The sequence below is a fragment of the Heptranchias perlo genome, chromosome 9 (assembly GCF_035084215.1).
Source record: "Heptranchias perlo isolate sHepPer1 chromosome 9, sHepPer1.hap1, whole genome shotgun sequence".
Lineage (NCBI taxonomy): Eukaryota > Metazoa > Chordata > Chondrichthyes > Hexanchiformes > Hexanchidae > Heptranchias > Heptranchias perlo.
This window is the reverse complement of record NC_090333.1, coordinates 30,377,865-30,666,222: the sequence shown is the minus strand read 5'-3', so window position 1 is coordinate 30,666,222 and position 288,358 is coordinate 30,377,865. Positions and strand designations below refer to the sequence as shown.

Here is a 288,358-nt window from a genome sequence, read left to right as displayed (position 1 = left end):
GTAACTGAGAGGGATGAGATGTAAGCCATAGGATGTTGAGAGCTCTGTATCCGTGATAGGGATACAAATTTAAGAAGCTGTATAAAAGGCAGTATAGCTTTAAGGAATCGTAGGCTGGAATGTAATACTTCTCATGGTCTTGTTTATCGCTGGAAGTAAAGACACCACGTGGGTGAATAAACCTCACTTGTGTTAAAATCTAGTCTGCATGTCTAATTGACCACTAGGTCCTGGGCTTGTATCAGCTTGTTACAGGTGCTATAATAGATATCTGGCAATAAAAACTTGTTTATATTTGCATGAGACATTGATTTGGAGTGTGTCCTCAAATGCAATCAATGGGAATTTTGTTAATGGACTTTTAGGAATGGGATTAAGTAATCAAATATTGTTTAATCAGTAGATACAGCAAAGGGTTGCTGCTTTTTATTTTCTTCAAGTGAGGTCTGTAACAGAATGGAGCAGCAGTTGCTGAAAAGTCTTGTGAAATCAGTAGGAGCCTGAAAGTGTGAAAGATTCTACAATGGGCAGTGATAGCTTGTGACAGCTGCCTAAATAGATGAAGGAAAGCAAGTGAGTAGCTGAGAATGCTGATTACCCCTCCTCTTGTGCAATTACAAAGGAAAAGTTCAGCTCTGACCCCATGAAGAGAACCGTTATTAGGTGAAGTGGATTAAGAATACTGCTGCCTTGGAGAAGTGGAGGGGCACATGAGAAATGTAAGGGCAGAATGCCAACATGCTGCCACATTCTGAATTTGTGTTTGGCGTGAGCCCTGGATCCATTGATGGTTATGTAATGGAGGTAAAGAAGTAAGAATGCAGTTGCTAAAAGATGGTGGCCAAAACTGAAGAATACAGAACAGCTCTTTCAGAAAACTACCAAGCTAAGAGCCCTATAGATTCTGATTAATTGAGACATGAGGAGAGGCTACAGTAACTAAACATGACTATCTGTGGTTAAAATGAAATAATGTAAAGCTTTGGCAATCAGCCCCTTATGTTGACATTTATTATCCTATTGACATGGAGACATTAGAAGTTAGCTTTTAATTTTGTGACTTTTTTGGCATTTGTAGTACTTGCCTTGTGAATGAAACTAGTACAATTTTCCCCTTGCACTGGAAATAAAAGATTTGCTGAAACCATCAAACATCCATTGATTTAATATAAATTACAGTACACATTGGTTGTTTCTGCAAGCTACAGAAACATCCATTATCACTTGGTAGGCCAAAAGTATTAATATGGGAGAGGAGAGTACAATGCAGGCCAGATATAACGGGGTGTCATGGAGGCACTGGGCCTTCTCTCATCCACACTTGTTCCAACCTGTTACGTGCAGACTTTTCCTGCAATCATATATAAAACGTACATATGTCAGAATTTGGAAGAGTAGAGAGAGCATTAGCCAAGTGTCCAGCCTACAAGCCACATGAGTCCATAAGCATGCTTTGTGGTCCTAAACTGTAAGACTTATTATGTAATGGAGGGTTGATGAGGGTAATGCGGTTGGTGTTGTGTATATGGACTTTCAAAAGGCATTTGATAAAGTACCACATAATAATAGACTTGTTAGCAAGATTAAATTTAAGGAATCTTACAACACCAGGTTATAGTCCAACAATTTTATTTTAAAATCACAAGCTTTTGGAGATTATCTCCTTCGTCAGGTGAGTGAGTGATCACAGCAAGATTAAAGGGACAGTGGCATCATGGTTAGGGGACAAAACAGAAGTGGTGAATGTTTGTTTTTTTTAGACTGGAGGGAAGTATACATTGCTGGTCCCCAGGGGTTGGTATTAGGAGTACTGCTCTTTGATATATATTAATGATCTGGACTTGGGTGTAATTTTAAAGTTTGCAGATGACGTGAAACTCGGAAATGTAGTAAACAATGTGGAGGCTAGTAACAGACTTCAGGAGAACATAGACTGGTGAAATGGGCAGACACATGGCAAATGCAATTTAATGCAGAGAAGTGTGAAGTGATACATTTTTGTAGGAAGAATGAGGAGAGGCAATATAAACGAAATGGTACAATTTTAAAGGGGGTGCAGGAACACAGACACCTGGGTGTGTATGTACACAAATCTTTGAAGGTGGCAGGACAAGTTCAGAAGGCTGTTTTTTTTTTTGTGCGTCCAAGATATATTAAATGAGTACTGTGCAACAGTCTTTACTCTTGACGACTATGCTCAATTGCCAGCAGTAAGTTGCACCGTGGAGAACAAAATGGAAAATATTAAAATAGATGAGGATATCACCTTAGAATAAGGAAACTCAATTGATCAAGCCCAGATGACATGCACCAGAGGAACCTTAAAGAAATAGGTCATGTGCTTTACAAACCCCCTTGCCCATATCTTTAACAGTTCACTAGAGATAGGAACTGTTCCCTGATGATGGGCTTCCCTCATCTTCTATTATTTGTAAGGGGAAATTAATGAACCCAAATAGGAACATAAGAACTAGTAAAGCCCATCTGGTTGATCTCCTTGTGTAGGAAATATATCCTCAGATACTTCTCATTCCCTCTCTTTTGAATTTTTCTCCAGATTTGGATAACTATCAACATCCACTATCTCCATTGGCCATCTATTCCAAGTATTCATAATCCTTGAATAAAGTAGTTGAATCTTAACTGTCTTCACATCCTCCCTCTTCTAGGTTTGAGGCTATGCTCCCTTGTTGTAGAATCTATAGCTATGTTAGACATCTTGTCCCCTTTAGAATCTTGAATATTTTAATAAGATGACCACTAAGCCTTCTTTTATTCAATGTAAACATTCCTATTTTCCTTAAAACTCGGGTACTTAACCTCAATTATCAATTCAACTGCCCTTCACTGCACCCTCTTGAATGTTTGGATGTCTTCCTCAATGTAGTGACCAGAATTGTACACTGTACTACAGGTCAGGCTGTTTTGTTTAAACTCAGAATAATTTCCTGAGATTTATGCTATATTCCTCTAGCTATACAGACCAAGACCCCATTTGCTTTCTTTACTACTGCTGCATACTGTGCTGGTGGCTTTAGCAATCTATCCTTCCCCTGTGTCTTGTCCTGCAGTATAATACCATTTATCTTATTTTGCTGCTGTTTATTAACCTTTCCAATCTCATGACTTTGCATTTGTTCAAATTAAATGACATCTGCTCAGCACCCAATTTATCCAGGGCTTTATCTATTTAATCAGTCTGTTTTTGCAGTCTGATGTTTGCAGTCCCTCCCAAGAGCTTTCATCATGAAACTTGGAGGGGTCGGTTTTAACCCTGGCTGGGTTTTGGACAGGCAGGAATGGGATGAGTTTGAGACACGCTCGCTGTAGAAATTTTCAAGCCCGAGGTATTTTAACTCCTGGACCACATTTAAATCTGAGAGTTTGGTTTCTCACCCGATTTTGTAGTTGAACAGGAAACCTGCTCAGTTTTTTAGTGGCCTACTTAGTGAGAATGCTCCTCTTAAAGGGAGGTTGCAATCCTCTCTGCCTGTTTTTGTCTGTAAACTCTCTGGAAGGAAAAATGAATCACAGGCAAGCCCCTAGATTCTCAGAAGCCTCCCTGGAGGTGGTCTTGGAAGAGACAAGGGAAGTCCTGTATCTCAGCAATGGAAGGAGGGTTTGCAAACCAGGCATGGAGAGAGGTGGCAGAGGTTATAAGCTCCAGGAATGTAACCCCCAGCTGCTGGATCCAGTGCAGTAAGTGCTGTAATCTCTGAAACAAATGGTAGCAGTCCTTCACCACCATCCCATCCCCCAGCACTCAGGTCTATTCCCTTTCTTTATCACTCATCATAAGGGAACTCCACACCACCTCACATTCACATTCCAAACACACACTCACCTCTTCCTTGTTCTCTTCACAGCAGTCACCAGCAGCATTCTCTTCTCACATGGTAACCTTTGAAGAATCAGCAATTTCTCTCATGACTCCTTCCTCACTTCACACTCCAGCCATTTGCTTTCCATTCAACACCTTCACATCCTGCTTTCATCTTACTACTTCTCCCTCTCAGGATGTACAATGCAAGCAAAAGCCAAATGTATTTTCACTCCCCTCAGTAGGAGATGCTCACTAACTCTTGGTCCCTCTCCAGTAGAAAACGGCAAACAACACCAGGAAAACGAGTAAGGCTGGGGAAGCACCAGACAACCTCTTGGTCATATCAGAGTTGGAGCAGCAAGCTATTGAAATGTGGTTCTGCAATAGCTGTGTGCATCAGGGATTTTGAGGCTCAGAGCCTACCTGAACAGGTTCTCTGACTATCACTTTGTGTTTTCCTGTGCTTCATGAAAAGATATTCAGCCAACTTGATTACATCAAGCTGCATTGTGATGATAGTCATTTGCAAATGTCCAGCCTCTCAAAGCCATCCTAGCTATTGTCCCTTCTCCTCAACGTTCTTTCCAGCAGCAAGACCCTGCACCTTGGAGGAGGACAATCATTTGTTCATGGGATGTGGGCGTCACTGGCAAGGCCAGCATTTATTGTCCATCCCTAATTGCCCTTAAGAAGGTGGTGATGAGTCACCTTCTTGAACCGCTGCAGTCCGTGTGGTGAAGGTTCTCCCACAGTGCTGTTATGTGGGGAGTTCCAGGATTTTGACCCAGCGACTATGAAGGAATGGTAATATATTTCCAAGTCGGGATGGTGTGTGACTTGGAGGGGAACGTAGTGGTGTTGTTCCCATGTGCCAGCTGCCCTTGTCCTTCTAGATGGTAGAGATCGTGAGTTTGGGATGTGCTGTTGAAGAAGCCTTGGTGAGTTGCTGCAGTGCATCCTGTAGACAGTACACACTGCAGCCATGGTGCGCCAGTGGTGAAGGGAGTGAATGTTTAGGGTGGTGGATGGGGTGCCAATCAAGCGGGCTGCTTTGTCCTGGATGGTGTCGAGCTTCTTGAGTGTTGTTGGAGCTGCACTCATTCAGGCAAGTGGAGAGTATTCCATCACACTCCTGACTTGTGCCTTGTAGATGCTGAAGGCTTTGGGGAGTCGGGAGGTGAGTCACTCGCCGCAGAATACCCAGCCTCTGACCTGCTCTTGTAGCCACAGTATTAATGTGGCTGGTCCAGTTAAGTTTCTGGTCAATGGTGACCCCCAGGATGTTGATGGGGGATTCGACAAAGGTTGAATGTCAAGGGGAGGTGATTAAACTCTCTGTTGTTGGAGATGGCCATTGTCTGGCACAAATGTTACTTGCCACTTATCAGCCCAAGCCTGGATGTTGTCCAGGTCTTGCTGCATGTAGGCACGGACTGTTTCATTATCTGAGGGGTTGTGAATGGAACTGAACACTGCAATCATTAGCGAACATCCCCATTTCTAACCTTATGATGTAGGGAAGGTCATTGAAGCAGCTGAAGATGGATGGGCCCAGGATACTGCCCTGAGGAATTCCTGCAGCAATGTCCTGGGGCCGAGATAATTGGCCTCCAACATCCACTACTGTCTTCCTTTGTGCTAGGTATGACTCCAGCCATTGGAGAGTTTTCCCCCTGATTCCCACGTTTCAGCCTCCCAAATGCCAGCACGGAGATTGGTACCCCAGGTGGGATAGTGAGTGAGTTAGAGGGGTATGCACATGGTGATGCATCCAACATAAGTGAGCAAGAGCAGGTAGTGCTCACTGGAGGGTGATGTTGTCCCCCAGCTCTGCTGAGGAAGACAGATACAGACTTCAGGGACCCAGCCAGGAAAAGAGAACTGCTTGCCTCACAAAAGCAGTTATACCAAGTATTGGAAGGCCAGCCAAGGAGTTTTAGCATTATGGCTCAAAGTACGCAGGAATCCATTTCCAGCTTGTGTGGTGTCATCTTACACAACATCGCCAATCTGCAGGCTTCCTTGGAGCATGTGGCCAGCCAGGCCCTCAAAACAAGAATTGCTGTTACCAGCCTTTGTAGCTGTGGTGGAAGCTCAAGTGGCTGCCAACCAGACTCTGGGCATCACCTTGGAGAGCCAGGTGGATCTCCTAAATAGGGGCTTTGCTTAAGCCACTGGTGGAGCACTTTGTAGGAGTAATGGAGTCGGTAAGCCTTTTTTAAGAAAGGCGCACTGGGTTGCCAGTTGGCTGAGATGAATTCAAGGCAATTATTGTCTTTGGCATTAAATTACTCACCTTTTATCATATTTGCCACTTTGGTCTGCAGTGTCTTTTCATAGCTGCTTCTAAATCTGCATTGTCAGTATGTCATTCTCATAAGGGTTAGCTGAATCATTTCAGTGTTCTTTAATGTAGCTTTGAGGGAGTAGTGAAGGGGGTAACAAGGACTGTTAATGCAGCGGGACCGTCTGTAACTTTTTTAGGAGAGGGAAATGAGCATGTCGCCAGATGTGCTATTCTAGCTGCAATGTGTTGTGCTGCCCCTTGTTCTCCCTTGCCTTCATCCAGTTCTTCCTTGTCAGATGATGCCTCTTGTTGCTGTACCTCCTCCAATTCCAATCCTCTTTGCATTGCCAGGTTGTGCAGAATGCAGCACAATATAATGATATGGCTCACTTTGTCTGGGCCATATTTTAGGCGCCTGGACCTATGTTTCAATATGCCAGTGGTATGCTCTATAATGTTTCTGGTGGTTCCACAGCTCTGATTTACCTGAGCTGAGTGTGGTGAGGTTTTGGAGGTATGGTCAGCCATGTGTGTAGGGGATATCCCTGGCCCCCTCCAGCAACCATCCTCTGATGTCCCTTGATTGGTGGCAAAGTGGAGGAATAGATGAGTGTCAAAGGATGAAGGTGTGGCAGCATCAGAGACTTGTACAGACTTGCTTTATCCTTCTGCAGTGATAAGATACCAGTTGTACTTTGATGGAGTGAAAGCCCTTCATGTTCACAAACGCTGCTGGCTCATTTTCTGGTACCTTGATAGCTACATGAGTGCAATCCGTTAAGAGGAAGCTGGCTACTGCTGCAAATCCCAAAGCTCCCTCAATCTGGTTGTTGGCATCCATGGAGAAGGTAATGTGTTGGTTGCTCTGGACATTGTTGACCTGTTTGATGCAGCTGTGCACTGCGAACTGGGAGATATGGGCGATGTCCGCTGTAGAAGCCTGGAAGGAGCTTGAGGCAAAAACGTTAAGGACGAAGGCGACTTTGACAACCAGTGGCAAAGCATAGCCTCCTAATCCAGCCGGTAGCAGTTCTTTCTGCAAAAGGCTGCTTTTGTCAGCAACAACCTGCCTGGTGAAGCGTAGCCTCCTGATGCAGTGCTCCTCAGTCATATCCAGGAAACTGACTCTTGGCCTATAGACCCTGTGGGCTGGGTAAGGCCTTCTACAAGCAGCCCCATAAGCTGCAGTGTTCTAACAGACCCCCCCCCCCCACCCCCGCCGCTGCTCGTCCCAGTTGTTTAGGCTGCTGCTGCTCTGCCTCCAACTGTTCCTCTATCCATAGCAAAGAAGCAAAAATGGCACGCATGACAAGCAATGAGTACTTAATGAGGGTGAGTAAAGCAAATAAAAAAATCAAACAAGCAATCTCCAAGTTTAGAAATCCACTAAGCAGCACACAGGTCCCTATGATCTAAGTGCCCCTTTAAATTGTGTTTCCAGTCATTTTGGTCAGTTTGTGAAGCCAATCCCACTAGGTTTTACTCTCTGGATTGTCCACTGGGCGGGCTTCCGATCTAACCTGTTAAAATCGCATTGGAGACCTAATTACATAATAGGACTCAGATTTGCATTTATTAATGCCACATCCATCTGTTTCCAATCAGTGCATTTGGCACCTGAGTCAGCTCCAGAGTTAAAATGGCAGTTGGCGGGTTTCCGGCGGGAACAGGGTGATAAGTCAATTTATGCTATTGTGTAAAGGCCACCCTGCCCGTCCCTGCTGGATGGGTTAGGATAAAATTGCACCTGGAGGATTTTGGCTTTGCTGTCACTTCCAAGTCATTCATGTATATTGTAAGCAGCAACAGCCCCAGCACTGATCCCTGAGGTACCCCACTAGTTACCACCTTCCATGCTCATTCAGCTCCACGTGAAAATGACTTCTGCTTTCAGCTAATATTCCATCCATTTCAAAAGCATTCTACATGTGCTGTGCCTTCCAACTTTGTGGAGCAAACTTGCAGCCCATCGGTAATGTGAAATAAATACTGATTACAGAATCCAATATAAACCCTTGCTCCATCTGTTATAGAAGTGACAAAGAATGTACAATAACACCCTTTGCCATCAGGCAGTAAAACATCCTCCAGTCATTTTTTTCAACCATGAGTCAATATTGCTTATAGCCTTCTACTGCATTCTATCAGTTGAACATAAATTGTTTGGCTTTGATTTTTTGATCAAATATCACATCTCCACTGATAGATTTTATCAATGTATGTATCTTGCTTACATACCACAGCACAATAATAGATAATGTTTTTAATCATGAGTATTGGAACTGTGACAACATTGCCACATTTTATAGCTATGCTGTAGCTCTTATCACTATATGGAATTCTAAAGAAAAGGTATCTGCAGGCATTGTGGGGTCTGCAGCCTGACTTCTCAATTTTCATAACAGGACTGATGAGTAGCAGTGCTAGCGATTCCCCAACTCACACAAAATCTTGGGCCAGAGAGAAAGACCCGAAGGCCAAATTGCCTTTGCCCCTCCAAGCAGTTGGTTACAGAAATGGCACTGACTGAGATATGGGAGTGCATCCCACTTGGCCAAGAAATGTCGTACCACAAGGTGGGGGTGGGGTAAAACAATTATAACAAATAAATTTCATGAAACCTTGCAAAGTATAAAAATGTTTACTGATCTCTTTAAAAGAAAATAGCAATACACCAAGTTAACCTAGGTAGAAAACGTCCTACTTAGATTTAAAATGACCAACTAAAGTTCACATTACTTTATTCAGATAATTGGATGTGCAAATCTAAAGTATCGGATCAAGTGACCAGGCTTTTTCAAATTAAATGCCAGGTTAAATTGTTTCAGTTTCTGGTAAAATCTATTGGATCCCATATATGGGAAGGTAAATAGATTTTTAAAAAACAATAATCTACAAGAATGAGTGAGAAATGTTATGACCCATTAAAGATCATTTACAGTCTAATACCTCTCAGTATTATAATTCATGGAGCAAGTCATGTTAGATCAAAGTTTCAATGACTGAGTTTACTGCTCCATCAGTCAGTTCATTAAGTAACAGCAACACAACACATCACTGCTCATTCAACATCTGTGACATGTAGCAAACTGTACTATAAGTAGATGTATTCATAGCTGTTACAAACCGTGGCTTAAAATATTGGGTGGTGATCTGTGCCTTTTTTATCCAACATGGACTGGATTGATAATGAGGTGAGAACCAACGTCTATTCGAGAATGATCCCATCTAATTATCGAATTCTTGTACCAAATGTCTGCCTTGTAACAGTTGTGGTCTATTCCTTTCCTCGCAGGTCCCAGCACAAAAGCAATTTGGGAACCGAAGCTTTTTATGTCAGGGTCTGCTGGTGGTACTATCATTCTAGGGATTGGTCCCTGTTACAAGAGGTGCTACTGGAAGAGGAGCAATCTCTAAAATTGGTCAAGCAATAAAACTATGAGGAGAAATCCAGCTGTAGTCTCCACATTGCCTACAAATTAATTTTCTTCAGAATTCTATATATTGATGAGAGCTGTAGTTGTAAATTGGGGAAGTGCTGTCATGGTTCCAACACGTTTAAAAACATTACCCATTATTGTATCGTGGTATGTAAGTCATACACATTGAACTTTCATTGAATGATAACACACATACCTTCACTGAGAAACTGTTTTGTCTTTGAGTTTTAATAAAATAAACTCTATATTAAAAATTGTGTTGAGGGCTATAAGCAATTATTGACTCACTGTTGCAAAAGTGACTGAGGATGTCTTACTGCCTGTTGGTAAAGGGTGTTATTGTATATTCTCTGTCACTTCTGTAACAGATGGACCAAGGGTTTATATTAGTTTCTGTAAACTACAGTCAATATTTATTTTTGTTTACCCTTGGGCTTAAGTTTATGTAAGGCTTGACAGCACAATTTTTCAGCTGCAATCAAGGGGAGTGGAAGTTGGTAACTTCAAATCTCACTCATTTATTATGTCAATCGTTTTTGGTGGACGACATAACATCATACTTTGTGTTTCAACAAAAAGTAATAGCCAGATCTATTTTTTTTCAATAGGCTAGCAATCCCTGTCACTGTCTCAAAACAATCTCAATCTTTCCAGTGGCCTGACCGTGGTAATACGTGGCAGGACGAGAGCAGAAAATCTGCTCTAAATTAATGACTTCATAAAGGAGTATAATAACTTTCTGTGACCTTTATTTGGGCCGAGAGTGATATTATGGAACTTTCCTAGACAATAAGAAATGCTGGATCTTTAATACAAGCTACAGACTGGAATCCTCCTATCTGTCTGTTCATGCTACTACACCTCTTGCATTTATACCAGAATCACTCTTTTGTGGTCAGCCTACTTTTGGTATTTTTTTTAGTTACAATTTTCACAACTGACTAAACGTAGCAATTGTGAATTTGCACAAAATAATAAAATCAACTACTATATTTAGGACCAGATTTAACTGAGTAAAGCAAACCATCCTCTGTAACATTTTTTTTGTCAAATGTGTACACTATAAGGCGCATTGGAAGTGGGATTTAATATTTCCATCTGTTAGAGAAATGCTTTGCCATAAATCTGCCAAATATGTTCGGCTACAAAAGAGATTGTTGTGACATGTAAAACTATTATGATTCATCAATGATGCAATCAAAGAGGGTGTTTAGGATTTGTAAGCAATCCATCATTATTAAAAGCTACATTATAATAAATATATTAGTTGACTTAGAGAAAATACCAAATGGTGGCATAAATTCAGTAGGGAAGTATGGGCGGAGATCGCTCTCAGCACTGTCCAACAACTTTGGGTCAAGTGAGACAGAGGTGCAGCAAGCTCTCAGAATGGATGAATGCTTCATTTAGATATTATAATGAGCATTTAATTTATTCAAATTCACACGCTCTCAGATTCCAGGCATACATCCATCAGGATTCCAGCATGTGCTCTCAAGCTTCCCATATAACATAGTCATACCCAAGTGTCATAGTGCAGCCTATAGTAGCTATAACAAATGCATGTATTATGCAGCCACAATGAAATGGAAGTGTTTCTTTTGCTTAACTCTGTACCTTACTAAGAGCAGTAGTATCCTCCTTCTGATGTAGATAACCAGAACCATACATGGTAACCTAAAATATTGACAAGAGGTGACCAACAGCTTCAAAAAAAGTTGACCGGCCAGAAAAGCTGCCAGAAAAAAAAAAACAGCCAACTCCAGTTATTTCAGCAGGGGTTCTCCTAACTGTCTTCCATTTCCGGAGCACTTCGCCCCATTTCCACCGGGTGGGTGGCCTCAAAATCTACCCCCCCCCCCCAGTGCTCAAAGTGGGTAACAGAAGAGAAGAGAAATAAATTTTTAAAAAGGGAAGACGAGCTGTCAGATCGGGAGAGAAACCAAATAGAATGCCGTGAGGTCAATTTCCTTGTCAGTTACACCCCACGTGCCAGTACATGGAGCTTTTCCAAAGGCTGTAACTATTTTTTTGAACCTTTATTTTGCCACTTCCTTTTAATTATCTCTATCCCATTAAATTTTACCTGCACACAATTTTCTAAGCCCACTTGGTGCACTTTCTGTTTTCAAATCTGTGAATAATTATGGAGATGACCCACAAAAATTGAGTGCGGTAATCATATTACCATTGCGGTGTAATTTGCACCAGTTGTTAACCATTTAGAACCCACTTTCACAAGTGCATAAAAATTGGCTCTACATGTTCTGACTCTACGGCAGATTTCAATGCTGCATTCCAAAATTAAAATGTGGTCATTTTCATAACATTATAAATCGTGCCTTATGCCTCAACTGAAATCCTCTGCGAACCTCTTCAGTGGCTTCGCATGGGCTGCAACCCAAGCTTTTGAGCCATCAGTAAAGGTAATCCCTGTTCTACTGCCCGTTGATTAGCAAAATATAATGACAGTTATGAGCATTATAGGACTTTTTCCCCAAGGTCCCTCCATTCAAAAATTCATCCTCAAGCATTCCAAAGAAGATACAACCAGTTTAGTTGCCTACTGCACTTTTGTCCCTGCATCAACATTTGCTTTCCCAGAGCTTGCCCTTGGTGCTAGTGTAGGTTCTGTGCTGCCTGCGTTTTAATCTTCCATTGCTTCTAAGTGCCGCTTCAGTGGGAATTGCAAGTCTGGTGGCACAGTGCTGCTCCTCAGTGAGGAGCTGATGACTTGCCTGCATGATTGCCTTGTTTCTGCTGGATATGGCGCTATCACCACTGCCAGCCAGCACCTCAGTCTCTCTGCTGGCTGGCTGCTTCTGTCCCTTACCTACTTCTTCTGAAATCTTTTGGGTCTGACTGAGAGGGGCAGATGTGGCATCACCCTGAAATGTTGTCCTGACCCATCTCTCCTCTTGCCACACCCCAGCTGCTGGCTGCCCCTTCTAGATGATAGGGACCTTTTATAGGGACAGAAACTTGGCCTCCATTAAAGAGCTTGAAGCCCCTTGAACCAATTGCCTAGCTTCTGTAGACCAGAAGTGAGAGGGTCCTATAAATTGGAACCCAAGGTCTTAATAGCAGCAGAAGAAGTGTTGGCGAAAATAATTGAATTAGCACCTGCACTTTTGTCCTTGGAGGCTCCCCCACAGGGCACCCTAGAGATGCCAATCGCTCAATGGTGCTCTGCAGTCACCCCAAACCCCCTCATATGCCTACACAGATCTCACTGCTGTATATTCTCTGCTATTTCATGCAGGGAGCTCTGAAAATTCTCCAAAGACTACAGGAGAGCTTCTGTTGATTAATCAGTGCTGCCCCAGTAATGTACAAATTCATGGATACTACAGCAACTGCCCCTCTGGCTCTCATCTTCCCTCCCTCTTCTTGCTGCTTATTTGCTGTTTTCTTCACTCGTTCCTCCTCGCTAATGATTCACCCGGTTCCCCCTGAGTCTCCCTATCTAATTCCTGCTATATCAGCTGCATATTTGCTCTATCATGAGTGTTTCCCTTAGCCTGGAACATGACTGCTTTCCTCAGTACCGCCCCCTTCGTCAGACCTCCAAGTTCTCTTCAGTGAAGAGGACAGTTCTTGGTGCTTCTGCATCTTCCTAACCAGCAGTCAATCCCCAAACAAAATTAAGGTTGTGCCTTCCTATAAGTCTAGCAGCTGCATAAGAGCTGCTGCACTTCAGATTCCCCACCCCAGGATAGACAAAGCTCCCTGAGCATGGGAAAAATGCACAGGGAACATTGTTAAATTATTTAAATGTCCCAACTCCATGGAATCAAAATCTGGTTGGGCTATCATACAACTAGCATGAGAGCACAGGACCATTTTCTTTGCCCCGATTGGGGAATCGGACCTAGTAAAGTATTGAAATAATGGATATTCAGGAATATTTACAATCTAATTGAGGGGTTCAGATGATTTATATCTAAAACGATGATGTATATCTGAGAGTAATCACAAGGCAATTATCTGATCTGCTACAGCTATGCCCGCTTTCTGTGGTAGCAGAATGCAGGAAAATGCAGATAGTGGCCACATATGTATAGTATACTGATTAGGTGGCAGTGGATCACAAGGCAGAAAAATATGATGGCGTAAACTCCAAGAGCAAGCTCAGGTGGTGCATATCAGTTAAACCTGAATTTAGATTAGTGCTTGTATTGCTCTCACACATCCACTATTGTTACATCAGAAGGGTTATAACAAAAACATGATCCTTGAGTGGCCTTTTGTAGCGATGCTTAAAAGAAAATCAATTAGGAGGAAAATATGAGTGGCAAAAGTAGACTTTTCAATATAATTTATTAATAGAGAATTAATAAAGCAAGGCTTCAAAGTATAGAAGTTTTAAACCATGAAAGGAGTGTCCTTGTTTGGAATTCCTTAGCTGCTTGGAGCTGCATAAGACAGCTGCAGAAGCATAGGGGACATTCTGTGATCAGAAATTGTTATGCTGCTGTGTCAGTCTGGTAGTTGGTGTTCCCTGCCTTTAGTGACTGTTCGCCTCAGGATTTCGCATTTTACTGCATTACTTTTGATGTGCACATTTTTTTCAGAATTATCATGTATGGGTGGAAGTTACTGCTTCTCTTGCTGAAACTGCAGGATTCGCTGTTGAAGCTGAGTTGGACGAACAGCTGCTGTCCCTTGTGTACATTGTATTACGTACTGATAGGCCACACTAGGTGCTTCAAATGCGTGCACAGGTTGCCTGCAGAGATAGATTATGATAGGCAGCTATTGTAATTTTCACAGGTATTCAGTAGATATTCTCTCAGATTCAGCATCACTGGCCACTCCCATAAGCAAGCCTCATATTCCCCATGATCTGGTGTGTACCTTTACTACCCGATGTCTAGTTAAATGATAGCGTGACCCAAGAATTGTAACAATAGATTCCTTGTGTGTACTGGATATTGTGACCTGACGTGTGTTGTCCTTTTTTTCAGAAGGCAGACTGAAAGTCGCTCTAGAGAGACAAGGCTGATTGAAAACTAAAGAACTGGTTTATTTTACACAGCATACACGAATGGACAAAATACAGTTTTCCAGTGAGATACATCTATTTCCTTTTGCTCCTTAAACCATAAAACAACAAACACGTAACTCTGCCTCTATTATAGGCTAAGCTCACTTACAAACTGGCACAAACCTCTCTCTTGCAGGCTGTGCGTGTCCATATGTCAAGCTGGAATCTCTCAATCTCCCTGACAGACTAGAGCATGAGAGCTCTCTGTGTCTATGATTGTTCCAGCCTGCCCTCTCCAGAGATAGAGAAAGGCTGCCCTCTGATCTCTCCCTTAGGATTAGTCACTGAGCTGCCAGTTAGAGTTATCACCTTGATCAAAAAACCACCACCATAACCTTGACGTGGAAGCTTCACGGTAACAGTATTGTCCCTTCAGCTAAGGTCTCTGCTGGGCCACATGAATGAAAATTTTTTCAATCATAATAGCATGAAATATGCAGGACCCACCCTTAATGACTTACATCATCTCAAGACTAATACAATATGCAAAAGTAAACAGTTTACGATGACTAGCATGGCTGGCCCATCTGGTATTCCACCCAGGACCGAACCTAAACAATGATCTGAATGGCTTATGTATCTCTGGAAATGAAATCTTTGTAAGCTGAATCTAACTTCATATCCGTATCATAACATAAATTAAAACAAAATCCCTTCCAGGCCAAATAGGTAAAAATCTTAATGTTACAGCAGCATTTAATTAAAATAATTTATTTTAACATTTTTAATTTTATGCCTCCCTATGCAGCAGCAGTTATAAACCATGCCCTGCCCTTACATGTATGAGACACTCAGCACTCCAAGCAGGTGCAAGTGACCCATATTATCAGGTGCTGAAGCCTGAGGCCTTCTGTGCCACTGTTGCACATCACATGGTATAACCTGGTGAGGAAGCACCAGTGGTGTTGAAGCCTATGCACAGGCTCATTAAAGTCTCAAAAAATATTAATAAGATCCTTCCACATAGCACGCTCTCAGTGCCCGAACAGCGCTGCTGGAGCTCAGTGCCCATATAAAACAAAATTGCTGAATAGTCGGCCCATTTTGGTTCCTGTTCTTTAAAGGTGCTTCTGATTTGCATCATTGCCTGCATGTTGACCTGACAATTTCATTGTTTAGTTCATGATGGCCTTAGGGTTAACTACTGCAACGCTTGCAATAAATCAGACTGAGAATTATAAGGCTTAGCTGTTGCCAGGATCAGCCTAGACAGGCAGAAGTGAGGAGTTTGTGAGCCTGAACAGTGTGGAAAATTCGAATAGTGATTTCAATTCATTTTTGCATTCTGTCTACACAGACCTGAACTTGCTTCTCATGGCTTCCGATCGTGCGCGATTACACATCCACAGCGAGGGCTTCTCAGGAATAACTATGGCATTCCTTATGGGCATACCTTTGTACGCCATTATCATGGAGGAGGAGGAAAAACAGCACAGAATGTAGCAGAAGAGAGTCAGGCAACAGTTAAGGAGGATGAACCCCACCAGATATTACCACCCTGCTCCATAGAATATACAGGCAACACAGGTAATATGAGGATCTTAGTGCGAAGATATGTGGAAGAAGAGTGTGCTTCACCAAAGAGGCAACAGGGCAGCGCTGTCGCCTACTGCATGGGCACCTACAGACAAGGTCATCTGCCTGCACGATTCTCTCTCTGGCTATGAAGGTGACGACTCAACTCAAGTTCCATGGCACTGGCTCATTTCAGGCAGCCATGGGAGACCTATGTAATATTAGCCAGCCTTCAGTATGAGAATATATTTGTCAGGTGACTGATGCACTTAAGAGGAGAGCTGGGAAATTCATCAACTTTGCCATCACAGCAAGTCAGCAGTGAGAAAGGACCATCCATTTTTATAGGGTTGTTGGCTTTCCCATGGTCCAGAGTACAATACATGACCTACATATTGCTTTGGGCGAAAACCCCTTCAACTTTCTCAATAGGAAGGGCTTTCACTCCCTGAATCTACACATATGTCAATGCAAGTGTAGGGTGTTTTGGGGTTGTTCTCACCCTATTGATCGGTGCAGATATCTGGTCCCCAGTCTAGCCGAGGAACATTTATACCTCACGGATCGGGGGTTCAGGAAAACGGGACTTATGCTAACGCACCTGGTGATGGATCACGTAGCTGAATAGCACAGAGAACACACAAACTCGGTGTTTGAATTGAATTGGAATGTTTGTTTTATTATACCGTCAACACGTAGAAAATAACGATAAAAATGGTCCTACACAGTACATTAAGTTACACACACCCACTGCAGTACTTTATCCCGCTAAACTAAGAGGTTGGTGGGGACCCTGGAGACACCACACACACAAACACACACACACACACACGTATGGTCGAGGCTCACCAATCCTTTGCACTTGCAGGTCTGGCTGACCGGTTCTCTCACGTAGGGTTCGTTGGTTTTGCTGGTAGCTGATCTCCTCCCTGGAGAGCTCAGGTGGAAAAAAAACAAGCAGGACTAAGAAGAAGAGAGAGAGAGAGCTGGAAAAGAGATAACAGCTAAGAAGCAAGAGAGCAAGAACCAGAGACAGCAAACAAGAGCAAAAAACAAGAGACCAAAAGCAAGAGAGCAAAAAAAAAGCCAAGAGGGGTTTCGAGCTTCCACGTATATACCCCTCTCTTACAATAGTTTTTGGCGCTAAATGAGGCACTTCCATGTCTGTTTAAACAGTTCTTACAAAGTCCTTAAGAGTCCTTAATGGCTTTTGATGGTCTCTCATCATGTTGCAATTGCTTCTCTCGATGGGCCTTTGTTCTTCGAATTCATTCCGATCATCGAGCACTTGCCACACAAGGCTCCCTTTTCATCCCACGTCCTAGATGTCGATTGGTTTTGCATCAGAACCGCATATCTGGAGCAGTTGCCTCTCTCAATGGCCTACTGCCTCTCGAATTAGTGCTGATTGTTGACAACCTGCTGTAGGTTTTGCATTAAAACAGAGACATGTCTGAAGCAGTAATTCTCCCATCTTCCATTGTGTGTGTTGTTGATTCGTCTGGTGACCTCTCACCTATCCTTCCATCTTAGGATTTTGGTCAATGGCCAAAGTTTTACATACTCAGGGAAAAGGTGGAATTCCCAGAATTCTTACACAAGATATACCAAAAGTTGTCACGATGCATTCATACTTCAAAATTTGGTCCAGGAATTTGATGTGGAATTTCTAGGCCGATAAAGATTATCGTGGCTATAAGTTCGGGGAGGCCTGTGACTTTATCCTCGTTATCCCATCTATTGCCGCCATACCTAGACTTAGGACCCTTTTCTTGTCAAGAGTCAAGGGTTGTAAGTTAGGTAACCCCTCCCACTTCTGGCTACATGTGTTGCCACCTGTTACATACAGTCTTCTCCTGTAAGCAGGTAGAAAAGGGACAGTTAGTTATAAAAATATTAACTTAGTTCTGAGAGTTGTGCAAACTGAAATTCCTGGAGCTTCACTTTGCCGCTAGAAGTGCAGCAGGGTGGGACTTCCAACTGCCAATCTGTCCTGTCACTGACCCTATTCCAAATCCTGGGAATGGGGACATTAATATGAAGCAGCTGACGTCTGTGCCAATTTCAGCCACTGCCAAAACAATGACCCCGTGGGAGGACCAGGAATATCACCGCATCATCGTGCAGCTCAATGGAGCGGGGGGAGGGAGGAGCGGGCTGTTGCAGCTGAAGGTACAAAGTTTTTTGTAAAAGAATGTCCGATGCACTGTTGCCATTTTCCTAATGACAGTTGATTGCTCTGCGATTAATTGTTGTTGGGAAACCTGCATTAGGCCCCCTCTTCCACATTTGTGTAATAAGTACACCTGCATCTGTTGGCCACAGCAAAGGTGGAACTGGTGACATTTCTGGCAGGGGATGCTTCTATTAGTGGTGTCAGGGATGGAAGGGTGGTGGGCACAAGAAGTACCTATATCCCTGCCGTGGGTATAAACCCAGCAGAACTGAGCTCCATTCCAAATTTCAGCCCTACCACCTGACATGCCTTCATACCACCCTCCCATGCCGAGGAATTTCGGGGCCATGATTTTTTTATTACAATGAGTTAGGCGGAAGGATGTCTACTGTAAATATAGAATTATATTATAAACTTGTTACTTGTTTATCTTTTATAAAAATAAATTCACCTGATATTTTAAGTCAAGGTCTGATGTGATGTGCTACCGCCTTTGAAGACTGGAGTGAGAACTTATGGAAAACAGGATAACTCTAATTAACAAACAGAGTTTGCTATTTGTTTCCCAGGCACGTTACTGAAAGCTTACCTCGATCTGAAGGCAAGGATAGGCACTCTTGAAGGTAGAGTGATCTAAGATACGGAGCCTAAATAATCTAGAGTAAGAAGGCTAGAAAAGATTCAAAAATGAAACAGATGCCTCAAACTTAAGATGCCTTGTAAACCAACATTATCAAATTAAGCTAAAATATGAACAGGAGTTATCCTGGCAACCTTCTTGAGACAAGCAATTTCTTCCTCTCCTGTTCCCAGGTTCCACTTCAGGTGATAACAGTATTTATGCTCTCAGCCCATGGTTATGGGACTGGACTAGTAACCCAGTTTAACACTGGTATGGTAGCATAGTGGTTATGTAACTGAACGAGTAATCCAGAGGCCTGGACAAATAATCCGGAGACATGAGTTCAAATTCCACCATGGTAGCTGGGAAATTTAAATTCAGTTAATTAAATAAAATCTGAAATAAAAAGTTAGTATTGATAATGGTGACCACGAAACCAGATTGTCGTAAAAATCCATCTAGTTCACTAATGTACTTTAGGGAAGGAAAACTGCCGTCCTTACCAGGTCTGGCCTACATGTGGCTGCAGAGCCACAGTAATGTGATTGATTCTTATCTGCCCGCTGAAATGACCTAGCAAGCCACTCAGTTGTACAATCCTGCTATAAAAAGATATAATAAGAATAAAACCAGATGGACCACCCGGCATCGGACCTCTAGGCACCTGAGACGACAAAGACAAATCAAACCCAGTCGACCCTGCAAAGTCCTCCTCACTAACATCTGGGAACTTGTGCCAAAATTAGGAGAGCTGTCTCACAGACTAGTCAAGCACCAGCCTGACACAGCCACACTCACAGAATCTTACCTCTCAGCCAACGTTGCAGACTCCTCCGTCACCATCTCTGGGTATGTCCTGATTCACCGTCAGGACAGACCCACGAGAGGTGGCGGCACAGTGGTATACAGTCAGGAGGGAGTGGCCCTGAGAACCAACACAAGGGAAAAACCTACTTGACCTTGTCCTCACCAATCTACCTGTCGCAGATGCATCTGTCCATGACAGTATTGGTAGGAGTGACCACTGCACAGCCCTCGTGGAGACGAAGTCCCGTCTTCACACTGAGGACACCATCCAACGTGTTGTGTGGCACTACCGCCGTGCTAAATGGGATAGATTCAGAACAGATCTAGCTGCTCAAAACTGGGCATCCATGAGGCGCTGTGGGCCATCAGCAGCAGCAGAATTGTATTCCACCACAATCTGTAACCTCATAGCCTGGCATATCCCTCACTCTACCATTACCATCAGGAAAGGGGATCATAAGAATATAGGAAATAGGAGCAGGAGTAGGCCATTCAATCAGATCATGGCTGATCTTCGACCTCAACTCCACTTTCCTGCCTGATCCCCGTGTCCCTTGATTCCCCTAGAGTCCAAAAATCTATCTATCTCAGCCTTGAACATACTCAACGACTCAGCACCCACAGCCCTCTGGGGTAGAGAATTCCAAAGATTCACAACCCTCTGAGTGAAGATATTCCTCTCATCTCAGTCTTAAATGGCCGACCACTTATCCTACGACTATGCCTACTAGTTCGAGACTCTCCAGCCAGGGGAAACAACCTCTCAGCATCTACCCTGTCAAGCCCCTTCAGAATTTTTTATGTTTCAATGAGGTCACATCGCATTCTTCTGAACTCCAGAGAATATAGACCCATTCTACTCAACCTTTCCTCAGAGGACAACCCTTTCATCCCAGGAATAAATCTAGTGAACCTTCCTTGCATCGCCTCTAAGGCAAGAACATCCTTCCTTAGATAAGAAGTCCAAAACCGTACGCAGTACTCCAGGTGAGGTCTCACCAAAGCCCCGTACAATTTTGATAAGACTTCCTTACTCTTGTATTCCAACCCCCTTGCAATAAAGTCAAACATGCCATTTGTTTTTCTAATTGCCTGCTGTACCTGCACGCTAACTTTTTGCGTTTCTTGTACCAGGACACCCAAGTCTCTCTGAACACCAACATTTAATAGTTTCTCACCATTTAAAAAATATTCTGTTTTTCTATTCTTCCTACCAAAGTGAATAACCTCACATTTCCCCACATTATACTCCATTTGCCACCTTCTTGCCCAGTCACTTAAGCTGTCTATATCCCATTGCAGACTCTTTGGGCTCGATTTTCGGGTGAAGGAGCAGGTGCGTTGGTGGCAGGAGGGCTCCAAAAATCAGTGAAATCCCAAGCGGGTTTGGAGCCCGGCTCCAACCTGCCAACTTCCGGGATCCCCAATGACTTGTCCGGGTGCACATGCCTCCCGAAAGCGGAAGTCTCACCGACAATCAAAGCCGGCGGGATGATACATTGCATAGTTTGTCAGCTAGTTGAAGTACTTGAAGTATTTAATTGTCTCGACATTTTGGCAGGGGTACGATTTTGAAGCATCCTCAGCATGTTTCCCGTGCTGTGGGAAACACTCCCTGTTGCAATAGACGTGTTACAGCCAGCAGCCAGTGGGAGATGCAAATACTTATTTGACAGGTGGGGGGAAAAGGTCATTTATTGCAGCTGGGCAAGATCTTTTCACTCAAAATTCTTACTTTCCACCCAAAACTCTGCTGTTCAAATATATTTAACTACTTTGCGGACCCCCTCAACCTCTCACCATCAGGATGGGGAGCGCCATGGCTGCATTCACCACTACATCTGAGAACAAGCAACATCACCTGCCTTGCCAGGCACGGCGTCCACCTCCCCTAGGTGGCATTCCACAACATAGTGCTGTGCCACAGGCAATTGCACAACAGCACAGAGGGCAACAACAGAGAGAGCGATGTCGCAGGAGGCACTGCCCTCGCCACAGGGTCTACAGACCGAGGCTCAGCTTCCTGGGCCTCTCTGAGGAGCAGAGCATACGGAGGCTCAGAGTCAGTCGCCAGGTAGTCGTGGACATCTGCAGCCTCCTTCATGCCGAGCTTCTCCCGGCTGGCCCGAGCTGCATTTCCTTACCTGTCGCTGTCAAAGTCACCACTGCCCTCAACTTCTTCGCCTCCGGGCCATTCCAGGGTGCCACTGGGGACATCACCAGGGTCTCTCAGTCGTCTGCATACATGCGTAAGGCAGGTCACCAACGGCTTATTTCGCAGGGCCTCGCACTACGTCAACTTCCTCATGGACGACCTAAGCCAGATGGAGAGGGCAGTGGGATTCCATGTTATGGCTGGCTTCCCGTGGGTGCAGGGTGTAATCGATTGCACCCATATAGCAATATGAGCAGCTCCATACGAGCTTGGACTATTCCTCAATAGGAAACGGTACCAATCCATCAACACTCAGCTCATTTGTGACCACCGCAAAAGAATCCTTCACGTGTGTACCAGATTCCCTGGCAGCTGCCATGATTCCTTCATCCTCCAGGAATCCAACATCCAGCCCCTCTTCCACGCACCAAACACCCTTAACGGCTGGCTCCTTGGGGACAAGTGATACCCCCTGCACAGGTTGCTCATGACAACTCTGAGGAACCCCATTACCGAGCAACAGCGTCAATATAACGACAGCCACATCGCTACCAGGTCTACAATTGAGCATTCTATAGGGCTGCTCAAGATACGCTTCAGGTGCCTTGATTGTTCTGGGGGAGCGCTTCAATACTCACCAGACAGTGGGATGCACTATAGTCATGTGTGAGGCACAGCAGAGAGGGGTGCCGCTGGAGGAGGCCCCAACCACATCTGTCACCCACATTGAGGAGGAGGAGGCGGAGGAGGAGGAGCAGGAGCAACCCATGGTCAGAGCAGCGGCTCACCTGGCTCCTCATGAGGCCAGGGAGCCACTGATATGTGAACGGTTCTCCTAACATCAGACAGCCTGAAGAGTCGAGTCCTCATACCACCTGGATAGAGCAGCGCCCACAACAGCGCCCTCCACCCCCACCCCTCCCTGCACAAAACAGTCCTGCAACTACACATACACCCACTGTACAATGACCCAATGGGTGTCATCAAGTGTCAGCGTTTATGGTGAATCTCATGAAAGAGCCCTATTACAGAAGCCAGTCAAGAATGGCCAAGACATGGCAGTAGTGGTGACAATAATAATATTTAATGTGAGTTTAACAAAAAGCAAATATAAATAAAAAACATGACCAACCGTCAAACAACCTTGTGCATCCCCTTCATGCTTATAAAACCTTCACCTTTCGCTTCTGACTATTTCTACATGGTGCATCCCCTGTGGCTGAAGCAGAGGTAGTGGCAGGTTACTCTTGTTCTTGCCCTGACCGAATAGATGCTTTAGGCCTATGTCCTCTGTGTTTTGGTGCCATGAGGGTCCCTCCAAAGACTGATCCACCTGCACCTGTGCAGGGGCAAACTCGGCCACCTGGGGAGGAGACAGCATTGCGGGTACTGATTGAGAGGGGGGCAATGGGTGAGACGTGTGAGTGCTTTGAGTGGCGTCCCCACTTCCATGTCCCCTATTGTCATCATCCTTCCCCGGGGCCAGGTCCACACCACTCCTACCAATCTGCTGGACAACGGTTTGGAGGACATGTGTGAAGCCTTGTAAGGCCAGTGCTAGTGTATCTGCCTGCCTGTTTAAGGTGGCAGAATGTTGGTCACTGTGAGTCCGAACGGCCGTTGTCAGGACCTGAATGGACTCATTTGTGAGCCGTGCTTGAAGCTCAATGGAAGCTAGCCTTCCCTCCATCGCAGACATTCCTGCATTTACCCGCAACAGTATCTCAGAGATGCCCTCACATCCCTGTGACAGAATCTCAGAGATTCCCTCCCATAACTGTACCACCATTCCACTCTTGCAGGAGTTGGACTCCTCCATCCTCTGCGCTATTGTGGAGAGTGCGCGTGGCACCTATTCCAGCACCTCGTAAATGTGCTGCTGCCCCTCGATCATTCTCCTTTTAAAGGATGGCCCCCCGGTGTTCAGCATCTATGTCCAGCTGAGCAGAGCCTGCAGAGGAGTGCTCCCACCGACGTGGACTCTCCACAGCTGCTCCTGCCACCAGCGTCTGCTCGTGCTCATGTGTGTTGTAACTCACCATGTGTGACCCCAACTAACTGACGACTAGGACCCACCGAGGTGTGAGTACCTGCGCTGGTGGATGGCTCGCTCAGATGTGACTCTCAGAGCCAGCAGGTCCTCTGAGGAATTGCCCTCTGCCGTCACAGCGGACGCTGAAGGCCCTGTAAGAGAACAGGCAATATTAAGCATGATCACAGATGTGTCATGTTGCAATGAGCAAACTGAGGTGCTGAAGATGGCAAGGCATATTACCATCAATTGCTATTGTGTGTGCTGATCGTTAAAGTTCTGTCACCAGCCGTTTGTCGGGTGCCAGTCTTGGTTTGGGTGAGGCTGGCCGTGAAAGAGATGCATCAGAGGGTGAGTATGAGACAGAGCCATGACATTTTATGAGGATTGGGTTGAGTGGTAGTGGTGGAGAGGTGAGGAAGTGGTGAAGAAGTGCAGGTAAGTTGAGGATGAGCCTTAAGTGGGTGTGAGGAGTAATGTGATAGAGTAGTGTTGGCAGTGCAGAATGAGTTGGGGGGTGGGGGCGGTGATGTGGAAGACGGAGTGTAGGAGAATGAGTCAGTGTACTCACTTTGGCTGACCTAATTAGGTCATTGAAGCACTTCCTGCACTGGATCCTGGTGCGGGAGATGTTGCTGCTGCTGGTGACCTCCTCTGCCACCTCGAGCCAGGCTTTCTTGGTGGCAGAGGCAGGCCACTTCCTCCCATCCGCCAGGAAGAAGACATCCCTCCTCCTCCTCACCCCATCTAGTAGCACCTGGAGTGAGGCATCGCTAAATCTTGGAGCAGCCTTTCTCCTGTGCTGCTCCATTGGAGGACTGCCCGTTTAAATAGAGCTCGTCCAGCTGACAGCCTGTGATGCAGGTGCGTAGTCTGCCCGCTACGCAGCTTTCAGACGGTAAACCCAGAAGCCACATTAAATGGCTCCAATTGACCCGCAATTGAGTGGCAAACAGACATTTTTTATTCAGCGAGTTAGCCACGTACCCATAAGACCATAAGAGATAGAAGCAAGAGTAGGCCATTCGGCCTCTCGAGCCTGTTCCGCCATTCAATGAGATCAAGGCTGATCTGATTTTTACCTCAACTCCACTTTCCCACTTTTTCCCCATATCCTTTGACTCCCTTGCTGATCAAAAATTTGTCTAACTCAGCCTTGAATGTATTCAATGACTCAGCCTCCACAGTTTTTTGGGGTAAAGAATTCCAAAGATTCACGACCCTCTGGAAGAAGAAATTCCTCCTCATTTCCATCTTAAACGGGCGACCCCTTATCCTGAGACAATGCCCCCTAGTTTTAGATTCCCCCATGAGGAGTAACATCCTCTCAACATCTACCCTGTCGAGTCCCCTCAGAATCTTGTATGTTTCAATAAGATCTCCTCTCATTCTTCTAAACTCCAATGAGTGCAGACCCAACCTGTTCAATCTGTCCTCATAAGACAACCCTTCCATACCCGGAATCAACCTAGTGAACCTTCTCTGAACTGCCTCCAATGCAAGTATGTCCTTCCTTAAATAAGGGCACCAGAACTGTACGCAATACTCCAGGTGTGGCCTCACCAGCACCCTGTACATTTGAAGCATGACTTCCCTGTTTTTATACTCCATCCCCCTAGAAATAAAGGCCAATATTCCGTTTGCCTTCCGGATTACCTGCTGCACCTGTATGTTGACTTTTTATGTTTCATGTATGAGGACACCCAGATCCCTCTGTACCGCAGCACTTTGTAGTATTTCTCCATTCAAATAATATTTTGCTTTTTTATTTTTCCTCCCAAAGTGGACGACTTCACATTTTCCCACATTATATTCCATCTGCCAAATTTTTGCCCATTTGCCCACCTGTCAATATCCCTTTGCAGACACTTTGTGTCCTCATCACAACTTGCTTTTCCACCTATCTTTGTATCATCAGCAAATTGGGCAACAAGACACTCTGTTCCTTCATCCAAGTCATTGATATATATTGTAAATAGTTGAGGCCCCAGCACTGATCCCTGCAGCACCCCACTAGTTACAGATTGCCATTTTGAAAATGACCCTTTTATCCCAACTCTTTGTTTTCTGTTAGTTAACCAATCCTCTATCCATGCCAGTATATTACCCCCAACACCATGAGCTCTTATCTTGTGCAGTAATCTTTTATGTGGCACCTTATCGAATGCTTTTTGGAAATCCAAATATACTGCATCCATTGGTTCCCCTTTATCCACCCTGCCCGTTACTTCCTCAAAGAACTCTAATAAATTTGTCAGACATGATTTCCCCTTCATAAAACCATGTTGACTCTCCTTGATTGTATTATGAGTCTCCAAATGTCTTGCTACTACTTCCTTAATAATGGATTCTAGCATTTTCCCAATGACAGATGTTAGGCTAACTGATCTATAGTTACCTGCTTTCTGTCTCACTCCCTTCTTGAATAGGGGTGTTACATTTGCGGTTTTCCAATCCGCTAGGACCGTTCCAGAATCTAGTGAATTCTGGAAGATTACAACCAATGCATCCACTATCTCTGTAGCCACTTCCTTTAAGATCCTCGGATGCAAGCCATCAGGTCCAGGGGACTTATCAGCCTTTAGACCCATTAGTTTACCAAGTACTTTTTCTCTAGTGATAGTGATTGTTTTTAGTTCCTCCCTCCCCTTTGCCCCTTGATTTTCTACTATTATTGGAAGATGGTAGTGGTTGTTGGAGGCCAATCATCTCAGCTGCAGGACATTGCTGCATGAGTTCCTCAGGGCAGTGTCCTAGGCCCAACCATCTTCAGCTGCTTCTTCAATGACCTTCCCTCCATCATAAGGTCAGAAATGGTGATGTTTGCTGATGATTGCACACTGTTCAGTTCCAACCGCAACCCCTCAGATAATGAAGCAGTCCGTGCCCGCATGCAGCAAGACCTGGCTTGGGCTGATAAGTGGCAAGTAACATTCGCGCCAGGCAAGTGCCAGGCAATGACCACCTCCAGCAAGAGAGAGTCTAGCCATTTCTCCTTGACATTCAACGGCATTACCATTGCCGAATCCCCCACCATCAACATCCTGGGGGTCACCATTGACCGGAAACTTAACTGGACCAGCCATATAAATATTGTGGCTACAAGAGCAGGTCAGAGACTGGGTATTCTGCGGCGAGTGACTCACCTCCTGACTCCCCAAAGCCTTTCCATCATCTACAAGGCACAAGTCAGGAGAGAGATGGAATACTCTCCACTTGCCTGGACGAGTGCAGCTCCAACAACACTCAAGAAGCTCGACACCATCCAGGACAAAGCAGCCCGCTTGATTGGCACCCCATCAACCACCTTAAACATTCACTCCCTTCACCACCGCGGCTGCAGTGTGTACCATCCACAGGATGCACTGCAGCAACTCGCCAAGGCTTCTTTGACAGCACCTCCCAAACCCGTGACCTCTACCACCTAGAAGGACAAGAGCAGCAAGCACATGGGAACAACACCATCTGCGCGTTCCCCTCCAAGTCACACACCATCCTGACTTGGAAATATATCACCGTTCCTTCATTATCGCTGGGTCAAAATCCTGGAACTCCCTACCTAACAGCACTGTGGGAGAACCTTCACCACACGGACTGCAGCGGTTCAAGAAGGTGGCTCACCACCACCTTCTCAAGGGCAATTAGGGATGGGCAATAAATGCTGGCCTCACCAACGACGCCCACATCCCATGGACGAATAAAAAAAATATTATTAGTGTCTTCTACTGTGAAGACAGATACAAAATATCTGTTCAATTCCTCTGCCATTTTCTTGTTTTCCATTATTATTTCCCCAGTCTCATCCTCTAAGGGACCAATGTTTACTTTAGCTACCCTCTTCCTTTTTATATACTTGGAAAAGCTTTTACTGTCAGTTTTTATATTTCTTGCTAGTTTACCAATCACCACCCCCCCTCCGCTGCCATCCCGCCTCCCTGCTAATATCGGGGCCTTTGTGTCCTCCTCACTGCTTACTTTCCCACCTAGCTTTGTATCATCAGCAAACCTGGATACATTACATTCGGTCCCTTCATCCAAGTCATTAATATCGATTGTAAATAGCTGAGACCCCACTAGTTACAGCCTGCCAACTTGAAAATGACTGGTTTATCCCTACTCTCCGTTTTCTGTCTGTTAACCAATCCTCGATCCATGCTAATATGTTACCCCCAACCCCATTAGCTCTTATCTTGCGTAACAACCTTTTAAGTGGCACCTTATCGAATGTCTTTTGAAAATCCAAATATACCACATCCACTGGTTCTACGCTGCTAGTTACATCATTAAAAAACTCTAATAAATTTGTCAAACACGATTTCCCTTTCATAAAACCGTGTTGACTCTGCCTAATTATGTTATAATGTTCTAAGAGTCCTGTTACCACTTCCTTTATAATGGATTCCAGCATTTTCCCGACGACTGATGTCAGGCTAACTGGCCTGAAGTTCCCTGTTTTCTCTCTCCTTCCTTTCTTGAATAGTGGGATTACATTTGCTACCTTCCAATCCGCTAGGACCATTCTAGACTCTAGGGAATTTTGGAAGATCACAACCAATGCTTCCATTATTTCTGCAGCCACCTCTTTTAGAACCCTAGGATATAGGCCATCAGGTCCAGGGGATTTATTGGCTTTTGGTCCCATTACTTTCTCAAGTACTTTTTCGCTACTGATATTAATTACTTTAAGTTCTTCGCTTTCATTAGCCCCTTGATTCCCCACTATTTCTGGTATGCTTTTTGTGTCTTCTACTGTGAAGACAGATACAAAATATTTGTTGGATGCCTCTGCCATTTCCTGATTCCCCATTATAATTTCTCCTGTCTCAGCCTCTAGAGGACCAACATTTACCTTTGCTACTCTCTTCTTTTTTACATACTTGTGGAAGCTCTTACAATCCCTTTTTATATGTCTTGCTAGTTTACGTTCATATTCAATTATCTCCCTTTTGATCAATTTTTTGGTCGTCCTTTGCTGCTTTCTTAAACTCTTGCAATCCTCAGGCTTACTACTCTTCTTGGCAACATTATAGGCCTCTTTTTTAAATCTAATGCTCTCCTTAACTTCTTCAATCAGCCACGGGTGGATCACTTTTCCCGTGGAGTTTTTATTTCTCAATGGAATGTATATTTGTTGAGAATATTGAAATATTTCTTTAAATGTTTGCCATTGCTTTTCAACCGTCATACCCTTTAATTTAATTTCCCAATCTACATTAGTCAACTCGCCCCTCATACCTATGTAATTGGCTTTATTCAAGTTTAGGACTCTAGTTTCGGACTTACATATGTCACTCTCAAATTCAATGTGAAATTCTATCATATTATGATCACTCTTCTCCAGAAGATCCTTTAGGGTGAGATTATAAATTAACCCAGACTCATTACACAATACAAGATCTAAAATAGCCTGTTCCCTGGTTGGTTCCATGACATATTGCTCTAGGAAACCGTCTCGAATGCATTCCATGAACTCGTCCTCCAAATTACCTTTGCCAATTTGATTTGCCCAGTCTATATGAAAATTAACGTTCCCCATGATTACTGCATTACCTTTGTTACAAGCTCCAGCTGGGCGACAGGGCGTGTGGGTAACCCGCCCAGTAAAATCCGTCCGTTCCCAACGCGATCTTGGGTAAGTTGGAGCCACTTAACGTGGCTTCCGGGTTTCCCGTCATCAACATGCGCAGCGGCCGGACTGCGCACCCGCATCACTGGCTGTCAGCTGGAGGAGTCCTATTTAAAGGGGCAGTCGTCCAATGCTGCTCCTGGAGCAAACACCCAAAATTATAGAATGGAGCAGCCCAGGGGAATGTCTACTCCCAGATTTACTGATGCCTCACTCCAGGTCATAGAGTCATAGAGAGTCATAGAGTTATACAGCACGGATAGAGGCCCTTCGGCCCATCGTGTCCGCGCCGGCCATCAAGCCCTGTCTACTCTAATCCCATATTCCAGCATTTGGTCCGTAGCCTTGTATGCTATGGCATTTCAACTGCTCATACAAATGCTTCTTGAATGTTGTGAGGGTTCCTGCCTCCACAACCCTTTCAGGCAGTGAGTTCCAGACTCCAACCACCCTCTGGGTGAAAAAGTTCTTTCTCAAATCCCCTCTAAACCTCCCGCCTTTTACCTTGAATCTATGTCCCCTTGTTATAGAACCCCCAACGAAGGGAAAAAGCTCCTTAGTATCCATCCTATCTGTGCCCCTCATAATTTTGTACACCTCAATCATGTCCCCCCTCAGCCTCCTCTGCTCCAAGGAAAACAAACCCAATCTTCCCAGTCTCTCTTCATAGCTGAAGCGCTCCAGCCCTGGTAACATCCTGGTGAATCTCCTCTGCACCCTCTCCAAAGCGATCACATCCTTCCTGTAGTGTGGCGACCAGAACTGCACACAGTACTCCAGCTGTGGCCTAACCAGTGTTTTATACAGCTCCATCATAACCTCCTTGCTCTTATATTCTATGCCTCGGCTAATAAAGGCAAATATCCCATATGCCTTCTTTACCACCTTATCTACCTGTTCCGCCGCCTTCAGGGATCTGTGAACTTGCACACCAAGATCACTCTGACCCTCTGTCTTGCCTAGGGTCCTCCCATTCATTGTGTATTCCCTTGCCTTGTTAGTCCCTCCAAAGTGCATCACCTCGCACTTTTCCGGGTTAAATTCCATTTGCCACTGTTCCGCCCATCTGACCAACCCATCTATATCGTCCTGCAGACTGAGGGTATCCTCCTCGCTATTTACCACCCTACCAATTTTTGTATCATCAGCGAACTTACTGATCATACCTTTTACATTCATATCCAAGTCATTAATGTAGACCACAAACAGCAAGGGACCCAGCACCGATCCCTGTGGTACCCCACTGGCCACAGGCTTCCAGTCACAAAAACAACCTTCGACCATCACCCTCTGCCTTCTGCCACTAAGCCAGTTTTGTATCCAAAGTGCCAAGGCACCCTGGATTCCATGGGCTCGTACCTTCTTGACCAGTCTCCTGTGGGGGACTTTATCGAAGGCCTTACTGAAATCCATGTATACCACATCCACTGTGTTACCCTCATCCACACGCCTAGTCACCCCCTCAAAAAATTCAATCAAATTAGTCAGACATGATCTTCCCTTGACAAAGCCATGTTGACTATCCCTGATTAATCCTTGCTTCTCCAAGTGGAGACTAATTTTGTCCTTCAGAATTTTTTCCAATAATTTTCCTACCACTGATGTTAGGCTCACTGGCCTGTAGTTCCCTGGTTTTTCCCTACTCCCCTTCTTGAATAATGGTATTACATTAGCGGTTCTCCAGTCCTCTGGCACATCCCCTGTGGCCAGAGAGGTTCTGAATATATGTGTCAGAGCCCCCGCAATCTCCTCCTTTGCCTCACACAGTAGCCTGGGATACATTTCGTCCGGGCCTGGGGATTTATCCATTTTTAGGCCTGCTAAAACCGCCAATACCTCTTCCCGCTCGATGTTAATATGTTCGAGTATATCACAGTCCCCCTGCCGTATTTCTATGTCTACATCGTCCTTCTCCATAGTGAAAACAGATGCAAAAAATTCATTTAGAACCCCTCCTACATCTGCCGGCTCCACACACAGATTGCCATTTTTGACCCTAATGGGCCCTATTTTTTCCCTAGTCATCCTCTTACCCTTAATATACTTATAAAACATCTTAGGATTTTCCTTTATTTTGCTCGCCAGTGTTATTTCATGGCCCCTCCTTGATCTCCTAATTTCTTTTTTAAGTATCCCCCTGCACTTTTTGTACTCCTCTAGGGCTTCCTCCGTCTTTAGCCTTTTGTATCTGCCAAAAGCCCTCCTTTTTTTCCTAATCCATTCTCGTATATCCCCTGACATTCAAGGTTCCCTGGAGTTCTTGGAACCACCCTTAACCTTTACGGGAACATGTTGCCATTGTATGGTCTCAATCTCCCTTCTGAAAGACTCCCATTGCTCCGATGCGGATTTTCTTACAAGCTGCTGATCCCAGTCCATTTTGGCCAGATCCTGCCTTATCCTATTAAAATCGGCCTTCCCCCAATTTAGAACCTTTATTTCCGGCCCCTCCCTGTCCTTTTCCATGACCACCTTAAATCTCACCGAATTATGGTCACTGTCACCAAAGTGCTCACCTACTAGCACTTCTTCCACTTGGCCGGCCACATTCCCTAGAATTAGGTCCAGTACCGCCCCCTCTCTTGTAGGACTTTCTACATGCTGGCTCAAAAAGCTCTCCTGGATGCACGTTAAGAATTTTGTACCCTCTAAGCCTTTTACACTCTGAGTATCCCAGTTAATATTGGGGAAGTTGAAATCCCCCACTATTATTACCCTATTATTTGCACAATTTTCTGAGATTTGCCTACATATCTGTTCCTCTATCTCCCCCTGACTGTTTGGGGGCCTATAGTACACTCCCATCAAAGTGCTTGCCCCCTTTTTGTTTTTAAGCTCCACCCACATGGCCTCATTAGAGGAACCTGCTAATATATCATCCCTCCTTATGGCAGTAATTGATTCTTTAATTAATATTGCGACCCCCCCTCCTCTTATACCTCCCCCTCTGTCTCGCCTGAAGATTCTGTACCCCGGAATATTGAGCTGCCAGTCTTGCCCCTCCCTCAACCATGTCTCTGTGACAGCAACAATATCATACTCCCATGTGTATATCAACACCTTCAGTTCATCCACCTTATTCGCAAGACTCCTTGCATTAAAATAGATGCCATCCAGCCTTGCCCTCACATATTTGCCCTGTCTTCCAAGCTGACTTGTTTTTTTCTCTATATTTGGCTGCACATCACCCCCTATTGTAGCTCCACTCTGTATCCCATCCCCCTGCCAAGTTAGTTTAAACCCCCCCCAACAGTGCTAGCAAACCTCCCCGCAAGGATATTTGTCCCGCTCTGGTTCAGGTGCAACCCGTCCGACTTGTACAAGTCCCACCTTCCCCAGAAGCAGGCCCAGTGATCCAGGAAACTGAAACCCTCCCTCCTGCACCAACTCTTTAGCCACGCATTCATCTGTTCTATCCTCCTATTTCTATACTCACTAGCCCGTGGCACTGGGAGTAATCCAGAGATTACAACCTTTGAGGTCCTGCTCTTTAATCTGCTACCTAGCTCCCTAAATTCTTGATGCAGGACCTCATCTCCCTTCCTACCTATGTCGTTGGTCCCAATGTGGACCACGACCTCTGCCTGCTCACCCTCCCCCTTGAGAATGGGGTGAGGAGGAGGAGGGATATATTCTACCCAGCAGAAGTGGCCTGCCTCTGCCACCAAGAAGGCCTGGCTCGAGGTGGCAGAGGAGGTCACCAGGAGCTGCAAAGTCTCCCGTACCTGGATACAGTGCAGGGAGCACTTCAATGACCTAACTAGGTCAGCCAAAGTGAGTACACTTATTCATTCTCCTACACTCCGTCTTCAACATCACCGCCCCCACCCCAAAACTCATTCTGCACTGCCAATACTACTCTATCACATCACTCCTCACACCCACTCAAAGCTCATCCTCAACTTACCTGCACTTACTTACCACTTCCTCACCTCCCCAGTATTCATCCCACCACTACCACTCAACCCAATCCTCATACAATGTCATGGCTCTGTCTCACACTCACCCTCTGATGCATCTCTTTCACGGTCAGCCTCACCCAAACCAATGCATTCATCAGTTGGCTACGTCACCATCACTCACTCACGCCTCACTACTTTCTCCCCTTATAGGAGGAGAGCCCAGAATGCACAGGCTAGGGTGAGGACCGGAGGGGGGCCACAACATCTAGTTGTCCTCACAGACGCGGTGCAGGAGGCTCTGGAACTGAGCCGCACCCTCGAGTGCCTGTCCATCGGGGACGCCGAGACTGGCACCTGACAAACGGCTGGTGACAGAACTTTAACATTCAGCACTCACAAAAGCAATTGATTTTAATAGGCCTTGCCATCTTCAGCACCTCAACATCTGTCATCATGCTTAATATTGCCTTCTGTTCTCTTACAAGGCCTTCAGCGACCGCCGTGATGGCAGAGGGCGATTCCTCAGAGGACCTGCCGGCCTGTGAGGGTGCACCGTCACATCTGAGCGAGCCATCCACCAGTGCAGAAACACACACCTTGGTGGGCCCCCGTCCTCAGTTAGTTGGGGTCGCACCTGGTGAGTCACCACACACATGTGAGCATGAGCAGACACTAGTGGTAGGGGCAGCTGTGGAGCGTCCGCGTCAGTGGGAGCACTCCTCTCCAGGCTCTGCTCAGCTGGACACAGATGGGGAACCCTGGGGGCCATCCATGAAAAGGAGAATGATCAAGGGGCAGCAGCACATTTGCGAGGTGCTGGAACAGGTGCCACGTGCACTCTCCACAATAGCGCAGAGGATGGAGGAGTCCAATTCCTGCATGAGTGGAATGGTGGCACAGGTAAGGGAGGGCATCTCTGAGATACTGTCACAGGGATGTGAGGGCATCTCTGAGATAGTGTTGCGGGTAAGTGCGGGAATGTCTGCAATGGAGGGAAGGCTAGCTTCCATGGAGCTTCAAGCACGGTTCACCAATGAGTCCATTAAGGCCCTGACAACGGCCCTTCGGACTCAGGGTGAACAACATTCTGTCACCTTAAACAGGCAGGCAGATACTCTGGCACTGGCCTTACAAGGCTTCACACATGTCCTCCAAACTATCGTCCAGCGGAGTGGTGTGGGCCTGGCCCAGGGGACATGGAAGTGGGGATGCCACTCAAAGCGCCCCCACGTCTCACCTGTTGCCCCCCTCTCAACCAGTAACCTCAATGCTGCCTCCTCTCCAAGTGGCTGAGTCTGCCCCTGCGCAGGTGCAGGTGGAGCAGTCTTTGGAGGCGTCTTCACGGGTACCGAAACCCAGAAGGCGTAGGCCCAAAGCATCTAATCGGTCAGGGCATGAACAAGAGCAACCTACCACTACCTCTGCTGCAGCCACAGGGGATGCACCACGTAGGAGTAGTCGTAAACATAAGGTGAAGGTTTTGTGAGCACAAAGGGGATGCACAGGGGTGTTTGAAGGTTTGTCATGTTTTTTATTTATATTTGATTTTTGTTAATGGCAAATTAAATATTATTATTGTCACCACTACTGCCATGTCTTGGCTATTCTCGACTGGCTTCTGTAATAAGGCCCTTTCATGAGGTTCACCATGAACGCTCACACTTGATGCCACCCATTGGGTCACTCTACAGTGGATGTATGTGTAGTTGCAGGACTGTTTTGTGCAGGGGGTGGGGGGGTCGCTGGTGTGGCCGCTGCTCTATCCAGGTGGTGAGGACTAGATTCTTCACACTGTCTGATGTTAGGAGAACCGTTCACTTATCAGTGACTCCCTGGCCTCATGAGCAGCCAGGTGAGCCACTGTTCTGCCCATGGGTTGCTCCTCCTCCACTGCCTCCTCCTCCTCGTCCTCCCCCTCCTCCTCCTCTGCCTCCTCCTCCTCCCCAGTGTGGGTGGCAGATGTGGATGGGGCCTCCTCCAGCGGCACCCCTCTCTGTTGCTGCCCCAGGAAGCTGTGGAAGCTACATCATTGAATAAATTTAAAACAGAAATAGACAGTTTCCTAGAAGTAAAGGGAATTAGGGGTTACGGGGAGCGGGCAGGAAATTGGACATGAATTTAGATTTGAGGTTAGGATCAGATCAGCCATGATCTTATTGAATGGTGGAGCAGGCTCGAGGGGCCGATTGGCCTACTCCTGCTCCTATTTCTTATGTTCTTATGTAGACGACTATAATGCGTCCCACTCTCTCTGGTGCGTATTGAAGCGCTCCCCCAGAACAATCAAGGCACCTGAAGCGTATCTTGAGCAGCTCTATAGAATGCTCAATTGTAGACCTGGTGGCGATGTGGCTGCCGTTATATCGACGCTGTTGCTCGGTGGTGGGGTTCCTCAGAGGTGTCATGAGCCACGTGTGCAGTGGGTATCCCTTGTTCCCGAGGAGCCAGCCCTTGCGGGTGTTCAGTGCGTGGAAGAGGGGCGGGATGTTGGACTCCTGGAGGATGAAGGAATTGTGGCAGCTGCCAGGATATCTGGCGCATACATGAAGGAATCTCTTGCGATGGTCACAGATGAGCTGAGTGTTGATGGAGTGATAGACCTTCCTGTTGATGAACAGTCCTGGCTCGTGTGGAGGTGCTCGTATTGCTATATTGGTGCAATCGATTACACCCTGCACCCGTGGGAAGCTAGCTACAGCATGGAATTCCACTGCCCTCTCCATCTGGCTGAGGTCATCCATGGGGAGGATGACATAGTGCAAGGCCCTGCGAAACAAGCCGTCGGTGATCTACCTTATGCACTTGTGTGCAGACGACTGAGAGACCCCAGTAATGTTCCTAGCGACACCCTGAAATGATCTGGAGGTGAAGAAGTTGAGGGCAGTGGTGACTTTGACAGCGACTGTTAAGGAGATGCTGCTCGGCCCAGCCGGGAGCAGCTCAGCATGAAGGAGGCTGCAGATGTCTGCGAATACCTGGCGCCTGACTCTGAGCCTCCGTAGGCATTGCTCCTCAGAGGTCCAGGAAGCTGAGCCTCGGTCTGTAGACCCTGTGGCGAGGGTAGTGCCTTCTGCGACGTCGCTCTCTCTGCTGTTGTCCTCCGTGCTGTTGTGCAGGTGCCTGTGGCGCAGCGCTGTGTTGTGGAGCTTCATATGGCGGAGGTGGACGGCGTGCCTGGTGAAGCTGGTGATGTTGCTCGTCCTCGGATGAAGTGATGAATGCAGCTATGGTGCCCCCCATCCTGATGGTGTGAGTTTGAGGGGGTCCGCAATGTAGGTAAATGTGTTTGCACAGCAGAGTTTTGGGTATAAATTAAGAATTTTGAGTGGAAAGACAAAGGTGTTGCAGCCAAAACTTTGTCTGAAGTGACAGAGTGCCCTGCTGCAATAAATGAGGTTTTTTCCCCACCTGTCAAATAATCCTTTGCATCTCCCACTGGCTGCTGGCTGAAACACATCTGCTACAACAGGGAGTGTTTCCCACAGCATGGGAAGCATGCTGAGAATCCTTCAAAATTGCACCCCACCAAAATCTCCACTCAGTGAGGTCTCTCACGTACCTCAACCATCTACCTAACTATGTAAAGCAGCATCCTGCCGGCTTTAATTGCTGGTGGGAGTCCAACATTCGGGAGCTGCGCGCGCACCTGAACGCATTACTGGGAGTCAGCGGGTTGGAGCCGGGTTCCGAACCCGCTCGGGGATTCTGCCATTTTACGAGCCCCCCGCCCCTAACGCTCCTGGTCCGCCATCCGAAAATCGATCCCCATGTTTCTGTAATGGCTATTAGATCAAACCCATTTATTTCTCTATTTGTGCTACGAATGCTCCGTGCATTCAGACAAAGACCATTTAATTTCGACTTTCTACCATTTTTTCCTGCTTTGACCTTACTTGTTGATGCTCTATTATTGGTAAACTCTCTGTCCCTTCCTGCCACACTCTGCTTATCTTTACCCAGATCACTACACTGCTCTGTTGCCTTGACTTTTCTTATTTGATTTCTAAATTTCCCCTCACCTGACCCCTTCCCCCTTTAGTTTGAAGCCCTATCTACAGCCCTAGTTATTCGATTCGCCGTGACCCTGGTCCCAGCTCGGTTTAAGTGGAGCCCGTCCCAACGGAACAATTCCCTCTTTCCCCAGTACTGGTGCCAGTGGCCCATGAATCGAAATCCCTATTTCCCACACCACACTTTGAGCCACATATTTAACTTGTTCATCTGTTTGCCCCTATGCCAATTTGCACGTGGCTTTGGGTAGTAATCCAGAGATTATTACCTTTGAGGTTCTGCTTATTAATTTAGACCCTAGCTCCTCAAATTGTCTCAGCAGAACCCCATTCTTAATTACGAACATACAAATTAAGAGCAGGAGTAGGCCATTCGGCTCCTCGAGCCTGCTCTGCAATTTGATAAGATCATGGCTGATCTGATTGTGACCTCAACCCGACTTTCCTGTCTACCTACTATAACCTTTGACTCCCTTGTTAATCAGGAATCTATCTAACTCAGCCTTAAAAATATTCAATGACCCTGCCTCCACCGCTTTCTGGGGGAAGGGAGTTCCACAGACTCACGACCCTCCAAGAGAAAAAAATTCTCCTCATCTCCATCTTAAATGGGAGACCCCTTATTTTTAAACTGTGGCCCCTAGTTCTAGTCTCTCCCACAAGAGGAAACATCCTCTCAGCATTTACCCCTTCTAGTCCCCTCAGGATCTCACATGTTTCAATAAGATCACCTCTCATTCTTCTAAACTCCAGTGTATACAGGCCCAACTTGTCCAACCTTTCCTCATTTGATAACCTTCTCATCCCAGGAATCAGTTGAGTGAACCTTCTCTGAACCGCCTCCAAAGCAATTATGTCCTTTCTTAAATAAGGAGACCAAAACTGCATACAGTATTCTAGATGCCAATCAATGCCCTGTATAACTGTAGCAAAACAGCTCTACCTTTCTACTTTTATAATCCATTCCCTTTGCAATAAATGACAACATTCAATTTGCCTTCCTAATCACTTGCTGTACCTGCATACTAACTTTTTGTGATTCATGTACTAGGACACTCAGATCCCTCTGTACCTCAGAGTTCTGCAATCTCTCTCCATTTAAATATACTGCTTTTCTATTCCTCTTGCCAAAGTGGACAAGTTCACATTTTCCCACATTATACTCCATCTGCCAAATTTTTGCCCACTCAATTAACCTATTTATATCCCTTTGCAGACTCCTTATGTCCTCTTCACAACTTACTTTCCTACCTACCTTTGTGTCATCAGCAAATTTAGCAACCATACATTTGGTCCCTTCATCCAAGTCATTGATATAGATTGTAAATAGTTAAGGCCCAAGCACCGATCCCTATGGCACTCCACTTGTTACATCTTGCCAACCTGAAAATGACCCATTTATGCCGACTCTCTGTTTCCTGTTAGCTAACCAATCCTTCATCCATGCTAATATGTTACACCTACACCATGAGCTCTTATTTTGTGTAGTAGCCTTTGATATGGCACCAAGGAGCCCGAGTAAAATTGAAGTCAATGGGAATCAGGGGGAAAACTCTCCAGTGGCTGGAGTCATACCTAGCACAAAGGAAGATGGTAGTGGTTGTTGGAGGCCAATCATCTCAGCCCCAGGACATTGCTGCAGGAGTTCCTCAAGGCAGTGTCCTAGGCCCAACCATCTTCAGCTGCTTCATCAATGACCTTCCCTCCATCATAAGGTAAGAAATGGGGATGTTCGCTGATGATTGCACAGTGTTCAGTTCCAACCGCAACCCCTCAAATAATGAAGCAGTCCGAGCCCGCATGCAGCAAGACCTGGACAACATCCAGGCTTGGGCTCATAAGTGGCAAGTAACATTCACACCAGATAAGTGCCAGGCAATGACCATCTCCAACAAGAGAGAGTCTAACCACCTCCCCTTGACATTCAACGGCATTACCATCGCTGTATCCCCCACCATCAACATCCTGGGGGTCACCATTGGCCAGAAACTTAACTGGACCAGCCATATAAATACTGTGGCTATGAGAGCAGGTCAGAGGCTGGGTATTCTGCGGTGAGTGACTCACCTCCTGACTCTCCAAAGCCTTTCCACCATCTACAACGCACAAGTCAGGAGCGTGATGGAATACTCTCCACTTGCTTGGATGAGTGCAGCTCCAACAACACTCAAGAAGCTCGACACCATCCAAGATAAAGCAGCCCGCTTGATTGGCACCCTATCCACCACCCTAAACATTCACTCCCTTCACCACCGGTGCACTGTGGCTGCAGTGTGTACCATCCACAGGATGCACTGCAGCAACTCACCAAGGCTTCTTCGACAGCACCTCCCAAACCCGCGACCTCTACCACCTAGAAGGACAAGAGCAGCAGGCGCATGGGAACAACACCACCTGCAGGTTCCCCTCCAAGTCACACACCATCCCGACTTGGAAATATATCGCCGTTCCTTCATCGTCGCTGGGTCAAAATCCTGGAACTCCCTTCCTAACAGCACTGTGGGAGAACCGTCACCACACGGACTGCAGCGGTTCAAGAAGGCGGCTCACGACCACCTTATCAAGGGCAATTAGGGATGGGCAATAAATGCCAGCCTCGCCAGCGACGCCCACATCCCATGAATGAATAAAAAAAAAATATGGCACCTTGTCAAAAGCCTTCTGGAAATCCAAGTACACCAGATCCACAGGATCCCCTTTATCCATGTTGCTTGTTACTTCCTCAAAGAACTCTAATAAATTGGTCAAACACATTTTCCCTTTCACAAAGCCATGTTGACTCTGCCTGATTGCATCGAGATTTTCTAAGTGCCCTGCTATAACCTCCTTAATAATAGATTCTAGCATTTTCCCTATGACAGATGTTAAGCTAACTGGCCTGTAGTTTCTTGATTTCTGTCTCCCTCCTTTCTTGAATAGAAGAGTTACATTCGCTATTTTTCAATCTGATGGGACCCTTCCAGAATCTGGGGAATTTTGGAAAATTAATACAAATACATCAACTATCTCTGCAGCAACTTCTTTTAAGACCCTAGGATGAAGTCTGCCAGGGCCTGGGGACCTGTCAGCTTTTAGTTCTAATATTTTTTTCAGAACCCTTTCCCTGGTGATTGTAAATGTTTCAAGTTCCTCCCTCCCTTTCACCTCTTGATTCACAATTATTTCTGGCATGTTATTTGTATCCTCTACAGTGAAGATGGATGCAAAATATCTGTTCAATTCATCCGTCAATTCCTTATTCTCCATTATTAATTAGAACATAAGAACATAAGAAATAGGAGCAGGAGTAGGCCAATCGGCCCCTCGAGCCTGCTCCTCCATTCAATAAGATCATGGCTGATCTGATCCTTACCTCAAATCTAAATTCATGTCCAATTTCCTGCCCGCTCCCCGTAACCCTTAATTCCCCAGACTCACTCTCTAGAGGACCAACGCTCACTTTACTTACTCTTTTCTTTTTAAATACCTGTAGAAACTCTTACTATCTGTTTTTATATTTCTAGCTAGCTTTCTCTCGTACTCTAATTTCTCCCTCCTTATTATTCTTTTACTCAGTCTTTGCTGTTTTTTATATTCTGTCCAATCTTCTGACCTGCCACTAATCTTCGTGGAATTGTGTGCTTTTTCTTTCAATTTAATATTAGCTTTAACTTCCTTAGTTAGCCACGGATGGTACATCCTTCCCCTCGAGTCTTTCTTTCTCACTGGAATGTATCTTTGCTGAGTGTTATGAAATATCTCATTAAATGTCTGCCACTGCATCTCTACTGACCTATCCCTTAATCTAATTTCCCAGTTCACTTTAGCCAGCTCTGTCTTCATGCCCTCATAATTGCCCTTATTTAAGTTTAAAACACTAGTCTTAGACTTACTTTTCTCTCCCTCAAACTGAATGCGAAATTCAATCATATTGTGATCACTGCTACCTAGAGGCTCCTTTACAATGAGGTCATCAAGTAATCCTGTCTAATTACACATTACCAGATCTAGAATAGCCTGCTCTCTGGTTGGTTCTAGAACTTACTGCTCGAAAAAACTGTCCCGAAAGCACTCTATGAACTCATCGTCCAGGCTACCTTTGCCAATCAGATTCTTCCAATCTATATGTAGATTAAAATTACCCATGATTATTGCTGTTCCTTTCTCACAAGCCCCCATTATTTCTTCCTGTAAACCCCGTCCTACAGTGTGGTTACTGTTCGGGGGCCTATGAACTACTCTCACAAGTGACTTCTTGCCTTACTATTTCTTATCTCCATCCAAAATTGATTCTGCATCTTGGTCTATAGAACTACGGTCATTTCTCTCTTCTATACTCATGTCATCCTTAATTAACAGAGCTACCCCTCCACCTTTTCCGAGCTTCCTGTCCTTCTGAAATGTCAAGCACCCTTGAATATTCAGGTTCCAGCCTTTATCATCTTGCAGCCATATGTCTGTAATGGCTATCAGATCGTACATACTTATTTGTATTTGAGCTGTCAATTCATTCATTTTGTTACAAATGCTATGCTCATTCAGATACTAAGCCGTTAGTGCTGTCTTCTTACTATTGTTGCAACCTCTAGCCTTATCTGTTGGCGCACTCTTAAGTTTGCATGCTTTGTCCCTTCCTGCCACTCTCTGATTATCATTTCCCTTATAGCTACCTTGCTTTCTTGCCTTATCTTCTTTCTTTAATTTATCACATGTTCCCTCACTTGATCCCTCACCCCCACTATTTAGTTTAAAGCCCTCTCTACCTCCCTAGTTATACGATTCACCAGAACACTGGCACCAGTACGGTTCAGATCAAGCCAGTCCCAACAATACAGCTCCCACTTTCCCCAGTACTGGTGCCAGTGCCCCATGAATCGAAAACCATTTCTCCCACACCAATCTTTGGGCCACGAATTTAACTCTCTAATCTTATTTACTCTATGCCAATTTGTTCTATCTATGTCGTTGGTTCCTACATGGAACACGACAACTGGATCCTCCCTCTCGTGCTCCAAGTTCTTTTCCAGCCACGAGGAGATGTCCTAACCCTGGCACCGCGCAGCCTTTGGGAATCTTGGTCGCGGTTGCAGAGAACAGTGTCTATCCCCTACCACTACCACATTCCTTTTTACTCCCCCCACTTGAATGGCCCCCTGTACCACCACAGTGGTCAGTTTGCCCATCCTCCCTACAGTCTTTGCTTTCATCCATACAGGTAGCAAGTATCGTGTACCTGTCAAACAGGGTCAAGGGCTGAGGCTCCTCCATCACTAGATCTTGGTTCCCCATACCTGCCTGACTCACAGTCACACCCTTCTGTCCCTGACCATAGAATCATAGAAAGGTTACAGCACAGAAGGAGGCCATTCGGCCCATCGAGTCCGCGCCAGCTCTGTGCAAGAACAATCCAGCTGGACCCACTCCCTCACCCTATCGCCATAGCCCTGCAAATTTTTAACTTTCAAGTACTTATCTAGTTCCTTTTTGAAGGCCATGATTGAATCTGCCTCCACCACCTCCTTGGGCAGTGCAGTCCAGATCCTAACCACTCACTGTGTAAAAAAGTTTTTACTCAAGTCACCTTTGGTTCTTTTGTCAATCAGCTTAAATCTATGCCCTCTGGTTCTTGACCCTTTCGCCAATGGGAACAGTTTCTCTCTATCTACTCTGTCTAGATCCTTCATGATTTTGAATACCACTATCAAATCTCCTCGCAACCGTCTCTGGTCCAAGGAGAACAACCCCAGTTTCTCCAGTCTATCCACGAAACTAAAGTCCCTTATCCCTGGAATCATTCTAGCAAATCTCTTCTGCACCCTCTCTAAGGCCTTCACATCTTTCCTAAAGTGTGGTGTGCCGAACTGGATGCAATAATCCAGTTGTGGCCGAACCAGTGTTTTATAAAGATTCAACATAACTTCCTTACTTTTGTGCTCTATGCCTCTATTTATAAAGCTCAGGATCCCATATGCTTTTTTAACCGCTTTCTCAACCTGCCCTGCAACCTTCAACAATTTGTGCACATATACCCCCAGATCTCTCTGTTCCTGTACCCCTTTTAGAATTGTGCCCTTTAGTTTATATTGCCTATCCTCGTTCTTCTTACCGAAATGTATCACTTCGCATTTTTCTGTGTTAAATTTCATCTGCCACGTGTCCGCCACTGCCACCAGCCTGCCTATCTTGAAGTCTATCACTATCACTATCCTCCTCAATCTTCACTGCACTTCCAAGTTTTGTGTCATCTGTAAATTTTGAAATTGTGCCCTGTACACCCAAGTCCAAGTCATTAATATACGTCAAGAAAAGCTGTGGACCCAGCACTGAACCCTGGGGAACACCTCCCTCCAGTCCGAAAAACAACCGTTCAGCACTACATTCTGTTTCCTGTCACTTAGCCAATTCTGTAACCATGTTGCTACTGCCCCCTTTATGCCATGGGCCGCAATCTTGATGACAAGCCTACCATGCAGCACATCACCACTTTTGAATGTCCACATACACCACGTCAACTGCATTGCCCTCTTCTACTCGCTCTGTTACCTCATCAAAAAACTCTATCAAGTTAGTTAAACACGATTTGCCTTTAACAAATCTGTGCTCCTTTCCCTAATCAATCCACACTCGTCCAAGTGACTGTTAATTATGTTAAACTGACTGGTCGATAGTTGCTGGGTTTATCCTAACACCCTTTTTTGAACAAGGGTGTAACATTTGCAATTCTCCAGTCCTCTGACACCATCCCCGTATCTAAGGAGACCACTGAACGAATCTAACCTACTACCTAATATAAGGGGTGTACCTGCCTCCTGGATCAAAGTGTCCAGGTAGCTCTCATCCTCCCGGATACATCGCAATGTCTGCAGCTCGGACTCCAGCTCAACAGCTCTGAGCTGAATTTCCCCCAGCGGCAGACACTTACTGTAGATGTGGTTGTCTGGAATCACGCTGGTCTCCACCAACTCCCACATGCTGCAGTTACGACACACCACCTGCCCTGCCATCGCTTGTCAAACCAGAATTTAGTTTTTTACTTTATTAGAATTTTTAATCACTCGCTATTCTTAGTTTTATTAACTAATTAATTTATCTAGTTTAAGTTATTGATTTAAGCTCTTAGTTAAACCCCTGGTTCAATAAGGAAGGTAGAGGACCATGCCAGGAGCAGCACCAGGTGCACCTAAAAATGAGGTGCCAACCTGATGAAGCTACAACACAGGACTACATACATGCTAAACAGTGGAAACAGCATGCTATAGACAGAGCTAAGTGATCCCACAACCAACGGATAAGATCAAAGCTCTGCAGTTCTGCCACATCCAGTCGTGAATGATGGTGGACAATTAAACAACTAACGGGAGGAGGAGGCTCCGTGAACATCCCCATCCTCAATGGTGGCAGACCCCAGCACGTGAGTGCAAAAGACAAGGCTGAAGCATTTGCAACCATCTCCAGCCAGAAGTGCCAAGTGGATGATCCATCTTGGCCTCCTCGCAAGATCCCCATCATCATAGAAGCCAGTCTTCAGCCATTTCGATTCACTCCACATAATGTCAAGAAATGGCTGAGTGCACTGGGTGCAACAAAGGCTATGGGCCCGACAACATCCCGGCTATAGTGCTGAAGACTTGTGCTCTAGAACTAGCCACGCCTCTAGCCAAGCTGTTCCAGTACAGCTAAAGCACTAGCATTTACCCGACAAAGTGGAAAATTGCCCACCTGTGTCCTGTCAACAAAAAACAGGACAAATCCAATCTGGCCAATTACCGCCCCATCAGTCTACTCTCAATCATCAGCAAAGTGATGGAAGGTGCTATCAAGCGGCACTTACTCACCAATAACCTGCTCACTAATGCTCGGGTTGGGTTCCGCCAGGACCACTCAGCTCCAGACGTCATTACAGCCTTGGTCCAAACATGGACAAAAAAGCTGAATTCCAGAAGTGAGATGAGAGTGACTGCCCTTGACATCAAGGCAGCATTTGACCGAGTGTGGCACCAAGGAGCCCTAGTAAAATTGAAGTCACTGGAAATCAGGGGGAAAACTCTCCAGTGTCTGCAGTCATACCTAGCACAAAGGAAGATGGTAGTGGTTGTTGGAGGCCAATCATCTCAGCCCCAGGACATTGCTGCAGGAGTTCCTCAGGGCAGTGTCCTAGGCCCAACCATCTTCAGCTGCTTCATCAATGACCTTCCCTCTATCATAAGGTCAAAAGTGGAGGTGTTTGCTGATGATTGCAGTGTTCAGCTCCATTCGCAACCCCTCAGACAATGAAGCAGAAAGACCTGGACAACATTCAGGCTTGGGCTGATAAGTGGCAAGTAACATTCATGCCAGACAAGTGCCAGGCGATGCCCATCTCCAACAGGAGAGTCTAACCACCTCCCCTTGACATTCAACGGCATTACCATCGCCGAATCCCCCACCATCAACATCCTGGGGGTCACCATTGACCAGAAACTTAATTGGACAAGCCACATAAATACTGTGGCTACAAGAGAAGGTCAGAGGCTGGGTGTTCTGCGGCAAGTGACTCACCTCCTGACTCTCCAAAGCCTTTCCATCATCTACAAGGCACAAGTCAGGAGTGTGATGGAATACTCTCCACTTGCCTGGATGAGTGCAGCTCCAACAACACTCAAGAAGCTCAACACCATCCAGGACAAAGCAGCCCGCTTCATTGGTACCCCATCCACCACCTTAAATATTCACTCCCTCCACCACCGATGCACCATGGCAGCAGTGTTTATCATCTACAAGATGCACCGCAGCAACTTGCTAAGGCTTCTTTAAAAACACCTCCCAAACCCGCGACCTCTACCACCTAGAAGGACAAGGGCAGCAGGCGCATGGGAACACCACCACCTGCACGTTCCCCTCCAAGTCACACACCATCCCGACTTGGAAATATATCACAGTTCCTTCATCTTCGCTGGGTCAAAATCCTGGAACTCCCCACCCAACTGCACTGCCAGTACCTTCACCACATGGACTGCAGCTGTTCAAGAAGGCAGCTCACCACCACCTTCTCAAGAGCAATTAGGGATGGGCAATAATAAATGCTGGCCTCGCCAGCGATGCCCACATCCCATGAATTAAAAAATAGTTTTGACTTGTGAAATAGCAAGTTGTGAAATTGAACTCACAAAAATATGTGGGATGGCAGCAGAAACTGCCACATTGTTTCACTGATGTCCTTCAGGGAAGGGACACTTGCCAGGTTTCTTCATTTGCCAAGAGCTAATAGAAAAAAAAGGGCTGCTCTTAATTGGAGCCTGGCCATCTGCTCCAAATGGGACTTCCCTTCTTTCTGAAACCTCCTTCAGCAGCATTTTCAAAGCAGACTCTTTAAATGGAGCCATTCTGCTGCATGGACCATTTCCCTCCCTTTTCAGGAACAGGGCAGCAGCACTTTAAGAGCCAGATAACCCACCCGTGATCACGAGCCTCCCAAACCCATCATGCAAAGTGTGCTGGAAGCGCTGCAGTTTTCATGCAAATAGGCTGATCTAGGATTATAGTTCATGGTCAGTCCTCTGAAGTACAAGTGCCATTTCACTGGCCTGCATTATTGACTCCGCACACCATGGGAATCTTCCAGCTGATAACATAATTTGCTAGGGTTCAGTGTCTCTGTGGTTCTCAGGCTGATTTGAACTCACAACCCCACTGTTTCCAATCGAGCCATTCACAAAGTAAGGGGATGATTTCTGTCAGTGACATCACAGGGCAGCTCAAGGGTCTCCATTCAGGTAAAAAAAATGATTTTAAAAAAATTGAAGAAAATTTTAATGAGTTGATTATTTTCTTCTATAAAACAAGCAAATCCTTTGAATAGAAAGTACTGCTCCTACACTATTGTTCCCCTTTGAGTAAATCAATTATTAGTCACTCTGAAATATTTGCATTGTGCACCGACGGATGGACTGTGGTTATTTAAATTCTAAGTTGAATGCAATTAGTATTTAAACTCAATACTGTACATCACATACATGCATAGATTGTCTTCTGAGAGACTATGATAGGCAATACACAAAAAGAAAATAACTTTTTTTTGTTTGAAGCTTGACCCTATTCATATAGAAAGATAAAAAGATTCACATCTATATAGTGCCTTATCACATCTCTCAGAAATGTGTCATTGCTGTTTACATGCAATAACAGACATTGTGGTCTGAATACTCCTCTGAATTACCACCCACTTTGGGGTGTAAAACAGAGTAAAACGTTTTTTTTAAGGCTACTGTCTCAAAACTGCTGTTAAAAAACTTTACCAGACTCGTCCTTCCAAATAATCGCCAGTCCCCTTTAAGGCCAACTGGGAGCCTGATCTGCCACATGGAAATAAGTCAAGGGGGCGTGGCTAGCCAGTCAAAGTCACTACTGCCTTGAATTTCTTTGCAACTGGATCCTTCCAAATGGCATCAGGTGACCTTTGCCACATTAGTCAGGCAGCTGTGCACCACTATATCGGAAATGTCACTGATGCTGTACTCATAAGGACTACGTAATTCATATCTTTCCCAATGGAAGCAATGAGAGATAGCTATTCAGTTCTACAGACTGGCAGGAATCCTGCAAGCACAAGGAGAAACTGATGGAAGGCATAGGCCATCAAACTCATCAATTTTATGAACAGGAAAGACTTTCATTCTATTGATTTCCAGCTGGTGCGTGCAATGCCAATCACCTTATCCTACACGTCAAAGACAGATATCCAGGAAGGCTGCCATGCCACTTTCATTATGCAACTATCCACCATAATAGTCCTTGTGACTTGGAGCAATTTACCAGGATGATTGGTGATCTGGGCTATCCCCTGCAGTCATGGCTTATGATTTAGGTAAGGTTTCTGCAGACAGATGGGGAACAATAGATATAATATGATTGATGAAGTACCGCACTACATTCCAAAGAGGATCTCAAGAATCATTTAAAAAACAGGATCCTATGCGTGGTAATCTTGGGATTACTACCTGAGCCACATGCTAATTGGCATAGGGATAGACAATCAGGAAGGTGAATGCATGGCTGAAAGAGTGGTGTGGGAAGGAGGGGGTTCCATTGCATGGGACACTGGCACCAGTACATGGACAGGAAGGAGCTGTACCGCTGGGACGGGCTTCACCTAAACTGGAATGGGACTAAGGTCCTAGCAGAAAGGATAAATAGAGCTGTGCATAAGACTTTAAGCTAGTAAGATGGGGTGGGGGGAGATCTGGTAGAAATAACAATAGCCTGAAGATAAAATAAATAGGAGATGAGAGTAAAAGTCAGATCAAGGAAAGGAGTAAGGTGAACATAAATGGTTGGGGAACAGATACAGTTATAGAACATAAGTCTAAAATAACTCTTAAAAATAAAGCAAGAGGAATGATTAATAAAAACAAATTAAGTTGCCTATACAGCAATGTACAAATCATCCAAAACAAAATGGGGAACTGGAGGCATTAATTCATAGAGAGGAACCAGATGTAGTAGGGATAACTGAAGTATAAGAACAGGACTGGCAGTTAAATATTGCAGGATATAACATATTTAGAAAGGATAGGGAAGGAAGAAGGGGGGATAGCTGTACTAATTAAAGATAATATAATGGCAGTAGAAAAAAAGGACATAACTAATATTAAGATAGAAACAGAATCCATATGGATTGAGATAAAGGACAATTAGGGATGGGCAATAAATGTTGGCCTCGCCAGCGACGCCCACATCCCATGAACGAATTTTTAAAAAAGAAGGGATCGATCACGATAATAGGGGTATACTACAGACCACCTAATAGTGGAAGGGAAGTAGAGGGAGAATTATATCAGCAAATCTATGAAATGAGTAAAAGACATAGAATAATAATCATGAGCGATTTCAACTACCCACAAATAAACTGGCAAGAAAAGGTAGTGAAAGGGGGAAAAGGAATACAGTTTTTACAGTGTGTAGAGGACTTCTTTCTTATCCAGTACATAAGAAGCCCAACGAGAGAGGAATCGCTGCTGGATCTAGAAATGGGAAGTGAACCAGATCAGATAAGAGAAGGAAACACAGGGGAGCATCTAGGCAATAGCAATCACAACATAATAAGTTTTAAGATAATGATTGGGAGAGACATAAGTAAGACAAAGACCAAAGTAAAAGATTGGAAAAAAGTTAATTATGAGGGGATGGGGATAATTAGGGAAGCTAAACAGGAAAAAAATATTGACAAACAAAGAGGTAGAACAGCAGTAGAAAATATTTAAAAAGGTGATCAATAGAGTTCAGGAGAAATATATTCCACTAAAAAGCAAGAACAAACTAGCCAATACTGAAACACCATTGGATAAATAAAGAGATACGGGTAAAATGGAAACTAAAGAAAAAAATCATTCTCTAAGAACATAGACAATAAAGGAAAGGATGACAAAAGGGAATACGAAGAGGCTAGGAAAGAAGTCAAAAAAATGATTGGGAAAGCAAAGAGGAACTACGAATTGAAATGATCAAAGAATATAAAAAGAAATAGCAAAGTAAACTATAGACACATAAATAAGAAAAGGAGCATTAAGATAGGGATAGGGCCCCTAAGGGATACACAAGATAAACACACAGATAATGACAGTGAAATTTCGGTGAGATTTAAGGTGGTCATGGAAAAGGACAGGGAGGGGCCGGAAATAAAGGTTCTAAATTGGGGGAATGCCGATTTTAATAGGATAAGGCAGGATCTGGCCAAAATGGACTGGCATCAGCTGCTTGTAGGAAAATCCGCATCGGAGCAATGGGAGTCTTTCAGAAGGGAGATTGAGACCATACAATGGCAACATGTTCCCGTAAAGGTCAAGGGTGGTACCAAGAACTCCAGGGAACCTTGGATGTCAGGGGATATACGAGAATGGATTAGGAAAAAAAGGAGGGCTTTTGGCAGATACAAAAGGCTAAAGACGGAGGAAGCCCTCGAGGAGTACAAAAAGTGCAGGGGGATACTTAAAAAAGAAATTAGGAGATCAAGGAGGGGCCATGAAATAACACTGGCGAGCAAAATAAAGGAAAATCCTAAGATGTTTCATAAGTATATTAAGGGTAAGAGGATGACTAGGGAAAAAATAGGGCCCATTAGGGACAAAAATGGCAATCTGTGTGTGGAGCCGGCAGATGTAGGAGGGGTTCTAAATGAATTTTTTGCATCTGTTTTCACTATGGAGAAGGACGATGTAGACATAGAAATACGGCAGGGGGACTGTGATATACTCGAACATATTAACATCGAGCGGGAGGAGGTATTGGCGGTTTTAGCAGGCCTAAAAATGGATAAATCCCCAGGCCCGGACGAAATGTATCCCAGGCTACTGTGTGAGGCAAAGGAGGAGATTGCGGGGGCTCTGACACATATATTCAGAACCTCTCTGGCCACAGGGGATGTGCCAGAGGACTGGAGAACCGCTAATGTAATACCATTATTCAAGAAGGGGAGTAGGGAAAAACCAGGGAACTACAGGCCAGTGAGCCTAACATCAGTGGTAGGAAAATTATTGGAAAAAATTCTTGAAGGACAAAATTAGTCTCCACTTGGAGAAGCAAGGATTAATCAGGGATAGTCAACATGGCTTTGTCAAGGGAAGATCATGTCTGACTAATTTGATTGAATTTTTTGAGGGGGTGACTAGGCGTGTGGATGAGGGTAACGCAGTGGATGTGGTATACATGGATTTCAGTAAGGCCTTCGATAAAGTCCCCCACAGGAGACTGGTCAAGAAGGTACGAGCCCATGGAATCCAGGGTGCCTTGGCACTTTGGATACAAAACTGGCTTAGTGGCAGAAGGCAGAGGGTGATGGTCGAAGGTTGTTTTTGTGACTGGAAGCCTGTGGCCAGTGGGGTACCACAGGGATCGGTGCTGGGTCCCTTGCTGTTTGTGGTCTACATTAATGACTTGGATATGAATGTAAAAGGTATGATCAGTAAGTTCGCTGATGATACAAAAATTGGTAGGGTGGTAAATAGCGAGGAGGATACCCTCAGTCTGCAGGACGATATAGATGGGTTGGTCAGATGGGCGGAACAGTGGCAAATGGAATTTAACCCGGAAAAGTGCGAGGTGATGCACTTTGGAGGGACTAACAAGGCAAGGGAATACACAATGAATGGGAGGACCCTAGGCAAGACAGAGGGTCAGAGTGATCTTGGTGTGCAAGTTCACAGATCCCTGAAGGCGGCGGAACAGGTAGATAAGGTGGTAAAGAAGGCATATGGGATACTTGCCTTTATTAGCCGAGGCATAGAATATAAGAGCAAGGAGGTTATGATGGAGCTGTATAAAACACTGGTTAGGCCACAGCTGGAGTACTGTGTGCAGTTCTGGTCGCCACACTACAGGAAGGATGTGATCGCTTTGGAGAGGGTGCAGAGGAGATTCACCAGGATGTTACCAGAGCTGGAGCGCTTCAGCTATGAAGAGAGACTGGGAAGATTGGGTTTGTTTTCCTTGGAGCAGAGGAGGCTGAGGGGGGACATGATTGAGGTGTACAAAATTATGAGGGGCACAGATAGGATGGATACTAAGGAGCTTTTTCCCTTCGTTGAGGGTTCTATAACAAGGGGACATAGATTCAAGGTAAAAGGCGGGAGATTTAGAGGGGATTTGAGAAATAACATTTTCACCCAGAGGGTGGTTGGAGTCTGGAACTCACTGCCTGAAAGGGTTGTGGAGGCAGGAACCCTCACAACATTCAAGAAGCATTTGGATGAGCACTTGAAATGCCATAGCATACAAGGCTACGGACCAAATGCTGGAATATGGGATTAGAGTAGACAGGGCTGATGGCCGGCGCGGACACGATGGGCCGATGGGCCTCTATCCGTGCTGTATAACTCTATGACTCTATGACTCTAAATTTTGTAAAAATTCGTTCATGGGATGCGGGCGTCACTGGCAAGGCCAGCATGTGTTGCCCATCCCTAATTGCCCTTGAGAAGGTGGTGATGAGCCACCTTCTTGAACCGCTGCAGTCGTGTGGTGAAGGTTCTCCAACAGTACTGTTAGGTAGGGAGTTCCAGGATTTTGACCCAGCGACGATGAAGGAACGGCGATATATTTCCAAGTCAGGATGGTGTATGAGTTGGAGGAGAATGTGCAGGTGGTATTATTCCCATGTGCCTGTTGCCCTTGTCCTTCTAGATGGTAGAAGTCGTGGGTTTGGGAGGTGCTGTCGAAAAAGCCATGGCGGGTTGCTGCAGTGCATCCTGTAGATGGTACACACTGCAGCCACGGTGTGCCAGTGGTGAATGGCAGAAATATTGAATATTTACTTCACCTCACTTTTTACCAGGAAGACTAACAAGGTGGACATGACATTAGAAGAAGAGATCAAAAAGGATATCAAAACATTTAAGATAGATAGGAGGGAAATAATTAATAAACTAGACAAGCTTAGAGAGGAACAAATCTTGGGTATGGGTGGATTGTATTCACGCATACTCAGAGCAGCAAAGGAAGAGATAGCAAAGGCACTAGTGTGCGTGTATATACATAAATTCTATAGAAAAGGGAATAGTGCCACAGGACTGGCGAACAGCTAATGTTATTCCTATATTCAAAAAGAGAGATAGAAGAAATCCAAGGAACTATAGACCATTTAGATTAACATCGGTGGTAGGAAAGATATTGGAATCATTACTGAAAGATGTAATCGAAAAACATCTAGAAACCAAAAATATAATAAAGGATAGTCAGCACAGATTTCAAAAGGGAAGGTCATGCTTGAATTCTTTGAAGTAGTTATAGAAAGAGTAGACAAAGGTAATGCACTGGATGTAATATACATAGACTTTCAAAAGGCCCTTTGCTCGCTGATCTACATTGGCTCCTGGTCCTGGAACGCCTCGATTTTAAAATTCTCATCCTTGTTTTCAAATCCCTCCATGACCTCGCCCTATTCTATCTCTGTAACCTTCTCCAGCCCTACAACCCTCTGAGATCTGTGCGCTCATCCAATTCTTGCTTCTTGCACATCCCCGATTTTAAGCGCTTCACCATTGGCGACCATGCCTTCAGTTGCCTAGCCCCTAAGCTCTGGGATTCCCTCTCTAAATCTCTCTGCCTCTCTGCCTCCCTCTCCTCTTTAAAACCTACCTCTTTGACCAAGCTTTTGGTCACCTGTCCTAATGTCTCCTTATGTGGCTCAGTGTCAAATTTTGTTTGATAACGCTCCTGTGAAGCGCCTTGCGATGTTTTACTACGTTAAAGGTGCTAGATAAATGTGAGTTGTTGTTGTTGTTGTTGTTCATTCTAGAGGAATAGAATTCAAAAGCAAAGAAGTTATGTTAAACTTATATAGAACCTTGGTTAGACCACCCCTTGCAGTACTGTGCACCATTCTGGTCTCCGTATTACTAAAAGAATATAGATGCATTGGTGAAAGTGCAAAAAGATTTACAAGGAAGATACTAGAACTGAGAGAGTACAACTATCAGGAATGACTGAACAGGCTGAGGCTCTTTTCTCTCGTTGAAGGTGATGATGATGAAGAGGGGTAGAAGAACCTCCTTCCCCACAACATGAGGAGGGCATACAGGGTGCAAAGAATGTAGAACAGAACAATCAGCAGGCAGTTGGCAACAGTCAACAGCCAAAGAAAAGATGCACGACTGATAGCTCAGTGCTTTCAATAAATAAAAGCTGACTCGCCAAATAAAGTCACTTCACATCTGCCTGTTCTCCCACCACATCCTCATAAAGTCCTTCACTATCAAAGACTTCTACAATTTTCCTTCTTAAGACAGAAGTCTACATTTCCCCGCCACAAATCCCCAAAAGTTGAAAGCATTTCCAGAAATCAACTCATAACTCTATTTGCACAAGTTGCGTTTGCTTGACAGAACAAGATTCACCAAAAAGAGTAAAACATTCCAATCACCCTATCTACAGTTATTTCTTAATGCCATGTCTGCCCTTTGTGCCAGAAAATGTACATGTTCGTTTGCCTAATTTATTACTCCTATGAGGTGGTCTGAGTGAGATTAAGTTGAGTAGTGGTGGTTGGGATGATTCTCTGGAGCCTTAGAGACCTGAGATGCCTGTTATCTCAGGGAAGCTGCTGAGCAAGAGGAACCAGTTTCTAGCAGTCTATCTGTTGCAATGGAAAGGGGCACCAGGCCCATGTTTGAAGCTCCCATATATGTTGGCATTGGAGGGGGCCTTATAGAAGTGACATCTGCACCCACTCCTTGCAGACCACTGGTACTGGGCACAGGCTCAAAGGTGCTATTGACTGGTGTCTTCACAGACTGAATAGACCCAATCTGGTCTTGGGAGCAAGTGAGGTGTTCAGGCTCTCAATGCATCAATGTTCTTAGAAACTGTTCCTGATGTCTTGATGTTGTAGAAATATCCCAGCTGTCAGTGTCTCCAGGGTGATCTGCGGGTCATGGGAAACCTCCTGCAATGTGTTCCAGATGTGAATTGTTGTCTCCTCTGATTTGTCCATTATCTCAACCATATATGTGGAAACTGTAGCAATTGGCACTACATGAGATTTATGCTTCCTAATCATGGCTCTTTTGAAGACCGAGCCCTGAGATTTAGGTCCCTAGGCTCCTCAGCAAGGGCAGTCATTTCTCCAGCCTGCATGGAGGAATAACATTCTTCCTCTCTTCTACTCCCAGCTCCTCATTCTCACCAGTGCTCAATGCCGCAATAGATGTTGAGAGTAAGGGATTGCAATACTTTGAGAAAGTATATGAAGTTGAGTCTACCTATGATGAGCTTTGCCCAACCATAAGTGAACACAGTACTCTAAAGCTTTGAAATGACTTTGCATGATATTATTGTACAAACACAATGCTTTCATCTCAAATTCCTTTCTTTGCTGTTTTTAAGAGCATTCTTTTAAAATAGGTTAAGGTCACCATTAAAACAGTGGGCAAAAGAATTTAATACAAATACATTAAGCACTCACAGAATATTTCAAACATAGGGTGGATTTTAATCCTATCTCACCCAGCAGAAACCGGGCAGGTAAGCAAGTTAAAATCCACCAGGTGATTTACCTGCCGATACCCTGCCCGGATCCTGCCCTGTCCAATTTTTACTGTACCTTCTGGACAGGAGTCTAAGTTGCCCACCGAAGCCAGCATGGTCCTTCTTTAAATATGGGTAAGGTGGTGGGAGCTCCACGTTTTTCATTGGAAAATATGGCCTGTTCCCCCTTATTGACTCCCTTTCCTGTCACACCATCCACCACTTCACACCTGAAAGGAAAAAAAAGAAAAGAAACAGAAGCACAAGAGAACGCAGACATGAGAAAAGACTGAGTGATGACAGAAAGAAGCAGAGCGGAACAGGGAAGACACGGTGGGGGGTGTGTGTGTGTGAAATTGGTCTCCGCCAGTAGCAAATCGGCAGCCTGTTTTACATTGCGCCTGATTTATTTTTTCCATTGATTTCAATAGAAAATAAAACCGGGCGCGGTGTAAAGTGGGCTGTCATTTCCCTATAAGCCCATTTTGAGTTCCTGGCGAAGACCAATTTCATCACCAGAGAATGAGATAGACACAAAGAGAGAAGCATAACATGATAACCACAGGTGAATGAAAAGCTGTATACTCTGACTTCCCATGGTAATGCCAAGGAGATCCACTTGTTCTATTATATTTTGAACATTCCTTTGACAGATTGTGTGGATAATGGTGAACAAAGCTCTGTGCTTGCACGAAAATGTCCACATGCAGACTTGCATTTCCCTAACCAAAGAACAATGCAAAGCTGGCAGTGTACATAGAGTTACATAGAATTTACAGCACAGAAACAGGCCATTTGGCCCAACTGGTCTATGCCAGTGTTTATGCTCCACAAGAACCTCCTCCCATTCTACTTCATCTAACCCTATCCTAAGCATATCCTTCTATTCCTTTCTCCTTCATGTACTTATCGAGCTTCCGCTTAACACCACTAACAACAGAAAATTAGGAAAAACACAACAGATCAGTCAATTTTTGTAACAAAAAAAAATAGGGTTTAGATCCTTTGTCAGAGATGAAAACTGGAGTCTTTCACGGAACTGAACAAAACAAAAATAAGAGTGGGGGGTGGTGGTGGCAGGGAGCAGGAGAGATTATGGGTTGAATGCCCAAACAGTTTTTTTTTTGAAAAACTAGGAAGAGGTGAAAACTGGTAGATGGAGCTCTTCTCAGTTAATCTCAAACAATCTGAAAAACAGAAAATTCTGGAAACACACACAGTAAGTTCACAAGCACCCAAAAATAGAGAAGACAGTCCAACACCCCAATCGCAACACACCCCATCGGAACTGCAGAACTGTGCTTTGATAAAGGGTCCACGCCTGCAGTGTCAATCCACCTCTCTCCACCATACACTGACAGACCCTATAAGAGCACTGCTGGCTCCACATTGCTTTAAGCAGGTAACAGTCTTAAACGTGCAGTATAGCAGAGCCATTATACTGTGCAGAAGTTGTCTGCCATGTTTCCCTACATTACAACAGTGACTGCACTTCAAAAGATCTTCATTGGCTATAAAAACTTTGAGATGTTCTGTGATCGTGAAAGATGCTGTATAAATGCAAGTTCCTTCTTTCTACTGTACTCCTCTTCTGAGGGTATGTTATGTGCCTATCTTGAGAAGGATACCTGTAAGAGAACAGCCACATTTTGGAATCCAACAGCTCCTACAACAGCAGATGTGGAATTTCTGTGTCAGTGAAGCTTAATGCAGTCACTTTCCTTTCCCTGATTTGTTAACTTTGTATTTACTGTTTCTTTGATGAAGTCTGTGAGAAGGCTTAGACTAATGAAATGAAATGTCATCTGTATCAGCATAACCCAACCACTACCTCAACCTAATGGTCCCTTAAGGGCCTGTGGTTGAAACGTGTCTCTATTTGTTTTCATTTTCAGAAAATACATTCACAGGTAAATTGTCTAATATTTCGATTGGCATCTCAAGTGCCTGTCTTGTTTCACCAATGGCCGGAGATAAATTGACAATTTGGTGAGTATTTTTATTTTCACACTCGTGATTAAACTGTTGTCTTTCCTCTTGAGTGTGATTCAAAGATGAGTTCTGAATTGATTGGGTGCACTTAGGTTTGGCACTGGTGGATCCCATTGATGGCAGATTGCCAGCTTTGTAGATGCTTTGGGCTTGTGGTTCCAAGCAAGGTGGATGAAGCTTGCCCCACGAATTGATGCCAGACTTGCAGAATATCAGGCCGTTGATGCAAAATTATATAAGACCTCACGAAATATCAGTGTGCTAGAGTACCATTTTTCCTCTGGATGACGAATTACAAAATAATGCACCAGCTTCCCTACAATATATATATATCATTGAAATCTCTTCAGGACAGATTAGGTGACATTTATTTTGAACGGGCTGCAACAGCAGTAGAATGAACAACGGGAACTGCATTTCACCAAGCCCTGCTGCATTTCATTTCTAACAAATGTCAACAGTCTCTCTTGCTTTTCCTCGGCGATCCGTGCACTGGCAATTCGCCTATCACGTAAATGCGAAAGTGTCTGATGCTCCCAGGAGGAGGAGGAGGGGGGGGGGGGGAAGCACCAGTACAAATAAAATGTGAGGCTTTGTAAGAGGAGGAGGAGTCACAGACCCGAGTGTATTTCAGTGGATCATTCAGTGCGAGAAAGGCTGACGCAACTCACAGGACCAAATCTGTTCGGAAGATCTCCACCATAAAACAAAGCAAAGAATTGTGTGTGTTTTATTTGCAAAAACGCTCATTGATGATCGGATCTGCGAACACACTGAGAGGTAAGGGCCATGCCATCGTTTTGCATTTTACGTCTTAACACTCATCTCTTCAGGGTCTTTCTCTCTCTCTCTCTCTCTGTGTCTCATTGGTGGGGGTTTGGCATGCTTCAATATACTGGGAAGGATTTTTTTTCTTCTTCTTTGTGTTTTTACTGCAGCGAGCGACGTGTTCAATAAGATCCGACTAGGTTTGGCTTTTGGTCGGACGTGTGGACGTGGTCAGTGTGGGAGTGGGAGTCGCAGAGGGTTGAAGTTTTAAATGTATATGTGTGTGTGTGTGTGTGTTACATGTCCACCGCAATGAGACTTGCTCCCCGGAAAAGGGGCTCCTTTCATTGCAAAGTGATAGTGACTCGAACACGTGGCAACTCCTGCTGCCAAGGGACTTATTCTGCAACGAGCTATACGGAGGAAAAACAGCCAGAGTCATCTCATCTGTAATGCAACAGCAGTCCGGACAAGTGAAATTATGACAAGTGTATCCCCCACAGATCGGTGCAACATTAAAGCCCGCCGCCACTGTAGGAGACGTGCTGTCAATACAAATGTAACCTTTAAAAAATCTCTACATGCCCCCGATCACAAAATATGCGCCTCTTTCGATCAGAAGGCGATCACGTTTAAATAATTGCAGCATTTACACGTTAGGTAATCTTACTTTGCCGATGTGTAATGCTTCAGTTTCTCGTGGTTTTTAAAAAAAAATACAACATTATGAATTACTGTTCCCTTTAATTAAGAGCCGACGAAGCGTACTTATAAAAGATGCATTGCCCGAGAGTATTCGGGGAGGTTTTCCACCGATAAGAAAAAACCCAGCAAACGTTGGAAATCTGAAATAAAAACAGAAAATGCACAGCATCTGTAAAGGAAAAATACAGGTGATGTGGGTTTCTCCTGCTAGAGGAAATACACAGCAAGCCGGTCAGCACCTGTAAAGAGAAAGGACAGGTTAACATTTAGGATGTAAGACACTTCCAAAGGGTCATGCATCCAATTAGCCTTGTCTTTACTATTTGGAGATGCCAACAGACCTGCTGTGCATTTCAACATTTTCTCCATTTCTATGTTGGATTCCTGGCACAGTCTGCTATGCAAATGTTTGGCTGTCTAGAAAAGTTTGGGCTGCAGCAGATCTGTTTTAATATATGTTCTTAGAATGTAGGCAGCTCTGGCAAGGCAGTGTTTCATGCCATACCTAGGTAGCCCTAAGGGCTTTAACAGTCTCGAGGGGCCGTATGGCCTACTCCTGCTCCTATTTCTTATGTCCTATTTCTTAACAGTCAACCATATAGGTGGAAGTGGAAAAACTTGAAGGTCAGACTAGATAGGGATGCGAGGTTCCTTCCCTGGAAGGACATTGGTGAACTAGCTGGGCTTGCATGCAAACAAGTTTAATTTCAGTTTCACAATTTGCCATTGTGGGATTATGAACTCACAACCTCATGAATTTCTAATCCAGTACCCTTGGTCACTGTACCCCTAATGTTACAGTTGCCAAAGTGTGCACTGTTGCAAAGATGATTTTGCATTTTGATATTTGTAGTCGATTTTTAAATGACTAATGACATGATCGGTGATGCCATTGGAACCCCTGCACGTTTCTTTGTTCACAGATGGCAGCGCCATCTCCACAGATTTTTCTGGTAACATAGAAACATAGGAAATAGAAGCAAGAGTAGGCCATTTGGCCTTTCGAGCCTGCTCCGCCATTCAATAAGATCATGGCTGGTCCTCTATCTCAGTACCATATTCCCGCTCTCTCCCCTTGATGCCTTTTGTGTCTAGAAATCTATCTAGCTCCTTCTTAAATATATTCAGTGATTTGGCCTCCACAGCCTTCTGTGGTAGAGAATTCCAAAGGTCCACCACCCTCTGAGTGAAGAAATTTCTCCTCATCTCAGTCCTAAATGTCCTACCCCATATCCTGAGACTGTGACCCCCCCTCATTCTAGAATGATGGCTGTTATGAGACATTCAAGTTTTCATGATAGGTAGGTTTCAAGAATTCGGTTTGGATACTCGTTTGGCAAAAATCACTGGGACTGATGGCATGGAGTGCACAGACCATGTATTCCTGAAACTGATCTCCTCTGTGAAAGCTTGAAATATGGGTAATGTGCGAAAGAATTTTTGCAACAAGGTGATATCTTTAACCTTTGCAACTATGCTGCAGCAAAGAATTGCAATAAATATAAAGCATTGTGGCTTTAAGATGCAACATAGGTGGAATCTTTGTGTTGGTAAGTTGGGGTGAAATGTTCCACCATTTTCTTTTACTTTGATTTGAAAGCTCTCACTGCATTGCACTCCCTCTGACCAAATTTAACAGTTATCTTAATTCTTTCTGTCTGTTTGTATTTGTACATATATAGATGTTTCTGTGTATCTCTGCTTTGCTAGGTTTTGGTGTGTGCCTCTCCTCTGTTTTGTTGTATGATTCTGTTTCTGTGTCTCTAGATTTCTCACTTAATTCTTTACTCACGTATGTAGTCTGATGCACTTAATCATTCCTGTACTTGTCCAGATTCAGAACTTGTACATTTTAAATGCAGCTATTCCGTTGCAAGGATGTCCATTGATTGATATCAAGTCACCACACTAACATCTTCTGTAGTAGGAATACATGGACAGATTGTATCATTTCAAAGTCAGGCCCTATTTACACTACAAAGACACCAATTTCCTTTGGTGTGAAACCAAAGAGGGGTTTTACTATGCATCAATAATTGTCCAATTTAATCGACAGTGGGGTCCATACCAGATTGCCTCGAGGATGAACTGCAGAATTTAGCAAAGTGCATGCAGCATCAATGACAGACTTTCTTTGCATAATGTGTCAATCTTGGGATGGTTTTGACCAAAAATAAAAAGTAATCTTTATGAATTAATGGTTTAATGATATTGTATAGAAAGCTTCTGGTCTTGATTTCAAAGTCACTTATCCAAGCACTAAAATCACAAAAGATGTACTGATTTCTTATTTCATGAATTGCAGTTGCAAGAATTTATTTTCATTCCATGAAACTTTATTCTTAAATTTTAAGGAGGTCACATTTTTTTTCTCTTCAGTTTGAATCATACAGTTTATGCATTCACATGGCCTTCTGTTCTTTTGCAGAATATTTTCTAATGGTTTGAGCTTTAAAAGCTGCAGGTAGCTGTTCTTAGACCTGTAGCTATTTTAAGAAAGAAAAAACTTGTATTTACATAACGCCTATCATGACCTCAGGATGTCCCAAAGCACTTCGCAGCCAATGAAGCATTTTGAAGGGTAGTCACTGTTGTAGGCTAAAACTGCAACCACAAACAGCAATGAGATAAATGACCAGAAAATCTGTTTATTTTGATGGTGTTGGTTGCGGGTTAAATGTTGGCCAGGTCATCAGGAGAAATCCCCGCTCTTCTTCAAATAGTGCCATGGGATCTTTTATGTCTACCTGAGAGGGCAAAAGGGACCTTGGTTTAATGTCTCATCCAAAAGACAGTATCCCAAGCAATGCAGCACTCCTTCAGTAAGTAGAAAGACTTGCATTTATATAGTGCCTTTCACGATCTCAGGCGCGTTACAGCCAATGAAGTACTATTTTGCAGTGTAGTCGCTGTTGTAATATAGGAAATGCGGCAGCCAATTTGCACACAGTAAGGTCGCACAACAGCAATGTGATCATGACCAGATAATCTGTTTTTAGATGTTGGTTGAGGGATAAATATTGGCCAGGACACCAAGAAGAACTCTCCTGCCCTTCTTCAAAATAGAGCCATGGGATCTTTTACGTCCATCTGAGAGGGCAGACAGGGCTTTGGTTTAACATCTTATTCGAAAGATGGCACCTCTGACACTGCAGCACTCCCTCAATACTGCACTAGAATGTCAGCCTAGATTTTATGTTCAAGTCCCTGGAGTGGGACTTGAACCCACAACCTTCTTGCTCAGAGGCAAGAGTGCTACCCACTGAGTCACTGCTGAAACTGTAAAACTTGTTTTGCCTATCTGTTGATTTTGCATGCGCACTTTATGCTAAATGTACAGTAACACTACAACAATGAGCATTTTCCAGGCTTATCTTTATTACCTTCCTCTCCATTTTGCCCCAAATAACTGTCCGCTCTCCAATATCTCACCCAAGTAGCCATTCTCCATGTGTGAGCTTGTAGGCTGTTTGACTAGGGAGATGGAGAGAGGAAAAGATGGGGATCACAGGTAAAAAGCTGCTCCACATTCCAAGGCTTTTTAAAAGAAATCTTCTCCTGATCATATTCTTGTACTTCCAGATTTCCACATTTCCACATTTCTAGCAGTGTCTCTGGATAACAATAAAGAGTGGAAAGCTTGATTGATTTTATTCACCCTCCTCAGCCCTGTAAACCTGAACCCTAGCTGATCTTGCCCCTCCCAAGGCTTGGAATTCTGACGCCAGTTGTGGGGCCCTTTCCCTAAAGGTACCCTGCCTGAGATGAGCTGACTATGGGTATGTTGCCATACGGACCAGGAAGGGCAGCGACCTGTCTGTATGGCACAGAACACAACATGCCGCTGAAATTCCTGGGGTTGGGGAGGGAGTTTCTAGGTTGCAGTGGAAGCAGAGGAGCATCAGAATTTATGGTGGAACAATGGATCTGACAAGGCGTCTCCCTTTTCAGCCCTGTTGGAGCATTTTTGGCGGAAGACTCATAGCACATGCGTTGGCATATTATAATCCAGTTTAAGTGAAGGAAATACGTTGTACAATCTATTTCCCTCAGTTACATTCTTAGCATCGCTAGACACCTGCTCGAGCTGTTGGAGAGGGAATTTAAAATTTAACGGCCGATTGATTGTATTGCTGAAATTGAGAGTAGGCACTAGCACCTTTAAAATTTTTTCAGAAGATGATTATAATGTACCACGGGTCGCTGACACCGCCACAGCAAAATTCCTCCCTATTCCCCGCACTCCCACCCCCTCCCACCCCAATCGGGTGGGACCCCCCATCATGGCAGAAATCGGGTGGGTGCAATTCTATGTAAATCCAATAGGAATTCAGGAGAAACTTATTTACCCAGAGAGTGGTGAGAATGTGGAACTCATTACCACACGGAGTGGTTGAGGTGAATAGCACAGATGCATTTAAGGTCAGACCCCAGGATTTCTGATAGGATCAGGGACATTGACAGTGGGCAGGCAGAGGTGCCACCCAGCCCCAGGTCTGCCCCCAAGACTTGGCCAGTAATTTCAGGGACCACATCTTCTGTGACAGCAGTTGCCACAAGCTGAGTTTGACCGTAAGATTTCAGCAACTAATCCAGAAACCAGAACCTTTCAAATTTTGTTTTATTTATGGGGGTGGGGGGGGGGGGTGGATATGTGGAAGAACTGGCTAGGTGACAGAGTGCATCACGTACAGACTGGTAGAACTTAGGATTGTGCCTGTGATTTCTCCCACATGATGCATTCTCAGTCTCAGCCAACCCACCAGTGTTGGGGGCGGGGGTGGGGGGAGGGAGGGGAGTGTTGATTGTAACTCTGTTACTAATCAGTCGTGATGTCAACAAAATTCACTTATTACAGTGGCAGATACTTCATAACCTCTGAGGAACAACATTCCAGGAAAGATGACTAAAAATATTTCATTTATCCAGTCTGCAATTTATCACAGACCTTTCCCATCTCCTCCCAATGTGTATTTTTCCATTTGGGTTTAAAACACTGAACTACCACAGCGTTTAAATTACCATAATAAATAAATAATGAAGGAAAATAGTAAGAAAATAGTCCACCCAGTCCATCACCAGCATCTCCACACGAAGGAAAATAGGTGAGCACATTATTTAAATATGTTAAATACATTGGTGATTGGATAAAAGTTTCTTCTGTCTACCAGTTTTAAGGATCTTTCATGAAATGAGCTTGGCCAGAATGTCCTTCTTCCTATCAGTTGTTATCTCCTACGTAGAGATGTCTATAGTAACAACAACTTGCATTTATGTAGCGCCTTTAACATAGAAAAAATGGCCCAAGGTGCTTTGCAGAGGTGTAAATCCTACAAAAATTTCTACTAACTTGGCAAAGTCCCTCAAAGAGGCCATTAGACTGACACATTTGGGAAATTGTAGTGCCATACTGATGCACCAGGGAGGTGCTTTTGAGAAAGCAGGGTTAAGCCACAATGTGGAGGGAGTTCTGCCCTGTGTCTAACCTGTGCTATGCCCAACCTGGGAGTTGTAGGTGTTGCCAATAGAGGGTACATTTTCTGCTTGCTTGCTCCTGGCATGGATCCTCAAATACCAGGAGCATCTATCAGGAAGTCAACATCAACCTGCTTTTATCGTAGTAAACGTAGTAACGTAGTAAAATGTCTGAAGGCGCTTCACAAGAGTGTTATCAAACAAAATTTGAAACCGAGTCACATAAGGAGATATTAGGACAGATGATCAAAAGCTTGGCCATAGAAGTAGGTTTAAAGGAGCTTCTTAAAGGAGGAATGAGAGGTAGAGAGACTGAGAGGTTTAGGGAGGGAATTCCAGAGCTTGGGACCTAGGCAGCTGAAGGCATGATTAAATCGGGGATGTGTAAAAAGCCAGAATTGGAGGAACGCAGAGATTGCAGGCAAAACTGTAATTGAACAATGGGTGGCCTTTAAGGAGGAGATAGCCCGGGTATAGTCTAGGTACATTCCCACGAGGGAGAAAGGTAGGGCAACTAAAGCCAGAGCTCCCTGGATAACAAAAGAGATATAGAGTAAGATGAAGCAGAAAAAAGGGGCGTATGACAGATGTCAGGTTGATAACGCAAGTGAGAACCATGCTGAATATAGAAAGTTCAGAGGGGAAGTGAAAAAGAAAATAAGAGAGGCAAAGAGATAGTATGAGAATAGACTGGTGGCCAACATAAAATGGAATCCAAAAGTCTTCTATAGGGATGTAAACAGTAAACGGGTAATAAGAGGAGGGGTGGGGCCAATTAAGGACCAAAAAGGAGATCTACTCATGGAGGCAAAGGCCATGGCCGAGGTACTAAATGAATACTTTACATCTATCTTTACCAAGGAAGAAGTTGCTGCCAGAGTCTCAGTAAAGGAAGATATAAGTGAGATACTGGAAGGGCTAAAAATTGTTAAAGAGGAGGTACTAGAAAGGCTAGCTGTACTTAAAGAAGATAAGTCACCCGGTCTGGATGGGATGCATCCTAGGTTGCTGAGGGAAGTAAGGGTGGAAATTGTGGAGGTACTGGCCATAATCTTCCAAACATCCTTAGATGCGGGGGTGGTGCCAGAGGACTGGAGAATTGTAAATGTTACACCCTTGTTCAAAAAAGGGTGTAAGGATAAACCCAACAACTGTAGGCCAGTCAGTTTAACCTCGGTGGTGGGGAAACGTTTAGAAACGATAATCCGGGACAGAATTAGCGGTCACTTGGACAAGCATGGATTGATTAGGGAAAGCCAGTACAAATTGTTAAAGGCAAATCATATTTAACCAACTTGATAGAGTTTTTTGATGAGGTAACAGAGAGGATTGATGAGGGCAATGCAGTTGATGTTTATGGATTGTCAAAAGGCGTTTGATAAAGTGCCGCATAATAGGCTTGTCATCAAGATTGAAGCCCATGGAATAAAAGGGGCAATAGCAGCATGGATACAGAATTGGCTAAATAACAGGAAACAGAGAGAAGGTTGTTTTTCGGACTGGAGGGAGGTGTACAGTGGTGTTCCCCAGGGGTCGGTACAAGGACCACTGCTTTTCTTGATATATATTAATGACTTGGACTTGGGTGTACAGGGCACAATTTCCAAATTTGCAGATGACACAAAACTTGAAAGTGTAGTGAACAGTGAGGAGTTTAGTGATAGACTTCAAGAGGATATAAACAGGCTGGTGGCATGGCCGGACATGTGGCAGATGAAATTTAATGCAGAAAAATGAGAGGTGATACATTTCGGTAGAAGAATGAGGAGAGGCATTATAAACTAAAGGGCACAATTCTAAAAGGGGTACAGGAACAGAGAGATCTGGGGGTATATGTGCACAAATCATTGAAGGTGGCAGGGCAGGTTGAGAAAGCAGTTAAAAAAGCATACAGGATCCTGGGCTTTATAAATAGAGGCATAGAGTACAAAAGTATGGAAGTCATGATGAACCTTTATAAAACACTGGTTCGGCAACAACTGGAGTATTGTGTCCAGTTCTGGGTACCGCACTTTAGGAAGGATGCGAAGGCCTTAGAAAGGGTGCAGAAGAAATTTACTAGAATGATTCCAGGGATGAGGGACTTTAGTTATGTGGATAGACTGGAGAAGCTGGGGTTGTTCTCCTTGGAACAGAGAAGGTTGATAGAGGTATTCAAAATCATGAAGGGTCTAGACAGAGTAGATAGAGAGAAGCTGTTCCCATTGGCGGAAGGGTCAAGAAACAGAGGACATAGATTTAAGTTGATTGGCAAAAGAAGCAAAGGTGACATGTGGAAAAACTTTTTTACACAGTGAGTGGTTAGGATCTGGAATGCACTGCCCAAGGGGGTGGTGGAGGCAGATTCAGTCATGGCCTTCAAAAGGGAACTGGACAAATACTTGAAAGGAAAAAATTTGCTGGGCTACGAGGATAGGGCAGGGGAGTGGAACTAGCTGGAATGCTCTTGCATAGAGCTGGCACGGACTTGATGGGCCAAATGGCTCCCTTCCGTGCTATTACTTTTCTATGATTCTGTGATTTCGAAGTGTCGTAGGGCTGGATGAGGTTATAGAGATAAGGAGGGATTTGAAAACAAAGATGAATTTTAAAGTCGAGGCATTGCCGGACTGGGAAAGTGGCCAGTCCATGATTTTCCATCTATTAAGTTTAAGGGACCGAAAATTATGGCTGCATAATTTCCTGATATGCGCTCCTGATGGGTAAGGCTCCACAGTGGGAGCACACAAATGGGAAATTTACCCTTTGATAACAAAATTCACCAAAATAAATATATATAGTAAAAAAAGGTTTGGTCTGAAATTCTAACTCACACTTCCATTGTGACCTTTTGAGACCCTTCCTGTGTTTTCTGATTGCCAGGCATTAGCTGTCGAAATCTGTAGGGAGGGAAAGAACTGAAAGATCCTACAGAGATAAGGCACTCCACCACATTCCAAGACTTTCTTTTAAAAGAAACTTTCTCCTGGATTTACGATACAAAATGTGGTCACTGCACAAGTGAAATGTTATCCAGCTTTCAAGTCACCATTGTGTGAGAATTAACACCTGCTTCTCCTGATCTAACTTGTTGCTTATATCTACATGTGTAAATTGTCTACTTAATAACTGTCAGGGCGAATGGGGGTATCAGGGAAGTGTTGCCCGATAAAGCTTCTATTTATACTGGTGCCATTTAATTCAGATTCTGGAAGACTGGTGTCTGTGAGCTGGTGTTCCTGATGTTCACGCTGCTAAATCAGACTCCCTTATCCCAGCGGTGGACTCACAGACCCACAAAAGCTGCTACTGAGATTTGGGAGCTGGATTTAGCAGTGTAAACTCTAAAACTGGCCTATGGACACCAGTCTTCTGGAATCCAAATTAAAATGGAGCCAACATAAAAGCAGCCAAAGACTTCCATTCTTGGTACTGCGCCTTTTTTACAAAATGTATTTTAAGAATGGTAGGTCCGTAGAAGAATATTCTTGAAAGGGAGAGACGTAAGTGAAATCTTTTCCCGACAAAAGATTTATAATGTCATGTATCTGACATTTTTTCTTTCCTGAAGATTGATTATTTGTTTTTTGTTGCAAGACTGCACCCAACCAAGGCCATTTATTTGCAATTTTCACAGAAAAGTGGCTGTTATCACAGAATGCGATCTCAAAAACACTGGTAAAAATCCTGGACTTCCAAATAATATAATTGGAATTTGACTTGTTCTTACGCCACAAACTAGTCATAATAACCTTGGTCATTACCTCTTCAAACCCTCACTTTACTCTCCATGTGGTTGGATTTGATGTAAAGATTACAGGGCAGCACATGTAATCTGATTAAAATTAGCTGTATGATTTGAACGCCTCAATCTGCATAAAGCCAGGAGGAAGTAGGAACTAATAATCTCAAGTTTAAAGAATGTTTTTTTGTCTTATTTCATGGAACTTTAACAATCATAAAGTGTATATTTTAAAATTATCCAGAACTGTAATGACAATTCAGTTCTCCAAAGGTTAAATCAAAACAACCTATAGCCCTTCTTCATCTATCGACATTGATGGCCTCACTATTTCCTATAGTCTACAGTGGAGCTGCATTGCTAAACCCACCTCCATCCCGCGAAACCCTTATCCACACTTTTGTCACGTTCAGAATCAATTATTCCATTCGTAACCCCAGTGGCCTTCCATTGTCCACCTTCCACAAACATGTCCAAAATATAGCTGCCCACAGCCTGTCCTGAACTAAGCTCCACTCTACCATTTCCCCTGCCCTCACTGACCGATTCTGGTTGCCCACTCTCCCAATGCACCCATTTTAAAATCCTTGTTCTCGTCTTCAAATCGCTCCAAATCTTTGCACCTCCCTACTTCTGCAACCTCCTCTAGTCCTACGTCCCCTCCTGTATCCTTCACTCCTCTGACCCTAGCCTCCCCCCCCCGCCGCCTTTCACTCACCATTGGTGTCAGAGCGTTCAATTGCCTTGGCTTTATTCTGTGGAAGTCGCTCTCTAAACTCTTCCACCTCTCTACCTCTCTTTTCTTTTTCAAAAATGTCCACAAAATCTACCTTTTCAACCTAACATTCAGTCACCTCCACTCATCTCTCCCATTGCTTGGTGAACTTTTCCTAGTTATTTCTTTGTCATGTGCCTTGTGATATTTTGTACATTAAAGGTGCTATATAAATGCAAGTTGTTGTTGTTGCCTCCAAGTAACTTGGCTTCCTCTTTTGTACCAAATAACTCTTTTCCTTCAATAAGTCTTAACTGTTTTTAAAGCCTAACACTTTCCAATATTTGAATACTGCTCACCTGGGAGAGGCTAATAACACAACTTTTTTTTTATTTGTTCATGGGATGTGGGCATTGCTGGCAAGGCCAGCATTTATTGTCCATCCCTAATTGCCCTTCAGAAGGTGGTGGTGAATCACCTTCTTGAACCACTGCAGTCCATGTGGTGAAGTTCTCCAACAGTGCTTTTAGGTAGGGAGTTCCAGGATTTTGACCCAGCGACGAAGAAGGCGATTACATATGTATTTACAAGGGGAGAGGTGGTTACCGAATGGAAAGTGAAGGAATTTATTGGGAGAAGCACAGTTGATGAGATTGGCCTCAAAATTCCTCAGGTCGCGAACCCCCAAGAAATTTTAGCCCCATTGTGTTTTCATAACAGGAGTTGATTGCAGTGAGAGAGGTAGCAAAGGAAGGTAGTTCAAAAGAGAACTGCACTAGCGGATTTTGCCTGATGGGCAGCCAGGAAAGTTGATGGAGTCAGACTCAGAGAAATTAAGTACTGGCAACAGCAGAAGGAGGTGGCTTTAGTCTTGGCTACATTGAGCTAAAGGAAATTTTAGTTGATCCGGGACTCGATATTAGACAGGTAATCGGATGGTATAGCAACAGCTCCAGAAACAGTGATGGTGGCAGAGAAGAAGGCTGGGATTCTCCTCTTCAGTGCGGAGTTCTGGCAGGGCATGATTTCTGCCTGTTCCTCTGAATCCGCCCAACATTTCCCTGGGTTGGTGGTCATTTGCGATGTACGGCTGGAACCCGGCAGGATTCCGCAGCCGAAAGGGAGTCTGCCGGTGCAAAAAGAAGAATCCCAATGTAGCTGTTACAGGGATAAAGCTGCAGCACCACAAGTGCCAAGGGACAGAAGTGCCCTGAAGACAGCATCAATGTTCCCGCAGAAACCACGACGAGACCGAGGGTTTGGGTCTGAATTGATGGGAGAGGATATCAAGGATATGTGAGACACACCATGTGTGTTTGGGAGGAGAAACCACTGGCTGAGATATAGTCACTGCATTCTGTTAGCTAGGAGTAGAACCATGAGAGATCGGTGCTATGGAAGTGCACCATCGAGGAAGCAGTTGAGGAGCATAAGATGGTCAACAATATTGAAGGCAGCTGATAAGTTAAGGAAGCCGAGAAACGGCAGTCACACAGGATGTCACTGATGACTTAGATGACAGCGGTCTCAGTGTTGTGGGTGAGTTGGAAACTGGATTGGAGGGATTTGAATAGGGAGCGTTGAATGCATGGTTGGGTCATGATTTATTCAAGGGTTTTTGCAATAGGGTAGTACTTTGAGAAGATCGAGAGGCTGATAGTGGGCTTTTTAAGAAGGGATGGTGGGAACAGTTTTGAAAGAAAGAGTTCAGACAAATGGCAGTAGGGAATATTGGAATAGGGAGAGGTGGGACAGTGTGGACAAGCATGGGACTCAGAAAGGGAAGCTAATGGTTAGCTGGGTCAGAAAAAAGGGTTGAGGGAACAGGTTTCATGGAGACACTGAGCCTGATGTGGGCTAGGGGCAGATGGGGGGAAAAGCTGAAGAATATATAGCTCTACCTCCCTCAATTTTTCCTTTTTCTTACAATCTTCTGGCTTTTAAAATACTAAAATTGGTGTCACCTGACTACCAGTTCATGAGTTACCTTGTCTTTTATTCTTTTCATCCATGGCGGCGTCTAGTCTAAAGCCCTTCACTGTGGTTTCTCAGTTTAAACTTCTCTTCGTCTTTCAGCAGCAAAATTAAATAGGCAACACAAGACTATAGATCTTAAACAAAAACAGAAAATGCTGGAATACATAGCAGGTCAGTCAACATCCGTAAAGAGAAAAAAGAAATTAATGTTTCGGACCCTTCATCAGAACTGAAAACTAAAGGATAAGCAAGCAGTTTAGTACAGTTGGGACAATTAAAGAGAAAAAAAGATGGGAAAGAAACAACAGATACACCAATCAAAGAGAAGAAGTTAGTGGATTGAATGACCTGCAAACGGCTTAACATAAAACTGTTTGATGATATAAAATATCATCATAGTGAGGCAATGTTAGACATTAAAAGAACAAAGGAACATGCAAATAATTAAAAGGGGAAAAGATTTGAGAGGCCCATGCAAACAAAAAAGGTTAGAAATTGGGGGAACTGAACAAAGAGAAGAAAAGCAATGTGCAGATGCAGGCCGACCGAAATAAAATCAGAAAATGCTTGCAATTTTTGCCTTCATCGCTTGGGCAATAAGCCTGCGGAGCGGATTGCCCATATGTTGTAGAAGCTGCCTGAATTTCAATGGGAGGTCAATCCACTCCATCAGCTTATTGCCCAAGTGGTGAAAGTGAAAATTACTTCCCAGTGGGGCCAAAGGTGCTCGGCCCTAATGGTGGATCTGCAGAGCAAGTTGATGAGCAGGAGGCCTGTCGGAGGTGGGACCACCAAGCAACCTGTACGCCTGGATTAACCTGGCATACAGACATGTTCAGCAGCGCAGTTGAGCCTGGACTCTCAATAAGAATTTTGGCTCATCAGTAATATTAGCTCCCTTCTAAAGGGTGCTGATTAAGCCTAATTTTAAAAAGTCCTACCGAAGGAACCGGCTAGACATTAGTCAATTTTCCCTTCCCTGCGGCAAGGCCCTAGATGCGCCATGCTGCAGTGGGTGCCCACTGACACCGTTCGCATTATGTGAACCAGCTCTGATTCTGGATACTGTGGCAAGGTCAGGAGTAGAGGTCACCAGTGTCTGTTCTGTCACACTTCCACTGGTGGAGCAAGGTTTTTCAGCCCTAGTGAGTCTGTCAAATAGAAAAAACAGCAACAACTTGGATTTATATAGCACCTTTAATGTGGTAAAACAATCAAGCTAACAGGGCTGTGTTCTAATAAAGGGTCTACACCTAAAGTGTCAACCTGCCTCCCCAGTTCCCTGGATATCATCAGACCCAGCCCACATCACCAGCACCTTCTGGTATAAAGAAAATGAAGGATAGAGATAAGGTTTGAAGTCACTAAAATGAATGGAGCTGAAATTCTAGGAGATCTATGGGACGGGACTTCTGGCTGCCACTCTGCTCTTGTGTTGACTCCGTTCTAAATGTCGGGACAGGGCACGTGCACATGGTCAGAGCTAGCAGGAAAAATGGCATCATTTGGTAATCAATCCCTCTGTTCTTAGCAGAATTCCCAGGATAGCTCGACATGGCCTCAAAACTGCTCATGGATGTAGGGGGTAACCAGAAACCATCTTCTGTCACAGATTGGGCGTTGTGTTGGGGGCCAAAAATCCAGTGGATCTGGGTTCTTCCCCTCCCCCACCAAAGACAATCCTCCCGATTTCTGTCCTCCCCTACCCGAGGAATTTTGGACCCAGTGTTCAACCATGGGGATGCAGCATAAAATGGGCATCCAATTCACTACGGGCCTGTTTTGCGTAACTGGTGGAGACCAATTTCACCCCTAGGAGTCTTTACAAGAAACAGGGTGGGAAAAACTACTGCAGGTAGTTATGGGAGTCAATAGGTTTAAATAAATGTCTGCAGAATGCCCATCAACAGTGATGGAGAGAGGGAAGTTCAAGAGGGAAGGGAAAAATCAGCAATGGAGTATGTAAGGATAAGGGATGGATGGAAATTGGAAGCATAGTTAATGGAATTCACCAAACCAGAATAAGAGCAAGAAGCAGCACCAACCGTCATCATTTTAATGGAGGAAGAGGTAAGGGAATGGAACAAAGACTACATAGGTAGAAAGAGGGATGAGGTCGTGCAGGTAGATTTTAAGGAGCTAGGAAATAAATTAATAAGCAGGGGACCTCAAAGGTAGTAATCTTTGGATTACTCCTGGTGCCACACACTAGTGAGTTTAGAAATAGGAAGATATAGCAGATGAATGCGTGGCTGGAGAGATGGTGCAGGAGGGAGGGCTTTAGATTCCTGGGGCATTGGGACTGGTTCTGGGGGAGGCGGGACCTGTACAAGCCAGATGGGTTGCACCTCAACAGGGCCGGGACCAATATCCTTGCAGGGAATTTTGCTAGTGCTGTTGGGGAGAGTTTAAACTAGCTTGGCAGGGGGATGGGAACCTGAGTATAGATTCAGAAGGGAGAGAAACAGCTGGAAATGGAAGGCAGAAAATTATTAAGTGAGTTTGAAAGGCAGAGGAAACAAAGGTTAGAAACTAGACAACAAAGAAGTGGTATATACTGCCTGGACTGTCAATAAGAATTTGGGCACCCACTGCAGCATGGCGCATCTAGGGCCTTGCCACAGGGAAGGGAAAATTGACTAATGTCTAGCCGGTTCCTTCGGTAGGACTTTTTAAAATTAGGCTTAATCAGCACCCTTTAGAAGGGAGCTAATATTACTGATGAGCCAAAATTCTTATTGACAGTCCAGGCAGTATCTACCACTTCTTTGTTGTCTAGTGCTAATGGTATATACCTCATTGCAAGGAGTATAGTGAATAAGGCAGATGAGCTGATGGCACAGATAGCCACGTGGAAGTATGATATCATAGCTATTACTGAAACATGGCTTAAAGAGGGGCAGGAATGGTAGCTCAACGTTCCTGGTTACAGGGTTTTCAGACGAGAGAGAGGGAGGGATAAAAAAGGACAGTTAAAGAAACAATTACAGCTGTAAGGAGGGATGATATGTTAGAAGGATCATCAAATGAGGCCATATGGGTTGAGCTAAAGAACAAAAAAGGGGCAGTCACACTGCCGGAGTGTACTATAGACCGCCAAACAGTTAGAGGGAGATAGAAGAGCAAATATGGAGGTAAATTTCTGTGAAGTGCAAAAACAATAGGGTAGTTATAGGAGGGGATTTCAACTACCCTAATATTAACTGGGATACAATCAGTGTAAAAGGTGTAGAGGGCACAGAATTCTTAAATTGCGTTCAGGGGAACTTTTTTAGCCGGTACGTAGCAAGCTCAACAAGAGAGGGGCAGTTCTGGATTTAGTTTTAGGGAATGAAGCTGGGCAGGTGGAAGGAGCGTCAGTGGGAGAGCATTTTGGTGGTAGTGATCATAATTCAGTTAGATTTAGCATAGTTATGGAAAAGGACAAAGATAGAACAGAAGTAAAAGTTCTAAATTGAGGATAGGCTAATTTTACTAAGCTGAGAAGTGATTTAGCAAAAGTGGACTGGAAACAGTTACTTGAAGGCAAATCAGTGTCAGAGCAGTGGGAGGCATTCAAGGGGAAGATTCAAGGGGTTCAGAGTAAATATGTTCCCACAAAGAAAAAGGGTGGGACTGTCAATACCAGAGCCCCCGGTATGACAAGGAGCATACAAGGTAAGATAAGGCAAAAAAGGGAAGCTTATGTCAGACACTCAGAGCTCAATACTGCAGAAAGCCTAGAGGAGTATAGAAAGTGCAGGGGTGAAATTAAAAAAGAAATTAGGAAAGCAAAGAGAGGGCACGAAAAAATACTGGCAGGTAAAATTAAGGAAAACCTCAAAATGTTTTATAAATACATAAAGAGGAAGAGGATAACTAAGGAAGGAGTAGGGCCTATTAGAGACCAAAAAAGTAACCTATGTGTGGAGGCAGAAGATGTGGTATGGTTCTTAATGAATACTTTGTGTCGGCCTTCACAAAAGAGGAGGACAGTGCAGTGAGGGGGATAGCTGAGGAGGAGTGTCAAATATTGGATGGGATAAACATAGTGAAAGAGGAAGTATTAAGGAGATTAGCATCTTTGAAAGTAGATAAATCGCCAGGACTGGATGAAATGTATCCCAGGCTGTTAAGAGAAGCAAGGGAGGAAATAGCGGAGGCTCTGACCATCATTTTTCAATTCTCCCTGGGTACAGGTGTGGTGCCGGAGGATTGGAGGACTGCTAATGTTGTAACATTGTTTAAAAAGGGAGAAAAGGATAGACCGAGTAATTACAGGCCAGTCAGTCTAACCTCGGTGGTGGGCAAATTATTGGAATCAATTCTGAGGGACAGGATAAACCGTCATTTAGAAAGGCACAGATTAATCAAGGACAATTAACATGGATTTGTCAAGGGAAGGTCATGTCTGACTAACTTGATTGAATTTTTTGAGGAGGTAACAAGGATGTTCGATGAGGGTAGCGCATTTGATGTAGTCTATGTGGATTTTAGCAAGGCTTTTAACAAGGTCCCACATGGCAGACTGGTCAAAAAAGTAAAAGCCCATGGGATCCAAGGGAAAGTGGCAAATTGGATCCAAAATTGGCTCAGTGGCAGGAAGTAAAGGGTAATGGTCGACGGGTGTTTTTGTGACTGGAAGACTGTTACCAGTGGGGTTCTGCAGGGCTCAGTACTAGGTCCCTTGCTTTTTGTGGTATATATTAATGATTTAGATTTAAATGTATTGGCCATGATTAAGAAGTTTGCAGATGATACAAAAATTGGCTGTGTGGTTGATAGTGAAGAGGAAAGCTGTAGACTGCAGGAAGATATCAATGGACTGGTCAGGTGGGCAGAGAAGTGGCAAATGGAATTCAATCCAGAGAAGTGTGAGGTAGTGCATTTGGGGAGGTCAAACAAGGCAAGGGAATACACAATACATGGGAGGATACTGAGAGGTGTAGAGGAAGACAGGTACCTTGCAGTGCATGTCCACAGATCCCTGAAGGGAGCAGGACAGGTAGATAAGGTGGTTAAGAAGGCATACGGGATACTTTCCTTTATTAGCCAAAGCATAGAATATAAGAGCAGGGAGGATTTGTTAGAACTGTATAAAACACTAGTTAGGCCACAGGTTGAGTACTGCATACAGTTCTGGTCACAACATTACAGGAAAGATATGATTGCACTAGAGAGGGTACAGAGGAGATTTACGAGGATGTTGCCAGGACTGTAGAATTTTAGCTATGAGGAAAGATTGGATAGGCTGGAGTTGTTCTCTTTGGAACAGAGGAGACTGAGGGGTGATTTATTTGAGGTATATAAAATTATGAGGGGCCTAGATAGAATGGACAGGAAGGACCTATTTCCCTCAGCAGAGAGCTGAGTAACCAGGGGGCATAGATTTAAAGTAATTGGTGGAAGGATTAGAGGGGAGCTGAGGAAACATTTTCTCACCCAGAGGGCGGTAGGTGTCTGGAACTCACTGCCTGAAAGTATGGTAGAGGCAGAAACCCTCATCACATTAAAAAAGTACTTAGATATGCACATGAAGTGCCATAACCTACAAGGCTACGGACCAAGTGCTGGAAAGTGGGATTAGGCTAGATAGCTCTATTTCGACCGGCGCAGACACGATGTGCCGAATGGCCTCCTGTGCCGTAAATTTTCTATGTTTCTAAAGAGCTCCAAATATCCTGTAAAAAGTCAGATTTAGCTGGGACCCCTGCAGGCTCCCATAGCAAAGAAGTGAGTACAGTTACGAGAATCGTAGAACCATAAAATTTTATAGCACAGAAGAAGGCTATTCAGCCCATTGTATCTGCTGGCTCCTTAATAGAACAATCCAAAACTAATCCCATTGCCATGCTGTCTTCTGAAAATCCTGTATCTTCCTCAGCTTCAGAATATTTATTCAATTTTCTCTTAAAAGATGCAGTGGTCTTTGCCTCAACTACTCTTTGTGGCAAAACATTCAATGCTCCAACAATTTGGAAGAAATTTCTTCTAATCTCTCTCCTCATGTTCTTAGTGATAATTTTAAATAGATATCTCTTCACATTGATGAGTCAATCACAGGAAATTGTTTCTTTCCCCATTCACCCTTATCAAAACCCTGCATAATTTCAAAAATCTCAATTAAATCTTCTCTTAGCCTTCTCTGCACCAGTTTAAATAGTTCCACTTTCTTAAATTGATAACCCCTCATTACTGACGTCCCAAGTAAAGGAACTAGTTTTTCCTTATTCACCCTATCAAAACCTTGCATAATTTTAAAAAGCAATATCAAGTCTTCTCTCAGCTGTTTCTGCTCCAGTGGAAAGAGCTCAAGTCTCTCCTCATTACTATAGTTTCCCATTCCTGGCATCATCCTGGTGAAGTTATTGTACATGCTCTATGGCTTTAGTGTCCTTTTTATTGTGGGGCTCCCAAAATTACACACAGTACTCTAACTGTGGCCTGACCATTGCCTTGTACAACTTCATTATTACTTCTTTACTTTTGTACTCTGTGCCTCTGTTGATAAAGTCCAAAATGCAATTGATGTTTTTAAATTTTATCTACCTCCACCCACGCTTTCAGGGAATTGTGCATTTGAACCCCTAGGTCTCTTTGTTGATCACACCCTCAGTGTTTTTCCATTGAGTTTACACTCCATTCCTTGTTTTTCCTTCCAAAATGGTTCTTTCATCAGCATGGCAGAACGGAAAGAAGGCAAGCTACCGTTGTGATGCAGATCAATGGAAGGACAACTTGCAGTTTCGGCATAACATCAGCAGGTCCGCTGAGAACTGAAGGACTAGAAGCTTAAGGAAGGGACACAGGATAGTAAATGATAAGAAAAGAAAGATAAAGGCTTTTGGAGAATAGCTGTGAAAGAAGTCAGTAAAGTCACCAGAGAGAAAACAATCAGCGAGGTGCTGGACAAACCATAAAAGGCCCATAGTAAAGGTGGAAAAATGACCAGAAACTGAAATCCTGGAAACAGAGACGACAGGGCCAACTTTAGATGTAAACAGAAGAAGCAAGAAAATAGCAGGTGAATGCTTAATATGTTTGTATGACATTCCCCGATCTGCCATTTTAATGCAAGCATTTATTTCAATTGGGTTAACACTATCGCTAAAATAGCGGACAGAGGATTGTCATAGGAACATGTTCAACATTCATCTGTTAATATCACCGGCAGTCATTTCTAGGCTATTATCTGAAACTGGAGAAAGTGAGGAAGACTGGTGTATAAAAATAAAGTTGTGATTAAAGCTATCAGAATAGGGAAGTTCTGGTGAAAAACTAAAGTGAAGTGAACAGGAAAAATCACAAGGAACCACAAGTGAGGAGAACATAAAAAACCTACAGGGGGATATAGACAGGCTGGGTGAGTGGGCGGAGATTTGGCAGATGCAATACAATATTGGAAAATGTGTGGTTATGCACTTTGGCAGAAAAAATCAGAGAGCAAGTTATTATCTTAATGGCGTGAAACTGGAAAGTACTGCAGTACAAAGGGATCTGGGGGTCCTAGTGCAAGAAAATCAAAAAGTTAGTATGCAGGTGCAGCAGGTGATCAAGAAGGCCAACGGAATGTTGGCTTTTATTGCTCGGGGGATAGAATATAAAAACAGGGAAGTATTGCTGCAGTTATATAAGGTATTGGTGAGACCGCACCTGGAATACTGCATACAGTTTTGGTCTCCATACTTAAGAAAAGACATACTTGCTCTCGAGGCAGTACAAAGAAGGTTCACTCGGTTAATCCCGGGGATGAGGGGGTGGACATATGAGGAGAGGTTAAGTAGATTGGGACTCTACTCTTGGAGTTCAGAAGAATGAGAGGCGATCTTATTGAAACATATAAGATTGTGAAGGGGCTTGATCGGGTGGATGCGGTAAGGATGTTCCCAAGGATGGGTGAAACTAGAACTAGGGGGCATAATCTTAGAATAAGGGGCTGCTCTTTCAAAACTGAGATAAGGAGAAACTTCTTCACTCAGAGGGTATTTCTGTGGAATTTGCTGTCCCAAGAAGCTGTGGAAGCTACATCATTAAATAAATTTAAAACAGAAATAGACAGTTTCCTAGAAGTAAAGGGAATTAGGGGTTACGGGGAGCGGGCAGGAAATTGGACATGAATTTAGATTTGAGGTTAGGATCAGATCAGCCATGATCTTATTGAATGGCGGAGCAGGCTCGAGGGGCCGATTGGCCTACTCCTGCTCCTATTTCTTATGTTCTTATGTTCTTAAATGCAGATGAACTAGAAGCAGAACACAATAGTAAATAAAGCAAACCTAGAGGAAGAAATTGAAATCCAAAGCATATAGCCAGAAGTAAAGGAACGAAGATTGATAGAAACTAAAGGCAGTCAGGATACTAAGTGAATGAAGGGCTCACATAGAAGAAATGGGAAAAGGAGCTAGCTTTTGAGCAGACAATTAGGGTGAATCTGAGAAGGAGGAATCAAAAGAAACGCAAAGAGCTGATAGCCAATTTAATTACAGTTTAAAGGCTGTCTTGCATAACGGGAATTGTTGAATAAAGCGTATCTAACAAAGGATAAGAGTCAGTTGAGAAAGAGGAGAACAGTAAACAATATACATCTGGACTGGACGAAGTCTGAAGGACATTTAATATTTCATTGCTTTTGCAAATGAACAAATAAATCTTTTGTTAAATAAGGAATTGTTGAGTTGTTTACAACACTGCCCAGAAGTCTCTCACTCACACACACTAACATTCTTTCACAACTAACTATAATTCCTCTCTCTCTCTCTGTCTCTCTCATATTACTTGACTAGTGTTAGACTAATGCTGCTGTAATGGTTCAGCATTGTGCCCTTGTACTTCAATCAGAATTCTTTTCAAATGAGTTATGATTCAGACTCAACTGGAATATTTAAAAGTTAGAGTATTCTTCATGTTAAATGAAGTTATGACTATAGATATTCACAGGTTCACTGAAACTCCTCAATCCTTGATGCTTGGCAGACCTGTTTCTGTGTTGTAACATTTTATGATTCTGTATGTCTGTCAGTAAAGATTGTTCCCTTTAGCTTTGTAGCTCACAAATATCATTAGACTATTTGAAATAATGCGTATAGGGCATGCTATTTCCCTGTAACTTGCAATGAAAAAAATCCAATTAATTACTGCTGTTCAGTCATGCATTACAAAAACACTTTAGTTTTTTTTTGCATAGAACTGCATAGAATGGTCAACACAGGAACAGGCCATTCGGCCCGACTGGTCCATGCCGGTGTTTATGCCCCACGTGAGCCTCCTCCCAACCCTCTTCATCTAACCCTATCAGCATAACCTTCTATTAATTTCCCTGTCATGTACTTATCCCTTTAAATCCATTCTCCTGCCCAAGTTGGTCCATCTTCACTTCCTCGAGAATCCGCAGATGCTTACTGCATGACAACTGGTCAAATGACATGATTCAAATACTGGGGCCTGCTGGCCATTTTAAATAAGTTTCTCTACGTCATGGGATTAAATTAATAAGAAATAATTGAAGAGGTATTAATTATAAAGAATTATGCAGGTAGGAACGTCCCTCCTGTAGTTGAACACCTCCAATGTTATTGAGGTACAGAACTTGAACTGGATCTGGAACCTTCCTAGCTTGTATGGTTCAGTATCAATAGGTGCATTTACCCACTGAGTCACAGCGAGTAAAGAAACTCTTGGGAATCAGTCGTAAAAAGAATTGCTCAGAGCAGGACATAGATTATTAAAATTTCTGAACACTTGAAGCTGTTTTTATTTATCTTTTATATGAACACTTTAAAACTTTATAACAAAAAATGGGGTAGATTTCACAAAGTTATGCTCAATAATAGCGTGTAAGCCATGCTAAACTATGCCTCTGAATTCTTGATGTGCGCTCCCATCATGCACAGCCCTATCTCAAAATTATACCCCAGTTATTTCAACTTTACATGAAGGATTCCATCAAAACATTGTATTAATTAGTGTTAATAGTAGTCAGCTTCTGAATTGGAGAAATACTATCTTGTTTTTATTGTTGGCTGCTTGTACTGTGAAAAGTGCCAACACATTAAGGACCATGTAGAATCCAATGGGATTTTTCAATACCAAAACCATGGGGCATGCTCATAAATAATGCGATGAAGCAAAATTTGGTTCACATGGTGATATACAGCAAACAGATGTACCGCTGTTTTTAAACGTGTGAAGCATTGAGGGAGCAAGACTGAGACTCACTTACTGACCAAATTTACGAACGCACATTGGGCTTCAGAATCCTACAAGTGAAAAAAAATCTAAATATTCATTCCTGCTGACTCTCATCGTCAACATGCTATTCGTTATCTGCCTCTCTACTGCAGTGAGCTTGCAACTCACCAAGTTTACTGAGAACATTTATATTACTTGATACTGAGTCATACATGCGTCATATAGCAGCAGAGAGGAGAAAGTGTATTAGTGTGAAAATCTTTTGTGCGTAGTATCTCAGTAGAAATTATTCAAATGATTTAGAAAATGTACTTCAGCTTTTTGATTGTTATCATTAAAAGGGAGAGGGAGAGAAGAGAACAGTGAGGGGGAGATTGCAAGATCGTGCATTGTAGTGAGAGAAAAAGGACTTCAAGATAATATATCTAAATGTATAAAAATGCATCTAAACTTAACTGGGAAATGTCGCCCAGATATTGCAACTTAAAGAAAATATTGGAATAAAACCCCCTCTGGTCGACAGTCTGACTATTGAGGTGCGATAGATCTGGACTGAAATAATGCCCCTTGTGCCACATGTCATTTCAGAGTGCTCATGGTTCCTGGATTAGTAACACTGTGAAGAGAATCTCATTACAGCCGCAGCAAGAGAGAGGCAGAGGGCAGCAGTGACTGGACAGAATTGAGCTGGATAGAAGTTCTTGAAGAGCGTGCTGTGAAAGCTCTGAACAATTCATTCAGACCATGGCTGACAAAAGCTCTGAAGCCATGCTGGTAAGACCTGGAAAATATCATTTAATTCTTTTATTTTAAAAAAATATTTAAGTTCCAAAGTTATGTTGGTTAAATCTAGAAATTATCTTTTTTTAAAAATCAGTTTGATTTTGTCTGTTTGGCAGTCTTGTTTTCTTGTGAAAGGGATGTGTTACAAGCTCGGTTCTACTGTAGATGTCTTCTTAGGGCCAGTGGTGACTGTTGCTCCTATAAGTGGTTTAAGCATCTTGCTTTTATGGGGGGTCTTGACTCACACTGCTTTATATTGACTTGCATGATAGTGTAACCCAGGGATGTAACAATATCAACACCTTGTGATCTGGACTGGTTAGTCATGTTTTGCGTACAATTGCTTCATTCTCTCTTATGAGCAAACAATTATTGAGATAAGGCCTGATACGAATCTATCAGCTGCTTTATTTCTTAATAAGGTGAACGTACAGAATGGCAGTTATGATCGGACTCCCTTAATTCAAACAGTACAACATTATCTTTGTACAAAGATACAAAATAAAAAACATGCCATGCTACCCTACTTCAGTGACTTAATCAAGATGTCTTCTCACTGTTCCTCCAGAATTTTAGATTATCTAAGCCTGACTAAAGCTTTTGCAGCTCTCTATTTAAAAACATGACTACCACCATGTGGGTTTTTGATCATCTCATTTACGTCCCAACAGGAGTTGGGGTATTGTTTCTGACCCTTCTCCTTGACCAAGGGTTGGTTGGAAGAGTTGCTAATCAAACCTGAGTCCCTTCCTTTGAAACTAGCTGCATGCAAAGCTCACCAGAAAAGGGATATTCCAACCCTCTGTGATCTGAATATTTGCTGAGAGCCCCTGGGATGAGACAATGACTCCCGAATTGTTCTTGATTACCCCAGGTAAGCACCAGTGTCTGGCTTTAATACATATTCTCCAAATGACTGCAGTCTATGGCCTTTATTTTTAAACTTGTGCAAGCACACTTCGTTTTAAAACTTGAATTGCAACTCTTATCAAAACCTTTCTGGGGGTATAACCTGTTTGTATGGGTTATTCTTGCTATTTAGCAGATGGATTATTGAACTTTGATGAACCTGTTGGCTGAGTGAATCTTAATTAATGAATGGTTCTGAAGACAAGTGCAACTTTCACAACATGATAGTTATGTCTGTCTAATATTGATAATAAAGGACATCACAATCTGTTTTAAACTGAGAACAGAACTGCAGCCTGTCCTTTAATCAGCTCTTAGTCCCTTATTCCAACAGATAACATAATAGGCCATTAGTTGCAACCACATTGAAATTCATCTCCATTGTCATCTCCAAGGCTATTGGTTTATTGTTTTTATGGAAAAATGGGGCAGAATCAAGGAATTCAATCCTCGAAACACCAAAACCCCCCCAAATTTCCACTTATTCAGAATTTGTCATATTTAATCCCATAACCCACTGTAAACAGGCAGAATCGTGGAATTTAATTACCAAAACAACAGCAAAAGTCTCAAAGTAATAAAAGTAATAAAAATGGATTTGATTAAACCCTGATCATTTCCAAATATAGGAAAAAAACTTCTCTGACCACAATAGCATTAATGCTGAGTGCTAGGATCTACATGCCAACCTAGAACACTAGCAAAATTGTCCAACAGCTTCAAAGAACATGACCTTTTTAATGACAGATTCAAAAATCTTGTGACAGTAATATGTCTGACAATTAACTACATTTATTATTGTTTCAAAACATTCATCTTAAGACAACATACAGAGCAGTACACACAGCCCTACGTCTAGAAACTACCGGCAAAGAACTTCCCAGGAATCGTGAGCGATATCTGTTCAGGCCTGCTCATGGTACCTCACCTTGAAAGTAGCTAAAGTTCCTCCTGAGTGAAGCTTTGTATCTCTTTTTATTCCATTTTAAAAATAAGCTTTCATTATCTAATTCTTGCGGCGTTTAACTTTGTTTGGTGTTTTATTACCCTTAGATCATCGAACAGATTGATGTACATACAATGATAAGGGGATATCCTAATCAATATCCTCATCAATATCTTGTTTCATTGTCATCTCAGCAACTTTTGCATCCTATCTTTGCTCTTCCCTAACTATAGCTTTTGTCCTGGGGTGTCATTGTGATCTTAAGATATGATCTGCCAGTATACAGTTTTGATTTACCCACGTGGTTTAACGATTATTGCTACACTAGCTGTTCTAACTTTAAAGATACAATGTAAAAACATATCTATTCTTACATGGCCAAGACCCAAAAAAGCTCACAAATCAAAAGTAGCTCTGAGTATAAGACTATGATGTGCAAACCTGTAATTATATATTTTTTTAATAAGGTCGGCATTTATTGCCTATCCCTAGTTGTCCTGAGAAGGTAGTGTTGACCTTCTTCCTGAACTGCTGCAGTTGTAGTGATTTTTTTGATACAACTGAGTGGCTTGCTAGGCCACCTCAGTGGGCAATTAACAGTCAACCACGTTGGTACAAGACTGGAGTCACATGTAGGCCAGACCGGGAAAAGACGACAGGTTTCCTTCCCTAAAGGACATTAGTGAACCAGTAGGTTTTTACGACAATCCGACAGCTTCATGGTCACTTTTACTGATACCAGAAAGTGCATTGGGACAGAAGCTTGTAACTTAAGCTGTGGGTATACCCAACATTCCTTCACTTGTATTGGAGAAAAAAGTATAAGTGCCTGAAAGGGAAACAAGCATTGCAGGCACAAGATTAATTTTCTAGGTGGTCTGAGACATGTCCCTCCGCGCCCCCTAAGAAAATTTTGTTTTTTGATTCTTTGATCTGGAATTTCTTTCATGATACTGCTCCACTGGCGGTATAGTGGAGGAGAAACCGAGTGCCACATTCCCATGCTCTCTTTATCTGTCCCTGCCCTTTCTGGGAAGGAGCTGGCTGCACCTTTACTGCCCCACAGCATGTGTATACGTTTGGGGTGGTAGGGCCAGAAAACCACCCCATCACCCTGTTTTCTGCCACAGATCACCCCCAACCCCAGAGACCACCAGGAGAGGTGTGGCAGTGTCTCTATGGCAGCGGCGAGAGGCCCCATAATGTCCTTCTTGGAGTGAGACAGGTCAGTAGTGGGCATCATCCCGTCTCCTCTGGTCCCAAAACCATATCTTTGTTAGGTCTTTGCTCAGTCTGAGGCTTAACATTAAAATTGCTTGCACGTCACTCGGACTCTTCTGCCTCTTTTAAATTTGGCCTCCTCTCCTTCTAGTGATGAAGCGAGTGTCTTCCTACCTGGCAGTGGTGGGCTCTCACTTGGCAGCAGCGACCTTGCCCTGCATAGTAACTGAAGCTCAAAGAAAGAAACTGGGTCGGGGTGATGGCAGGCTTGGAGTAACAAGCAGAAGTTCTGGCCCAACCCTCCTTGGCTAGATTCGGGAAAATCCGGCTCTCTTTTTGTTGCATTTACCACTATTTTGGAATCGACAATGAACTTTTTTTTAACACAAAAAGGAAAAGACATTTGCTTAAGTTTTATTAAAAATTAGTCTCTGTTTGACAGCTGGGAATTCTTTTCTTTCTATTTTAAAACTCCTCTCTCCCTTCAACAGGTAATGTTAGTGAGAGAAAGAAATTTAAATTAATTTCATTTTTAAGGAAACAATCTAACAGCAAGCAAGGGCTTTGAACACGGTTACACTGGATCACTGCACCATTCCAGTTAGGGCTGTAGGCAGCAAATTGAGAACTGTGCACACTCCTCCCATGCCAATTGGTTCATTTGTAGGGGAGGTCAGTGGGCATGATTCCCCAGAAAATTTTAAACCTTTAAAAATGGTGCATTCCGGTTCATTTTAAACACCTCTACCGTTCACAATTGATCGATAAGCTAATCTTAAAAAAGGGAATAGCAAATTGACATTTGTGCTTTCAACAGACCGTCACTTCCCCAGAGCTTACTTCAAACAGAAGTTCTTCTACCACCAACCCCCCCCGCCCCTCCTCCCTCCCCACCAAGATCACAGAGACACTGTAACCACCCCAAGCACACACCCACTTCACAGAGGCATTCACTCTCCACCCCCCAACCCTTGCAGTTAATGTTGGCACTCTTCTCCCTCTCTCTCCTTCATTTCAACCTGGTGCTCCTCCTCTCCCCCTAGTTTGAACTTCCTCCATTTCCCCGGTTTATGTTGGCATTCTGCTTTCCCCGCCCCTCAGTTAAAGCTGGCACTGTCTTCCCTTCTGTCCCCAAAAGTGCCACTTACAACTTTCCCCCGTCCCACCTCCAGTGCGGCCAGTTTCATCCTTCTCCACTTCCCCCCCCCCCAACGTAATGCTCCCAGCTGCTCCTCTATGACCTCTGTCATAGCTCCCAGCTTCTCCCTCTCGCCCCATGATAACATGACCCAGTGGTCATAGCAATGGAAATCTCTTGTTATTGTGAACTGTATACTGTAATCACATGTGTCCCCATGTGTGTTTCTCCTATCTTCCAGGAGATAGACCGATCAACACTCTAGTGAGATGAGGCAATGCACACCAAGAAGCTGGTTTATTTTACACAAGATACAGGACTAAACAGAACAGTCTTCAGTGCAATTCAATCTAATCTCTATTGCTCCTCATAACACCAAAAATAACAAATTACGCAAATAGCCTGTGATACAGGGCTAGCTTTACTTTTGCAAGTCTGTACCCAAACTGACTAGTTTGAACCTTGAAAAGAAGAATCTCACTCCACTGACTGTTTCCACTCCAAGCTCTTGTAGACTGTGTGTGCCCTTTCTTCGCTGGACAGGAAGCTGGATAGGCTGACCCTACCTCAGCTCCCCATGTCAAGGGATGGTTGAGTCGCTAATGAATCCTACCAGCTTGGATCAGTGACCACCCCCACCATGGCACCTACATAGCCCATTCAGTCGAGCTATGGTATGCTCAATGGGCATTCCTTGTTTGTAACTTTCTGATACACCCAGAGCTTCCCTTTCACTGTCTGACACTCCCTGAGCTTCCCTTCGAGCCCCGCTGTGCTAAGTGAAAAGGCAGCTTTGCTCACATATCGGGACTTATTTTCAACTTCTCTCTGGGCAGTAACCGGCAGAGCTGATCATCTATCCATTGCAGAACACACCTGATTTTGATCCTATTGATTTCAGTGGGGCAGTCTGTTCTGTTAGGTCACTGCTCAAACAGCAAAATTGAAAATGACTGCCATTTTAAGAATGTTAACTGGAAATTACTTTACAGAACTTCTATTGTCTCAAGCTGATGTGGTATGTGTGAACACCATTTGTGTAGCTGGTTCATCTGCGTCTAATCCCTTTCATACTGAATTCAAATCCAAATTTCCAAAAGCTGTATGCTGTGGATTTAACCTCTGTTGAGTTGAATTTAACTTAATATCAATATTTTAAAATAAATTACTCAAATTCCTGCTCGTTAAAACAATCAAGATTCCTGAAATGTGACAGGATGGCACAGTAAACAGAGGAATTACTTTCTTCAAGGCTACCAGCTCAAATCTGTCCCAAAGAAAAACTGCACTTGTAATCTGCTCCCACAAAAACCACCAGTTCCCCTAAAGGCAGGTCAGGAGCCTGTTCCGCCACATTTAAATGGGGCCAAGGGGACATGGTTAACCACTCCACCCTATTTTCCTTCATTTCTGCCCCAAAACCTCCGATACCAGCGGCAGTAAGAGATGCAGCTAAGTATCCCTGTATTAGATACCACACTGAGGAGGCCATTCTGAGTACTGCTGCTGAAGGTTGGTGTTTCTTTGCCTGCATAGCGATCTTTTTAGTAACTGGGGGTTGAATCGGGACTTTCCAGTTACTCTTACTCAGCTCTGCTCAAAGCATTACTTTGCTTTCCGGAAATCGATTTCTCAACAGGAATATTTTTATTTTGATGCTATGAAGAGGATGACTAAATGGAAAAGGCTAGTTTGGAAAATCTTAAGAATCAAGCATCACTGAAGATATCTCTTCCTTACACATGGACACTTACTCACCAGGGTCTACAAACCAAGAAAGTCTTACTTAGGCATCCCCAAAGTTTGAGGATAGTGCACAAGAAGAAAAGGAAGTGGAACAGGAGAACCAGCAACAAACTGCCAGAGTAAGGAGGTCACAACTGATCGCCCACAACTTTCAATAAATAAGGTTTGAATTGACAAGGGACTCAGGATTTTCAGTGATGGTGGTCCTCCCCTGGGTGTTCTTCCTTGAGGCTGGCTGCCCTTTTTTCCTTTGAAGGTTGAACTCTTTCTTCGTGGTGCAGCAGTTCGTGATATGGTGGCAGTTACACTGACTGCCTCTGCCACCCCCTCCAGACAGTCTGTACTATTCTCCTATGGGGCCTCCTGTCCTCAGTGCACATCAAGCAATTCCTCCTGGCCCTCACTTCTGCTAGGAATATCCACAAGGACACATTGGAAAATCTGGGGGAGCTTCCAGCTGCTGCTTCTTCTGGCATCTTGCTGAGAAGGGATGTAGCCCTTTAACTGGCTGCAGCCCCTCCTGGCGGTAGTACGCCAATGAAGGGGAGTTTTCTGACCTTCAAAGTGCCCTGCATGGCTTATGAGGGTTCTGGGAAGAAGTTGTGGTGGGTTAGTGGTAGTTTCACATTGGCTGTTAGGACTACCCTGTCACAAACTCACCAACAGAAGAAGAATCCAGGCCAAGGTGTCTCGTCTAAACAAAATTTTCTTTCTTCACATCAAATGTAAATTTCCACATGTCTTGAGACTTGACTGGTTGACCTTTGTTATATTGAATCTTAGTTTGCTACTTCGAGAAGCATTTGTGTCATATTTCGTATTTGACTACCTTTCTGATTTAATTGGATAATTTATTTTGGCACAGTAGAGGAACTAAAACCAGTTGAAACCAAATTAGCAGTTGATTGATTTTATTTTAACTGCTCTTTACTGATTCTGCACACAATTTTCTGTAGACCCTAGCTTGGAATTTTGATACAAAAATGTATACATAGGACACAGGACACATGGCAACAGACAATTTGGTCCAATCAGTCAGTGTTAGCGTATACCCTCCACACGAGAAAATAGTCACATTTACCCACCCCATTCCCATATCCCTTCAAACCCTTCTCTTTCATCCATCTATCGCATCTAATCTCGAATGTTGACATAGTTTCTGCCTCAACCACTAATTCCGAGAAGTAAATTCCACAGCCTCACAACTCTCTATGTAAAGAAGTTTCTCCTGCCTTCTGTTCTAAATCTCTTATATTCAATCGTATGATATTGGTGGGAAAGGGATGGATAGGTCCTTAAATCAAGTTCTAAATGAACATCTTTTAACAAAAACACAAAGCTATCTATAGTAATTACAAAGTTCAGATGTCATCATGATCTGCATGCTGCAACATTTAATTAGGTATTATTAGATCATTTCAGTGAACCGGTGCTCCCACTGTTGTGCTGTGAGTGCTTTTTTGAGTGGCATAAGTGATGTTCAGTTAAACTTTCCTATTCACAATGAAACAGGACAAAAAACTTATGGAACATTTTTCTATGGGAGGCAGTGGCCCTTTAATCTTTTGGACAAGGTGGATAGCAACACTACAAGCTAAACAAGATAGTTTTGGGTACAAATGGTTTCTTTGGATCAAAGAGTTGCTTGTTTGAAACAAGAATTCCCCAGAGTGATCATTACTAAGCAGTAGTCTGTATAATAGCCTAGAAATGACCGTTGGTGATATTAGCGGACAAATGTTTAATATATATAACATTGCTCTATCTGATATTTTAATAGATGCACTTTTTTAAATAAATGAGTTCACATCTCCGTTAAATTATCAGAAAAAGGAATGTCACATGAACACATTACGTATTCATCTGTAAAAGGAATTTCCAGGTTTGTATTTTAAAGTTTAAATTGTGGATCCAGGTCTGGACAAGCAAAAGTATTTTTCCTAGTGGCTCGAAATCACCTTTGAACCACTGTGAAGTTTTTATTTTTGAAGTTGATGGCCTTTCAAAGGAAAGCATGAGAGCTACTGGATTTGGTCAAATTGTAAATGAGCAGAAAAAAGATGTCATTTCCACAGCCCTGTATCATGGACTGACAGCAGCTCGCCGGCTGCACGTTAATGAGGCTCAGGCCTCAAAATGGCTCGGGCCTCACAACGGTAATGATGGGCAGTTGGCTTTGCCCACCGCCAGCTCCATCTGCCACCCCCTCTGCCAGCTCCATCCACCACCCGCTCCGCCAGCTCCGTCCACTGCCAGTTGCGTCCACTGCCAGCTCTGTCCGCCGCCCGCTCGGCCAATTACGTCCACTGCCAGCTCCGTCTGCCATCCACTCCACCCACCGCCAGCTCCGCCAGCTTCATCCGCCACTCACCTGTTACGTGCCTCAAGTTAAAATCACTGCATAACCTCTAGATTTAGCTGCAGTTGAATCTCTTCCCCATTCTTCTCATTGCAAGGGTTTTAAATGCCAACATCATCCATACCATTCCTCTAAATCCTTCCCAATGCATCAATTTCCAAAACTGCACATAATATTTACATAGGATCTTAACCGATCAAATGCCAGATTAAAACAATGGTCCTGAATTTTCTCAGGGGATCTGCCAAACTCCCGCTAGAACTCTGGTGGGAGACCAGTGGAACCCACTGGAAAACAGCAAACCCAGTTGCTGCCTTTTCCGGGATTTTCTGGCCTGCCTTTTAAGGGGTGGAGCCTCTGTCTACCCTTTACAAGGCAAATGTCATCAGGGAAAGGGATGGAGGGGTGGAGCTGGGGCAGGAACTCCCTTCACCGAGAGTTCTGCTTTCCCTGTTCATTTGGGACCCTGTGTAATACTGGAGCTGGTACACCCCAGTGAGACGAGGTGTACCAACCTCCAGATGAGTGTAAATAGGCTACACCGGGAGTCCAGACCAGGAAAGCGGTCTAGACCCCTGAAGAATGGAATCCTTTTTTTCTTACAATTTCTTGATCAGCCACTTGACACAAGAGGCCAAGGGCGACATGACAGGGTTTGAGTGGGTACCTAGGAACTCCTCCCCCATTGACAAGTAGGTGCCAGATCTCCCAGCTGCATAAGGTAAGTGGGCACTGAAGATGCACCTGCAGTGCCACAAGTGCCCGTAGGCCCCATGTAAATTCTTTGAGGTGCATTCCAGTGATTGATTCACCTGGTTGATGGCAAATTTCCATTGATGACACAGACGAGCACAATGGAGGCATCGATTTTAATTTCCCAAAAATATGGCATTATGTCCTTAACAAAGACAGTTGGGTAACAGGGATGTTTCCATTGCCTTGGAATGTTCTTGCTAAGAGGCTTCTGACCATTGTGTTTAACATTGGGTTATGTAAAAGGTAATGGATCTTATTAGTACTTGCTTATTAAAGATTTACAGCATTCTGCACCTAGCTTAGTGCTTGAGGAGACAGCATCCCCAGGCCAGATGGGCTTTATTTAGTAAGATTTCAACCTCTTGTTCATCAGCCGCTGGCAGATTTTTAAAACTAATAAAGATCAAACAAACGGCCTCTTAAGGTACAGCATTTCATCTCTTTGACATTTTTAATAGGCTATATGTTGAAAATCCACAACAATAAAACATAAATGACTTTCTAAAATGTAAAATTTAGCCAATTCATTTTGATCTAATTAATTCCAAACCTTACTTTAATGAAATCTGTTTGTAGCAAACCCTGATTTGAACTCCCTGATTACTATAACCTCTTTAATGCGAGATTTGAATGCAGCCAAATTTTGAGACAGAGGGATGGTTTTACACAGACGCGTTATCCTTGCCTGCTAGCCAGGCTTATCGGGGAATTTTCCTCTGTATGTTTACAATATAAACCATTTTATTGCATGGTACTTACAAAAAGGCTTGGTTCCAATTCTGAAGTCTATGGGGCCAAAAATCTGTAGGTTGCGATCCTGGCAGTTTGTTTGGGGTCACACCCGCTGCACCCTCCAGCGCTGACACTGTCGGACTTTGCAGAGTCAGTGGGAGGGTTCCTCATTACCATAGGAGGCTCCAAGCACCACTTGGGGCACACCTCCAGTGCCTGCCTGCCCCTGGCAGCCGGAAACTCTGGTGGTTGCCCTTGGAGATGTGCTTGCCCAGGCCTCCCTGACCCCAGCCATGTAAATCCTCTATTTTGGTGGGGCCCACATCTACCCTTGTGGAGGCTAATATGCCTCCCCTCATCCTACACAGATATAATGGGTCTCATCTGAGCATGAGAAACAGGAACGTCCAGCTTTCCACCCTTGCTGTCATTTGCCCTCTAAGGGGTGTACGGAGTTTCCACCCCATACACGGCAAACAAGAAACTTCCAGATATAGCAGAGACGAGGCCTCCTCCATTTTTTCAGGTGGTTCTATCGGTCTCCTGCCAGAGCGTGTGACTATTGTACAGCATATTGACTACTGCCGGATTACTAATCATCCTGACTAACCGAGGGGCAGATTTCTGGGTGGCACTGTGGTTTAAGCACTGGATTTTCACCGCTCTGCAATTCTTTTAACAGCAGTTAAAAAATAGTTTGACAGCCAGGGCGATGTCCACAGGCGTGTGAGTCACCTGAGAAGCCGTCGGCAATACAGCTAGAAATTGCTGTATATAATGTTAATCAAAACTGATTCCAGGAGACTGCTGGGAATATAGTTCAGTCCAAAAGTTTCTCTTTTGTACTGAAAGCTATACCCTGCAAAATGACTGTGTCTGACTCACTGAATGAGCTATTTATTAGTTTGTCTGGATGTGTTGCAATGGTCCACCTTAGGGAGGAAAGGAGGGAATAGCTGACCTAGCCAGCCACCTCATTACAAGCTGCCTTTTGAGGAATCATTGTAAGGCTTGCAGCCCAGGCTATTGTACCTCCTTAAGCAAAGTGTGTGGTGTTTGTGGCACCTTAAAGGAAGAATTTATTAAGAACATTAGAGATGAAGATAGAAACTGAAGTTTGGAAATATGAAATAAAACATTTACTGAACATGTTGATCAGTATTTAAGTGAGAAAGAGGTTTTGGGTGTGACCCTTCCTCAGAAATGCATTTAGTGAGTAAAATAGAATATACTGGAAATACATGGTGAGTTAGTCATTAATTGAAAGAGGTATATGTTTCAGGTAGAGTCTGTAAGCTGTATAAAGTTGAATAGAACTGTCAGTGATGGGATTGATGTAAAAACATCATGGCCTCAAGTTTACTTGGGGATTCTACCGATGGAACCCACCAGAAAACAGCAGGGTCCTGGCTGCGCTGGGTTCCGGCCATTTCCAGGATTTTCCGCTCAGTTATGGAACCTCTCTGCCCCCTGGAAGGCCAGTGACATCAGAGGGCGGCCTGCTGGGTAGGGATTTCCTACTCCGGGAGTTCCCACTTTGTAACTAAATCAGGTCCCGGCATAGGACTGAAGGCCGGTTAGCTGAGTGAGAGGAGCCCCCTGTCCCTCGCCTGATGGTGTGCCGTGGATTTTCTGGGCCAAGTGGGGCAGGAAGGTACTGCTGCTGTGTCCATAGTGGTTCAGGCATCCATCAGTCCCAAGCAAACTGCTGGGAGCACAATCTGTGGATTTTCAGGGCTGTGTACTTTGATTCATGAGTTGACATTTTGGAATAACGCTTGAGATATGCTGTAAACAGTCTCCTACGTTTCATTATTAAACTAAACAAATCTTTACATGGTATCAGAACTAAGATGGGAATGGAAGGTATGAATTCCCCAACTCATTTGAGCCTAGAAGGAAGTGTGGAGAAATGGCAACAGAGCTGTGAATTGTATGCAACAGCAGTGGACCTAGCAGATAAAACAGACAAAATGCAGGTGAGGGAGAGGATAAATGGAAATTGAAGAAATTAATGATCAAGTATGAGGGATATTTCATAACTTAAGAATATTACGTATGAAAGTCAAGCGTTAGAAGTTAACGATAGGTAAAGCATTTGTGGAAAAAGGCTAATTCCGGGTATTTCCTTGGAGCTGCTCCCACACCGCTGCTGTAACTTGTCTGGAAGTGTGGCGGAATCTCTCTTTACATGCACGAGCTGGGTTTCCGCTGCGCTTCTGCCGAAGTTACGGTGGAGGAGCGGGCGCAGCTCCGAGGAAACTCGCAGCCCAAGTCTGGTAAGAATGGATCCTTCATAGACAAGCTCGTTAGGAAACAAATTGTCATCAATACAATGCATGATCAAGTCTGAGCCAAATTACTAAACTGTGTTTTGCTGGCTCCTTGCTGCCCTGCAAATATTAACTGTGTTTTGTAAATCTTAAGAGCTGATTTTCTCAAAGATAGCGAGAACTTACCCCACCATTTTGGAATAAATTGATGGAAAGGCCCTTTTTCTGATATATACTATGGTTGGGCGCAGCTTCCTGCCAGAAACATACGTTCAGAAAATCAGCCCTTAGTTCTGCAGAAAGCGCTTGATATCGGCAGAGCAGCAGAAGCCAGCAAAATACAGCTAGCACGCATCCGCAATGTTAGCAGTGCTATGAGTAATGAGTGAAGCAGAAATGTCACATCAAACAATGAAAAGAAAACCATTAAAGCTGGTTAAAAACAGATTATGGACTGCAAGTACTGTGGTAAATCACATATCCATCTTATATCCCAATGTGTATGTGGAACAAAGAACAAAACCATTTTGCTAAAGCAAGGCCATCCTTGTCAGACAAGCAAAGTTTTGAAAAAATATATTTTTTCTCAGAATGTGGCAAATCCGGCATTTATCGCCCATCCCTAGTTGTCCTGAGAAGGTGGTGGTGAGCCTTTTCCTTGAGACGCTGCAGTCCTTATGGTGATGGTGCTCTCATGTGGTATTAGGTAGGGATTCCAAGACAGCGATGACGAGGGAATGGCGATATGTGTCCAAGTCAGGGGCGTGACTTTGAGGGAAACTTGGAGGTGATGGTGTTCCCATGACATTGCTGCTCTTGTCCTCCTCAGTGGTGGAGGTTGTGGACTTGGAAGGTGCTGTCAAAGTAACCGTGATGAGTTTTGGAATAAATCCTGTAGATAATACATCCTGTAACAACAGTGTGCTGGTAGTGAAGGAGATGGATATTGAGTTCACTAGCAGGGGCATTGATCAAACAGATTTATTTAATGTCGAGCTTTCAACTGCTGTTGCAACTGCACCCATCCAGGCAAGTGGTGAGCATTCCCTCACATTCCTGACTTTAGCCTTGTAGATGGTGGCGAGGCATTGAGGGGTCAGGAGCTAAGCCACTCTTCGCAGACTACCCAGCTGCTGATCTGCTCTTGTAGCCATGGTGTTGATATGGCTGGTCCAGTTAAACTTCTGGCCTTTGGTGACCCGCAGGATATTGATGGTGGGGGGACTCAGCAGAGGTGGTGGACGGGAGGTGGTTAGGTCTTCTCTTGTTCAAGATGGTCATTACCTGCCACTTATGTGGCATAAATATTACCTGCTACTTGTCAACCCAAGCATGGATGTCATCCAAGTCCTGTTGGAGGCTGGCATGGGCTGCTTCATTATGGTGAATGGAGCTGAACACTGTAGAATTGTCATTGAACAGGCCGACTCCTGACCTTAATGCAGAGGGAAGGTTATTGATGAAGCAGCTGAAGATGGTTGGGACAAGCATGCTGTCCTGAGGAATTCTGACAACGATGTCCTGGGACTACAATAATTGGCCTCCAACAACAACAATCATCTTGTGTATCAGACATGACCAGCCACTACAGAGTTTTGCATTGGTCTCCATTGACCTTAGTTTTGCTATGGCATTTAAGTACCTTGGTGTCAAGGACAGCTACTCTCATGTCTCCTCTTGCATTTAGATTATGTGTGTATGTCTGGATCAAAGTTGTGACAAAGTCTGAAGCCAAGTGCTTCTGGCAGAAGCTGAATAAAAAAGAAAGTTCATAGAGAGGAAGAACAGCTTGAGAGCAAGAGTGAGAATGTTTTATGGATTTGATTGTAACAGAAGATGATGATGAATGGATAGTCAACAGAACTATTTGTTTAAAGTTAGAATTGGGAGCTCAATCTAATGTTGTACTTAGAGTCAGTCAACAAGAAGCCAACTACAAAATTGAGCAAATCGCAAGCAAAGCTGGTGATGTACTCTGGCCAAAACACAAACCAATAGGAAAATGTACTGTGGTATGCAAATATAAAGACAAATACCAAAGTCTAGTATTTCAAATTCTGGCACAATGAGTACTGACAGTCCTTGGGACTTTGAGCATGGCAACAGCTCAGATTGATTAAAAGAATTGACGCAGTCACTATTAGTAAATATCTAAAAGCGACAGACAAGTATGCTGATCTATTTAAAGAGGGAAAGCAGAGCATACAAATAAAGCTCGATGCTCATCAGCCATCAAGCAAATTGTGAGTCGCATTTCTGATGGAGAAACTTGGTGTAACAAAGAAAGTCAAACAACCAAGCCAGCGCACGATGACAGCAATCAGGCCAAACAATCGTCAGTGTTTTGGGGGTCCGATCAGCATGTCCACATTTGCTGATAAAAGTCCGCGAGCCCGTACCCCCCACCCCCAGTCTTGTTCCTCCTGAATGCAGTGGCTGATGTACCAGAATATGTCCCATCTCTTCTCCAAGCTGCCCACTGCCCTGATGGCCTGGATTGTGGCATCTGTCCACTGCAAATGATAACTCTTATGCAAACTGGTGGTCCAGCCCTCAATATGCAGAGGCCTCAATCATGGCTATTAATGCTTGGAGCTGCGCAAAGAGAAGACAGAGAGATGTTCCAGTGCATTAACCACTGGATTCAAGAGCATGTGGAGTGAATGGAGTGAAAGGAAGAAATGGATGGCAATGAAGGAGAGAGGGAAGGGGGAAATTAATGGTGAAGGCGAGGGAAATGGATAGCAATAGAGGGAAGGGAAACCAGATGGTAATAAAAGGGAGAGGCACGGGGACAAAAACTGAAAGAAGTGCTTTGGGAGAAGATGACAGAAGCTGGGAGCCATGCTTTGGGCTGGAGGAGGGAGAATGCTAGTATGAATGGGGGGTGGGGGGGGCAGGGAAGAATGTCAGAACAAATTCTGGACGGGGTGAAGGAAGAGTGCCGGCTTGAATTTGGGGAGTGGAAGAAGGGCACCAGCCTAAATAGGTTAAAGGTGAGAAGAGTTCCAGGTCAAATTTATAGGTGTAAAGAATCTTACAACACCAGGTTATAGTCCAACAATTTTATTTGAAAATCACAAGCTTTCGGAGGCTTTCTCCTTCGTCAGGTGAATGTCAGGAAATCCTTGAACCTTTCGCATTTATATTCAGAGAACAATACCTGGTGATTACAGATAATCATTCCAACTGCCCGTTGTCAAGGCAATCAAAGTGTTCAGACAGAGAGGTGTTACCTACAGGACCACCGAATATACAAACGGCCAGAACACAAAACAAAGAGAGAGAGGGAGAAACATCCGAAAGGAAGATTAAGACTGAAAATGACCAGTTGAATTAAAAACAGATAACTTTTTTTCGCTGGTGGGGTTACGTGTAGCGCGACATGAACCCAAGATCCCGGTTGAGGTCGTTCTCATGGGTGCGGAACTTGGCTATCAATTTCTGCTCGACTATTTTGCGTTGTCGTGTGTCTCGAAGGCCGCCTTGGAGTACGCTTACCCGAAGATCGGTGGCTGAATGTCCTTGACTGCTGAAGTGTTCCCCGACTGGGAGGGAACTCTCCTGTCTGGCGATTGTTGCGTGATGTCCGTTCATCCGTTGTCACAGTGTCTGCATGGTCTCGCCAATGTACCATGCTCCGGGGCATCCTTTCTTGCAACGTATGAGGTAGACAATGTTGGCCGAGTCACAGGAGTATGAACCATGTACCTGGTGGGTGGTGTCCTCTCGTGTGATGGTGGTATCTGTGTCGATGATCTGGCATGTCTTGCAGAGGTTGCCGTGGCAGGGTTGTGTGGTGTCGTGGACGCTGTTCTCCTGAAAGCTGGGTAATTTGCTGCGAACGATGGTCTGTTTGAGGTTGGGTGGCTGTTTAAAGGCGAGTAGTGGAGGTGTGGGGATGGCCTTAGTGAGGTGTTCGTCGTCATCGATGACATGTTGAAGGCTGCGGAGAACATGGCGTAGTTTCTCCGCTCCGGGGAAGTACTGGACGACGAAGGGTACTCTGTTGGTTGCGTCCCGTGTTAGTCTTCTGAGGACGTCTATGCGATTTTTTGCTGTGGCCCGTCGGAACTGTCGATCGACGAGTCGAGCGTCATATCCCGTTCTTACGAGGGCGTCTTTCAGCGTCTGTAGGTGTCCATCGCGTTCCTCCTCATCTGAGCAGATCCTGTGTATTCGTAGGGCCTGTCCATAGGGGATGGCCTCTTTGACGTGGTTAGGGTGGAAGCTGGAAAAGTGGAGCATCGTGAGGTTGTCCGTGGGCTTGCGGTAGAGTGAGGTGCTGAGATTCCCGTCTTTGATGGAGATTTGTGTGTCCAAGAAAGAAACCGATTCTGAGGAGTAGTCCAAGGTGAGCTTGATGGTGGGATGGAACTTGTTGATGTTATCGTGTAGTCTCTTTAGTGATTCTTCGCCGTGGGTCCATAGAAAGAAAATGTCGTCGATGTATCTGGTGTATAGCGTTGGTTGGTTGGTTGGTTGTTGGAGGAATGTTGTTTATACCTAATGCTTAAGTTACAAAGCCTGTGTAACTACTTGTTCTCACATGTCAGAGCTGTTATTGAGTTGTCAGTTTTTTAATGCCTGTGCCAGTTGTTTTTTTAAGTTGCTGGGCAGCTCTACTTGGTTTTATGAAGCCACAGAAAATATTTTCCAATGCAGATCATAGAGGAAGCAATGTCACAATTGTCAAATAGCAAAAGCTTTAGCGCAATTCATGCAACTTGTGACTGCTGCCATCTCATCAAAATTGTGGACATTTAATAATCCTTTAGGCAGAAATATGTACACTAGAATGTTCTTTATGACCACCTCAGCTCCGGTCACAAATGCTAGATGACATTGAAGGACCGAAAGCTATTGTAAATGGTATCCTGATCAGGGAAGAAAATGAACAGAAACATGCTCCTTGTTCAGGAATGGATGCAATGTTATAACAGGAAGACCAACCCAAAGAAAATGGCCATGAGCATTTATCCAAATCAGTGTAGCTCTGCCCAAGTTGATGAAGAAGTTGCAGCTTTGGGTCCATATAATTGCAACTGTATGTGTATTACATGCTTCATGAAACTCCACCAAGACTACAGAGTGCGTCGCTTAAACTGCAAAAGTAAAGTTTGACAATGGCTGATGAGTTGAGTCAAAGCTGCCTGACCTGAAACTGACAGCACAGATGATAAGGAGCATCAAGCAACTGCGTACATGGTACCCAACTCCTCATGCCGTAAGCGAGATTAGGTAAGATGATAACAGAAACTGAGAAAGACCAGTCATTACAAAAGTTCTTGAAGGATTTACAGATAAGAGTTGACATTTAGGAATAAAGCTTGAGATGTGTCCCAGACATTCACCTGAGTATTGTTGTTAAAATAGATCAGAAACCATGACAAACCCTTAAATAGTTTCATCCAGACATTAACTGGTCTTTATCTTTCTGGTACTGACTCACCTGCCATGTATTTCCAATATTTTCAGTTTTTATTAAAGATTTCCAGCATTTGTAATTTTAACTTTATCTAAGACATGCTAAATAACCATGAGTTCTGATGAAAGGTCACACTGGAAATGTTAACAACTTCCTCTTTCAGAAGCTATTGACCTTTTGTGCGATTCCAGTATTTTCCATTTTTTCTGTAATATTTAACAGGACTGATCTGAGGACTTTCCATTTTCTCGCTGTGAATGCATTTTGACATAAATGGGAGAGAAACTACTTAAGGAGATAAACTATAGTCTGACAGATCTTTTGGCTTCAGGCAGTATTTCAGAAGTGCATTTGAATCCATGTGAGTGCATCCAGTGTGCCCGACCAGGTCCAATTCACTCCTTTTGTACAGAGCCACAATGTACTAACCCACTTTCTATTTGCTATAGAAGTTCCTATATTTTACAGGATTCCCAAGTAAAGATGCAGGCAAGGTATCCCTGAGATCTGCATGAATGTTGGTGCCCAGCAAAACTATGGACAATGTGTTGCAGTTTGGGTGTGTACTTTTCTTTTGACCCTGGAAACAGAAACTTGGAATCTTCTCATCTCCTCCACCCATACCACTGTACCAAGTGACTGCTGTTGAAATCCTACTTTATATCCCAAGGCTCTAGGCTGTTCAGTTACGCTGAGTCATTGCTGTTCCATTTTTGATGTGAAATAGACTGTATTTGATGCAGTTGGACGTGCAAATTATCCAGCTTTGCGTGCATTGCAGATCATCCTTTATTCTTCACCATTGCTTTATATGTCGCATGATCGATTGAGAACATCTGGGAAGAATTATGCTTGGGGCAGTATTCAACCACAGTGAGGGTGTAACTATTTTTCCAATTCGTTCAGCTTTGACTCATTTCTTCCCTGAACTGACATAAGGGGCAGGAATGAGCAAGCTGGCCATTCGAAGTGTAATCCTAATTTCAAGTGCCAAAAAAAAGTATGTGTCCGTCAGGATTTGAATGTACAAATCCTCATATCAGCTAATGTTATTCATGTTAAACTAGGTGCTCTCCTGTGGCATTGCTGCACACACGTCTTCATACAAGATACCTGTAAGAATGTGGGCTTTGCGAGGTGGCGTGATTGGTTTGATAGGATGAATGTTGATGCCTCTAACATGACAAGCAGACCCCAGATACTTTCCACAGGGAAGGAGCAAAAATTGGAGAGGTAGTCAACATGGACCACTATTGTACACCTCATTGCAACTGTCTATATTATCTGATGCCTGACAGCAGGTTTTGACAGCCTGTCCACTCAGCCAAGGAAAGTGTCTATCCCAGAAAAAAGGAGAGAAGAAAATTTTAAAATGAATTGCAAAAAGACCCATGGGATTAGTGAGATAGTTAAAACACAAAATAACAAAATATATATTTTTTCCTTAAAGTAAAAATCCATTGACTTGGATTAAAAAAAACAAAAGATACTTTTTGAAATAAAGTGATAATACCTCTAATAAACTTATTGTTCCTGAAAATTAAAAATAAATTAAATTTGGGATGGGGACACATGCTCCACACTCATCAACTGGCCATTCCTCCCTGTGCCTCTGCCTCTCCCTTCCTTCTTGCAACAAATTGGGGCAAGCTGTATTTCCACTTGTCACACTGCTTCAGTGCTGTGCAAAAAGCCAGTGTCAAAATAACAATTTGCCTCCAAGTCCAGTTCTAGTGGACCTTGACCAGACTGTCTATTATTTCCTGGCTATTAAAGATTGTTCACTACATCTAATATTCATACAATAACTAGCCTTGCTTGCCAGAATAATTCTATAACTTTAATGAAATCGACTTTCTAGAGAACCTAGTGTATACATCTGTGTAGACAGTCATCCACATAATCGCCAGTCTTCTGATACAGGACATATAGTCATTTGTATTGTCATCAGTCAGCTGTCTGCAGAGCAGTGTACAATATGTTCTTGAGAAATTTTGACAATAATGCTACAAATGCAGAATTCCTGGATTAATAAAGCTACAGTTTCTTATTTTAGTGTAGTAATCATCTTATGGAGTGACTTTCATCAGTACCTTTAACTGCAACATTTTTAGTGTATCTACAGCTTTTATACTTTGCTCCCCATTTTTTTGGACCCACTGTACCAGACACAGTACTGCCCCTGCCTCCATCCCCCAAGAACCTGTTCCAGGCTTTGGTCAGATCCAATTTTAAAGCAACCTGCAAGGAGGTTTGTCGGTATATCCTGTTGGTGCATTACTATTCAGTGGTGCCCATTGGAAAGTACAAATATGTCCCACACAATAGCTTGTTCCACTGACTGACTATGCAGACTTACAAATGTGCTAGAAGGCAGCCAGCACCTGTGGAATCGTACCCTTGCATGAACAACAGCTTTCAGGAGATGAGAAGCCAGAAATGGAGCCCTTGGTATAAAAGTCAAACTCGCAAAATACATATAGAGCCATTCTGTGGTTGTTACTTTTGTTGTCCGTTGTGGACCCTAACACCCAGCGCTGTCTCATTCATTCTCATTTGTGCTCATGACTTTTTCTGGGAATTCAATCTTTTAAAGTTCACCATCCTTACTTGCTCTCTCTCTCTCTCTCTCTCTCTCTGTCTCCTCCTTTTGACCTGCTGTTCTCCCTCTTGTAATGGTTCCCTGTTCATCTCTATTCTACCTATCCCTGTCTTTGCTTTACCAAGCAGTATTTTCTCCCAGTCTGACTTGCACATCTGCCCAGACAGTAACTCAGCTATCACTTACAGGTCAGAGTTAATGCATCAATCAAACGAACTGAATGTTGTCCCTGATATCCATTTAATAAAGACAACCATTAGTTAGATCTCAACATGCCTTCCTAGCTGGTAATTTACAGTATGTGGCTTGTTGCTGCCGGTTCACTTCTTTGGTACTTGACCCTCTACATTTTGAAGAATATTAACTTTTAGAGTACTAACCATTGTTTTTTTTTATTGTTCAACGGTATTATTGGTTATTCAGCAAGATTATGTATCAATTTGGTTACGGATTGAAGTTTGTGAAGCTCATACTTGTGTTCTGATTACTGATGTGATCAATCAGTTGCAGATTGATTGTCAGTGGTCCTCTGACGAGATGATAGAAAAGACATTTTCCCTGGAGAAGGTGTTGCATCACAACTTAGGTGAAAACAGGCACTCAGTCAAGTGCCAAATGTTCAAGTTGTCACAGGAATTTATAAGATGTTTTAGGCTTTTGTATTTGACATTACAATGGTAGTTTCCATCAAAGTAGACCGGAATTCATTAGGTATAGGATCTGAGAATGACAATGACATACTTTAAGAGTCTTGTGAGCATGGAAGGTTTATAATTCGTGAGTGCTGCAGTTACTGTACTATAGAAATGAGTTATGATGGCCTTTAGCTAAGTAAAAGAGCATCACTAAGAGGGAAAAATATCCCGTGTGTTAAACGTAATGAAATCATAAATGATTTTATAAAGAATATATTTGTGATTTCACTATGCCTAGTGTCCTCTTGCACCATGAGGCAATACTGTCCTATTTATTCAATGCACAAATTCATTTTTAAGGTCAAAAGATTCAATAATTGGGCTGCTACGTAATAATTCTTTACAATGAAATAACATTTTATCTTTCTTTTGAACTATGCAATATACTTAACAGGATAGGTAGAGAATGTAAACTCAAAACAGTACTTTCAGATGTGCCAGAGCAGCAGAGCAAGAGGGCACATGTTCAAGATTGTGAATGGAAGATTTAGGAGCTGTCCAATTTAGTCCCACATCCCAACTTTTTCTCCATAACCCTGCAGATCAGTTCTCTTCACGTACATGTCCAATTGCCTTTTGAAAGTTCCGATGGAATCTGCTTCCACCACCCTTTCAGGCAGTGCATTCCAGCTCTCTGCATAAAAAAATGTTTCCTCAAGTCGCCTCTGGTTCTTTTACCAATCACCGTAACTCTGTGTCCTTTGGTTACCGACCCTTCTGCCACTGCAAACAATTTCTCTTTATTTATTCTATCAAAACCGTTCATGATTTTGAACACCTCTATCAAATCTCCTCTTAACTTTCTCTGCTCTAAGGAGAACAACCCCAGCTTCTCCAGTCTCTTCACATAACTGAAGATCCTTATCCCTGGTACCATTCTAGTAAATCTATTCTGTACTTTATCTAAGACCTTGACATCCTTCCAAAAGTATGGTGCCCAGAATTGAACACAATACCCCAGCTAAGGCCGAACCTGTGATTTATAAAGGTTTAGCATAACTTCCTTACTTTTGTATTCTATGCCCTACTAATAAAGTCCAGGATCCGATATACTTTTTTAATAGCGTTCTCAACTTGTCCTGCCACCTTCAAAGATTTGTGAACTTACACCCCCAGGTCTCTCTGTTCCTGCACCTCCTTTAAAATTGTACCATTTAATTTATATTGACTCTCCTCATTCTTGCTACCAAAATGTATCACTTCACACTTTTCTGCATTCAATTTCATCTGCTATGTGTCTGCCCATTTCACCAGTCTACTGAAGTCTGTTACTATCCTCCACACTGTTTATTACATTCCTGAGTTTCGTGTCTTCTGCAAACATTGAAATTATACCCTCTATCCCCAAGTGCAGGTCATTAATATATATCAAAAAAAGCAATGGTCCTAATACTGACCCCTGAGGAACACCACTGTATACTTCCCTCCAGTTGGAAAAGCAATCGTTCACCACTACTCTTTGCTTTCTGTCCCTTAGCCAATTTTATATCCACGCTGCCATTGTCCCTTTAATCTTTAATTTTGCTTACAAGTCTATTAAGTGATACTTTATCAAATGCCATTTGAAAGTCCGTATACACAGCATCAACTGCACCACCCTCATCAACCCTTTCCATTACTTCATCAAAGAACTCAATCAAGTTAATGAAACATGATTTTCCATTAACAAATCCGTGCTGACTTTCATTTATTAGTCGATGCTTTTCCAAGTGCCAATTAATTTTGCCCAGGATTATTGTCTCTAAAAGTTTCCCCACCGCCGACGTTAGGCTGACTAGTCTGTAATTGCAGGATTTATCCATCTCCCCTTTTTTAAGCCAGGTCTCTGTTATAGCCAGTAACAAAGTGCAGCTCTTTTGGGATTATTTTAGTCAAGAATGAGTGTTTGGTTTTAAAGGCAGTGCCAGCATTCATAAAATCGGATTATTTAGAAATCCAGTCTTGATGCTGCAGCTGGCACCCGAGTCTGCACTCCCACGGAACATAAATACATGACCGCCACAGCACCAGAATATGGTCACAATCTCTGAACTAGAACACTGTTCCTTAATTTATGGAACCCGGATTTCAATCCAACTCAGACAGATGGGATGCAGATCTTCCTAAATGATCCAGACAAATGAGACGGAGATCGTTCTGATGGATACTAATGTAAATTAAAACAAGTTTGAGTGGTCCCAAGGACCCTGTGAACCACAGCAGATATGAAGTGACCAGCATAATTTCTGATATTGAATACCTCTTTAAACAACTCTATTCCCTCAGCCACAGAGTCTTTATTTATGTGCTTTCAGTTCTTATCTTTGTGTAGTGTGTGTGTTCTGTATTTATAAAACAACTTTCATTACATAAAAACAGAGGGATAATACCAGGGTCTATATGAGTCTGCAAACGTGCTGTCAAGGACTTGCCTTCTTGTAAAAATCCATAAGATACTCAGTGCTAGGTTCATATCTTTATCCTTCTCTGAGTAAATATTTCATTTCTCCAACACAATTGGTTTGAAGGAAGGAGAAAGAAAGTTTCTTGCTGATTGAATATTGACCACAGATCAGAAGTTTCTGTGTTAGAAATCCTATACCTCAAATTAAAATATAACTGGAAATGCAGTGAAGTAAAATTACCTCTATTTATGTTATTGCAACATTGCTACTTCAACCTTGAGTGCAATGCACTGTACATTAGTAAATCATTAGTAAATGTCAGGAATCATAAATCACTATTTTGTGAAGGACAAAGAGCTACGGTTGCACTGCCATTAGTTGGCCTAAGTCTTAACCGTCATCCTCACTCCTGTGCAACATCTGATTTGGTTCTTGACTTTGCATAGTGAACCTTGCCACCATTTCAATGGTCTGGGCCATGCATCTTGGAGCAATAGGGCATATATTTGTGATCATCACATCAGTCTGGTCTGGGTTTGACTTGAGGACCTAAAGATGAAGCAACACTGCTGTAAATCATAGTGCCCATTGCAGGAAACTTAAGACACTGACTCATAGGTGTGGGAATTGTTTGGCCAGATCACCATTAGATGACTCTATTGCCCATGCCTGGCAGCTGCAAACATAGAATTACATAGAATTCACAGCACAGAAACAAGCCAATAGGCCCAACTGGTCTATGCCAGTGTTTATGCTCCACAGGAGCCACATCCCACCCTGCTTCATCTAACACTATCAGCATATCTTTCTTTTCCTTTCTCCCTCATATACTTACCTGGCTTCCCCTTAAACACATCTATGCTATTCGCCTCAACCACTCCATGTGCTAGCAAGTTCTACATTTTAACCAGTCTCTGGGTAAAGAAGTTTCTCCTGAATTCCTTATTGGATTTATTAGTGACTATTTTATATTTATGACCCCAACAAGTGGAAACATCTTCTCTATGTCTACCCTATCAAACTCCATCATAATTTTAAAGCCCTCTATTCTTTTCTAAAAGTGCCCCAGCCTGTTCAGTCTTTCCTGATAGTTATAACCTCTCAATTCTGGTATCTGAAAGTTACCAAGTCAATCATGTAGCATTCACTATTTTTTCTCCATGCTTTTCAAACAAATTGCTATGTGACCAATACTCATTGCAGAGTCAGTGAGATACCTCAGTATACACTCTCATACCTCAATAAGAAACGCATCCAGTATCCTGATTCTTCCTCCATATCTCATTTAACTACCCTTACTTAAAGCCTTCTAATAAGTTAATTGGGATTTTTTTTTGCGATGTCCCTAAACATAAGGAAGTAAATGGGTGGAAGGGTTCCATGATTCCCTTGCCTGTCAGAAGCTTTTTTCACCAGTCTAGATAACCCTGAAATTGCAATCTACGACATTGAGTTAATGGCAAATAGAAAGGTAGGAATTTTCTAGAGGCTCTGTGCTGGTGAGAAGTAGTTGCAGTCTTTGTCTAGCTAAATGACATGTTAAAATCCACATTAAGTTATTTTACAACTGAAACGTGTAGTACTACCAGGGGAAGAAGAGGAAAAGATTCCATTCTAAACATCAGCTGCAATATACAAAACATTTAACAGAGCTATACAATTGGTATAAATTTAAAGGAAATTAAATATGTTTCTAGAGTGCAAAAGCTAGTGGATGGACATGGGGAGAAGTCAGGAAGCTTGGGCTGAGACCAAAGCAAGGGTAAGTGTTGGATCAAATGGCCTTTACTCCTTCCTAAAATTTTCCGTGTCGAGATCTCACTCTGTGGGGATCCAAGTGGCCTATTTCAACAACAATTTTTATTTAAATAAATTGCTCTTTACTGGGTGCTGCCCTGGTAAAAGCCTGCATTTGTGAAAATTGGGAACAAGCAATAGTCTCTGATGATTTGTCCCAATTAGCATAAATTGCACAATCCAGCAGTAAGCCATTAATGCTCATATGAACACAAATGACTTGAAGATTAGGTAACATCTTTGAAAATTTGGGCAATACCAGTACAATTCACTCGAAAATCTCCCCATTAAACCATTTGAGATTTGCAAGACATCCACTGCATAGCTTGAACTACCAGAGAGCTGATCCAGTGTGGTAAAAATAACTTGCCCTTTATCATTCCAGCTACTCAGTTTACAAGTGGCTATATCAGTGGTGACAGTTATCGAAAGATGCTACTGTATGAGAAGACGATGGAGCCCAACACTTATTCAGTGAACTATGGCAAGCTTGAATGCTTCGGTAACCAGAAATTGATTTGCAGCTTGTCATTTCAAATTTAATTTTGAATGGAGGACAAAATTCCTACTTGTACTGCACCATGCTCTGTATAGTGCCACTGACTCAGATATTTAACCGGTAAAGTGCAGCTCTCAGTACTTCTGCAAACTGTAGGGAGTTTGTGTAGGATTGATGTAATTTGTCACAGCACAAAACCCTACTTACTTCACCTTTGCATGTCTGGGACCGGCTGTAGTAAGTACAGGATTTAGCTGTCTTATGCAATCATGAGCCTTTTAGTGTTCAGTTTAGAAAAAACTTCCCAAAGCTTACACTATCCAGCAGTAATGTGGCTGTGAATTTTATTATTAATAATCCACTTCTGAAGATTAACCAGAAATCTTGAATTACCTACAGTCTCAGAGAAAATCATGTTCTTTTTAATCCTTTTATGTAAGGCTGCCTTTGGGAGCCAGCCATAAAACATGTTCTTTGGTGAATGCCCTTTGATGCACAGCAAACAGTAATTTTGCGTCACCTTATCTTGGACAAAGGCCTTTGAAGCAAATAGTATAAATCAGTTCAAAGAGAATTAAATATGTTTCTAGACTGGATATGAGGAGAAGGTAGGAAGATGGGGTTGAGACCAAAACAAGGGCGAGTCTGTTGGGCCACATGGCTGTTATTTATCCCAAAATTTTCTATGTTGACATCTCACTCTGTGGGGACCCAAATGACTAAATGTATTTAGCCAAATGGCACAACAGGAGATGCATATATCATGCTAAAGCAATATCTGAATTGGATAATGTGTTACACAAAAGGAGAAGCTTATTACAAGGAAGCTAATACATTGAGGATTCAGAGGGTGGTAAAACATGAAGACGCGAGTAGTCCACCAATGTCACCTGAACATCCAGATCTGGTAACTTCTTAAAACACATGTAGCCTTTGTTATCTTATATGTACTATATACAGTAAGAGTTCATGGGAGTAGTTTTATTCTGTCATCACATTTAATTTTTGTCACTGGCATGTGTCATGGCAGACAGCAATGACAGGCATTTTCCTATGAACAAATCATGTGACTTGAATTAGTCAATTGAATTCACCATGTCAATTGAATTGAATTGAATTGAACTGCAGAGTTGTTGAATTTTAGCTCACTGCCAATTACAAGAAAAAAACACAACTTGTGCATATATTATGACCTAATTATTAATGATTGCATTCATTTTTATTGGGGTAACTTTAACAGTTCTACTGAACCCATGCTCAGGTGGGCCCAAGGCCATCATTTGACATCATCAACAGTCACAAAATAAACAGTTGTCAATAAGCTTCCACGAAGGGGACCATATATATGGTATGAGGACAGCTGTTGGCTGCAGATTGGCTAGCACTGTCAGCGTGACTGTTTCAGGAAAGTTTCTGTGCCCGTCATTTTTTTTTGACTATTTAAAACTATTGGGCTGTTGATATGACATTTAAAGCTGCTGTTTTCAATGTGACACATTGCAATCAATTGGCTTGGAGTAACTCAAATGTTGGGGAGATAAGCCTGACCAAAGTGTACAATCTGTGGAAAATGCCTTTTGCTCATGAGTATCGAGAACTTAAAGAGTTGAGAACGACAGCCATCTGATGATCTAATTTCTTTCAGTCTGTTTATAGTAAGAGCTGATGTCTGTGACCAGGTGATTGTTCCATTCTGTCCACCATGTCTGCTGGGAACATGAGAACAGATGTCTGCCTTTCCCCCTCAGGGACAGTGTGACATGTTTATTTCTAAATTTTATATATTTCGTTTAATTTTTGTAGTCTCATTTGGTTTGACAGAAAGCAATAATACTGGCAGGCGGACAATACGGGGCTCTGATGAGAGCAGCCGAGGCATTCTGTGCACGTTCTTGAAAATGTCCTTGTCAACTGTTAAATTTTAGCAAATCAGTCATCCTGAAGAAATTAAAGATTGCATGTGTGTGTGCATGTATGCATGATGTGAAACGTAAATCAAAATCTTTTATCTGTTAAGAGAAGTCATGATTTACAGCATTGTACTTCACAACTTATCAGGATGAGAAGAGGCCTTGCTTTTTAATTTGAATAGAATTGTTACTATAGTATTAGGGTTTGTTTCAGCATCACAATTGAACTAAAAAAAACATATTGCCCATGGAGATTGGAATTCCCTGGAAATGCTGGTTGAAAGGTTAAATCAATTCTTTATTCGGAGGCGCAGCACAAGAAAGGTGCTTTGGGTACGGGTTAGATCCCACTTCATAGTATCATGGTATGGTATAGCTCAGGAGAAGGCCATTCGGCCAATCGTATCTGTGCCGGCTCTTTGAAAGAGCTATCCAATTATTCCTATTCCCCTGCCCTTTCCCCATAGCCCTGTATGTTTTTTCCCTTCAAGTATTTATCAAATTCCCTTTTAAAAGTTATTATTGAACCTGCTTCCACCACCCTTCCAGGCAATACATTCCAGATCATTACAACTCGCTTCCTAGAAGAAATGTTTCCTCAAGTCACCTCTGGCTTTTTTGCCGATCACCTTAAATCTGTGTCCTCTGGTTACTGATCCTTCTGCCACTTATTTACTCTGTCAAAACTGTTCATGATTTTGAGCACCTCTATCAAATCTCCCTTTAACCTTCTCTGTTCTAAGGAGAACAACCCCAGTTTCTCCAGTCTCTTCACATAACTGAAGTCCGTCATCCCTGGTACCATTCTAGTGAACCTCTTCTGCACTGTCTCGAAGGCCTTGACATCCTTCCTATAGTGTGGTGCCCAGAATTGTACGCAATACTCCAGCTGAGGCGTAACCAGTGTTTTATAAAGGTTTAGCATAACTTCCTTGCTTCTGTACTCCATGCCTCTATTAATAAAGCCAAGGGTCCCATATACTTTTTTAACAGCCTTCTCAACTTGTCCTGCCACCTTCAAAGATTTTTGCACCCCCCGGTCTCTCTGTTCCTGCACGCCCTTTAAAATTGTTCCATTTAGTTTATATTGCCTCTCCTCATTCTCTGCGTTAAATTTCATCTGCCATGTGTCTGCCCATTTCACCAGTTTGTCTATGTCCTCTTGAAGTCTTCATTCTCCCCTGCTGGCCAGCTTCCGCCTTCAACCAGAAACGACCGAGCAGCTGACCGGTTGGCTTCAAATGAGGCCCAGCAGTTAAAATCTGCTCATCTCTGAATCTCCCCCCCCCCCCCCCGCCCCCCCCCCCCCCCCAATGCAGGATTAATGTCTGCTCCCGTTGGGAATTAAAATTGGCCTTAGAGCCTTTACCACACTGCTGGTTTCCGTATTTGTCTGCTTTTATATGAAGCAACTCTGACTGTCTGTTCAATGTGCAACCAGTTTCCTACCACAAAATAGACAGCCTAACTGATGTTGTGTCCTCTTAAATTCCAAGAACAACTATCAATATCATTACTGTCGTCTCTTGGGGCCTCCGTGGCTGATGTCAGCTGAGCACAAATCAATGACTCCACCATACTAACTTTTGGATCTCATTGGTGGCTGGAGGGGGGAGAGAGATCAGCAACATAAATAATGGCTACCCCTAAAAGGTAGCTTTTTTTAAATTGATGCAGTGAGGTCCATTGGGGAATAGATTGCTACACTTTGTATTAAAAGTACTGTCCCATAGACCAAACTTTGTTTAAAGTGTTGGGGCATAAAATAAGTCATATAATATTTTAGATACTTCCCTTTTTGAGTCTTAATCATTTTCTGAAACGTGCTAAAATCCTGGAGATAACATTGTGAATGTACATCTCTGTGATGTTTATATCTGTGGGTGAATGATGGATTGTACACATTTGCACAGGACATGTGACTGAGACGTGTAGTCAGGTGGGCTGCCTCCAGCAGTATCTGCAGCCCAACTTGGATCCATATGTTCCATGAAATCTGGATGTCCTCACGTTTGCTGCTTAATTTGCGCTTCACTTGCTCCCGTTGCTGTTTCTTTCCACACAGGATTTCAAAGGGACGAGTTTTTTTTTATTAAACAGCTGGGTTGCCACGAGCAAAATGCTTAATAACCCACAAAACAAACAAAAAGCATTCTGTTTAAAACTGAATAAAATCCAAAAGCCGTGGCCTATAACTTTTGAACATTATGTAAACATTTCTAAAATCCAATTTCACATTGAATAAGAGGTATCACACATCCAGTTTTTTGTAGACTAATTCAGCCCTACAAAAAATCCACAAAAGGGTTGCTCCTTACAGTCACAGCAGAGTTGCTCATATCTAAATTGAAAGTCTTGTTGATAGCAGTTCTAGATGGCATCAAGAAGGGACAGGAGCAAGACGGCTTTTTTTGAGGATGCAGCTCTGAGGTTCTTAATAGTTAACACACGCACACACAAGCACATTTTGCTGCATGGATCACTTTGTTGTCAACATGCTTTGTGACATAAATCTTGCAAATTAGGATCACCAAGCTCACTGCAAGCACCAGCTGTCTCTGTTGGTGGACTCACATAAGATGGCATGTAGACTGGGCATTGATTCTACTCTTCCAGATTCCAATATATTTATGTTTTATATCTGTTTACCACAAAAAAAGTTTCAGATAACAGCTGGGAACAAAGATGCACTGGAGAGGGCCCATGCAATTACAGTCCACTGGCTCCCCATGAGAAAGATTTCCATGTTCTGGGCTTGAGGCAATAGAGGGAGTAGAGAAGGATTAGTTTGGAGGCCTCCTCAAACTCTGGGCCAGCACCATACATTGTTTATCATTCTTTCTCCCTCCTACTTATTCATTCACTGACACAAAGGTATACAATTCACTGTAGTATAACACACAATGAAAGCTGCATTTGAAGAGATATCTTCTTTTGATCCTACAAACGACTATGATAAAGAGACCCCAGAGGGCTCCATCGCCTCACATCATCCTGATTCATTCTCTCCAACAGTGACGAATAGCAGCACAAATGCACATGCTCTGCGGGTTCAGTTAGTGAGTTACAGGAGGGAGCCTTGGGGTGATTTATAGAGTACGACTGAGGAGGAACAAGTGAAGATAGCAGGGGAGGAGCAGAAACATACTGCTCAGTTAGTCAGCTGAAGTCTCCTTCAGGGGCGTAGCCCAGGGATTGGGAGTGGACGGGGCTTTCCAACAAACAAAGTCTCATATCTGACCACAAGCATTTAATGCAGTCCTTTGAGTTTATGCCTGGCATCCTGTTAAATGTGGGGGCGACTATGGTGGTGTTCAGTCATTGCATCTGTGCAGTGATGCTTGACCACCTAATTGAACTGCAGTGCACTAAGTAGGAAGTGCCTACTTCAGGACCATCTGCAGTGGAGTCCCCGTGGTTGGATGAGGACAGGTGCGGCAAGACCATGTCAGGTACCAACCTCACTCTGTTGCCTCTTCAGATCCTCCTCCAAAATCAGCAAGTAGAGCGGTCTATCCAACGGATGCCGATCTTCAGAAGCCAGAAATGAAAAATAAAGGCTGCGAAAAAATGCACAAAATATTAAAAACTAGGCCACATCCAAAACCTGCAGCTTAAAACAGTCCGATCATCGAATGGCAGTCTGTGTGTATTGGGCAAGAAACAGACTTATCACCTGCTCACGCAATTATATACCCCAACTCGCTCATTTGGCATTGGTGCTACTGGCGCACCTGACCACATAATTTGCCCCATTGTTAGTTGTGAACCTGCAATTTTTAGTGCTCAGGGTAGAGCTTTAGGGATTGTTCATTTCCTGACTGACTGTCAGCAGGTTTTGTAAAGTAGTTAAGACAACCAGTCATTCAAACTTCTGAATAGAAAATGTATCCTTGTGTTTTGCATAATGTTGGCAGATCATGGAAATGAATTACTAAATTGGTTGTCAGAATTTGTTTGTGGCAGATGTTAGTTCTTAGCTTTCCTGGCTTCATGTCTATAAATTAATGTTGTGACATTCTAAAATTTGTTAACAAATAATATCGATATTTGCCTTATATTAAAATATCTCAAAGCACTTCAGACAATGAATTACCTTTGAAGTGGACTCACTGGCAAATACTTTCGTAGATCAAAGTTGTTCAGCAAAACATCCGTTGCTTATAAATGGGCTGGAATAGCAATTTAGCTATATTTTGTGAAAAGGTTCAAAATAATTATCAAAATAAATATTTATTTTGTGGAATTAGAGTCAGTATGACAAGAAGTTTCCTTTAAATATCATGATGGAAATGCACAGGACTTGATCTGGGATTGATGGTTGAAGTACAGAGTCATTCCTAGTCTTTCCATTGTCAACTACTGGACGGCTGTTATTTTCCTTCTATTCCCCTTCACTACAAAGGATAGCAGGAACAAGTTTGGATTGGCGTTCAGTGCACATCTGAGTTATCTCGATATTTCTCTAAATCTATCCTGCTCTCTCCAAGTTCCCATGAGCATAGCAGCAAACACAAGTACTTATTTCAGCACTGGAGCCCTAGGCTTGGAGTGAGAGCGTGTCTCTTTTTGTTAACCTTTGGGCTTTAATGTAGACACAAGAAGCTAACATCAACAATTACAGATGATCATTTAGTTCTAACTGGGAGATGAGTCTTTTGGGAGTTAGACTTTCAAGTGTTTTGGGGAAAAAAATCACATTCCTCCCTTAATTACAAGCTACCATTGTAATGTAAGAATTGATAGATGCATTACATGTTGTCCTTTAATATCAGTTTAGAGTAGTCATAGCGAGAGGCTGTTGTGTTGAACAGATTGTCACTGTTCTATCTGTACCACAGAAAAAAGATTTATTAAAATGTTTTAAAGTTTAAGTTGTGGGTCATTGATTTAAAAATCATTTATTGGAATAATTCAGGTTTTCATGTTGAGTTGCTGTTGAGCTCTTGTACCTTTTATAATTTAATAATTTATAATTTAGTAACATAAGTCCTTTGACAGATTTTTAAAATAATTTTTCAATGACAAGCTCCCAAACTTTAGTGTATAGAGATTGTGAATAGTATGTGTTTTTTTTGTGGGGGTAAGTATACCCTGGCCTGAATCATGTCGCAACACATCCTCCCTAATCAAAAACAGAGGGCAACTGTTAGTGGATTTTGGTTAACATAAATCTCCTGAGGATTTGGCCTGAATTTTAGCTCAGATGGCTGGCTATAGGTGAAATGGCTTCGGAGCAGACTGAACCAGCTAATAAATGGAGAGGATCCTCAGCACAAGCCTATCCATAATTCAGCACTAATTGCCACTAAGTTGTCAATCTCAGTTAGAAAAGCCAGAAGATGATTGGTGTGGAAAGTGGAATGTTACTGATGCTGTTTTAAGAGTATTGGGGAGGATTTCTCGTGTTTAGCTGTAGTGAAAACGTGTTTACGATTTTGCTATAAACAGCGATCAGAGGAAATCGTCCCCTTGTGCCAAGGAGACTATTCTTCATCGTTCCTTGCTGTACCTGAAATGGGAATGCTTGTGCTGACACAGGGGGAATGCTGCAAAAGTGTTTTGTTGGCAGGGCATATCAGTGAGCGCAAAACCGATTAAAACATTAAAAAAAACTTTGCATCAGCTATTTAGATAAAGAGTAAAGATTTGTTTATGTGTGAATCAGTACTGCAGTAGCTATAGGAGCACTAGTAGTGATGTGTATCTTGTGTGAGGAAACTACTTTTTTTTGCCTCCAAAGTTAAATTTTCTTGGCGGGGTAAATTTGATGAATTGGCACTCTTGGTATAGAGGTCAGGGGCCTAAATGGTAGCCCTCCTGATTTTTTGGTCATTAAAATGGATAACCGAAAAATTATAAGTACTGCAGGTCGGGTCTGACCTCCTGTTGAGCCAGGCTCTGCATCAGGAATGCTAACTCATTAGATTCACTCCATAATAACATCTAAAGGCCTAAAAAGCCCAAAAGGTGGATAGATTTTCACGTGGGAAACCCGGAAGTGAAGTGAGTGCGTCGGAATCTGCGATCGCAACTCAATTGAAGGCAATTATTTTTGCTTCCTGGTTTCGTGGTTCCAAGCTGTGCAGCGGGCGTACTACGCACCTGCACGACATGATCTGAAGTCCACTATTTAAAGGGCCAATGCAAAAATGGATTTTGGAGGAGAAAGGAGGAAAAGCACCAATGGATTCCAAAAGAGCAAAGGCAGCACCCAGGTTCTCGGATACTGCACTTGAAGTACTGCTGGGTCAGTGAGAACCAGGAGGGAGATCATTTACCCAAGTGATGAGAGGAAGAAACCTGGTTTTGCCACCAAGAAGGCGTGGCTAGAGGTGGCAGGAGAGGTGTGCAGCAGGAGCATGGTGCCCAGGTCTTGGCTGCAGTGCAGGAAATGGTTTAGTGACCTAACCAGGTCAGGAAAAGTGAGTACAATTGCTGATTAACCTACATTTGTGGTGCACAACACCCTCCTCTCACTCTGTCCTGGCAAGGCTACTCCATCATGTCGCTCCTCACACCCACTTAAGTTTCAGTGGCAACCATCCTTTACTTTCTATGCACTTGCTCACCTCCCCATTTATCCATGCACCACTGCCACTCACCCCAGTCCTGATACAATGTGATGTATCTGTCTGATAGTCACCCTCACCCAATGCACGGCATCGATCAGGTGAATATGTCACCTTCAGTCACTCACAGTTCTGTTCTTTCGCCCCTTGTAGGAGAAGAGAGCGCAAAATGCAAGGGAGAGGAGCGAGGACTGGAGGTGGCCCTCCATAAATAGTCCAGCTGACAGATGCAGAGGAGGAGGCCATGGAGATAAGTCGGACATCTGCATCCCTACCCATCAGTGATGGAGAGACTGGGAACCCGCAGATGCCTGGTGACAGAACTTCAATATCTTTCACACACATGACTTTATTTCATCAATGACTGATCTATGAGAAACCTGAGTATGGTGATTGGCAAGATTGTTACTTTGCCATGACTAATTCATATTGTTTTCTTTTGTATTCCAGGGCCTTTACGCGTAGAAGAAGAATGTGCGGAGATGGATGACATTGATTCCTCAGAGGACTTCATTCCTTCTGAGAGTGCATTGTCACACAACACACAGCCATGCACCAGCGCAGATACTTGCACTTCGATGAGTTCAGGTAGACAGATAGTTGGGTTGTCACCCGGTGATTCACCACTCACAAGTGAGCACGAGCAGACACTGGTGGCAGGGGCAGCTGTGGAGAGTCCGCATCAGAGGGCACACTCCTCTCCAAGCTCTTCTCAGCAGGACAGAGATGCTGAACCCCAGGTGCCATCAATGAGAATGATTGTGGTACAGCTCCACCTTTGCGAGGTACTGGAAAATGTGGCACGCACACTCTCCACAATAGCGGAGAGGATGGAGGAGTCCAACGCCAACATTAGTGGATTGATGTCGCTGGTAATTGCGAGAATAACTGCCATGGGGAAAATGGCCACCTCCGTGGAGCTTCAAGTACGGATTTCAAATGAGTCTACGCAGGCCATGTCCACGGCTGTGGAAGCCAGCCCATGTGCTGTCGATTGCGCCATGCACCCATGGGAAACCAGTCAGAGAGGCAAAACCCACTGCCCACTCATTCTGGCTGTTGTCATCGCGAGGGAAATTCATGTAATCGAACGTACTGGAAAACAGCCCATCCGTCACCTGCCTTACATACTTATGTGCAGATGATTGACACATCCTGGAGTTGTCACTGGTGGCGCCCTGAAAGGACCCCGTGGCAAAGAAATTGAGGGCCGTGGTTACTTTTACTGCGCCAGGCAATGTGTGGACACCAGGCCCAGCAGGGAGCAGCACTTCTTGAAGAAGCCTGCAGATGACTGCGACCACCTGCCGACTCAATCTGAGCCTGCATAGACACTGCTCCTCAGAGAGGTCCAGGAAGCTCAGCCTCTGCCTGTATTCCCTCCATGTGGGTAGTGCCTCCTGCAACCTCAGCCCCTCTGTTGCTCCCCTCTCTGCTGTTCTCCAGATCCTTGTTGCACACCTCTCTCTAATGCACCTGCAGATCTCAACACAGCACCACGTGGCTGCCGTGGATGGTCATTTTCCTCCTCCTCAGGTGTCCTCTGGAATACATCCATTGTGCCCCCAGTTGTCAGTTTGAGAGGCTCCACAGTTTTTTTAAAGATATCTCAACACAAGACCTCTTGGTCTCAACAAAGAACTCTCAGTCTCAACACAAGAACTCTCAGCCAAACGTTTCCTGAGAGACCAGCTGCAATACCTGGCCTTTATTGAGATGTTTCAATCACAGGTTTAAAAACCCAAATTAACTGCGGCTGAATCTCACCTCCGTTTGACTGGCGAGATTCAGAAGCCCCGGGAAACCCGTGCAGGAGAAGTTAAATTTGTCTGTGTTTAAGAATCAATTAAAAAATAATACCTATCTGAACTACCTCAATGATCTTAATTGACGCGCTAAGTACCCCCCGCTGGTTTCGGCTGTGCGTGCCTACGTTAAACCCAGAAGTGGGCACGTTGGAGCCGGGTTGCTGTCACGGTACAAAAAACAGTGATTTTCACTACCCACCCGCCCCCAATCCACCCGTTCTTGGGGGTTAAAATTACCCCTATAGTTTATGTCTGACATCTGGTCTGAAAACTGACCAAACGCACTGATGTGAAACCTAGGAGGCATGGGTATTCTGAGGTGCTTTTGTGAGATAGTATCACTGAAGTACACCGATCTCACTGAGTTTTTCACCAAATGGAGGACTGCTAGGGCTAAATGGATGAGATTTTAAACTTAGATATTTTCCCAACTAATGACGGGACCATATGTACAGGTAAGTAACCTAACATTCACGGTACTGACCCATAGGACGTCATTCTCCTTCAGCTGCTTACACAGTAAGTGATTATGTGCCTATGTTTCTTGTGCAATATGTTGCCATCTCCAGTCCAATCACACAGATTGGCTGACCTGTCAGTTGAGGAATACTTCAAATACTGTCCAAGCAATCATTGTTTTTTGACCTCTAGTAGCAGGAGGAGGCAATGGTTTGTCAGAATCTCGCTTGCATAACTTTACTAGGAGTTTTGAAGCCTGCTTATAGGCCATTTTTGATGGCACTATCTCTTATACTCTTTTACTCTGTATGACTATCTGGAGACTGCGATCTTTTTAAAGGAACTGTGTGTTTATCAGGATCCTGCTGCAAAATCTTTTCAGTATTGGAGCAGCATTTTAAGCCCTCCAATCTCTAATAAGTAACAGACTCTGGGGAAGTAATTTTAGCCCCAAATAACGGGTTGAAGGTTAAATAACAGTTTTTTGAAGCGCAACCGCAACCCGGCTCCAACACGGCCACTTCCGGGTTTGACCTGGGCGCGTTTGGATGCGCGCGCAGCCGAAATCCGGAAGTCGAGTCCCCAATTAATCCTGGTGGGCGGATCGTTAAAGGGGTAATTTATCTACTTGAAATACTTGAGGTAAATAATTTTTTGTGGATTCTGAACCTGAAATGAATTTTATTTCACCTGCATGGGTTTCCCATGGCTTCTGAATCTTACCATTGAAACGGAGGTGAGATGCAGCTAAATTGATTTGCCCCTTTAAACCTGTGATTGACACATCTCAATAAAAGCTCAGGCATTGCAGCTGGCCTCTCAGTTCTCTCAGGTAAACGTTTGGCTGAGAGTACTTGTCTTGAGACTGAGAGTTCTTTGTTGAGACAGCTTTAGGAAAACTTTAGAGCCTCTCAAACTGACAAGAACAGGATGGGGGACACAATGGAAGTATTCCAGAGGTCACCCGAGGAGGAGGAAAATAACCATCTACAGTAGTCACGTGGTGTTGTGTTGGGATCTGCAGGTGTACAAGAGAGAGTTGCACAACAAGGACCTGGAGAACAGCAGAGAGGGGAGCAACAGAGGGGCACTACCCATGAGAGGGTATACGGGCAGAGGCTGAGCTTCCTGGATCACCCTGAGGAGCAGTGCCTACGCAGGCTCAGATTGAGTCGGCAGATGGTTGCAGACATCTGCAGCCTCCTTGAGGAAGAGTTGTGCATACCCTTGGTGAACTACAATTGCTTAAACTTACGCTTCCTAACGCTTCTATGCAGTGCATCTCCTGTGGCCCCAGCAGAGGTAGTGAAAGGTTGCTCAGATCCCTGCCCTGACTGCTGAGATGCTTTTGGCCTATGACCTCTGGGTTTCGGAGCCTGTGAGGGCCCAGCCAAAGACTGCTCCAGCTGCCTTTGTGCAGGGACAGATTCGGCCATCGGGAGACGAGGCAGCATTTTGGCTACTGGTTGAAGGAGGGCGGAGAAGGGGGAACGGGTGAGATGTGTGAGCGCTTTGAGTGGAATTCCCTCTTCCATGTCCCATTTTGCCATCATCCCTCTCCCGGGCTAGTAGCACATTACTCCTACCACTCTGTTTGTCAGCAGGTTGGTGAACATGTGTGCTGCGTTGTAAGGCCACGGATAAGGTATCTGTCACACTGTTTAAGGCGGCAGACATGCTGGCTTCCAAAATATGCATGGCCGTGGTCATGACCTGCATAGACTAACTTGAGAGCCGTGCTTGAAGCTCCATGGAGGCAGCTACTCTCTCCATGGCAGACACTCTTGCAATTACCTGCGACGTCAATCCACTAATGCTCGAGTTGGACTCCTCCGTCCTCTCCGCTATTGTGGAGAGTGTGCGTAGTATATTTTCCTGTATCTCGCAAAGGTGGAGCTGTACCTCAATCATTCTCATTCTCAGTGATGGCCCCCGGGGTTCAGCATCTGTGTCCAGCTGAGCAGAGCTTGGATAGGGGTGTACCCCCCCGACACAGACTCTCCACAGCTGCCCCTGCCACCAGTGTCTGCTCGTGTTCAATTGTGAGTGGTGAATCACCAGGTGACAAACCAATTATCTGGCTAACAGGACCCACCGAAGTGCGAGTATCTGTGCTGGTGCATGGCTGTATGTCCTGTGACGGTGCACCCTCAGAAGGAATGAGCTCCTCTGAAGAATTGATTTCTTCCATCTCGCCGCATTCTTCTTGTGTGCGTGAAGGCCTTGGAAGACAACAGAAATCGTCATTGGCAAAATAACAGTCTTGCCAGTCACCATACTCAGATCTGTCAGAATTCAGTATTTGATGAAATAAAGTCACTGTGTGTATGAAAGATGTTTAAGTTCTGTCACCAGGCATCTGCGGGTTCCCAGTCTCCCCATCTCCAATGAATAGTGATGTAGCTGTCCCATTTATCTCCATGACCTCCTCCTCCACATCTGAGAGTTGGACTATTTGTGGAGGTCCACCTCCAGTCCTCGCCCTCTCCCTTGAACTTTGCGCTCTCTTTTGAAAAGGTCGAAAGAACAGACTTGTGAGTGACTGAAGGTGACGTATTCACCCAGTGAATGCATTGCATTGGGTGAGGCTGACTATCAGACAGATACATCATTTTGCATCAGGATTGGAGTGAGTGGCAGCGGTGGATGGATAAATGGGGATGTGAGCAAGTGAAGGATGGTTATTGGTAACACTTAAGTGGGTGTGAGGAGTGATGTGATGTGATGGCTTGCCAACACAGAGTAAGAGGGGGGATGTTGCACAACAAAGGATATGGGTAAATCAGCAAATATACTCAATTTTGCTGACCTGGTTAGGTCATTAAACTGCTTCCTGCAGCCAAGATCTGGGCACCGTGCTCCTGCTGCTCACCTCTTCTGCCACCTCCAGCCACCTTCTTGGTGGTAGAACCAAGTTTCTTTCTACCATCACTTGGGTAAATGACCTCCATTCTGGTTCTCACAGCACCCAGCAGTACTTCAAGCAGTGCATCTGAGAACCTGGGTGCTGCCTTTGCTCAATGTGAATCCATACCTTCACTTCCTTCTTTCTCCTCCAAAATCCATTTTTGCATTGTCCCGTTAAATAGTGGACTTCAGATCGCTTCATGTGGGTGCGCAGTACGCCCGCTGCGCAGCTTGGCAACGCGGAACCTGGAAGTAAAATTAAGTGCCTTCAGTTGAGTTGCAATCACAGTTTCTGACGCGCTCACTTTACTTCCGGCTTTCCCATGTAAAAATCTACCCACCCGCCCTCTTCCCGGCTCCAGATAAAAATCATGCTGTGGATGTCTGTAGCGTAGTATACATAACTATTAACAAATGATGCACAGCGCCTGCAGAAGACATGGGGCGCTAAATTGGGCCGTGTAGTGCCCGTTGTTTCGGCACTACACGTCCTCACCAAAATCCAACGTGGCGTCGTGGCTGCACACGCTCGTTTCTAGCGTGACATGCACTGGACTCCATCACAGTATAAGAGTTGGCGGATGCGCAAATACTGAACGCCGGCAGTATGTAAAGTAAGGAGAAAATGGCTTCAATCAGTGTGCAAGGCTGATTTAAAGTGATAACTCCCTGAATGGTGTCTAACGCTCAACTCAACGCACAGTCTTAACCCCGACCATTTGAACGTGTCTTAGAGTGCCTGGAGGACCCCCACCAGTGCTATTTAAAGGGACCATGCAGGATTCACAGGTTAGTGGCTGGATTATTGCTTCTGGCTGCCGAGACATTTGTAATTGTTTTTGGAGGTCTCCTATACTTGAACACTAGGACTAGGGGACATAGCCTAACATTTAGAGCCAGGACGTGCAGGAGTGAAGTTAGGAAATGCTTCTACACACAAAGGGTGGGAGAAGTTTGGAACCCTCTTCTGCAGACGGCAGTTGATGCCAGCTCAATTATGAATTCTAAATCTGAGATTGATAGATTTCTGGGAACCAAGGGTATTAAGGGCTACGGGGCTAAGACGGGTATATGGAATTAGGTCACAGGTCCATCATGATTACATTGAATGGCGGAACAGGCTCGAGGGGCTAAATGCCACTGCCACTTGCTGCCTCCTAATATGCAACGCCTTCTCCTGCAAGAAAGCAGAACGTGTGTCTGGATGATATGCCTGTCATGGTTGACTAGCTGCCAGTGTGTGGCCTATGAGTTGTGGGTGGGCGGCTTGCAACATTGGTAATGGGTAAGGGTGAGAGGAAGCATCTGATTGGAAGGGTTGAGTACTGATGGAAAGAGTTTGTTGGTAGCTGGGTGATGGGGTGTGTAGTACGTGGAGCAGTGGATGTGGCTAGTGGTGCAGTTGGTAGGAGACGCCACTTGACAGTTGACCTCATTCACTTTGACCACTCATGTCAAAGCATTGAACTTCTTCCTGCACTGCATCCATGTTCATTATGCTATGCACCTGGTATTGACTTCATCCCCCACTGCCTCCCACTGCCTTTTGGGTATATGTCTGGAGGGCTGTTTGCCCATCACCCCACCACGGATATAGGATATCCCTCCTTCTGTCCATCTCTTGCACCAAAGCCTTTAGTGCATCAGCAGAGAACCTTGTTGTACGCATTCTCGCAGGCCTGGTACAAACTCAGATCGGCAGATTGGTGAGGTCTGGTGTGCAGATTTGAGGATGTGGGATTTAGTAGTGCACAACTTTTATTCAATGTTTTAACATAACTCATCAGTTTGTAAACATAGGGACGGGACCTGCATCTGTATTTTGCATGTGCGATGTTTGATCTCCATTCAGACTCCGTGCAGACGCAGACTGTTATTTTCAGCAAATAACAGGTACCAACTACCTTTAGAGATTTTTAAGAGACAGCCTGCCTTTAAGAGATTGGGGCTCCCCTGCTGGTAGAAAGTGCAAATTGCATTGAATCCTCATGTCAACACTGATTCGGAACGCTGCTTGAAGGTAAGTCCTCAGGCCTGACGAAAGTCTCGTCCTGCCTGCGCAGGGGCCATTGAGTGCGGGGTAATAGCGGATCGTGCTACCCCCGCCCAATAATAGACCCTATCCAATTTTTTTCCCCCCCAGTGTTCCAATTATAATGTATGTCATTGGTGGTAATGGTGAGTTTATTGGAATCGTTCTCCATTACCTCTCTCCCCTAGAAAATAAAGGCTTGAGTATGATCCCAGATTGGTCTGCAGGTTTGTAAGGAGAATCGAGACTTTTGACTGTTGAGTAAGATGATCAAATTATATGTTTTGTCAGTGGGAGGCAACGTTCATTTGCTCCACAGTAAAGCTTCTTGTTTAATTTGCAAATGAAGCTTCGTGCCGCGAATAGAAAAAGCCTGTTTAAGGCCAGCCTGTGAATGGAAAGTGGAGTGTTTTTGTATGTAACATTCTATGTGGCTGTACAACATTCTCCTTTTAATGCCCTGTGTCTGGCAAAGCTCAGAAAAATAGATGCAAAGTCAAGTCATTTGCTGTTGTACTTTTTCGATAATTAGTTTTTGCTTTTTTAAAGGGAAGACAGGGTGGGAACATTCGTACTTTTCTTGAATTGTGCAAATAGTCAAATTACAACCTTTAGCTCAAGGAATAGCTTGAAGCATTTCAGTACTATTTTCTCTTTTGGCCGATTTTAATGGTTGACAATTCAGTATTCCAAAGTCTCCAGCGATAATTGAATGCAATGTCACTTTGAATGAGTCTGAAGCTTCTGCAGTTTTTAAATTACGACAACAACTTGCATTTCTATAACAATCCTCACATGCAGGAAGACATCTCCTTTATGTTAAGGAGGAAAAAAAATGGATGCTGAAGAGGAGGGACAAAAAGAAAAAAAGAGGGTTAGGGTGGCAGGCTGAAGGCAAAGATTAAGAAAAGGGTATTGAGCAGGTTTTTGATAATGCAAAGAGAGGTTGCAAGATGGAGGGACTGAATTGCTTTTGAAGTATGGTCATTGTTAGTTTTTAGGCAGATGTGGAAGTGAATTTCAACATCGCAAGGTCCCACAAACAACAAGGAAAGGAATGACCAGTTCATCAGTTTTTCGTGGTGTTGTTGGAAGGATAAATATTGGTCAGGACACCAGGAAAACTCCCTTTCTCTTCAAATAGTGGGATCTTTTATGTTCACTTGAGCAGGCAGGGGTGTGGGGAGGCCTTGGATTAACAGCTCACCCAAAAGACAGCATCTCTGACAAAGCAGCACCTCCTTCAGTACTGCAATTAAGTGTCAACCCAGATTATGTGCTTAATGCCCTAGAGCAGGGCTTGAACCCACAAGCATCTGACTCAGAGGCAAGAGTGCAACCACTGTGACAAGCCTAATGTGGACTTTTCAGCAACCATCACTGAATAGTGATCAGAACAGGGAGCCCTTGATAATTTTTGTCCTCCCTAGATTGGGGACTATTTGTACCATCACTCATCTCATCTTGTTCTTTATTTCTATGTGCATACATCGGGATCAGGTTTGACTCTGATTTCCCTTCCTCATGGTGAGAATTGTCCAATGACTAAACTGTTTAGACTCATTTAGAGCAGAGGTTCAGGAGGAACCATTTTTACACAGTTATGAGGACGTGGAATTCACTTCCAGAGTTAGAGGTTGAAGCAGAAACTATGTCAATATTAAAGATTAGATGGGATAGGCGGATGAAGAAAAAGAGTTTGAAGGGATATGGGAACAGGGTGGGTAAATGTGATTAGAACAAATTGCTTGCATGGAGGGTAAACACTGACACAGACTGGTTGGGCTGAATGACCTGTTTCCATGTTGTAACTTCTATGTATACGTGATTAATTGCCGTTAGGGCAAGATACTAGAGGGCTGCTGGTACCTGTGGAACCATGCCTCAGCGTGAATCATTACCTTCAGAAGGGGAGAGGCAAAGAGAGTGATTTGGGAAGAAAAAAGGGTCAGGTAAACCTGTGGGTAAGTACCAACATTGATTCTTAATTAAAAGATTATCTTCGTTTAGAGGATATTTTGTGAAGTCTTGTAAGCCCCCATTTTCTATAGCAGTTTGTAGAAAAGATACACTGGAGCAATGTTAGCAAAGAGGATCATCTTCAGTGTATCCAAAGCTGGCCTCTTGCGCATCCCCAATTTTAATCACTCCACCATTAGCTTCAGCTGCCTAGGCCCTAAGCTCTGGAATTCCTTCCCTAAACCTCTTCACCTCTCTATCCCTCTCTCCTCCTTTAAGACACTCCTTAAAACCTACCTCTTTGACTATGGTTTTGGTCACCTGTCCTAATATCTCCTTATGTGGCTCAGTATCAAATTTTGTTTGATAACGCTCCTGTGAAGTGCCTTGGGAGGTTTTACTATGTTAAAGGCACTATATAAATGCAAGTTGTTGTTGTTATCTGTTCCACAGAATGCCAATATAGTGAAGACCAAGCCAGACAGTGCATTGTGGGTTTTTGCAAATGCGCGTTGCTGACAGAAATGCACAGCCCTGATAAGAAAGACACTGCAAAAAAAATATATTATTAAGATAACCTAAAGTAAGGGATTGGCATTGTGTTAGTATAACTCAAGTGATTTACCTGCAGAGTTACCTTCCCCTTTAAAAAGGAATAACCTAGACCTTTTCTGTATAGTTGAGATACTGGAGAGCAGAGGAGAGCTGCAACAGAACATAATGGATTGGAGGTAGCAGAGTAACAGAATTTGTGGGAAAGGGATGAAGGTGCCTCTCTTACTCATAATTGGTTGAGTTGCTTTGCTTTTCAACTTCGCTAAAGCAGAAAAACAGAAAAGTTGACAAGTGGAATTTTCCAGTCCTGAAGCCATCTCATGTCGTCTTCATTATTATAATCACAATAGGTATGATGATTCAACAAAAAAAACAAATTCAAGATTATAGCAAAGCCTTTATGCTTAGACAGAAAGGGTTGCCATTTTAGAAAAGAAAGAAAACCATGGATTAGTGAGATCTGATAACATAGTGACTGTTGCTATGTAGTTAAGTGTAGTTAGTGGTGATAATTGTAGATAGGACATTCTTTTATACGGATATTTGCTTTGGTGACTAGGAGACTCTCAAAAGGTATGGTTTTATAGCTGCTTTTATACAGCTGCTCATTTAATTCAGATTCCAGTAGATGGCTATCTGTAACCAGCCTGTATTTACACAACAAAATCCGACACCCTTTGTAGAACCATGGAAAAACCCACAGGGTCTTTGGTTCTGCTGCTGGGTTAGGGAAGCCAGATTTAGTAACAAACCTGGCAAGCTGGATGTTACTGATATTGAGCTCTTAGAATCTGAGCTAAACAAGCACCAATATAGAAGGGACTTCTGTGTTGTAAACCAGCCAGGGCTGCTGCTGAACAAGATATCTTCAGGATCTTACACCTTCAGAAATGTATACAGAATATTGATATTCTGAGCAGAACCAGTCTGGATTGGTATGGTCGAAATTCTGTTTGGTAATGTTTGTAGCAAACATTTTAAGAGCATTTTAAAGGAGGGAATTCTGTTTTTAAAAAAAAATGCAATCAATTTATAAAAATATTATTCATTTTTCGAGGGAACTCCCTCTGCTCTTCAGATATCTCAGTGTTGTATGGTGTATATGGGAGTCTTGAGACTGCACACCATATTATAACAATTTTGTAACTACACTCCGAAACAACAAAGAGCTCCTTCGATTATAATGCAGCTGTTTTTTTAACACCAAAGTTTAGGTTTTTTTTCACACTTTGCAGCATTATCAGGGCTGGCGAGAAGCTCACACAGCCTCTGGCAGTGCTGCTCTTAAGCTGAATGTCAGAGCTTGTGCGAGAGTAGACTAATTCTCTGATTAAACCCCCCATCCCCACACACCACCAAACGCTTATTTTCTACCTACTCCAATCATGTGACTCAGCAGAAACTTGCCACGTTAATCCTTTTTTAAAAAAAAGTTTGAGGTGAGCACACTGTGCAAAGGATTAGTTACTCAGTGTATCTTATGGTTCTTGATAAAATGTCAACCATTTTATATTAAACTTTGTATTTTCCATTGTTTGCTTGACAGTGTATGCCATTTTCTCAAGACCTCCTGATTCTGTACTAAAGTGCAATTCCACAGCCACTTCCAAGTTGTGTTGTTCCGTAAATTTTGACAGTATTTTCTAAAGTTGATTTAAAGGTAGTCTGCAGACATTTGTATTACTGTTGGTTATGAGGGGAATCTGAGTGTTTTCAGTATTACTATTAGTTATCGATGCAATTTCAGTGAGTACTATTAGTTACTGGTGGAATCAAATTCCTCCCATCTTCAGTTTCCCCTCTTTCCTGCCCTCAGTTTCCCTTCTTTGCCTGCTCATGGGTGGCCTCCCACTTCTTGTAACTTCTTGCACAACGGCTGCTGGCACAAAACCACAAGCAAAGGTACTCAACAACAGGGGACCCTACGTTCATAAGGTAATTGCATTTACATTTCAGATGTCATGTGGTCGGATATCACGTGATCCAATGTCACATGGTTGGGTGTCACGTGACCAAACTTGCAGGAATACCTCCAACCAGAGTTGGCAACCCCCACCAGTAATCATTTTATGCTTTGAGAGTGCTGTTGGGAGCATCCACACTCTCAAAACATTAAAAGAAACTCTGCTTGAGTTTATAAAATACAAAGAAGATCCAGTGGATTGTGTGAGCACTTTCTAAACACTGTTTAATATCGCACTGGATTTATACTTCAAGTGGTTTTGTGTGAGAAGGCCTCTGCAGATTGGGATCTGATTTTAAAGTTATATTGTCACTTTTGCATTGCTGCAAACTTGAAAATTGACCATAAAACTACACATGTTATTCTGTGCTTGGATCGAGTGTAGAAACAATCTTGTTTTTATTCTGCAGGAGAAGCTGGCTTCTGAGTGAGTGACTGGGCCCGAACAGAGACACTGGCTCTGCTCCTTGTTCAGGAAATGCTTTTTTGTTGTGTGTTGTCTGCTGCTGTTAATTGGAATAAACAACTATTAGAAACAGGCTAGTCATTCTCAAAACTTGATATTAAATTGTTTTCAGTCAGCAAAAAATGTTGTATTATTTCCTGCTGCAGTGCAAGGTCAAGCTGCCAGCAGCTCATTGGTTCACACTGCATGCTTCGTGCAAGAGACCACTTTTCCTGAACCCCTCTTTTGTAACATGTTATATTGGTAAACAGAGACTGGATTTGGTCAGCAATTAGCCAACACTAGGCCTCTGTTTTACCCTTCCCTGAATTCAGAGTTCTGGATTGGCACCTGCACAAGGGAGGCTCACCAAAGGAAAGAGATTTCACCTCAGTGACAGTGTAGACTCTGGCTGCACAAACAGACTGGCCTTGAGTAGCATATTCTTCCTATCACACTCTGCTTTACACATTTTATCGTTGACCTCTCTTTGAACTGACTGGTAAAATACCTGAAATATAGTGCAGGGGAAATCTACAATGGTCCCACCAATATGCAAACCCAAGGGGGATTTGATGGTGGAGGGACGTACAATAGCTGCTGGCATGAAACCACGAGCAAAGATACTCAACTACAGGGGATCCAACCTTTATAAGGTAAAGGCAATAACATTTGCATGATGCCATGTGACCGGACACTGATCTTTCACCTTTGGGACCTGGCTTCAAATCCATTCAGGCTAATGGGATGATAGGCTTCTCTCCATGCTGTCTGATAGGGGTTTGCATGAAGTGAATCTGGGGAGCTCCAACCCAGTTCATGATGGCATAGGCCTGCAGCACGAAACTGCTCTAATTTGCACTAAATTGGTAGCCTCACACAGAGAGGCCACAGAATGGCTGGTGTGCCAAATGGAAGCAGATTGGTAAGGATTGTTTTTCTGAGGTTGGCCTAAGGTACATTTTTGGACCAAAGCTTTACTTTGTATCTTACCTGACCTGGGAGTACTTGACACTTGTCATTCGGTGTTTGAAGTAGACAAGTGTTCCATTTCCCAGTGTCAACATTGTTTGCCTTCTGATTCACTTTAGCCGCTCTTGGGCACCTTGTTAAAAGATGGATACACAGCGACCGTAGCGTATGAGTGACTATTTAGTCCAATCCCTAGCCCAGGGCATGATATGTGAACATAAATTTGGAACCCTGCCCAATAAAATGATGATTAATATCAAGCTCTAAGCAAATATTTTCTGCAATTATTTCTATTTTCAATACTTCTCATGCTGACAATTGTAAAACAATAGAGCATTGCCCTGTTCTGAGTATTTATTCCAAATTGAACCTTATGTTTTCCAAATCAAATGATATTCCTCAGCATCCCTTTCTTTTGCCTTTTTGTTGCTAATTGCGGCATTATTATTCTTGAGCGGGAGTCAGATGAGCTCCATTTGTAAGAATGTAGGGAAGTGTGGAACGAGGAAAGGACATTCAGCCATTTCTTCCAACAGACTTTGTACAATTTTTACTGTACATTCCCTTCCCCCTTAATTTATTTCATTTCCACAGAAACTTGAAGCTTATCTCCAAAAGTAATTGAGCAAAACTCCATCATATCAATTGAACATTATAACCTAGATTATTCAACCCTGATCAGGTGCATTCCATAGATGTCATTATGCTCTCAGGAGTTACAGGAGTGTTTCATAAATCATTTTATCATCTACATCTATACTTATCTCTATAACTAATACTCTTTATTCTTCAATTCAATTCACAACAAGCTATTTGTCCAACCCAGTTAATTAGCATATGTGGTTGAAGGCCGTCTGTTCCACATATCTTAAAGTAAAGATAAGGATAAATTTTACAAGCCAAGTCTTATGTCTTATGGCACAAGCCTTACTTGCCACGAGCGTGGATCTTTCTAAAAAATGTATAGATCTTTCAGATATATGCTGCCGCTAGATCTTCAGGGTATAATTCAGTTCAAAATGGACACGCATATCTAAATTTTAGCCACAAAAATCTATCTGTTAGACATGCGTTGTGTTTTCTGTCTTGTTTTTTGTTCCGACAAACTCACAAAACTACGCTTCAAAAAAATCATAGAATCATAGAAAATTTATGGCAGAGAAGGAGGCCATTCGGCCCATCGTGTCCACGCCGGCCGAAAATGAGCCACCCAGCCTAATCCCACTTTCCAGCACTTGTCCAACCTTTTCAGCCTTGTAGGTCATGGCACTTCAGGTGCACATAGAGGTACGTTTTAAATGAGTTGAGGGTTTCTGCCTCTACCACCCTTTCAGGCAGTGAGTTCCAGACACCCACCCTGGCTGAAAAAAATTTCCTCAGCTCTCCTTTAGACCTTCTACCAATTACTTTAAATCTATGCCCCCCTGGTTATTGACTTCTCTGCTAAGGGAAATAGGTCCTTCCTATCCACTCTATCTAACTTTGTACACCTCAATTAAATCACCCCTCAGCTGCCTCTGTTCCAAAGAGAACAACCCCAGCCTATCCAACCTTTCCTCATGGCTAAAATTCTCCAGTCCTGGCAATATCCTCGTAAATCTCCTCTGTACCCTCTCTATTGCAATTACATCTTTCCTGTATTATGGTGACCAGAGCTGTACACAGTACTCAAGCTGAGGCCTAACCAGTGTTTATACAGTTCCAGAACAACCTCCCTGCTCTTATATTCTATGCCTTGGCTAATAAAGGAAATTATTCCATTTGCCTTTTTAACCACCTTATCTTCCTGTCCTGCTAGCTTCAGGGATCTGCAGACATGCACTCCAAGGTCCCTCACTTCCTCTACACCTTTCAGTATCCTACCATTTATTGTGTACTCCCTTGCCTTGTTTGCCCTCCCCAAATGCATTACCTCACACTTCTCCGGATTGAATTCCATTTGCCACTTTTCTGCCCACCTGACCAGTCCATTGATATCTTACTGCAGTCTACAGCTTTCTTCCTCACTATCAACCACACGGCCAATTTTTGTATCATCTGCAAACTTCTCAATCATACCCCCTACATTTAAGTCCAAATCACAAAAAGCAAGGAACCTAGCACTGAGCCCTGCGGAACACCACTGGAAACAGCCTTCCAGTCACAAAAACACCCGTCGACCATTACCCTTTGCTTCCTGCCACTGAGCCAATTTTGGATCCAACTTGCCACTCTCCCTTGGATCCCATGGGCTTTTACTTTTTTGACCAGTCCACCATGTGGGACCTTGTCAAAAGCCTTGCTAAAATCCATGTAGACTACATCAAATGCACTACCCTCATCTACCCTGCTTGCTACCTCCTCAAAAAATTCAATCAAGTTAGTCAGACACAACCTTCCCTTAACAAATCCATGCTGACTGTCCTTGATTACTCTGCCTTTCAAAGTGACGGTTATCCTGTCCCTCAGAATTGATTCTAATAATTTGCCCACCACCGAGGTTAGACTAACTGGCCTGTCATTACTCGGTCTATCCCTCGCTCCCTTTATAAACAATGGTACAACGTTAGCAGTCCTCCAATCCTCCAGCACCCGCCTGTATCCAGTGAGGATTGGAAAATGATGGTCAGAGCCTCCACTTTTTCCTCCCTTGCTTCTCTTAACAGCCTGGGATACATTTCATCCGGCCCTGGTGATTTATCTACTTTCAAAGATGCTAATCCCCTTAATATTCCTCTCTCACTAAGTTTATCCCATCCAATATTTCACACTCCTCCTCCTTAACTACAATGTCTGCATCATCCCTTTCTGTACTTTTTGCTAGGAGATTTACTCCCATAATCTGGCTGTCTATAGTAACATAATAACAGTTTCAGGCAAGAGAAGACCATTGGTCCATCTAGCCCACCTATCCACAGTATTCCCGTGGTACATTTCTAATAACCCTGAATCCCATCTATTGAAAAGAACCCACCTAGTTCCCTCTTAAAACCCATTGAGGTTTCTTGTTCCACCACCTGTGCCGGCAATCTGTTCCGTATACTTCCCTTAAACTTTGTTATTTTCAATCTTTCCTAAAATAGCAGCGCTCAAATCGCCTCTAACTACCTGCGCTGTTGGGACTGGGGGTGAGGGCAGCATGTGATATCGGGAGGGCAGCTGGCTCGGTTTGAGAAGTGCTGATGTGAGGTTAGCTTGAATATTCTGGACATTTGCTTAATTACCTTTAAGGATCATGGAGTATCCATCCAGGACTGTTTCTCAGGAGATTAAGTAGGTGGGAGAGAGTCCATAATAATGGCAAAAAGTTTGTGGTTTTGAGCGGTCTGGATGCACAAAATGGTCTCCCTCTCCTCATTCATGCTGTCCTACATTTTTTGTGTAATTTCTGTATTCAGGGTTGCTTATTTAAGCTCAGCTTTTCTGCTCTCATATCCTGCCAGCTACCTCTTCCTTTGTCAGTATTTTTATTAATAGCTGCAGGGCGACCCAGGTGCTGCCACCTGACCCTGTGAGTGCTGTCCATGGCTTTCCTGTGCCATTGCTGCAGCTGGCAGTTGCAAAATCCTAGCAGCCAGTAGCGTACTCCAGGACTCAAGGGATTTGAATCCCATTACACGGAAACAGAGTAATGAGGAGCAGTTAAGAGACAATTAAGAGTAAGTATCTCTTTCTGACATTCAGGACTATAGGACAACTCAATAGGAAACACATCCCTTTTAAGCATACATGGTGGGGATAATTTTGAGCTTTGCTATAGTGTTAAACGGGCGATAGAGAATCGGCAGCCCGTTTTACATCTCTCCCGATTGAAGTCTGTGGAAATAAGAATTGGGAGAGATGTAAAATGGGCTGCCGATTCGGTATCGCCCGTTTTACACTATCGCATAGTGTCAAAATGACCCCCACTGTGTGCACATTACCTAAGCACACACTGTATGTCCTTAAATTTGTTATACAGTGTCATGAACAGTGTGTTTTAATTATATTTTAAATATCTGTCTAGAAAAAAGTCGGGACGACCTGCAATTCTGAAACAGCTCAATTTCTCTCACAATCTAAATGCCAAATGTCAAATGTGTACACGTCGATGAGGCATTGCAGGCTACAGTCAATCTCTGTTTGGCACATATGCATCGACAGGAATGTTGTAATTGGAACAAGCCTTTTCACACAAAACAAGTCGCACCAAACGAAAAGCAAAAACAAAACAAAAAGAAAACTGCATTGTCTAAAATGCAACTCCATCCAGTCTCCAAGAAAATATCAAATTGTCGTCTCCGCACAGATTACCAAGCAATTCCATCAAGCTTTTACCAATAGCAAGTACAGGTCATTGCTGTTTGACTTCCAAAAGATTCTGTCAGCAGTGGCAAATGTAAAAACAATGTTTGAAATTTAAAGAAAAAAGCCTCTGGGGAGTGCAGTAATACTTCAGACCAAGAATCTTAAAAAAAAGATTCATTTTAATTTACCACTTATTTCCCTAAATTATGAAGTAAAGAGAAAGGAAAGCCAAGTTGTAGTCATCTATGTCCTCCTTTGGAGACGTGTCTCGGGTCTTCACTTATGATGTAGGTTATGGGGTTGCTTATATGTGATGCAATTCATTTATACAGAAGATGGTACTTTGGAACTGGCCTAGAGGCTGATCTGGTACCACCTAAATTGGCAACAATTAGTATTGGCTGGTTACTGCTTTGCCACTGCTATTAAGTATTTCTGACTCATATCCATTCAAGGTTCTGACTTCCATGTTAGTGAACGACACTTAGAGCTGTATACCTAACTTACCTCATCAGATGAATTTTGGTCCTATAAGGAAATCTGAAATGGTGGCTCTCAGTAGAGGGAAAGTGACTAACTAAATTCACATTCCATGTAAAACACATTATTGTTTTTAAATTATACAAATTTAGGAGCATTTTTGTTGAAAATACTCCCTTAGAAATTGCCTGCTAAAAGCAATATGTTTTCTTTTCTCTCTTCCCCTGCCCCGGCTGTAGGATCACTATTGCTCTCCTTTTATTACTGTGATCATTTGAAATTTACAGATTTTTTTTTGGACTCTTTATACAAGTATTTTACTCTGAGAAGGAATGAGACTTGTGCACTTTGAGCAGTAAAGGAGTCTCTTGACTCTGTCAGAGAGGTCTGAATTGAATGGTATAATTAGAAGCCAGCCCTTTTACACAGCATCTTTTGTGAAAGCTTGGTGTCCATTGATGACGGGAGGGGCCGATGCAAAGTTGGGGTTTATATTCGTACTATGATGTAATATTGCAGCCCCATTTTGCAAGCAGCAAAGAAAATCTATCTCTTGCTCTTGGATTCAATACAGACCAAAGCCAAATGGAGGAGTGAATTTAAGGAGGTGGCCTACTCCAGCCAACATCCTTACTTTACAGTACCAGAAAGATTAGGCGTGACTGTACAAAATTGTAGTTGATTTATAGTCACAAAAATTACTAGTTCTTAAGTGTTCATTGTTTATATTATGACCACAAGATGTTTGCAGTTACACCTCAAGACACCATCAATTCAGAAAGTCTGCAGAAAATGGCAAGCTGCACATCACTTCCATCTATGGAACTCCCTTCCAGTCATAATCTGGAATTTTGCCTCTTAAATGTAAAAGTTTAACTGCAGCACTAACCATTACTTGGTAAACGGCAATTGTTGGAACATGTAGTGGACCATAGAAAATATGTGACTTGCCCATTGGTACCCAGTGCAATTTCTTGAAGTCTTTGCCAGCTCCCAGCACCCACCATCAATTTCTGTGACCATTGTCGCCTACTGAACCTTGTTATTATAACACCCAATAGCCCAAAAAATAAGGAAATTCGGATTCCCAATGGGAATCAAATTATGGGCTAGAAAAACTGTAAACTTTGATCACCTGCCAGGGTTTTCTGCTGCAATTTGTTCTGTCAACTTTTCAAAATGGCCACCAAGATTCTTTGGGAATTAGCGTAAGTTAGCGGTGACTGCTAACACCGGCAGCACTAGCTCGGAATTCAATTCCCAGTCAAGTAAACAAAGCAAGCAAGGAGAAAGAAGCAGCAGCAAAATAGAAGACTAAAGAACTAGCCAGCTAGGACTAAAGCAGCTTAACAGAAAGAGAGAAACAAAATGAAAAAGGAACAGAAAGAGAAAGCAACTAAAAATAGAAAAATACAAATTCCAAATGATTTTTATAACATTTACTTTTTCCTGAAGACTAGGCATTTTGCTTATCTTAAATCAAAATACCTTAACAGCTTGTGTCCATATATTTCTTGATGTATCTTTCTCCTTGTGTATACAGGCCGAACGCAGGAGAACCAACACAACATGGAGTTCTTTTTGGTGTCTTCCAAAAAAATGTGCATGATCTGGGAAAACTATTTTTAGGAGAAGCTGTCTTATTAGGGAATGGAATTCACAGTGTATAACCTGATACTCGGGCAGACTGCCTTCTCTCACACATTGATACATTAGGAGGTCTCAGAACTCTGTTGACACATACAGTCATATGCTGGACAAGGGGATTGGAGGGGGGAACAGCAGGGAGATAAGATATAAATAGCTCACTCGTTGTTTAGTTAAATTGATATCCTCTTCTTGTATTTGGGAATTGGAAGCGTAGAAATGGGTTTTGTGTCAGTAGATTCATTGCCTTCTCCATTGATATACTAATCAATGCTGTATGACAGAAGTTGGTGACAGAAAGAAAGAATTTTCATTTATATAGCACCTTTCACAACCTCAGGATGTCTCTGTGCGCTTCACAGCCAGTTAATTATTTTTGAAGTGTAGGCACTGTTGTAATTTAAGGAATGGTGACAGGCATTTATTTGAAATGGATTGCAAGCACATTTCCTGTTTGTAGTGTTCTTATATTTTCTGGTTACAGCACAGACCCAATAACTTGACAATTGCCTCAAGTCCAGTACTGTGCAATTCATGTATATTTTATGCCACCTTCGCTCCATTAATGTATCCACACTAGGTGCCAATCTACATAAATGACCTGGGTAGTAAAGTGAGAGAGGGAGAAAACCAACAGATACAATTGTTGCAGCCCCAGATTTTTGTCAACAAATTCATCATTGCCACAATCACAATTCTGGGTATTGAAATTCCAATGGTGATTCCTTTCTTCTTTTGTGATTTGTTGGGGGAGGAGGAAGAGAAGGAAAGAGGGGAGGGCTGTGAGGCAGGTTTGATTGTACGAAATGTACTTTACCCATGCAGTTATGTCTACAGAAGCAGACATACCGGCCAAGGATTGTCTGAGGAAAATTGCCTTCACAGGCTCTATTCACCAGAAAGTCAGTGACAGAGTTATGCCATCTGCTCAATGCTGACATACAGACACTCTCCAGCACAGGGACAGTACTCCCAGTAGCAGTCAAGGTCACTACAGCCTGCCTCAGTATGCACCAGAATCATTCCAAATTCCCATGGGGTACATTGGTCAATCTAGTGCACAGATGTACCAAGCAGCTCACTGATGCTAGGGAAACAATTCATTACTTTCCCCCTGGAAATCCGACAGCAGACTGAGAATGTCCAGCTTTTTGCAATTGCAGGATTCTGCAAAGTTCCGGACATTTTTGATGGCACCCACTTGTGCCGTGGCCGTCATGAACTACAAACATTTTTACTCCATCAGTATCCAAGTGGCCAGTGACCAGCAGTACAGGATCGTGCAGGTTATTATCCATTCCCAGGCAATGTCATGCTACCTTAATCTTGAGCCAGTCCTCTGTGTTTGGGCTAATTGAAGAAGAAAGTGGATGTTAAGGATGGCTTCTATGCAACCAAGCCACAAGCAACAGTGAAGTGAAGGTACAAGGCCCATACAGCCACCAGGATCATTGTTGAACACGCAGTGCTCAGATGCCTTAGTAGATCAGGAGACATCTTACAATACAGTCTCACCAGGGCCTCCTCCATTATCTTAGTCTGCTACATGCTGCAAAATTTTGCAATCCAGATGGGTGTAACAATGGAGCAAGTGGTGGAGGAAAAGGTCTATCTGCAGCCGAGAAATTAACAATCAGCCAGAAGACATCCCTGCTGAAGTACCATTGCAAGCTGTAAAAGTCGTCTGGCAGGCTGTCCACTGTCCAGTGCACTAATGGTCCTTTCCACACATGTGCACAATGCAGTGGCCAAAGATTTCTTCAGCAACATCAGCCTCTCCACTAACTCAACTGCCATGGATACCAATGCTTTCATCTGCTAATATGTTACTCTACACCTTCGGAAGAAACCTCTTTGGGCACAGTTGAAATAAAGTGCAATCAAATTTAATTCACAACAGGTAATGAGTTGGCATGGCTCATGATGTTGCCTTTAAGAATTGCAGCTATTTCCCACCACTGCCAACTCTGCCCACAGGCAAGCCCAATCTTTGCTGGAGCACATTTTATATAGTTAATTAGGCTGAGCTTGCAAAATTCAGTGATAGTAACTTAAATGAATGCGAAGCTTCCTGTGCTCTGGTGCTGCCTCTTAAGTGCCAGGAACAGAGAATTTACCCTTGGATTGGTCATCTAATTGATCATTTAATTGGGTGGAATTGTAACTCACCCCGCCCCGTGGGAATGGGGCGGAGGGCCTTTAAAATGGAGCATTCAGCCTGATCGCCCATTGCCATGGAATCCCGCTAGCCCCCATTTTAATTGCTCATTGCAGTTCGCTGGCTGAGGCGCCTGCCAAAAGCAGTTGGTAGTTGCGTAAATTTATGCAAATTGGGGTCCCGTTATGTCAATGCCCATTTTGGGCAGGCAGCTGACACATGCAGATGAGGCCCGGGAGTTCAAATACTTCTGGCCACAAACTTAGGCTTGCAAATACATTTTGCGCCTGCCCCGCATTGAGCAACAATTATATTTGTCTCTTTTTCTCTTTATTAGATTGGAGTTTTATTTGTAAAAGCCTAAGCAGTCTCTGTTGGGATTTATTAGATATAATCTTAATGATTTTTCTTAATATCGCCTAACATCCTTACAAGTTATCAACAATATCAGCCCTTTCTCCCCAGTTCACAGATGCTGTGTTTGTGCTATAATTAGGTCAGCTATAACCTTTAGGCTATTAGCTGTATCTAGTCTAGTACTTATGCATCCCTCTTTCCTTCACCCCACCATTGGCTGCCATGCTTTCAGACGCTTAGGCTCCATGCTCTGAAGTTCCCTCCCTGAACCACTCCACCTCTCCTCCTTTAAGACCCTCCTTAAAACCGACTTCTTTGATCAAACTTTTGGTCACACTTCCTAATCTTTCCTTCTTTGTTATATTTGGCCTCTGTGAAGTGCCTTTGGGTGTTATTCTGCATTAACTATTCGATACAAACCTAAGTTGTTGTTAAATTGCATTTTGTGTATGCTGAATGCAGTTTTTGCTTAATTTCCTTCCACTTATATCCATGCTGATCTCTGGCTCTCGTGTTGCAGGTAGGTTCAGTCAGATGCATCCTTCTTACATTCAAAGTGGTTTAGGGTCTTATCGTATAGCCCATCTCTCTTAAAACCAATTATTGGGGTTGGGGATAACTCCTATCGCGTGTCTCTTTACAATACTGACTAGAGTTGGAAATATTGAAATCTTCGATCCTCATGTAGGGATGTACTTGCCACAACTACTCAAGGAGGGCATGGAATTCCTTAGGACATAAAAAAGTATAAAGCAAGAAAAGGACATTTGGCCTATCAAGCTCATTCCTGTCATGCACTGTACCCAACCTATTTAATCATTAAAAAAAATTTGCAACGTTTCTCCCTGCTCCACCCCACCCCAAAGTAAATCTAGCAAACCTGCAGAATACTTAGCTAATCTGTAATCCTACAGTATTCATCCTTGACCAATTATAACATCCTTGCCTGCATAACAGGGCTGATTCCATGCTCCCTGGGGGAACACCAGATATCAGGAAGTGCATCACAGGATTTCATGTTCATGCATCCTCTCATTTTTTATCAATTAATTCCACTGGGAGCACAGAAACAGCTCTAACATTTTCAAGGTCCCGGAAATTCAGGAACAATCACGTTCTACACAACATTCGATCATCTTAATCTGTACTTATCTTTTTTTACCCTAAATCCATTTCCTACTACCTATTACATATGTCATTGACTTTCATCTCACTTATGAAGAATGGAGCTGACATCTTGAAATTCCTGTTAGTAAGAATTTAACTTAGAAATTAAGCTCATGTATAACTTCAACATTTTTGTATACTTTAGTAACTTATCATGGAATTAGCTTAAACTTCTAGTTCCTTGACCTTTTTTTGCACGAAACAGTTTTTAATATATTCTAATAAGAAGGAATACCATCAGTGTTGGCATGAGGTGTTACTGTTGACAACAGTAAAAGGAATGTTCTCCCTGCCGCAGAGATAAAAATGTAAACTAGCATTACGTCAAATTGTTTAAAACTTGGTATAGTTTTCACTGTGTGTACAGTTCAAGAAAAATTCTTTAACTAAACTGTCACTGATTTATAACGACAATCAGTAAAAGAACTTTTATGTAATTTTGCATGCCGAGCAAAATATATACCCTCCTGTGTCTGAAGCATTAATTAAGGCCATTCTGGGCACTGAGAAGGAAATTAATTCCAGCTCCTGCAGATGAATAAATCAATAGTGATCAGAAGCAGTTGAATGAGAAAAATGTATTCAAAGGTCTGAACTCCCCATGAGTGGTGTACAGGTCAGTGTTAACGATTACTTAAAGAAGAATGAAGAGACAATGTCGATTACAGACTGCAAAGAACAAACCAAGAGACTATTTGAAAGGGAATATGAGAAATATTTAAAACATCCAGATAAAATTGTGATGATGTTGGCCTGGAGGGAAGACTGACAGTCTGTGATTAAAGACAAACTACTCCTTTTATGATAATAGCTTATCTGATTGAGTGGTGCTCAATAACAGTATCGCATGGCAGTGGTTGTGAAATGAAACCCAACAGAAGTGGTGAAGCAGATAGAAAAGGGTTGATTTTTACAAATTTTTGCGACTGGTGCAGAGCTTTACATGTCAAGAGCGCATGTTGGGAGTTTGGACGTGGAGGTTAACAGGCCATGCAGGATTTTACACCCAATCATTTTAATGAATGAAATATCCTGCAGGGTCACCTGACCTCTGTGCCGAAATTCCCAATTGCTATGAAGGTGGAGTGGGGGGGCGGAGGGAGCGGGACGATCGTGAATACTGTGGAGTCAGGGAAGCACTCCTGCTCCTCCTGGCTCCACAGCAACACTTTTGGAATTTAAAAAAAAACGAACTTTTTGTTGGCTGAGACTGCAGCAGCCGCTGAGGAATCCAGAGCGGAGCAGGCCCGAGACCTTCCCCTCTTATTGCAGACCAATTTCTGTAAAGGGGCCTAAACCAGACATTAGGCTTCTCATTTACATATGAAAGAGATCCAGCACTTGTTTTAGAATGATCATAATATAATATAATTTCATATTGCGTTTGAGAGTGATGTAGTTAAGTCCGAAACTAGGTCTTTATTTAAACAAAGCCAATTACATAGGTATGAGGGGCAAGTTGGTTAACATAGATTGGGAAATTAGATTAAAATATATGATGGTAGATAAGCAATGGAGAACAGTTAAAGAAATCATTTATAATTCTCAATGACTATACATTCCCTTGAGGAATAAAAACTCCATGGAAAAAGTGATCCAACCGTGGCTAACCAGAGAAGTTAAGGATAGTATTAGATTAAAAGAAGATGCTTACAATGTTGCCAAAAAGAGTAGTAAGCCTGAGGATTGGGAGGTTTTTAGAAATCAGTAAGGGATAACCAAGAAATTGATAGAGAGGGAGAAAATTAAATATGAGAGTAAACTAGCAAGAAACATAAAAACAGACTGTAAGAGCTTCTATAAGTAGATAAAAAGGAAGAGATTAGCAAAAGTAGATGTGGGTCCCTTAGAGGCAGAGACAGGAGAAATTATAATGGGGAATAAGGAAATGGCAGAGAGGTTAAACAAATATTTTGTATCTGTCTTCACAGTAGAAGACACAAAAAACATATCAGAAATAGTGGGGAACCAAGGGTCTAATGAGAGTGAGGAACTTAAAGTAATTAAGATTAGTAAAGAAAAAATACTGGAGAAATTAATGGGACTAAAAGCCGACAAATCCCCTGGACCTGATGGCCTACATCCTCGGGTTTTAAAAGAGGTGGCTGCAGAGATAGTGGATTCATTAGCTTTGATCTTCCAGAATTCCCTAGATTCTAGAACAGTCCCTGTGGATTGAAAGGTAGTAAATGTAATCCCGCTATTCAAGAAAGGAGGGAGAGAGAAAACAGGGAACTATAGGTCAGTTAACCTGATATCAGTAGTAGGGAGAATGCTGGAATCTATTATTAGATTCAAAGAGCGGTGTGGGAGACAGGGGTTTCGATTCATGGGGCACTGGCACCAGTACTGGGGAAAGAGGGAATTGTTCCGTTGGGACGGGCTCCACTTAAACCAAGCTGGAACCAGCGTCCTGGCGAATCAAATAACTAGGGCTGTAGATAGGGCTTCAAACTAAAGGGGGAAGGGGTCAGGTGAGGGGAAATTTAAAAATCTAATGAGAAAAGTCAAGGCAACAGAGGAGTGTAGTGATTTGGGTAAAGATAAGCAGAGTGTGGCAGGAAGGGACAGAGAGTTTACCAATAATAGAGCATCAACAAGTAAGGTCAAAGCAGGAAAATATAATAAAAATACATTAAAGACTCTTTATCTGAATGCACGGAGCATTTGTAACAAGACAGATGAATTAGTTGCACAAATAGAGGTAAATGGGTTTGATCTAATAGCCATGACAGAGACATGGTTGCAAGGTGACCAAGGTTGGGAACTATTCCAGGTTTAGAAAAGACAGGCAGAATGAAAAAGGAGGGGGTGTAGCCCTAATAATAAAGGATGATATAAGGACAGTAATGAGAAAGGATCTTAGCTCGGAAGATCAGGAAGTAGAATCAGTATCGGTGGAAATAAGAAATAACAAGGGGCAGAAAGCACTGGTGGGAGTAGTTTATAGGCCCCCTAATAGTAGCTATACAGTTGGACGGAGTATTAATCATGAAATAATAGCAGCTTGTAACAGAGGTAATGCCGTAATTATGGGGGGCTTTAATCTTCATATAGACTGGGCAAATCAAATTGGCAAGGTAGTTTGGAGGACGAGTTCATGGAATGCATTCGAGCCGGTTTCCTAGAGCAATACGTCATGGAACCAACCAGGGAACAGGCTATTGTAGATCTTGTATTGTGTAATGAGACAGGGTTAATTAGTAATCTCACAGTAAAGGATCCTCTGGGGAAGAGTGATCATAATATGATAGAATTTCACATTGATGTACTTAATTCCAAAACTAGAGTCTTAAATGTAAATAAAGCCAATTATATAGGTATGAGGGGCGAATTGGCTAAGGTAGATTGGGAAATTAAATTAAAGGGTATGACGGTTGAAAAGCAATGGCAAACATTTAAAAAAATATTTCAGTATTCTCAAAAACACACATTCTATTGAGAAATAAATCATCCCCGGGAAAAGTGATCCACCCGTGACTAACTAAAGAAGTTAAGGATAGTTTTAGATTAAAAGAAGAGGCCTATAATGTTGCCGAGAAGAGTAGTAAGCATGAGGATTGGGAGAGTTTTAGAAACCAGCAAAGGACATCTAAAAATTGATCAAAAGGGAGAAAATAGAATATGAAAGTAATCTAGCAACAAAAAGATAAAAAGGGATTGTAAGAGCTTCTACAAGTATGTAAAAAAGAAGAGAGTAGCAAAAGTAAACGTTGGTTCCCTAGGGGCTGAGACAGGAGAAATTATAATGGGGAATCAGGAAATGGTAGATGCGTTAAACAAATATTTTGTATCTGTCTTCACAGAAGTAGACACAAAAAACATACCAGAAATAGTGGGAAACCAAGAGGCTAACGAGACTGAGGATCTTAAAGTAATTATCATTATGAGAAACTGATGGGACTAAAAGTTGTTAAATCCCCTGGACCTGATGGCCTACATCCTAGGGTTCTCAAAGAGGTGGCTGCAGAGATAGTGGATGCATTGGTTATGATCTTCCAAAATTCCCTAGATTCTATAACGGTCCCAGCGGATTGGAAGGTAGCAAATGTAACCCCGCTATTCAAGAAAGGAGGGAGAGAGAAAACAGGGAACTACAGACCCGTTATCCTGACATCAGTCGTTGGGAAAATGCTGGAATCCATTATTAAGGAAGTGGTAACAGGACACTTAGAATATCATAATATGATTCGGCAGAGTCAACATGGTTTTAGGAAAGGGAAATCATGTTTGACAAATTTATTAGAGTTTTTTGAGGATGTAACTAGCAGGATAGATAAAGGTGAACCAGTGGATGTACTATATTTGGATTTTCAAAAGGCATTCGATAAAGTCCCACATAAAGGGTTGTTAGGCAAGATATGGGCTCATGGGGTTGGAGGTTACATATTAGCATGGATAGAGGATTGGTTAACGCACAGAAAACAGAGAGTAGGGATAAACGGGTCATTTTCAGGTTGGCAGGCTGTAACTAGTGGGGTACTGCAAGGATCGGTGCTTGGGCCTCAACTATTTACAATCTATATTAATGACTTGAATGAAGGGACCAAGTGAAGTGTATCCAAGTTTGCTGACGATACAAAGCTAGGTGGGAAAGTAAGCTGTGAGGAGGACACAAAGAGTCTGCAAAGGGATATAGACAGTTTAAGTGAGTGGGCAACAAGGTGACAGATGGAGTATAATGTGGAGAAATGTGAGGTTATTCACTTTGGTAGGAAGAATAGAAAAACAGAATATTTTTTAAATGGTGAGAAACTATTAAATGTTGGTGTCCAGAGAGACTTGGATGTCCTGGTACAAGAAACACAAAAGGTTAGCATGCAGGTACAGCAAGCAATTAGGAAGGCAAATGGCATGTTGGCCTTTATTGCAAGGGGGTTGGAGTACAAGAGTAAGGAAGTCTTACAATTGTACAGGGCTTTGGTGAGACCTCACCTGGGTTACTGAGTACAGTTTTGGTCTCGTTATCTACGGAAGGATAAACTTGCCTTCGAGGCGGTGCAACGAAGGTTCACTAGATTGATTCCTGGGATGAGAGGGTTGTCCTATGGGGAGAGGGTGAATAGAATGGGCCTATACTCTCTGGAGTTTAGAAGAATGAGAGGTGATCTCATTGAAACATATAAGATTCTGAGTGGGCTTGACAAGGTAGAGGCTGAGAGGTTGTTTCTCCTGGCTTGAGAGTGTAGAACTAGAGGCCGTAGTTGCAGGATAAGGGGTCAGCCAATTAAGACTGAGATGAGGAGCATTTCTTCACCCAGAGGGTTGTGAATCTTTGGAATTCTCTATGCCAGAGGGCTGTGGATACTGAGTCGTTGAGTATATTCAAGGCTAAGATTGATTCTTTTTTGGACTCTAGGGGCATCAAAGGATATGGGGATCGGGCAGGAAAGTGGATTTGCGGTTGAAGATCAGCCATGATCTGATTGAAATGCGGAGCAGGCTCAAGGGGCCATATGGCCTACTCCTGCTCCTATTTCTGATGTTCTTATGTTCTTATTAAGGACGTAGTAACAGGGCACTTAGAAAATCATAATATGATTAGGCAGAGTCAACATGGTTTTATGAAAGGGAGATTGTGTTTGACAAATCTATTAGAGTTTTTTGAGGGTGTAACTAGCAGGCTGGATAAGGGGGAAGCTGGAAAGGTATATTTGGATTTTCAAAAGGCATTTGATAAGGTGCCACACAAGAGGTTGTTACACAAGATTAGGGCTCATGGGGTTGGGGATAATGAGTGGGCGAGAAGGTGGTAGATCGAGTATATTCAAGATTGAGATTGATAGATTTTTGAACACTAAGGGAATCAAGGGATATGGGGATAGGGCGGCTCGAGGGGCCATATGGCCTACTCCAGCTCCTATTTCCTATGTTTTTATGTTTAGGTGGCTGCCAGGGACTTCTGAAGTATGGGCGTACCCAATTTCAGGTCAGAAGTCTTTAAGGTATCCTTGGGGTGCAGAATATTGGTCCCCAAAATTGGGTCACGGCATGTTTTGTGGGTGAAAACGAGTGCAACAAGATCCTATTTCTACCCCAATGCCTTCTCTTAATGAGATCATGAGGAATTAACAAAGGCGTCTTCCTCAACATTTGGCCTTAGAGTTGTACACAACATGGTCTTTGCTCTGGAGCTATGCAATACTAAAGTTGAATGTAAAAATAAGAACCCGACCTCATTGGAAATCGGGAGCGGTGGTTAATGGGCAGCTGAGCCAATATCGTGTGATTTACACTATCGTCGAAAGTCAAAATTACTCCTTGTTTGACACGGGGGCAGGAGCATGGTGGAGAAAGGGAGAGTTTGCGATGCAGCAGACGAGTTTCATACTACTTTACCATAATATGCATTTTCCTGACTTGCAAAATTATTTTAAAAAGTGAAGTAGCAGCTGCAGTGTGATGGCATTTCTGTACATTAATCTACATCCTGATAGGGTTAAGTAGTTTCCAAGAAACCCCTTTGCACCTGGGCAACTCTTATTTCCTCGTGAAAGGCAGTAGAAAAAGGGATGGAGATGCTTTACGCCAGGTCTGCACCCATTTTGTATTGCCCTCATACTTCCAGGGTTTCCCCTCAGGATGGGCAAGTGCATGTACCTAGAAAAGGCTGAAAGATTAAGCACATTAGGCAGCAGTACCATTACCAGACCTTCTGCCTCATTTTCCTGGATCTTTGCTTGGCAAAAGTCCAAGAGGAGCAGTGCCCACAGTCAATTGGCCTTAGGACTTGTGCCCAGTGTTGTTCAAATCAGCGGATTTGAGAGGTGCAGGCAGCAAGGCTAGGGAATGGCCCAGAAAGCTAAGTGCCCTTTTTTCCCTTGGTGTAACGTAGTATCTTTGGGGCAGAGTCCTTGTGCTGTTGTCTTTGGACAACTGGCAGAATGCGTGGGAGCTGCCGGCCTCTACTGTTGCTGTAGGCCTCTCTTCAATATCCTCTCCCCACTTCTGGGTATGGGCCCGTGCCAGAGTAACACCAGGTCTAGTGTAATGACCTGACCCACAAATGGACGGGTTTAGATCGCCTCAGGCAGAATGCTAATCCTGACCTGCGCTCAGACAGAATTAATTGTGGGGGGCGGAGGGGAGGTAGAAAAATTGACTCAGTTTCTTGGTGGCCTTGCTGAATGATTGCTTAAGCCACCTAGTGGTGAATAGTTTGGGTGACTTTTAAGATCTTGTATAAATGTTTCTGAGTATCAAGAAAACAGGTGCAAGGAAATTAATCTTCATCTCATTGCAGCAGAATAACAGTTTCTGGTGTTGTAATGAATGAAACCAGAGAGCTGAGTGGACTGTGATTAAACACTTCAGCGTTCCTAGTAACTTTCCATCAGACTCCGTTCAGCGTTTGAGAATATCTTCTGTCCCCTTACCCAGTCTCCACCTGCCAAGTGGTAACTTAGTATACCAACTCAGTCCCATTTTTTAATGTATTCTGTTCATCTTGTTTTGGAGTCATCAAATATCTGTTCCCAGGCCATTTGAACTAACAGTCGCAAGGCATGTGAGAGGAGCCCAGATTAAGTTGCCCTCTTTCCTTTTTCCTCCCTCACTGGAGTTACACAAAGTGACTTGACTGAGATTAGGAACTTGTTACACAGGCATTGCAAGTGCAGAATGCTGGTTCTCACACTGAGTGAAACAATGTGTGGGACACCAATATGTGGCCGCACTGGACAGTCACTAACTTAATATTTTGAGTCATTTATACTTATGTGTCAGAATTTACCTCTGTGGCCTGACAGAGGTGAATTCTGACACATAAATGTATGCACTGTCGGAGGTGCTGTCGTTTGGATGAGACGACAAACCGAGGCTCTGTCTGCCCTCTCAGCTGGATGTAAAAGATGACATGGCACTATTTGTTGAAGAGCAGGGGAGATCTCCCCGTGCCCTGGCCAATATTTATCCCCCAACCAATATCACGAAAAACAGATTATCCGGTCATTATCTCATTTCTGTTTGTGGGACCTTGCTGTGCGCAAATTGGCTGCTGCATTTCCCTACATTACAACAGTTGCTACACTTCAAAAGTACTTCATTGGCTGTAAAGGGTTTTGGGACGTCCTGAGGTCGGGAAAGGCGCTATATAAATGCAAGTGTTTCTAGAAGTAGAGAATATGTTAATAGTCATACTGGTTCAAGACCTCAAAGTGCAACACTTTCAGGTCTTTGGCCATTTCACCACTGTCCCTATGAGATTGGAGACATCCAGCATGCAATGCCTCAATAATCCATCTGGCAATAATACTACTGTCTGCTATCCCTATTGCAGGGAACAGATACTGCAGCACTGCACTTTATTCCACTTGTCCTACGACCTTAAAGAGATTTTCTGTAGGTTTCTGTTTACAAAATTGAAAGTCTAGACCCTCAGGCTTGAAGAATGTTTTTACAGGACTACCTACCACGAGAGACTAATTCTAGGTGTAGCAGTGTTTACCAAGTATGACAACATGCAGAAGTAAGTGGGCCTCTTAGGACCAAAACACCTTGACATGATTTACTTATTGTGTTTAGTTGCTTACTGTAAGTCATCTAGGGCAGATCAATAACAACAACCTGCATTTATATAGTACCTTCAACATAGAAACATTCGTAGTAAATGGACCTTGAGCCAAAGAAGAAGCTATTAGGAAGGGTCACCAAAAGCTAGGTCAAAGAGGTAGATGTTAAGGAGAATATTAAGGAGCAAGATATACCCTCCTGTGTTTGAAGCATTAATTAAGGCCATTCTGGGCACTGAGAAGGAAATTAATTCCAGCTCCTGCAGATGAATAAATCAATACTGATCAGAAGCTGTTGAATGAGAAAAATGTATTCAAAGGTCTGAACTCCCCATGAGTGGTGTACAGGTCAGTGTTAACGATTACTTAAAGAAGAATGAAGAGACAATGTCGATTACAGACTGCAAAGAACAAACCAAGAGACTATTTGAAAGGGAATATGAGAAATATTTAAAACATCCAGATAAAATTGTGATGATGTTGGCCTGGAGGGAAGACTGACAAGTCTGTGATTAAAGACAAACTACTCCTTTTATGATTATAGCTTATCTGATTGAGTGGTGCTCAATAACAGTATCGCATGGCAGTGGTTGTGAAATGAAACCCAACAGAAGTGGTGAAGCAGATAGAAAAGGGTTGATTTTTACAAATTTTTGCGACTGGTGCAGAGCTTTACATGTCAAGAGCGCATGTTGGGAGTTTGGACGTGGAGGTTAACAGGCCATGCAGGATTTTACACCCAATCATTTTAATGAATGAAATGTCCTGCAGGGCCACCTGACCTCTGTGCCGAACTTCCCAATTGCTATGAAGGGGGAGTGGGGGGGCGGAGGGAGCGGGGTGATAGTGAATACTGTGGAATCAGGGAAGCACTCCTGCTCCTCCTGGCTCCACAGCAACACGTTTGGAATTTTAAAAAAATCTTTTGTTGGCTGAGACTGCAGCAGCCGCTGAAGAATCCTGAGCAGAGCAGGCCCGAGACCTTCCCCTCTCATTGCAGACCGTAAGAGGGCCTAAACCAGAAATTAGGCTTCACATTTACATATAAAAGGGATCCAACACCTCTTTTAGGGCTGCCAGGGACTCCTGAAATATGCGCCCCATGGATGCCTGAAAGATGTCTTTCAGGCATCCATGGGGCGCAGAACATTGGTTCCTAAAATTGGGCCTCATGCCCATTTTATGGGTGAAAACGAGCACAACAAGGTCCTATTTCTATCCCATTGCCTTCTCATCGTGAGATCCTGAGGAATTAACAAAGGCATCTCACTCAACATTTGGCCTTAGAGTTGTACACTATATGGTCTCTGCTCTGGAGCTATGCAATACTAATGTTGAATATAAAAATAACAACTCGACTTCAACGGAAATCGGGAGCGGTGGTTAATGGGCAGCCGAGCCAATATCGTGTGATTTACACTATCGTCTAAAGTCAAAATTACTCCTTGTTTGACACGGGGGCAGGAGTATGGTGGAGAAAGGGAGAGTTTGCGATGCAGCAGACGAGTTTCATACTACTTTTCAATAATATGCATTTTGCTGACTTGCAAAATTATTTTAAAAAGTGAAGTAGCAGCTGCAGTGTGATGGCATTTCTGTACATTAATCTACATCCTGATAGGGTTAAGTAGTTTCCAAGAAACCCCTTTGCACTGCTTAGCACCTGGGCAACTCTTATTTCCTCGCGAAAGGCAGTAGAAAAAGGGATGGAGATGCTTTACGCCAGGTCTGCACCCATTTTGTATTGCCCTCATACTTCCAGGGTTTCCCCTCAGGAGGGCCAAGTGCATGTACCTAGAAAAGGCTGAAAGATTAAGCACATTAGGCAGCAATAGCATTATCAGACCTTCTGCCTCATTTTCCTGGATCTTTGCTTGGCAAAAGTCCAAGAGGAGCAGTACCCACAGTCAATTGGCCTTAGGACTTGTGCCCAGTGTTGTTCAAATCAGCGAATTTGAGAGGTGAAGGCAGCAAGGCTAGGGAATGGCCCAGAAAGCTAAGTGCCCTTTTTTCCCTTGATGTAACGTAGTATCTTTGGGGCAGAGTCCTTGTGCTGTTGTCCTTGGACAGCTGGCAGAATGCGTGGGAGCTGCCGGCCTCTACTGTTGCTGTTGGCCTCTCTTCAATATCCTCTCCCCACTTCTGGGTATGGGTCCGTGCCAGGGTAACACCAGGTCTAGTGTAATGACCTGACCCACAAATGGACGGGTTTAAATCGCCTCAGGCAGAATGCTAATCCTGACCTGCGCCCAGACAGAATTAATTGTGGGGGGCGGAGGGGAGGTAGAAAAATTGACTCAGTTTCTTGGTGGCCTTGCTGAATGATTGCTTGAGCCACCTAGTGGTGAATAGTTTGGGTGACTTTTAAGATCTTGTATAAATGTTTCTGAGTATCAAGAAAACAGGTGCAAGGAAATTAATCTTCATCTCATTGCAGCAGAATAACAGTTTCTGGTGTTGTAATGAATGAAACCAGAGAGCTGAGTGGACTGTGATTAAACACTTCAGTGTTTCTAGTAACTTTCCATCAGACTCCGTTCAGCATCTGAGAATATCTTCTGTCCCCTTACCCAGTCTCCACCTGCCAAGTGGTAACTCAGTCCCATTTTTTAATGTATTCTGTTCATCTTGTTTTGGAGTCATCAAATATCTGTTCCCAGGCCATTTGAACTAACAGTCGCAAGGCATGCGAGAGGAGCCCAGATTAAGTTGCCCTCTTTCCTTTTTCATCCCTCACTAGAGTTACACAAAGTGACTTGACTGAGGTTGGGAACTTGTTACACAGGCATTGCAAGTGAGTCTGTGGAACTCCCTTCCCCAGGTTGAGTTAGATAAATTCCTGATTAACAAGGGAGTCAGAGGTTATAGTAGGTAGATGGGAAAGTAGGGTTGAGGTCACAATCAGATGAGCCATGATCTTATCAAATGGCAGAACAGGCTTGAGGGGCCGAATGTCCTACTCCTGCTCATAATTCGTAAGTGCAGATGCAGGTTCTCGTACCGAACGAAACAACATGTGGGACACCAATATGTGGCTGCACTGGACAGTCATTAACTAATATTTTGAGTCATTTATACTTATGTGTCAGAATTCTCCTCTGTGGGGTGAAATAGCAGGGGGCAGGTCTCCTACCCGCTCCTGAGCCCCACCCAGTCCTGTCCCCAACCCATGTTCCTGGGTTATGGTCACTTAACATACAGGATGGGCCCCCAACAGTATTCCCGCTGCCAAGCGGGATCCTGCCAGTGCGGAAGAGGAGAATCCGTAGCAGGACCGCCGTTGCAGCACGAGGAGAGGCGACAAGGGAGGAAGTGCACCAAAGGTGAAGAAACCCACCAGTCTTGAAGGCCTCAGCCAAGACCTTACCGCTGCTACCCTGGACTGACTGCCACCTTTCATCAGGCGGAAGGCACAAAAATGGATCGAGAAACTTGGCCCTGCGCGTTGGCATTTATATGCGGCAGTCAGCTGGCAACATTCCCCAAGGATTGGGGATGAGGGAATTGGAGCTCGGAGTGGGAACATGGCAGTAGATCGTATCCACAGCTATCCGGAGGGATAGCGGAGAAACATTCAGCCCACAAAGTTATATAATACACACCTGTTGCAGTACTTTGCATAAATTTTAACCATATGAGCTATTTGCTTTATAACAAGTATGCAGTAGTGGAAGAAGGTTAAGTTAATTGGATAAAATGGATTGTATTTAAAATAATAGCACTGTTTGGGATTAGTTTAGGAAATATGCTTGATGTAACTGATTGAATTTTGACAAAAGTGAAATGAACACCACATTAATCCTGCTGTAGAAGGAGATCAAAGCCTTCATTCAACTGATGAGCGCATTCCATTGTGGGTCTGATGGCAGAGCCTGTCTATGCCAGGAGCTTACATACTGGCAGTGAGCCTGTGAGAATGCACACATCCTGACACAAACTTGTTTTATGAATCAGGGTGTTTGGGAATTCCACTCAGCTGTAACAATAGGAGTACAGAGACCTTAATCCTTTCCTAGATTGTATTGGCTAACTAGAATCATTTAAGAAACAATATTAGATGCTACAATGGGGGAGGGGGGACATTGGGATCTCTCTGGAAAAATATGGGTTAATAAATGAAAGCCAGCACGGATATCTTAAAGGCAAATCTGACTAATTTGTTTGAGTTCTTTGATGAAGTAACGGAGAGGGTTGATGAGTGTAGTGCAGTTGATGTTGTGTATATGGAATTTCAAAAGGTGTTTGATAAAGTACCAAATAATGGACTGGTTAACAAAATTGAAGCCCATTGGATTAAAGAGCAGTTGCTGCAGGGATACAAAATTGGCTACGGGACAGAAAGCAGAGAGTAGTGGTGAACAGTTGTTTTTCAGACTGGAGGGAAGTTTGCAGTGGTGTGCCCCTGGGATCGGTGTTGGGACCACTGCTCTTTTTGATCTGTATTAATGATCCGGATTTGGGTATACAGAGCATAATTTCAAAGTTTGCAGATGATACGAAACCTGGAAATGTAATAAACAGTGAGGAGGATAGTAACAGACTTCAGGAGGACATAGACAGGCTGATGAAATGGGCAGACACATGGCAGATGAAAATGCAGAGAAGTGTGAAGTGATTCATTTTGATAGGAAGAATGAGGAAAGGCAATATAAACTAAATGGTACAATTTAAAGGGGGTGCAGGAACAGAGAGACCTGGGGGTGTATGTGCACAAGTCTATGAAGATCGCAGGACAAGTTGAGAAGGCTGCTAAAAAGGCACATAGGATCCTTGGCTTTATAAATAGAGGCATGGAATGCAAAAGCAAGAAAGTTATGCTAAATTATAAAACACTGGTTAGGCCCCAGCTGGAGTATTGTGTCCAATTCTGGGCACCACACTTTTGGAAGGATGTCAAGGCCTTGGAGATGATGCAGAGGAATGGTACCATGGATGAGGGACTTCAGTTATGTGGAAAGACTGGAGAAGCTGGGGTTGTTCTCCTTAGAGCAGAGAAGGTTAAGAGGAAATTTGATAGAGGTGTTCAAAATCATGAAGGGTTTTGGTAGAGTAAGTACGGGGAAACTGTTTCCAGTGACAAAAGGGCCAGTAACCCAAGGACACAGATTTAAGGTAATTGGCAAAAGATCCAGAGACGACATGAGGAAAAACATTTTTACGCAGTGAGTTGTTATGATCTGGAATGCACAGCCTGAAAGGGTGATGGAAGCAGATTCAATAATTACATCAAATGGGAATTAGATAAATATTTGAAGTCGAAAAAATTACAGGGCTATGGGGAAAGAGCAGGGGAGCGGGACTAATTGAATAGCTCTTTCAAAGAGCTGGCACAGGCATGATGGGTGGAACGGCCTCCTTCTGTGTTGTATCATTCTATGATTCTATGATTGGGATCTCTCTGGATCAATGAATTAACATGTTCCATATGGCCTTCGTCCACTGCAATATTCTTGTGGTCTTGTGAAAAGTACTTCATTGGCTATAAAGCATTTTGGGACATCCTGAAGACATGAAAGATGCTGCATAAATATGTCTTCTTTTTTTCTCTCTTGCTGTTTATGAATTTTCTTCCAGAATATCTGAAATAGGAACATCGGAACAGGAGTAGGCCATTCATTCCCTCGAGCCTGTTCCTCCATTCAATTAGAACATGGTTGATCAAATAGTCTACTGACCTACAATCTGAGATTAAAATCTATTGGGAGCAGAGGCACCGTGGGAACAGAGCGATAGAATAGTTCAAGGCTTGTGATTCACCTGCCAGTGTATTATCAATCTCACCTTGGGGGAGAGCTGCGACCAAACACTTTCCCCCACACTGGAGTGACTCACTCTCACACTTCTACTGCTGATTGTTGAATGGTATTGAGACAGGTCCTATTAGTTGGGACACATTAGTGGGAAGTGAAGAAAACAATAAATAACTTAAAAAACAAAAAAAAGTCAGTGAAACCTAATCCTCGTTCCCTTCCTTAACTTACTATATCTGAGGAGGAGGCGATCAATTCCAATCATGGCCATCGTAAAACTGCTCTTTGTGGTTACTTTTAATTAATGTAAAACGTGTAATCATAAATGAGGTGATGCCTGACAATGGAAGCATATTTTCTTTTGAGTGTTAGCCGTGGCTCAGTGATTGCACTCTTGCCTCTGATGTCAAAAGGTTGTGAGTTCAAGTCCCATTCCAGAGACTTGAGCACAAAATCTAGGCTGACATTCCCGTGTAATACTGAGGGAGTACTGCACTGTTGAAGGTGACGTCTTTTGGATGAGACATTAAACCGAGACTCTATCTGCTCTCTCAGCTGGATGTAAAAGATGCCATGGCACTATTTTTTGAAGAGCAGGGGAGATCTCCCCGGTGCCCTGGCCAATATTTATTCCTCAACCAACAAGATTATCTGGTCATTATCTCATTGCTGTTTGTGGGTCCTTGCTGTGAGCAAATTGGTTGCTGCATTTCCTTTCATTACAACAGTGAATACACTTCAAAAGTACTGAAGGGAGCCAATGTGTGACAGCAAGCAGAGGGGTGATGGGTGAGCGGGACTTGGGCCTGGAAGTTCCTCGGAGCTGCTCCTGCTGCAACGGCATAACTTCACCAGAATTGCAGCAGAAACCCCATTTACATATGTAAACGGAGTTTCCCTGGACTTTTGGTGAAGGGGGTGGGGGTGGGGGGATTTGCGGGGGGTCCAGGGTTTTAATGTGGAGCCGGGAGGAGCACTCCCGCACCTCCTGGCTTCATATTAAAATAAGTAAAAAACTTTAAACTTACCATTTGGGAGGCAGCCTCCAGCGGACCCTTTTAAGGAGCGCTGGTTCGGCTGCAGTGTGCCTGAGAAAACTGACCATGGCACATGCTGCGGTCAGTCGCAAACACATTTCACAAAGGGGCATGAACCCCTTTCAGCCCCCGATTTCCATAAGCAATGGGCTTAACACTAGTTTCAGGTCGGCGCCCTGGACGCCTAACCAATATGGCGTGTGGTGCGCGGAATGTGTGCATGCCATATTGGGCCCTGCAGCACCTGAAATACGTGCTCTGCGCAATCGAGATTTAGGCCAGTGTGTTTTGCCCCAATATTTTTTCCCAGTGCACCACAAGAGTGAAAGTACATTAAAAAAGTATGAGTTCAATAAGGTTGTTCTTGTATATTTTAATAGTTGCGTCAAATTGAATCTGGCACGTCCCATTAATATATACTGCTACTTCTGCATTAGGCCCCCATTAAAACTGCTGGTTTGGTGATGTCCAGTCATATCCTGGTTATTCTGTTTCATGCGCCCTGTAATGTTTGAATTTTAAAATCACTTTAACCTTTTAATGAGCTATGAGTGAGACATTAGGTTACACCTTTCTTTGCCGACCTGTCAGTCTCTCTCGTGCTCTCAATTTTCCCCTTTAAAGAACAGAAATGCCTGTAATTATAGAAACATTGGACCCCATCAGCTGGCACTGGTGTTAACTTGTACCAGAAGCCCGCTGAGTCACACTGTGGAATTGGGAATTAGAGGACTGTAGCTTTTCACTGGAACTGCAGTGTCTTTTTCTGGCTGAACTTAGAATCCCACAAGCAGCACTGGACATCAGAGTCTGCAGTCTGCTCATTGGCAGAATCACAGCAGAAAATGTCTGAAGAAGAAAAAATAGTTCATAGCCACTAAAGTAGAAAGGGCTGTTTTCTTTCCTTTGGCTATATTAATCGCTGATTAGTTTTGTAAGTGAAAGCTGCTGAGCACCACATTCCAGTCAGAATGCCATAGGCCCAATTGCCAGCATGGCCTGTCACTTGAATCTGTCGGCCTCAGCTAGTTTCAGCAGGTCATGACCTAGCTCCTGGGAGAAGAGACATTTTTCCTGTCAGGAACAGATGAAAAATTGTCATCACTGAGCTGACAGCACTAAGTTTACCCCTCACCCACTGATGTAGAATGGCACTGATAGCACATAAAGCTGGAAAAAGGTTTTAATAGCTACTTGTTATTAATAATAAGGACTTTCTTTTGGTTTTGGAAAAATAATTCACTCACTTGGACTCCCCTGATGGCACAGTGGCTAAATTCATCCATACAAATCAGGAGATTCCAGGTGTGTGCTGAATCAGCTTAACGTGACTGGACACACTAAGGTTTGCTTCAGTGTTCCCAGGCTAGAGAGGGAGATATAAATCAGGGGTAACATTCTTAATCTCTATTCAGAGACCCTGATGGAAAGTCTGTGTGTTTGTGCGGATATTAGGTGAGGACAGGATTGGCTTAACAGTGACATCCCCACAGTCTGATATCCTGCCAAATGGCACGCTAATGAAGAATGGGCACATGGGTGACGTCACTGAGGGCCACTCAGCATCTCAGCATAACTATGGAGTACAGTAGTGTAATGGTTATGTAACTGGACTAATAATCCAGAAGCCTGCATCAAGGAGAAAGGAATAGAACGATATGCTGATAGGGTTAGATGAAGTAGAGTGGGAGGAGGCTCATGTGGAGTATAAACACCGGCGTGGACTTGCTGGGTCGAATGGCCTGTTTCTGTGCTGTACATTCTATGTGATTCTATGTAATAATTCAGAGAACGTGAGTTCAAATCCCACCATGGCAGTTTGAGAATTTGAATTTGAATCCTACAAAGGACTGCAGCAGGTCAAAAAGAAAGCCCACCACCACCTTCTCAGGGCAAGTAGGTTTGGGCAATAAATGCCAGCCTTACCAGTGATGCCCACATCCTGAGTAAGAATTTTTTAAAAAACTGACTGCGTTCAGTAGACGAAGGAGAAAACTAAGGAAAAATTCACTCATCAGAACTGTTACTTGAACTGTACCCTGAAGTACTGAATCTTTGAAAAGGAACAAAACACAGCCTTTGGTTACAGATAAAGAGCTAGCCAGTGAAGCAGGAATATGGAGCAAGAAAGCAGAGACAGAAAGAATAAAGGATTGAAGATGGAGTGAGAAGCACAGTAGTGTTATGTATACATTAGCTACTCACTGGGTTTTCAGCTCAGCCAAAACTGGAACTGGAAATAACTTGGCCCTTGGCTAGCTGGTGAGTGGAATTTTCCACCACAAGCTTGAGCCTCTCACTCGAGGAAGATATATGATGGCACACAGCCAACAAGGAAGGAAAACTGAGAAAAAAGAAATAAGATTCAAATTAGAGATTGCTTATTTAAATTCTTCTTTTCATCTGTAGTTTGTTGTTATTTTTGGTGTATTGAGATATTTTTGACATTTGAAAACAGTTCTATATCTTGTATGGAGCCAAATAAGTAAATCTGGAGTGCATTCCACAGGCTCACATGTATGTGTAATCCCAGCTAACACACATCTGGTCCTTCCAAGACCACATCTGGTCATCACATTACAGGAAAGATGTGATTGCACTAGAGAGGGTATAGAAGAGATTTACGAGGATGTTGCCAGGACTGGAGAATTTTAGCTATGATAAAAGATTGGATAGGCTGGGGTTGTTTTCTTTGGAACAAAGGAGGCTGAGGGGAGATTTAATTGAGGTATATAAAATTATGACGGGACTAGATAGAGTGGATAGGGAGGACCTATTTCCCTTAGTAGAGGGGTCAGTGACCAGGGGGCATAGATTTAAAGTAATTGGTAGAAGGATTAGAGGGGAGCTGAGGAGAATTTTTTTCACCCAGAGGGTGGTGTGGGTCTGAAATTCACTGCCTGAAAGGGTGGTAGAGGCAGAAACCCTCAACTCATTTTAAAAGTACTTGGATATGCACTTGAAGTACCGTAACCTACAGGGCTACGGACCAAGAGCTGGAAAGTGGGATTAAGCTGGATAGCTCTTTTTCGGCCGGCACAGTCACGATGGGCTGAATGTCCTCCTTCTGTGGCGTAACTTTCTATGATTCTAACAATGTCCATGTATTGATAAACTCACTGAAGTGGAATTAAATGCATTAATTAAATTGAACTGAAAGTAATTATGTTTGCTAAGAAATGTTTATTTACCAAATAAACAGAAGGTCCTGGGGGTGTTACACAGTGTACAGCAGGACATCGGCATTTACAATCAGGCAAAATGGGAAACATTGTTCATTAGCAGAAACCAATATCACTCGAAGTACAAGCAGGTCAGTCGTAGCTGAAAGAGAGATGGTTAACATATCGGGTGAGATCCTTTGTAAAAATGTAAGCAGTTTTTAAAATTAGTGATTTCATATTTGCCCGTGCACATTAATTTAATTTAATTTTCTTACTCCTGTTGTATGCTCCTCTCTCCTCCCCCTCCCCCCTTCCCCATGTCATGCATCACTCAAATCACTCTTCAGGTGCCTGAGAGTACAGACTTGCAGGGGATGGGGGAATGACTGACTGGGGCTTGATCCCGCCTCCCGCCACCCTCCCTCCCTGTCAGTGCTCTGCCTGGCCCAGCATACATCTGAGAGAGCTGGAAGCTATGTGGGGTAGTCTTGATGTGCAGCCAAGCAGGTGTCACTCCATCACTGTGTCACCACAGCTACATATTTTGAATTTTTTAACATTGACCTTTCAGCACTGCAACAACTTCTGCAGCTTTCAAAATACAGACCACCCACATAGAAAGACAGTGGCCTAGATATAGCCACTTTCTGCACAATTTCAATGTATGATCAGGGTAAGTAACTTTTTATTGACGGCAAAATGGCGTGGAAGCTATTTGCACCGGTTTTCCACTCCAAAATCAAATACACCGAATTCCCAGCTGCATATAGTGGCATGACTATACCTGGCTAGAATGGAGATGATTGGGTGATTCCCCCATCAATCACGCCTGGAGACCGCGCTGCTATAAATGACTGGAATTGATTTTACGAACATAATATGTATTATGTAACTATCCTGCACTTACTGCATTTTGCTGGAGAAATCACCCTGCTTTTATCGGGAGAAGTTGCTGTAGTTTCTGTCCTATTTTTAAATACACTTTGTTTGCTTCGCTATTTTCTCAGTAAATAAACTTTGTTTGTTGCAAAATAGACTGCTGTAAGTCCTGCCATAAGTCCTGCCCCACCTCCGACTCATTGGCTGACGCAGTGGTGTCAATAGACACCCTGCAAATTCCCTGACACTTTTTGGCTCTTCCCATAATCCACCCGCCAAGTCTTGAGTGGGCTCATTTAAATATATTATAATGAGGGCCAATGACGCTGCGGCTCCGAGTTTCTGCTTTTCCACACACACTGCACTCAGAGTAAGTTAGACTGAGAATTATAATTTGCAGTTTATTAGCTGAGACAGCGGAAGTGAAGAGTTTGTGAGCCTGAACGGTGTGGAGATTTTTAGTAGAAATTTTTGCAGCTGAGAATGACTTTTTGCAATGATTGTGGGGGTTTTTTGGCATTCTGTCTACACAGACCTGGACTTGCTTCTCACTACTTCTGACAGTGTGAGACCACCGGGAGACTTTCACACACGCCTCCACTTCCCACCCACAGTGAGGGCTTCTCAGGTGCAGGCATGGCATTCCCTATGGGCATACCATTGTTTGCCATTATTATTATTATGGAGAAGGAGTAGCACAGGATGGAGCAAAGGAGAATCAGGCAGCAGTCAAGTGGGATGGACCCCACTAAATATTAACCCTCCCCACCCCGCCCCATAGAATATACAGGCAACACAGGTCGTTGGAGGACCTCACTGAGGAGCTGTGTATAAGAAGAGCGTGCTTCACCAGAGAAGCAATATGGCAGCTCTTCCACCTACTGCATGAGGACCTGCAGCTAGGATCAACCATCAGTCTGTGAGTAAAGATGGAGTTGGTATTAATCCAGTCTACAAGCAATACTTCTGTACGACAATGCTGATTGATTGTAATACCTGAGTTTAAATGCAGCCTGTTTCATTTCCTGGCAATCGCCTATTGATTATCACTTGAGAGGCTTGAGAAGGTGGTTACATGAGCATCATTAATCTTTCACCATGAATCTCGTAAAATAAGTGACATGGTGCACATGGCTAATGGCCACTGCTGGCAAGCGAAATGGAATGAAACTCTTTCTCTTGAACGGCACAGAATGCATCTAATAGACACTTGGGGTAATTCCAAGGGTGGAATTTTGCCTTGGGCTTCAGACACCATTGAAACATTGTTTCAGCGTTACTCATTGTTGATAGTGACATCTGAATTCCTTGATTAGGTTGCTGCCTTGGAATCATTCCCAGATGTTCAATATTTTTCATATAAACCATCAGAACAATCTGATGTTACTGATTTGTAATAGAAATCACTCTCAGGTTTCTAGTATTCTATATATAATTGATCATACACATATGCTGTAGTGTCAATAATCATTTTTTAATGTTGCATTGCAACTACAAAATAATTCCTTTAACGTAATCATGTAAGCCCAGTGATAGCTTTCTTCAGCTGTGATGTTGCAGAAAGCTCTTGTTTTAGTGCTGCTTTTAACTATCATTAGCACATTTTCATTTTGTTCATACAATGTAGGACAACAGTCTGTCCATTACAGCATTGATGCTTAATGTACCAGTGATTGTCTCGATCTGTCCTCCACCCAATCTGAGATGGTGGAAGGTGCTGTGATGAAGCTGCACCATCCCCTTCCAAGAAGGAGGATAAATCAGGAGCGGATCATGCCTGAGCGAACCTGACAGCTGCCTATAGAAGCCATCTTACGGCAGTTGTTGGGGAACAGGCCACATACCCACACTTCAGAAGAAGCTAGGCGGACTTGACAAACTTATGAAAATTACATTTTAAAAAAAAGTTTAAAAGAAAATAGCATATAATGTATAAGAAATAATTTACAGAAGAGCAGATTTGTGCTGTGAGGTTACCCATTGCTTTTTCAGCTCTAGAACCTGAGTTTGGTTTGAGTCCAAACTGATGGGATGAATGTCTGTTCTCTCCACCGAACGTAAAGCCTTATGTGAATGATTGTGCAGTTACGACATATTTCCTAATGTGTGTTGGCCCACAGCATGAAGCTGCCTATAGTTTAGCAACTAATTAGCACGAGAGGCCACAAGGATGGGCTGTTGCAGGATGTAGGAAAGTCACACTGCAACAGGAGGTGCACTTTAGAGTTTGGGCTATGCTATACCTGCCCTTGGTCTACATGATGCTGACACTGGGTGACAAAAATGGATAAAGAGAAAGTCTGCCCAGTGCTAACATCCCTCACCTCGATGGGTATAAAAATGAAGAGTAATTTAATGAAGAGTTCAGCTGATATTCTTAAACAACTCAAGTTTCACTTTCCTAGCTAATCCCCTGATTTGAATTTCAGCTGTATTACTCACTCGCAACAGCTCGGTGCACTGTAAAATATGTATGAGAGCAGATTTTCCAGCTTAACTTCAATGGAAGCCAAAATGTTAATTTAGAAATCAATAGAAATAAAATGTTAAACATGTCCCTAATATTCTGCAGGTAGAACTTAGTTTTGACTCCTGTGTGTGTTGTGTGATTCTGGAACAAAACTTTACTCTAAAAACCTTGCATTCAGAACCCGTTTTGTTTGCGTTCAGGACCCAGCATAATTTAATGAAAATAATCATTTAAATTATCCGAGAACAATTGTACAGATACTCCTCTGAATAGTTAAGAAAGTAGATTTTATACTGACTGCAGCCTCAAACACCACTTTAACACTGGCACTGTTTAATTTTGCCTGTAAGCCAGTTCTCAGAATTTAGAGAACTAAATCTGACCCCATTATCCTGGTGACAGGCTTGTGGACCCAGTTTTTTGTGCATAAGTTCTCCCCTGTTGCTGTATTCTATGCTTTAGAGATTCCCAGGGAGCAGATATTTTGAATTGATTCCTCTCTTCAGTGACATTGTGAAAGGGAGTGGAGGACTCTGGATAGCACACGCAATTTATAATGCCACTGGAGCAGAACCTCTGTCTCTCCCGACTGCACTCATACTCTGTCTCTCTGGTTGGTTGAAGTGCCTTGCACAAAGGTTGACTATCTTGCATGGATGATGTTTAAAGGTATACTCCACAATAAGTCGCATATAATTGAGTCATTGAGGGTGCTAGGTACTGAGGCTCAGCAGTGGACTGTCATATTTCTGTGTCTCAAGAACAGTGAAAAAATGGGGGACCATATCAGAAGGGGCCAGCAATCTTGTGGCAAGTTTAAAAAAAAATTCTTTCAATGATACACTTTTCAGTCAAATATAAGTTTACTCTTTTGAAGGGCCTGTGGAATATTTCTTTAAGCAGGGATTTTGGAGGAAAGTTTTGTTCCAGAATCATACAACACACAAACACGAGTCAAAACACTTGTTCCAAGTCTACCTAGGACCTACTGTGTTAGACGTTACAACACGGAAGTAGCCCATTCGGCAACCAGTCTGTGACCTCCACACAAGCAAATGGTTCTAAACACCCTGTTCCCATTTCTCTTCAACCCCTTTTCCTTCATCCATCTATCCAATCTAATCTTGAATGTTGATATCGTTCTGCCTTAACCACTAACCCGGAAGTGAATTCCACAGCCTCACAACTCTCTGTGTGAAGTGGTTTTTCCTGCCCTCTGTTGTAAAATCTCTTCCATTTAATCGTGTACCCATGGCCCCTCATTTTTGATCCCTCAACTGCTGGAAATAGTCTGCTTCTTTCTACCCAGTCATTAATGATCAGGATTAATGATTCTCATGTAACCACCCCTATTGGGCCAGAAATTACTCACCTGAGGACGCCGCTCCGTAATGGCCTCCTCTCTGACCGTTGGCGAATCGATTTGTGCAAATTCACGAATGCGCACATGTGCAGTAAAACCCCGAAATCGCAAACTTGCTCCCATTGGTTCGGCGGTGGTTTGACAGTTATGAATTAAAGGGCCACCTACGCTACAATCAAATAAAATCAGGAAACATTCGTAAACTTACCCATCTGCCCAGCTGGAACGAAGATACTTACTACACCAAAAGGTACATTATGTTTTAAAAGCACGGTGATTGTTAATGACTGCGAGACAACAAAAAATTAAATTTTAAAAATGTGGAATGTCGAATTACTCTTATTTTAATATTTTTTGATCATTAAAAACACATTTTAAAAATGAAATATTTAAAAAAATGTTTTCTATCTGGTACAAAGGAAGCTGCACTGTACACAGGATGTGCGGACAGCCTTGCCATGCCGGTCGGAGCAAGTTCCGGCCCTATGTTAAACACTTCTATCACATTGTTCCAATGAAAAAAGACCCAATTTTTTAAGTGTTTCTTCATATCAGACAGCACCCTAGTGAATCTCTGTTGTACCCTCTCTACAGCCTCAATATCCTTCCTATAGTGTGGAGCCCAATACTGCACACAGTACACTAGCTGAGATCTTATTAAGGTTCATCATTATCTCTTGGCTTTTGTGATCTATACCGTTTTTTTTGTTCATTCATGGGATGTGGGCGTCACTGGCAAGGCCAGCATTTATTGCCCATCCCTAATTGCCCTTGAGAAGGTGGTGGTGAGCCGCCTTCTTGAACCACTATTCTCATAGTGCTGTTAGGTAGGGAGCTCAAGGATTTTGACCCAGCGACGATGAAGGAACGGCGATATATTTCCAAGTCAGGATGATGTGTGACTTGGAGGGGAACGTGCAGATTGTGGTGTTCCCATATGCCTGCTGCCCTTGTCCTTATAGGTTGTAGAGGTCGCGGGTTTGGGAGGTACTGTCGAAGAAGCCTTGGCAAATTGCTGCAGTGCATCTTGTAGATGGTAAATACTGCAGCCACGTTATGCCGGTGGATGGGGTGCCAATCAAGCGGGCTGCTTTGTCTTGGATGGTGTCGAGCTTCTTGAGTGTTGTTGGAGCTGCACTCATCCAAGCACATGGAGAGTATTCCATCACATTCCTGACTTGTGCCTTGTAGATGGCGGAAAGGCTCTGGGGAGTCAGGAGGTGAGAATACCCAGCCTCTGACCTGCCCTTGTAGCCACAGTATTTATGTGGCTTGTCCGGTTAAGTTTCTGGTCAATGATGACCCCCAGGATGTTGATGGTGGGGGATTCGGCGATGGTAATGTCACTGAATGTCAAGGGGAGGTGGTTAGACTCTCTCTTGTTGGAGATGGTCATTGCCTGGGAGTTGTCTGGTGCGAATGTTATTGCAACTTATCAGCCTAAGCCTCGATGTTGTCCAGGTCTTGCTGCATGCGGGCACGGACTGCTTCATTATCTGAGGGGTTGCGAATGGAACTGAACAATGCGCAATTATCAGCGAACATCCCCATTTCTGACCTTATGATGGAGGGAAGGTCATTGATGAAGCAGCTGAAGATGGTTGGGCCTAGGATACTGCCCTGAGGAACTCCTGCAGAGATGTCCTGGGGCTGAGATGATTGGCCTCCAACAACCACTACCATCTTCCTTTGTGCTAGGGATTACTCCAGCCACTGGAGAGTTTTCCCCCTGATTCCCATTGACTTCAATTTTACTAAGGCTCCTTGGTGCCACACTCGGTCAAATGCTGCCTTGATGTCAAGGCCAGTCACTCTCACCCCTCCTCTGGAATTCAGCTATTTTATCCACCTTTGGACCAAAGTCGTAATGAGGTCTGGAGCCGAGTGGTCCTGCCAGAACCCAACCTGAGCATCGGTGAGCAGGTTATTGGTGAGTAAGTGCCGCTTGATAGCACTGTCGACGACACCTTCCATCACTTTACTGATGAATGAGAGAAGACTGATGGGGCAGTAATTGGCCAGATTGGATTTGTCCTGCTTTTTGTGGACAGGACATACTTGGGCAATTTTCCACATTGTCAGGTAGATTTTTTTTTTAATCGTTCATGGGATGTGGGCGTCGCTGGCGAGGCCAGCATTTATTGCCCATCCCTAATTGCCCTTGAGAAGGTGGTGGTGAGCCGTCTTCTTGAACCGCTGCAGTCCGTGTGGTGTTGTAGCTGTACTGGAACAGTTTGGCTAGCGGCGCGGCTAGTTCTGGAGCACATGTCTTCAGCACTACAGCCGGGATGTTGTCGGGGCCCATAGCCTTTGCTGTATCCAGTGCACTCAGCCGTTCCTTGATATCCCGGGGAGTGAATCAAATTGGCTGAAGACTGGCTTCTGTGATGGTGGGGCTCTCAGGAGGAGGCTGAGATGGATCATCCACTCGGCACTTTTGGCTGAATATGGTTGCAAATGCTTCAGCCTTGTCTTTTGCACTCACGTGCTGGACTCTGCCTCATTGTGGATGGGGATGTTCACGGAGCCTCCTCCTCCTCCCATTAGTTGTTTAATTGTCCACTACCATTTACGATTGGATGTGGCAGGACTGCAGAGCTTTGATCTGATTTGTTGGTTGTGGAATCGCTTAGCTCTGTCTATAGCATGTTGCTTCCGCTGTTTAGCATGTATGTAGTCCTGAGTTGTAGCTTCACCAGGTTGGTACTTCATTTTTAGGTACACCTGGTGCTGCTCCTGGCATGCTCTTCTACACTCCTCATTGAACCAGGGTTGATCCTCTGGCTTGTTGGTAATGGTAGAGTGAGGAATATGCCGGGCCATGAGGTTACAAATTGTGGTGGAATACAGTTCAGCTGCTGCTGATGACCCACAGCGCCTCATGGATGCCCAGTTTTGAATCTGTTCTGAATCTATCCCATTTAATTGTAAACAATTTTACAACACCAAGTTATAGTCCAGCAATTTTATTTTAAATTCACAAGCTTTCGGAGGCTACCTCCTTCCTCAGGTGAACGATGTGGAAAAATGTTTCCACATCGTTCACCTGAGGAAGGAGGTAGCCTCCGAAAGCTTGTGAATTTAAAATAAAATTGCTGGACTATAACTTGGTGTTGTAAAATTGTTTACAATTGTCAACCCCAGTCCATCACCGGCATCTCCACATCATGTATCCCATTTAACACAGTGGTGGTTCCACACAACACGATGGATGGCTTCTTCCGTGTGAAGACGGGACTTTGTCTCCACAAGTACTGTGCGGTGATCACTCCTACCAATACTGTCATGGACAGATGCATCTGCAACATGTAGATTGGTGAGGAACAGGTCAAGTAGATTCTTGATACAACACCTCGAATTTTATTAGCTTTCGTTTACAGCCTGTTTAGTTTTAAAAAAATTTTTAAAAACATTTCTCAGGGATTGTTAAGGATCAGTGGATGCATAGGCTTGGGTGGGGAGGAATCTGCTTGGGATAACTTGCAGCCAAGATCAACAAATGGCTAGAAACAGAAAGTAAAAGAAATGGACACAAAAGACTTAAGAGGCTGCTCCCCCAACAGAGAGTGGAAAATTACTTCAGGCACTAATCCAGCTAGTAATCACAAAAAAACTGTGCATTTCACGGCCTTCCAGTAACAGGAGTGATAATTCATAAAGCAACTAAGCTTCCAAAATATACCAGTTTTGAATTTTTGGCTCATTTTAAAATAGTTATATACTTATGTAACACTTAAAACAAAATTAAATACACCAAAGCTTGTCTGAGTTACAACATAGATGAAGCACTGCAGAAGGTTAACTACAAGATTAACGCTCCCCATTCTCCTCCGTTGAGATATCCAGTACACAATTTAAATTTTAATACCGTTTTGTTAGTTCAAAAATTCTTTCCAATATATTGTTTTTAACTGCTTTTATGTTTTGTAACTGACCTAATGGGGTCAGTTTCATGGTCATTTGCCTGCTAACTTCTGGAATACACTTGCATTGGTTTTTAGCACCATCGCTGCTACTAGCAGTGGAGGAAGGGAACTCTCAACAACAAAAACTTGCATTTATCTAGCACCTTTTAATGTAGAAAAATGTCCCAAAGTCATTAACAGAGTTATAATCAGACAGAAATGGACACTGATCCAAAGAAGGAGATAATCGGAGGAGTGATCAAAAGATTGGTTAATACCAAGGAAGGAGAGGGAAGTAGAGAGGCAAACTAAAATACTCCTCATAAATAAATGAAAAAAAATCAGTTCCCAGCTAGTTTTAACTCTTTCATTTGTTCTACTGAATTTTCACGTAAAAATGCAGACAAATTTGTGATTGATGCTAAAATGTGTTGGTCACATTAGAATGTCACATCGAAAACTCTGCTGCCTGTATCCTAACTCACACCCACATTGGCTCCCAGGCCGGCAATGCTCGATTTAAAAATTCTCATCCTTGTTTTCAAATCCCTCCGTGGCCTTGCCCCTTCCTATCTCTGTAAACTCCTCCAGCCCTACAACCCTCCGAGATCTCTGCGCTGCTCCAATTCTGGCCTCTTTCACATCCCCGATTTTAATCGCTCCACCATTGGCGGCCGTGCGTTCAGCTGCCTCGGCGCTGAGCTCTGGAATTCCCTCCCTAAACCTCTCTACCTCTCCTCCTTTGAGATGCTCCTTAAAACCTACCTACTTTGACCAAACTTTTGATCACTTGTCCCAATACCTCCTTATGTGGTTCAATGTCAGATTTTGTTTGATGACCTTCCTGTAAAGCACCTTGGGGTGTTTTACTACATTAAAGTCGCTATATGGACATGTTGGGCCGAAGGGCCTGTTTCCATGTTGTAAACTTCTATGACTCTATGACTCTATAAATGCAAGTTGTTGTTGTAGTTGCAGATGAACTTTTTTTTGTATATTAGTGCCTTTGTGAAAACCTATTTACCTGTTATTTTATAGTGTCAGACAGTTGCAGGGCTGGGTTAGATTGCACAGTGCGTTAGGTTACATTGCTGCAATAGTGGTCTGTTCAGTGGTTACATTGATATGGTTTGCAGCCTTTCTTGGGAACTCATCTTCAAGGGTGCTGTTAATTACCCTAATCTGGTTCTTCTGTGGTTTGTCATCCCTCTCTTTGTTGTTTTCATTTCATAGAATCATAGAATGATACATCACAGAAGGAGGCCATTTGGCCCATTGTGCCTGTGCGGGCTCTTTGAAAGAGCAATCCAATTAGTCCCACTCCACTTCTCTTTCTCCATAGCCCTGCAAATTTTTCCACTTCAAGTATTTATCCAGTCTCCTTTTGAAAGTCATTATTGAATCTGCTTCCCTCACCCTTTCAGGCTGTGCATTCCAGATCATAACAACTCACTGCATAAAAATGTTTTTCCTCATGTCGTCTCTGGCTCTTTTGCCAATTACCTTAAATCTGTGTCCTCTGGTTATTGGCCCTTTTGCCACTGGAAACAGTTCCCCTTACTTACTCTATCAAAACCCTTCATGATTTTGAACACCTTGATCAAATCTCCCCTTAACCATCTCTGCTCTAAGGAGAATAACCCCAGATTCTCCAGTCTCTCCACGTAACTGAAGTCTTCCATCGCCGGCACCATTCTAATAAATCTCCTCTGCACCCTCTCTAAGGACTTGACATCCTTCCTAAAGTGTGGTGCCCAGAATTGGACACAATACTCCAGCTAGGGCCTAACCAGTGTTTTATAAAGGTTTAGCATAACTTCCTTGCTTTTGTACTCTGTGCCTCTATTTATAAAGCCTAGGATCCCATATGCTTTTTTAAACAGCCTTCTCTACTTGTCCTGCCACTTTCAAGGACTTGTGTACGACTTTATACAGCTGTGTTTTTGTTTTGCAATCTTGTTGGTAACATTAATCTGTTTGTTGGCAATGTATACTTTTCCTGATTTTTTTATTCTGTTACATGCTTTTTGCTTTCGCTGTTCTGTTTTGCTACTGTCAAACTTGTGGCCATAGTATAGACAGTTCTTTTAGGTAAGTTCCAACACCCTCATTTCCTAGGAATGAAACCATATTAATAGGATCTTTGTATGGTCAGGGCACAGGAAGCTTATAATTTTACCCAACAGTAAACAAGAGACATACCAGCAGTTCACTGAAAGATGCAGTGATACTTCTGGCAATTGTACTTGGGCTCGAGGTCCACTTTGGTCAGAATGCTTTCAATCTCTGCTATCTCCTGTTTTTGTAAAATATGCTTCCCTTTGCCTATTCCCTTCTCCCTCAAGTATGCATCAAGTCTCCCCTTAAATGCAGCAATGCTATCTACCACTCCACCTAGCAGTGAGTTCTAACCACTCTGTATAAAGAAATGCCTCCTAAATTCTTTATTTGATTTGTTAATGGCTATCTTATATTTATGCCCCCTTGTTCTAAACTCACCCACAAGTGGAAATAGTTTCTCCACATCCATCTTATCGAGCCACTTCATAATTTTAAAGACCTCTATCAGTTTTCCTCTTAATCTTTCCTTTTCCAGAGAAAAAAGTCCCAGCTTGCTCAATCTTACCTGATAGTTACATCCTCTCAATTCTGGTAACATCCTTGTAAATCTTTTATGCACTTTCTCTATTACTTTAATATCCCTTTTGTAGTATGGCGATCAGAACTGCACACGGTACTCCGTGTGGTCTATATAAATGTAACATTACCTCTCTGTTTTTGTATTCTGTTCATCTAGAAATGAGCCCCCATAATTTGTTTACGCTCTTTATGGCCTTGTCAACTTGTGTTGCTACTTTTAGTGATTTATGTATCTGTATACTCAGATCTTTTTGCTCCTCTACCGCATTTTGTTTCTTACCTTCCAAGGAATAAAGGGCCTCCTTATTTCTCCTACCAAAATGAACCACATCATACTTCACTATATTGAAGTCATTTGCCATTTATCCACCCACTCTGCAAGCTTGTTTATGTCTTCCTCTATTTTGGTGCAGTTCTCCACATTTCTGAGCCCAAATCATTTATGTATAAGGTGAACAACAGTGATCCCAGCACGGATTCCTGCGGAACACTCCCAACTTTTTGCCAGTCCAACAAACTTCCCTTAACATCTACCATCTGTTTTTTGTTTTGTAACTATCTTTCAATCCATTCTGTCACCTAACCCTTGACTCCACACACCCTGACCTTTGTCACGAATCTCATGTGGCACTTTATTGAAGGCCTTCTAAAAGCCCATGTAGTAATGCATTGCCCTTGTGTGTTTACTCTTTCTGTTATTTCTTCAAAGAATTCAATAAGTTTGGTTAAATGACCTTCCTCTTAGAAATCCATGCTGACTTTTTTATTATATTCTCCGTCTCTAGACATTTTGTTATCTGAACTTTTAGCAACGATTCTAGTATCTTTCCTACCACTGATGTTAAGCTAACTGGTATATAGTTCCCTGGATTAGTTCTATCTTTCTTTTGAAGATTGGAATTACATTTGCTATTCACTAGTCCTCTGGCACTATTCCTTTTTCTATTTAATTTTTATAAATTAGTGCCTCTGCTATCTCCTCCCTAGTTTATTTGAGTATCTGCAGGTACAATCCATCTGGACCTGAGGCTTTGTCCTCCTTAAGTTTGGTTACATTGTCTAATATCTCCTTTCTTTACTATCTTAACGGTTGTAACATTCTTCTTCACTTCCTCCACTGTTGTCATTTCCTCTTTGTTAGCCTTTTCAGTGAAAACTGAGGCAAAGTTTCTATTCAATATCCATGCCATTTCAGTATCATCTCCTGTAAGTTTATCTTGCTCATTGCTTAATGGAACTATTCTATCTTGCTTATAGAATACTTTGCTATTTATTTTTATATTCTTTGCTATTTGCATTTCTAATTTCCTCTATGCCTTCCTAATTGCCTTTTAACCTCTTTCCTAAGCTCATCATATTCCCTTTTGTTATCCTCTCTATTGTTTGCATATGCACTTTTCTTTATATTCAATTTAATCCTCACCTCTTTATTTATGCTATACATCTCATTCTTGGCTGGTTTGTTCATATTTTTAGTGGAATGCATTTCTATTAAGCTCTATTGATCCCTGCTTTAAATATTGTCTACTGTTGGTCTACCTGTTGTCTGTCAATATTTTTCAGTTTATCTTCCTTAGCTCCAAACTCATTCTCTCATGGTTGGCTTTTTTCTAATCTATTATTTGGGTCTTTGTCTATATTTCTCTCAATCATTATCTTAAGCCTTATTATTTTGAGATCACTACTCCCTAGATGTTTTCCCATGCTTACTTATCTGATCTGGTTCATTTCCCATTACTAGGTCTAGCAGTTTCTTCTTGGGCTTCTTACATACTGGGTAAGAAAGGAGTCTTGTGCACACTGCAAAAAATCCATGCCTTTCACCCCTTTCACTCCCTCTCCCTAACAGTTTATTTGGGATGGTTGAAATCCCCCATGATTGTGTGTTTTATATTCATTTGCCTACGTGTTTCTTCCTCCACATCCTTTCCACTATTCTCCTAACAGTGTGACCAATCCCTCCCTATGATTTATCTCAATCCATATGGATTCTGTTTCTATCTATTTATTGGTCATGTCCTTTCTTGCTACTGTCATTGTTATTTCTGATTGGCACAGTGACCCCACCTCCCCATCTTCCTTCCCTATCGTTTCTAAATACATTATAGCCTGCAATATTTAACTGCAATCCTGTTCTGTGTGTAGCCATGTACTGAAGGAGAGTTCCCCGGCTGCCATTGCTACCATATATCTAATATTGAGTATTACGAAGTTTCCAAGGAGACTTCTGAAAATAAAGATGAATTTTAAAAATACAAAGAATATATGGTTTGGAGGAACTGCGTTACTAGGTGCAGTGATGGGCCTTGGCCATTCAGTGCCTTGAGTTCTTCCAACAGTATTGAATTTGCACAATAGTAATTCTACTGATTAGGATAATTGGACTTTAATTACTATCTAATTATAGTCTAAATAGCATTTAACAAAATAAATAGCCAGGATAATAGATACCTGGTAGAGGTTGCTAGGCAATCATCTCATTGAGGACTTCAAATCACAAATTGTGTGAGCAAAGTTTATAATTGAAATCTAAACACTGACACAAGATTATTGCCTGGAATAATCCATGTTACCATAATATTGTATAATATATTGGCAGATCTTCTGTGCCTGTGCTTTGGGCTGACGAGGAAGCCAGGGTCTGTGTGTGGCAAGCCAGATGTGGGGATGGCGAGTCCATGTGGTGGCCAGTACCAAGATAAGGGTGGGTGCCAGGCTTGCCAGGCTGTGATTTAAGATGTGCTGGCTGCTGGGTGTTGGGTATAGGTTGATTGGCAAAGTAAAGAAAGTTAATAAAATGTAAACAAAGTTTAAGCTGGGGTTTGAGCACTGGTGGGCCTTTGAGTGGAGTTTGGATAGGTGTGAAACAGAGTTTATACCTCATTCACTTTTCTCATTTTAATCACATTCCTATCTGTAGACCTAATTTATGCTGTCCTAAATGCTTGCATTTTATTTTTAATTCTTTTTTTAGTATTGAAATTATATTTTAGCATTTTGAACCCTCAAAACAGCCAGGCTGGGCTGTCGTGTGTATCAAGGATTAGACATTGGTTTCGCACTGTAATTGTGCTTCTGCCGACTGGGAGGAGACAGTAAAAATGATATTTTTTATTATTGCACAAATAGTGATCAATGAGTTTGATCTAATAGCCATTCCAGAGACATGGGGCTCGATTTTGGGATCGTGTTTCCGGAGGGTTCCCAGCGGGGCGGCCCCGAAAATCCCGATATCCGGTCACGTGACCGGATCGCAACGAAATCCCGGCCACTTCCGGGTACCGCGCTGACGTGCGGGGCTGCGCGCACAAGCCCCGCTGGTGGGAATCCCGCAGGCAATTAAAGCCAGCGGGGTTCCACTTGAGAGTACTTACCTTGCTTGTTGAGGTCAGTTAATGAGCTGAATCAGCTGTCAAAAGAGGAAGTGTGGGATTTTAGGTTCAAGGCAGTGAACTTCACACACTGGGGGAAACAGTCTCTCTCCAACCAGGCGTGTTGCAGCCAGCAGCCTGTGGCAGGTGCCAAGGTGCACTCCACGGGGGACAGCCCTCACCCACGCAGGAGGCCACCGCGTCACATAGGGCAACCCCTGCCCCCCACCACCCCCCGCCAAGCCAGAGGACAGACCGACACGAAACCGCAGCCCCAGTCCGAGGAACCACCCACCTACCCTGCACAACCCCTCAGACCAACACCTGCCAGATGGGTGGTGTGTGGACACCCTCGGAGGACGAAGAGCATGACCAGCCCCAGCAGCCTCGCAGTCCACGCCATCCGCCGCAGAGACGTGGATCCCCCCAACACAGTGTTGTTGCACGCCCACCTGCACAGCAGGAGGGAGGGCTACCACAGAGAGAGATGCATCGCAGAGGGCACTACCCTCGCCACAGGGTCCACAGACCGAGGCGCAGCTCCCCGGACCTCTCCGAGCAGCAGTGCACAGGGAGGCGCAGATTCGCTCGACATGTAGTCGTGGAGATCTGCAGGCTCTTTCATGCCGAGCTGCTCCTGGCTGGCCCCAGCACCAACTGCTTACCTGTCGCTGTCAAAGTCACCACTGCCCTCCACACCTTCTCCTCCGCATCCGTCCACGGTGCAGCCGGCTACACCGCCGATGTCTCTCAGTCGTCTGCGCGGACGAGCCCTGCAAATACACCTGCACCTACTCTGCAGTAACACGATGGGTGGCATCAGTGGTGGGTCCTCATAGTGATACCCAGGAGCGGGCATTATTGGACACAACAGACAGGATTCGCGGAGACATGGCAGTGGTGGTGTCAATATAATGTGTGCTGTTTGTTGCTCTGAAATTCAATATAGGTAACACCCATGACAAACCCTCAGACACCCTTGCGCACCCCCTTCATGCTGACGACACGTTTGCCTTACGCTGCCTACTGCACATATGTGATGCATGCCCTGTGGCTGCAGCACAGGTGGTGGCAGGTTGAGTGAGGCTGGCCGTGAGGGAGATGCACGGGAGGGTGAGTATGGGATGGAGCAATGAGATTGTATGAGGATTGGGTTGCGTGTTAGTGGCAGGATGAGTACTGGCGAGGTGAGTAGGTGGAGGTAAGATGAGGATGGGGTTTGAGTGGGTATGAAGGGTGATGTGACAGAATAGTGTTGGCGGTGCCGAAGGAGATGTGGGGTGGGGGCAGTGTTGTGGCAGACGGAGTGTAGGGGAAAGACTTCATGTTCTCACTGCGGCTGACCTACTGCGGTCATTGCAGCGCCTCCTGCACTGTATGCAGGTGGGCCATATGTTGGTTGCACAGGTGACCCCCTCTGCCACCTCGAGCCAGGCCTTCTTGGTGGCAGAGGCAGGCCGCTTCCTCCCGCCCGCCGGGTGGAAGATCTGTGTCCTCCCCCTCCTCCTCACCCCATCTGATGATACCTGGGGTGAGGCATCATTAAACTGGGAGCTGCCTTCCCCCTGGGCTGCTCCATGCTGCAATTTGTTCCATTGGTTGCAGCATCTGTCAGTGGAGGACTGCCCCTTTAACTAGAGAGCCTCCAGCTGACAGATCGTACTGCGCATGCGCAGCCCGCCCGACGCGCAGGCCAGCGCCGTGGACCCCGGAGGAGCAGGTAATTGATTCCTATTAGTGGGTTGCCTGCTACGATTGCGCAGGCAACCCACTAATTTCGCCGAGCGTGTTAACCACGCTCCCGGAAGACCACGCGCTGGGAACCCGCAGGCCTGCTAAATTCGAGCCCCATGGTTGCAAAGTGACCAAGATTGGGAACTAAATATTCCAGGGTACATAATGTTTAGAAAAGATATGCAGAATGGAAATGGAGGGGTGTAGCCCTAATAATAAAGGATGACATAAGGACAGTGGTGAGAAAGGATCTTGGCTCGGAAGATCAGGACGTAGAATCAGTATGGGTGGAAATAAGAAATAACAAGGGGCAGAAAACACTGGTGGGAGTAGTTTATAGGCCCCCCCTAATAGTAACTAAACCATTGGACAGAGTATTAATCATGACATAATAGGAGCTGTTACAAAGGTGATGCAGTAACCATGGGGGACGTTAATCTTCATATAGACTGGGCAAATCAAATTGGCAAAGGTAGTTTAGAGGACAAGTTCATGGAATGCATTCGAGATGGTTTCCTAGCGTAATAGTCATGGAACCAACCAGGGAACAGGCTATTTTAGATTTTGTATTGTGTAATGAGACAGGGTGAATTAGTAATCTCACAGTAAAGGATCCTCTGGGGAAGAGTGATCATAATATGATAGAATTTCACATTGAGTTTGAGATTGATGTACTTAAGTCCGAAACTGGAGTCTTAAATTTAAATAAAGCCAAGTATATAGATATGAGGGGCGTGTTGGCTAAGTAGATTGGGAAATTAAATTAAAGGGTATGATGGTTGAAAAGCAATGGCAAACATTTAAATAAATATTTCAATGTTCTCAACAAATAGATATTCCATTAAGAAATAAAAATTCCATGGGAAAAGTGATCCACCCGTGGCTAACTAAAGAAGTTAATGATAGTATTAGATTAAAAGGAGAGGCCTAAAATGTTGCCAGTAAGAGTAGTAAGCCTGAGGACTGGGAGAGTTTTAGAAACCAGCAAAGGACGACCAAAAAATTGATAAAAAGGGAGAAAATAGAATATGAAAGTAAACTAGCAAGAAATATAAAAATGGTTTGTACGAGCTTCTTCAAGTATATAAAAGGAAGCGACTAGCAAAAGTAAACGTTGGTCCCCTAGAAGCTGAGACAGGAGAAATTATAATGGGAAATCAGGAAATGGCAGATGCGTTAAACAAATGTTTTGTATCTGCCTTCACTGTAGAAGATACAAAATGCATACCAGAAATAGTGGCAAACCAAGGGGCTAATGAGAGCGAGGAACTTAAAGTAGTTATTGTCAGTAAAGAAAAAGTACTTGAAAAACTAATGCGACTAAAAGCCGATAAATCCCCTGCACCTGATGGCCTACAACCGAGGGTTCTAAAAGATGTGACTGCAGAGATAGTGGATGCATTGGTTCTGATCTTCCAAAATTCAGTCAGTAGCTCAAAAAATCAGAATTTCTTAGAAAACAGAGAAGTCGTCTAAAAAAAAAACCCCAACCCCTCCCAAGATTTTCCATCCCTTTAATCAAAATCCTGTATAGAAAGTTGAGTTGTGTTTTCAGCCTCTTGATGTGAAGGTGAGGCTACCTGGTCTTATTGGCAACGTGGAGTCATGTACTAAGCCCAAACTAATGACAACAAAGTAAGCTTGTAAATTTTTTTTGATGCTGTTCTGTTTTTAACGCTCTTGTGTTTGATGAGCTTGGAGGCTTTTTGTGTGGTCCTGTTTTATCGTTAATAATCAGCAGAAAAAATAGGAGTAGTTCAAGGCTTCCTGCTTCCCGGTGTGAGTTTGGCAGAATCTCCCGGTTCTAGCAGTGAGTTACAGGCTCTTTATTCAGGCAGAGAGATGACAACAAGTATTTCAAAGAATACTTCTGGCAAGTGTCTGTCCTGAGCAACAAAAAATTAGTACAACTTTGGGGTAGAGGAGGCTTCATACATTGAGCTTCAGACAGGAGGGCAAATAATTGCACGGAAGTGGCAAAGGGGTTGAAAGAACGATTGCATCGTCAGATGAAATGAGGTGGACTTAATTCACACATTAATCAACTCTGATCAAGGGGTACTGTTTTTTTGCTGCGTTTTTCTTTTGGGAAAAAAGGTGTGAAAGAGACATGAGTCTGGTGACATCACCGAGAAGAAATGGAAACTTTGTATTCTTGCCCATGCTGGTTTGATTTGTAATAATTTATATTTATTTTAAAAATCCGAATCATAATTGTAACCATCGGGGGAAGGATGTGAGAACTTGAGTACAGTAGGTTGAATGTGAATGCAAGCTCTTTTGTAAGAGTTGTCTTGTATTGAGCTAACCCTAGTACTGAGAAAAACCTTCACTGACCAAGGGGGAGTTTGTGTCGGCATCAAAGCGGCATTGTTCAAGGCTCCAGGGGTGATGGCGTGAGGTGCTTAGGAATGGCATTTATCGAGAAAGTGCATTGTCCCCCCTGCCTCTCTTTCTGTGATTACTCAGGGAGTCCCTGACGACTCGGTGTGGCTTCCTCCATGTGATACAAGGGCCTCGCCTTCTTAAAAGTCTGCCCACGTGCATTTTGAAAACATTTTTTTTTAAATCACTTCGGTCAGAGTGAGCGAAGAGAGGGACAGACAGAGAGAAAGAGAGAGACGAAGAGAGAGAAAGCTTTTTAGGTGGCGGAGTGTGTGTAAGTAAATGCAGTTACTGGGGAAAGCCTATCCACATATTTATGGCAGCACGTAGTATCCTGTTGCTTTCATGCGAATTTGACAGGTGGACAATGTAGCAACACTTGTAAGCAACAACAAAAAAAAAATTTCATTATGGCATATTGTCCGATTGGGATTTATATCGAGAGCCAAGTGTTGAGTGATTTCGTGCTTTTTTCCCGCGGAGGCAGACGCGTGTTCTTTTGGTAGACAACCAAAACTTTTTTTCTGCAAGTTTTTTTTCATCCAAGGCGCAAAAAGGTAAACGGTCTACACTAAAATCCACGTGAAGTAATGGGGTTGTTTGCGGTAGGTTAAAAATACTCAAAATATTTTTTAACATTTTCCATCAAGCACAGAAATGCTGCTTTGTATTGAATGACAAACATGCTATTGTGATAGAATATGATTTGATTTGATTTGAAAATAAGTGTTTTCTGATAGTTTTTCAATGGGAAAGATTTAAAGGAGGGCAAGTTATCGGAAAGCATCGAATTGCCAGCTTTATCTGAACAAGTGGAAACAGTTTAGGAAGCAAAAAATGATTACCTGGATGACTTTCGAGCCAGAATGCAGTCTATAAATATTTACGTTTGTTTGGATTTTTGTAACACCATCCTCATCTGAGGGATTGATCTAGGGAGTTACTTGAGATTTGGAAGGTTTCTTGTTATCTGGTGAAGTTTATTACTGACAACTGGCTGTATGTATCACCCAGTCACAGTAAAGGGAACTGCTACAGATAACATGAGATATATAGAATAACTGATACCTGACAGCGATGGCAAGCCAGTTTTTATGCAGAATAATGAATGCCTGAACATGATTGAGGGTCATTTTTTTCTTCTGTGTGTGAAGTTTAGCTCAAAAGTAAATGCAAGTAAAAAGGGAAACAAGACAAGTAGAAAGCAGTCACTTTTTTTTTCTGTTTTATCACTGCTTCAAGTCTTGCTAAGTGTATTTATGAAAAATAGCTGGAAAACATGAGCTGTTCAAAGACAGAAGGCCTTGCTAAAGGGAAGTCGTGATTGACTTTAACAGAATTGCAGAGACCAGGATGAGGGAGATAGAAATTAAATTAGAATTCTTGGCGAAGAAATTGGTTCCCGTCACGCCGGCTTTTTGGGCGAAGAATTAGCGTTGGGGGAGGTGGGGACCAATTTCTGGGCGCGATCTCACACGTCCAATATCCGTGGAAATGGCAGCCAGTGACTTCAAAGTGTCCAGGGCGCTTGTCCGAAACAGGTGTTGGGTCACTTCAATATGCTAAACAGGGGGGTGCTGGAGGCTGCCGACAAAAAGGTAAATAATATTTTTTACTTACATTTATGTGGAGCCAGGAAGAGTATGGGTGCAGGCCGCTGCAGGTTCGGGCTAGTCTCACCCCACCACACCCCCTCTAGTTCACCTTCCTCCCTTCTCCATGGACGTACCTGCAGGCCGGCTCTGTGTGAGAAGCAACCCATTTTCCTGAGGATCCGACTGGCGAGCTGCATCGGGACGCCCAATTGGAGTCTGCAGCTTGCTGATTTTATGTAGATGAGGCACGGGGCCCAATTTATAGCGTATTCCCGACGCACTGCCCACTTCCAGCATTACACCAATTTATAGCGTATTCCCGACACACTGCCCACTTCCAGCATTACACCAATTTATAGCGTATTCCAGACGCACTGCCCACTTCCAGCATTACACCAATTTATAGCGTATTCCCGACACACTGCCCACTTCCAGCACTACACCAATTTATAGCGTATTCCCGACGCACTGCCCACTTCCAGCATTACACCAATTTATAGCGTATTCCCGACACACTGCCCACTTCCAGCATTACACCAATTTATAGAGTATTCCCGACACACTGCCCACTTCCAGCATTACACCAATTTATAGCGTATTCCCGACACACTGCCCACTTCCAGCACTACACCAATTTATAGCGTATTCCCGACACACTGCCCACTTCCAGCACTACACCAATTTATAGCGTATTCCAGACGCACTGCCCACTTCCAGCATTACACCAATTTATAGCGTATTCCCGACGCACTGCCCACTTCCAGCACTACAACAATTTATATCGTATTCCCGACGAACTGCCCACTCCCAGCACTACACCAATTTATAGCGTATTCCCGACACACTGCCCACTTCCAGCATTACACCAATTTATAGCGTATTCCCGACGAACTGCCCACTTCCAGCATTACACCAATTTATAGCGTATTCCCGACGAACTGCCCACTTCCAGCACTGCACCAATTTAAAGCGTATTCCCGACTCACTGCCCACTTCCAGCACTGCACCAATTTATAGCGTATTCCCGATGCACTGCCCAATTCCAGCACTGCACCAATTTATAGCGTATTCCCGACGCACTGCCCACTCCCAGCACTACACCAATTTATAGCATATTCCCGACGCACTGCCCACTTCCAGCACTACACCAATTTATAGCATATTCCCGACGCACTGCCCACTTCCAGCACTACACCAATTTATAGCGTATTCCCGACGAACTGCCCACTTCCAGCACTACACCAATTTATAGCGTATTCCCGACGAACTGCCCACTTCCAGCACTACACCAATTTATAGCGTATTCCCGACGAACTGCCCACTTCCAGCACTACACCAATTTATAGCGTATTCCCGACGCACTGCCCACTTCCAGCACTGCACCAATTTATAGCGTATTCCCGACGAACTGCCCACTTCCAGCACTACACCAATTTATAGCGTATTCCCGACGCACTGCCCACTTCCAGCACTGCACCAATTTATAGCGTATTCCCGACGCACTGCCCACTTCCAGCACTACACCAATTTATATCGTATTCCCGACACACTGCCCACTTCCAGCACTACACCAATTTATAGCGTATTCCCGACGAACTGCCCACTTCCAGCATTACACCAATTTATAGCGTATTCCCGACGCACTGCCCACTTCCAGCACTACACCAATTTATATCGTATTCCCGACGCACTGTCCACTTCCAGCATTACACCAATTTATGGCGTGTTCCCGACACACTGCCCACTTCCAGCATTACACCAATTTATAGCGTATTCCCGACACACTGCCCACTCCCAGCACTGCACCAATTTATAGCGTATTCCCGACGAACTGCCCACTTCCAGCATTACACCAATTTATAGCGTATTCCCGACGAACTGCCCACTTCCAGCACTACACCAATTTATAGCGTATTCCCGACGCACTGCCCACTTCCAGCACTACACCAATTTATAGCGTATTCCAGACGCACTGCCCACTTCCAGCACTACACCAATTTATAGCGTATTCCCGACGCACTGCCCACTTCCAGCACTACACCAATTTATAGCGTATTCCAGACGCACTGCCCACTCCCAGCATTACACCAATTTATAGCGTATTCCCGACGCACTGCCCACTTCCAGCACTACACCAATTTATATCGTATTCCTGACGCACTGCCCACTTCCAGCATTACACCAATTTATAGCATATTCCCGACGCTCTGCCCACTTCCAGCACTGCACCAATTTATAGCGTATTCCCGACGCTCTGCCCACTTCCAGCACTGCACCAATTTATAGCGTATTCCCGACGCACTGCCCACTTCCAGCACTGCACCAATTTATAGCGTATTCCCGACGCACTGCCCACTTCCAGCACTACACCAATTTATAGCGTATTCCCGACGCACTGCCCACTCCCAGCACTGCACCAATTTATAGCGTATTCCCGACGCACTGCCCACTTCCAGCATTACACCAATTTATAGCGTATTCCCGACGCACTGCCCACTTCCAGCATTACACCAATTTATAGCGTATTCCCGACACACTGCCCACTTCCAGCATTACACCAATTTATAGCGTATTCCCGACGCACTGCCCACTCCCAGCATTACACCAATTTATATCGTATTCCTGACGCACTGCCCACTTCCAGCACTACACCAATTTATAGCGTATTCCCGACGCACTGCCCACTTCCAGCACTACACCAATTTATAGCGTATTCCCGACGCACTGCCCACTCCCAGCACTACAACAATTTATAGCGTATTCCCGACACACTGCCCACTTCCAGCACTGCACCAATTTATAGTGTATTCCCGACACACTGCCCACTTCCAGCATTACACCAATTTATAGCGTATTCCCGACACACTGCCCACTTCCAGCATTACACCAATTTATAGCGTATTCCCGACGCACTGCCCACTTCCAGCATTACACCAATTTATAGCGTATTCCCGACACACTGCCCACTTCCAGCACTACACCAATTTATAGCGTATTCCCGACGCACTGCCCACTTCCAGCACTACACCAATTTATAGAGTATTCCCGACACACTGCCCACTTCCAGCATTACACCAATTTATAGCGTATTCCCGACGCACTGCCCACTTCCAGCACTACACCAATTTATATCGTATTCCCGACGCACTGTCCACTTCCAGCATTACACCAATTTATAGCGTGTTCCCGACACACTGCCCACTTCCAGCATTACACCAATTTATAGCGTATTCCCGACACACTGCCCACTCCCAGCACTGCACCAATTTATAGCGTATTCCCGACGAACTGCCCACTTCCAGTATTACACCAATTTATAGCGTATTCCCGACGAACTGCCCACTTCCAGCACTACACCAATTTATAGCGTATTCCCGACGCACTGCCCACTTCCAGCACTGCACCAATTTATAGCGTATTCCCGACGCACTGCCCACTTCCAGCACTACACCAATTTATAGCGTATTCCAGACGCACTGCCCACTCCCAGCATTACACCAATTTATAGCGTATTCCCGACGCACTGCCCACTTCCAGCACTACACCAATTTATATCGTATTCCTGACGCACTGCCCACTTCCAGCATTACACCAATTTATAGCATATTCCCGACGCTCTGCCCACTTCCAGCACTGCACCAATTTATAGCGTATTCCCGACGCTCTGCCCACTTCCAGCACTGCACCAATTTATAGCGTATTCCCGACGCACTGCCCACTTCCAGCACTGCACCAATTTATAGCGTATTCCCGATGCACTGCCCACTTCTAGCACTACACCAATTTATAGCGTATTCCCGACGCACTGCCCACTCCCAGCACTGCACCAATTTATAGCGTATTCCCGACGCACTGCCCACTTCCAGCATTACACCAATTTATAGCGTATTCCCGACGCACTGCCCACTTCCAGCACTGCACCAATTTATAGCGTATTCCCGACACACTGCCCACTTCCAGCATTACACCAATTTATCGCGTATTCCCGACGCACTGCCCACTCCCAGCATTACACCAATTTATATCGTATTCCTGACGCACTGCCCACTTCCAGCACTACACCAATTTATAGCGTATTCCCGACGCACTGCCCACTTCCAGCACTGCACCAATTTATAGCGTATTCCCGACGCACTGCCCACTTCCAGCACTACAGCAATTTATAGCGTATTCCCGACGCACTGCCCACTTCCAGCATTACACCAATTTATAGCGTATTCCCCACGCACTGCCCACTTCCAGCACTACACCAATTTATAGCGTATTCCCGACGCACTGCCCACTTCCAGCACTGCACCAATTTATAGCGTATTCCCGACGCACTGCCCACTTCCAGCACTACACCAATTTATAGCGTATTCCCGAAGCACTGCCCACTTCCAGCAGTGCACCAATTTCTCCCCCTAATTTCATATTCACACCTGTGAATTTGTGATATGAAAGCATTTGACTAAATAATTTTTAAAACTAATTGAATATCTGAGTACAATTTTTTTCCCCAAAAGCTCCGTAATAATATTCCATCAATTGTGTTGGGTGTATTTTAATAACCTTTCAATGGAATAGTAATAGTTGCAATGTGTAACCAGCGATGACAGGGAGATGATGAATAAATATTTGTCAGAAATCCACGGTACGGAACAATGTGACTGGTGTCAGGTGTCGTGTCGAGCAACTGTCTCGTGCAATGTTTCAGTGTAGTGTGATATATGATCAGCATCCATTCGGAATGATGGAAACTTTAGGCAAAAACAGTGAGTGGTCTTGTGTCATATAATTGGTCACTGTATAGATATTGGAAACTTCTCCAGACTATATGTGCACTCGTCCATTGCACTCGAGGTTAATTGTTGCAGGTGGAGACCACTATCCTTTGCACACAGATGATTGTCTATTGGTACAGTCAACACCTTATGCAATCCTTCCCTCTCCTTCCATTCAAGGTTATGATTTGTAATGTGACTGCACCATGTGTGTTATAATTACTTGTGTGAAGTTATAATTGTGTAATTATAACTTCACACAAAGGCTGAATGGAGCTATAATTTGACCTAAATAAGGAAATATTTAGCAGAAATCGGAAAATTTAATTGAATAATTTCAAATTGATGTACTATTACTATAAAAAAGCAGCTGTTGTGTCACACAGGCATGATGACAGTAAGACACCTTTAACACTGAAAAGCCCTATTACAGCGCTACCTACAGGAGTAACTGTAGATACTTTGACTTTCTGATGAAACGTGCACCCCACATTCTGAATTTAATATAAAATAGATATATTATGCTTATCTCTTTTCTGCATTAAATAAATGCAGACTATCAAATGTACACAAATGCATTCTTCATTTATATTAAGTTGTGTAGTTTGTTAAATTATCTGTCTTCACTCATTCTTCGCAATTAAAATTATCTTCCATTGAACACTTGTAAAACAGGCTTCTCTTTTTGATTGTTGCATCACAGTCTTTGAACATAAATTAAGTAATTAAGACAAATCAATTTAGATGCAAAATACATGTCAACATCTTTCATAAATATTTTTTTTTATTCGTTCACGGGATGTGGGCGTCGCTGGCCAGCATTTATTGCCCATCCCTAATTGCCCTCGAGAAGGTGGTGGTGAGCCGCCTTCTTGAACCGCTGCAGTCTGTGTGGCAAGAATATTTACCAGCAATGTATTGGGATTGCTAGTACACCCACAACATTCCTTTTTACATTTTCAGATTCTGATTTTACAAGCTTTAGTAGCATTGTACGTTTTTTGTTCCCATTTAAAAACATTCTTAAATACATCAGATCCTATTGTTTTACAATTCTACATGTTACTTGGGAGTAGTGTTTAGCAAAATACCAAGTAAATAGTTTTACCATAACAACAAGTGTTGCACGCCTTCAATTCTGCTTCTCACATTTGTGCTTTCAGTGTTTCTCGGTTACAACTGAACGTGAAGCCATAGGACAGGCCAATGCTAATAATAAGTTATATAGAGAAGTACAATAAAAATAAAATTTACACATTCATACACTTACATAAACAGTACAAGGCCTGATTCAATATGATTTAATCTGAAAGATGAATTTCTTGATTGTCTTGCAATATCTAATCTCACCATTGCAAGATCATCTTTTCTATATCAGCTCAATTGTTTAATATTAACCTAATGACATTTGCAGCTGTAGATATGAAGTTGCCAGATGACTATAGCATGCGTTACTGGAGCTGTGGAGTTTTCTGTGATTGAGAAGTGCAGTGTATCCTGCTCCTTGAGCAACAGCACCTTTTAAAGCTGGGAGAGCATGTTCTCTGTTCAAGCTGCGACTTTCTTTCCCTGAACACTGGATCTTGTGGGTAAATCCGTATTTTCATAGAATCATAGAGATTTACAGCACAGAAGGAAGCCATTCAGCCCATCATGTCTGTGCCGGCCGAAAAAGAGCTATCTAGTCTAATCCCACTTTCCAGCACTTCAAGTGCATATCCAAGTACTTTTTAAATGCAATGAAGGTTTCTGCCTCTACCACCCTTTCAGGCAGTGAGTTCCAGACCCCCACCACCCTCTGGGTGAAAACATTTCTCCTCACCCCCCTCTAATCCTTCTACCACTTACTTTAAATCTATGCCCCCTGGTTATTGACCTCTCTGCTAAGGGAAATAGGCCCTTCCTATCCACTCTATCTAGGCTCCTCATAATTTTATACCTCAATTAAATCACCCCTCAGTCTCCTCTGTTCCAAAGAGAACAACCCCAGCCTATCCAATCTTTCCTCATAGCTAAAATTCTCCAGCCCTGGCAACATCCTCGTAAATCTCCTCTGTACCCTGTCTAGTGCAATCACATCTTTCCTGTAATGTTGTGACCAGAACTGTACGCAGTACTCAAGCTGTGGCCTAACTAGTGTTTTATACAGTTCTAGCATAACCTCCCTACTGTTATAGTCTGTGCCTTGGCTAATAAAGGAAAGTATCCCTTATGCCTTCTTAACCACCTTATCTACCTCTCCTACTACCTTCAGGGATCTGTGGACATGCACTCCAATATCCCTCTGTTCCTCTACACCTCTCAGTATTCTCCCATTTATTGTGTACTCCCTTGACTTGTTTGCCCTCCCCAAATGCATTACCTCACACTTCTCTGCATTGAATTTCATCTGTCACTTTTCTACCCACCTGACCAGTCCATTGACATCTTCCTGCAGCCTACAGCTTTCCTCCTCACTATCAATCACACAGCCAATTTTTGTATCATCTGCAAACTTCTTAATCATGCCCCCTATATTTAAGTCTAAATCATTGATCTATAACCACAAAAAGCATAGGACCTAGTACTGAGCCCTGCAGAACTCCACTGGAAACATCCTTCCAGTCACAAAAACACCTGTCGACCATTACCCTTTGCTTCCTGCCTCTGAGCCAATTTCTACAATTTTGTGACTCATTATGTTCAAGTTTTGTGCACATCACTGCTGGATTAAGAAAATATTTGTCAATTGTAGTAGTTAAATGCCAATTAGATCCTGAAGCTCTCGGATTGTTCCAATAAGGAAACTGATTCAAGTCTTTTAGAGAAGGAAATTTGGTCTGGCCTATATGTCACTCCAGTCCCACGCCAAAATGGTTGCTCTTAACTGCCCCTGAAGTGACCTAGCAAGCCACTCACTTGTCAGGGCAACTTGGGTTGGGCAATCAAAGCCGGCCTCGCTAATGGTGCCAAATCATGATAATTATTTTTCTTTAAAAGTGCTTGAGACGTATGAATGGAGTAATACTACAGGTGTGTTCTGATTGTTCAGGTTTCTGTTGTTCCTGTAATGGACTCATATTGCACAAAGTCATCTACAGCAAAATTGCATGCACCCACCATATTGATTTTGTTCCATTAAAACCAATAACATAAAGACAATTAACACTAAAGCCTGAAAGTGAGCAACGTTATCATGCAAAAATGTAATGCACTCATATCAAATTCCTCTCTGTTACTTTAATAGAGGTGTTGACATTACATTCACAGTGAGGAAAGTATGTCACCTAACCCTTACTAAAGGTTTCAGTAAGTTAAGGTTTTGAACAATGAACACTTGGGAGTGATTTCAGGGGAGTATTCAAATTAAGGAGTTGGGTGAAGTTGTCATCATGGCAGTTTTGTTTTTAATAACCATCATTTGAACCATTCTCCTAAATGAGCTTTCTGCCTTGTAATTACTCCCACACATCGTGGAACTCAGGGATAGCATGGAGAGCAACTGTTCCCCGAATGTTCAGATCATCTCGGATGATAGCCTTTGCTTGAGGACAGGATAGACTTCTTGCCTGAACTTGCTGGCTAGTGGACCCATTAGATCAGCAGATTCAGATTTCTTGTGCTCTAAGAAGCTGTCCATCAGTCACCATGAAGATTGGGAAATTTGAATCTGCTGATATAATTACAAACACAGAAAAGCAGGCTACCAGTCATTAAGTTCCAGCACAATGTCTGTTAATTTTTAATAGTACATTACTGCAGAGCTTCATAAAGATTTATTCCATTTGTTTTTGTTTGTGGTGGATGTCATGGTAACTAACATTAACCAGGACTCTGCACATAGTTCATACATGATGGGATCTACACTCAAGGATTAAAGATTGCGACATAATCTTTTTCAGTGACCGACAATCAGTGGATGTTATAAAATAAAAGCCACTCTAATATAATAACAAGTCAGTTATTATTATATACTGTTAAATAATTGGCCTCTTTTAGCAGTCAATCTGCAAGATTAAATTATTATGTCACAAGGGCACATTGCTTGGATATGCACTTTCATTCACAACTACACAAGGCTGCCTACTTCAACATTTCCCAAATCATTGTACTTGAGTGTTTGGAATTGCAGGAATTTCAGCGAATCAGTCTGCGATTGCCACCCTTTCCTTATTTCATGTCCTCGGGTGTAGTGAAATCTTATTGCCTGCTGGGCTGAGAAAGAAGAAGCTGCAGGGGAAATAAGCTGGAGTATATTTTGAAGCACTGGCGTGCAGCTCCAACAGATAGAAATCCCTGTCGAAACAAGTCACCCTTCTTTCTTCCCCTCCCTTCATTGCAGTTTCCCAATTCAGACCTCATTCAAGGTCAATCTGATTTAGTGCAAATATTTGCATCTGCCCTGACTGGCTGCATGAGAAGCTGAGATTTGGTAACCATTTACAGCTCTCAGAATACTGCTAGGATTTTTGCTTATTCTGTGACTGCCTGATGATATTGTGCTGTTAGAACAGGCTAAATTTGTAGGTGATCTAATCCCATTGCACATAAGGTGAAGTTACAATCGATTATTTTGAATTTTGACGCATAAAGCAATAGAGCCATGGTGCAGTGCCTTGATGAAAATTGCGGATCCCAGGTTGCTGTAGAGCATTGCTAGCAGGGGCGGTGGTTGCCTTCCAGGGGCCCCATGAAAGGTTCAGTTTGGGGACTGGATCCGCTTGAGACCCCCAACTGTGCAATTGCAAGGGTTGCACGGCCCATCACTGCCCTTGATTGCTAGAGGCAGAGGTTGAGGGAGGCGAAAATCAGTGGCTGTTCTTGCACACTTCCTGGTGACCTGAAGAGCTTCATCTGCAAATTTGGAGTATATCTGGTCCCTGTCTCCTCAATTAGGTGGATGGTGAATGCAGGAGAAGGGAGAGAAGATTCTAGAATCATTATTATTGTGCTATTGCTCTGTTTGGTCTCATCAGAATTAGACAGCAGGATTGTGTACTTGTGAATCAATATTATACAATATATTTGCAAATGAACTGTTAAACTTCTTTGGTGAAAACTGCGCATACCCTCACTTCTGACGTGCAGTCAGATACTTCATATCATTGGTCATATAGTATAAATGTCCCTTTTCTGCTAGTCAATTTATGTTTTCAAAACCACAGTACTTTAGGTTTAATACACATTCCCAGTCTTTTGAAATGCTGGACCACTTGCTTAGGAGATACAATTACTGTCTTGATGCATTTTTTCCAAGCCTATGAATAAAGATAACAACCAATTTACTGAAGCTCTTGTCTTAGCTGTGGTCAGCTTCAATTAATCACAACATTGTATGAGGAGTTTGTTAACCTATTAATAATGGATGCAGTTAGTGGAAAAAAGGGCGTGCGAGTTTTTGAGGATTTAGAATCTGATTTGAAGAGGCAAAATCTGGCAGCGTGTAACCTTGGAATAATTCTGACTGCACAGGCTTGGCTTAAAAATAACTGTCTTTTTGTATTAAGTCGCAAGTAAATTCTGATGTTTCTTTCTTGACTTACCGTACATAGCATTTCAGTAGGAAGTTGTTAAATCATATTCATAGAATGGTATTGGGGTAACACAGCAGTTTGGTAAGATGTATTTGGGCATAGATTCTCAGACTTCCAGCTGAGGTATCTTGGTAGTCATCTGTTTGAAGCACAGCACTGACCAAGGCGGTGAGGGAGGAACCGATGGAGGGAGGCCGGAATCAGGAAATGGCAGATGCGTTAAACAAATGTTTTGTATCTGTCTTCACAGTAGATGACACAAAAAGCATACCAGAAATAGCGAGGAACCAAGGGGCTAATGAGAGTTAGGAACTTAAAATAATTATCATCAGTAGAAAAAAAGTACTTGAGAAACTAATGGGACTAAAAGCCGATAAATCCCCTGGACTGATGGCCTACATCTGAGGGTTCTAAAAGAAGTGGCTGCAGAGATAGTGGATGCATTGGTTGTGATCTTCCAAAATTCCCTAGATTCTAGAACGGTGCAGCGGATTGGAAGGTAATATATGTAACCTCGCTGTTCAAGAAAGGAAGGAGAGAAAACAGGGAACTACAGGCCAGTTAGCCTGACATCAGATGTCCAGGAAATGCTGGAATCCATTATTAAGGAAGTGGTAACTGGGCACTTAGAACATCATAATACGATTCGGCAGAGTCAACATGGTTTTATGAAAGGGAAATCGTGTTTGACAAATTTATTAGAGTTTTTTGAGGATGTAACTAGCAGTGTAGATAAAGATGAACTAGTGGATGTAGTATATTTGGATTTTCAAAAGGCCTTCGATAAGGTGCCACATAAAAGGTTGTTACGTAAGATAAGGGCTCATGGGGTTGGGGGTAACATAATAGCATGGATCGAGGACTGGTTAACGGACAGAAAAGTAGGGATAAACGGGTCATTTTCAGGTTGTCAGGCTGTAACTAGTGGGGAACTGCAAGGATCGGTGATTGGGCCTCAGCTATTTACAATCTATATTAATGACTTGGATGAAGGGACCAAGTATAGTGTATCCAAGTTTGCTGACGATACAATGCTAGGTGGGAAAGTAAGCTGTAAGGAGGATGCAGAGAGTCTGCAAAGGGATATAGACATTTTAAGTGAGTGGGCAACAAGGTGGCAGATGGAGTATAATGTGGGGAAATGTGAGGTTATTCATTTTGGTAGGAAGAATAGAAAAACAGAATATTTTTTAAATGGTGAGGAAACTATTAAATGTTGATGTTCAGAGAGACTTGGGTGTCCTGGTACAAGAAATGCAATAAGTTAGCATGCATGTACAGCAAGTAATTAGGAAGGCAAATGGCATGTTGGCCTTTATTGCAAGCGGGTTGGACTACAAGAGTAAGGAAGTCTTAGTACAATTGTACAGGGCGTTGGTGAGACCTCACCTGGAGTACTGCATACAGTTTTGGTCTCCTTAACTCAGAAAGGATATACTTGCCTTACAGGGGCTGCAACAAAGGTTCACTAGATTGATTTCTGGGAATGAGAGGGTTGTCCTATGAGGAGAGGTTGAGTAGAATGGTTCTATTCTCTCTGGAGTTTAGAAGAATGAGAGGCGATTTCATTGAAACAAACAAGGTTCTGAGTGGGCTTGACAGGGTAGATGCTGAGGGGTTGTTTCCCCTGGCTGGAGAGTCTAGAACTAGAGGACATAGTCGCAGGATAAGGGGACGGCCATTTAATTCTGAGATGAGGAGGCATTTCTTCACTCAATCTTTGTAATTCTCTACCCCAGAGGGCTGTGGATGCTGAGCCGTTGAGTATATTCAAGGCTGAGATAGATAAGATTTTTGGACTCTAGGAGAATCAAGGGATATGGGGATCAGGCAGGAAAGTGGAGTTGAGGTTGAAGATCAGCCATGATCTGATGGAACGGTGGAGCAGGCTCGAGGAGCTGAATGGCCTACTCCTGCTCCTATTTCTTATGTTCTTATGTAATAGATTGGGAGCAAATCACCTGACTGCCTTTTTGGTAGACCTGAGGAGGAGGCTGCCACTTCATTTAGGGGGCCAGACTCCTGATTATTTTAATTGAAGACTTATGGGGTTGATTTTAGGAGGCAAATGCGGGTGCGTTGGGGGCAGGGGTCTCCGAAAACCGTGTAAATCCTGTTCGGGTTCGGAAGCCGACTCCAACCTGCCAACTTCCGAGTTTCACAGGGACCCACCTGTGTGCATGCGGCGACCGGAAAATGGAAGTCCCGCCGGCAATTAAAGCCAGTGGGATGACAGTTAAAGAGCCAAATGTACCTCATTGAGGTTCTTAAGGCACTTTACCTGTTACAGATGAAGGGATTTAGAAAGATTTTTAACTTACCTGGGCGGCTTGCCCACCGCTTCACCAGGCGTGAACGGCTGGATCAGGGAAAAAGAAACCAAATAAATTAAATAAAAAATCATGCAAGGGAACCTCTCCCCCCCAATCTTCCCCTTCCCCTCTCCCGAACTTCCCCTTCCCCTCCCCCCGATCTTCCCCTCCCCCCCCCCGATCTTCCCCTTTCCCCCCCCCGATCTTCCCCTCTCCCCCCCCTCCCCGGTCTTCCAGTCCAGCGCCAGATCTTCCATTCTCCCCCCCCCCCCACCCTGGTCTTTCCGTTCCAGCGCAGGATGACAACTCGCTCTCTCCCTTTCTTGCCCTCCCTCCTCGTGTTGCAGCTCCTGATGGCAGCCAGCCTGTCAATTAGGCTGGCTGCCAGGCGCGAAACCCGGAGAGGACGTTAACCACTATCAATCAACGTGCGATTGCGTTGGAAATGGTAAGTTTGGTTCATGCGGGTTTGCCACGCACCGAATCACCCCCTGCTGCCATCCCGCCTCCCCGCTAATATCGAGGCCATGATGTACGATTGGTCATGAGTCAGAAATACCCAGCTGCATGTCACTGTTGACAACTACAGTGTTTTTCAAACTCTGTATCTGCTTAATATCTGTCCAAATGGTCCACACAATACCAGTGTCAAGGCTTTAGGCAGAGCTTCTTCCACCTGTGGACCTCTCATCTACACAGAATTGTCTTCCAGAACATTGTATCTACTATGTAGAAGCTTAAGTGGCGATTTAACCATCGCTTTATGGCTTGCCTATTGGCAACCAGAAAAGTATCATCAAATCAGGCAATGTGGTCAAATTTCTGACACAGTGACATGACATTACAACAGTAACAACACTTCAAAAGTATTTCATTGGCTGTGTAGCACTTTGGGACGTCCTGAGATTGTGAAAGGTGTTATATAAATGTAAGTCTTTCTTTCTTTCTCTCTCATTATATATGTTGCCCACTACACACAATTATCCTAATTATCAGACAAGACTGACTCCTGGTAGCATGCATTCGTAAAATAGGCCCTTATATACTAGACAGTTTGTGCCCCTTTAATGGAATTAAAATTTTAAACATGGATTCATAGCTTTAGGGCTCCACAGAGCACACTAGTGACTCGTTCCATTGCTTTGAGTTATTTAAATTCTGGGATTGCATTTTTTTGACAAATATATCCGACCTATATTGTTTTGTTATTTTTTCTGCCAAAGGCACTACAGAATCCACCTATTTTCCATAAAAGAAGAAGAAATGAAATGTCAGACTTGACACATCAATTCTGAGGGAACATCTAGAAAGCACAAAAGACTCCTAAACTAAATTTAGTCTGTTAGTTTTCTAACACTCCCAACGTGGCATAGTACCTACGAGGGTATATTTGCCAATCACCACCGCTGTTGACTATGAGGGAAAGGCAATAAACTAGGTGGCAAACCCAATCGCAGTCACCATCCATAATGAATTATGCAACCATTTTCAGGTGCCTGGATAAAACTCTTACTGAAAACAAGTGAGATATTAAAATGAGCCCTAATGAGCTGCAGTTAAGCCATACTGTTTATTAAAATTGAAGTGCTGATGAGAGAAAACAATCGAAAGAGAAAGACTTAAATCGCAGGATTTGATACAGGATGCTGCAGTGCATTAAATCAGTACCTGTCCTACCTGTAATTAGCTGTTGATTAATCCCTCTACACTTGCTGTAATTACATCTACAATCAGTAATGCTTCAATGTAGACATCATCATATCTTAATTCCATTTTTTTTACATAGAATTTACAGCACAGAAACAGGCCATTCGGCCCAACAAGCATATGCCGGTGTTTATGCTCCACACGAGCCTCCCCCATCTTACTTCATCTCACCCTATCAATATACCCTTCTATTCCTTGCTCCTTCATGTACTTATCTAGCTTCCCCTTAAATGCATCTATGCTATTCACCTCAACCACTCCTTAATCTACTTGGTGCTTTAAGTACCAAAGCTAGTATAAAACTGGCTTTACTCCACAGTATAAAAACAACAAAATACTAGTGATCTCATTTCAAATAATAGGTTTAAACCTTTTGAGCTTTGCATTCACAGTTTATGATATCACATGAATTCCTTAATGAGATGATTGATTTGTGATCACTCCTAGGTGTCGATGATACTCGGCATTATGTATAAACCAGTGTTATTCCTCATGTAATTCATTGGCTGTGAAACACTGTGGGATGTCCTGATAATGTGAAAGACACTATCTTTCCTTTTAATCTACTGCAGATTGAAATCTTCTGCTAATGACGCTACTGACATATTCCTTTAATGTTGACATCATCATATGCTAACCAAATGGAGCACTTTGACTGTTGATGTCCACCATGATGCACATGGCCAAAATGTAATAGTTTCTGCAGGCAGCAGCACAACAGAACAGACTATCATAAATAATGCTGCTAATTATATTAGTGGATGAGTGATTGCAATAAAAATAATCTCATTTTGGAATTTAAGTGACATTATCTGAAGGACTCAATAAGATTTTCTTTTCATCACTTCCAGCATTGTCTATAATAGCCATCTGATCTTTCAATTACATTAACTTGTGGCCTTGTAAACAGTTTTAAGTATCCATTCTTCATGATGTGATATAATAGCAAGCACAAAATCAGTGTTGATTTTCATTCAAATTCACGCCACCCCCCTCCTCAAAGTTCTTTTCTCTTGAAATTTGTAAACAATGAAAAAAAATGACACATTTAATGTTACCTCTATTCATTTATTCATTTCTAAAGTGTCCCAAAGTGTTCAAAAGTGGGTGAGTGATTTCAAAAGAAATTTCACTCAGTGTGTGTGTGCTCTAGAGTGCATTCCAAAGTGAGCCGTTCAGTGCACACCACCACTGACCAAAAGAGCTAAAGTACAGCTGAGGGAAGGAGACAGGAAGGGAGGGATATTGTCCATGTGCGTAATTCCTGATGTGTTTTGAAATCTAATAACTTGCTGCAGGAGAGGCTGTTTTGAAGTTCAAACGTAATTACAGAAAAGGAGGTAAATCTCTTCCAAGCTTCCTGTGTATGTGGAAGTTGTAATTGTAGTAATAACTACAATAGTATATTAGATATTTCATTCACTTGCACGTTAAAACTTTAATCGACCAATACTGCAAGTCTCTAATCCCGGCATGGAGCCTCACTAGGCACGTACAGAGAGAGCTCAGTATCAGCCCTATGGTGCCACGTGACCAATCGCTGGCCCACACTCAACTCCAGTATGGCTCTGCACTGGAAGTGGAATCTCACAACATTAGCCCTTAGTTTATTAATGATCTGAGAGAGGTTGTTTGCTCATTGATCTGTTTTCATCAGAGTTTTCAGACTGGGTTGGTTCTGTATCAACACCCCTTGTAGAACCCACCTGATTTGCATTCTGTTGATTTAAGTAAAATGAAAATCCCCGGGCTCTGCAATGGTCGGGCAATCCGCTCTGCCAGGTTACCAGCCCAGGTGGTGAAGGTGGTAAGTTACTCCAATATGTTCATGAGGTAATGGAAGACTCTGTGAGGGTAGTGAGTGAGGTACAGGAAAGGAGAATGTGCATGGGATAATGGGGTAGGAGTGTGTGTAGAGCAAAGGGAGAGATGTTTCAGTTAAGGGACAGCACTTATTTATGGAGAATTATAGGGGATTATGTTTTCTTTTAATTGTGTTGACATAGAGAAAGTTGTTTCAGCTGAAAAAGAAATCTTTTGTTCAGTTTTATTCTGAAAGGTCATTCCTGGAGGTCATTCAATAACAACAACATGCATTTATATAGCGCCTTTAACATAGAAAAACATCCCAACATACTTCACAGTGGTGTAATCAGACAAAAGAATGGACACCGAGCCAAAGAAGGAGATATTAAGAGGTGTGACCAAAAGCTTGGTCAAAGAGGTGGGTTTTAAGGAGGGTCTTAAAGGAGGAGAGGGAGGTGGAGGAGTTTAGGGAGGGAATTCCAGAATGTGAGGCCTAAATGGCTCAAGCTGCAGCCGTCAATGGTGAGGTGAAGGAGGGAGGATGCACAAGAGGCCAGAGTTGGAGGAGTGGAGAGTTCTGGGGCAGGGACAAGAGTTGTAGGGCTAGAGGTGGTTACAGAGCTACAGGTGGTGCAGGGTACAGGTGGTGCAGGGTACAGGTGGTGCAGGGTACAGGTGGTTACAGAGCTACAAGTGGTGCAGGGTACAGGTGGTGCAGGGTACAGGTGGTTACAGAGCTACAAGTGGTGCAGGGTACAGGTGGTGCAGGGTACAGGTGGTTACAGAGCTACAGGTGGTGCAGGGTACAGGTGGTGCAGGGTACAGGTGGTGCAGGGTACAGGTGGTGCAGGGTACAGGTGGTGCAGGGTATTCCTGTCAACTTGAAGTTTTCCTGTGGTTTCTTATAGTCATTGGATACCAAATAAGATTCCACCAAATGCAGGACATCTCTAAAAGTTGGCCTAGAAATCCACAACCAAGTCCAAAATACAAAGCAATGAATGACGATGAGAATGTTACCTATAGCTGCAGCCTTTAACTAACATGTAACAAATCCACAACACAAGTCATGAGTAAACTGACATGTTATCAGTGGAAAAGGGCCTCAAATGCAAGGGGAAATAAAGTCAATTCAAAACCCGGCCCAATATGCTCCACGTGACTCCATTTTCACTTCCATGACTCCTTAAATGTAGTATTTCTTGCCCAGGAATCCATTGTTTTTTGGGGTGGAGGGAAATGGATTTTTTTCTCTGCACAGAGAAACTTTTAAAATTTTCCCTGAAGTGCCGTGCCCTGCTCTTCTTCGAATAGTGCCATGGGATCTTTTATGTCCACCCGAGAGGACAGAAGGGGCCTCGGTTTAATGTCTCATCCAAAAGACAACACCTCCGACATTACAGCACTCCCTCAGTACTGCACTGGCGTGTCAGCCTAGAGCATGTGCTCAAGTCTCTGGAGTGGGACTTGAACCCACAACCTTCTGAGCCCATGGCTGACTCCTAAGGAAAACGCAGCAAAGAGAAATAGCATAAACCAAACAAAGGAAGCAAAGAAACAGCCAAAGAACATCAGGGAGAGAAAGCAAAGTACAGCAAGAGGTAACAGCAGTAACAAAAGAGATTGAAAAGAGAAGCAGGAACAGCAGTAATGCGGGGGAGAGAGAAAGAGCACTTTATAAGCGGGTTGTAACCTGGGATCAAAATATTTACAGTACGCACACAACGGAAGTGTGGTGTAGGTGTGATGTGTTTTTGCATTCATCAGAATGAAGGAAAATATACAAGAAAACAAACAGAAATACTGCAGCAAGAGTGGTTGCACCGAAGAGCCCAATTGTAATGTGGAGCACTGGCCATATGAAGCAAGTAAGCAAGGGATTACAATTATGAGAGTTAATCTAATGTTTTGAGTCTAGTGGGAAATTAATTGAGACTTTCCACTTGTATTAAGTTGGACCCTTGAGGACCAACGTTTGAAAATAGGAGGCTTTCAATATTCCCTTCTGTTTCAACGGGGATGGAAGGGATCGATGTTATTGTTGGGGTATGGGACCTGACACTGATTTTTTTTACCCAATGTTAGCATCAATCACTCCCAAGTCAAATAAATTCTAGATTGGATGCAAGGCAGTGTTCCTTCTACTCTGCCTAAATAGTGTGTATTAAAGCAGCATCCGTCGTGATAGCTCTACACCAGCTATCCTCCCCGTCTTTCTGAGCGAAACTGCTAATTTAATGAGAATTAGTGCCAACTTATGAGCAGTTTTGCAGCTTGGAATCATGCCCACTGGAAACTAGATTAATACTGCCAAAAATATAGGACCTTTAACAGCTGTGAGGGAGGAAACTTTGATCCCTTCAGCCTGGACTGGATTCAAACCTAGGTCCTAGATTGGAAAGAGCAGTTATACTAACCCACTGTTCCACCCAGCCCCCCGCCCGCTAACAAAAGACCGTCATCTCTGCTTGGGCTGGTTTCAAATCGTAGACCTGAAGTGAAAGCACAATGCCCCATTACCTCTTCATTTTGCAAGAAATGGTGATAGACACAGGGAAGCAACGGAATCCTTCCTGTGAACACTTATCATTAATGCCAAGCATATTGATGTTTTGCTATACCAAGTAAATGACCCAGGCTGACATCCTTCTCCCTTCACAAGAAGAAAATACTGCAGCCACGTGCAGGAAGCAGATTGTGCTGCCTCGCAGTTATGTACAGAAATTACCAGCTGTCAGATCGCGGCAGCCCTGCGCTCTAATTAAATGTTCTGGTTAAGCGCACAGCAGGCTTGATGCCAACCTCTGACAGTATGAACAAATGCAAAATGACATTTCATTTTTTTTTTGGTGGGGAGGGGGGAAAACGGAGCTGTTCTTGGCACTTGACAGATGCCCATGTCTGCATGAAGGCTTTCAAAATACTGTTCATTTAGAGTAAATTAAAAAGTAAATACATTGGATGCCCTTATGAGGATATCTTGGACCAGATCTTCTGAAAGTTTAGGATTTTGACTTATATCTTTAGCAAACTTGACTTAAAAACTACTTTCTAAACAAAATCGTATACATGTGAGAAGTAAAACTTAGGAGTATGTTATATACAGCATATCTCATCAGAATGTGCTGCAAAGAGGGTAACTAACGCTTAGCCGTGTATATGTATTCCATAACAGGAGTGCAACAGTTGCAGAGGCAAATAAAATATTAGGGGCGTATTGTTTAGGGATTAGAACATCACAGAAATCAGGGACTTTTGTTAAGAGAGCTTTATTATCCCCTTCCGTGTTTCGGTATCTTCCAACTTTCTAATATATAGACTGTATAAGCAGCCTAATAGATGTCGTGTTCTTTTGAACTTTAGCAACAACAATCAGTTATCATTACATTTTCCCATCTTTGAATTTAAAGACTAGAACTGAAAGTACACGCAAATCTAACTAAAATTATGCAATATCTAAAGTAACGCACTTTACACCGTAATAAATGTAACACCTGATCACATCTCTTTTCACAAAGCTCTTCATACATATGCGCATACATAAATATATAATTCTATTAAATATTAAATTCAGTATACAGGGCATGTGTTTTGCTGAAAACTTTTATGTGAATCTTGCTCTTATGGGAAATCCCGTTATCATACTTGTAACACCAGTTACAGCTGTAGGTAGTGATATAAGTTTTCTATAATAGGGCGTCACACCTTGCTGGTCATAGATTTCATCCAGTCTGAGTCCCATACAGCAGCGGCTGTTTGTACAGATAAATATGTGGATGGTTTGTTAAATTGTAGACAGTTTCTGTTAGTTTTGTGGAAAGTTTTTTTAACTAGTTTTGAGATCCTTAGTTTTTAATTGGCAAGAACAGGGAAGAATTTTATTAACTTTTAATGTGAATTTCTATCTGTCTATCGAGTTCGATGGAGGGCTACAGCATAGAAACAGGCCATTCTGCTCAACTGGTCTATGTCAGTGTTTATGCTCCAAAGGATCCTCTTCCCACCCCTCTTCATCTAACCCTATCAGCATACCCTTCTATTCCTTTCTCTTTCGTGTGCTTATCTAGTTCCCCCTTAAATGCATCTTTGTTATTTGCCTCAACTACTCCTTGTGGTAGTGTGTTTCACATTCTCACCACTCTTTGGGTAAAGAAGTTTCTCCTGAATTCCCTATTGGATTTATTAGTGAGTATCTTATATTTATGACCTAAAGTGTTGGATTTCCCCACAAGTGGAAACATTTTCTCTACGTCTACTCTATCAAACCCTTTCATTATCTTAAAGACCTCTATCAGGTCACCCCTCAGCCTTCTCTTTTCTATCAATCTATCGTTTTTCCATGTGTATTTCTGTATGTATTTGTAAAAATGCAATATGTTTTTAAGTAGATCTTCATTGATAAAAAAAATTATTCAAAGGAAAACATTATTTAAAATTTACTTCTGTTTTTTTGTGACCCTGTTTTTACCTGGTATGATCATGGAGTTGTGTGGGCTGGATAAACGAAAAGTTAATTTTTGTATCAAGTGTTTTAAAATGTTCATTTTTATCCTGTTTTTGATGTCTGCAAATTAGTTTTGCACCCATTTTCAAGGTTATTATTGTAGAGTTTAGCCTTATAATGTTTTTTAAAATTATGTTTGGCATCCAAAACTTAATTTACCTTTGATACCTTTGTCCCCATTAAAACCGTTACTCTCTCTCACCCTGGTCGTTCCCCCGGTACAGCCCTCATCTCCACTCCTTTAATTCCAAAGGATGCAGACTAGACTTGAACATTGATGGCGGACAACTGGTTTAGCCATTCATCGTCAGACCTGGCTGGACCACATAAAGCACGATCTGGTCCTGCTCTTCTCTGCCAAAACTGCACACTATTCCAAGATCATCCTGAAATGCAAAGACAACGCCCCCCCCCCCCGCTCCCTGGCTTCTTTTCTCCATTACAAACCATCTTCTTAAACCCCTCTCCCCTGCCACCTCCACCCTCACTTCCAACAAGTGCGAGGAGCTCATGGATTTCCTTGTCACTAAGATTAAGACCATCAGTTCAACTGCCTCGGCCGCTTCATTCTTTGTCCCTAGCCCAGCAGGACAAACTTCCCCTGAGGTTCCCCCCTTCCCTAGCCCTGAACTCCCATCTTTCTCTAGTTTCTTTCCTATCTCCCCCTCATGCCCTTTCTGAGCTCATCTTGACCATGAGGCCCACTTCCTGCTCCCTCGACCCTATTCCCACCAAACTGCTGACCACCCAACTTCGCTTCCTGGCCCCCTTGCTTGCTAATATTGTTCCCTCTCCTCAGGTACTGTCCCCCTCCCCTTCAAATCTGCTGTCATCACCCCCTCCTCAAAAAAAACATCCTTGACCTCTCTGTCCTTGCAAATTACCTCCTCATCTCAATCCTCCCTTTCCTCTTCAAAGTCCTTGAACATGTTGTTGCCTCCCAAATCTGTGCCCATCTTTCCCGCAACTCCATGTTTGAATCCCTCCAATCAGGTTTCCGCCCCTGTCACAGTACTGAAACGGCCCTTATCAAAGTCACAAATGATATCCTATGTGACTGTGACCGTGGTAAACTATCCCTCCTCATCCTTCTCGACCTGTCTGCAGCCTTTGACATGGTTGACCACACCATCCTCCACCAATGCCTCTCCTCCGTCATCCAGCTGGGTGGGACTGTGCTCACCTGATTCCATTCTTATCTATCCAGTCATAGCCAGAGAATCACCTGCAATGGCATCTCTTCCCACTCCTGCACAGTTACCTCTGAAGTCCCCCAAGGATCTACCCTTGGTCCTCCCCCCATTTCTTATCTACATGCTGCCCCTCGGCGACATCATCCGGAAACATATCATTAGGTTCCACATGTACACTGACGACACCCAGCTCTACCACACCACCGCCTCTCTCAACACCTCCACTGTCTCTCATTTGTCACACTGCTTGTCCAACAGCAAAAATTTCCTCCAACTAAATATTGGGAAGACTGAAACCATCGTCTTCGGTCTCCGCCACAAACTCCATTCCCTAGCCACCGACTCCATCCCTCTTCCTGGCCACTGTCTGAGGCTGAACCAGACCGTTTGCAACCTTGGCGTCCTATTTGACCCTGAGATGAGTTTCCGACCACATATCCGCTCCATCACTAAGACGGCCAGCTTCCACCTCCATAACATCGCCCATCTCTGCCCCTGCCTCAGCTCATCTGCTGCTGAAACCCTCATCCATGCCCTTGTTACCTCTAGACTTAACTATTCCAATACTCTCCTGGCTGGCCTCCCATCTTCGACCCTCCATGAACTTGAGCTCATCCAAAATTCTGCTGCACGTATCTCAGCTTGCACCAAGTCTCATTCACCCATCACCCCTGTGCTCTCTGACCTACATTGGCTCCCAATCCGGCAACGCCTCAATTTTAAAATTCTCATCCTTGTTTTCAAATCCCTCCATGGCCTCACCCCTCCCGATCTCTGTAACCTCCTCCAGCCCTACAACCCTCCGAGACCTCTGCACTCCTCCAATTTTTGCCTCTTACGCATCCCTGATTTTAATTGCTCCACTATTGGCGGCCGTGCCTTCAGCTGCCTAGGCCCTAAGCTCTGGAATTCCCTTCCTAAACCTCTCCGCCACTTTACCTCTCTCTCCTCCTTTAAGACGCTCCTTAAAACCTACCTCTTTGACCAAGCTTTTGGTCACCTGTCCTAATATTTCCTTAATCGCTCCTGTGAAATGCCTTGGGACATTTTACTATGTTAAAGGTGCTATATAAATGCAAGTTATTGTTGTTCTTACTGTTTAATGAGTTTCTCAGAAAAATAATTAATTTTTGCAGATTTTTCCCTGTACCTAAAGCTTTGTGTTGTGAAAGTAATGGCTGGCGGTTGCTGGGCAGATTCTGTTGCATTTTTGGTGCCATTGTGTCATCTTGTTGCTGCACCCTAACCCTTCCCCCCTTCATCCATCCTCCATGATGCGTTGTGATGAATAAGGAACAAACTGAACCCTCTCAATTCATGTGGCTTCAATATTTTTTTCCCATATCTTCATTCCCATATATACTTGTACAAATGTAATATATTTTTAAATAGTTTTTTGTGGATCATAAAATCATACAGCACAGAATGAGGCCTTTCAGCTCATCCAGCCTCTGTCAGCTCTTTGAAAGAGCTATCCTATTATTGCCATTCCCTGCTCTTTCCCCATAGCGCTACAAATTTTTCCTTTTCAAGGATATATCCAATTCCATTTTGAAGGTTACTATTGAATCTGCTTCCACCACCCTTTTAGGCAGCGCATTCCAGATCGTAACAATTTGTTGTGTAAAAAAATTCTCCTCATCTCCCCTCAGGTTCTTTTGCCAATTACTGACCCTCCTGCCAGTGGAAATAGTTTCTCCTTATTTACTCTGGCAAAACCCTTTATAATTTTAAACACCTCTATTAAATCTCCCTTTAACCTTCTCTGCTCTAAGGAGAACAATCCCAGCGTCTCCAGTCTCGCCACATAACTGAAGTCCTTCATCCCTGGTAACATTCTAGTAAATCTCCACTGCAACCTCTTCAAGGCCTTGACATCCTTCCTAAAGTGTGGTGCCCATAATACTCCAGTTGAGGCCTAACCAGTGATTTGTAAAGGTTTAGCATAACTTCCTTGCTTTTGTACCCTATGCCTCTATTTATAAAACCATATGCTTTTTTAACCGCCTCATCAACTTGTTCTGCCACCTTGAAAGATTTGTGTATGTGAACCATCAGGTATCTCTGTTCCTGCATTAAAAAGAATAAAAAGAAAATTTAGAAAAATTATCTTCCATTTTTTCAATCTGTCTTTTGTTATCTGAGTTATAACTGTGCTTGGTGAGCTAGGTAAATGTAAAATTAATCTTAGTCCTTAATTATGTTTACATGCTGTGTCTCGCCCATTAATTCTACTTTGCCTAAAGACTGCACTTGGTCTTGACTATTAATATGTTAAAAATCTTGCATTTAATAGCTATTTCCTGGACATGTAACATTAACTTCCTTTAACACATTTCTGTCATACTTTCAGCTATCCTTCTGTCGCTCATAAATATCATTTAATTTATTGCAATCAGCTCAAATTTATTCCAAACACTTGATTGGGCCAGTTTTGCCACATGCTTCACTCCCAGTCTTGGCTTCCACTTTTTCAAGAGTTGCAATAGACCACAGACAAGTAAGCTGAAACAAACTAAAAAAAGAATTGAAGAGCTCAATTGAATACAGTAGATGTAATATATTTGGATTTTCAAAAGGCATTCAATAATGTACCGCATAGTAGACTCATGACTAAGGTCATGTGGAATCAGGGGACAAGTCGCAGAATGGATAGCAAACTGGCTACAAAACAGAAAACAGAGAGTAGGGGTTAAAGGTAGTTATTCAGACTGGCAAAAGGCAGGAAGTGGTGTTCCACAAGGATCAGTGCTGGGACCACTGTTGTTCACCACTTACATAAACGATTTGGACTCGGGAATCGGAAGTACAATTTCAAAATTTGCGGACGATACCAAATTGGGGGTATAGTTAATACTGAGGAGGACTGCGACAAAATACAGGAAGACGTTAATAAACTTGCAGAATGGGCATGTAATGGGCAAATGAATTTCAATATAGATAAGTGTGATGTGGTACATTTTGGTAGGAAGAATAAGGAGGCCACATACTCCTTGGAAAATAAGAGTCTAAATAGGGTAGAGGAGCAAAGGGATCTGGAGGTACAGATACACAAATCACTAAAAGTAGCGAAGGTAAGGAATCTTACAACACCAGGTTATAGTCCAACAGTTTTATTTGAAAATCACAAGCTTTCGGAGGCTTTCTCCTTCGTCAGGTGAAGTGACGAAGGAGAAAGCCTCCGAAAGCTTATGATTTTCAAATAAAACTGTTGGACTATAACCTGGTGTTGTAAGATTCCATACATTTGTCAACCCCAGTCCATCACCGGCATCTCCACATCAAAAGTAGCGACACAGGTTAATGAGGCCATAAAAGAAGCAAACAAAGCACCGGGGTTCATTTCTAGAGGGATAGAATTGAAAAGCAGGGAAGTTATGTTAAACTTGTATAGAACTTGGCTAGACCACACTTGGAGTACTGGGAACAGTTCTGGTCTCCATATTATAATAAGGATATAGAGGCACTGGAGAAGGTGCAAAAAAGATTTACTAGGATGATACCAGAACTGAGAGGTTATACCTATCAGGAAAGATTGAACAGTTGGGGCTGTTTTCTCTAGAAAAGAGAAGACTGAGGGGTGACCTGATAAAGTTCTTTAAGATTATGAAAGGATTGGCGCAGAGAAGATGTTTCCACTTGTGGGGGAGACCAGAAAAAGGGGCCATAACAAATCCAATGGGGAATTCAGGAGAAACTTCTTTACCCAGAGAGTGGTTAGAATGTGGAACTCGATACCATAAGGATAGTTGAGGAGGCTAGTATAGATGCATTTAAAGGGAAGCTAGATAAACACATGAGGGAGAAGGGCATGGAAGGATATGTTGACAGGGTTAGATGAAGTAGGGAGAGAGGAGGCTCATGTACTGCATAATCACCGGCATAGACCTATTGGGCTGAATGGCCTGTTTCTGTGCTGTATATTCTATGTAATTCTATATAATAGCTCCAAGCTGGCTGTAAATGTACAAAACTTTTAGCTTTTAAACATTGATTCTTACAATTAGCATAATTTAGTTTCTACTCCCTGCACTCAACTCTCTTTCTTAGAGAGGCAGAATAACTTAAAATACATGTGTGTTTCAGCTCCTTCTTTCCAACATATCAATTTCACAATGTTTCCAAGAACTTAAGTTAACCTGTCAAACAAAGCTGGGGTTCTCCTCAGCAATTTGACTTCTAAGTAAACCCACCATTCATTTAATTTAAGCAAATACACCTCCTGGGACTTAGAAAGGATGAACACCTACATTCTATTTTACATGATGTAATGTCCTGTCTATAAGAACAGTGCATTCTCTGATTTATTAGTAATATATTAAAAATGGTATGTCAGCATACAAGCACCACTTTTTGTTATAGATCAAAAGCAATCTTAAAATGCTGTGTGCTTCTCGGTTGGAGCCTGAAACTGAGGAGCACATTCCCAGTTCCTTAACCAAACATCAGTTAAACTCTGAATGACCCATTCCATTATTTAAGAAATGAGGGATGGAGAAACCAGATAACTACAAACCTGTCAGTTTAACATCAGTTATGGGAAAGTTACTGGAATCTATCATCAGGGACAGAGTGACTGAGCACGGACAAGTATCAGCTGATCAAAGAGTTTCAGCGTGAATTTGTGACGGGTAGCTCATGTTTGACTAATGTAGTTGAATTTTTTGAGGAGGTCACTGGTATGGTGGATAGGGGCATGAGATATGATGTTATCTATAGGGACGTTCAGAAGGCATGTGACAAGGTTCGGCAAAAGAGATTATAAGCAAAAATGAAAGTCCATGGAATTGGAGGTAACCTTGTGACATGGATTAGTAATTGGTTGGGACGTAGGAGACACAGAGTAGGGATAAAGGGAATGTTCTCTGATTGGCAGGATGTAACAAATGGGGTTCCCCAGGGATCTGTTCTAGGGCCTCAGATTTTCACTATGTATATTAATAACTTGGATGAAGGAATAGAGAGTTGTATATCCAAGTTTGCAGATGACATTTTGTTAGGAGGCATAGTAAGTTATATAGATGAGAGCAGGAAGTTACAAAGGGACATAGATTAAAAGAGAGGGTATAACTATGGCAGAGGGCTCAACGTGGGGAAGTGTGAGGTCATCCACTTTGGATCCAAGAATGACAAATCAAAATATTTTCATAATGGCGAGAGACTAGGAGCTTTGGAGGAGCAAAGAAATTTAGATGTCCATGTACACAAATCACTAAAAGATAGTAAAAAGGTTAATGGAATGTTGGCCTTTATCTCAAGAGGGTTGGGATACAAAAGGGAGCAAGTGATACTTCAGTTGTACAGCGCCTTGGTCAGACCCCATCTGGAGTATTGCGTTCAGTTTTGGGCACTGAACCTCTTGGAATGGAACAGCGCAGATTCAATGGAATTATACCAGGACTTAAAGAGTTATATTCTGAGGACAGGTTGCATAAACTTTCTGTGTTCCCTTGAGTTTAGAAAGTTAAGGGGTGATCTACTTGAGGTATTTAAAGTGATTAAGGGTTTCAATAGGGTAAATACAGAGAAGCAATTTCCTCTGGTGGGAGGATCAAGAACAAGGGGGTATAATCTTAAAATTAGAGCTAGGCCATTCAGGAGTTAAATCAAGAAGCACTTTTTCACACAAAGGATAGTGGAAATGTGGAATTCTCTCTCCCAAAAGGGTATAGATGCTGGCTGAATTGAAATTTTCAAAACTGAGATCAATAGATTTTTGTTACGTGAGGGTATCAAGGGATATGGACAAAAATGGGTGTATGGAATTGAGAGCAGATCAGTCACAATCTAATGAAATGGTCTAACAGGATCGAGGGGCTGATTGGCTTACTGTTCCTATGTTCAAAGCTCTGTTTACCTATCAGTTAGACTTTGTGGCCTTAAAGGAACGCAGATTCACCTTACCGGCAGAAAAATATACTCCATTACATGGTATAACACCATAAAACGGCATATCATTCAATTTACTGTGAGGAATGCCATAGGAAAGTCACCAGTAGTATGTCAAAAATGGTACACAGAATCACACTCCAGTTATCATACTTCGTTACAGAAGCAAAACAGTCTTAAAATGCTGTCTGTTTCTCAGATTTAACCTGAAATTGACTAGCCTATGCCAATCTGCATAGTTCCCTCATCAAACAATTAAGCTCCGAGTGATGCCTTGCTGCGTTTATTTATAGTAATTGGACTTTCTGATCTTCAAGGAATAAGCCACCTTAAGCGCAGTTCCCATTTACCAACAGAATTATACATTATGCCTCATGTGAAGTATAGCATGTCTGTCCTTATAAAACTGAGTAAGAAGAAAGAACTTGCATTTCCATAACATCTTTCACGACCTCAGGATGTCCCAGAGCGCTTTACAGACAAAGAAGTACTTTTGAAATGTATTCACTGTTGTAATGTGGGAAACGCAGCAGCCAATTTGTGCACAGCAAGGTCCCACAAACAATATGAAATAAATGACCAGGTCATCTGTTCTTAGGTGTTGGTTGCGGGATAAATATTGGCCAGGACAAGGGATCTTTTACGTCCGTAATAGTGCCAGGGGATCTTTTACGTCCACCTGAGAGGGTAGACTGGGCCTCGGTTTGATGTCCTACAGTGCATCTCCTGCAGTGCAGCACTTCCTCAGTAATGGACTAAAGTGCCAGCCTAGATTAGATGCTCAGGTCTCTGGAGTGAGGCTTGAACCCACAACCTTTCTGATTCAGAGGTGAGAATGCTGCCCTTGAGCCAAGGTTGACACATCATCCAACTTACTGTGAGCAACACCACAGGAGATTCACTCGTTATATTAATCGTAGCATGTGTGTGCATTTATGTCACACTTCCTGTGTTACACTTTACTAACACATTTAATTAAAAGGAAATTTATTCAAGTTAAATTTTGTGCAGCTGATTGGCCCATGTCCACATTCTTTTCCACCTGATCAGCTCGTATGTAAATGATGAACCAGCTGGATATTACAGCAGTAGCAGCAATTACAGGTACGGTTCAGGATTTATTTAACAGAATTATTATAGCTTTATGGTTTCATTTCTCCATAATTATTATGACCGCTACTTACTGTGCATTGTCCTCAACTTATCTGAGTTTATCTGAGTCAGTGCACTCCTGTCAGTCCCACAGACACTCCTGGGCTCCCACTTTACTCTGCCTCTGCTGGGGGGGGGGTTCAATTTCCTGCAGAAACCTATAACTTAAAATACCCTTACTCCGAGTGCTTCAGCAGCCACCTCAAACATTAATCCACTTCCAGCAATGATTCTTTGATGCCTTCACTTTCCCAGGGAATCAGGCTACTGACCTTCAATGAAACAATCCAAACACCTAACTGCAACCCAAGCTGCAGGCTCAAACTGTCCATCATGAACTTTCCTCCCGTCTGCACCACTTCCCCACCATCCCTGTTCCATCAATGCCCATTCCTGTCCTTCCCTGCCTCTGTCCACATTATCCGGATTCCCGATCCCTCGCCCTGTTATTTTTTCCATACAAAGCTCCTACAGCAACTTAAAAATACATAATTGGCTAAAAATATAAATTATATTAAATATTACACCAAGTATATTTAAAACGTTGTATACAAATTATGTAAAAATATACAAATTAGAGTAATTTTAACCAACACTCCCTTTATTCCTAGAGTTCTATTTTCTATTACTAATTTGAATTTATATAAAACTTCTTTATACAATTTAATCTATTTTACATTCATTTATTTATATTATCCAACATTCATTTTATTTCCAAACATAGCAAAAATATAGCTGCACAATAATACATTCTCCATTATATCATATAATCCTCCCATCTTAATACACTGCATATCCTCCAACTTCCCATGAACAAATGCTTATTTTTTATTTTGGAGAAAGATTGGCTTAAAGAGAGAGAGAAACAGACAGACAAAGGCACCTGTACTTTATTTTGTTTATCCTGAGAATTTGAAAACAATGATTGCAGCTGTTTTACACATATACACATCTGCAATGGGTGAGAGAAACACTATTTATTTTCTGGGTGCCAATCAGAAAAAAAACTTGCTTTACTGTCACTGGGCAGAAGTCTTAGAACTATCAAATTATTTAATTGCAGATGTACAACCCTTCCTCAGTTCCGCACCCGCCCTCCCCACTACTTGCAACATCCTAACCTCTGACTCACCATGAGTAACACCATGTGAGATCTGCTAACATACAATGAATTACTTTGGAGAGTATCCATTTTGCTTAATGTAAGCAAGGTCCGAGATACAGCCGTGACACACTTGGCCGGGTAATTTTTTTTATGGTGGTGATGGCTGGGGAGGAAATGTTGACCTGGATTCTGGGAGAATTTCTTGCTCTTATACAAATAGTCTCATCTTTAACATCCACCTGGACCACCTCAGCAGCTAGATAGGGCCTCAGTTTAACATCTCATTTAAACGGTGTCACCTCCAGCGATACATCATTCCTTCAGTACTACCCTAGAGAGTGTCACCTTACAATATATGATCAAGTCCTAGACTGGGGTTTAAACCCATAGCCTTCTTTACATTACAATAGTGACTACACCTCAAAGTTACTTCATTGGCTGTAATGTGCTTTGGGATGTCCTGAATTTGTGAAGGGTGCTATAAAAATGCAAATGTTTTTATTCTTTCTTTTTTTAACTCAGAGTGCTACCAATTTAGCCAAGCTGATACTCACAGTCCTATAATATGAATCATCCACAAGCTACAAAATGTGTTTGTATTCAATGAAACAATATTGAAATGAACATTTCACTTTTAACACAATTCAGTGTCTTTCAATTTATGTTGTGGGTACTTGCATACGGACATGCAACATTGAAATTGCTCTCTTCACAATATCAGTGGAGGTGTTAACCCAATTATTTTAAATACCACTGCTAAAATAGAATAGTGATGAATTTCTGAGGAACGTATTATAGGCTTGTACGCAAGTACCCTACACCATAATTTTTGGGCCAATAAGTCTTTTTGGCTTCCTTAATTCTCATCCTGATATACTCTTGATGACTTTCTGTTCCAAAGTCTAGCATATTTGTTGAACAACTGTAGCTGATATTTAGACTCAAATGGTTGCTTTGACTTACAAAGTCTGAATTATTACCGTGCTAGTCATATATTGTTCGCTTTGATAACTTTCAAAATCTATTGAATGCATCTAGTTTAGAAAAGATTTTAGATCCACGACATAATTCCTGCCCATGTATCCGTATGGGTCCCAGGTTTAGGATGGCATCCTCAACAACAATTTGCATTTAGATAGCACCTTTAAAATGTCCCAAGGTGCTTCACAGGAGCATTATAAAAAAAAATTGACACCAAGCCACATAAGGAGATATTAGGACAGGTGAAAGAGGCTGGTTTTAAGGAGCGTCTTAAGGGAGGAGAGAGAGTTAAAGAGGCGAAGAGGTCTAGGGAGGGAATTCCAGAGCTTAGGGCCCAGGCAGCTGAAGACACTGTCGCCAATAGTGGAGTGATTAAAATTGGGGATGTGCAAGAAGCAAGAATTGAAGGAGCGCAGAGATCTCGAAAGTTTGTAGGGCTGGAGGAGGTTACAGAGATAGGGAGGGGCGAGACCACGGAGGGATTTGAAAACAAGGATGAGAATTTTAAAATCAAGGTGTTGCCGGACCGGGAGCTAATGTTGGTCAGCGAGCACAGGGGTGATGGGAGAACGGGACTTGGTGCGAGTTAGGATACAGGCAACAGAGTTTTGGATGAGCTCAAGTTTATGGAGGGTGAAAGCTGGGAGGCCAGCCAGGAGAGCAATGGAATAGTCAATTCTAGAGATAACAAAAGCATGGATGAGGGTTTCAGCAGCAGATGAGCTGAGGCAGGGGCGGAGACGGGCGATGTTATGGAGGTGGAAGTTGGAGGCCTTGGTGATGGAACGGATATGTGGTTGGAAGCTCATCACAGAATCAAAAGGAACCACTGGAAAGGTTACATCTTCCACATTCAGTGAGTGTTCATGCGTTGGTGATTGATTAACTTGTAGAGTTGTAGGCTGTGTTTTGTGCTGGTACTTGGTGCAGCTGTGGTGATAGATGTGTGGATTCCGGTGGTCTGTGTTGCAGTAGTCCTGGGTCCAGATTCATCTGCGTAGAGGAACAGGGTGTGTATTAGGATGAGATCAAATCAATTTTATTTTATTGTCAAAAATATTGTTTATGTTAGGTATTAGATAATGGCATACATGAAGCAAGCAGTCATAGATAATGGCATGTTTTTCAACTATTATTGCAGGCATTTACCTCATATTGGCTAAGGTGTAGCAAACACAGAAGGGTGGCTAACCCCATATCAGCTTTCTTTAGCACCACCATAGAGTTTAATGGCCCAGTAAGAACTCCTAGTTCCCATCAGCGTTCTGACTGGCCGAAACAATGCCTTTTCTTTATTTGTTCTTCTTGATGTTAAGATCAAGATTGTGTTCCGCTGTTGCTATTCCCTCCCCCCTTTCTGATGTGTGGATGGGTCCAAGCTCAAATATTAGCATCTCAACAGTAACCCCTCAACTATACCCCTTGTATGATGAGATCACCTTCACTTCAGTAAAGCACATCTTCCTTTATTTCTAGCTTCAGAATGCGGTTTTTCCATCACATCTGTATCACCTCACACCTGCCGTCTTAAAGGGTAAAGGGGCCCATTTCATGTTGCAAAAGGTGCTAAACTGTGATTATTGCACCTAAACACTGATGAGGTACTTTACCTTACTGCAGAAAGTAAGTGAAACTGCTAATGTATCAGAAAATGCTGCACCACTATGTGGGAATAATTCACTTAACAAAAAAATAACTGCGTAATGTGCCCTCACGGCCTCCAGCTGTAAAATCATCCACGTAGAGGTGATAGAAATGATTCAGAGAAGGACAACGAAGGTCTTTGCAGGTTTTATGTCATCAGGCTATGAAGAGAAACTAAGGAAGCTAAAGGAGGAAAATGGTTCAAGCTTTTAAAATAATGAAGGGGATAGATGAGGTTGATGTAAATTTACAAAATCGTGAAAAGAACCAAGAGTTGTTATGAACTGATATAAACTGAAGAAGCCACAAGCTTAGATTAAGAAATTATAGGTGAAAAATTGGATAAGGCCAATTATTGGGCACGGGTGGCGCGATCCGCTATTAACCCGCGCCCAACGGCCCCTGCGCAGGCAGGACAAGAACTTCATCCAGCCTCAGTACTCACCTTCAAACAGCGTTGAAATCTAGACCTTACACGTCGATTCATTTTCCACCAGCAGGGGGAGCCCCAATCTCTTAAAGAGAGGATGTCTCTTAAAACCACTTAAAGGTAGCCGGTACCTGTTATTTGATAAAAATAACAGTCTGCTGTCTGCATGGAGTCTGAATGGAGAACAGACATCGCACACGTAAAACACAGATGCAGGTCTCATCCCTATGTTTACAAAATGATGAATTACGTTAAAACATTGAATAAAGGTTGCACACTACTAAATCCCACATCCGCCAATCTGCATGCCAGACCTCAACAATCTGCCGATCTGAGTTTGTACCACGTCTGCGAGAGTGTGTGCACCAAGGTTTTCTGCTGATGTACTAGAGGCCTTGGTGCAAGAAGTGGACAGAAGGAGGGACATCCTATATCTGCGGCGGGGGTGGGGGGTGGCGGCAGAGACCCTCCAGACATATGCTCAAAAGGCAATGGGAGGCAGCGGGGGGCAAAGTCAATGCCAGGCACACAGCACCACAAACATGGATGCAGTGCAGGAAGAAGTTCAATGCTTTGACACAAGTTGGGGGGGGGGGCAGGTGAGTGAGATCAAGGTGAGTGAGGTCAACTGTCAAGTGGTGTCTCCTACCAACTGCACCACTAGCCACATCCACTGCTCCACACACTACACCCCCCATCACCCACATACCAACAAACTCTTTCCATCAGGACTCAACTCTTCCAATCAGATGCTTCCTCTCACCCTTACACATAACCATTGTTGCAAGCCGCCCACCCACAACTCACAGGTCATATACACTGGCAGCTATTCAACCATGACAGGCACATCACCCAGACACGCATCCCGCTTTCCTGCAGGAGAAGGTGGCACATAACAGGGGGCAGCAAGTGGCAGTGACATTTAGCCCCTCGAGCCTGTTCTGCCATTCAATGAGGTCATGGTTGATCTGTGACCTAACTCCATATACCCGCCTTAACCCCATGTCCTTTAATACCCTTGGTTCACAGAAATCTATCAATCACAGATTTAACATTCACAAGTGAGCTAGCGTCAGCTGCCGTTTGCAGAAGAGTGTTGCAAACTTCTACCACCCTTTCTGTGTAGAAGCGTTTCCTAATTTCACTCCGGCGCATCCTGTCTCTAAATGTTCGGCTATGTCCCCGTGTCCTAGTATTCAAGCCTAGGAGACCTCCAAAAACAGTTACAAATGCATCAGCAGCCAGAAGCAATAATCCAGCAACTAACCTGTAAATCCTGCATGGTCCCTTTAAATAGCGCTGGTGGTGGGTCCCCCAGGCACTCTAAAACACATTCAGATGGTCGTGGTTAAGACTGTGCGTTGAGTTGAGCATTAAGTCCCATTTTAAATCAGCATTGCACGCTGATTGTATCCAGTTTCTCCTTACTTTACATGCTGCAGGCGTTCGGTATTTGCGCATGCTAATACCTATACCAAGATGGCGTCCGGCGCATATCACGCTGGAAACATGCATGCACAACCAAGACGCCACCGTGGCACTTCAGGAGGCCGCAAAGCGCCGAAACAATAGGCACTACACGGCCCAATTTCTCGCTCAATGTCTTTACACTTAGAATTGTCGATCTGGGGAATAGACAGCCATCTAGTGCAGTAAATATTGACTCAGCTAAAGGATTGAGAAGGAAATAGGATGGATTCCAGATTCAGGAAAGAGGAGCTGAGTTTGGGTTTGGGATAGAGAAATCATTTTTTTAAAAAGTCGTCAGATTAAATCCTGAGAAGGACTTGAATGATAGCAAGCTGGTTGGACTGAATTGATTACTCTCATTCATACATTCCTCTGTATATGTTTAGGTTTTGTGTGCTTAACTGACTAGAATTAAGCTATATTTCAGATAGCTGATTTATGCTATAAATGTGACTTATCTAAGGCATCTTTAATTGCTGAAATTGCTAGAATGTTAACCAGTGGCTAGCATTTTCCAGAAGTAGTTTTTTTTTTATTCGTTCATGGGATGTGGGCGTCGCTGGCGAGGCCGGCATTTATTGCCCATCCCTAATTGCCCTTGAGAAGGTGGTGGTGAGCCGCCTTCTTGAACCGCTGCAGTCCGTGTGGTGACGGTTCTCCCACTATGCTGTTAGGAAGGGAGTTCCAGGATTTTGACCCAGCGACGATGAAGGAACGGCGATATATTTCCAAGTATCCATTTTTAAGCAACTTTATAACTTTAGTTTTAAAAAATAAATAAAGTATTGGTTCCTGCAGTTCCATACTAACTATATCTTGGGATAGCCAAGCTCTTTGGAATCCTGATTCCAAAGACTAATTATAATTTTTTTTAAAAGTCCTTTAACACAGATTGAATATCAAACCACAAAATGTTAATGATTTTAATTATGCGATATAGCTCTTTACAACAGTTTGAATCCCCCTTTAACAGTCAGATATTTGTGAGAAGGAAATATCTGGAACTGAGTGTGTTTGTAAACTGTGGATCATGATCTCATTTGGAAGCTGTGACTGGAGGGGTTTACAACTGGCGTTCTGCTCAAGTATAGTACATTCAAATCGGTACAGTATAACTAGTGTAAGTGGCATGGAGCCACTGATTCAACCTTCCTGATTATCATAGCTGAACTAGAAATTCAGTGGAACGGGAATAGGCCATTCAACCTCTCGAGCCTGTTCTGCCATTCAATTAGATCATGGCTGATCTGTACCTCAACTCCATTTACCTGCTTTTGCTCCATATCCCTTGAAACCCTTACCTAACAAAAATCTATCGCTCTCAAGTCTTGAAAATTTCAGTTGACCCAGCATTCAAGGCCTTTTGGGGGAGAGCGTTCCAGATTTTCACTACCCTTTGTGTGAAAAAGTGATTCCTGATTTTACTCCTGAATGGCCTAGCTCTAATTTCAAGATTGTGTCCCCTTGTTCTGGATTTCCCCACCAGAGGAAATATTTCTCTGTATCTACCCATCGAATCCTTTTGTTATTTTAAACACCTCGATTAGATCACCCCTCAACCTTCTAAACTCATCAACTGTATTCAAAAATTAACCTTTCACTTGCGAAAAACTTATTTGAGACCTTGAAACAGATGGATTGAGTTCAAAACAAGGGGATAAAATGCTTCTTTTAGTACAGATGAGAGACTAATCAGTGAGCTAGGGAAGAACTGTGAGAGTGCACGAAAGACCAGATGCAGTAAGAAAGCAAACAAAGGGACATTGAAAGACTGGGACATAGGGATAAACGCAATGATGTAATAAGCAGGCTAGTGAATTACTTTGTTTTTCAGTTTGACCAAAATGGGAAAATAACTCATTCCCGGTAGTTAGTAAATTGATTGTTCCATTGTTGAACTCTAAGGGCATTAGTGTCTCAATGGATCATTCTCTCACCTGCCATGGGCTCTTATTGAACTGTAAAACTCTCAGGTGCTGCATTGTGGAATTACTTTTTTTTTTGCCCACTTCAGTGTCTTTCCCCACTCTGCCCTTGGGAGGGGGGCAGACAACTGCTCCCACATGTCCGCTTAGGCCATTCTACAAAATGGCTGCTAGAAGGTGCATGGAATCAGCTTTGCAATTGGGGTGGGGTGACACCCTGTCCTAGCTTTACAGTTCTTCTTGTGGGGAAATGCCTCGCTTCTGCACAGTGTCTCCCAACAGTGCCATGGCTAAAATCAGTACGTTGACGTGTGCAGAACCTCAGGTGCAGACCTGCATTCGATTATTACCTGCCATGATGGAACCCCCTAGCTCTAAGCTGCCATGTTTGGATAAGCACAAACATATATATTTATTCTACCAATAAATTTCACCCTCTTCTCTGTCTTTATTATAACCCAGATACTATAGCCTCATCTGAGATACAGGGAAGTACAGCGAAGTCTGTGTAGCAATGCAGGTGCATTCAAGGTCCTCTGCATATATTCTGATTGATTTTATCACAGACCAAATTTATAAAATAAGTTATTTGCAGTGCGGCATTTCACAGAGCTTACAACATGGACTATAATACAAATACTGTAGTTGTGACAAAAGTGGTCAAACCTTTAGTTACGATGCCAGTGCGAGTTGGGGTATTGTTACAAATTGCCTGTGCCCTCTTTTGCACCACATGAAGCTGGCAGCCTTGAATTGTTAGTCTGTTCCCAAGAGTACAGCATGAGCTTGGCTTTTCAGCTGTGTCAATAATATAAGTTGAGTGTTGGCCAATTCACAGTGGGCTAAAAGTGTCCGTGGTAAAGTAGTCTTCTGTCTCCTCTGCTGGCATAAGGGTGCAATGCACTTTGAAATCTCACTCTGAATTATGTTGAGCGCTGCTCTGTTATTTTATGACATTTTCAACAGTTCTCACAACCAACAAGCCTGCAGGGAGACAGAAGGGAGAAACTGGGCGTTTCCAGAAAAGGGAGACTGGAAAACCCCCAGTTTCTCCTGTATTTCTGAGAAACCAAAACAGAAAGGACTTCGTTTAAAGTAAATTGTGCACATTAGAGCACCAAAGCACGGAGTCATGGTTCAGTTGGCCCATTCCGCTGATGTTCTGACCTTAGTCACACCGCTGTGGGCAAGAGCAGAGTGAAGGCCAGGTGGCTCACCCACCCTATGGTGTCATCAGCGATCGCTATATAAACAATATGAAAGGCTTAAAAGATTAATGATAATGATTGGATTAAAAGGATCCTGATGGTAATATTCCTTCTTGAGTGGAGCTGTGCACTTTGTCATTGTCAGCAGAAGAAGCCCTAAATATTAAAATCAAACCATCAACAATCTGCCATTTAAAATACATATTTTATATAACACATTTTTAAAAGGAGAGAAGTCTCATTATACTGTTGCATCCTCCATTTCAAGGCAGTGGGAGATATGATGACGGACACAATAAATACACAGTCGAGTCTGTCACTCCAGCTGCTATATTATCCTGACGAGGACTCCGTAGTACATTAAATTAACAGTTGTATAGCAAATATGTACAAAAGAACCTTCTGTTAATTGGCGCCATCTTCTTGAAAAAATATTTGGCGAATGTTTTGTTTGTTTATAAACTCATGCCACGATTACGTCACACGTGTCAAATAGATCACCGTGTAACATTGTCATAATGGAAACAGCACATGGCTTTTCTCCCTTCCAAAAACTGCCAAACGCTTTTATGAAGACGAATGTCCTCCTGATAAACATACAGTTCCTCTCCCAGAGATTAATACTCACAATAGTCGTAATATATCACTGTTTATGCTTCACATTTACTTTTCCCCTCTTATCCAGTACCCAAATGTTAATCTGCGCTGTAAAACATTGATCCAGAGCGATTTGTACTGAAAACTCTGACTTGGGATTAAAATAAAGAAAGAAATTTGAGCCGTTACTCTTAAAAATAATAAAATAAATGGCATGTTGGCCTGTATTGTAAGGGGGCTGGAGTACAAGAGTAAGGACGTCTTGCTGCAATTGTACAGGGCTTTGGTGAGACCACACCTGTGTACAGTTTTGGTCTCCTTACCTAAGGAAGGATTTATTTGCCTTAGAGACGGTGCAACGAAGGTTCACTAGATTAATTCCTGGGATGAGAGGGTTGTCCTACAAGGAGAGATTGAGTAGACTGGGCCTATACTCTCTGGAGTTTAGAAGAATGAGAGGTGATCTCATTGAAATATATAAGATTCTGAGAGGGCTTGACAGGGTAGATGCTGAGAGGCTGTTTGCCCTGGCTGGAGAGTCTAGAACTAGGGGGCATAGTCTCAAGATAAGGGGTCGGTCATTGAGGACTAAGATGAGGAGAAATTTCTTCACTCAGAGGGTTGTGAATCTTTGGAATTCTCTACCCCAGAGGACTGTGGAAGCTCAATTGTTGAGTATATTCAAGACTGAAATCGATAGATTTTTGGACACTAAGGGAATCAAGGGATATGGGGATTGGGCAGGAAAGTGGAGTTGAGGTCAAAGATCAGCCATGATCTTATTGAATGGCAGAGCAGGCTTGAGGGGCTGTATGGCCTCCTCCTGCTCCTATTTCTTACGTTCATATAAAAAGGAAAACCTCAACTGCTGGAAATCTGAAATGAAAACAGAAAATGCTGGAAATCCACTGCAGGTCAGTCAGCACCTCTAAAGAGAAAAGACAGGTTTTGCTGTTTCGGGTGTGTACCCTATGGTCTGGAATTTATGCCCTGTTGTGCCCATTTTTCTGGTGCAGATGGGAAGCTAACAGCACTTATTTCACAGTGTTCCTGGTGGCCACTTAAAACACAAGCTGGACCCTTTGCATATATTAACGAGGGACTGAACGCTTGTTTCAGGCCCGGTCCCGGAAATTGGTTAGCACTGAGCGGAGCGTGTGTCGGGAGTGCTCCGCTCAGTTTTTTAGGTGCTTCAGCAACCTAACCAACGGTCCTTAAAGAGACCGCTGGAGGCTGCCAACAAAGAGGTACGTCTTGTACCTTCATGTGGTGCAGGAATGAGCAGGAATGGTTCTCCCACATCCATCGCTCTACTGCGGGCCGTTGCTCCCCTGACTGAGGGTCGCTGCCGGTAAGGCAGCCAGCTCCAATTGGAAATTTGCAAACCGGCGAGCTGCCTCTGGAGGTGTGACAGGCTCTGGCAGCTTGCTGCAATTATTAAGATGAGGCCCATGGCCCAATTTCGGGCGAGCCTAGGGCCTCCGGCTTCCGGCATGTGCTGGGAGCATGACCATTCTGTGCCCAAAAGCCTCATTTCTAGACCTTCATGTTGATGGCCTGGTATGCCTTACATCTTTGGATATACTCTTGGGCCCTGCAAACATAATAGCTGTGCCAGAATTCCTTATTTATTCCTAGGGGTAATTTTTTGCCTTTAGCATTCCTAGCACAGAGCTTTGAGCTGCAGGAGCATATAGTGGGAATTTATTCACGGGTACTATAACTTTCCATCCATTAAAACATGTCCAATTTCCTGATATCAACTTGCAGTGTGTGAAGTTCTGTGCCAGGAGTCCTAAACACAAACATTTACCCTCTAAATTCTAAATGCGGTCGCTTTTTGAACCCTTGATCAATGCGAACTATCTGTTTTGATCAATTTTATCAATTGCTTCCATAACTTTGAAAATTTCAATTCCCCTTGCTCCTGTGTACTGATGCTCTTATGTCTTATTAATTGGTTTTACATTGTAAAACCTGATGGTACTCTGGATTTGTGATTTAGGACCTACATTATCACCAGATTACTCTTGACACCGGATTACAAAGAACATTTGCTGTCCTGTGTATGTTGTCTAGGGCATAAAGAATGGTTAGGAATATCTCACAAGTGCAGCACACTTGAAGTCAGTGATTGCTGTCATAAACAGTGAGAATAAAGTTCAAGCAGTTTACAAATTCATCTGAACCAGGCTGAGGGTGTTTCACACTTTGGCGGATTTTTTTTTAGATAAGATAGGCAAGTTTCTTCCTCCCCTCCTAACAGTCAGTGCAGAGTAATATTGGCAGAAGTGTAGGAGCAAGCTGCCACGTGTCATCTCCTTTGTAATCAGTGCATGGCCTAGCAAGAGCAGGGGATTAAGAAGAAGGCAGTGGAACTGCATACCAAAAATAAGGCAGAATGTGGATTTCTCTGCAGACAGTGTTCTGCATTACCAATAGCTGCCAGGAAAAGAGACGTGTATTGCTAAGTAATTTGTACAGAGATATACCACTACTATACTCTGCTTCACACAACTATAATAGTTTTGTATATACAATTGGGACTAATTGGATAACTCTTTCAAAGAGCCGGCACAGGCACGATGGGCCGAATGACCTCCTTCTGTGCTGTTTGATTCTATGATTCTACTACACAATAGCTAGATCTGTGCACAGTTTAAAAATTCAATTTCCATAGATTTTGCCAGAATTGATGGCAGTACTAGATGGCACTGTTCTTTCACCTCTGGGAGCTGGATTTGAATCCAGCCAAATTGATAGGATAACAGACTCCACACTGCGCTGCACATGAGGAGCCTACAGTGAAACGAGATAGGTAGTCTCATCCCAGTTCCTAGCAGGCTATTAATTTAGCAGAGATGGCTAATGATTGACAGCGCCACTCTGAGAAGCTGTAAGGATGCTTGGTGCTGGAAGTGGAAAAAGTCACACAGGTGCAGCAGTGGGTGCTCTTCTGAGGTTGAAGCTAAGACACATGATGGACTTTACTCGGTTTGACCATGCTGCATCTGATCTGGGAATGCTCAATGTTGACACTGGGTGGCAAAAGTAGAAAATGTATTCCATTCCCCAGCATTGACATCTTCACCTTGATGAGCATAAAATTTAGTCAGAAAAGCTGGATCAGATTGAAATGTTTTGAGATCCCCTGGTAATTCAGTGTGAATTCCTGTTAAGTATGTGTCTCGGACAGACAAATGGCTTCTGCGAGGCAGGCTATTCATTTAACAGGAATCAGCTGTACATTCCCAGACTTTAATAATACAAACTGCTGTTTGACCCATGACATAACACTTCCACGTAAAGCATTTGTCAAAATAGTTATTGCAGTGCGAGTGTCATTACCGGAAGGGCCAGACTGAGAAAGTGAGAGTACTACCAGCACTAGTTTCATCAGGAACCTGATGTTCTTGCTGCTAGTTCACTGTCCATTATTTTTCAGGACGTTGGAAGAGAGGTTGTGCGAAACTTGTGAAGGTCACCTGGTTGTGTGATGCTTCAGTACTTTAGAAGAAGTAATACACTGTGTGTCTCGTTCTTTCCCACACTGGTAGCCAGTTGCTGCTGGTGGCATCTGTGAACAAATTTTTTACTGCAACATTCTTGTGTTACACATCCCTCTATTTGTAGCATTGTCCTCCCTTAGCATTCACTTCACTAGGAATTCCTGATGTGCTATCTGGCGTCTGCTATCTTCCATTCATCGCCCACTAATATATTGGAGGAACAATGGGCCTTGCTCAATGTTAGCTATCCACTCTCATAAAATCACCTGGATATGTGCACTATGCCACGTAGCTGAACAATATGCTGCAGTTGGTGGTAAGTGAAGTCTTGGAACTAATTGAATTAGAAGTGAAGGGAACACATGTCCGTCTAGAGGGAGGAGGAGGAGCTCATTATATTATCAACATTCTCATTACATCAAGAAAAATACAGCTGCACTGTGCCTGGCAGTATGATGAAGGATTGCTTTAGTTCATCCCAATAAAGAGTTCTTTTGAGTCCCTTACTACCATCCTTCACCATACTATTGCAGTATGTCCTAGCACTACCACTTGCCTAATAATCCTGCATTATGTTGATTTCAGTAGTACATATTGGAGGCCTGATGGGGCAAAGCTTTATGCGATGGGAGCGTATATTGGGACTTCAAGTGCAGAGATCATAATAATGGATATTGATTGGTAATTTCCAAGAAAAATGGGAATTCTTAATATATGTCCATTCTTATGAAAAGTAACAGGAAGGATTGTGAGCAAGAGGGAGATTTGATAACTGAAGTTGTCTAATAAATGTTTTCAGTTCACCATAATTGCTAACTTTGGATGTTTGTTCCTCGTGTTTCAATGTTGGCTAATGGAAAATGACATCTTTGTGCTGAGTACTTTCAGAGGAAATAAGAAAGAATGAGAGACAGGTACAGAGAGAACAAATGAGGCACAGAGGGAGAGATGAATGAGAGAACCAGTGACAGAGCAACTAAGCAAGCAAGAAAGAATGAGTGAATCCAGGCCTCGGGCAAATAGTTGGACACAAAATATGTCAAAAGTCACACTTCTGGGCTAGGTTTCAAATTTCTTGCTTAGTATATTTGTATTTACAGTTAGAATATCAGCAAGAAAGAAAGAACTTGCTTTTAAATGGCACCTTATTACATTTCTTAGAAACATCCCAAAGCACTTCACATAGAATTAATTACTTTTTAAGTATGGTCACTATTCTGTAGGTGAATGCAGCATCCATTTTGCACACCGGAAGGTCCTACAAACTACTAACAACTGAGCCAAGGTTATACTACAACTTTTGACTGTCAATATACAGTTTCTTTTTGTGGCTCTTAGATCATTAATTTGGCCTTGATGGAGTATAGTTGACACAAGCATAAATGATTCTATCTCTACACATCTGATAATAGAGGAGGCCCAGTTTTTCATCGCTCCCCAGATCTGCCATCAGAACATTCAGCCAATGTCTTGACCTGTAAAACACACTGAAGTGATTCCAGTACATTAGCGTGCTTGTGTTGTGGGGCACAATAGTGTCATGACGTGAACACATTGATATTCAGGACTAACTTGGTGAAATTAAGTTGCGGAAAAGGAGAGGGTGAAACTGTGCATGAGAAGGGGGGATACAGATTAGCTGGTAAATCATTCATTTGCTGTCTGTGGGACTTGCTGTGTGCAAATTGACTGCCCTATTTGCCTACATAATGACAGTGACTGCACTTCAAAAAGTAATCCGTTGATTGCAAAGTACTTTGAGATGTTCTGAGGATGTAAAATTTGCTTTATAAATAAGAGGTCTTTTTTTACAGCAAGTGAGAGTGAGTGTGAGATAAAGACATTATTTGGATTGTACCCTGAAGTAGTTAACCTGAAGGTGACTCTAGGGCTGATCCTACGATCAGGTACTCCTGGTGAGAAGCAGCACACTGGGAGTGCTAGTTGGGAAATCATGGTACCACAGCCTTTGATTTTCCATCCATTAATTTAAATGGATGGGAAGTTGAGGTCTGTAGGCTGTAATTCCTGACTGAAGCTTCTTACAAGTGCTGCTCCTCAACTGAACAGCTAATTGTGTTTTCTTTGTACCAGCAGCTTCACTGTCCAATCCAGTATCTCTGAAACTCATTGCAAAAATATTGTAGTTTTGACAAGTTTGTACATTATACAGCAGTTAAGGAGTGTAATAATGTGTTCATGTGAAAAAGTTTGATGTGTCCATATTTTTGATTGTCTCAGATGAATTTTGTATATTTTCATAATTTTTGACTGAAATTCTGAAAGGAAACTGTCTGGAGCTGATAATGCTGGCATTCATTTTTTTTTTGTAGGATATAAACCTGTATTTTTCAAGTTATTTTCTCTCCTTTTCCCCTGGTCTCCCCATGCCATGCATTAACTGCATTCAGGAATTTAGCCAGGCAAACCCCCCCACTCCCATAATTCAGCCAGTGCCGCATAGAGGCAGCAGCTTGCAGATGCACAGGATGAGGACAGCTGAGTCGTTGTTTTTCCTCTCTCCCTGTGGGAGTGTACCCAGACTACATATTCTGTCCATTGATTACAAATAGGCAGAAAATCATGTGCATGGTTAGCTTCCACTTGTGATTTCTCATGAAGCTGAGAATAGGAACTTTACAGTGTCAGGGATAAGGGAGTAAATTGTGACTGGACTGGAGGATAACCTCTGTTCCTGAAGGAAGAGAAGGATAAACTGGGTAATTATAGACCAGTTAATCTATTCAAGTGTGGGCAAAATCTTAGAATCAACAATTCATGATCAAATTATTGAGTGTTTAGAGATTAATTGGATAATGAAGGACAGCCAGTATGGCTTTATTAAAGGCAAGTCATGTTTGACAAATGTAAACGTGTTTTTTGAAGAAAGGACTGATTATAAACATAAAGGGAATACAGTGGACATCGTGTGTATGGATTTTCAGAAACTGCTCAATAAGGTGCCTTGCAGGAGGCTTATGAAAAAATTCAGGAGTATGCTATAAGAGGAAATGTAGCAACATGGATAAAAAGTTGGTTAGCGGACAAGAAACAAAGGCTTAGGATAACTGTTTATTGCTTATAAATGGAGAAGGGTTGGAAGTGGTGTGGCTCAGCAGTAAGTGCTGGATCCTATTTTGTTCTTGATTATATATAAATGATTTGGGCTTGGGCATAGGGAGCCCCATATAAACATTTCAGACAACACAAACGTACTAAGTTTGGAAAACAGTGAGGAGGATCATAAAAGCCTTTAGGAGCCGATAAGAATGGGCAGACAGATGGCAGGAAGATACAGGGATATGGGAGAGAGCAGGGCAGCCCAATTAGTTTTGGATTGCTCTAGCAAATAGCTCACGCAATTTAATGCGGAGAAGTGTGAGGTGATGCACTTTCGGAAGAAAAAGGATTGGGGGTTTACATTCAATGGAAAAATGCTGAAAGGTGTGGAGAAAAGAGGGGCACAGGAGTACAATTACATAATTCCTTGAAATTATGCATGCAGGTAGACAAAGCTATGAAAAGGTTTTATAAATAGGGGCACATAGAGTACAAGAGCAAAGAAATTATGATAAATTTGTACAAGCTAATGATTAAGCAACAGTTAGAGTACTATGTGTATTTGGGTGTCCCATTATAGAATGAACATTTAAAGCTACAGAGAAAGCTACATTATTGAATCACCGGGATGATACCGGGAATGAGAAACTATAGTTAGGAGAAGAGATTGGGAACACTGGGGCTATTTCTGCTGCAGCAGAGAAAACTAAGAGTGAGATTTAATAGAGGCTTTTAAAACTATTCAGGATTTTCATAGGGCGAATGGAGAAAGACTATTTCCTCTGGTTGGGGATTCCGTGACCGGGTGTCATTAATTTAATATTTTCACTAATAGGGTGAGGGAGTGAGGTTAGGAGAAATTTCTTTATGAGAGCGAATTTTTAGAGTAAGGCATATTTTGCCTCAGGAAATAATTGAGGTAGAGACCATTGTATCTTTTAACAGAAGATGAGATAAACATTTGAAACAGAGGAAGATACTGGGCTATCGGGAGAGAGCAGGGCAGCCCGATTAGTTATGGATTGCTCTAACAAATAGCTAACGCAGGCACGATGAACCAAAAGACTTCCTTCTATGCTGTAAACGTCTATGGTTCACAGTGCAGAACTTTCTATAATTCTGCATAATTGGTTTTAAGATATCTGAGAGAACAGGGATAGTTGTGGAAAATTGAAAATACCCAATGGTATAGCATGGAGGTGTGTTAAGAAAAATTGTTGGGAAAGAGTAAGGAGAGTTTTGTTCTGCATTGGGCGTATGTATTATGTGACTTGAAAATACATGATGCTGAAACCGGATGCAGAAAAAGTGTTCTAGACTCTAGGACTTGACCTTCCTTACCTCAGTGAAAGCGAACTTTCAGCAAAAAGTATTAAATAATCCCTTCTTCATTTTATTTTAGTTATCCCAGTATTAACTATGCATATTAGTGACCCAGTCAAAGCTGAGGAAGCTCACTTGCTTCACAGTAACTGTCCCATTTATGACATTCAACAAAGCAGGAGTGCAAAGAAGAGACCTGAGGCTAATTCCTAGTGTTAGAAGTCTGAGTTATGAGGAAAGATTGAAGCAGTTTGGTCTTTTTAGCCTTGAAACGAGATGTTGGAGAGACAATCGTATAGAAGTACATAAGATTGTTTACAGTATGGAAAGAGTAAATGTGGAAAATGACTTTAAAGTAAGTTGTGTAAGGAGGCATAGGTTCAGGCTAGTAAAGGACAGATTTGCGACCAAGATCAGGAAGTTCTTCACACAAGACGTGGTCAATACATGAAATGAACTTCCAGATAGAGAGTAGAGTCAAAACTGCTGGAATCGTGCAAGAACTATTGGATGCTTCAGTGGGGGACTGTAGGGCATCTGTGGATTGATGAACTAAGATCATTGAATGGCTGCCCTCATCTGTAATTATCTTGTGAGTGAACTCTCAACAGGTTACTTAATCTGCAACCTGCTCATAATATCAATTAATTCTCAGCACCCTTACCATCCATTAAGAAACCAGCTCCAGAAGCTGTCACTCACAGACATTGAAGTCAGATGATTAAGCCAACTAGTCCGTAGTTTGTCTACTTAATCCTTCTGGAAACTAGCTGTGAGCTTTGTTAAATGGGCCCTATTAAATTAAACCCTGGTTTTGATCAAGTGAATAGCCCTTGCCTTAATTAAGTGAATTTTGCTCATGAGACCAGAGCATCGCAGACTCATGGAAAAGGCAAAGAAACTTCCATAGTAGCTTAGAAAATGAGTTGCTTATGATTTTATGAGTCATTTTTACCAATATTAATCAATTTGACTAAATTTCATGGGCATGTGACAGAAAGGGCAACAACATGTCAAAATAATGCTGCAAGAGGCATGTCAATGTCAACAGTAATCAAAATGCAAGATTGTATACCAGTGCCAAGTGAAATAAAAGTGTGAATTTTGTTGATTTTACTGAACCAGGCTTTTATTCCAATAAATTAATAGAGAATTCCAACAAGAGTTTTCTCTGCAGGGAAATATTTGTCTGTTTAACAGTTTAAGATGGTTAATACAAAGCACTTATCTGAAAGTGAGCTTCTTATTGCTTGACCCCCTCTCCCACACAAAGAAAACTCAGTTTGATTCAAAATTAGACTTCTACCGAGATACGCTTTTCTCAGCTAAGCTTTTTTCTTGTCATTTTTACAAATGTACTGCACATTCTTATACAGAAAATAATGTCTGGCGGGGGTTCATTGTAAGGATGTAACTTGCTCATGACAATCAGCATCATGACCTGGAGAATATTCCAAGCAAATTTATAATTATTTTTTATGTGATATACTCAGTATTTTACAATACAAGTTATTTTATAAATATTCTTGGCAGGGCAGGGAATTAGAGGAAGGCAAGGGCAGAGGGGGAGGCAGAGATAATGAGCAGCAGGAGGCCCAGGGAACAAACAGCAGGTTACAGCTGAGACAATACAATTGGCAACATGGTTGTGAAAGTGGAAAGGGCCAAGCGAAAGAGGTGGTCGGTCAGCCGTGGGAATAAGTTAGGACTTTGCCTGTTTGTTTTTATGTTTCTTGGGCTGGCTGTGAACATTGAAGCGGGAAACCGTCATGGCAGCTGACAAGGAAGCTGATTGTTTTTCTTTAGTATGCGATTGGGTTCACCCGTGGGAAAAACCAGCCAATCAGAAAGAGGAGCTGAACACAATAGAAACACTGATCCAAACAAAAAGGGGAGATAAAATGTTTTTCCTAGCACGCCTTTTCTAAATAAACCAATAAGGAGACAGCCTCAATGTCATCAAACAAAAAACAAGTAAAAGTGACCTTTTAAAGGGGAGGCATAACTAATGAAGAACTAAACCATTAAAAACAAACTTAAATAATAATATTATTACTGATGTCCAGTATATACTCCAGTCCCTGCGGGGCCCACCGGTCGCAGAAGGCTCAAGCCTGTTTTTCCGAGCAGGTGATTGATTCGGTGGGCTATAAATTGGGCCACGTAGCACCCGTTTTGTAGGCGTGTGCACACTTCTAACGTAATGAGCGCCGGATGCCATCTTGGTAAAGACATTTGCGCACGCGCAGATAATGAACGCCGGCACCATGCAAAGTAGGGAGAATATGCGGTATCTCAGTGTGTAACACTGATTTAAAGGGATAGATACCATTTTGGCACTTAACGCTCTAGCCAATGCATTGTTTTAACCTCAAACAGCTGAACATGTCTTAGATGGCCTGGAAGACCCCCACAAGCACTATTTAAAGGGACCATGCAGGATTTACAGGTTAGTTGCTGGATTAATGCTTCTGTCAGCTAGCCAGCCCACTCACTGTAGAGTATTGAAACTTTATTAAAGGAATATAGGAAGATAGGAACAGGAGTAGGCCATTTATCCCCTCGAGCCTGTTCCGCCATTCAATGAGATCATGGTTGATCTGTGACCTAACTCCATATATGCCTTAGCCCCGTATCCCTTAATACCTTTGGTTAACAAAATCTATCAATCTCAGATTTAAAAATAAGAGGTACAGGCTGCCTTTAAGAGGTGTAGGCTGCCTTTAAGTGGTGCTAGCCACTTGCGATATTGGGGTCCCCTGTTGGTGAGCAGCCACTCAACAGCGTGGTTAGGCTTGGCTGCTCGCAGCAATCATGTAAAACAGCGAGCAGCATGAATGTTATGTGTCGCCTGCATCGCAATGACCGGTTAATCGTGGGTTAATCATGCAACACAACCCCCGCGCCTGGTTTCAGGGGTTATTGAATTTAATCCCCAGAGTTTCTACAGTGAAAAATTTACCAGTTAGAAAACTGGAACATGAGCCTGCATGATCCAGTTAGAAAACTAAAACATGTGGTTACAAAAGTGGTACTAAAGTGAGCAGATCTCTAATAAGTAAAACCAAACAACATATGCAACCTATTTAGGTGATTGAAAGTTAAATAGTGCATTTCTAAAACATTGGTTCGGTCACAGCTGGAGTATTGTGTCCAATTCTGGGCACCGCACTTTAAGAAGGATATGAAGGCCTTAGAGAGGGTGCAGAAAAGATTTACTAGAATGGTTCCAGGGATGAGGGACTTTTTTTTTTATTCGTTCATGGAATGTGGCCGTCGCTGGCAAGGCCAGTATTTATTGCCCATCCCTAATTGCCCTCGAGAAGGTGGTGGTGAGCCGCCTTCCTGAACCGCTGCAGTCCGTGTGGTGAAGGTTCTCCCATAGTGCTGATGGGAAGGGTGTTCCAGGATTTTGACCCAGCAACGATGAAGGAACGGCGATATATTTCCAAGTCGGGATGGTGTGTGACTTGGAGGCGAACGTGCAGGTGGTGTTGTTCCCATGTGCCTGCTGCCCTTGTCCTTCTAGATGGTAGAGGTCGCGGGTTTGGGAGGTGCTGTCGAAGAAGCCTTGGCGAGTTGCTGCAGTGCATCCTGTGGATGGTGCACACTGCAGCCACAGTGCGCCGGTGGTGAAGGAAGTGAATGTTTAGAGTGGTGGATGGGCTGCCAATCAAGCGGGCTGCTTTGTCCTGGATAGTGTCGAGCTTCTTGAGTGTTGTTGGAGCTACACTTATCCAGACAAGTGGAGAGTATTCCATCACACTCCTGACTTGTGCCTTGTAGATGGTGGAAAGGCTTTGGGGAGTCAGGAGGTGAGTCACTCGCCGCAGAATACCCAGCCTTTGACCTGCTCTCGTAGCCACATTATTTATGTGGCTGGTCCAGTTAAGTTTCTGGTCAATGGTGACCCCCAGGATGTTGATGGTGGGGGATTCGGCAGTGGTAATGCCGTTGAATGTCAAGGGGAGGTGGTTAGACTCTCTCTTGTTGGAGATGGTCATTACCTGGCACTTGTCTGGCACGAATGTTACTTGCCATTTATCAGCCCAAGCCTGGATGTTGTCCAGGTCTTGCTGCATGCGGGGTTACATGAATAGACTGGAGAAGCTGGGGTTGTTCTCCTTAGAGCAGAGAAGGTTAAGAGGAGATTTGATGGAGGTGTTTAAAATCATGAAGGGTTTAGATAAAGTAAATAAAGAGAAATTGTTCCTATTGGCTGAACGGTCGAGAACCATAGATTTACGGTGATTGACAAAAGAACCAAAGGCAACATGAGGAAAAACCTTTTTATGCAGCGAGTGGTTATGAGCTGGAATGCGCTGCCTGAACGGATGGTGGAAGATTCAATTGTGACTTTCAAAAAGGGATTGGATAAATACTTGAAGGGAAAAAAAATGCAGGGCTAAGGGGACAGAGCAGGGGAATGGGACTAACTGGATTGCTCTTACAAAGAGCTGGCACAGGCTCGATGGGCCCAAGGGCTTCCTTCTGTGCTGTAACCATTCTATGATTCTATGATTACCATCTCTTTGTTCCAGTGCAAGCTCATTTAAGGAAGCAGCCAGAAGTAGCTTGCTGTGAAAAATTAGCCGTAACGCCATCCTGTTGGTTGCTTAGCCACCTTTGCACTGATAGTTGGGACTAGCACCTTATGAAATACAATCTTCCAATTGTTATTATCTGCTAGTCAGTTTCTCAGTATCTCAATATCTGAGTTTTACCTCGGGGAATTTTCATTACCACTGCCAGTATGGCCAGCAGATTTTATGGCATGTGAATTTGCAGGTATCCAGAATTGGGCAGGTGAGGGAATATTTCAGAGCCATTGGCTGTCTGGTAGGTATGAGATAGGAAAGAAAGAGTAGGTTTCTTAGACCCTTGCATGTAGGGGAGATGGAAAAAGTGTCTTTATCTTCATCACAAGCTGCAGCCAATTGTTGGAAGGTGAAATACTAACAAGTTGAATACCTAATGAGAAATTCTCATATCCTACTTTTAAAAAACTTACCAAAGAAAATCTGTCTATTGGCAACAAATTCAGGACAGTGGAGTCATGTTTTCTTTATGCTCGGAGTGTTGGCTGTCTCACAGCACAATTGCTATTTAATGACTTCTGGCTTTCAGCAGAAATGACAGAAGCTACAAGATAAACAGTTTTAACTACTGCAGTGAAAGGCCATTGCCCTGTGACTTAACAGGATGTAAGTGAGAGTGCCCACCAGTCTCATCTAAAGTAAGGAAAAGTGCATCTGGTACTGGGGCCTAAATGATAAATCTCTAGCTTAAGTTCCAGTCATCATCTTGGTAATTTTTTATAATCTACCATAGAACAGAAGGCAAAACATTGTAATGATATGAAAGAATTTATATTTTAGCTATGTGAATTACAAACATTATGAAAACTACGAGTATTAGCAACACTATTAAACGAATCCTAATGTTACAGTAGTAAAGCTACTCAAATGTCATATGGCATAGTAAGGGTTAATGCCTCCCATATTGCAGCATTGCTAAGGTCAGATTTCTGGTAACTGTAAGGTCTCCTGAGAACAACAGTGACATAGTTCGTAACCATACTGGAATGATTAGAACTGGGTTTACACAGTGAGTCACACAAAAAAGAAATTATGTTTTTTTCCAGAAAAAAACAGTGACTGTTACTGGTCCGAAGATGTATCTTTCATGTTAGCCTCAACAATATCTTGTCTGCCATCTTGAAAATCCTATCATTGGAGATTAAAGTTACAAGTTATGGGCAGTCACAGGCTCAATAGTATTTTAATAACTGCTCATGCAGCTAGTTTAACCTTCTAATTCATAAAGACCAGCAGGCTGAATCAAGACAGTAGATAAGTTATATTACTGCTTTTAAACCACTCGTGTTCTTTTTGTTTTGCTGTATCTATCTTCTGGCAGGCCTGCTGAGCCTCTTGGAGCTGTTGGTGAAAGGCTATCAGAGCTGATCTAGGAGCTGAAGCTGTATAACATCATGTGATGCTACAATATCTTCAGCTCCAGTAAATATACTGCGTATGATAGATCGTTAATACAGTATGCACAGTAGAATGTAATACTGCTACCGTTTACAAATATTGTATACAAAAGAACTTAATATAGGAGCCTAAATTTTCAGTTTTTGGAGTAGTATAGACTGGAACAGCCATTGGCAGGTTTTAGCCAGACTGAAATGGAAGTGTGTTGTTTACACCCAGTTTTATCTGGTCAGCTTAAATCCTGAGAAGACAGTCACTGCCAGATAGGTGTGCCATGGTCTACAGAAATGGTTGGCATCATGGCGGGTGCAATCAGTCAGGGTACACTGACTGTTAATCACCCTGGCACGCAGTAATGTTTCTCAGTGGAATACTGCAAAATATTAAAATTAAGATTCGAACCACAAGATATAGTGAATTAAATTCTCAACGTCTGTTCCTGCCCTGCCACGCTTTCCTCTTTAAAAAAAAGTATTTCCTACCTGTCCTAGCCCTAGAATAATAGTGCTTTACGCAAATATAGGCATGAAATGATCAAAAAGTGCTAGAAATCCTCCTTTGGGTGAGACATTATATCGAGGCCTCGTCTGCCATCTCAGGTGGACATAAAAGATCCCACAACACTAATCAAAGAAGCTCAGGGGAGTTCTCTCTAATGTCCTGACCAACATTTATCCCTCAACCAGCATCACTGAAACAGATTATCTGATTATTTAGCTCATTGCTGTTTATGGGCAAATGGGCTGCCACTTTTCTCTACATTACAAAAGTGACTACGCTTCAAAATATTTAATTGGTTTGGGACATCCTGAGGTTAAGAAAGGTGCTATATAAATGCAAGTACTTCTTCCTCTTTGTCCTCTGCTTCTTCTTCCTTCACGCAGCACCACTGAATGTATGAGATTCTGTGATTGGGGTGCTTACAAGGAAGGATGCAACTTTACGGTTAGTTAGGCATTGATGTATCTTAGTGGTGCCATCGGGTCTGTCATTCCAGCTGAAGAAGAGCCCCCACCTGCAGCAATCATCTGCCAAAGTGAGGTACGTTTCGCTGTCTGCAAATGCGGGGCCATGGGTACTGCTGAAGTGGCATCGAGCATTACTCGTGCAGCCTGACCTGTCTGGCATCTCTCCATAGATCGTCCTCTTCTTCCGAGAAAATCAAATAATGATTCAGTTGGGAAACCCATGGATACCAGCAATGGTGCTGGGGACAAAATATAAATAATTTAGATCAACCGGCATAAAGAATGTAAAGTGCCAGCAGAAAAAAAAATAAAATGATTAATAACTGTCTAAAATAGACTTACCTTTACATAACTACATCCTTTCCATGAGCTGCAGGATACTTGTGGTCACCTAGCAACCCTGGATGTCCATTTCACATGGATGTTATTTACATTAGCCGTCATGTGGAAAATGGAGTTTCATTTATAAAAAAAGGGCCCTTGTGGCATCAACAGTCAAGGCTGAAAGTGATCCTGTACAATGTTATCACACAAATGCCTTTGTCTGCTATTTTAATGGAGGCGTTAGCCCAGTTACTTTAAATGGGTTATCATCTGTTAAAAAATGGATTTGATATAAACTTATTAAGATTTCATACATTAATGTCACACAAAGTAATTTCTAGGGTTTAATGTTTGAATGCTCCTTTCTGAATTGTATATTGTAGCCAGTTTGAAATGTAATAGCTGATTTTCCAGATCAACATTACACCTGCCAGGGTGCAGGGAGCGAATGGCTACAGAAAGGTTACTTCCCCTTTAAGTACCTGCCCACCTAAAATGTCTGCAGTGTTTATCTGCGGAGATCAGTGAGTTGTGGTTAATCCCTGGTTCCTCAGTGCACCATGTGCCATGTTAGCATGCCAGCTTCCAGTCAGTGCATCCACGGCAGTGAAGCGTGAGTTTGATGAAGTGGCTGCAGTACATCTGTTTACCCTGCAGCACTTTTAATGGGAAACAGAAAAAAATGGAAAAACACTGAAGCACTGAGTATATTAAGGTTTGAGAACAATTTGTCCTTAGATTAACCTTCCTGAGTGAAGTCTCTGCCATATAGTCTGGAGTGATTATTTTACCTGTTTTTGAATAAATGCTGAATGCACTCTATATCAGTTTTGCTAAAACATAAGTTCAAAGGTTGGAACCATAGTTAATTGGGCTGCACAGATGCCCAAGCTCACACTTGTGATTAAAATAACATAAAACAAGTGGCCCTTTTTAAAATGCTTTTTTAAATTGTGATTGTCCCCATCAAGACCCCTTTTAAAAATTATATTACCTTCAAATCACTTTTGTGCTTATCAAGAGATGGGATGTTACCACTTGAGAGATGGAACACTTTTCCTATTATGACCATCTGCTATCAGTATTAAGCATTCCCAGGTCAGATATAGCGTGGTTTCGACACAGAGCAGTGCTCCCTTTGCTCTGTCCGAACAAAGCACTTTTATCCCAACCTCAGCAGCACAACCTTTTTACTGCATCAGTGTGACATTTTCATTTCCCAAACCAGCCAACCTTGTGCCATCCAATCATAGGTGAGACTATGATCCTAAAACAGGACAGGAGATTGTAAACTCCCATGCAAGTCTCCTCTTGAGTGCAGAAGTGCTGGTAGGTCAAGGAATTAGTTTCCAGTAGTGATTTTGTTTGACTACATGAGGGGAGTAGAGGCACATTCATTATCCCTGGATTCCTTGAGCAATTTCTTCATTCCCTGCCACTTTAAACTTGTTTATTTTCCCCCCTCTATCCAGGTCTCCCTAGGTAAGGCACCTTCCAAACACATTCTTTACTTGGTTACTCGGAAGACTGATTCATGGTGGCTTAACAGCTGCATTTTCCCTCCTTTCCTCCTTGGAAGAGGGATGGCTGGTGAATGTTTAGTTTCTGCATGGTAAAGGTTTCGATAGGAAAATTGTCATTTTGGGTATTTGGAAAAACAAAATGCTGTCTTCCCATCATGTGGTATAGTGTCTAGTTATAAAGTCTGGTGCTATACTTAGCAATCCTGTGCATGTTAATTGAACTCCCCCTTACATTCAAGCTCAGTCACCATTTCCAATCCTCAAATGTTATCCACACTGACTGTCTAAACAAAAAGATATTCCTAAAGATAAATCAACAGAAATGATTTGAAAATACAAAAGGCTGTTAAAGTTAACCGTAATTCTATGTAACCGTTTAATTTTAAAAAGGAGTTCTCATCTGGGACATCTTCATGAACATAAAATTCCACTCATATTTTGTTTAACACTACTCTGGTAAATGGTTAGTGTCAATGTTACATAACCCTACCATTTTCTGTGTATGTAGTTCTAAAATATTTTCCAGAATAATAAGAAGTTACGTCAAGAAAGCAGCCTCAGCCTCCTTTAATTACTGGAGCTTTGGTAATGTCAGGTCCGATCTACTTTTTACTGTGCAAGCTGTGTGGGCCAGTCTGCGGACCCCATCGTGGCAGCAAGCGTGATCCTAATCATAGCTACATGATTGAATGGCTGCTGCACATATAAAAAAAAACACCAGTCCCGGTTTGCTTTAACTACTGAGCTATGTAAATGATTCAGGAATTAAAAGAAACTTTTTTTTCCTAAATTTATGGTTATTTTTGAAGATATTGCAGAATGAAGTGCTTATCAAATTCTCATCATAGAATTCTCATAATAGGGAACGATTTCTTCTGTTTGCTGTTTATTGTGAAATAATAAATGATTTCTTTATACACAATATAAACAGAAAACAGAGGAAATATTCCCCCAAATCACAAATTATAAGAGTGAATCTGTGACATATCAATGTATTCCACTTTCTTGATGAATGATTACGTTAGAGGATTAATGATGTGACATCATTACCAAAGGTTTGTGAAGAAATAACCTCCAGCTAATATTTGAAAGTACGCTGTACATCCATGTTTGTGGCACACATCTTTTAAAACTAGTTGATCTCCCGTGACATTGTACACAAAGGGGTAAACTTTGACCTTGTGCGATAGTGTAAAACGGGTCATAGCGAATCGGCAGCCTGTTTTACATCTCTCCTGATTTTTATTTCCATTGAAGGCTGTGTAAATAAAAATCAGGAGAGATGTAAAACGGGCTGCCAATTCACTATCACTCGTTTTATACTATTGCACAAGGTCAAAATCTACCCCAAGGAGCCAAGATCAAGTGTAATCTTCAGGTGAAGAGCGGTTAAAGGCCAGGGGTAATTAGATCAAGGCACACAGCCACAATTCAATCCCCATTTTTAAAGTCATACATTCTGTCCTTATTTTTATATTTCCATTATAAATTGTTATGTCCACATTTATAATGTAGACAGCCCATGTAAACTTGTCATTCTATAATTACACCTTCCTGCCAGGTGGTGATGCTACAGTACCTGCACTCAGGGGAGGCTGTAATTACAGTATGACAAGTTTACATCGGCAGTATGCATTATAAATGTGGACACAACAACTTATAATGGAGGAAGTGTGTGCAGACATAAGATTTTTAATATATTATAGATTGTCAGGTCCCACAGCTTTAATTGAGAGTCTTAATTTGTTGTTCAGAAGCAGTATGCTTAAAGTAGCAGTGCCCATTAATTGTAAATCTTCCCGGTTTTAATTTAAAAGATGTCCAGCTGGCTTGTAATGTTGACTGAATGCATCCAGGTGCCTGGCACACATTTGTGTAGAAGCTGCCTAACAGGATGCTTTTCCTCAATGAAGTCAATGGGCCATGTGTTACAACTGTGCTATTTTTTCTTAAAGGAGACTGCACCCTGTTGTAAAACATGACAAATTTCAATGGTTGATTCATGAAAAAAATCCTCCTGTATGCCAAGTGGTCTGCATGCACTGTGGAGAAGCTGTATTTTTTCCACCACCTGGAGTGCTATTGCTTCTCTTTCCTCCAGTACAATGTGGGTCAGATGATATCACTGTGGGTGGCTTGAGTGCTATAGCTGTACTATGTGACCTGCACAGAATTTAACAACAATAAAGTAAAAGTTTATTTCAAAGAACTGTGTAGAAAGTTAGAAAACAAGGTTTCAGGACACAAAGCGGCACTAGGTTCTGTCTGTCAGAAAGATATGTTGAATGATTAGATTAGAGCCAGGATGAGGAAAATGACAAGAGGTTGGCTAACCTAATTGGGTCAGATTGTATAATTTGCTGTCACACACAATATGGTTCATGCTTTTGTCACCAGATTGTGTGTCAATCTTTGGCTGGTTCTGAATTCTGTTTTTTTACTTTAATTTTGTTGGTGAATTTTTGTACTGGTCAAGATGAGGGATATCAGTGCCAGGTAAATTAATATTTAGCTGCATGTTGCATCTCTTACATGTATCATACATTTTCAGATCAGCTATGGACAGGATATAAGGTGAAGCTCCCTTTATTCTTCACCAATGCATCTAAGTTCCCTGACCTCAGAAAAGCATCCCAGTTAGTGTACTGTTTCCCACACAAGAGGGGGCAGAAATCTGGCACATTGGGAGCAGAGTGGCAGGAATTTGGGGTGGAAAGCACATTCTGATGGAAGGAGGTGGTGGGGGGTTTGGGGGGGGGGGGTGGTTGGTGCTCCTTTCAGTGGAGCAGCACCAGGACTGCAATTTCTAGGCTTAATTGTCCTTAGGCACCTGAGGGAGATTACTGAATTATGGGTAGTTTCATGTTACGCCCCATTGCCCACAAGGAACTGGATTGAGACTGTCACAACTCATTCATTTAAGACCATTGCATCTGACAAAGAGAAAGGAAACTTTCATTTCATTAGTGTGAACTGGGTCCCAGAGATAAAAAGGACAGTGTTTGAACCCACTGTTCCACCCTGCCCTCCATATCAAGCAGTTGCATTGTTATTTTGTAACCGACATATTCCTCCCTAGTTCTGTGTCAAAAGCAGAAATCATTATCAGCAGCTTTTCTTGAGTTTTTGAGTGAATCCAGGAGAACAAAATGACCACTAAGGAGGATAATTGTGATGTAGAGTGTGATAACCCAATGAAAGAATCTATTCTTCAGTAATGCTCTGCTTCCTGACAGATGCACTACAAAAACTGACATAATCTTGTCCCTAATTCAAATATAACATATAAGGCTTTGGCATTCCTTGATATGTTCATAGAATCATAGAATGGTTACGGCACAGTAGGAGGCCATTCGGCCCATTGTGCCCGTGCCGGCTCTTTATAAGAGCAATCCAGTTAGTCCCATTCCCCGCTCTTTCCCCGTAGCCCTGCAAATTTTTTCCCTTCAAATATTTACCCAATTCCTTTTTGAAAGCCACGATTGAATCTGCTTCCACCACCTTTTCAGGCAGCTCATTCCAGATCATAACTAATTGCTGCGTAAAAACGTTTTTCCTCATGTCACCTTTGGTTCTTTTGCCAATCACCTTAAATCTGTGTCCTCTGGTTCTCGACCCTTCCGCCAATGGGAACAGTTTCTCTTTATTTACTTTACCTAAACCCTTCACGATTTTGAACACTTCTATCCAATCTCCTCTCAACCTTCTCTGCTGTAAGGAGAACAACCCCAGCTTCTCCAGTCTATCCACGTAACTAAAGTCCCTCATCCCTGGAAGCATTCTAGTAAATCTTTTCTGCACCCTCTCTAAGGCCTTCATATCCTTCCTAAAGTGTGGTGCCAGTGTTTTATAAAGGTTCAACATAACATCCTTGTTTTTGTACTCTATGCCTCTATTTATAAAGCCCAGGATCCCATATGCTTTTTTAACTGCTTTCTCAACCTGTCCTGCCACCTTCAAAGATTTGTGCACATATACCCCCAGGTCTTTCTATTCCTGCACCCCCGTTAGAATTGTACCATTTAATTTATATTGCCTCTCCTCATTCTTCCTGCCAAAATATATCACTTTGCACTTCTCTGCGTTAAATTTCATCTGCCACGTGTCCAGCCATTCCACCAGCCCATCTATGTCCTCTTGAAGTCAATTACTATCCTCCTCAATGTTTACTACACTTCCAAGTTTTGTGTCATTTGCACATTTTGAAATTGTGCCCTGTACACCCAAGACCAATTAATATATATTTAAAAAAGCAGTAGTCCTAATACCGACCCCTGGGGAACACCACTGTATACCTTCCGCCAGTCCGATAAACAACCGTTCACCACCATTCTCTGTTTCCTGTCACTTAGCCAATTTCGTATCCATGCTGCCACTGCCCCTTTTATTCCATGGACTTCAGTTTTGCTGACAAGCCTATTATGTGACACTTTATCAAACCCCTTTTGAAAGTCCATATACACAACATCAACCGCATTGACCTCATCAACCCTTTATGTTACTTCATCAAAAAACTCAATTAAGTTTGTTAATCACGATTTGCCTTTAATAAATCCATGCTGGCTTTCCTTTATTAATCCACACTTGTCCTAGTGACTATTAATTTTGTCCCAGATTATCATTTCTATAAGCTTCCCCACCACTGAGGTTAAACTGACTGGCCTGAGTTGCTGGGTTTATCCTTAAATAAACCTTCACATCACTTCGGACTGACTAACATTATTCTCAAGTTTTTATTTTGTTATCACTTAGGTCTCTACCCACACATTTTCTCTAGTATTTAAATTTTCCATCGATTAAAAGTAATTCCCAGACTGCTCTCTCTACTCTCATGGCTTATGATAACTTTGAAGCTGCTCAATCTGCTACTGCCATTGCTTTATGCTCCTATCTGTGTAGAATGTGTTATCTGTCCATAGCAAGAATGCTATAAAGTATCCATTCTGCTTTTCATTATACTCTCAACTTCCTGACTATATGTATGATGCACAAGCTCCCAGAACCAGACACAATATGGACTATATAAACTAAGCTGTTTGCAAAATCAGGCAGGGTCAGCACACTAACAGCAAGCGTGTGCTAACGCACTTTGACTGTACCCAGATGCAAGCCCTATCGAAAATCTACCCCACTGTCTCTTAATTACATTTGGATATTCTGCCTCCAAGGAGATGGGGGAAGTTACCATTTTAAGTTCCAGTTAAATATTTGTTTACTCTGCCCTTTAATGCATGTGCTGTTGTGTGACCTCTGAGATTCCAGTGGTTAACTTCTTTATGATCTGTACAAAACTCGAGAAGCAGTGAGTTGGCAGGAGAGGGCTTGCTAACGTTGTATTCAATCTTGTTTTCTGTCAAGTTTGAAATAGCACTCTAGATTTGTGAGATCTCCACATGTAGGACAACCTCTAATCCATATTGCAATTATCCATTTGAAAGTACTGTACCAGCTTTACACTAGGCTATATTTTCTCCATCTTAATTTCACTGTAAATTTGAAAAACCCTACAACTGACTGTAATAAAAAGTTATAGATTATCTGCAACAACAGATAATATAAACAATCAATTTTCCCCATTCCCTTTCACTTAGCCTTTTATAGGACTATAATCACTCAAGGCGAATGCTTAATGGGTTTTGTGGTATCTGCTGCTAACCCCGAACCATTGGGTTGGATTCGTCTTCTCTAACATTGTTTTTTGTGTGCTTTAATATTTAATCTTATACATGAGCGCACACAAACAACAATAACTTGCATTTATACAGCATCTTTAATGTAATAAAACATCCCAAGGCACTTTACAGGAGCGTTATCAAACAAAATTTGACACCGAGCCACATAAGGAAATATTAGGACAGGTGACCAAAAGCCTGGTCAAAGAGGTAGGTTTTAAGCAGTGTCTTAAAGGAGGAGAGAGAGGTATAGAGGCAGAAAGGTTTAGGGAGGGAATTCCAGAGCTTAGGGCCTAGGCAGCAGAAGGCACGGCCGCCAATGATGCAGCGATTAAAATCAGGGATGTGCAAGAGGCCAGAATCGGAGGAGTGCAGAGATCTCGGAGGGTTGTAGGGCTGGAGGAGGTTACAGAGATAGGGAGGGGTGAGGCCATGGAGTGATTTGAAAACAAGGATAAGAATTTTAAAATCGAGGCTTTCTTGGACCGGGAGCCAATTAGGTCAGCGAGCACAGGGGTGATGGGAGAACAGGACTTGGTGCGAGTTAGGATATGGGCAGCAGAGTTATGGATGAGCTCAAGTTTATGGATGGTGGAGGATGGGAGGTCGGCCAGGAGAGCATTGGAATGGTCAAATCTAGAGGTAACAAGGGCACGGATGATAGTTTCAGCAGCAGATGAGCTGAGGCAGGGGCCGAGACGGGCAATGTTACAGAGGTGGAAGTAGGCGGTCGTGGTCATGGAGCGGATATGTGGTCGGAAGCTCATCTCAGGGCCAATTAGGGCACCAAGGTTGCAAACAGTCTGGTTCAGCCTCAGACAGGGAGAAGGATGGAGTCTGTGGCTAGGGAACGGAGTTTGTAGCGGGGACTAAAGACAATGGCTTCAGTCTTCCCAATATTGGATGGTATGTTGCCTCCCTGGTGCCAGTGTCAAGAATGTCATTGAGCGGCTGCAGAACATTCTGTGGGAGTGGGGGGTGAACAGCCAGAGGTCGTGATCCATATCAGTACCAACAACATAGGTAGAAAGAGCAATGAGGTCCTGTAGGCAGATTTTAAGGAGATAGGAAAGAGATTAAGAAGCAGGACCTTAAAGGTAATAATCTCTGGATTACTTCCGGTGCCATGCGCGAGTGAGTATGGAAATAGAAGGATAGAGCAGATGAATGAATGGCTGGAGAGATGGTGCAGGAGGGAGGGCTTTAGATTCCTGGGGCATCAGGACCAGTTCTGGGGAAGGTGAGACCTGTACAGGTCGGACACGTTGCACCTCAACGGAGCTGGGACCAATGTTCTTGCGGGGAGTTTCGCTAGTGCAGTGGGGGGGGGGCTTTAAACTAATTTGATAGGGGGATAGGCACCAGGATGTAGCATTGGAAAGGAAAAACAAGGGGCACAAAGGATCGGGAGCGAAAGATAGCACTAAAGCAAGTAATAGTACAGTATTAGGTGGGATCAGACTAAGAGAGAGTACAAGAAAGTCTAAGACTGGTTTGCAGTGCATGTGTGTAAACGCACAAAGCGTGGTAAACAAGGTTGGTGAGCTGCAGGCGCAAATAGTCACATGGGAATACGATGTCATGGCGATAACGGTGACCTTGCTCAAAAAAGGGCAGGATTGGCTACTAAATATTCCTGGTTACAAGGTGTTCAGGAAAGAAAGGAGTGGGGGTGGTGGGTGGCAGTATTGATTAAGGAGAATACTACAGTAGTAGAGAGAGAGAATGTCCTGGAAGGGTCAAGGACAGAATCTATTTGGTTAGAGTTAAGAAATAAAAGAGGTGCCATTACACTACTGGGTATATTCTATAGGCCACCAACTAGTGGGAAGGATATAGTGCAGCAAATTTGCAGGGAAATTAAGAGAGGTATAAAAGCTATAGAGTGGTTATAACTGGGGACTTCAACTATCCTAATATAGACTGGGATAACAATAATAATATAAGGGGCAAAGAGGGGGAGGAATTTTTGAAATGTATTCAGGAAAACTTTCTTAACCCGAGCTTTTCCGACCCAACGAGGAAGGAAGCATTGCTGGACTTGGTTCCAGGGAATGAAGTGGACCAAGTGGAGCAAGTGTCAGTGGGAGAGCATTTAGAGAGCAGCGATCATAGTATCATAAGGTTTAGAATAGCTATGGAAAAGGACACGGACCACTCTAAAATAAAAAATACTCAATTGGAGGAGGGCCGATTTCAATGGGATGAGAACAGATCTGGCCCGGGTAAATTGGAATCAAAGATTGGTAGGCAAAACTGTAAGTGAACAATGGGCAGCCTTTAAAGAGGAGATGATTCGGGTACAGTCTAGGCACATTCCCACGAGGCAGAAAGGTAGGGCAACTAAAGCCAGAGCTCCCTGAATGACAAAAGAGATAGTGAGTAAGATGAAACGGATGTCAGGTTGATAACACAAGTGAGAACCAGGCAGAATATAGAAAGTTCAGAGGGGAAGTGAAAAAGGAAATAAGAGGGGCAAAGAGAGAATGAGAATAGACTGGCAGCCAACATAAAAGGGAATCCAAAAGTCTTCTACAAGCATGTAAACAGTAAATGGATAGTAAGAGGAGGGGTGGGGCCGATTAGGGACCATAAAGGAGATCTACTCATGGAGGCAGAGGGGTTGGCCGAGGTACTAAATGAGTACTTTGCATCTGTCTTTACCAAGGAAGAAGATACTGCCAGAGTCTCAGTAAAGGAAGAGATAGCTGAGATACAGGATGGGCTAAAAATTGATAAAGAAGAGATACTAGAAAGGCTATCTAAAGTAGATAAGTCACCCGGTCCGGATGGGATGCATCCTAGGTTGCTGAGGGAAGTAAGGGTGGAAATTGTGGAGGTACTGGCCATAATCTTCCAAACATCCGTAGATATGGGGATGGTGCCTGAGGACTGGAGAATTGCAAATGTTACACCCTTGTTCAAAAAAGGGTTTAAGGATAAGCCCAGCAACTATAGGCCAGTCAGTTTAACTTCAGTGGTGGGGAAACTTTTAGAAACAATAATCCAGGACAGAATTAATAGTCTCTTAGACAAGTGTGGATTGATTAGGGAAAGCCAGCACGGATTTGTTAAAGGCAAATTGTGATTAATTGACTTTTTTGATGAGGTAACAGAGAGGGTAGATGAGGGCAATGCAATTGATGTGGTGTATATGGACTTTCAAAAGGCCATTTGATAAAGTGCCACAAGGTAGGCTTATTACCAAGATTGTGGCCCACGGAATAAAGGGGACAGTAGCAACATGGATATAGAATTGGCTAAGTGACAGGAAAGAGAGAGTAGTGGTGAACGGTTGTTTTTTGGACTGGAGGGAGTTGTACAGTGCTGTTCCCCAGGGGTCGGTGCTGGGACCACTGCATTTCTTGATTTATATTAATGACTTGGACTTGGGTGTACAGGGCACAATTTCAAAATTTGCAGATGACACAAAACTTAAAAGTGTCATAAACAGTGAGGAGGATAGTGATAGACTTCAAGAGGATATAGACAGGCTGGTGGCATGCGCGGACACATGGCAGATGAAATTTAACGCAGAAAAATGCGAAGTGATATATTTCGGTCGGAAGAACAAGGAGAGGTAATATAAACTAGAGGGCACAACTCTAAAAGGGGCACGGGAACAGAGAGATATGTGGGTATATATGCACAAATCGTTGAAGGTGGCAGGGCAGGTTGAGAAAGCATATGGGATCCTGGACTTTATAAATAGAGGCAAAGAGTACAAAAGTATGGAAGTCAAGATGAACCTTTATAAAACACTGGTTCGGTCACAACTGGAGTATTGTGTCCAGTTCTGGGCACCGCACTTCAGGAAAGATGTGAAGGCCTTAAAGATAGTGTGGAAGAGATTTACAAGAATGATTCCAGGGATGAGGGACTTTAGTTACGTGGATAGACTGGAGAAGCTGGGGTTGTTCTCCTTGGAACAGAGACGGTTGCAAGGAGATTTGTTAGAGGTATTCAAAATCATGAAGGGTCTAAACAGAGAAGATAGAGAGAAACTGTTCCCATTGGCGGAAGGGTCAAGAACCAGAGGACATAGATTTAAGGTGATTGGCAAAAGAACCAAAGGTGACATGAGGAAAAAGTTTTTTACACAGCGAGTGGTTAGGATCTGGACTGCACTGCCGAAGAGGGTGGTGGAGGCAGATTCAATCATGGCCTTCAAAAGGGAACCGGATAAGTACTTGAAAGGAAAAAATTTGCAGGGCTACGGGAAGAGGGCGGGGAAGTGGGTCTAGCTGGATTGCTCTTGCATAGTGCCGGCGTGAACTCGATGGGCTGAATGGCCTCCATCCTTGCTGTAATGATTCTATGATTAGTTGAAGGAAATTTTTGCTTATCCAGCACTGGATGTCAGACAAGCAATGTGACAAATGAGAGACAGTGGAGGGGTCGAGGGAGGTGGTGGTGCGGTAGACCTGGGTGTCATCAGCATACATCTGGAACCTAACGTTGTGGTACGCGAACAAGGTGCAGACACTTAAAATTTGGTCTGTTAGCTCCTATGTGTGACATTGCAGCTGAGCCTACTCCCCTTCACCTGACTCCCACGCATGGCACTTCCAACAGTGGTCACAGGACAGTAAAGGAGTCGGAGTCCAGTCCAGCTTTCATTTTCCTAACCAAAGTGCACTGAGGTCAATTGTAGCACCTCTGTAGATCAATCTGGAATCTTCCAGTATGTAGGCCTCAGATACTCACTCAGTAAACTTCCAGGATGCAGACCTCAGCCCCTCACTCAGAAAACTCACAGTATGCAGGCCTCAGATATTCACTCGATAAGCTCCCAGTATGTAGGCCTCAGATATTCACTCAATAAGCTCCCAATATGTAGGCCTCAGATATTCACTCGATAAGCTCCCAGTATGTAGGCCTCAGATATTCACTCAATAAGCTCCCAATATGTAGGCCTCAGATACTCAGTAAGTAAACTCACAGTATGTAGGCCTCAGATACACACTCAGTAAACTATCAGTATTTAGACCTCAGGTACTCACTCAGTGAACTATCAGTATTTAGACCTCAGGTACTCACTCAGTAAACTATCAGTATTTAGGCATTTCACACTCAATGAATCGCAATATTATATGGACAAAAATCAATGTGAGCTCAGAGCCAAACTCCATGAGATGTGATGTATCATGTCAGGTGGAGGCATTGATTCCTGCTCAGCGGAAGTCACTGAGTAACCCAGATGACACTATGGATATTGATACTGTTTTCCTTTGTGAATGCCAGTCTGGAATGGAGATTGGTTCCCTAGTGCAGTACCTGCTCAGCCTGCTTGGATCTCACTACCATCTATTTAGTTTCCCTCCTCCCCTCAGTTTTTCTCCCTGTCCTCATCAGAAGGTAATTTGTGCTGGCAGCCCCAGCATACCTTGCACAGGTGGCCAGTTTTCATGTGTGAGCCTAGACTGTGCACATTGGTGGACAATTGGACCATGAAGAACATCACAGCTAAGCCCAATCCTGTTTTCATCCAATATCGACATACATGCACTTTTTAGTAGGGGTGACTGGAGGCGGTCAGTTGCAGGCTGATATATATATAGGCCAGGGCACTCAAACCAGACAACTCAGTGCAGATTGGACCGGGAACCTTCTGGTCTGTATGGTTCAGTACTTAATTACACAGTACAATCCAAGACATTGGGGTGGGGTTCAGAAAAGTTGTTTACTTTCTAACCTTTCTTAGTGTGGAGGTGGGATGGTTCCGTGATGTAGGGGAAAGAATAGCAATAGTGACTTAATGGGGCTTCATGCAATGGTGCAGTAGCATTATTAGATTCCTGTCATGATTTTCTGGAAATAAGCAATTCAGCCCACCAAACTCAGGGAACGAACATGTCGGACAGGTTCCATTTGCTATTGAAAGACTGGCTACCAAGAACAATGGCCGTGTGTACAATGCTGGATACTCTGTAGTGAAGCTGTGGAACTGTTTGTAACAAGCTAATTCTATATCTCGCCGTGCAAAAGCTCACTTGTAACTCCTTTTGTCTGGATTCAGATTCTCGTCTCATGAAAATAAAAATACTGAATCATTGATGCTGACACTCTAACAAAGGGTTGCATTGTTTTACACAACATAACAAAGATTATCTTTTGTTAACCCTACTTTGTGGAGTTTACAGAGATGCACATTCTGTTACTATAGCAGCTGCCTTCAGCTTTGTTTATTAATTAGTTTCTCCTGAGTTTTTTTTTCTCCCAAAGCCGCATAATGGGATACATTTTCACCGGAACTGGTATTCCTCGAATACCTCAATCAAATGGTCATTCTTCATATGTGAGCCTAGACAGAGATTGTCATTGGGCTATTCAACTATGGAGGCCATAATAGTGTCCATACCAGCACATTTTCCAGCAGGGGTCACTGGATAGCAATCAGAGACAAAATAACGTGTGATATTTTCACCCTTAAATGCTCAGGGACACTAAACCAATTGTGGGCCACCCTCACCCCTCCACCTGATGCCCAAACTGAGATCAGCTACCTCAGTTTTGTCACAAGTTTGAAAGAAGAAATATGACACATGTTTGCACTTTTAAGATGTTTTCCCCATTGACTGAGTGGTCTTTCCCTAGCACATTAAACACCACCTGGGGTCGAACCTGGGGCCTTCCTGATCTGAGTGGTAGATTATCACACCATCCGGTTCCATTATCCACTGTGCCACTGGAAGATCCTATTTAACTCGCTGCTTGGTTATCTAGACCCCTATACAATGCTGCTGTGTAACAGGTTACTGAGAAGGGTGCAAAACAAGCTCTGGGATGGCTCAACCTCTGATGGTGCTGGAGAGAGGTCAGCCACTTCTCCAGAGGAAAGGAAGAGGATAAGAGAAGGGAAGTCATAACAAGACATTTTTATACGTCTCTTGGAGGCTGGCCATTGAGTGGCATCGGCAAAGGACTGTGAGCAGGTAGCCAACAGCCCATCTCGGAGATTGAAATAATTTTATGTTTTATTGGTAGTGTAGTAGAAAGTGTGACTGGGTTTATCTCCAGGACGCTGATGGTTTTATTTGAACTTTTTTGCAGAATGGTGCTATTCCAGGTGAGATGGTGAAGAAAGATGAAAACTTGAAGCGTGGGAACTGGTCCAATCAGATAGAGTTTGTTCTGACTAGTGTTGGATATGCTGTAGGTCTTGGGAATGTCTGGAGGTTCCCCTACCTGTGCTACAGAAATGGTGGAGGTATGTAGAATTTCTGTAATTTTCTGTGTGTGAGCGTGTGTGTCTGTTTTTGTGTGAGTGTGTGTGTTTACGCACATGCATTGGGTGTACTATATACAGAGTATGAGCTACTCCACCCCTCCCTCAACACCAAAAACCCGGTATCCGGTGTGATGTGAAGATGCCCAGAGGCAGACGGGCACATATGAGGGGGAGATAAAAGCCATGCCATAGAGCTGGCACTCATTCGCCCCTTAATTTTTCTCTTCTTCCTTGTGGAGAAATCCGGAGCCTCCAATCAGCTCCCACAATGGTATGGTTAAGGTTAGATACCTGCCATGCGAAGAATCATGAGAGTCAAACCTTATCCTACCACTCCATAGCACATTGCACTGCAGGTCTGACTGAATGATACTTGATATACCGTACCCTGTACGTGGCATCCAGCTGCACCATATGCCCTGGATTCCAATGGCTTCCTGAATCCAAAGAGTGAACCTGAATTGTATACAGTCATCTGAGCCCTAATCATGAGTCACCAATTCAGCGTGTTCATGCTCTTCCTTTATTCCTAGGAAAAATTTATATGATCCAGTTTTGTTGAACATTCCCAGTTTATCGTTGCTCAGGTGTGCTGTTGGCAGGCATTTCAGTAATAACCTCTATAAACCCCTTCCACCCTTCCCGCAGCTAATCCTATATATTTCCAAGTAGCCACTTACACATCAGCAGAAACACACTACTAGATTGCCTACTTTCTTTTCAGCAGTGGTTGGCCCAATTGCACAAAGAAGCTAAAAGTGGAAGTATCTATTATTAAGATACAGACAGAATAAATGTCAATATGAAATCAAATCTAGTTTTCTAAGCGATCAATTGCATTAAATATTTCCCTATGTATCACATTGCCATGTGCCTCTTATTCTCTTTTACTCATTCTCTATTTTTTGAGAAACACACTCACAGGTCTTTTTCATCTATCTGTATCACATTCCCAGGTGTATTATCTTCCCAATGTTTCCAATAAAGTGTTATTTTCTCTGTATCATAGAATCAGATGTCTGTTATTCTCAGAGTAAAACATTCTCAGGTCTCTGTTATTCTCAGAGTAAAACATTCTCAGGTGTCTGTTATTCTCAGAGTAAAACATTCTCAGGTCTCTGTTATTCTCAGAGTAAAACATTCTCAGGTCTCTGGTATTCTCAGAGTAAAACATTCTCAGGTATCTGTTATTCTCAGAGTAAAACATTCTCAGGTCTCTGTTATTCTCAGAGTAAAACATTCCCAGGTGTCTGTTATTCTCAGAGTAAAACATTCTCAGGTCTCTGTTATTCTCAGAGTAAAACATTCTCAGGTCTCTGTTATTCTCAGAGTAAAACATTCTCAGGTGTCTGTTATTCTCAGAGTAAAACATTCCCAGGTGTCTGTTATTCTCAGAGTAAAACATTCCCAGGTGTCTGTATTTTTCAGAGTAAAACATTCTCAGGTGTCTGTTATACTCAGTATAACACATTCTCAGATGTCTGTTATTCTCATTATAACACGTTTTCAGGTGTCTGTTATTCTCAGAGTAAAACATTCTCAGGTGTCTGTTATACTCAGTATAACACATTCTCAGATGTCTGTTATTCTCATTATAACACGTTTTCAGGTGTCTGTTATTCTCAGAGTAACACATTCTCAGATGTCTGTTATTCTCAGAGTAAAACATTCTCAGATGTCTGTTATTCCCTTTGTGAAACATTCTCAGGTGTCTTGTTGTTCTCAGGATAACACATTCTCAGGTGTCTGTTATTGTCAATGCAACACATTCTCGGGTGTCTGTTATTGTCAATGTAACACATTCTCAGGTGTCTGTTATTCTCGTCGTGTCACATTCTCCAATGTCTGTTATTCTCAGATTTACATTTTCTCAGGTGTTTGTTATTGTCAGAGTAACACAATCTGAGAGGTCTATTATACTTAGAGTAACAAATTCTCAAGTGTCTGTAATTCTCAGAGCAGCACACTCTCCGGTGTTTGTTATTCTTAGAGTGACACATTCTCAGGTGTCAGTTATTCTCATTGTGTCACATTCTCAGATGTCTGTAATTGTCAGTATAACACAAGCTCAGGTGTCAGTTACTCTCAGAGTAATATATTCTCAGGTGTCTTTTATTCACATTTTGTTACTTTCTCAGAGGTCTGTTCTTCTCAGAGTAACACATTCGCTGATGTCTGTTATTCACATTGTGTCACATTCTCAGAGGTCTGTTATTCCCAGAGTAACACATTCTCATATGAGACTGTCTGGGGCTGAACCAGATCATTTGCAACGTTGGCATCCTATTTGACCCTGAGATGAGCTTCTGACCACATATCTGCTCCATCACCAAGACCGCCTACTTCCACCTCTGTAACACCGCCTGTTTCCGTCCCTGCCTCAGCTCATCTGCTGCTGAAACCCTCATCCATGCGTATGTTATCTCCAGACTTAACTATTCCATTGCGCTGGCCTCCCATCTTCTACCCTCCATAAATTTGAGCTGAACTAAAACTCTGCTGCCCATATCCTAACTCGAGAAAAGTCCCGTTCACCCATCACCCCAAAGCACGCTGACCTACACTGGCTCCTGATCCGGCAACACTTCAATTTTAAAATTCTCAACCTTGTTTTCAAATCCCTCCATGACCTCATCCCTCCATATCACTGTAACTCCCTTCAGCCCTACAACCCTCCGAGATCTCTGCGCTTATCCAATACTGGCCTCTTTCGCATCCCTGATTTTAATCACTCCACCGTTGGCGGCCGTGACTTCAGCTGCCTAGGCCCTAAGCTCTGGATTTCCTTCCTCTTCTACTCTACATTTCTCTCCCCCTCTAAGACGTGCCTTAAAAGCTACCTCTTTGACCAAGGTTTTGGTCACCTGTGCTAATGTCTCTGTATGTGGATTGGTGTCAAATTTTGTTTGATAATGCTCCTGTGAAGTGCCTTGGGACATTTTACTACGTTAAAGGTGCTATATAAATGCAAGTTGTTGTTGTTGTGTTGTTATCAGTATAATACATTCTCAGTTGTCTGTTATTCTCAGTGTGTATCATTCTCAGATGTCTCATTCTCAGCGTAACACATTATCAGACGTTTGTTATTCTCAGCGTAACACATTCTTAGGTGTCTGTTATTCTCAGTATAACACATTCTCAGGTGTTTGTTGTTCTCATTGTGTAACATTCTCAACTGTTTGTTATTCTCAGTATAACACATTCTCAGGTGTCTGTTATTCTCATTGTGTAACACATTCTCGGGTGTCTGTTATTCTCACTGTAGCATATTCTCTGGTGTCTGTTATTCTCATTGTGTAACACATTCTCAGGTGTCTGTTATTCTCAGTGTGTCACATTCTCAACTGTTTGTTATTCTCAGTATAACACATTTTCAGGTGTTTGTTATTCTCAGATGTGTGTTATTCTCATTGTGTAACATTCTCCGATGTCTGTTATTCTCTTTGTGTAATGTTCTCAGATATGTTATTTTCAGTATAACACTTTCTTGAATATTTGTTATTCTCAGAGTAATACATTCTCAGGTGCCTGTTATTCTCAGTCTAACACATTCTTAGGTGCCTGTTGTTCTCAGTCTAACACATTCTTAGGTGCCTGTTGTTCTCAGTCTAACACATTCTCAGGTGTTTGTCGTTCTCAGTGTAACACATTCTCATGTGTCTGTTATTCTCAGTATAGCTGTATTAACTAGTGCTGGTAGGGGGTTGGGCACCAGAATGAAACATTAGAAAGGAGAAACAAGGTGCACAGAGGACTGAGAGAGACAAATAGCACTAGAGTAAAAAATAATTCAGAAACAGAAGGGATCAAACAGGAGGCAAATGCGAGGCAGTCTAAGATGCGTTTGGACTGCATGTGCGTAAATACACGTAACATGGTAAATCAGGTTGGTGAGCTGCAGGCACAAGTCACCACATGGGCCTATAATATAGTGGCAATAACAGCGACCTGGCTCAAACAAGGGGAGGATTGGGTACTTAATATTCCTGACTACAAGGTATTCAGGAAAGATAAGGAATGAAAGAAAGGAGAGGGGGGGTGGCAGTATTGGTCAAAGAAACTATTAAAGCACTGGAAAGAGTTCATGTAGTTGAGGGGTCAAAAACAGAATCTATTTGGTTAGAATTAAGGAACAATAGAGGAGCTATTACGCTACTGGGTGTATACTATAGGCCACCAAATAGTGGGACGGTCACAGGAGCAAATCTGTAGTCAAATTACAGAAAGGTGTAAAAACTATAGAGATAATGGGACTTTAATTATCCCAATATAGACTCTGACAGCAACAGTGTGAAGGGCAAATTCCTGAAATGTGTACAAGAGAACTTTCTTGATCAGGATGTTTCCAGCCCAACGAGGAAGGAAGTAGTGCTGGATCTAGTTCTCAGGAATGAAGTGCGACAAGTGGAGCATATTTCAGTGGGGGAACATTTGGGGAACAGTAATCATAATATTATACGGTTTAGAATAGTTATGGAGAAGGACAAGGAACAATCAAGCGTAACAATACTCAACTGGAGGAGGGCAAATTTCAGTGAGTTAAAAGGGGATTTTGCCTTTGTGGATTGGAATCAAAAATTGGTAGGCAAAACAGTAATTGAACAATGGGAGGCCTTCAAGGAGGAGATAGTTCAGGTAGAGAGTAGAACATTCCCATGAGGAGGAAAGGAAGTACATCCAAAGCCAGAGCTCCCTGGATGACTAAAAATATAGTGATTAAAATGAAACAGAAAAAGGAGGCTTATGACAAATGTAAGGTTCATAATACAGTAGAGAACCAGGCTGAATACAGAAAGTACAGAGAAGATCTAAAAAAGGAAATAAAGAGAGAGTGTGAGAATAGATTAGTGGCTAACATATTCGGGAAACCAGAAGTCTTTTGTAAACATATCAATGTAGAAGCGTAGTCAAAGAAAGGGTAGGGCCGATTAGGGACAAAAAGACGTTCTCCTTGTGGAGGCAGAGGGTACGGCTGAGGTACTAAATGAATACTTTGCATCAGTCTTCACTAAAGAAGAGGATGCTGTCCATGTAGCAGTAAAGGAGGAGGTAGTAGCGATATTGGATAGGATAAAAATAAAGAGGAGGTACTTAAAAGATTGGCAGTACTCAAAGCAGATAAGTCACCTGGTCCAGATGGGATGCATCCTAGGTTACTGAGGGAAGTAAGGGTGGAAATTGTCTGTTATTCTCAGGATGTCACGTTCTCAGGTGCCTGTTATTCTCAGTCTAACACAATCTCAGGTGCCTGTTATTCTCAGTCTAACACATTCTCAGGTGTCTGTTATTCTCTGTGTAACATATTCTGTAACACGTTACCAGATTATTTTCTGGAAATTTTCGGGAATATATATTTCACTGTTATTCTTTACATATCATATTCATAACTGCCAGTTTTTCTGCATGTAACACATTGCTGGCTACTAGTTATTTTCTGTTGGAAGTGTGACCAGCTATGTTATGTCTGATTTCTGCCATGCCGGTGTGAAAGTGCATTCACGTGTAATATTAAGGAGGTACTGTTCACATTTAGTATTTCTGCAGACTCAGTTAAGTTTGGTGAATTGGAGCACAATTGTTCTGTAGGCCATTGGCTGAGGCCCTTTTTTGCATGGGTGGGAAGTCACCTATGGAAAGTATCTTACTTAAAAGCAGAATGAAGCACGATTGATGCTGGAGAGCAGGGGAATCTGCAAGCAGTTTACTCACTCTTCAGGTAAAAGAAAGAATGGTGTGGCAGGTGAACTTCAATGTAAAAAGGTTAATTTAATGTAGATTCAGCACCAGTCCCTCGTGAAGTGTGCCTCTACAGGCTCTCTTTTCTGTCTCTTACATTGATTAACCATTTGACTTCAGTTGTGCTCTTGTCTCTATTGTTCTTACAGACCAGCAATCTTTCACGTGTTCCCTTTCACAGACCAGAGACATGTGCAACTCAGTTGTCAGATCTATTGATGGTCACTCAAGATGTCCTTTGTGTGATGTTTCGAGAAATTGTAAATCGGTTAATAAAGAACATGTTTATAATCTTGTTGCATCTAATGCATGGAGGAAGCTTCCCCCAAGGAGAGAGGTGGCCACTAATGAACTCACTGACATGCCTTCTTTTATCTTGCACTACTTCAACAATGAATGCTGTATTTGGGGTTCATCCAAACTAATCCCCATCATAAACTTCATCTTCAGTGACTGGCCTCCATGAGGTTCTGCAGGTTATGCCTAGCTGTCTTGTGGCTCCCGAACTCTCATGGAAGTTGATAGTGGCAGAATTCTTTTTCATGTGCCCTCTTTTATTTCTGTTCTGCTGAAGTCCTGTAAATGATCCATTTTTTGGTGATTAGTGGCTTTTCTTTATGGAAGATCTAAATAAAAATTGTCCCTCAAGAAATAGTTCTATAAATGTATTGAAATAAAAATTTAATTTCTCATTAAGAGCAACTCAACACAAAGCTGGGGTGGAATGTGAGCTGTGAGGAGGATGCAAAGAGGCTCCAATGTGATTTAGATAAGTTGGGTGAGTGGGCAAGAACATGGCAGATGCAGTATAACATGGATAAATGTGAGGTTATCCACTTTGGTTGTAAAAACAGAAAGGCAGATTATTATCTGAATGGTGATAGATTGGGAAAAGGGGAGGTGCAACGAGACCTGGGTGTCCTTGTAGACCAGTCGCTGAAAGCGAGCATTCAGGTAAAGCAAGCAGTTAGAAAGGCGAATGGTATGTTGGCCTTCATTGCAAGAGGGTTTGGGTACAGGAGCAGGAATGCCTTACTGCAGTTGTACAGGGCCTTGGTGAGACCACATCTGGAGTATTGTGTGCAGTTTTTGTCTCCTTATCTGAGGAAGGATGTCCTTGCCATGGAGGGAGTGCAACGAAGGTTTACCAGACTGATTCCTGGGATGGCAGGACTGACGTATGAGGAGAGATTGGGTCGACTAGGCCTATATTCACTAGAGTTTAGAAGAATGAGAGGTGATCTCATCGAAACATATAAAATTCTAACAGGACTAGACAGACTAGATGCAGGGAGAACGTTCCGGATGGATGGGGAGTCCAGAACCAAGGGTCACAGTCTCAGGATATGAGGTATGCCATTTAGAACCAAGATGAGGAGAAATTTCTTCACTCAGAGGGTGGTGAACCTGTGGAATTCTCTACCACAGAAGGCAGTGGAGGCCAAGTCATTAGATGTATTCAAGAAGGAGATAGATATATTTCTTAATGCTAAAGGGATCAAGGGATATGGGGAAAAAGCGGGAACAGGGTACTGAGTTAGACGGTCAGCCATGATCATTTTGAATGGCGGAGCAGGGCCCGAAGGGCCAAATGGCCTACTCTTGCTCCTATTTTCTATGTTTCTATGTAACTCAGTAACAAAAAATGTTGCAATAGATCAAAATTGATCCAAAGCACCTTTCCCTTTGCCCCATTGCACAAGAACTCCCTTTGCACCCGTTCAGAAAGGGTTTTATCAGAGAAAAGGTACCACCCTGGTGCAAAAACCTCAGAAATATGTCATAAAGTCATTTAAATATTTTTGCAGGCATTTTGTGACCTTAATGAAATATGAGTAGGCAATCTAACACACACAACCCTGGGCGAAGGAATCGGGTACAAAACTTGTCCAAGACCTTATTCCTCTTTGCCTGTTCTGCAGTTGCACAACTGCGTTCAGATAAACCAAAATAAAATCTACCCTGTGTAATATATGCCACTCTTAGAACTAAACAGCCCAGTACTTTGAAATAAGTTTGCAATCTGTGTCAGTTTTGCTGTTCATATCACTCCTAACATTTTTCCAGTCCGTATTGGCAATACGAAGTACAGGTACAGGCAAACTTCAATAACATTGCATATTTAGCAAAATTAGCTCCCACACTGATTTTCATGACTTCAGGCAAGGCTTTGCATTCAGCCGCACTAAATGGAAGCATTTGGAAATCCGACTTGGCTTCTTAAGGAGAGGTTATTGTTTGAGTTGCTGTTAAAAGTGCTTGATATTTTGTGCACTTGCAATTACATTGTGCAGCATTTTGCTCTATGCATTAGCTGGTTTTCTGCTGGGTAGTCTGCAATTATTACATTTTTGGGGGTTTTCTGCCAATACCTTTATTATTCTTTGTCACTGTTGCTATTTAAATAGCACCATACAAAATGGTGAGGAAGGAAATTAATTTGGGGGTGTCTATAGTGCTGCATGATTTAGCTGAAAAAGAAGAATTCCTGAAGGCTTAACAAATGTGGGTGCAACAACACCTGAGGTATTTTGTCCAGACCTGTCACTGTCCCAGTGCCCATGTTTATAGACACACCCACATGCGCTTAGACATGTCACTTCTTAAGAGAGTTTGTCACTGCGTTGTACCATCCAAGACCTAATTCCTCTTCGCCTGTCTTGCAGTCGCACAACTGCGTACAGATAAACCAAATGCTGATAGGGTTAGATGAAGTGGGGTGGGAGGACGTTCATGGGGAGCATAAACACTGGCATAGACCTGTTGGGCCGAATGGCCTGTTTCTGTGCTGTACATTCTATGTAGTCTACTGAAGGATGACCCACAGACAACATCTGGGACAGGGCAACTCTTCCCACAGAAGTAAAGGCTGCCACAGCATGAAGCTGTCATGTTACAGGATCCTTCCAAACAGCCGCAGGAGACATCTGCTACAACAGGCAGTCTGCCCATGAACATTGCATTGGGGTCTTGGGTACATCATAGGACATGCCAATGTGCATGCCTTAATGAGGCGCCCACATGAAACAGGCTCTGGTCACCCGTTTCCGGGACTGGTTGGAAATAGTAGTGGGCGGTTCGGGAGCGGGAACGGGGTCGGTAAGCTGAACGACCCTGCACTACCAGCCTGTTCCCGCCCCACGGAGGCAGTGAAAATTGGCTGCCAGAAACTCAAACAAGCTGACATTTTGGATAAAACTAGCCTAAGTTATGAATGTAGCAGCTTTCTAATTTATACATCTATGTAGGATTTTTTTATAGATAACTATTCATTGGCTTACATTAAACAACAGAACTGTTGACTTAAATAGCCTAATGAAGCATAACTACCCCAGCCTATCATATTATTCATGATTACCATTATACAGCCTGAACAGGCAGCTATAAGTTTATAGTTAAGTTTAACCACTGTTGTGTTCCTGGCTAAAGGAACATTCCAATTTGGAAATGAGGTTTAATGCAAGCTGTTCTTAGTCATACTGGCTGTACAGTCTGTAATGATGGGTCTTCTTTTTTTAAAGGTGCATTTATGTTTACCTATATCATCATGTTGGTCTTCTGCGGTATTCCTCTTTTTTTTCTGGAGCTTTCTTTTGGGCAGTTCACCAGCCAAGGCTGCCTTGGAGTGTGGAGGGTTAACCCTATGTTCAAAGGTAAGAAGGTCCATTTCCAAAATCACCGTGCTGTACAACAAGAGAATGGATAGGCAGCTCGGGAAAGCTGGAGGCGGGAATGTAATTTAAGAAGGGATCTGTATTTAAGGGATATTGCCAGGATATTGGGAGAATTTCCAAGCAGACTCTGGGAGTCCTGCGTCTGTAACTCAAATTAATTGCTGGCAGGGATTATTTTGTACTGCAGTAAGATGCAATATCTATATCAGTTTTGATATTTTACACAACCTCAAGCACCAATTGTGCCACAATCACATGTAAATAACTTTACCAGGACAAGGCTTTTTTAAATGATCAGTATCACAATGTTTTGTTACATATTTGTTACATTATATTGCTGGAATGTGGGAGAGACTTATTAAAGAGTGATTGTTGCCTTTATGAAAATCAAACTATTCCAAACAATTATGATTCCAGTGTCCTGTAACTTGATCAGACTTTTCATGTCCATGACATAGTTTTGTTGTATTATCTAGCTGTTCTCCTTGTGCTTTTTCCTGTATGTTCATACATGCCAACTCACCAGGAAAAGAAACAGTGAGCTTGATTTTAACCCCCCCCCCCCCGCCTCACCCAGCGTGAATGGTATGTGGGAGGGGTTAAGAACAGGCCGAGTCCACTTACCAGCCTGAGGCCCCACCGTTCCCGCCCAGCGACATCTTATCTTCAGAGACTTTGAATTCGGCTGAAGCTCCCGTTGCAGGCAAAACCAGGGCCTAATTTCAGTGTAAAAGTCGCGTCCTGGTGACATCATTGGTGCCGCGACGAGATTTTTACCAAGATTCGGGGGAGGGTGGGGGAAGGCCCGCCCGGTGTCAAGGCCACCAGAGAAATCTGACTGCATGCAGCAGAGTGACCGGAAGAGGCCAAGATCAGTAAAATTTTTGATTGTTAGGAGGAACAGGAAGAAATCCTCGGGCCTGTCTTGCCCCGGCCCTCCCTCTCCCTCCCTCTCCCTCCCCACACCGGTATCTGTTTGGGAACCCTCACCCCAGCACTTATCTTATGCCGGGGCCCATTCCCCGATCGCCTGCATCGTACCCGCTACCCCCCCACATTAAAATCGGGGCTAGTTTAATTGTTTCTGAAGCAGATTCTATGCTTTTCTTGTTTGCATTTGTGTGCATACAGAAAATATTTTGATCCCAAGCTCTATCAGAATGTGTAGAAGTCTCTCTTTCTCTTTACTGCTGTTCCTGATTACCTACTCAGTCTAGTTGCTTCTCAGGTTATTCCTACTTTGTTTCATTATGCTTTTAGTTTCTTTCTAGTTAAGTATTATAGGTTTTGTTGAATTTTGTTCTCATCATTGTGAAGGATATCCATGGTGGGGAATGGCACATTTTTCTACTTGCCCACAAATCAAAGCTGCCATAATTCAGAACTATGATACTAAATTGACACTCATCCTGAGAGCCACGAGGGCGAAGGTTTCGACTGTGCACTGTATGTGACAAAATTGTTAAGTGCACTTCTTCTAAATAGAGTTTACAATTTTGTTACACATGGCACACAGAGGAAACCTTTCTTCAAGGACGGATATATCTGACCTGAGCTGAAGGCTTGGTGTTGCCATTTTGTTCACAGTATGGAAACATTTTCCAAGTACTGAAATCTTACGCCTCAGTGAGCATAACATTTCCTGACAGAAATGAGAAACAAAACAACCCAGAGATGTACAAAGTAGAATTGTTTGACTTGTATTCCTTATTCTTGTAAACAGGAGTGGGGTATGGGATGATGGTTGTGTCCACATACATTGGGATCTACTACAATGTGGTCATATGCATCTCCTTCTACTACTTCTTCTCCTCCATGACTACACTTCTGCCATGGACATACTGCAATAACGAATGGAACAGTGATGATTGCAGTAGCATGCTGAACGCCAACAGAACTACCAACTTCACCGAGCTGTCACAAAACGTCTCAACATTGCTGAACCAAACTGTAAAGCGGACCAGTCCTAGTGAGGAGTACTGGAAGTAAGAGCAGCCTTTCCAGTTAAGAACGATGTATTGACGTGGCACTTTTATGTCAGTAGAAGCTTGCTTTAACAATGTTTTTCCTTTATTTAGAATTTTTCTCCTGTCCTCTCCTGAAGGCAATGGCTTATAAGGTGGGCACAATTCCATGGGCACAAACAGTCCTTTGGTTCCTCACCAATACACACTAAGTCTCGTGTGAGAGACCGAAAATCTATGGTGGGTTCCAGTACGGCATAAGTGCTGATGTGCCCACTGGGAACCTCCGCCCCAGACCCTGGCAGACTTCCCAGGCTCTGGGAAAGGTTTGTTTATTCATTTGCTGATGGTGGTCGCCAGTGCCACTAGGGGCATATCTAGGACACCCACCCATCAATGAGGCTGAGAAGTCCGGTTAAAGAGTGCCTTGTGCAGGGTGGGTTTGGCGGGGGTGGGAGGGGGGGGTGGCTTTCCTCTGCCCCAAAAGAAGATATTGTTGCATCCTCAATCAAAAAAAAATGTCGTCCCATAAATATTCAGGGTTCCAGTTCACAATCCCAGCCTGGACCCTCCCTGTATTTGCCACATTTACCATTCATTGGCAAGGTCTGCCATCAGTATGCCGCGTTCCAATGCAGGCTGGGAGAACTGGAACTCCTCACATTGGGCATCCCATCCCCGGCTGTGCCGCCAACAGGCCAATTGTAATTCTCCATTTATGGTCGGGGCCTGGCATATCTGTGTCCCAGCCTAATTTCCAGCCCTTCAGGCAGAGTGCCGCCACAGTTGGGGCAGGAGGTTTGACGAAAGGGCTGCAGATTTTCAGGGCCTAAGTATCCGTTGGCTATTCATTCATGGGGGATATCACAAGTGAGCCCGATCATGAAGTCCACGCACACCCGTTTGGGCAAAGATCACTGGATGCCAATCATGAACCAGAATCCTGGCTGACTGTTTCCCCCTCCCTAGCCTGGGGGAGTTGAGTCTAATTGTAGTGTCTTTACCACTCACTGCTCAAGCTGAGACTAGCTAACTCAGCATCAGTGATCAAACCAGGGTTTGAACTTGGGATCTTCCTGGCTGTATGGTTCATACAACACCGTCCATGTTCATTTACCAACCAAGCCATGGGGCAGATTTTGTCATTGCTTCGGTTCTCAAAATTGCCATTGAAAGCATTGAGGGGCAGTGATGGTAGAATGGTCATTTGATCACACCACAAATTGCTGACTGCAAATCCAGCTTCCTGTTGAACACTGCCTGGGAGCCAGGATAGCAGTGAAATCCAAGAATGTGGCAAGAGAACATGAGATGCCATGAGGTCGTGCAGATTGGCCTTGTGAATCAACACTTGCATTTCCTGGCTTCATATGCATATTAAATAAATGTTGGGAAAAAAAACCCTGTACTGTGCACCAAATAAAATGTTCCCAGGTCTCTGTTATTGCATCTCTATCAGCAGAGTTTAGGATGTGCCTTGAGAGCATGTCTGGGATTAACTATTCCGGCCTCTTTTGGAACTCAGCATCCATTCCCTGTCCTTCCCTTCCACCTTCAATGACAACACTGAAATTGGGTGCTCACTGTGTATGGGGTAATCAGAGGCGCAAACATGTGTCCTACTGCACGACGAGCAGTGCACCATCCCGACTGTGAAACTCTGTCAAAGGTAAATAATGATGTGGAGATGCCGGTGATGGACTGGGGTTGACAATTGTAAACAATTTTACAACACCAAGTTATAGTCCAGCAATTTTATTTTAAATTCACAAGCTTTCGGAGGCTTCCTCCTTCGTCACATCGTTCACCTGACGAAGGAGGAAGCCTCCGAAAGCTTGTGAATTTAAAATAAAATTGCTGGACTATAACTTGGTGTTGTAAAATTGTTTACAAAGGTAAATAAGACAGGCTTCCCCACCACAACTGTGCAACTAAGAACCATGCATATTTTTATCCTAGAAATATTAACTGTAGTTGAAATGCCTCCTGTGTGATCAGCAGGCGACCAAAAGACTTTAAGACAATGAACAACAACAATGAACTCATTCTAAACTGAAGAGAACAATTGTAAAGGAATCTGTAGCTGATAAGTAAAATAGGACAATGTTTCAAAGTCAATGTTAACTGATAACAAGAGAGATTAAAACTTCCCTGCTGGATTGCAGCTATAAATACACTGCTGCCTGTCAACAGCTATTCAACGGCAGGAAGTAATAGAATCTATTTTTAAGGGGCTTTGTCTGCACCACAAGAATGAAGGAAGCTGTTGTCCCACTGAAACATTTCCCTACCATTAATGAATCAAATCATTCAGTCAGGTTTGATTTAACGACAGTCTGATTGGATTGGAGGTTGCTTATTGATCTCCATTCTCTGTTTCACTGAAATCAGTGTCTCAAGACGGGTCTTCAGTAGTACAATCAGAGACATTTTTACTATAGATTAAATAACCTATAGTTAATGCATAGGTCGAAACAGCAAAAAACAAATGATCACATTAGGAATTCCAGAATATTTTATCTTAAAGGAATATACTGATAACTCCAAGTCTTGGATTCATAATTTAGAGACTCACACTTCAATCCCAGTCTCAATTGACACTCGGGCTTGAGTTCCCCAAGAGTTGTTGCTTTTCCATCTCATCCATCACTCCACCAATGCCATCTTATACCTGCATCTCAAAAAATAGTCAACAGAGGAAAATGTAACCCTGTGTTAGTTGGGTAGGGTCAGGGTTAATTACTCCATGTACTTAGCTATTGTGAAACCTCACTGCAAAGAAATGAACTACCAGCCCTGAGGCCAGTGAAGACATGTCCCATTGCAGTGTCTAGCATTGGAAATATAGTAAAGATGCTGGCCCCGATTAAAAGAAAAATTCCAAATACATTTTTTAAACTATCGCACACAGGGCCCAAAAATCCGGAGCCTATCAGTGAGAGTGCGGTGGAAGGGAAGGGCTGGATATTAGGCCAGGACCGAGGTACTCTGGGTCTCACCTTTCCCTCCCAATTTCTGTGGAGCCCGGCCCAAACAAGGTCACCTGTGTCATAGGGTGCATGGCTGCGGCGGGTGGGTGATCCGAGTTTCCTTGTCCCCAGCCTGGCAGAGCAACAGTGGGCCAAGTACACAGAGTGAAAGCAGGTGTATTGGCCTGCCAAGCTGCGGATATGGGGCCCAGCCAGACTCCAATTCTGGAACGGCTTGGAACCCCCTCCCGCACACTTCCGCCACATTTTGAGGCCATCGTGAGTGGCGAGCACCCAAGTTGCACCCCTAGTGATGCTGCCACCCAGCGGCCATATTTTAAATGAGGAGACTTCCCCATGACTCTGCGTACTTTGGCGAGGTCTTTGCCTGAGGTTGCGGGTAGGCACAGACTAGCACTTATGCCACAATGTCAGTCCACAATAGTGTCAATGTTGACGCTATGGACCTGGCTTTGGACGCACAAACCAATGAGTCAATAAAATTGCATTTGCATCAACTCGAGTTAATTGAGTCCTATTCATTGAGAATGGACTTCAATGAAGTGGGCAGTGCACCTCATTCCTTTTGTCACTCAGGAGAAATGCTATAAAGAGCCTGTTCCCAGCGGTGCTGCTGAGCAGAAACCCCACCCACAAAAATAGACTTGCTATTTAGACTATATAGAGTTTGGAATGAATTTTTTTTTTCATCGCAGAAAATGTGCCTCAGCTCTTTTCGTCATTTTTTTTACAGCATTTCACCTGTTTTTTGCTAATTTAGCATAAACATATTAATTAAGGGAGAATACAGCCATAAGTATTTGCTTCCTATTAGGATATTTGTCCTAATTTGTTTTTCTTTCAAAAATACCAGTTTTGTAGAGGACTTGGCCAAGGTAAGTTATAGAGGTGGCAAGCATGAGTTTGGAGGAGGTGAATACAAAATGATGGCCGTGGCATTTGTACTGACTATGGTCATATTTGTTGACAGTAATTATGTACTGAAGATATCCAATGGCATTGGAAATTTTGGGGCGGTTCGCTTGCCATTGCTGGGCTGCCTCGCTGTGGCCTGGGTTGTGGTCTTCCTCTGCCTCATTAGAGGGGTCAAGTCTTCAGGAAAAGTAAGTGTAATGCTGCTACTTACAAATACACAAATGGGAACAATGGAAAAAGAAACAGTAGTCCAGGTGGCTGGAGCTAAGGACAAGTATTTGGGGGAAGCGGGGGGAAGGGTTGGAGTGAGAGTGCACCCTGCTAAAGGAGAAGACTGTTCCCAGAGGGAAATGTTAGGTTTTCCAGATCGCAAGGGATTTCCAGATTGCAAAGGAATACAGCCACATTCTCCCTCATAGGCCCCACTCCCCTGCCATTATGCTACTAGGGATTACAGGCGGATGTTTCATCTCTGAATTTGTACCACTCAGACATAAAGAATTCAGTACCAGGTACAGACAGACATAGCAAACATATACCTACCACCCAGTCACCTCTTCCCAGCAATACTTCCAGGAAAACCGAGGACATTACCCCACTATATCCCCTAAAGTTTTACCCCCCTAAACTGCAATACCAGCAATTAGATATACCAGAATAGAATACCTAGAGGAGACACAAGTTTTTGTGGATTGTAAGGTGTAGTCAGTGGGATTCTCATGTTATTGGGGCAGATCTGGTTTCTGCCAACAGTCTCACCAAACCCAAAGTTAGATCTTATCAATGGTACTGCATACTGAGGAAAAGAAGAAAAATACCAATGACTTAATTTTTATTCTAATCAATGTGTCCAAAATCATGGAATAGCTGGTGGTAATGCCAATCTTGGCTATGGGGTGTGAGATAGGCCTGGGAACTTCAGCTAAATTGAAGGAAATTTTAAAAATGCTAAATTGCCCATTCACACATCCAGCAGGGAGCCTTGCCCACCGGAAACACAAATCAGAAACTTGGTCTAAACACGATATGCACACGTGATATTCCGACCGTTAATTTACACCGGCTGCAAATTTTTGCCTTTTGAAGATTTTGTGATTACCTCTCAGAAGCATCATGGGAAAGGTATGCTCACATCAGTTCCTGTCGTGTTAGGACCCAGATTATCACGAGCGGTTTCGCACATGATCAGCTCTGATCTGAGCTGGCTTATTAGAGCCCCTGAATAGAGGCAAGGAGTTCCCTTGCAGGGAGGGTAATTTTAACTTTTGGCGATGGCGTGAAACGGGTGATATCAGATTGGCCATTCATTATACACCCTACCTAACTTTCCTTGTAATGAAAACCGGGCAGGGTATATAATGGGACATCCGATCCAGTATCACCCGTTTTATCCCATCGCCTAGAGTTAAAACTACTCTCAGTTTAGAGGGGGGCGGGGAGAGGGAAAGATAAAGGAGGTCATGTCAAGAACGAGGGTGGACACAAATTATTTTTAAAAGGGAATAAGGATTAATTCATAAAGGTTAATACACTGAAGGCTTCGCCACAGCTAACCAGGGGGCATTCTTGCAAATCTTAGCTGCCGGTGAGCCAACACCCTTCCCACTTGGTTGCTGGCTAGTCGAGCCCTTGACCAATGATGGACAGAATGAAGGAAGAAAATAAGTAGCTCAGCAATCTTCAGTGTTCATCAGTTTACAAGAGCCGCACAATTACTGGAGTAGATTTAATGAAGTAATTCTCCCAGCACAGAAGCTTTGCTCAACAGGATTGGCCATTTATAAAATCTACCCATAAATTAATATTTTTTTTTAATAAAAAAGTTACGTACTCTCATCCTACAGAATGATAAGAGCAGAACATGATACATCGTGTCATTTCAGTCCATAGAATAAGCTCCATGACTTAGAGAATTCCCCAGCCTCCCAGCTCAGCGGTGACTCACCTGTAGCACTTCATTTCATTGGGCTGCAGCGAGCAACTCCGCTGGCTTGAGACGGAAGGGCAGAAGAGGTCATCTGAAAAATGGGAAAGTTGCTTAGCAGAATAGCCCACATAATTGGTGTCTTATTGGCAACCATGTTATTCATTTAAGCAGGCTGCACTGTACTATAAATGTAATGAGGACTGGTCACCACTTGTCAGTGGAAAATTCTAGAAGAGCTCTGTATTATTTTGCCATGTTACATCACATGCAAGCAGTGTTGTGAAAGTTTTGCAATGCAAACATTTTCACAATGCAAAAGACATCACAATGCATGTTAATAAACACATTTTGAATACTATGAAGGTAATGTTTCAATAGTAATGATCCCCTTTAAGAGGAGTTTAGTGTATTACTTTAAAAAATATTTTGTACCCGATTTTCTATTTTAAAAACAAGGATCTGCTTCCTTTCTCCTCAAATAGGTTTGCATTCCACTCATTTTTTAAAACTGGGGAAGGGCTCTCTGAACATAAAATTCCTGATTCAATTTTTTTCTGTTGCTGCTCCATTCCAAATGTAGAAAGAAATTAGCTGGCAGTAAGCTTATTACTAGAATAAAACCTGCAGATGGGGAAAGGTAGTCAAGGGTTGCTTAGTCTGTCATTTCCAGCATGAATATTTTCTATGTTGCAATCTTATTTTTATAGGTGGTGTACTTCACAGCAACATTCCCATATGTTGTGCTGACAATTCTATTTATCCGTGGGATTACTCTGGACGGAGCTGTCAATGGCATCATGTACTATCTCACGCCTCAGTGGGAAAAGATTTTAGATGCAAAGGTGAGTCGACTATAGTTTGTGGCTTGATCAAAGTCCATTCAGAAAAGAAGTGTACTGTGATGTTGTGCCATGTGGTTCACACTTACGAATCCCCAATGTTCATTGTACCATCATGGGTTGGTGCCAAGCAGAGACCAGGCACTACGTCACAGGGAGAGAGAAATGGAGAACCAATTTCAACTAGTTCCACTTTTTCAGGTTTCCCAGCACCTGATAATACAACAAACAATAGTTAGAAATCTTAAAGTACTAAACACCATCTAGTCATTTGATAGGAGAAGGACTTGTGACCTTGATTCCCTTAATTGGTGAGTTCCAAATCTCAGTTTGGTTTTTGGGATCAGGGATGATGCTAAGCAGAGGTCAGGGCAAGATTATAGGCGAAACTTTCAACTTCAGCGGGGTCATAAAACAGGCAGTAGCGGATCGGCTGCTAGTTATACACTCCAGAAAGGAAAGGAAAACCGGATGAGATGTACAACTGGGGACTGATCTGCTACCACCATTTCATGCCCCCACTGAAGTTGAAGGTTTCACCCAATATTGGAAAATGAGACAACCGGGGTGCTCATACAAATCTCAACGTGCCCAGTTACAGAACGGCACGAGCACATACTGATCAAGTTGCCTGCCTATTGCTATAGCCCTGGGAAAGGTACACTGCATTAAGTAGGTAGATGAACCTAAAAGAGTAAAATAATTGAAATGGGAGGGAATATATCTATTAAAAAAAATCTTCAGTACAAAAAAAATGCTCCATCCCACTCTGTTTATGAAGTGGCAATGCCAGTGTGCATGTTTCCACTGTCCCTGCAGGACAGCTTGTTCGGAAAATCTGGAAATAACAATTCTCATGAAGAATTCAGTAAAAAAAAAGCGAATATCTTTAGTGTTGTGTTTTGTAAAATGTTAACTGTGGTCTGTTTTGCATTCTATTCCAGGTCTGGGGTGATGCTGCTTCCCAAATTTTCTACTCCCTGGGATGTGCCTGGGGTGGCCTGATAACCATGGCATCTTACAACAAGTTCCACAATAACTGCTACAGGTCAGGGAGTATTCTCAAGAACTGGAACTGATGCATTTTATTTTAACTCCCTACTCTATCCTCTTTGGAATTTTATTTTCCTTGGTTTTCTTCATGGAAGGGTTTGAAATTTCCAACTGTTTTCGTATGCCAAGACAAGCCAAGCTTCTTAATCCAGGCCCAAATAATGGCCGATTCCAGATATATCAATTCATACAAGCAGGGTCTATTTCTTTGCTACAATTGGGCTGTGCCACAAAATAGTAAGGGTTTTGCAAATGCTCTTATCCCAGGAAGATGATTTCCTGAACCTGCCACTACAGGGAAGAGACCAAAATCAGCAGAGATTAAATCACCAACACGGGCCCCCCACTTGTGCCGCTTCATGCAACATTGATGGAGGTCTAGGAGCAGGTTGCTTGCCTGCCTGCCTTTCTGGCCTGATAGGTTGCAGAATGGTAGGCTGGAATAGGAATACTGTGAAGAAGGAAATGGGAGGGAAAACAAAAAGGTCCTTTCCTCTTCAAACTTAAAAAAGACTTTTGAGACACTGTATTGGTGGTCCCATGTGCTATGCCATGGAATCAAGAGAACAAGTACATGACTTCAATGTAAACCATTCTTTCTGCAGATAGGGAAAACACCCATAAGAGTTGTGCATCTTATTTGTTACACTGGCGTCCCACATAAGTGTTTTTTTTTTGGCATGGCTTACACTTTCCATTGTATGTTCGTGAACAGGCGAGAAAAGAGTTTGCTGAACCTTTTTCTTTGAAGGCGAAGCACCTTTAATACCATATATAAGACACAGACCTTTCTCTTTGCTGAGACTTACTCCTATCTTTGGAGCACTATTGAGTCGATTCAGACGGTAGTGCTTCTGTGTGCATAGGGCGCAGATGTCCTCACTTGATGATGTCATGAATAGTTAAAGAGAAATTAGGATCCTTTTAGACGGGAATCATAGCCAGAATTTTCTACAGTTAAACAATAATCAGATATCATTTTCTGAGGTCTGCTGCCCTCTATATACAGCAATGTGACAGTTTTATTGTATATTTTGATGTTTATTTTTAATCTTAATTGTTACTATCACTCATTTAATCATTACTGATGCACTATAAAGGGCGATTCTCCATAGATCTAACCTATGGGTGTAGAGCACAGGAACTTGTAGCTTGCAAGTCAGAAATTTCAGTATGTAAGTATAGAGTCAGTTTGGGAAAACACATCTAAAGAGCAACAGAGGTGCATGCAGTGATCTCAGCCATCTCAGCCCCAGGACATCGCTGCAGGAGTTCCTCAGGGTAGTGTCCTAGGCCCAACCATCTTCAGCTGCTTCATCAATGACCTTCTCTCTGTCATAAAGTCAGAAATGGGGATGTTCGCTGATGATTGCACAGTGTTCAGTTCCATTCGCAACCCCTCAGATAATGAAGCAGTCCGTGCCCGCATGCAGCAAGACCTGGACAACATCCAGGCTTGGGCGGATAAGTGGCAAGTAACATTTGCCCCACACAAGTGCCAGGCAATGACCATCTCCAACAAGAGAGAGTCTAACCACCTCCCCTTGACATTCAACGGCATTGCCATCGCCGAATCTTCCACCATCAACATCCTGGGGGTCACCATTGACCAGAAACTTAACTGGACCAGCTACATAAATACTGTGGCTACAAGCGCAGGTCAGAGGCTGGGTATTCTACGGTGAGTGACTCACCTCCTGACTCCCCAAAGCCTTTCCACCATCTACTAGGCACAAGTCAGGAGTGTGATGGAATACTCTCCACTTGCCTGGATGAGTGCAGCTCCAACAACATTCAAGAAGTTCAGCACCATCCAGGACAAAGCACCCCGCTTGATTGGCACCCCATCCACCACCTTAAACATTCACTCCCTCCACCACTGGCGCACCGTGGCTGCAGTGTGTACCATCTACAAGATGCACTGCAGCAACTCACCAAGGCTTCTTCGACAGCACCTCCAAAACCCGCAACCTCTACCACCTAGAAGGACAAGGGCAGCAGAGGCATGGGAACAACACCACCTGCACATTCCCCTCCAAGTCACACACCATCCTGACTTGGAAATATATCACCATTCCTTCATCGTTGCTGGGTCAAAATCCTGGAACTCCCTAACTAACAGCACTGTGGGAATATCTTCACCACACAGACTGCAGTGGTTCAAGAAGGCGGCTCACCACCACCTTCTCAAGGGCAATTAGGATGGGCAATAAATGCTGGCCTTGAAAGCGACGCCCACATCCTATGAATGAATAAATAAGTGAATTATCGAGACAGTGCAACTCATGGTGATATTTACAGTATCACATGGCTGTCTGTCACATCTCACCCCCAGGATTCCTCGGGTCACAATACTGGTGCAAGCGCCACTTTGGGCACCTCTCCGGTGCCTGCCTGCCTATGACTTCTGGAAACTCCAGTGCCTGCCTGTCCTTTAGGCATAGGATTACCCGATACTCTCCAATGGGGCCTCTAAGCAAGGGAACTGATCTGGCTACATTGGTTACTTGACTTGTAAGGGGCAGACAAAAGTACTGTCCCTTACAAGGCATCAAGGAAACTCCCAGAAATGGCAGAAACTTGGTACCATTTTCCTCGGGGACCCACCGATCTCCCACGAGTTATATTGGGTGACTGCCATACGCCCTGTTGAATTTCAGTCCCTCATCTAATTCTTTGTGATATGACAGTAAATAATGGTATTTGAAAGAGGACTGTTTGATGCTGGATTCTCTCAGCTCTTTAATTCTTTAACATGTGACTTGCAATCTCACCTCCATCTGTTACTGTTGTTCCTCTCTCTGCTACAGGGACAGTATCATTATCAGTATTACCAACTGTGCGACCAGCGTTTATGCTGGGTTTGTCATCTTCTCCATTCTTGGATTCATGGCTTCACACCTGGGGGTCGAAGTGTCGGAAGTAGCAGATCATGGTCCTGGACTGGCCTTCGTGGCCTACCCAGAAGCCCTGACTTTGCTGCCTGTCTCACCTTTCTGGTCCCTTCTCTTTTTCTTCATGTTGATTCTGCTGGGGTTGGGTACACAGGTGAGAGACATTTTGCATTGTTTTTCCTTGAATAACAGTCTTCAGTTCGAATGAAAGGTCGACAGATTGATGAAGAATTTGATGAATAAAACGGGACAAACATGGAAATTTGCTAAACACCTAGGGGCAAGTATTCACAGTTCGGATTTGTCTTTGACTTTGGCTTTGAGAGTTGCCTAAGCTTCAAAGAAATTCAATGATCATAGAATCATAGAAAGTTACGGTACAGAAGGAGGCCATTTGGCCCATCATATCCGTGCCGGCCAAAAAAGAGCGATTCAGCTTAATCCCACTTTCCAGCACTTGGTCTGTAGCCCTGTAGGTTACGGCACTTCAAGTGCACATCCAAGTACTTTTTAAATGAGTTGAGGGTTTCTGCCTCTACCACCCTTTCAGGCAGTGAGTTCCAGACCCCCACCACCCACTGGCTGAAAAAAACTATCCTCAGCTCCCCTTTAATCCTTCTACTAATTACTTTAAATCTATGCCCCTTAGCCACTGACCCCTCTGCTAAGGGAAATAGGTCCTGCCTATCCACTCTATCTAGCCCTGTCATAATTTTATATACCTCAATTAAATCTCCCCTCAGCCTCCTTTGTTCCAAAGAAAACAACCCCAGCCTATCCCATCTTTTCTCATAGCTAAAATTCTCAAGCCCTGGCAACATCCTAGTGAATCTCCTCTGTACCCTCTCTAGTACAATCACATCTTTCCTGTAATGTGGTGACCAGAACTGTATTCAGTACTCAAACTGTGGCCTAACCATTGTTTTATACAGTTCTAGCATAACCTCCCTGCTCTTATATTCTATGCCTCGGCTAATAAAGGGAAGTATTCTTTATGCCTTTTTAACCACCTTATCTACCTGTCCTGCTACGTTCAGGGATCTGTGGACATGCACTCCAAGGTCCCTTTGTTCCTTTACACCTCTTAGTATCCTCTGATTTGACCCTATTTGAAAGTAGAACAAGGTTGTTTTACATGCTTTGAAAAAAAAGGTATTTAGGCCATCAAAAATCGGATCCAGTCTGCTTTCCCTGAAATCAATGATCCAATCTTGAATCCTTCTTGAGAACACCATGGCCTGGAGTTTCCGTTAGATTGTGCTGGTTTTATCAGCGCAATCCGACCGAACCAATGCAAACGATTGCGGAAACTCAAGGGTCGGTTATGTCAAGCGTAAATCCAGTTTCAGCGATCTTTAACGCTGGTTCAAAATTCATTGTGCCTGAAGCCTAGCCCCACCCACAAAACTGGCCACGCCCCTAGATTGGAATAATGAGGCTGGTGAATTTCCGTCGATTACTAAGAAACTAACTAGTGTACACTAATGAAACTAGTAAATGGTTCAGTGTATTTTTAAATCATTTTCAGTGATTTAAAATCAGGTTACTCACAGGCGGAGGACTGGACACTCTTATTAAAAATGCTTATTTTTTGTAACAAGCCCATTTTCAGCTGTATTAATAAAACTACACCAGGTTACCATTCTTAAATACATCAATGAATATTTTTTAGTGCAAAGAAAGAAAAATAAACAATTACGTTCTATTACGCTGACCGATTGCGTTGGTTTATGGAAGATTTTACGTTTGTGATTATGCAAATGTATTTTAATTGTAAATGTAACTTAAACTGTAACTTAACCAGTGCAATTTCAAGCGCAATTTGCGCCCAAGTACCGATTGCATCCAAAGCGGAAACTCTACCCCCATATGTTATGGTAAATGATGTCAGAAATCATGATGCCATTTTCAAATAATATTTCATACTTCATGCAGGTGACATTAACACATCATATTTTACTGTGATTGTTGTTCTGCTTTTACAAGATTCAATAATTTTTAAGATAAATTCAAAATTATCATGATATAAGAATTGTTGAAGGTGTTTACATTCTCAATTCTCCATCACAGAACGAGATGCAAGTAATTTTCATAATCTAGCACCTACTGCATTGAAATAACGTATATTTAATCGTATATATAGGAAATGTCTTGTGACTGAAGGAAGGGGTGGTGTGGTGCAGTTACAGCACTACACATACACCTCTGGGACCTTGAAACAACCCCAGCCCAGACAAATGGGATGAAAGTCCCTACTATCTGCTGGATTGTCAAAGTCCTAAGTGAGGTCAAAGTGATGGCTGGTGTGGGAAATGGAAATGTCGTGCTGGTACAATTGGGGTGATCTTCTGACATTGGGAATAAGAAACATTAGTTGGGTAAGTGTAGGGAACACTACTGTGCATCTATTCCACGCTATCTCTGACCTGCGAGCACTTGATGCCAACACTGGGTGTGAAGACTAAGAAATGAATGCCCCAGCACTGACAGCTCATGTCTTAATGAGTGCAGAGTTCACCCAATTTCTTGTGTTTTTTTAAAGATCATACCCATGGCTAGCCTGCGATATGATATTTATACAAGCCAACCAGGTAACACATGATGAGGAAGTTACAAGCGTGTTATGTCCGTTGGGTTCATAAATTGTATAAATATTGCATTATGCTGGTACTTATACAGTGAAGGTGTCAGCCCTTTCATTGTACAAAAGATTTTTTTTTCTCTATAATTTTTTTTTTGCTAGCCTTTACTTCCTTGGTGATGGAGTGGCACCTGACATGATATAACAATTCAAGCTGTTGTAAAAGGATTCTCTGTGGCTGTGCAGAACAGGGCGTCAGCCCAGTCAGCAAGGCCACTTTCATTGCATTAGAGAGGAAAAAACTTATACTGCAGTACCATTAACATGATGCCTGGACTGAGTCACAATCAACGTCATTAAGGTCGCATCGATACCACGCATAAACTCACTCACAAACAGGCTCCCATATGGTATGGATAGCTTATTTTTAAATAGCAATATTCTGTTTAATTGTTTCTAACTATCATATGACCGGTACATTTTGGTACATGTGACATACCATGTTGGCATCATGTAGCTAGTGCTGAGGTATTACCTGCTTTTTAGCCCCTACAGTGGAATACCAGGAAATAAATATGCACTATATAATCTTGTATACACTATTTAATGTACAGTTTATAGTATACACTATATAATGTAATTACCAGTGTATGATATGTTATATAGTGTAATTTACACTGTATAATTCACTTGATACTTTATGGTTAAAATTACAGTATACTATACAGTATATAATATACACCATGTAATATTTACACTATTATACCACATAGTGTAATTTAATTATATAATGTAACTTATATTACATTGTACAGTACACAATATTTATTTTGCATTATAATATACTTAATAGTATTTGCACTGTGTAATGTAATTTAAAGTATATCATTTAAATACTAAATGCTATAATGCAATTCACACTGTTCCATATTATACTGCATGCAGGGCAGGTCATTTAGTTTCACTCTGTTCTGTTCAGAGGCCATGAAATTCTTCGGAGCTGCTCCCACTTCACCGGCGTCACTTCACCGCAGTATGGTGGAAACCCCAAGTTGGAGCAGTTCCAAGGAATTTCCCGACCTGCGACTTGTTATGCAGAATAGCAGTACTTAGGCAGCAAACCACACTACACGCAGGAAGTGTGAACCTGTGGGATTTGTCCCAAGAATTCAATTTGGAGTAAATCACTTCCCCTAATTTTCTATTACATAACTACATAATTACATATATTGAATGTACATTATATTTTACAAAATGCCTCACGTTATTTTGAAATATACACAACATAATTAGTATATAATGTCCACTGTATAGTGTCATTTACACTATATGGTATAGCATATTCTGTATTATAAATAATAATGCTTCTGTTTGTTTCCCCAGTTCTGTCTATTGGAAACACTGGTCACTGCTGTCGTTGATGAAATTGGTAGTGATTGGATTCGTAGGCGAAAATCCATTGTGACTCTGGGAGTTGCCATTATTGGCTTTATTCTGGGAATCCCACTAACTACACAAGTAAGACCATTGGAAATGTGCATCTGCTATTTATTGCTTTATTCCATTTACATTAACAGAGGAAAACTAACCAATTTCAACAACTTGTGTTCAAGGAGAACTTTAACCCTAGTTAAAAATGGATTGTCACAGTTAAGTTAATGGTACACTCATGACTAGCATTCTCCATACTTTAAATGTGTATATCATTTAGCAGTAAACCACTGCTGATTTTTTTTCTTTAACAATGCCAAAATTGAATTATAATTAATTCAGCTAATTTTTATTAAAGACTCATTAATTCATGTTTTAATCACATGCTTTCAATCTCTCTGATTCCTCACCAGTAACTAGCTACTATATCAGATTTTTAAAAAAAGAAAATATCATATTACAGTGAGGATCTGTGTCTAATACTTAACGTTTCTGGAATGCTCTGGTACTCTTTGAGACTTATTGTTCCCAATTTGTACAAATAGAGTCAATTTTTTTTTAAGTAAAGAAGTATGAGCAAAATATGACTGGCTTCTTATTAAATGACTCACAAAGTGAAATCGGAATCTAATTTTAAATAAAGATTAACCATTACTTAGAGTAACTATGAAGAGGCATCAGCTACTTCATAACAGATGCAAGGGACAATAAAACCCTGCGTCTCACAGTGGATTCATTTAGGCAGAAAATTATCATTTTTTTTCTGTTTTTCCGTCACAGGCTGGCATTTACTGGCTCCTCCTCATGGATAACTATGCAGCCAGCTTTTCACTTGTCGTGATTTCCTGCATAATGTGTATCGCCATCATGTATATCTATGGTAGGTATCAGTGGAGATTTACGCTGCCACAATGTAGCCCTGGCTGATCTAATATGAGTAAGTATGGACTGAGCATGTCCAGGAGTCCAGACCTGTTAATTGCTAACTATTGCAGAACTAAATATTGCTCATATGATCAGGCAAATTGTATATGGTATGCAAAAGTAGCAGACTTGATGGGCTGAATGGCCTTTCTCAAAATATGGTTTCTTATGTTCGTATGACATTGTCCTCCATCTCCCATAGTAAAATCTAGCTTTGTTAGCACAGTTTATGGTGTTATCTGAACCCCTTGATTGCATTACTGTTCTGTAGTTCATTGAAATTAATATATACCATTTTTGTGGTATATATTAATGATTTGGACTTGAATGTGAGGGGCTTCATCAAGAAGTTTGCAGATGATACAAAAATTGGCCATGTGGTTGATAGTGAAGAGGAAAGCTGTAGACTGCAGGAAGATATCAATGGACTGGTTAGGTGGGCAGAAAAGTGGCAAATGGAATTCAATCCAGAGAAGTGTGAGGTAATGCATCTGGGGAGGGCACATTAAATGGGAGGATACTGAGTGATGTAGAGGAACAAAGGGACCTTGGAGTGCATGTCCATAGATCTCTGAAGGTGGCAGGACAGGTAGATAAGGTGGTTAAAAAGGCATACAGAATACTTTCCTTTATTAGCCAAGGCATCGAATATAAGAGCAGGGAGGTTATGCTAGAACTCTATAAAACATTGGTTAGGCCACAGCTTGAGTACTGCGTACAGTTCTGATCACCACATTACAGGAAAGATGTGATTGCACTAGAGAGAGTATAGAGGAGATTTACAAGGATGTTGCCAGGGCTGGAGAATTTTAGCTATGAGAAAAGATTGGATAGGCTGGGGTTGTTTTCTTTGGAACAAAGGAGGCTGAGGGGAGATTTAATTGAGGTATATAAAATTATGACGGGACTAGATAGAGTGGATTGGGAGGACCTATTTCCCTTAGCAGAGGGATCAGTGACCTGGGGGCATAGATTTAAAGTAATTGATAGAAGGATTAGATGGGAGCTGAGGATAGTTTTTTTCAGCCAGAGGGTGGTGGGGGTCTGGAACTCACTGCCTGAAAGGGTGGTAGAGGCAGAAACCTTCAACTCATTTAAAAAGTACTTGGATGTGCACTCAAAGTGCCGTAACCTACAGGGCCACGGACCAAATGCTGGAAAGTGGGATTAAGTTGGATAGCTCTTTTTTGGCTGGCACAGACACGATGGCCTCCTTCTGCGCCGTAACTTTCTATGATCCTATGAAAGGTAATATCCAGCATTCTTTATGAATACACACAGCAAGGAATCTTCTTATTATCTACTTTTAAAAATTAAACATGAGAGAACTGTAGGTCCAATGGGACTAAGTTGTACATCAAAAAAACAGTTTCAGACAACATTGCAAACTTGCACAGTGTATGTATATATTTATTTAAGAATTTTATAATGAGAAAACTATATATAAACATTTCCCTGTAATATTTGTTAATGAACTAATTGTATCAGTCAAAATGCTTTTTCAAAAAAAAATCATCTGCCATTTTCCTTCAGTAACTGAAACATCCAATGTCTAAAATAAGGTTTTAAACAAAAGATTCAAAACATTACATATTTTCACAATAATGACTAAATGTATCCATTGAATTGTTTTTTTTGTGCCTTTTAATACTTCCATTAAAGTTTTTACTTGAGGGTCTCAGCCTCTCCCAAAAGAGTGGGCTTAGCCTTGATATCTTTGGTCAGAACAGAAACTATGTTATCTGACAGCAGATCCTGCATTTTGAGCACATGCAGTGCACAAGTTCTGTTGCATTTAAGCTAGCCAAGTGATAGAATGCTATTTTTCAGCTGCTAACAGAATCTATTTGGATGTTTTTCAAAGTAATTTGAAGAAATGCTAGAGGATAAATTTCAGAAGTTTTATTCAAGTACATTTATGTTGTGTTTTTTTTAAAGAGAGAGGCTGTGTCTGAGGGAAAATGAGAAACAAAACCTAACAAACTGTACTGATTATGTACCTGTTGTATCTTTAGTTTGTGTCAAATTATATTCTATGAACTTCAGAAAGCATATTCAGCTGAGAGAGAGAGAGATTCATATACACAGAGTGCCATTCCTGATCCAAATTTGAGTTATTTAAAAAATGGAGATGAATTTTGAAAGCAAACAGAAAGCCTATAATTATCACCTGGTTATCACCTATTAGCAGGATTTACTTAAAGCTTGTAACGGACATTTTTGTATTAATCTAACAAAGTGAAACTTAACCAATTTATTGCCACCATTTGATAATGACACAAATATAACAATGGGAGAAACAAAAAGGATGGACTGTTCTGGACTCGCTACTCAGTGAAAATCAACTATTGTCTTTCTTGGTTTTGTCAGGACACAGGAACTACTTCAAGGATGTTGAGATGATGCTTGGCTTTCCACCTCCAATCTTCTTCCAAATCTGCTGGCGTTTTGTGTCTCCCAGCATTATTTTTGTAAGTAACTGTTAGATATATGAATAAAAATGCTTGAAAAACTAGTGTGAAGCAGAAATGGCATTCATCTTAAATGCTTGGCTTGTGTATTGAGTTCAAACTCGGTCCTTTCACCTCTAGAGCCTGGATTCAAACTCCCCCCAGGCTCAGGGATTTAGATTTTTCTCTTTGAAGGATATAAGGGCGTTAGGAGAAATGAGTTTCATATGCTGAACCGAGGTCCCAGTATGGTTGCCTCGTCACACCACAAAACTGCCCATAAATTTGGACTCTCCATAAGCACAAAACTGTCCATAATTTTGGACTAATTGGCATTATTTAGATAACTTCACCAAAGGATGGCTGGTTTAAGAATTGGAAATGTCATAGTGGTGCAGTGGGGGTAGGGGTTTACTCTTCCGAAGTCGGTGCTTGAGGTACATTGCTGAGGCAGAGTAGGAAACATCTTAATAGGTATAAAATTGTTATGAGATATGGGGGTTGAAATTGATCCACTACTGCCCATTTTGCGCCCCACTGAAGTTGAATTTCACTCCCTAGGAGTCCATAGAAAGTGTCCTTTTTATTCAGTGACAATCAAGTATACATTTATTAAAGTGTGAAAATGAACAGGAGGAATCCTATTTTTGTTCACCCTATTAACATTTCTTTATCTTCCTCTGTTTAAATGTCCCACTACCATACACCATTCCCTGGGCTAGGAGGAGAGTGGGTCCGCTAATGCCAATTTTTAACTGGCCACGAGGAGGGAGCAGGAATGGCCCGGAGTGACTCGCTTTCTTTTCCCTCTTTCTGCAGACTCTTGTTAACCATAGCACAGCCAGGATCAGGAACTCACCATGGGGGAGGGTTATGACTTGGAACGCAGTTCCTACCACTCTGTGGTACAATGTGTAGGAACGACAATGTGTTACATTACCATGTCTGTGCTGGTTCCACCCTTTTGACTATGCATAGCCAATTCTTGTCAATGGCAAGTTCAGTGTACTAATAAAAGTTTGCTCATGTCAGTTATTTCTTTTATCAGGAGCTCTCTTTTCTACTACCCACTGCTACTAACTGCCTCAGGGCTGGTCCCTGGGATAAATTGCTTCTAACCATATCCTTTTAAGTGGAGAATGCTATAAAGCACTTTATAGTAACTGTCTAAAATCTATAACATTTTCAGTGACAGACATTACAAACTGTAGAGAAAAGATTGCGTTTGAGAGGGATAGCTTGCTTCAAGGGTAGTTTGAGCTCATTTAAACGAATAAGAAAAATTCTAACTTTGAGAAATTTGCTCTTAAATAGAACTTGCTCTTATCAGGAATGTTGTTAAGTATGTTAACCATTTAGATTTGAGTGAAGTCAATCATTTTTTATTTGTTCCTTTCCAGTTCATACTGGTGTTCACTGTGGTCCAGTATAAGCCCATCAGTTACAATAACTACGTGTACCCATCCTGGGCTATCACTCTCGGTTTCTTGATGGCACTCTCCTCAGTCGTCTGTATCCCGATTTATGCCATTTGGAAGATATGCATATCAGAAGGCTCCACGTTTTGGGAGGTGAGTGGACAAAGTAGTAAATTGAATCCACTATATGCGCCATGGGTAAGGAACACTTTTTTTAAAATTGAGAAATCTAAGTGAAGGAGACCAAGACGGTTTAAAAGATTACGAGAGAAGACAAAATAAATCAAGAAGTAGTGGTTGGGTGATGCTAGGCTTGGCTTTTAAAGGCATGCAGATTGTAGGCGGAAGGGAAGATTTAGGAGTTCCACAGAAGTGAGTCCTGCGAAAGAAGGCATTAGATTGAGAAAGTATGCTGGGCTCAATTTTAAAACCAAGCCAGGAAGAGAGCGGGGGGGGTGGGTCAAATTGAGGTCGGGAAAGCCATTAGTACGGGTTTCCCGGACATCCTTACGATTTTGATGTAAGGATGTCTTTTTTTTTGTCTGTTTCCCTTCCAAATGACCGGCCTGAGTGACAGGCTGGTCTCAGACGAACGGGAGACCAGCCAGGGAGAGGATGTCTTCAGGTAAGTCTGCAGGTAAGACTTTGTTTGTATGGATGGTGGGAAAGGGGGGTGCATGGGTGGGAATAGGGGCATGGGTGGGCATAGGTTGGCATGGATGGGAATAGGTTGGCACGGGGTCGTGAGTCGAGGGGGAGGGATCGGGGGTCATCGCGAGGGTCTGCGATCGTTGAGGGGGAGGAACGGGGGTCGGGGTGGGGAGATCGGGGTGGGAGGATCAGGGGTTGGGGGATCGGGGGCAGGAGGATCGGGGTCGGAGGATCGGAGTGGGGGGGAAGGTCGGAGAATCGGAGGTCAGGGGTGGGAGGATCGGGGTGGGAGGATCAGGGGTCGGGGGATCAGGGGCGCGAGGATCGGGGTTGGAGGATCGGAGTGGGGGGGAGGGTCGGAGGATCGGGGTTGGGGGATCGGGGTTGGGGGATCGGGGGCACAAGGATCGGAATGGGGGGAGGGTCGGAGGATCGGAGGTCTGGGTGGGAGGATCGGAGTGGGGGGAGGATCGGGGTCGGAAGGAGGATCAGGGTCGGGGATCTGCGATCGGGGGTGGGGGGCGATCGGGGATCGGGTGTCCGCGATCATTGGGGGGGTGGGGGTTGGTGCAGATAGGCTTGTTGGGCCTGGGGGAAGCACTCCTGCTCCTCCGGGCCCACAAGCTGTGCCGCCTACCTCTTAGTCTCGGGCCTTCTTGCCTCCTTTCATGAGGCGTAAAACAGAAGGCCCGGGAATTCCGGCCCCCCGGGGTTGAAATCGGGAAGCCCAGAGAAATGGAGGCCTGAAGCCTCTTTGAAAGGTTTGAAGGCCCAACCCGCCTCCTGGGAGCAGGTTAGTTGCCCGCCCTGGTGAAAACCGGAAATGGGCGGGTTGGGGGTGGGTCTGAAATGGTGGCAATTTTCAATGCCCTCCTGCCCCCAACCCACCCGTTCTTCACTTTGAAAATTGAGCCCTTTATATCTGTTCCAATTGATGACCACCTAGAAGTTCTTCCTGACAGGTCCTAACGTTCCTTTTAACAGTTTTAACCCTGCCCCCTTGTTCTAGTATTCTGGCATACTTCGAAGTAAAGCTCCAGATGAACTTTATCCATACCAATTAATATCTGGTATACTGCTATAAGGGTTGCCTCCTTTCCAAGCGAAAGCACCTCAGTTTCTGCAATCCTGCCTTGTAACTCAGTCCTATGATGCTAAGGAACAGCTATGTAGTCCTTCTCTTCACTGTCTCCATTGCTTGAATTTATGTATTGGTGACCAAAACTGAATACGTTAGAAATGTGAATGTCTAATTCACATTTCTAAGGTGAATTAGAAATGTTCCAGTATATTATACTGGGGAGAAAAGAAAACTTAAAGTTAAAATAATACAGTATAACTAAAAGAAAGAAATATTGGACAAGCATAAATAAAGTCTTAAGTGTTTCTTGTTTAAAATATGTGTTTGAGTTGCATAGGGTTAATATTACAATAATAATAGTATGGTGTCAAGGAGCCCAAGTAAAATTGAAGTCAATGGGAATCAGGGGGAAAACTCTCCAGTGACTGGAGTCATACCTAGCACAAAGGAAGATGGGAGTGGTTGTTGGAGGCCAATCATCTCAGCCCCAGGACATTGCTGCAGGAGTTCCTCAGGACAGCGTCCTAGGCCCAACCGTCTTCAGCTGCTTCATCAATGACCTTCGCTCCATCATAAGGTCAGAAATGGGGATGTTCGCTGATGATTGCACAGTGTTCAGTTCCATTAGCAACCCCTCAGATAATGAAGCAGTCCCTGCTCGCATGTAGCAAGACCTGGACAACATCCAGGCTTGGGCTGATAAGTAGCAAGTAACATTCGCTCCACACAAATGACCATCTCCAACAAGAGAGCGTCTAACCACCTCCCCTTGACATTCAACGGCATTACCTTTGCCGAATCCCCCACCATCAACATCCTGGGGGTCGCCATTGACCAGAAACTTAACTGGACCAGCCACATAAATACTGTGGCTACAAGAGCAAGTCAGAGGCTGGGTATTCTGCGGCGAGTGACTCATCTCCTGACTCCCCAAAGCCTTTCCACCATCTACAAGGCACAAGTCAGGAGTGTGATGGAATACTCTCCACTTGCCTGGATGAGTGCAGCTCCAACATCACTCAAGAAGCCCGACACCATCCAGGACAAAGCAACCCGCTTGATTGGTACCCCATCCACCACCCTAAACATTCATTCCCTCCACCACCGGCGCACTGTGGCTGCAGTGTGTACCATCCACAGGATGCACTGCAGCAACTCGCCAAGGCTTCTTCGACAGCACCTCCCAAACCCGCGACCTCTACCACCTAGAAGGACAAGGGCAGCAGGCACATGGGAACAACACCACCTGCACGTTCCCCTCCAAGTCACACACCATCCCGACTTGGAAAAATATCGCCGTTCCTTCATTGTCGCTGGGTCAAAATCCTGGAACTCCCTACCTAACAGCATTGTGGGAATTCTTTCACCACATGGACTGCAGCGGTTCAAGCAGGGGGCTCACCATCACCTTCTCAAGGGCAATTAGGAATAGGCAATAAATGCTGGCCTTGCCAGCGACGCCCACATTCCATGGATGAATTAAAAAAAAATTAAAAATAAAGTTACATTAGAGGAGCCTTATTGTTGTAATGTTAGGGTTTGTTTCAGCAGTCTAAGGATTAGTAACACATAAAAAAAACATTTTTTAAAGTCCAGTTTTAAAATTAATTTTAAAAGACTTCTTATTTGGGCATTTATAACTTACACATACATTTTAGCCAACCATAGCAAGTATTGTTCTATCATGAACTGGCTAAAAAAAATTGCTAATGATCTCTCCAAATGAATTAATGTCTGCTCTTACTCAATGTAAAATATCCACTTTGAAATCATTTTTCTGTGTAGATGAAATGACAAAAATAAATTAGTGCAGAAACTAGATATAGCGGAATATTCTGAGTATTAAATGGAAGTCGGGTTCAAGCCAATTTTTCTTGGCAAGCAAGCTAAGTGGTGATCAGAATTCCACTGTTCTAATACCGGTTTGCACAGTTCAATAACCAAGTTCAGACTCACCGAGTCTCTCTCTTGCTTTTCCAGCGTCTGAAAAATGCAAATAAACCAGCCAATGACTGGGGCCCTGCTTTACTGGAGCACCGTACTGACCGTTACGCCACAGTGGGCAGCCCGTCCTATGAGTTTAATCTTGAAATTCAACAGCTCAATCCAGATAAAGAGCGAGAGAAGGAGCAACTACCAACAGAAAATATAGAACATAACCTCAACATACAGGGCAGCAATGGGTCTGCCAGAACACAGGACCCTAATGTGTAGTCAAAGTCCATTTTAAATCAAAGAAGACAATTAATTGGGGGGGGGGGGTCGGGAAACAGAGCCTTCACTTATGGTGAAGGGTTCTTTCCCTTTAATTTCTTATCCGATCTATGGAATTTGACATGTAGCCAACACAACTTAATTGATTCTTTTTTTCAGGTACGTGTGTTATTCTTTTTTTCTTTTCATTTTTTTTTTACAGAGATCAATAGAATCACATTACTTAATATTTAAACCCGATTTTTTTCAGAAATCAGTTATTTTTGTTGTCATTTTGTGGCATGCAGTACTTTGTATACATAGTATTTGAACATTAGTACAACTGGTAGCTGATCAAAAAGTTTTCCTGTCACAAGATAGTTTGTCTCTGGCTGTCCGATTTCTTTTGGACATCTGTTTGTGCCTATCTACTCCATACTGTGGCATTCCTTTTTGTTTTATCAACATCAAGTTTTATATCACAATGGTTATTAAGTAACAATAAAAGGACGATTAGTGAAGGAAGCTGAAGTTAATGCCCAATTTATAGGAAACTTGTGACAGCACACATTTCAAAGTGACCGACTGTCCATCAAGCCAAACTATCTTGGGGATACGAATTGCTCTTTTACATATATTAACCAGAGCAAATCTTCCCCCATAGTGAGCTAAGATGTTTCCATGGTAGCTATTACAGAAGACACAGATAGAAGGTATAATACACATATTTAAGCCATTTGTACTAAAGCTCCACACTATTTGTACAGCTGTATCTATCAGAGACAATAGAGAAATGAATACCAGCTCCTAGTTTTTCTCCATTCACAAAAATGGCCTCCATCACTGACATAGCTTCTTTCATTTGTAATAGTGACTTTTCCATCACTATCACACTCAGATGTGCTCTCAAATATCAGTACCTCTGCATAAGAGAGTCAATACTAGTAACCAACTATAAGTGTGCATGCCCAACATGATATCAGACATGTATGAATACATAAGAATATTTGATCACTTTATTGATATGTCAAATGTTCAATTTCCCAAATCCATTGTACAACCCTGTGACATATTTTAACCTATCGTTTACAGGTTTCCAATCTTTTTTTATACCTGGCTTCCCTTAAAATGCCTGTTTAAAATGGGTACTAAGGGGGTGATTTTAAACCCCAAGAACGGGTGGGTTGGGGGCGGGTGGGAGTTGAAAATAGTTGTTTTTTTGGGTCCCAACCGCAAAATTTTCGGACTTTGCAGTCCCAGTGTGAAGCCTGTTCTTTCACATGCCGACATTGAACCCGGAAATAAAGGTGGGTTGCGATCACGACCCAAAAAACAACTATTTTCAACTCCCACCTGCTCCCAACCCACCCATTCTTGGGGTTTAAAATCACCCCCTAAGTGTCTGAAGCACTGGCCCAGGGGCCCTCTTGCATTGTGGGGCTTTACTCTAATTTAAATAAAACTGGAGGCCTTAATGAGGCTTGTGCACAGTCATGCACGGGCTTGAAGCACTGGAAGTGTTTGGAACCTCAATTATGGGATGCTGAGTAGGCCTCAAAACCCAATAATGCAAAGTGCCCATGCACAATGCACAGCAGCACTTCTGGTGCAAGAGGCTGCATTATCAATCCCACTGTAATGAAGAGAGCCCCAGGATACTCATTACAATTATATTCTCAAACTCCTAGGGGATGATTTTAAAATGGAGCTGGGAAGGGGGTGGGGGGGTCAATTTGAGGTCGGGAAACCCATTAGTACGGGTTTCCCAGATGCCCTTACGATTTCTTTTTGTTGATTTCCCATCCGGCCGACCGGCCTGATTGACAGGCTGGTCTTAGTCAGACAGGAGACCAGCCAGGGAGAGGACATCTTCAGGTAAGTCTGCAGGTAAGTCTTTGTTTGCATGGATTGGGGTGGGGGGGGGGACCGGGTGGGCAAGGGGCACGGTGGGCATAGGTGGGCACGGGGGTCGCAAGTCGTGGGGGATGGGACTGGGGTTAATCACAGGGGGGGGGCGGGATTGGGGGTCATCGCGGGGATCCACAATCGTTGAGGGGGAGGGTCGGGGGTCGGAGGATTGGGATCGGGGGATCGGGATCGGGATCGGGGGATCGTGGCCAGAGGGAGAGGGTTGGGATCGGGGGTCGGAGGGGGTAGGTTGGGGTCGGAGGGGGAGGGTAGGGGTCGGGAGTCCGCGGTGGGGGCTGGGGGGGTCCGCGATCGGGAGGGTGCATTTGGTGCAGGTAGGCTTGTTGGGCTTCGGGGTAGCACTCCTGCTCCTCCGGGCCTACAAGCTGTACCTTTCCAGGCACCTACCTGTTAGTCTCAGGCCTTCTTGCCTCCTTTCACGAGGCGTAAAGCAGAAGACCCGGGAATCCCGGCACCCTGGGGTTGAAATCGGAAATTAGTGAAAAGTGGAGGCCCGAAGCCTGCTTGAAAGGTTTTAAGGCCCGACCCGCCTCCTGGGAACGGCTTGGTCGTCAGCCCCTCATCCCGCCCACGTGAAAACCGGAAATGGGCGGGTTGGGGGCGGGTCTGAAATGGTGGCAATTTTCAATGCCCCCCCCGCCCCCAACCCACCCATTCTTTACTTTTAAAATCAAGCCCCTAATTAAGTATTTTCAAATAGGGGCCTGGACCTTTAGACCCTGTGCCGTTTCACAATAGGGGCGTGACACACACACACACACAGATATTCCTTTTGTTGCTCCAGATAGATCAGATCCTCAGCCTGTTGACATTTACACTGCAGTTCTGTGAACACACAATACGAACTTGTGCTTCCAGTGGGGCAAGATGGGCCATCTCAGTTTAAATATTTCCATCCCCACCCCACAAGATGAATCCGTTCACGCTTGGGGGAAGCTTCATCTCAACGTACTTTACCTTTTGGTTCTTTTAATTTTTTTCAACGTTATTGTTTTTCACAGTCCTACATCACCTACTCTTGAGGCTGCTGGCCTCTTTCATTCAACCAGACAGTCCATCGTGACATTACTGACCTGTGCTTCAGGTAACAAGAAGCATGGTTGTTGTGGAGAAAGGGTGATTTCAGCCCCACTGGCCCATGGAGGCACTGCACCTCGTGAATCACTGGTCAGGGCAGAAGTTATAGCAATAACTTAAACTGAGTTATAAAAAAAGCAGTGCTGGGATTGGGGGGAGCTGGGAAAATTGGAACTGTTTCACAAATTTTTACCCACCTGCTACATTGGAATAGTTTCAGGAAGGAAATTTACCTAAGAAAGAAAAATACCATTTAAACACAACGGGAGTGGTTTGCAACTGCTGCACACCCGTTTATCGTTGGGTGGGCACCTTGGACAACCCATGACACCCAAGGTCCACCTGATTCAATTTCAGGCCCATTGCTCCCGCCCAAAAGAGGCGGGAGGCTGTTTAAATATACAAATCGAGGTCCTCTCCCCATTGCCATTTTCATGTATAAATGGGCAGAGCATGTGCCATGCGCGTTAGGCCCTACCAGTGGACTTCAAAGGGACTCCTGGAGGCCACTCCAAAAATGTCCTGGGAAATGTTTTGGTGGGGGGGGGGGAGGGGGTGGGGGGATTTTCGTGGGGCCCGCCTGCTCCTCTGAGCTCCACAAAACTACAGCAGCCCGCTGCTGTCCCCTTCTTGCTCCCCAATGGGCCCAATCCGCCCAGCCAGCTCTGTGCAGAAGCCGATGGATTTTCAGCTTAACAAAACCAGCGAGCTGCAACGGAGCATCCGTTTGGCGCCCATTGCTCACCAGTTAAATTCTGGTGAGGCCTGAACCTGGAAAGGGTTCGTGCCTCCTGACGGTGGCTTTGGGCAGGCATCGTGGACTCACTGCCAACTCCACACCCATTTTGGGCTGAAGTTAAAACTTATGCCCAATAACTTAAAGTAGTCTGGAGAAAGAAAATAGGGAAGGTGTGCTCATAAACCTGCAGGGCTCATGTAAGGAGAGATAGAACAGCACAAACAGATGACTTATCCCCTTGCTGCATTGGAACCTGTTTTCCCCCCCAAAAATGTTGTAATGAAATCGGTCACCTCATTTTTACGGTGGTCCCTGAAACCTATGTACAGTTGCATTGATGTGTCAAATTATGTGAAGTGTTTAAATTGTACAGTGTGCATTCCAGTCCTAACCTAACAAATATGGAATGGGTTTATAGATGTTGTGCTTGGATCCAAATTATGGTCGGATTGGGAATTTCCATATAATGGAAATAAATGGGAATGTTCCATTAGGATCCTATTTCTGGAACAGAATTATATTTGTATCGGAATGTTTGCATGATGGGAATGGTCATGATGGGATTCTGTGCCTGGCTGTGATACACATTTATGTAGATTCCATTGCATTTGCTTGATAATGTGAAATTTACATGGAAATATGTAATATAACAGAGTAGATATTGCCGTTACGAAGCTGCGAATTAAATTGCCTCTTTCCTTGGATCTCCTATCTATCCTTTCCCCTTTCCATTCTCTCCTGAAGTCACTCTTATCATCCAAATTTGTTCTTCTATACTTTATTATGTGGGGTTTAATCAAAGCTGGACAATTAAATCATCAGCCCATACCAACCTATATTGTTCATATATTGACTGCAGTTGGGGGTAATAGTAGCATTCTCGCCTCTGAGTCAGAAAGTTATGACTTCAAGTCCCACTCCAGAGACTTAAGCATAAAATCTAGACTGATACTCGAGTGTAGTACTGAGGGAATGCTGCACTGTCGGAGGTGCTGTCTTTCGGATGAGACCTTAAACTGAGGCCCCGTCTGCCCTCTCAGGTGGACATAAAAGATCCCATGGCATTATTTTGAAGAAGAGCAGGGGAGTTCTCCCCGGTGCCCTGGCCAACATTTATACTTCAAAAGTACTTCATTGGCTGTAAAGCGCTTTGGGACGTCCTGAGGCTGTGAAAAGTACTATATAAATGCAAGTTCTTTTTTGACCTAGAAGAGACCTGAAGATTGTACAATTAGTCTCTCACCCTTCAGTTTCAGGCATTTATAACACAAGCTCGAGCTTCATGCCATCAGGCCGTACAAAACATTCAATCACTTTTATAACCCAATGGGGAATAGTTTACAAATTACAGCCAAAAAAAATGACAGTCAATATGTGTTCTATTATACTCCTGAGCTAAACTTACTGCCCCTTAACTCATATTGAGAAAGCTGTAGCCTGCACTTCGCTGACTTCCATTAGCACACAGTAGGGAAAAGTATTTTCTCACATGGTTCAGTTAATCGCAGTTTGTGTTTCAGTCTAAGAAAGCTTGACCAAGGTGATCAGTTCTGTTGGTGATTTATAAATGTACAGCTTCCTGACCCTGTGACTCTAAGCTGTTATAACATTAATATATTAGTATTAATATTCAGTGGCAAACTTTAAGTTTAAATGATTAAGATTAATTCAGTGGAGGCTGACTGGTAATAACTTGGTTTGGCAGGGAAATACTCAGTCACTAACAGCTCAATAAGATTTGACATACATGCCATTTAAAGGCATGCTTCATTTTTGCTGCAGTGAAAGTAATTGCCAACCAGGTTAGCAAATGTCATTACCTTCCACCAGTGCCAGTGCTGCCCCATTCATAGACCTCACAGCCTAGATTTTCTAATCAGTGTTATTTTAATGCCAGCAGTAAACCATTTTGGGTCACCGCTTGCATTAAAATAACACTGATCAGAAAATCCAATCAGTATCAGTACATAACGTTGGAAATTTCTACAATACGTTTACATGTGCATCCGGAGTGACTCTCTCTAGATGATGTTTACGCTGCTGCAGACCTTGGACTGTTCAAACCTAGAAAACATCACAACAACATCACATGACCCCCTCAGTGGCACACAGCATAGTAGATTAAAGGGTCACTGACATCATACCATGACCGTGTTTTACACTACACTGATATATCTTGATTTGGCTGGTGGGGTGGGGGGGGGGGAAAGTGGGGTTAGATTACGATGTTCACTCTTCAGTGAAGTTCACTCAAGCACACACCTTTATAATGTAATCAATGATCTGGATTGAACCATGTTCCTGGTTCACATTAATGTTCTCTTTACTCTCTTTGTTCAATTTGTCTTCTGTGCATGCACTTCCTCTATCTCTTTCTCACGATCACCAATCCTTTCAACCTTCTGCCTATTTATAGCTGTAAATATGTAGATTTGTAATCTATCAAGTGTTCCAACCTACCTAGCCATTGCCCAATTCCTTCATCTTTTCTGTATGGCACGCTCTTATATTCACTCAGTAAAGGTTATTGGGAAGACCTTTATAACCCGTGCTTCCTTCCTACCTCTGACCTTTATCTATATAAAACACTCATGCTGTATTAAATGTATGATTTAAGTTCAGCATCGGCTTGCTTTTCCTTTTAGATGTATGTGCTGGAAAATAAGGGAAGTTTTTACTTTCCAATGTGCCAATAGCTCAAAATGAGAATTACCCTTGTGTACACAGTATTTTCTTGATAGTGTATATTGTTTCAAGTGACTGTAACCTGTAGTCTTATATGAAAGGTTTACTTGATTCTTTCAGTGTTTAGAAGAGATAAATATATATGTAAAAGAAGCTACTTACTTGTATAAATCTCTTGCAGTCTGGGGTCAGTTGCATAAATCAGAAATGAATGAACACTGTCAAACATTCACATCTCAATATGAGATCTGATTTTGTTACTATTTGTGGTTCATGATTGTATTTTGCTTCTTGTGCATTTAATATAATCATGTTCATACTCTTAAAAATGCTTATCACTGGGGAGACATCACAAAACTGAGGGAAGGTTTTATAAAATGTGAGATTTCTACAGGTCAAACCTCATTGTAACAAATTCTCTCATTACAAATCACCAATTGTAACCAACTCTCCCTCCACCTCCCGGTCCCAGTTGTTGCTGAAGCATGTTTCAAGTTGAGAACTATCAACATTAATAATAAGATGAACGGCACTGATAAGAGCTACTTGGCTGGTTCCCATCCCCCCTCCCCTTGAGTTAGTGGTAACCAGGATTCACTGTAATTTCACAGTATTCTAGTTGTGAACCAAATTGCCTTCTGTCTCATTAATGAAGAATAGAAATGTCTTCTTTGGATTGTTGATTGTCTATAAAAAAAAGGGATTTCCATGTGAGCTCTATGTATTTAGGCTGGTATCTGAAATAATTGATGCAAAGAGTGCGCTGTTTTTCCTTCCTAAGACGATCAGCCTGAAAAAATTGCTGTTAAAACGTTTTCAACAACTTGAGGCTTTACCATTCAAGTGAAATCAAAACTGGCCAACCAGTTCCCCCTGGAAATAACAGAAATTTCTACATTTTCCATGTTTTTCTTGATTTAACATCTTTCCACTGTAGTACACAATCATTTCTCAGTCCTCAGGCAATGTCACTTTACAAAGAGCAAGTACTGAAGAATTCAGGGAAGGTGGCCCACGTTCATTCACCACCTGAATTTCCCATTTGTGCTCTAAAATGTGAGTAGAATGTCTTTACATTCATATGGCATCTCTACCAACCATCGTAGATCAGATCGGGAACTGTTTTTTTGTGAAATGAAGGGACAAATCCACATTCACTTCCACTCCATGCCACGTGTAATTGCTAGAATTGTAACAGTGGCTCTCAGATATGATTAAGCTTTCTGTGGATGGAGACTTCAGTTACAGTACGTGCGACTGGCTGAGATATTTGTAAGTAATAAAGTGTTGGAGGAGATAAATATTTGGGGCGGGGGTAAACATCAGAGAGCCAAGTCTCTTTAAATGTCATCGTGTTGGTGGACTTATTCACATGGTGGATTAAAGCATTATCCCTTCAGCTCAGTGCCAGCCCTGCAATGATAGTCTCTTTCTGATGGCTAAGTGAAATGAGTTTGGGCTGACTTAACTCTGCTCCTAATGGCCACAAGTCTACCACATACAAGTGCCCATAATTTACCATAACTCAGCATCAAATCTCACTCAGAGGCTAGATGGAATAGGAAGTAGCAATGTTTCACTTGTACGATCTCACTAGGTTTGGGTTTTAGTGAACACTTAAGGCAGATTAATCCATGTTATACTTGACTTGATTGTGCTTGATGCCAACAGAGTACCAAAATTTGCTTTTCCCAAATTGAAAGTCTCCACCTTAATTGGCACAAAAATTGACCCAAAAA

General features: G+C 42.9%; 1 protein-coding gene across 7 annotated transcripts; it reads left to right on the top strand.

The window, feature by feature from the left end:
- Nucleotides 1–58,033: 58,033 nt before the first annotated feature.
- slc6a9 (solute carrier family 6 member 9) lies at nucleotides 58,034–280,239 on the top strand. Of its 7 annotated transcripts, XM_067990114.1 has the most exons (15): nucleotides 58,034–58,187; nucleotides 81,524–81,709; nucleotides 82,390–82,592; nucleotides 245,291–245,447; nucleotides 254,726–254,857; nucleotides 256,602–256,863; nucleotides 260,803–260,935; nucleotides 263,382–263,516; nucleotides 264,458–264,561; nucleotides 267,377–267,614; nucleotides 271,425–271,559; nucleotides 272,253–272,352; nucleotides 274,767–274,867; nucleotides 276,247–276,417; nucleotides 279,977–280,239. In XM_067990114.1, exons 4-15 carry the CDS (start codon nucleotides 245,312–245,314, stop codon nucleotides 280,208–280,210), a joined length of 1,881 nt encoding a protein of 626 aa, XP_067846215.1. In that variant the 5' UTR covers nucleotides 58,034–58,187; nucleotides 81,524–81,709; nucleotides 82,390–82,592; nucleotides 245,291–245,311; the 3' UTR covers nucleotides 280,211–280,239. The 7 variants fall into 7 exon arrangements, 4 of the variants coding, with proteins under 4 accessions (XP_067846215.1, XP_067846214.1, XP_067846213.1 ...); XM_067990113.1 differs by lacking the exon at nucleotides 82,390–82,592 and having other exon boundaries at nucleotides 81,575–81,709; XM_067990112.1 differs by lacking the exon at nucleotides 82,390–82,592.
- The last annotated feature ends 8,119 nt before the right edge of the window (nucleotides 280,240–288,358 follow it).

Excerpts from the sequence above, each read along its gene's own strand:
- slc6a9 (XM_067990113.1), top strand. The coding sequence starts at position 81,680 with ATGGCTGACAAAAGCTCTGAAGCCATGCTG. Across the intron at positions 264,562-267,376 it reads TTCCACAATAACTGCTACAG|GGACAGTATCATTATCAGTA; the intron begins GTCAGGGAGTAT and ends TCTCTGCTACAG. Across the intron at positions 267,615-271,424 it reads TGCTGGGGTTGGGTACACAG|TTCTGTCTATTGGAAACACT; the intron begins GTGAGAGACATT and ends TTGTTTCCCCAG.